This window comes from Dipteris shenzhenensis, chromosome 13, assembly GCF_047967505.1.
Source record: "Dipteris shenzhenensis isolate YYH24624 ecotype China chromosome 13, Dip_SZ_1.0, whole genome shotgun sequence".
Classification (NCBI taxonomy): Eukaryota; Viridiplantae; Streptophyta; class Polypodiopsida; order Gleicheniales; family Dipteridaceae; genus Dipteris; species Dipteris shenzhenensis.
The window spans coordinates 48,018,109-48,267,004 of record NC_141608.1 but is presented as its reverse complement, the minus strand read 5'-3'; the positions used below and the strand labels follow the sequence as shown (position 1 = coordinate 48,267,004).

The following is a 248,896-nucleotide window of genomic DNA, read 5'->3' as shown; positions in this document are numbered from 1 at the left end:
AACTTGTAGACACACCATTCCCTTTTTATGGTGTTTTATTTGCTCAACTGGCATTTTATTTGCTCAACTTTGACACCTCCAAACTCTATTATAAATTTGAATAAAGTAGTTTGAATAAAAATGATTTGCTCATCCGGCATTTTATTCATTGTCTTCTCTCTTAAGTATGGAGATTTTTGGCATTTTATTTGCTCAACTTTGACATCTCCAAACTCTGTTACAAATTTGAATAAAGTAGTTTGAATAAAAATGATTTGCTCAGCTGCTGGCATTTTATTCATTGGCTTTTGTCTTAAGTATGGAGACTTTAAAGTAGTTGACTTTCTTTTTTTCTCTCCCCCTTCTTTATCTCATTCAATGAAACCCCAAAATAGACAGGGACAGATGAAACCCCAAAACAGACAAGGACAAAGAGAGAGATAGACAGACAGGGACAGATGCAAATCATCTTATTCCATGAAACCCCAAAACAAGTAGCAAGATAGAATTGCTAGGTGGGGATGCTAGGGAAGCATTGCAGCTTCAGCCTAGCATCCACAAGTGCCCAAGTATTTATCATTTGGCCCAAGCATGTTGACTTTGATAGATTAATAATGCTAGACTGATTGCAGAGTTTACTCCATGCTATCCATTAATAGTTACATCCAAGGATAGAGGGGATAGAAGGCTATATAAAACTTGATAAAGAAATGTGTCCTGTTCATGCCTGCACTGTGTTCTGTCATGCCTTTCATGAGAGAGAGAGAGAGAGAGAAAGAGAGAGAGAGAGAGAGAGAGAGAGAGAGAGAGAGAGAGAGGATTTAGGACTTATGTCTTATGATCTCAGTTACAGTTTAGCATAAATTACAATGGCAAGGATGAAGGCTACTGCCCCAGGAAGACTGATAGGGGTCCTTTGATAGCAAAATTGGCAACATCTAGAGATTCACATCCAAGAAAAGGAAAGCCAATGCATCTTCTCCAACAAGCAAAAAAGAGAAGATTTACAGAGAAGGTCAATACTTTAATGGAGATAAGGGCCCAAAAAGCCATGGGACTATGTATTCCCAAGGCTCCTTTTCAAAGGCTTGTTAGGGAAGTTTGTGATGATATGAACTTTCTGGGCCTTAGATACCAGTGGCAAAGAACAGCTATTTGGGCATTGCAGGTGGCTGCCGAGGACTTTTTCATAGAGTTTTTTCAGAATACATTTCTTCTTGCAGCCCATAGCCATACGGTGACAATCATGGCAAAAGATATCACCACTTTAAAGATGGTTAGATGGAGATATGACAAACTCCTAAAGGCTACAGATATGACAGACATGAAGATGAGAGACATTTTGTTTATATCACCTGCTCGAACGCCAAAATAAGATGAGGTGGCTATAGAGGAAGTCACTCAAGTGACTCATGGAATAAAAACAAGAGTAAAAACAGCCTTCGAGGAGGTGCAAAGAATGAAATATAAGGACACCAAGCATCTTCATACCTCGTCCACTAATCTAGATATTGCAAAGCTAGAGCTACATGTTCTCGAGCATCTAAATACACTGGGACCTACTGTAAGGATAAGTTTTGCAGATGCAAAGTCAATGAAAGAGATTATCCTAATAGAAGATTGTCTCAAAGCAATCACAGATAGAGTAGGATAAGTTACTGATATAGTTATCCTTGCAGGACTCAAGTATATCGATTTAGACAACCACTTATTTTGAACACTATTCTGAATTCCTCTGTTGATTTGCAGCTTACTCAAAAAAAAGTTACATGAGGAGATTCAAGGTATGGTTCATATTGTGGACCTAGCTATCTCCTTCAAAATGGGGAATCCCATGGTGGACCAGCTTGCGAAGTGGTCTACATTTTGCAATTTGGAATCTGTGACCCTAATTGTCATCCCTTATCATTCAGAGTAAGAGATTAGTAAGTACATTGCATAAGGAGCTAGATTGTTATTTTCAATCCACAAATGCTAATCTTTACCGCATTTGGCAAATGAAGTCGACATTGGAGTTTAGCTATAATACATTTGCCATCAAAAGGATGTTGTTGCTTCAATTTAGTTACACATACTCATCGAGAGATCGATCTATAAGTGAATTTACAATGCATAAGATAAGTATTGCAATTTTTTAAAATAACAAATTTTTGTTTTTGTAGAAAGTTGTTCACACTCACATATGCAACTTGCACTAGTCTGAAGAGACTATCTTTTGCAATCAATTTTTGCAAAAAAAATTCATCTAAGTTGGGAGCAATTGAATTGCTGCACTTGGACGTAAGACATCAAATCCTTTGCCCTCTCAGTACTTTTTTAAAATTAATTAGAATAATTATGCTTACAAGCGACTGGATGGTTCACAGACACCACAGCAGTACAATGCCCACTCTTGTGGATGGAGGGTCCTTATAAACACCAAGTACATTTTGGAGGCTTATTTGTCAAGAGATACAGTGGGTCCCATAAGTACTATTATTGATGCATTTAAATTTTATACATAATATAAATCTTAACACAAAACTTGAAACTAAAGTTTTGTTTACATTTCCGCAGATGATAGAACAAAGCTATGATGATCAATTTGTGTTAAACTTCAGAGCTAGGATGATCGTAGATCTCCTTCAATATGCCTCCTTGTTACCACAAGAGAAAAGCACAGAGGAGGAAAGCTCTAAGAAATTAGATGAGGGACAGAGAACAAAATTGATGGAGGACCTCACTCCAGAGTAGGATGAGGACCCTTTGGCAGGACTAAAGGACCCTAACGCCCAACATCAGATCCCTCCACAATCCACTGAACTTGGACATGAGGCCCCTCATCCAGCCCCTCAAACTATTGAGCTTGGACCTAAGGATCGTGAGCCCCTTCCCCATCCATTTACTGATGTTGGACCTGAGAATCCTTTACAAACTTCAGAGCCTCCTAGTTGAGTTGAGGCAAATTGTACTCTTGGAAGTTTGTAATGCATAATGACGTTTAATGAAATTCATCTATGTATGAGACTCTAGTTTGTAATCCATAGAGCGAGAGAGAGAGAGAGAGAGAGAGAGAGAGAGAGAGAGAGAGAGAGAGAGAGAGAGACTAACTTGACTCATGAATATGGATGTATCTATTACAAACTTTTAATGACAAATGGTCACAATACCAAAGAAACTGATTCTCCATTGTTGCTTGTAAATAATACAAAATATAGTTACAATGTTGATTATGGCTGTAACTTTAGAGCCAAAACTATAGTAGAGCTTCTCTGATTCCAACAATATGAGCCTAGAAAGGTTCAACTACTAGAGCGAAGGCGAGATCAGAACATGGAAGAGAAGATGGTGTACAAGGAAAAGGCACAACAGAAACTCCTTGGTCAACCTTCTTCATAGGATCATCCACCATCGCCTAAACAACACTGATTGTCTAAGAATCATAGCATCCACCATCGTCTCAATGGCACTAATTGTCTGAGAATCATCAGTTTGTTTGACAATATAATGTATAATGTTTATCCATTGCCTCACAATTGTATACTATGAAAATAATCATTTCGTACCTATGATCAGTAAACAAGCTCAAGGGAATAAAGGAATAAAGGCTAAATACCATGGTTTTATGCTAGTCTATGTAATGTATTAAATGGCCAAGGTTCATTACATTTTTTTAAAGGGAGAGTGCTTAAAAGCCTTCCACTTTTGGCATGTAATTTTGGATGAGTACATGAGTAAAGGAGTGACAAAGAGAAAAGTATGGTAAAAGGATGCTCAAGAGAAAAGTATGGAAAAAGGGATGTTCAAGAGATGAGTGCGTGACTTTGTATCAATGGCTCATGCTCTTATTTTAATATTATAAATACTCTTAGTGTGGGATCACGAGCCACACATCTCAAGGGGGGAGATTGTATCCAGTGATTACCTCTTGTCTTTTCATGAGTTTTCATGCATATTCAATTTTTGGTGCTATTGTATGTGTTAGAATTGTTATTCACGTTTTAGTGGTATTAGAGCTCTTACTACGCTCCATGAGGACCTGGAATTGAAAAGTACATCTCCAAGAAGTGTTGGGAAGAGAGCTGAAGTAGCCGTCAACTCAGATTTGGAAAAGGAGTTCCAATAGTACTTGGGAGAGTGGTATTTGTGAGTCAAATTTTTGGAGGCCCTTATCTTTTTTGACTAACGTCATCTTTTGAGAAGAAAAGCAAGCTTTCTCTCTCTGTCTGTAATTGTTGCCGCGACGGGCCACCTCTCCCTCTCTTGCCTCCCCATTCTACTTCTATCTCCCTCTACTCTATTGCATAATCCTCCTAAGTCCCCTTCCCAAGCTTCTCTAATTGGAAGAAACGGTTGAAGGAAAAAAAAAAAGCTTGTACCTCTTCCTGCGACGGACGGCCGCCCGAGAAGAAGAAGATCAATTCAAGAAAAATTCGGTGACATAATTGCCTCTGGAATCAGCTCTGGGGTTTTTCAAGGCCTCTAAATCCAATGCCCTGGTCTGTTCAGGCTAATTTTGACCACAGAAGCAGGTCCGAACGCGCTTATCAAAGAAAAAATGTGAGAGAAGATGATAGGAGTAGTTTTCCAGTGATAAGAGGATGAGAGCTTGTCTGATAAGCTATCAAATCCCTCAACAACTTATCAAAGCCCTCTACTCCTCTTCTACCCCTCTTATTTCCGTACTATTTCCCTCATAACTCAAGCAAATGGATAGCTTTCTTCAAGCTGATTTTTGGAGGCTCTTCTACAACATCATATTTGGCAACATCTAGAAGCCATAAAGTTCTTGTCACTAAGTGTCAAGAAGGTTCTCTCATAGATTGATAGCATCGTAAAGTTGGTATTACGGACCTTGGCAAAGACGATTGGCAACGCTAGTGGATGCTCTCAACTTGGGTGGTGAGTGCGCAAGAGATAAGTACATGATTGAGTAAATTTTGTTTTATTGAGTGTAAGAGAGTTTATTTGCTTTCACAAAATGGCACAACATCTCTCACCATCTCCAATGATTCAAGAGCAAATTAATGCACTTCACCTTCAACTTTTGCACGAGAGAGATCAATGAGAGAAATTAGAGAAAGAGCTTGAGAGATCTAAGAACAAGAAAAGGAAGAGACATGCGAGAGATGAGAGTTCTTCAGGATCTGATTTTGAGGGAGTGATTCGTAGAGCTGTTAAATCTGCATTGAGAGAAAAGAAGGAAAATAAAATTAGTGGGAAATCTTTTACTTTTCAAAAATAAGATGGGAAGAAAGATGCAAAATTTGTTTTAGCATGGATTAGTCAACATGATGATTATTTCCAGAGTGAAAGGTTTCCTAAAAAAGACAAAATTAAATGTGTTGTTAACCATCTTGTTGACAATGCGGCACTATGGTGGAATGTGGTCAAAAATAGTAAAAGACAACCAACTACTTAGAAGGAATTGAAAAAAAGATTAAAGAAAGACTTTCTTCCGATGCAATGCAAGTCGAAAGTCTGTCAACAATGGGATAGTTTGCATCAATTAGAAAAAGAGACTGTTGCTTTGTATGTTGAGAGATTTTGGCCATCGCTCATTCAACTTCATAGGATTTCTGAGAAAGAACAAAAGAGGAAATTTGTATCTGGTCTTAGGGCTAAAGTAAAAGCCAAGATCAACATGTTTCATCCTTATTCCTTGAGTTCGGCTATATCACTTTTGCTATAAATTGTGAAAGAAAGAATGGGATACGCAAGGATGGAGAAAAGAATAAACCTTTTGTTCCTTTTCAAAAGAGGGACAAGAAGTTTAAATTCAAACCGTATTCTCACTTTACGCCATCGACTACATCTTCAAAGGATTGCGACAAATCAAAAGAAGAAAAGAAGACCGACTTAAAGAAGGGAACTTGTTTTAAGTGTCACAAAGAGGGGCATTATGCAAATAATTGTCAAGAAAAGAAGAAGGCATTAACCGCAAAGATTAATGTGATCGATGAAGTCAAGCAAGAGGGTAACACTTCTGACTCAGGTAAATCAGGTAAATTTTCTCCTTATGCATAGTTAAAAATGAAGGGAAAAATAAAAGGGAAAGAAATTGTTATTCTACATGATGATGGAAGTACATGCGATTTCAATTCTGAACGATTGGTAAAAGTAATGAATCGTAAAGTTTCACCAACATAGTATAATGTTAAGCTAATTTTACTGGAACTAGATATAATTGTTTGAATGAAGTGAAAGATTTAGAACTCACGATTGATCCATACAAAGAAAATAGAAATTTCTTAGTGGCTCCTCTAAGTGGAAAAGATATAATTTTGGGAATGCCGTGGTGACATCAATTTAATCGTGATGTTGACTATAACACTCACCAAATGTGGATCACACACAAGAATAGAAGAATTTGTTTAAAGGGACAAAGAATGAAATGAATCCTTTGTTGAATCACACACAAGCTAAAAGGGCTTTTAGGAAAGGTGAAAAATCATTTTGGTTTTGGTTAATTCAATCATGGCCGCACAAATTAAATGGAATGACGATTTCAAAGATTTTATCTCAAAATTTTTGAATTGTTTCTTGAATGAATTACCCCTAGGTTTACCCAAGTCTAGACCCAAAGATCATCGCATAGAGATTTTACCTGGAAATTCACCTCCTTGTAGAGCTCCATATCAAGTAAACATCTTAGAATAAAAAGAGATTCAAAGACAAATAGAAGAATTGCTGGAAAGGAAGTTGATTGACTAAGTAGCTCCCCGTATGGTGCTCCAATTCTTTTGGTAAAAAAGAAAAATGGCACATTGTGTGTGGATTATAGAACACTTAATAAAGTCACTGTCAAGAATCGGTATCCAATTCCGAGAGTAGATGATTTACTTGACAAGTTGAGAGGAGCTAAAGTTTTTAGCAAGACTGATCTTAAATCTGGTTATCATCAAGTTAGAATGACGGAAGAAGATGTTTACAAAACGGCTTTTAGAACACAAACAGGTCATTACAAGTTTTTGGTTATGCCATTTGGTTTGACCAATGCTCTAAACACTTTTAGTAAAATGATGAACCGAATCTTTCTAAAGCATCAACATTATGTAGTGGTATTCTTTGATGACATATTGATATTCAGCAAGAATACTGAAGATCACAAGGAACATTTGAAATTGACTTTTTCTCTTTTAAAAGAAAATCAATTGTACATCAATTTTGAGAAGAGTCTATTCTTTCAAGATCACATTGAATATTTGGGTCATATCATTTCGATTCAAGGTATTCAAGTAGACCCAAAGAAAGTGGAATGTATTGCAACATGGCCAAAGCCTAAAGATATACATGAGCTAAGATCATTTTTAGGATTATGTAGTTACTATAGGAAATTCATTAGGAACTTTGCTTTCTTAGCAAATCCACTGACCTATCTTCTGTGGGGGTTAAAGGTCACTGTGCCTTCACCCCGGTTATGTAGAATACTCAAACACATATATAAATGAATGAAAAAGAAGATTAGGGTGGTTCTGCACCCACCAAAACTTGTGTGGCTCTCTATTTCTCTCTCTCTCTCTTCCGTTCTTGCTTCCGTTGAGAGCACTCTCAACTGGTATTAGAGCCCGGGTGATCTAGCTGAGCGTGCATGAATGCTTGGAAGCTCAGCAGCTCTGTGGGAGGAAGGAGAAGCTCTGTGGGAAGCTTTGTGGGCGACTTTACTTGAATCCGAGTGTGCAGAGACCTTGGAGGAACCTTTGGAAAAGTTACTTTGGTTTTGCGTATTGGTTTTGAGAGCCTATTAAGTGTTTTCAAAGAAAAAGTCGTTTTTTGAGCTTTTTCCTGTTCCGTTTGATGACAGAGACTCCGTATTGACTTGTAGAGGCAACTATTGCTTGCTTTTGGTGTCCACTTCACTTCAGGAGCTTAGAAACACCTTCATTCTTGAATCTGGGATCATTTCATTGGATTTCTGACTCACTGTGTCAGTTTCTGCGTTTTTTGCTCGGGTGTTGGAACTCAAGTTTGGAGCAACCATTTGCAGATCTGTCAGTTCCGATGGACTCAGGAGGTCCTAAAACTTCTATGTTGCTCATCATTTGCACTCCGGTGGAGTTTACAAATAGCTCTGTTTCCAAAAACGTTTTTCAGTCCGTGTGTTGGACCCAGTGATTGAGACCATGGTTTCCAAAACCATCTGTCCCATTGCGTTTCGGACACCCAAAAACCACTACCTATCAATTCTTGCACAATTCAGTGGAGGAATTTTAGAGTTATAGATCTCTGTGTATTCGATTTCGTCTCTCTGTTATGCATTTTTCATTCTAAGGTTTTGAAACCTTAGATTTATGCCACATGGCAGTGGATAAGTGTTGACTCCCATTTCTCACTCATCGGTTGGGATTTTGGAGTTTTGGCAGAAGAGAGATATTTGCAGATTTTCTTGCAAATTCTGATTATGCAATGGTGCTCATGTTTTGAGGCATCTCAGGTTCTATTTTCAGTAGTAGTCATTACCGTAGGACTATGATTTCTTGAGCATACCTTATGCAGATCACTCTCATTGTAGTTTGAGCATTGTGCACTCATTCGTGGTATGCATTGGGTTGCAGTGGATGATTTATAGGCCATTTGGATGCATTACAGTCCTTATTGGATGCGCTGATAGGCCCAAATTGCCTTGTGGGATGCTATTTTTTATGGACGCTTTGCACATGGATGCTATTTTATGCTGAGGGACAGCTTTGACACATTGCAGGTGATGCACTGATAGTGCTATGCTCTCTTGGATGAGATATTATTGATCCATATGGCAGTGGATGGTGTTTATGCTTGAGTCATTTGGCACTTATTGGCATTTTCTTTTGGGCCAGATTTGCTCATATGGATGCATAGTATATGCACATGAGTCAGATGCATCTTTTGATGCTTTGAGCTTTGAGTTTTGGTGATATTTCACTCTATTGTGGCATACACATTTGGGTGCACCTGGTATTTGGTGTGATTCTCTCTTGCAGGTACTAGCATTTGGGATTTTGTTTCATTTGCATCATGGCATCCTCTTCCATGTCTGAAAAGGAGTTTTTCAGCATTAAAAAGTTTGATGGGACAAACTTTTCTTTGTGAAAAGAACAAATAAGGGATGTGCTTATTCAAAAGAAGCAGATTAAACCCTTGGCAGGGATTGAAGCTAAGCCTACAAATATCTCTGAGGATGATTGGAATGAGTTGGATGCATTAGCAAAGTCTACTATTAGACTTCATCTTGCAGAGTCAGTTTATTTCACAGTAGTAAATGAGCAGACTACGGAAGATTTGTGGAAGAAACTGTGTGCCACTTATGAGAAGGAAACTGCCTCTAATAAAGTTTACCTCATGAAGAGGTTGTTTGAGCTGCAGATGAAGGAAGGGGTCTCCATTGCTTCTCACTTGAATGAATTCAATATTATTTTCAGCCAGCTTCAGGCTCAGAAGATGAATTTTGATGTGGAGACTAAGGCAATATTTCTCTTATGTTCATTGCCATCCTCATGGGATACCTTCCGTACAGCCTTTGCACCTGGTGGGGTACTGAAATTTGATGATGTTGTGGGTAGCTTGTTGGCCGAGGAGATTAATTAGAAGTCTATGGATGGCAACAAGCAGGATGCAGCCTTAAATGTGCAAAGGGGCAGATCACAATTCAGGGGGAAGTCCCAAGAAAGAGGGAAGTCACGTAGCAAATCCAAGGCACAAAACATTGAGTGTTACCATTGTGGCAAGAAGGGCCATATGAAAAAGGATTGCTACAAGCTAAAAAGAGAGAAAAAGGATAAGAAAAAGAATGCAAATTGGGGTGCAAATCAAAAGGAAGAGAGTCCAAGGGAGGACAAAGGAAAAGTGAAGATCGAGGAGATCAATGCAGTCACACATGATAGTGACAATGACGTTCTCTTCATGTCTAGTTTATCTGCAGAGTTGCTTACCACTTCAGATGATACATATTCCTAGGATTGGATTTTGGATTCTGGTGCTTCATTCCATGTTACTCCCCATAGGGAATGGTTCTCCACTTATGACAGTGGAAAGACAGGTTGTGTGCATCTTGGAAATGACTATGCATGTGACATAGTGGGAGCAGGTGACATAAAGTTTTCTTTTGCAAATGGGTCTGCATTTATTTTGAAACATGTGAGACATGTGCCTAAGCTGACCAAGAGTCTTATTTCAGTGGGTCAGCTAGATGATGCTAGTTTTCACACCACTTTTGGCTTTCAGAGTTGGAAAATTCAGAAGGGCTCTATGCTTTTGGCCAGGGGTGCCAAGTGTGGGACTTTGTATCCCTTACATGTATCAGGGGTATTTGATCATGTTGTTGCAATAACCGAGTAGCCAAGCACTTCTTTGTGGCATTGCAGGTTGGGGCACATGAGCCAGAATGGAATGAAAATCTTATGCCGTTTGTGTTATGTACCGCATTTGAGTTTCTCTGATTTTGAATTTTGTGAGCACTGTCTCTATGGGAAGCAGACTAAATCAGCCCATAAAAGAAGGGGAAAGAAAGAGTTTGAAAAGCTTGACTTGGTGCATTTAGACGTATGTGGTCCCATGCCTACACGGTCATTAGGCGGGGCTGAATACTATGTGATATTCATTGATGATGCAACTAGGAAAGTGTGGGCTTATGCTATAGCTCGGAAGAGTGATGTGTTCCAGGTATTTCAAAAATGGCTGGCCTTGGTTGAGAATCAGTCAGGTGGAACGCTTAAATGCCTATGGACTGACAATGGTGGAGAGTATCTCTCTCATGACTTTCAGCATTTCTGTGATACACGTGGGATTAAGAGGGAGCTCACATCCCCTCGTACTCCAGAGCAAAATCCAGTTGCTAAAAAGATGAACTGTACCATTCAAGAAAGGTTGCAATGCATGCTTTCTAATGCAAGTCTTTCTGGTGGTTTTTGGGCTGAGGCAATGAAGACTGCAGTGCATGTGATCAATAGATCACCTAGTAAGAGTTTGGATGGTGGTATTCCTGAAGAGGCATGGAGTGGCAAGAAGCCCTCTTACTCTCATTTGTGTATATTTGGGTGTGAGGCATATGCACATGTGCCAAAAGAGCTTCGAAAGAAGCGAGATCCTAAGTCTAGGAAATGCATCTTTCTGGGTTATGGTGAAAGTGGAGAGATGGGCTATCGTCTCTGGGATCCAGAAGCAAAGAAGATCATACGCAGCCATGATGTAGTCTTCAATGAGAAGAAGATGCATAAGGCACCCATGAGGGATGTGGAAATGAGGAGAATCACTTTCCAGGATGTGAATCCACCTGCATATGTTGATAGACAGCAAGCTGTCCATGCACCAAATGTGCAAGAAATGGTACCACCAAGTACTCCCACAGGTATACAATCAAGGGTAGATGATGGATCATCTATTAAAGGAAATGATGAGCCAAATGTGGCTGATATGCAGGTGGGACAGCAAGCTGAAATGCCCTTGAAAAGATCATCTAGAGTGTCTAGACTGCCTGATAAGTTTGTTCCAGGGGTAGACTATGTGATGCTTACTGATTGCGGGGAGCCTTCTTGCTACAGAGAGGCTATGATGCGCGAGGATCAATGCAAGTGGGAGTATGCTATACAATCAGAGATGAGTTTACTTATGAAGAATAAGACTTGGGACTTGGTTTCTTTGCCACATGGAAAGAAAGCATTGCCATGTAAATGGGTCTACAAGATGAAGGTCACAGGTGATGATGTGCCTAGGTACAAGGCCCATTTGGTTGCTAAAGGGTTCAAGCAAGAGAAGGGTGTGGACTTTGATGAGATATTCTCTTCGGTTGTGAAGATGACCACACTTAGATGCATGCTTGGACTAGTGGCATCAGAGGATATGGAGCTTATGCAGATGGATGTCAAGACAGCTTTCTTGCATGGGGATTTGCATGAGGAAATTTACATGGTGTAGCCAGAAGGCTTTGAAGAAAAGGGCAAAGAGAATTTAGTTTGTAAGCTGAAGAAGAGTCTCTATGATCTTAAGCAAGCGCCTAGAGAATGGTATCAGAAGTTTGATGCTTTCATTCGGTCCCATGGTTTTAGAAGGAGTGAAATTGATCACTGCCTCTACACTAAAAGGGCTAAGGATAATAGCTTGATAATCTTGGCACTATATGTGGATGATATGCTATTGGCTAGCAAGAATACTTATGAGCTAGATGCATTAAAGGCCAAGTTGTATGAGGCCTTTGATATGAAGGATTTGAAACTTGCAGGTCATATTCTTGGTATGCGCATCACGCGTGATCGGAGTAGGAAACTCCTTTGGCTTTCACAAAGAGAGTATGTTACAAAAGTATTGCAGCATTTCAATATGGAGGGGGGAAGGCAATGAGTGCTCCATTGCCTCCATATGTGAAACTGAGTCACACAGATAGTCCCAAATCAGATGAGGAGAGGGCCATGATGGCCAAGGTTCCTTATGCATCAGCAGTTGGGAGTCTTATGTATGCTATGATAGCTACTAGACCAGACATTGCATCTGCAGTGGGAGTTGTTAGCCGGTATATGGCTAATCCAGGAAAGAGGCATTGGGAGGCAGTTAAGTGCATCATGAGGTACATGAAGGGTACCAAGGAGATGTGCATTTGCTTTGGTAAAGGAGACATGCGTGTACTTGGGTACATAGATTTAGACTATGCAGGGCATGTGGATAGTAGGAGATCCACTTCTGGTTATGTGTTCATCTTTGCAGGTGGTGCAGTGTCGTGGATGTCTCATGCACAGAAGTGCATTGCTTTGTCTACCACAGAGGCTAAGTATGTTGCAGCCACAGAGGGTTGCAAGGAGGCTATATGGCTTGATCAGCTAGTGGGAGATTTGGGGATTCATACAGGTGTACCGATTTGGAAGCATTATTTAATGGGCTCATAATTCTTGATCAAGACTGATCAACAAACCATTAAGCATATCTTGACGCAACCATTGATTTTAGACAGACATATCAAATGGGCTTCTTTTATTCAAAGTTTTCAGCCAATGATTCAATATCAACCTGGTAAAGAAAATACGGTTGCAGATGCATTAAGTCGAAGACCACAAATCAACAACATTTCAATGATTGAAATATAACCATTCGAGGCAATAAATTTTTTTTAACACGATGACTTTGACTTCTCTGATATATGGACCAAGCTTGAACAAAACAATTAGAGTTTTATATCTAGCTATTCAATTAATGATGGATATCTCTTTTATGAGAAAAGACTTTGCATCACCAAACCATTTAGATTACAAGTTATGGAGGAAATGCATCAACCTCCTTATGTGGGACATGGAGGGGTGACTGCAACTTATCAAAGTATTGTTAAAGAATTTCATTGGCCTTTGATGAAGAAAGATATTTCTAAGTATGTTGCTGAGTGTTTGATTTGTCAGAAGATTAAAAGTTTCAAAGGAAAAACACCAAGACTATTAATGCCTTTGCTTATTCCTTCACAGTCCTGGGAACAAATATCCATGGATTTTATTACTGGATTTCCCTTGACTTTTAATCAAAATAAGATGATCTGGATTATTGTGGATCACTTTAGCAAGCAAGCATATTTCTTGCCTTGCAAAAAGACATTGTTTGCACCACAAGCGGCACAAATGTATTTGAAGTATGTTTTCCCACATCATGCATTACCAAAGATTATAGAATTAAATCGAGATTCCAAGTTTTGTAGTGCCTTTTGGAGGACTTTATTTTGAAAATATTGGCACTAAAGTGGATTTTTTACTTTAGCTTTCCATCTAGAGTCAAATGGACAAATGGAGGTAACCAATAATACTATCTCGAATATGCAGTGGATATATGTTGATTCTCAAGGTAAGAATTGGGATAAGTATTTGCACTTATTGCAACTTGCTTATAACAACACAATCCATTCTGCTACAGGAAGAGCTCCATTCGAAATCATACATGGAAAGTTATTATCAATTCCTATTCCAAGAATTAGTCAAAAGATTGAAGCTACTGATGATTTTACAAGAATTATGATCAAATCATGAGAGAAGTGACTGAAGCCATCAAGAGAGCTCAAGAAAAGTATACTAAACAAGTAAACAAGAAAAGACAACATATGATGTATAAAGAAGGAGATTTTGTCCTTCTACGAATTGAAAAGAGGTGTTTAAAGAGTGTGGATAAATGCCCTGCAGTAAAATTAGCACCAAGGTTTTATGGACCTTTCAAGGTTATCTCTAAGATAAATGATTTGACTTATCGTTTAGGATTACCCGATCATTGGAAGATTCATAACGCCTTTCAGATTCATCTCTTGAAACCTTTTAAGGGAGAATTACCAACGCATCCTATTTATGACAAACCACCTTTAATTGTGGATGAAGTTGAAGTTCTTGAGCCTGATTGTATTCTAGATGATCAGCAAAGAACAACGCGCAAAGGAAAGACTTATAACTCCTATTTATTGACGTTTAAAAATCATCAAAAAGACAATGCACAGTGGTTCCCCGAGCAGTTTTTTTGAGACCATCCTGATATCCTTAACTCATATAAACAAAATCACAACTGAGGTCCGTTGCACTTTAAGCAAGAGGAAATGTTATGAGAAAGTATTTCTCAAAGCTCTTATTCAAAATGACGTAAAGTATTTATAGGATCACACCAGACATGGTGGGGGTTCTATTTAATACTTTGATTTAGTCAAAGACGCCTAACTAAACGTGTGCCATTAATAAGTATCATGGGTGATGCCATTTGAAAATACTCACATTAATGGGTAGTCGTTTGTAAAGACCATTAGTTAGCATGATTGGCTAATCATTTGATGTATATCATTGTGCTAAGTATTTGACTAATGGTGGATTCGTTTATTGAGTACAAGAAATGACATGGACAGATGGGAGTATACAAGCTCAAGGGAATAAAGGCTAAATACCATGGTCTTATGCTAGTGCTACGTAATGTATTAAATGGCCAAGGGTCATTACATTTTTTATAAGGGAGAGTGCTTTAAAGCCTTCCACTTTTGGCATGTAATTTGGATGAGTACGTGAGTAAAGGAGTGACAAAGAGAAAAGTATGGTAAAAGGATGCTCAAGAGAAAAGTATGGAAAAGGGATGTTCAAGAGATGAATATGTGACTTTGTATCAATGGCTCGTGCTCTTATTTTAATATTATAAATACTCTTAGTGTGGGATCACGAGCCACACACCTCGAGGGGGGAGATTGTACCCAATGATTGCCTCTTGTCTTTTCATGAGTTTTTGTGCATATTCAATTTTTGGTGCTATTGTATGTGTTAGAATTGTTATTCACATTTCAAAATTAATGTAACTTTTTCATGTGTTATCTAAATTTCAAGGTGTAAAGACATATTTGAAGCTCTTTTAGTGTAGAACACAACCATGTTACTTTGAATAATTTCTACTCATGTCATATTGTTAAATTCATCTCATACTCAAGATTTTAATAGGTTTTCTTACCAAAGGTAGTTCGCGCCCCAGGTCTCACGGATAAATTATAATGCATCATGCAAGAAATGGAACCATTGAATGGCAACATGATGCTTAATTTGATGGAGTTGAATCAAACCGGGGTCTCAGCTAGAAAATGAGAGGGGCGTCTGAATAATGCCTCGAAAGGGCTAATGTGAGTGGACTCTTGGAGCCTGGTATTATAAGCTGCTAAGACGTATGAAAGGCAAATGTCCCAGTTGGTACGTTATGAGTCCACATACATAGCGATGTGGTTGAGGCATTTTATAAGACCATTACAATCTGGATGTAAGGGACTCGTGAACCACTGCTTAATGTTAAGCCTATTGGCAACAATTTGGAAAACTTGTGACTTAAAATTAGAGCCCTGATCGAAAAGGATGAAACGAGGGCAACTATGTTGCAGAATGATGTGCTCTAGTAGGAATTTGGCAACATCAGAAGGTCGAGCATTGTCCAAGGGTTCAGTGATAGCCCATCGAGTGACATAATTGTACAAGACATTAATATAGGAGTTGCCAGTAGCCAAAAGAGGAAATGGGCCCGCATGACATAGGCAACAAGTTTGAAAGGTTCTGAGGGAGTGATAGATTGTAAATCACCAGCAGCTGGTTTATGAGGAGGGGATTTATAGAGTTGACAAACAATGCAAGAGCGAATATACTAGTGGACAAAGACGTTGCTTGGGCCAGAAGAACTTAGCATGTAGTTTTGCCAAATAGGTCATCATGAAAAGGACAGAGGTAAAGCTATTGGATAGAAGAGAGAATGTACAAACAGGGTTGAAAAGAAGGGTGAGGTAATACAAAAGGCCATCAAAAAGTTTGAAATGGAGGGGAGGTGAACCATAGCGGTAATGGTAGGATCCTCATCTTGCAACTGGAAATGTCTGAGATGAGGCCAAAGGAAGAAGATCTTCAAGTCCACGAGCATGTTGTTGTTGACACGCATCAGAAGATGGGTGAGCTTAACCTTGAATTGAGAGAGAGTCTCATTAGGGAGGTGCCAAAGATCTTGGAGCTGCATCAAGGCATCCTTCACCATGTTGGTATTGTCGAAAGCCAACCAGATAGCCAAGCATAAATGCGACCAGGAAGCTTTCACCCAAACATCAAGCTAGTGGTACCATGCTGTAGCAAGAGCTTGAAATGTTGGTCTCACTCCTTCAACCTTCTATTGATCTATCCAGTGATGATACTCGTTGAGATTGTCAAAGTGGTATAACCACATGTAGATGTCTTTGTCGGGTTACCTACTGAAGGACTTTGTACGTACTTTCGAGTCGTATCCTAGTCTACTAGTTGATGATGAAGGAGAGTGGGCTGCTAGAGCCACCAGCTTCATGTTGGAGTGCATGAGCTTAGACAATAAGGCTACCATCATTTCAGGTGTAACTTGGAATTCCATGACAATGCCATTCATCTAACTCTGGCTCCCATCATGGCAAGGAAGGGGGGTGACCGGCGTCTCCACCAACAATGTAGCATGCAGGAAATGAACCAACTATTGTGATAGGATTCTCCACAACAAAGACAAAAGAGATCACCAACACTCAACTAGCTAAAATAGGGTGATGCCCCAAAATTCTCCTCATTGCTTCTATCATTGGCCTACCACCTTTCACGTGGAAGCCTTATTGATGGCTGGGCAACTTGGAGAAGCGAAAGTCTTTTTTGGAGCTATTTTCTTTTGGATTTCCACGTATCGTTCTCTCTCTCTCTCTCTCTCTCTCTCTCTCTCTCTCTCTCTCTCTCTCTCTCTCTCTTCTTCTTCTTCTTCTTCTTCTTCTTCTTCTTTTTCTTCTTCTCTCTCTCAGCTTCCAGGCCCTGTTCTCTCTCTCAACTTCTAGGGTAGGCCTTTTGAATGTATTCAACTTGTTATTCTTTGTTTACATGGTGGTAGCTTCCAATCGATGGGGGATTTGATGCGACCAAGATTCTACCATCTTACCTCACTACTGCGCTTATAGGTTCCACGTGACAACCTTGTCATGATGTAATGTAAGCTCCCCATGAAATATCAAGGTAGCATGGGCATCTCAATTCATAGTTTATGTATGCTTTATGCATCAAGCTCTTTTGTGATGTTAGTACCTGATTCCTCATACAAATGGTTGGGGGATTCGTGTCATTGTATTTGGTGAGGACCCAACAGTGGCACTTTTTAGAAATTAGAAACCAACAAACACATGAATAAGGCATGGCCTCTACTATGAGCTCATATATTATCTCTTCTAACGTTGGTGTTGTTCTTTGAACTTGCATCCCTCATGGTCATTTCTTCCAATTCCCTGACATAGCATGAACGTTGGTATTGCCTTTTGAGCTTACATCCTTCATAGTAGTCATCTCTTTCAATTCCCTAACGTAGCATGAACATTGGTATTTTCCTTTGAGCTTGAATCATTCATGGTCATCTCTTTTCCCCCATTGGCTTCATTTTCTGTGGCCCCAAAATTCAAACAAGCTTGATGTGCAAGTCTTCCTAGATGTGTTTACTGAGTGTTTGCAAGGTTTGCAAGAGGGTTGCTAAGTGGTTACTACTAAGTCCTTTCATTTCAAGTTTCTACTGAGGGTGTCTTCCTGTGGTAGTGAAGGTGTGTCATCTTAGGTGGAGTTCTTTGAGTGCTTTGGATTTGCCTACAAAGAAGAAAGCTTGAAGGAGAAAGGAGCACTAAAGAGCTTGAATGGAAACAAAGCAACCTAAGTGGAAAACCAACAACTTGAATCTGTATTGAAGGAGCTTCACAAAACCACGGATCCTACACAAGAGGCCATCTCCAAAAGAAAGGAGCTTCAATGGCTTTCCATCATATTGGAGTAGAGCAAGAAGTTGCACATGAAAGAGTTAAGAAGGATGCATTGCATGGATGAGTAGCAATGAGTTGTAGTGTGGAGAGCTACAAAGCTACAAAGCAATCCACAAACAGTTGCAAATGGTGACCAAGCAACACTGCTACAGGTTTTAGAAAGCTTAGACAAACTAGCATCTTAGATAGCCATAACCAATTGTGCATGGTGTATTGAAGAAAGAGCATCCAAATAGAGAAGCTCCAAATGACACAGCTAAGAGAGCTTGCACCCTGCAAGCTACCAACATCACTAAGCCACAACCACCTACACAAAAGAGCCATGAAAAGTTGAGCCAGTAGAGAATCTCTAACAACAAGCTTGGGTGGCAGTACCCAAGCAGCTAGCATGGTGAAGTGGCCAACTCATAGCTTGTGCAACAAAAAGGACCTTGCTTGAGTTCTCTATGCTTGAAGGAAGCAAGATAGGAAGGAGTTACAATAGTAGAGCCTACTAGAGGAGTCAGCCACCACCAATAGGCCAAGCTACTAATGGAGTTGCAGTCATGCTTGAATGATGGCAATTGCAAAAGTTGTTCTGAACTAGCCATTAATATTCTAATTGTTCAACCCATTTTTCTTCTCCTTTGTTGCTAGCAAATCTAGATAGTGAAATCACCATTTTGCCAGTAGGGCGATAGCTCTATATGGAATGTCATTATGCTAAATGATGGCATCTCTTGAAGCCAAATACATTGCTATTTTTTAAAGGAATCATACTCATTTTCTTTGCCTTGATAGTCTCTCTAAGCCACCCCATGTTACATACTTTGTCTTCATTGAGTTGTTGCTGCTCTATAGCAATCCGGGCCCTAGGTATTATTGTTGTCACTTTTGAATCTGCTGCACTTGTTTCATACTTGGCCACCCCTACTATATTAAGAATTACATCCATTTCTTTTTGGATTGTTTGTGCTAATGATTATGATTATAGTTGCTACTACTATTTTAGAGCAGTCTCTTCTCCTTTAATAGAATTCCCACTTCCAAGTCCTTTCTAAATTTGAAGTTTTACAGCTCAGAATATGATGAGCTCGGTGATCATCTAGATACTATGTATTCAATCATCAATCAACTCACTAGTCTTAATGATGATAAGATGGCAATATTCATCAAGAGCATGAAAGATGCATCCTGTTTCTAGTCTTCTCTTAAAGTGCTTTGTGTCACATCGACACATTTGAAGATCTAGTGGCACTACTTTATGAGACAGACCAAAGGAATAATGAAGGTAGAGCCAAGAGCATTGATGGCACAAATAGAGCATTCACATCTTCTTCCAAGTGGGAAAGCTAGAAAGAAAATCCAATGCCAATATTGCAATAGGTTCAAAAACAAGGAAGCATTTTGCTTGAGAAAGAAAAACAAACACACCATGCCAATTTTGTTGGAGAGGAAGAACTTGAAGAAAGAGAAGAAGTTGAGGAAATCCTATTGTCATTGTCCAAGTCTATTTCAAGGAGATTGATGATGAGTGCAAGAGTCTTAGTTCTAGGTCTATTAAATATACCTTGTACCCAATTAGGAGCTAGGGGGTGACTGAGCAATAACATGAGGTTGTTGATTGAGGAAAAAGCATGGCATGGAAAATAGAGTGCCCACAAGCTTAAGACTCATGAAGTTGGACCATGATACTTCATGCAAGAAGGTGAAAATAAGTACAAAACATGAGGGTTTGTGATCACAAGGCCCAAGGCTCACAGCCTAACTATCAACAAGTACATCATTAGACAAGGTAACAATATAATATTTGTGGACTAAATAGACTGTTGAAGGGATGATTGAAAAACTATAATCATGAGTTACAATTAGGTTATCAAGTAAAACAAAGTACAACCTATTAAATGATTGCTTTATGAATTATGCAACAGGTACAAACTTTACTAAAAATTTCCATGGTGCTTCATGCATGAAAGCAAGGACAAGGTGTGGGCTTGACGTAAAGTAGATATTCTAATGAAGATGGAGAGTGACATGAATCTTGCCTAATTGATACAAATATAAAGGGTCTATTTGTTTTGTTTTGTGCATCTATTGATTTATCTTGTTCGTTTGTGTCTCGTTTGGTGGTGTTTTTGTGTGTCGACTGTTACAAGATTTAGTTGTTTATTTTGGTTTTTCGACCTTTTTCCTTGGCTTCTACTTAAGTCACATTGCAGATACTCATCTTGAGTTGTGAGCCATATTTTGGTTGAATTTTTCCTACATCTTGTATCCTTAGTAGCTTTTATGTAAAGTTCGAATGGATTGTCATGGTGATTTGCACTTTTGCTAGCTTGGCTAGCAATGATTTATCCTACATGTGTTGATAGTTTTGTTAATCTGCAAATTTAGATGCCTGTATTTTTTTCTTACTAAGTATTTTTACTAGAGCATAGTATTTCTAGCCCCCACAGTTACTTTTGGACCTTTACTCTTGCTAGAGATATTTGATCAGATTCCAAACATGGGAGTTTCCTTTTTCATGATGTGACATTTTGTCTCTCTTTCTCAATCATCCTCTATATGTTGTTGTTTTTTTGAGCTTCAAAGCTCATCAATTGGGCTACTTTCATGTTTCTTCCTATTTGTGCTTCATGTTTGTCTTCTATTGAGTTAGTTGGCTATGGTTGCTATATAGGATGCTAATTCAATAGTTCTTTGCCTTGGAAAGTACTATCATGTGCTATCATTAGGTGTGTTGTGAGATGATATTGGTTTATTCATTGTCTCTTCAAGACTTTGTATGCATTGCGATGGTCCAAAATTGCTCTAATCCAAGTTATCGTGTCCACGCCTTCATGAAGTTCAAAAACAAAGCACACAATCCTCCAAGAAAAAGAGGGATCTACAAAAAGTCAAAAGTAGGGATGCAATAATGGAGGACTTAGCATTGAGAAATTGAGGAGTACATACATATATTGCATTATTACTTATGACATTGGTCATGTAGTCATGAACAACATGACTTGTATACTAGCCAAATGAGATAGAGCAAAAAGTAAACTCAATAATCAATAAGTCACCCAATTGAAAAGAATTCAAAAAATAAGGGGGGAGTGAGAGAGAGAAGAAGAAGAAGAAGAAGAATATATTATCGTCCTCTGAAGACCGAAAATCGGCCTATGGGACCTGAAACAATACAAAACCTTACATACATAAAGACTCCTCCCTCAAAGGGGAGGGTAATAAGAGAAACTACCTTTATGTCTAGGTGAGTTTCTGTGCTTGAAAAGCTTAGATACAAATGTTCCTAAAGCTGAGGGTGGCACCTTATATAGCAAATCAGCCAGTCTGTTATGTCCCTCAAGAAGAGAGCTGAACTTTTTCCTAATGTGTGCATAGTAAGGGCATATCATTACCATGTGTTCTTTTGTTTTTGGCTTACCCCGGTCACATAATTGGCATATTCTGCTCTCTCTTGGCATGTCTTTCCATCCTCCTATTTCAATTTGCAGCTGGTGTGATTGGGTGCGAAGTGAAGCCAAAGCCCTCCGCTTATGCATTGCCATAGGTGTGCAAATGTACTTCTGCATGGCTGACTCCTCTGCCATATAAGTGGGCCAATATTGGGGGTTGATAAATGTGCAGTAGTACTCGAACTTATCTCTATTTTTAGCTGCTTGCCATTTCCTGTGTAGTGCATTCAACAGGTCACGATGAAAAGCATCTTCATCTACCTCCTCTGGTGAGTAGTTCAAGTACTCCTCTACCTCCCACTTCCTGAACCAATTTCTTAGATCTAGTGCCCATCCGGATGCCAAAATCTTGCTCTTGTTTGTCTTTTGGGGCTTTTGACTTTCTCCCCATGCCCTCTTTGGCAGCCTTTCAGCATCCATGCCTTTGACCTTTGTAATGTATCTGAGTACCTTTTTTAAAGCATGTAACTCTATAGGTAAGCATCCTGTCTCTAGAAGTAGGAGAGAGTAGGGTGTAGTAGCCTTGATGCCAAGGTGTCTCCTACTAAAAGATTTCTGCATTTTTTCCAAATCATTCCATTTCGAGGATGATATACTCCCACCCCACACCTCTACTCCATAGAGCACTGTCTGTATCACATATGCTCCAAAAATCATGTTTCGTACATGCCATCTTCTTGTATTGCTATTACTACAGTCATTTTCAAATTGGTAATACTTTCCCCATCCTGCATCAAGTCTCCATTGCACACAGCTGCTCCATTTATTATTGGCTGGAATTTCAATGCCTAGGTATCTGAATGAGTGCACTGTATCAACTGGTTAACCCATGTATGAGATTGAGGGGGGGTTGCTTGGCTATATAGTTTTGACTGTCATGAGTTTAGTTTTGGTAACATTAACAGCCAGCCCACTTTTCGAATAGAATATGCCAAGTATATCCATCATTTGTTGCATCTTGCTTTCACTATCAGTGAAAACAACCACATCATCTGGTTAAGACTGGACAATTCTCTTTTACATGCTTCTTTGTGCACCACTTCCTCGAGTCCATCAATGCACAAACCAAACAAGGTGGGTGAGAGCGAGCATCCTTGTTTGACCCCCATAAAGACAACGAACCTTATCTCCTCAGGCATTTCTATGCATTGCATTCTCTCCCATAGCATGTCTCTGGGCATTGTATCAAATGCCTTTTTAAAGTCAATAAAACAACAAAAGAGTGGCTTCCCCGTGAGGCGGCTTTCCTCCATCAAAACTCGGAGCGTGACTAGGTGATCCACCGTAGAGTGTTTGGGCCTGAAACTCACTTGTCCCACTGCCCTCTTCTTTTCCTTTTCTGCCCAAATACTCAACTTTGCCTCTACTATTATACTATATAGCTTGGCTAGAGTGGAACGTACCATAATGGTTCTATAGCTTGATAATTGATCACGGTCACCCCCCTTGTAAATTGGTTTGATCTAGTTCTCTTGCCATTCTATCGGGAAGCCATATACCAATGCTTGGTTCAATGCCATTAGTATGTGCCTTTGCATGTGTTCATTGGTCCACTTAATAAGTTCTGCCGTGAGATGTAGAGTGTCTACCGCCTTCCTGTTTGCCATTTTCTTTAGGCCATCTTATACATCCTCCAATGAGAAAAAGCCTTGAGTGTTGCCGAAGAGAGACATGCTCACCATGGGCTGAGCCTTAGGATGGGTGTAAAGCTGTTGAGCATACTCAAACATCTCTTTTTCTGTAAAATCTCCCATGATGTCATTTGGCTTTTGTTTAACTCCTCTCCATGCTCTTCTAGGTTGCTTGACAAAGTCAATTGCATCTGTCCATTCCTTTTTCTCAATATACAAATGCCTCTTTTTGCGTATGAGAGCATGTAACTATTTCTCAGCTGCTCTTTTCTCATCTCCCATTGGAATCCCCTTCAGTGCATTCCTAGCTGCCTTGCACTCAGCATCAAACCAGTCATTATAGGGTAGCCCTTTCTTATGCTCTTTACTGTTCTTTTTGTACACCAAAACTGACTTGGCTGTGGTGAGAATAGCATTCTTCAGTTCTGCCCACCCAAAATTCTATTTTCCCAGCAGGCGTGCCTCTAAACTTTCAGCATAATCCATCTTTTTTGCCTCATTTATTTTATATCCACACTCAGCTACTATATGCTGCTTAAAAATTGATGTGGCCAACAATATATTAAGCTCTACATAGAGTGTTTTGATCTGAGTCAGGAGACTTTGGGCCAAGTGAGAAATTATGGACAAATTTACAAGCTTCCACATGAATCAATGCATAGTCAATTACACTAGCCCCCCCGCTGGCAGGGAAACAAGTAGGGGAATTGGATTTTGGGAAAAGGGCTGTCCCATTTACCACCAACATGTGCATCCCATTCATCAAGTACTCAAATGTTGTGCCATGTGCGTTCACCACTTTATCCTCCGAGCATCTACACCAACCGGGGTCAATGTCTCTCTCCTGGTCCTTTATATATTCTTGTTGTGTGGGATATTGAAATTGTGAGTCTCCTATGCATGCATTTAAGTCACCAATAAGCATAACATTTCCTTGTTTGCTGAACATGGGAATATCTAAGCATAGGTCTCCAAATGGTTGGGATGGATCAACCTCATGTCTTTGGTAGAAGGGGGATTCTCTATGAGGGATGTAGCATCCTACAATATACAATGGCAGATGGCTTGCTTTTACCATGATCCATATGAAGCGTTTGTGGATGTCATCTTTGACTATGGAGATCCTATCATGTAAATGGTCTTTGTATATGCATGCTACCCCTCCTTGCCCTCGTATACCTACTTGCTTTTGCTAGATGGAGTGCACCAAATAACCATCGATTTTAGGAATCCTGCGTATATCCCTTTCCCAAGTCTCTACAAGAAAAATAATGTAATTCCAAAACATGATCTTCAGCTTCTTCTCGTGGGTCTCATAGGCCTCGTGTTCCTATAAAGCCTGTTCAGCTCCTTGCTCTGTCTCATACATATGTCTCCTTTCTTCTTGCTGCTTGGGGGTGCGGTCTTTTGTCACGTAGAAAGGTGTTCCCTTTAGATAAATCCTGTTGCTGTCCAAGATGATTTCCCTCTTGCGTGTGTCAAGCATTGTGCAAACAATTGACCGATGGCTTGAATTTTCATCCCTCTTTCTTCCTACTCGGTGCGCCCCAAAGACCACACCCCTTGCATGGCAAAATGCTCAGCAAAAAAGTCCCCAACATCCTTTGCAAGTGAGAGGGGTGTTTCCTTTTCTTTTTTAGGTAGGCCCCGTATGACGATATTCTGTGCTCTTTTTTCTCTCTCTTTGTACTCATAGGCATCCATCCCTTCTGATTTTTTTCCCTTGTCTAAATGTGCATCTGTCTGTATGTGCCCATTTATCACCTTACTTGCCCATGTCCCTAAGGTGCCTATTTCTTACTTGCATTCTAATTGAGGCTGCTGTGCCATATTTGCTCTCATATTTTCCAAGGTCTATTCTAGCTCAGCAACTTTCTCCTCTTGGATGACAGTCTTTTGCTCCAAACTGTCTATGGAGCTTTCATACATGGCTACCCTTTGCTCCAAATCTGCATTCTTGTATTCTAGATGTTGGCATTTTAGTGAGAGTTTATGTATCTCTTGTTGTTGACGATCCATTGTAGAGAGAGAGAGAGAGAGAGAGAGAAACAAAGAGAGAGAGAGAGAGACAGAGAGAGAGAGAGAGATAGAGAGAGAGAGAGAGGGGGAGAGAGAGAGAGAGAGAGGGAGAGGGAGGGGGGGGAATGAGTGACACAACAACACAATCCATTGATGTGATGGATGAGATGATTACCAGGTACAACAGTGCCTCTTTTTATAGGCAAAGGTTGCCTTATCTTCCAAACACATCTATGTCATAGATGATGTTATTGGAGAGTCTCTCCTTGACATCATTGATGATGTCACAATGGTAGTCCCATACATTTTTGACTTCACAAGGTGATAATTGTGTAAATGGGATTTGCAAATGTATGGTTCCTACCCATTAGAAGGATATTTGAAAATTTTCATGATGTTGATTGAGATATGGTATGGCCATACCATTGAATAATTTTTTGGCAATTATTATTGTGCATGGTTGAAAACGAGGAAATGTGCATGTCCCACTATGCAAAGTGATGTCCAACCTTATGAAACTTTATAAGGGACAATAATTTTCAATGTTTGTTGCAAATTTTATGACCATCAATCACATGAGATATGGTATAAGCACATGATGCACAACTCTTTTGGAAAATTATGCATGGTTAATAATGAGGAAATGTGAATACCCCACCGCCAAGGGATGTTTGATCCTTATGGGAAGCTGTGAGTATAAGGGAGAATTTAGTTTAATGCCTTTGCATTGTTTTATGATCATTAGGCACAAATAGATATGGATACCCATATCGATTTACAATCTTCTTGGTTATGTACCATCTATGGTAAAAAAGGAGAAAATGTGCATGTCCCATCATATAAGTGATGTCCAATCCTTGAAAGTATATGGGAGTTTACCCACTTAAGATTTTTTCAAACTTTCATAACCATCAGAAGCATATCGATGCATAATTCTTTAACAATTACATACCGTGCATGGTCAAAAATGAAGAAATCTACATGTCTCACCATACAAGTGATGTACAATCCTTATGAGCTTTGTGAGTACATAGGCCTATTTCATTTGAAGGTCTATAGTTCCTCCCCTCTCAACCCATCCACTCTTAACTTTCTCCTTGGTGACCAATAAAGTTTTCTTTGTGTTTGAGTTAGTGTTTTACCCTTGATTTATGAATAGAAACTCATTCAGCCAATCCTTGATTGCTTCCACCAACCATGATAGCCTGTAAATTTTCAAAAGATGAGTTGCTACAGCTCTAAAAGTATGCAGAGCTTGAAAGCTCCACCACCCTCTTTGCATGAACCCATGGGTCATACCCCTCCATATCACATGCTAGAGATTGTATGCTTGTGGCCTTACCTATAGCTCTCACTTCTTGCCTTTTTGATATTCAATTATTGGGTGGAGGCTTCTTCTAGGTGTCTTTTGATTCTCTCAAGGTTGCGAGCATAGTACCCAAGGCTCTAACCCAATGGTGCTTAGCTCTAAGAGGAATTTTCTTTCACCCTTCACATTAGGTTTCAATCCTATGGAGGAGGACATATGGGTCACTTCTCTTTTTATCAAATCCCCCTATCTTCCATACTTTTATAATCGACACTTCATACATGATTAGAGCTACTTCTGGTTTGGTCACAGAGATCCCATCATCCTAGTTTGCCTTCTTTTGTTACCAGAGCCAATCAAGTCTGATGGGGTTCCTAGTCAGGGTCATTATGTCTGACCCTAAAATTACAAATGACCATGTTAAGCTTCAACATCCAGATGGCTCTTTTTTTTGGCAAAGAGTTGATATTGCAAGTAGGCAAGACCATTGTAGGATTTGCAAGAACCTTATCCATGTGGTTCCTCCTTGTAGGACTCCTTTGGCACCTCCTACAAGTCTAGCACCAATTACAAATCCCACTCGTCTAGCACTAGCTATGCATCCAACACATGTTGGCCCCTATTGGGTTGTGGTTAGAGTTGCCATTCCTCCACCACCTTCACATTAAGAGGGCACTTCTCTTGCCATAGAACCATCTTTAGTTGGGGCTAGTGATATTCGGATTCTAGTTGTGTCTAATGATGCCCTTGACCCTATTCAGGTCGTGGCTAGTGATTGTCCAAACTTAGAAATTCGATGCAGCCCGTGTGGATATTCATTCAAATTCTCTTCTAGGTCCTAGCCTTATGTCCGAGTAGCACCCTTCCACCTCAATTCTCCAGTCTCCCATCATTGATGAAAGGAAGGATGTGGCTATTACATAGTCCCGGGCTATTTTGGCATAGAAGAAGTCTTTCTCTCCTCTGATTGATTTTGACTTTTGAGAGATAGAGTTTGTGCCCTTTACCTTTCGTGCCACAATTATTGGTTTTCCTATCAATAGGGTGTCCTATGCCACAAAAGTGGGTGTTCTTTTCCCAATGGATTTTCCTCCTCTCCATGACTCCCAAAGATATGCCGCATAGGAGGGACTTGTTTCAGCCACCGCCAGAGTAAGGTATTCCATCCTATCAACTAGAATATTCAAGGCTTAGGTGGTGTTCACATCATTAATGTAGGCAGCAAATTTGTAATCAGCTTCCTGCAGGTCTTGCCGAGGGACCTTTTGACTTTTTTTTATTCAAGAACTCAAATTGGATGCCAAAGATTTTTCAAAGTTAGGTAAATTATTTTTGGGTCATATACCTTTTGGTCGCTTGCTTTGGGCACTAGGAGAAGAACATGCATTTCAGTTTCAGCTACCTTTCTTTTCCTTGTGGTTGGATTTTTTATCATTGTACTCTCTAGAGAAAGTGTATCATTCTTTGAGTGGGCTATGTAAGGTTGATCTTATCAACCTCTACACCCCCAACAATAGAGGGGATCGTGCCCTTTTCTCAAAGGAACTACTCTCTTGGCCCCCCATTATAGACTTATGGAGTTGTCTTTAGATAAAAAGGTTAGGAAGAGAAGGTGGCATTTACTCATTGGAGAGAGTAGCATGGGATGCCTTCTTGTAGGCTTGGCACCCTTACCTTTGAGATTTTGAACAATGGCTATAAATTTGGCCTTAACTATAATAGAATCTTCAGTAAATCTAGTTCTAAAAGCCTAAGCCTCATCAAGCATCTCTTCCTTAGATTCCTCATCTTCCATATTAGCAATTAGTATGACAACAATCTTGTCCAAGCCATCTTGAAACTTTACACTCCATCTTTTAGGTATCTGACATTGTTTTGATTTTTCCTCTTTTATTGATGTGATCCTTTATCCCTCATCCCCCTAAAATTCAACATTTTGGCTCAAAATTTTGTAGTTTTGTGAAGGCATTCTTTAAAAGAATTCTTGAAACTCTTGTGCCCTATCGTATAGGTGCTTTTCTTGCATAGGTTTTGGCATGAGAGTCTTGGTCAATGAAAGCATCCTTATCATTGGCTTATCCATATTCTATTATCATTATTATGGAGAGTCTTGATCAATGAAAGCATCCTTATCATTGGCTTATCCATATTCTATTATCATTATTATGGATCCATATTATTGACTTTTCTTGCTAGTAATTGGAGGGTTATTGCTTTTAGGATTGGGCTTCTTATATTAGTAATCCTTGACAATATGCCAATTTCATCCACAACAGAAATAAAAGTTAGGCAAATTGTTGTTATCTAGTGGGGGCTATTCTTTGTGGACATATCCATTACTAAACACAATAGAAATACAGCCTCAACTAGATCAAATTTAGTACAGGCCTGAGCGTTTCCATTGGGTTAACAAATCTTTACTTTTCCAACCCTAAATCCTTTCAATGCCATGGCAAAGCTAAGCAACTTGGTTGCACATGGGATAAGGGCAAGTAATGCAGTTCTACCAAAACTGGTACCACGATGGACCCTAGGCTTAATGAAAATCCAAAACTGAATTCTCTAAGTAAAAGAAGTTGGTTCCTAATAACCTACAACCTAAGACTAAGAGCTTTGCTTGTGATTTATACTTTCTTAAACAAAAAGACACAATAGCCTTTTCTTAGGAATCTAACATTGGTGACTATTACTCCCATCTTATATTAAGAGTTTCTGTTTGTTTTATTAGTGGCAACGGTATCTTCTTATTTTGAGAAGGGTTCATCTCCCCACATCAAAGTCTAGTATTAGAGACTTAAAAATGTTGTAGAGTCTAAGGAGACCTACTACACAACAATAGAACTTGTTCCTCATGACTTCCCTATATTAGAGGAGATCTTGGAGGGTTCTTGTTAGATGCTCTTCATGGCTTTTTATTGTAATTGGAGGATATTGGGTTTGATATCGAGTTCCTCCTCCTCAAGATAGACTATACTTGGCATTGGCCTCTTCATCCTTGCTTTGATTGGGTCTTTTGCTCTATTGGCACATAGGATGTCTCTAAGTATGGGGAGGGGTACTTCTAGGGATAGTACCACATGTCCTCCTCAGAAAAGTGTATCACTCCTCTTGAGCTTTGAAGGATTCTGGAAATAAGACTTATGTTTAATGCATAGGTTATGCACTCCATATTCATTACTTTCTTCAAGTGTCATAGCCAGTTGCAAAGTCTATTTCAAAGATGATTATAACATAAACTTGTAAGTCTACATTAGTGAATTCTCATGAGATGAGCTTGCATAGAAATTCTTTGGCTACCAACAAGTAGTATATAGTTTAAGTGCATCATTCAATAAAAACTTCAACATCGAACATGATCATAACATGTTATTATGAGCGGCCTTGCTCTAAATCTAGTGCAAGAAATTGATAAAAATTCTATTAAATTCACATTTGGATGCATGAAGTTTCACTAAATGGTGCAAAAGGTCATGATAATCATCTAAATCATGCCTTGCCATTCGTTTTGATATGTAACATGACCCCATTTGGATTTGTAAATCAAAAGATACAGGACGTCGAAATCCTGTATCTTTTGATTTACAAATCCAAACGGGGTCATGTTACATATCAAAACGAATGGCAAGGCATGATTTAGATGATTATCATGACCTTTTGCACCATTTAGTGAAACTTCATGCATCCAAATGTGAATTTAATAAACAATTAGCTATTTTCTTGCATCGGATCTAGACGAAAGTTTACCTAATAGGGACCATGTCAATATGTTGTCTATTTTGGCTTCTACCATTGATTTCTATAAGCAAAGATTGATTTGTTTTGAAATTTAATTTATTTTAAAGAAATGGATGTACTCTCTTTAGATTTTGTTGGATTGGTGGATGTAAGAGTGATTCATTAGGGACGGTTTTTTTGCAAACAGAAAAACATGCGTTTTGTTCCAAGAGTGAATAGAGTTTCAAAAACCAAGCATTTGCACGCATGTAATGTGGACTATTCCATTCAAGAAGTCCTACGAAACTTTTGACTTGTGTGAAAGATTTCATTAGTGATCTCACTTATGTTGGTAGTGGAGAGAGAGAACTTGATTGTTGAGGATTACAAAAAATTGAATGAGTAAAAGTGAGTGAAGATAGGCTGCATCTTTACTAATGATGCCTTGGTAATGACATAGGTCCAACTCTCTCATGGACTTTTGAAGAACTTAGACAGTTGCTAAAATAAGGATTTGTCAATGTATTATTGTTTTTTTTTGCTCGCTCACTTTTTCTTGCTCGCTTTTTTTGGTTCGCTCACTTTTCCTTGCTCGATTTTTGGTAATCCTCGGAGGGAGAGAGAGAGAGAGAGAGAGAGAGAGAGAGAGAGAGAGAGAGAGAGAGAGAGAGAGAGAGAGAGAGAGAAGGGGGGGGAGGGGCGAGGGGAGGGAGTTGGGGCGAGAGAGAGGGAGAGGGTGTCAGCGCGGGAGGGAGGTTGAGCAAGATAATGAAAAGGGAGAAAGGAGGGAATGTGCACCAACATTTCGTGGATTTAGTAATTTGAGATACAGAGAACATTTTCTTGCATGTGCTAACCATGAATGATACCAATAGAACAAGACGTGATAGAAATATGAAATCTAATAGAGTGATTTCAGCCCCAAAAATATACAACTGAATAATGATTTGGCATAATACTTTGTGTGTAAAGCATGCAAACCTTTGAGCGTTAAAAGTGTGTCTTCCAAGACTACATGGAATCATCACATAATTTAATGAATATTTTATGCATTATCATCATAAAACTAGCTCCAAATTGTTATATACACTACTCAGTTGGGCTATTGTCACTTTATTACATTTCCAAAAACCAATCTATGACAACAACATGCAACGAGTGGAAATTTTATATTATGCAAAGAAAAAGTATGCATTCTAGATGCTCAAGGTGCTCCAAATATTTATCTACTTTAGAGATTGTCCCTTCATATTCTAGCATATATCTAATGCTTTCTATATATACATTCAAACATATGGTCAAACTTAGATTACTAGGCCTTTGAGAAGTTTGATTGATGAACTCCATTTTTTAAGACCTTTTGCCATTTTAGTTGACATGCCTTCTTCTATCCAATCTTAGAGTCGTACCTTTGCACTAGCATTGCCTACCAACATTTTTTACTACTCAAGGTAGCCGAATTATATATCTATTGCATGGATTCATGCTCAAGCAACACTCGAGGTTTGAAACCCATACAAGTCACTTCTCATTTTTTAAAAGCCATCCATCAAAATTCATAACATTTTTTTGTGAGTGTGATACTTTGATTGGAACTCCTAAAGCTTCTTGTAGAAAAAGAAATGTTGGTAGCTCCTTCACAAAAAAAACATCTACCACATTGTCTCTGAGGGTGATGATAGCATCAACATACTAATAAGAGATCATGGTGCTAGACTAAGCATGTACACAACTATAGGGATGTGGTGCATAACCTCAAAGGCAGAAGGAGTCACAATGGCACTCTACAAAACCCAAAATACTATCACCTCATGTGTCAAGGTGGTGCTAGCATTGACACATTAGCAATCTACATCAATAAAATGTTATTCACACCTAAATTAGAAAGATTTAATGTGGTTAGCATCGATGCTAGCATTGAGAAGCTTTTTAGCTTTACGAGCTTTATTTTTCACTCTATTGGTCAATGCTAGCATTGGTCAAGTGATTGAATAAGCTAAAGTTTGATTGGATCTTGTTTTCTATACAATTGATGCAAGCATCGATTGAGGAGTAAAATGCACATTCTAGTCCTACTTTGAGCTCAAATAATCCACACCAGTGATGCTAGCATCAACATGTTATTCCCATGGTGGTTTCCCTTTGTTGTGTCATAATACTTGATATTAGCATCAAATGTTTGTGTAAAAAACCAAAAACACATAAACTCTTCATACAACTAACAATGCATATAAAACACATAAACTCTTCGTATAACTAATAATGCATATAAACCACCATGTTCTTCCCGAGGTAATTTCCCTTTGTTGTGTAATAATACTTGATATGAGCATCAAATGTTTGTGTAAAAAACCTAACTAACTATGGTAATAAATTTAATACTCATACAACTAATAATGCATATAAAAGACATTAAACAATTTACCTTTGAAATTTCTATTTTTAGCACACTGTCCAAGCTCATTGTGCTCATTTGGGTTCCAATTTGAACCCAAATCAAACTATAGATATTGAAGATACAAATTATATTCAACAATTGGACTATGATCCAATGATCATTGGATATCATTTCCAACCTCATAGTTTACTTGTTTAGACTCCAATGTGAACCCAGTCTAAACTATAGCTACTAAAGGTACAAGTTATCCTCAATATTTTGAAGGTAATTAAGTAATAATTGGCCATCATGACATTGCCTAAACATTGCACCAGTATCAACCACTATTCTTGACTTATATCTTGATCACATTGATTCAAGATCATATTTTTGCATCAATTACATGACATACAAATTTACTGTCAAATCTTAATAAAGACATTTCTGATGATTAGCTTAGACGATATCATGACTGCAAAAGATCTTAACGCTAAGGAAATCATTATTTTATTGCATAATATTTGGTTATGCCATGGTTTAGCTTAACATTTTGTGTATAGTATACCCATAACATTCTTCCCTTATCTATTTGATTCTAATACCATGTAATACTAAGAGCTACGCAAGTAATCACAACATCACTATAAACATTAAAATATATTTTCCCGGTCTTATACGATCAAGATGCCTTAGAGGCTTTGCGTTAGTACTACTACATGTCCATGACATTGTAAAGCTCATCATCAAGAAAAAACAATAACTTTTTGTACAAGTAAAAAGAGAATCTCCTTATAATCAACAATAATATCTTAATTTTATGCTTGTCTTTCTAGTTACAAAGTAATTTATTGATATATTTGCTTACTTTTTGTACTTTTTAAGCCACATGCAACTTTTTTTATTGGGAAAGCCAACACTTTTTTGTGCACTAGCCACTTGTTTTCTTCGATGGCTAAATGCCCTTGTACTAATGAAGGCTTTGACATGCATGAAAGTAGCTTCCTAGATATCATGACTCATTTAAACAGGATTCAATTAGAAATCTCTAGCTTTCTTGAGAGACCCATGATTAATTTGAGATTAATCTAAAATACAATACAATTAATTTGCATTTTCTTTTCACATAATACATACTCATTTTTTTAATAGCTATTACACACCAGTAATCCAAATCTATACAAGTTAGATAACATCATTTTCTTTTATGTGATAAACAAATTAGAATAGATTTTTTAAAAATAAAATTAAAATAGATTTGATACCAATATGAAACACATACTTGTTAATGATACTACATGTAATGGTTAGTCAATAGCATTATTTAAAAGAAGGTTTAAAGGTGATCTTAAATTACTCCTCATAAGGAGCTAATTGTGGTAATGAATCGTCCATGTATGATTGACCAATTGTTAATTTTGCCATAGGAGGTTTAGGGAAGACTTGGGATTTATGATAAGAGATCTTGAACGAGTTTGAGAAGGATTGAAACCACATGAACATATTATTGTTGGAATTTACCCGTTTAAAAGTAAATGAAGCAATTAACAAACAGTCCTTGGAATTTGCTAATTAAAAAAATCAAACAATGAACAAACCTTGTTGAAATTCGTTGGTTGCAAAGTTGATGAAGCAAGTAGGCTATTGAAGGACAAGCAAAAATCATGAATATTATGAGGAAATGTTGCATTGGTATGCTACCTGAAAAAGACATTAAGCTAGTAAATGCATGAATGATATGCCTATTGTGGTTGTAAAGAAGGGTCGATCATAGTCCAAAGGAAAAGAATGGCCAACTTAAAGCTACTTACATCTTCCTAAAAAGTCCCTTAATCCAAGATCTAATCGAGTCATTGCAAAAGAGAACTTAGCATGAATGGCTTTCTAGCCTTGAAAATAGATGGACACCTTGTGGCATGTTTGATACTTGATTAACAAGTATGAAACATAGGTTGTCTAAAATTGACATGAAAAGCAAAAGTTCCAACCTTGCACCTAGGTTTTAATGGCTAATGCCTAGTCATCACCATGTTGCACTCACTACCAAAGACAACAAAATAATTCATAAAATAATGCATCATATCAATTTACAAGGAATATCCACCAACAAGGAAAAAGGGAAGTAATTATCAAGAAGTTGTTGATTGCTTCACTTAGCATAGTGAAAATGTTCATAACAACATCCAACCTTTTGAGAGTCTTATCCATATGCTATACTATCATCAACTAAAAATATGGTTTGTCACCAACCACTCTCAATGACAACATATGAGGAAGACATCATGTAATATGATTTACGACGAGGCTAAAAAATTCACACACCAGTAAAAAAAGAGAGGAAGAGAATCTCTTATATAGGACAATGCCGTTTCTTTGGTTTTGTGCCATGCGCCCTCTCTCATAGGGCCTACGGTTAAAGCAATGTGGGGTGTTGAGCCACGAGAAAAGGTCTCCTTTTATAGAAGTGGAGGATCCAAGAAAATATATTGCCTTTGAGGTAGTGGAAGGATTAGCTTTTGGTGCAATGTTGAATTTTTATGAAAATCGTAAGAAATTTGATGGTCAAGCATTATGAGAAATAACCAGGATTACTTGGCCACTTAAGTTTTAAGAAGTACTTTTCAAGGTTGAAGTAGAAGAACATGGTTAATTTTTAGTAAGCAAAGTGGCCCAAATAACATTGGAGCCCCAATATGATACAATTGTTAGAGCTCATTATACATAGGTAAACAATGGCTCGAGGTGAGATGGGTACCATGTGCACATATATGATTAAAGTACAATTATAAGTGGTACTTAAAGTTATAAAAGAACAAAACTAATAAGCCACAAACTTAACACTCTAAGATTTTATCAAAACTACCATGGATATCCCAAGAATACCTTAGTTGTTCTATAACATTGCCTCCCTTACTCACCCTTGATGTTGAGAAGGAGTGGTCCTATTTGCATGACATGAGACACTACAATTGCCCTTAGCCCACCATTATGGCGATAGTAATGGTAATGGCTACAAGCTCACTATGCTAATGCACCCAAGCTCACACAAAGAATTTGTGAAACAAGTAGGGATTGCAATCTTAAGGTATTTGACCTATGTCTTGCTAATTCTAAACCACAACGAGGTTAGGTCATGCCAAAGTAGTTTGTTCATTTCAGGCTTTTGGTTCATATTAGAGAAGGATGGGTACAATAGAATCATTCCTTGTCCATTTGTTTCCGTTCTCTCCACCAGAGAATATTGCACACTCCAACTATTACCAAAGGGTAGGTCTTGTCTTATAGGCAAGTGCACTCTTCGTTAAGGTAGATATAAATTCCTATAGGGGCATATAGGAACACAGAAAGCCCTAAGGACACTGTTAGTAGATTCGTGAAGAAATACCAACTTATATGGCAATACACATGGATGTATAGCTCGGAATATTGTTTTTGCTTGGGTGCTTATGGATGGGTGAGCATGCATGAAATACCAAATTCTTGTGTACATAGGGTTGATGCTTGCACCTGGGTGCAAATGGTGAGATTATATTATTAGGAGTGCTTCACTATTGTAGTGTGGGAGTTCTACATTTGAATCTTTGGTCCCATGCTAGATGCTTAGGTTGGTTCACAACCATGTGGGCGAAGATGAAGAGTCTCCCTGTCCAGGTGCTCCTGCCGACTTCTCATTTCATGATTGGACTTTGCACCACTGGCCAACCATCTAAAATAGCATTTGCGCAATGGGCAATCTATCCAATCAGGTGACTTTTACTTGAGTCAGTGTCTGAGCCCTTTGCTACTGCATTATGAGATCTTGCCACGTGAGCGGGACACCCCTACAGTGCTCGCTCATTAGGATTGGTGTGAAACTGCATGAGGTTGGGTTCATACTTATTGGACACCATCCTCCTTCTGGCGCATTGCATGAGGGGGATGGATGACTTACTTGTCCAATAGACGCCATCCTGGTTCGGCAATTCCCTTAAGGGCCCAAGCACTGCACAAATCAACGGTCAAAGCGCTCTCAGCAGACCGCCCCGTCTGAACAATGTCGGAGGAATGGTGGGAACCAGCCCTTATCGTTTGCATCAATGGTTTAATGGGCCTAACGACAGAAGTCAATGCACGGCCAGGAAACTTTGCATAATCTGGGAGTGGGAGGACGTGTTACGCCCACTACTCACTCACTCACTCACACACACACACACACTCTCTCTCTCTCTCTCTCTCTCTCTCTCTCAGCCCCGCCCTTGCGATTCTTTTGTTGCCCTTGTGCTTCTGCCCTTCTCCAATAATACCCCTTTCCTCTACTTCGCTGTCAATATGGAGTGCAATGCGGATCATTTCCCCGCGGGCTTGCGAGTCTTGGTCGTTGATGATGATCCCATTTGTCTCCTCATCCTAGAGCGTTTACTCCGTAGCTGCCTCTATCAAGGTCAGCCACTCCAACAGCCTTTCTTCAAGGCATGCAGAGGCCTGTCTCCTTTCTGTCCATAGCCGTTGCGCTTTGTTCCGTTATGCAAGTAACGTGTAGGCCAAAATACCTGCGCTTAAGAATCAGTGGTGTAAATCAGTTGATGAAGACCAGAGGAAGATTACAGATCCTCAATGTCTCTTGTTAGCTAGCTCCGGTTACGGAAAAGCGTGTTAATTCCACCGTTCCCTTTGCAAATCAGGATGTATCGCAGAACATTAAACAATAAAGAAGTAGGCCAGTGAACCGGATTCGATCTGTGTCCTCAAGTTCTTCGTAGATTGACCTCCTTGAAATGCTTTCAACATTTGTTCCTGTTTGGGTAAAGGCATGTCTTGCTTACGTTATCCGTGTTAATGCAGTAACTACATGCGGGGAGGCTGTGATAGCTCTTTCCATGCTGAGAGAAAACAGAAGCAGGTTCGATGTGGTCATCAGCGACGTGCATATGCCAAATATGGATGGTTTCAAACTTCTGGAGCTTGTCAGATTAGAAATGGACGTCCCTGTTATTAGTGAGTTTTCAGGGTACCGGAAATGCGTTCATTTACTGTTTCTGATATCGTTCATTCAGTAGTCCGTCTCAACTTCCCAGGAAATAGTTGAAAAGCAAGGTCATGTGCAGTTCCTTGGACTATCATCCTGTCGTGATTTCTGTGGTACTATGCCCCTTATTTCATTGGAGTGATGCTTTCCAGTATTGACGGGATTAAAGGCTTCAACTTAGGGACATACATGAAGATAAAAATGTGGTCTTGATATCTGTATTCAATATTTGAAAGAATGGAGGAAGCCAGCTCATCACGAATTACATAGTTGAATAGTGCCAAGGCTTGCATGAAGAGAAATGTTTTAATGTAAGCATGTAATTTTGACAGGACCCAATCCTGCTGAGGATTGTTCTTGCAGTTTGGGTCATGGCAAAGGAAGTTGGTATTAAATTCCAGCCCCATGATTTTGTTTCTAACCGTTCTCTGTATTAAAGGATGCTGAAAGAGACGGCATGTGCGATCTGATCTCGATGCAGTTGCATGTTATTCCATTTGGCTGTCTTCTATTATCCATTTGACGCTCAAATTTGGCGATACAGTGCACCATGCTTTGCGAAAGCCGAGCCCTTTTGCTGCAGAAAGGAATGACCATTTTTGCAAAGCTTTCCCTTTTTCCTCGCTCATGTTGCATTTTTGAATAGGAACATATGTAGCTATGATAGTTGCTGAGCAGGGGAGACAGCTGAACATCTAAGCAATGCCATATGTTGTGTTAAAGAACCATGGCGATTGTAGTGGATCTTGTTTTGGATTTTATCTTATCAAATGCAGACCTCGCATGAGTCATCTTGCTCACTCTAGTTACTCCCTTGTAGTGTTTGAGATGTTTTCAGATCGATAGAATGAAGGGGAGAGGCTCCCTTTATAGGCTGAGGGCTACTGACGTGTACTTTTCACATGGAAGTCTGCACCTGTCTGCTGCAACCTGTGCCTGACTGATGTGGCCTGTTGTACATTTGCCTGCCTGGCAGTCTGTACCCTGCGGCTGATGTGGATGCTTGTGTGTCCTCTCCATGTGTGCCGTACACTGTGGAGTGAAGGTTGCTGTTGTCAACTTGTCTTTTGTGTTGTACAGCAGCTTTGTGGCAGGCTGCAGTCTGCAACTCCGGTATTGCCATGAGCTGACTGGGTCCCACCAGGCAAATGCTTATGGGCAGTAGCATGCCCGTGGCATCCCCTTCTGTTGAAGCTGCAATAGGCTAAAGAAGATTGAAAGCCTCTTTATATGCTGCAAGGAGGTGATGCTTAATTGCTTTCAACCCAAGGTGCGTTGTGGGCCCTGAATGCTTGAACGTAACCGATACAATTACAAGCAGTGGAAGCTGCCAGTACCCTTGAACCTATGAAGCAAAATCTTCTCTGGCTCACCCACCTCTGCATTATCAACGATCCCAGGCTGCTCCACCTTTGTGGTGAGCCTCCTCAACAAAAAATTTGGACTTATCTGCTTTGATGACAGATGTATATCTTGGCTGTCCTTATTGAGCTGCAGGGATTGTCTGAAACGATGCTCATACTGAGCAGGATCTTTGAAGAAGATTGGGGTATCATCAAGAAACACAAAGACACACTTGTCGATAAGATGCTTGAAAGTTGGCAACATCATTAGGATCTTTAAAAAAGATAAGGATATCGTTACAAGACACAAAGATGCACATGCCACTGATGAGATGCTTGAAAATTGGCAATATCATCCTATTGAAAGTGGTTGGCACTCCAGTGACTTTGACGGGCATCACCGCAAATTCATATTGGGCCTTCTCCATTTCTAAAGCCGACTTATGAACTTTTACTTTGTGGATTTGGATTTGATGGTACCCTCTCTTCGGACGTATTTTGGAGAACAGCTGTGCTACATCGAGCTTTCCAAGATGTAGTTCATTTGGGACATGGAATTGACCCTTTATTATCAAACTGTTGTGTGATACTCTAGGCACACCTTGGAGGTGTCTTCCTTCTTGATGAAGAGGATCAATGTTGCTAATGGAGAATATTTGGATTTGATGAAACTTGCTTTGAGGAACTTCTCCAAAAAAAAATGTATTCCATGGCCTTGTTGAATTGATAAGGTGGTGGTGGCCGCAAAGCGCTAAGTTCTATCCTATGGTTCTCTAGCTAGGATGGCAGCAGACTCAAAATTAAGAAGAAACCCTTATATTCCTCCAACAGTGCCTTCTATAATTGATTGCTGCCTGATGATGCTATGACATTATTGATGAAGCCCATAAAACCTATCCCTCTCTACGTAACTCTTGCTTCAATCAGATGGCTTTTTACTTGTGTGAACTGACTGACTTAATGAGTGTTTGTTCTCTCATTGGATCCTTTGGACAGCTCGAAGGATTGTATTTCTGAATAGTTCAAATGTGATTTTAGCAAGAATTGAGTCCAGGTATCCTTGAGGAACTTTGCCTAGACGGTTTGTCGTGGTCTGAGCGCCACTTATGCGACCAAGTGATAGCTACATTTGACAAATATATGGAAGGATGCACTTCTCCTTGTCCTCCATGGGGACAACTGAAAACAGGTTGCAAACCGATCAAGTCATGTAATGACAACTAAAGGGTTGGATTTTCCATTGTACCTCTGAAACTCGGGCTTCTTGGAGAAACATCTCCAATGCCTTATTGCTTTGGGTTTAACGAGAGATGAAACCAATGTTTGATCCTACTCGTACTTGGCTTCTCAAGCCTCACGCTTCTATTCTTCCTCGGCCTCTTGAGCATTTCGACTCCATTCTTCCTTGGCCTTTTGGGAGCCTCGGTCTTGTTTCATTTTGGCTTCTTGGGTGACATGGTTCTACTCTTGTTTGGTTGCTTGGATAGGATGATCTTCTTCTTTTTTGGCCTTTTGATCCGATGTTCTTTAACAGCGCATGCATCCCAGAGCCATAGGACTTGCATGATTTCATAGTACATTTGGTGGATAAGATTGCTATATGCAGCACTGTACATGCATGATGGTTGTTCTTTCTCGAGCGCTTCATGAAGACCTTGAAGGGTTTCGTGAGGTAAAATGCAAGGCTCGAAGGTAGCATGGCCGAGGGTTGGTTGGTACAAGAGTCACTTGTATATATTTCTAAGTTTCTTGTTGATGTGGATAGCTCTCTCCCACGACTATGGAGAGATGATGAAGACCTAAGGATGACCTTTATTGTGCCTCAAGGGAAAGGACGGAATAAAGTAATAGACACGGATTTATTGCATGCTGAATAGTGATGTGATGAAAAGATGGGTGACAAGATACGAGGATGCAAAGGCAAGAAGACAAGGAGAAAGGGCCCTCTTTTGTACACACCACGGATCTCGTATGCCATACCCTCAGCATCTAAGAGCACTTCCAAAGGATATTCATGTGGATTGGCTACTTGACAAAATGGAGAGAGCAAAGAGAGACGAGGGGATGCATATCACAATGAAAGAATGGGAGTATGCTAGAGGATGCATGCAAAAGGTCGATATATAGAATGTTATGCATAAGTTAGAAGCGTTGGTCTCTGAATGTGGGCTTGTGCAATGTGGCTTGCATAAGGGCCAACATGGCATGATGGTGCTTTTGATGTGGTTCACGTGTGGAAACTACCTCTGCAACTGTGATGGAGTTAGAGGGCGGCTTGAAAGATTGTGTCATAACCATACACTGTAGAATCAACCACGAAGGTGTGGCAACATCTTTGAGTAGGCCTCATTTGGACTAGCCCTTAGTGCAGAGAGCAGATAAGAGGGTTAATTATTTCCACATAAGAGATAGAGGGTGAAATTAGAGGAGCTTGATGAGGGTGTGGTGGCATCTCTCAACAGGCCTCATTTGGGCCAAATTAAGTGGAGAGAGGAGATAAGAGTAATTGCCTCTTTTTGGACATCTAGAGGTATGCGATTAGGAGGTGTATGCTAGTCCCTAGGGCACCACACACATATCAGTTGGGCACTATGTGATAGTGGTAGGTTCATGGAGGCTTCTAGTTGGCTTACCAACAAGGCCACAACAGCCTAAGAAGCCGTTACGTGCATTGGCATAACAAACATGTGGAAGTAAATCATTAGCTTGGGAGTTGGGACAGCCAATAGAACCACTGACATGATGATGATGATGATTATTATTTTTTGGGTAGAAAAAAGAGTGATTTATATTAATTCAAAAACCTTTGTACATTTTCAAAGTTCATAAAAAAATGGAGTGCTGTTCACACATGAACTTCCTCTCTTACCACAAGAGTGATAAAAACAAAAACAAGTAAATTCCTCAATAAATATTGAGAGATGCTTCTCAAACATGGAAACAGAAGCTAGTGGATTCCTCATTGGAGTTAGTGGTATGCACCGTAACATCAGGGACATCAGGAGCAGCAGTATCCTCAGAAAAAATTCCCAGCAGGAGCAGCATGAAGACTCTGGATAGGATCGATAGACATTTCATCCATATCCTGTAGCTGAGCAGATAAAATAGCATCAGCAAGCCTTTGAGTCTGAAAGGAGGGGAAGAAGGTATCTGAGTGGAGAAAACAGCAGACAGAATCTGATTGTAGGGACCAGCAGTGGCAGAAGGAAAATGAGCTGAGGGGCCAGCAGAAGCTGAGATAAACTGAGTGAAGAGGCCATAAGAAGGAGACTGAGTAGAGAAGCCAGCAGCAGCAGAGGGAAACTGAGTTGAGGGGCCAATAGAGGGAATCTGAGTGTAGGGACCAGTAGTAGCAGAAGGAAACTCAGCCGAGGGGCCAGCAGAGGGAAACTGAGTGAAGAGGCCATCAGAAGGAGGCTGAGTAGAGGGGCCAGCAGTAGCAGAGGGAAACTGAGTTGAGGGCCAGCTGTGGTAGTTCTCCTCTGCATAAAGTTAGGCAACTTTGTATGTTCATCAGAGATAAAACAGTAGAGCATTTGTGTCTGTAGATATCAGCATTCAATCTTGAATGTTCAAGATTGTAGACACTTATTTGGAAATCAAGGTGTCTTTTTTCCTGTCCCACCATGAAGCAAACAAGACCTGAAAATTATTTCTAGAGATCCAAATGAACCGTAGAGCATGAGCTCTTATTTGGAACCAAGGCTCATGCATTATTTTGCAAGCATTTCCTAGTAGAATAGGAAAAGGTTTCCTTGCCTGTTTCCCAAATTGATAGGCTTCACAAACCTTGTGCATTTCTACAATTCACAGGTTCTCCACACTTAATCTGAAAAATTTCCAAACTCTTCTGGCATGAGGGCAAGCAACAAATATCTGAAAAATATCCTCCATGGAGTCCAGACATCTTTGACTTTTCCATCTCCCTTTCCTATTCTGAATCCTCTAGCATTATTCTAAACTACTTTATGGAGGATAAGCCAAGCAAGACAAGACATCTTCTCTGAAACTTTTTGAACCCAAATGTTGTTAAACTTGGCATACCAAACAGCTCTATCATCCTTCAATTTCCATCTGAATTAAGGGTTCTAAAGAGATCATCCATGTCAGCAGTAGGAGTTGGTATTGGAAGTATGGAAGAATATCCTACCCAACTGAATTCTTTATGCATACACAGGACTGAGCCTCCTTTTCAACTAATTTCTCCCTTCCATAATTCCAACATGATGATTAATTTTCGAAAGGTGATCATGAGAGAGAGTTAGGACCAACTAAAGTTGGATCCAAAAGACATCAAGGAGAGACCATCTGGACACCCAATAAATTTTGAGGCCTACATAGGCAGCCCAAGGAAACACCAAGGAGACATCTTCTTGGGTGGAGGTGGTCAGGATGCTTCCCTGTTTGTGAGACACTTTCTTGTCAACTTGAGGGGAAAGGTCTAGAAAATATTTTTCAAGAGTAGGGGCCTCAAACGCTTCTTAAAGTAATATTTATTTATGAGTAGAGATAGACACGATTTCAAGAGTGTGCTGCTCGAGAGCTCAGACAAACAGCTCAACAACCACGAGAAATGGAGGCACAAAGAGTGGATGAACCGCTACACACTTCAGCCCTAGGACTGCTCAACAAGGCAGGCTATGCTGCTCCACAAGGCACTGGACAGCAGTGGTTATACTGCTCCAAGAGATGATCTAACAAGGAGTGAAGGGGGGCCTATATATAGCCCCTCACCCTCCTCCAGTCAGCTGCAGCATGCATGTCGACTCACTGCCTTATGAGGGCCAACTCAGGTCCTAGGGGACCGACCCCCCTCTGCCTTCTATAAAGGGCTGAGTGCCAGCCCTAGAGGGCTGCCTGAAGGGCTGACCACTAGGCCAGCAGCAGCCCTAGGTGGCCGACCTGCTGCACTATACAGCCCTATAAGGGGCTGGCCTCCTCTGCTCGTAGCGGGCCTCCAAGAGAGCCGACTGGCCTGCCTACTCTCCACGCCCTATAAGGGCTGCCCACAGGGCCATAGGGGCTGACCTCCTGTCCTACCCAAGCCAACAGCAGCGCCTAGGTGGCCGACCAACAGGTCGGCCCACCTCTGCCTACACATAGGCTCATGGGGGTGCTGGACTGCTACACATATGCTGCCCCACAGATGGTCACACAGGCACACCACATAGGCGCCTCTATGAGAGCTCGGAGGAACCTCTCTATCCTAGTCTACCCTCACGTGGGGGTGGGCACACCCACAAGCAAGGCCCTTTCTCTACGGTGACATCGGGAGATGTTGACCTCCAACAGGAGCACCATGGTGAGCTGGTGCTACTTTCTGTCAACAAGGCTTTCGCCCTTATGTATTTTTCTCTTTTGTAGCAGGTTTGGCAGTCATAGAATGACTTTTAATTTCCCATTTATATGCTTCGTTGTTGAAGGGAAGTAGCCACCTAAACATACGCTATACTTGTACAAACTTTTGGGCACAGGCACCATGCAATGCTGTGGTTAATCCTCGTACAAGTGCAATGAAAGTGACCACATTATATATATATATATATATATATATGCACACACACACACTTTTTTTTTTGTGAAACCACTTTATAATAAGAACAACTTTTTACAATGAGAATAGCCTGGAAAACAGACTATTTTGAAAAATCAAAAGCAGTTGGAAAACACCTCTAAAGTAGATACATCTAAGTCATTCTCATGACAAGCATCATACAAAGATTGCCGTAATGAGGCTCTAAAAAATTCATATGGTTGAAGCAATGGATTGCCTAAGAAGACCTGATTCTTCTGCTTCCAAATAGTCCAAAACACCCAAAATCTGACCCAATGAAAAAAGAGAAAATATTGGGCTTGTGCCGAAGTCAATCTGCCAAATAACCAGAAAAACTTCCCAAATCGATGACCTGGGAATCTCAAGCGAAGACAATGGGAAATGCTGTCCAAGAGTGCCTTAGAGTGAGGACAAAACCAAAGAAGATGTGGAACTGTCTTTGCAGAAGTAGAACACCTCAAACAACGAGGATCTGCAATCCCACGTTTGCCCAAAGTGACTCCCATTGAAACAATCTTTGCTTTAAAGGTAGCTTACTTCTCCATACTACTTTGAGATTTGACTTCCACCATGAAAGAGATTTGTGCAGATGCCAAACACACACTCTTTTTTGTGTGGAATCTTTGAGTCATTATATTACAAAGAAGCTATCCCAGAAAGGGAGAGCTATAATACATCAAGAGAAAATCTCACTGTAGGACAAATATACATCATGATCAAAGACACGAGATTGCAAGCAATCAAAAAGCGATTGCTGCAAAGAGTGTCTGAAGAGAGAGAGAGAGAGAGAGTTTATTAAAGTCTTCGGAAGACCGAAGGGTCTATGAGACTGTTTGAAACCTGATGCAAGCAAGCTGAAAGGGTGGAGCTAATAACAAGTATCAACACCTAGATTTAGCTAAGTGCACCCAGTATTCTGACAAATATACTGTCTTGATAGTTTCAAGTAATAACTAGGGCACCTCTCAAAGTCAGATCGACGTGTAAGAATGTGCAAAGGGATCATAATCGACTCCAACACATTTTGGGCATGACATATTGGAAGTCCGAAAATACTCTTGTGGTGAGAATATGTGTGTGTTGTTTGAATACGCATGTCCATTTTTTGCAATTCCCACAAAGTGAAAGCTTGTTTCATTCAATTGATACATTTGTATATGAAAATGGTCTCTAATGTAAAAAAGTGGGCCATGGAAACGCTACTTTTCTACTTATGTTTGATTATATTGTACATGGATGGATGCTGTATTCATGTCAGCAAATGGAGAAACAAGCAATGCTGCTTTTTTGTTGAGAATACGTCTGTGTTGATTGAATATTCCTGTCCATTTTTTGCACTTCCCACGAGGTTAAAGCTGGTTTCTCATTCTATTGATATATTTGTATACAAAATTGGTCTCTAAAGCAAAAAAGTGGGCCTTGGAAATTCTTCTCATCGACTTATTTTTTATTATATTGTACTTGGACTGATGCTGTAGTGATGTCAGCCAATGGAGAAACAAGCAATGTGATGAAGGGAATATTGGAGGGAGCTTGTGACTACTTACTCAAGCCTGTACGTATAGAGGAGCTTCAAAATATCTGGCAGCATGTGGTGAGGAAAAAACAAAGGACACCTAAGGAATCTGAGCATGCAGATAATCTCAAAGACTGTCAACGGCCTAGGCAGATTCAGACAGATGGAGTGCCTACTGTACTACCACCTGATGAAGCAAATGCATTTTGCAGCTCTCTAAAGAGGAGGAAGGAAAGCAAGGATGATGATAGTGACATTGAGGAAGAGGATAGCCTAGGAACTGTAAAAAGGCAGCGCGTTGTGTGGTCAGTAGAGCTGCATCAGAAATTTGTAGGTGCAGTAAATCAGTTGGGCTTAGAACGTAAGGCCTCTTCCGTAGAAGTATCATCAATTAAGCTTCTTGGATCTATTCATGATTTGTTGTTTATTTTTATGGTTAATTTGTTTATTCTAGTGTGCATACCTTCTGTGGGATTGTCTGCATACAGAGGCAGTTCCAAAGAGAATACTTGATCTCATGAATGTGCCAGGTCTTACTAGAGAGAATGTTGCAAGCCATTTGCAGGTGCTGCTTTTCTGATGCTTATGCTTTTTCCTTCTGCAAGTTTTCTGAAGAATGTGTTCTATTGTTATGGTCTTTAAACCAGAACCCTGATGTTTGGAAGCAGCTTACTAAGCTCACTATCTAATTTGTTGTTTGCAACAGAAGTTCCGACTTTATTTGAAAAGAATGAGTGGTTCTGTCAATCAGCAAGCTAGCATGGCTTCATGCATTGGAACTACTGGGACGTATAGCAACTCCTTGGCATGGATGAATGGACTTTCAAGTAGTCAAGCAGTTGGTGAAGTATCACTGCAACTTTTAGAGAACCCACAATCCGGAACTGAAGCTAGGCTTGATACATTTGATGGGGGGGGCATGGGTTGCAATGATTCTACATCAGTTATTCAGCTGATGTCAGAGCCATACGTGGACTATAGGGAATTGCTTTTGCCCCAGTATCGTCAGAGCCATGGGAGTATACAACCAGTTATACCAGGTCCAGCAAATATGTCTAGATTGGAGTTTAGACCCTCTCAATCCAATACATTACCACAGAACAGTTCGGAGCTTGTAATGCTACAGCAGCATTTTAGAATACCTGGCTCAAGGGAACTCGTTTTCAATGGAGGGTTAAATTATAGTGAAGAGACTCCAGCTAGCACCAGTCTGTTGTCTATGCACCAATTTCAGCTTGCTCAGTTGCAGTCCAAACGAATTAACAATTTTCCATTATCGCATGGGCTGGCTGAACGGCAACAGGGCTTCGAATACATCACGACTGTGGATTGCATGAATAATGGTCTATCTTCAGGCTCCAGTCCAAACAATGATTGTTTTCCGCCAAAAGCAGTCTATAGGGACTGTAAGAACATTCCAAGTGCCTGGCTTCCAGCTCCAAGCAGGACTTCTGTACTTAATGTGCATTTGTTGGAAGGTACATCGGCATTCTCAGCTCCAAAGGCTGCAGACAAGGAGGAAACAACAAATAACATGATGCTTAGTTCTAATGGGATGGAGTACGTGAGTTCTATTCATCCTTCTCCAAGGAGAGATTGTGTGAGTACCCCCCAACAGTCAGACCTTAGATAAGTCTCTTGATGTATGTCAATATGCAATGAATGGAACACAAAACGTGGATGCTGGTTTACAGGGCCTCTTTGAGTAATAGTCATATCATCAACAGCCATCTTATAGGTTTGTGCTGGTCCTATGCCTTCTATGCCTTTGATGATGATATGACAGAGTCTGGCAGAGTGCCAATCAAGGTGTAAGAAGGATCAGGTCTGAAGTTCGACCATCTTCTGCTAGGAGGTTTGATGGACAAATTCTACATGATTGGAAAAGCTGTCTGCACGTGTGCTGAATGTAATTTTGCAAAGCATGTTTCATCTAAGTTCGTATTGTTGAGGCCTTCTGTAATTAAAAGAAATTCTAAGAGCAGCATGTGCAAAGTAAGGTCAGGATGTTTAAGACCTTTATTTTTTATTCGATCTGTTTAATATTACTGAAATGGAAACAGACGTGAGACTCATTAGCGTATCTACCCATCAAATAATACTTGCTTTAAATGAACAATTGAACTCCCAGAAATGGGAAGCACCCCTACTGAAAATGTCACAGAGACACTGTCCTAAAGTGGAGTCATCGTTGTAATTGAAAGAAAGCCTTCGAAGGTGCTGAAATGTGCCCTTGGAATCCCCCATTCGATTTGAGTTCGGAGTTTGCAGGGATCATTTATATGTGATGTAATGTGACTGGGTAATGCTGATAAAATGGCATAAATTAGCTGCAAGGAGGAAATTATTACAATGACCATCACTATTTGTGTGCCTACATGGGCAATTATTCTCTGAGCTATCACCTGATTTATAAACATTTGTACCTTTATCCTAACCTTGTTTTGGTGAGGGCCAAATGTTAGCTGCTTGTCTGAAGCTACTGTGGATTCAGAAGTTAAGCTCACCAAGGACTTGAGGAGTGAAAGGCAAAGGTTCATGAAAAGTGTTTGAGGGAGTATTAGACCATCCTGTTTTTAAGTAAGTAATTTCTATCATTGATTATTTATATGACAAGGTCCAACTTCTGATGTAGACATTCACTCCCTCAAGAAGATATAACAGCTACCCCATGACAAAATGATTTTAATGGTTGCTTAGCCCTTGGCAATAGTAGGGTGTAGATGGAATTGTAACAATTAGAAAAACATGCACAAATGCACTTTCTAGAGGTATCTCCTCAAATTAAGTTTGTTACACTTTGCGGGTATGTATCTAAACAATTGAAACCTCATGCACGAGGAGTTGTTTAGAAGGCATCTTCTCAACTAAGTCTGTTATACTTTTGGATATGTATTTGGCCTTACTCTGTTGCTCCATGCATGTTTCCTCCACGGTTCTTCTTTCTTCCCCATGGATATAATGTCATCTTGTTCCCCAATGCCTTCTTGCCTTTCTCCAGATAGCCGATCCTCTCACCATCTTATTTTTCAACCGAGTACTCTCTTTATAACCTTTTATTTGTTTTGTTTGCAACCTTGATCATGAGTTGCTTTGGTGGTCATTTTGATTGCTCAGTTTTTGACACTTGGCTTACATTTAAATTCTTTGATGATGCCATCCTTCTCTGGCTCCTAAGGTCTTTAGGGATGCTCTGTAAATGTGCATACCCATGCGGGAAGTCTTCATCACTTGCCTCAATCGTAACACAGAAAATAGTCAAGACTTCATCGGTAATAGACTAATAAAGTCACATGCATCTAATATTAGTCAACCATTCTAGCAATGAATGAGCGTTCAGCCTTTCAAACACCATCAGAGAACCTGAAAGACTGTTGCTAGAGACACATTATTTCCATGTGATAATCAGTTAGTTGAAGCACTTGCAAAGAATTTAGTATTTATTCTCAACAAATAATATTGATGTTAAAGAGCCTTTCAGAGTAGAGAAAGAGGGCTATGTGGCAACATCACATTGCAACATGAAAGATTATGTCGTAGACATGTTTACGAAACCACTTGAAACAGAGAAGCAACACAAGCTTTTGGTTTGACTCAAAGAACGGACACTCCCAGTAAGGGGGAGTGGGGAGTGATGGAAAATAATGCTTTATGTAACTTTGATGTTGATCTTGAGTGAAGCTGTTGAGGAGAAATTATGTAAATACCATGTGCACATATTGTGAATAGTATGCAAGGATAGAGTAGTATAGATTGAGGCCAACTTCATCTTGAGAGAAAGCCAACTTCATGATGTTAAACTCGCGGAAGGTGTAGGGGAGAAAATTTTCAACATGTAAATACCACATATTGTGAATAGTGTGCAAGGCTAGAGTGGTTTTGACTAAGGTCCAAATTAGTGCAACTTGGCGCAAATGGGGAGGGATCCTAAGGTACTAAAAGTTCGTTTTGTTTGAAAGTTAAATCACATTGAAGGGATGTCCCCCATAGTCATAGTCCTTAAGAAAAATATGAAGCTTTGGATATGTGTGAATCTCAAGAAATATGAATGCTACCACTCTTAGAGAGCATTACCCCCGGGGCTATTACTAGGAAAGATAGTGCTATAAAAGTTAAAAGGATTAGAGATCTACAATTTTACTAGATGGATTTAGTGGCTACACCTAGCATTGGAAGATGGTTCGACTAACCTTAACAGATTCTTCAAAAGCAAGTTCACTTAGTTTGCTGTCTTAGAGTATGCAATGATAGAGTGGTACATACTAAGGTTCACATTAGGGCAAATGTAGGGCAAATGGGAGCAATCTTAAGCTATTAGAACTTAGTTTTGTTTATAAGAGAGAGCACATTGAGTGGGTATTCCCAAAACTCCAAAAAAGAGAGAGAGCAGAAAAAGCTATATTTATATTATAAAGAAAGATTTATACTATGTCGTTTCAACTTGCCAAAAATTCTCTCACAAGAGAATATTGAGATCATTTGTAGACAACAAAAAAGGACCCCATTTAAGGAGTATTCATTAGCCTTCAAGATAGTAGCAACCTACTTAGGACTCTAGAGACAAATCAGAGAGGATGAGCAGAGGATGATCCGAATTCGGGGTACTTCTTTTTAACTTGGTTTTGAAGCTCCTTAATGATATTCTTGGAGCTAAAAGACAAGTTGTGTTGTTCTTTTACCTCCTTTTGGAGCTGAGCAAGCGTCTCATTGTTGTTAAAAATATCTTGATTGAGCTACATCTTTTCTATAGAAAACATTGAATCAGAGAATTGCTAGGATAAAAAGGGTTATGATAGAAACGTTTCTGTTGGGCTAATGAGCAAATAAATTCGAAGCATTGTAAGACATCATTAGATTGCAACTCATTTCTGGCTAGCCAAATATTCCAATAAAGCATGTGCTCTAATAATAACCCATTGGGAAAAAGAGGTCCTATGTGAGTCCCCTAACAAATGGTTTTCCAATCAATAGGTTCCCTATTTGAATTTGAAGAAGTTTCTAACCAGGGCATCTTTTGCACAATCTGCTCACTCCTTTAATTAGTCCACCCAACCTTGTGGAGGATTAGCCATTGAGTGTTGACATTCACTGCTAGGAGTAGGGATGGGGAGGAGAGCCTAGCCAATTGAACTCTCTCTAATAGTTTCTATTGATGATCATGATTCCACAGAGAAATTCTGCCCATAACAAGAGCCTAAAATTCCTAGCTCAATAGTTTAAACTCCCTCCTTATTGAGGCCATAGTTTCCATCTGAACTCATTTCTGTGCCCCCAACTTTGTAAGCTTTTTAAAATTAGAGGCTTGCCTTCAAGAAATCTATATGATGAGAGAGCTGCTCTTAAACAAGACAAATACCCAAATAGAATCCAAACACATGAAATTGCCTTTACTGGTGAAAGTGAAATGACTCTTGACTTCTTCAAAGGCATTCTAAGAGATTTCCAAAGCTAGCTTCGCTTCGTCTGACAAGGCTCAGGGCTGCATATGGCAGATAGCCTAGGGTCTTAAAGGCCTAACATGTTTAAAGTTTTTGAGGAGTTTAGCTCAATCCATGTTAGGACACAAAACTGCCTTCACAATCCATAAGGTTGCCATTGTATAAGCAGATTGTTGGATATCTATAACTCTTAGTCACCCCCTTCCTCTTTGGTTTTGTATTCTAACTTTGGCTATTCTCATTCTAGTGTCACATCGTCCCCAAAATAAAGACTTGCACATCTTTACGTTTCTCAAGATTTGTCTTTGAAGGGCACCAACAAGATATATAAAAAATGGGTATAGGATAAATGCAATGATTTGGTACCACCCTTCTCCCTACTAGGTTAGCTTGAAAGCCCCTCCATTTATCAAGTTTACCTTTGAATTTGCTTAAGAACCATTCCCATCTTTCTTTCATGCTAACCTTAAAGCCCATGGGAATGGCAAGTAACCTGAAAACTTTACCTTCAGGGATTTTTTTACACCCCAACTTTTTAAGGGTAATCTGGTCATTACCTTCCAGAGTTGCATATCTTGTCTTAGCATGATTAATAATTGAGACAGAGGGCAAGCAGAAGATATCAAGGCTTGAGGGGTGTTTTTGGAAGTGAAATTTGTGTCATTTGCAAATTTTTGCGTAAGCCATTGTTTACGAGAGGGGAGTTTAATTCCCTTAATCCCGCCTTTAGTCACCTAATCTTGAAGTAGCCATCTAAGGGCATGAGTAGCAATTGCAAAGTGTCAAGGAAATGAAGGACATCCTTGTGTGACAGAGAAGGAGTGAGGCATCTCACCATTAACACAAATTTTAGTTGAGGCATTTGTGAGTGACAAACTCACAAAAGAAATGAATTTTTGCCCTAGACCCATCGTCGTGCAAGGATTAATCTATCATACGCTTTATCAAAATCAATTTTGAGAAAGCATATATTGTGTCTTGACTCCTTAGCATCTTCACATCCTTCCCAAATGTTAATAATTGCCTCCAAGGGTTGTTAGCCCTTTATGAATCCTTTTTGCTCTTGTAAAATCCATTTGTCCATCTTTCTTTGAATTCTCAAAACTAGAGCCTTGGCAAAAAATTTATAGATGCAATTCAACATTGTGAGTGGTCTCCAAATTTTAAATTCCTCTTTATCCCCATCTTTAGGTACAAGCTTAATTATTCTCCCATTTATGTGCATAGGGAGCTGATTTGAGATCAAACTTTCTTGCCATAGTTTTAGCAAGTAGGGCCCAACTGTATTCCAAAAAGTTTTACAAAGCTCAATAGAGAGGCCATACTCTCTTGGAAGTTTTCCATCTCCCATTGAATACGATGCTTCTTAAATTCCTTCAAAGACAAGTCCTTATCAAGGTGCATCAATGTCAACTATAATGCTAAGTAGTTTCTACAAGTGCTGATAGATAAGGGAAAGGTTTTGATCAATAGATATAGCATGGGTGGAGTCCTCTTTCTTAAGCATTGGTTCCTCTTCTTGAGTTGTTTTCCTTATGTATGTTTGAAGTTTTGCTTTTTGGATCTTTTTATCTTGCCTGCCCATCAACCTGTAAAATAAATCTTGGCATCTTTTAACATGATAAGCTATTGAACTTTGATTTCTCCTTTTTTACTTTTAAGTTGAATTTGTGCCTTAATATCATTTGCCTTGCCCTAATCTCAATCTATTCCAAGTCCTCTCTGAGCTTATCCATCCTTCTTGCCTAGATTTTAGCCCTCTTGGCATATTTTAAAATCCTCTGAGTATTTAAAATGGATGTGGGAGTAGAATTAGAAGCAAAGAAGGCTAGCTCCCAAACAGATAAAGTCTATTGTTGAACCTCTTGCATTAGAAACTTTTCCTTGAACCAAGCGGGACTCTTTTTCACTGTCCCAAAATCAAACACTGAGAAAAGAGGTTTATGATATGAAAGTGTAAGAGAGGACATTACGTTTGTCCTATGGTATATTGTCTGTACCAACAAGCATTGAGATATGTAGATTCTATTTAGTCTTGCTTTTCTTATGAGTACCCTATTGTTGTTGTATCAAACAATTGTAGAGTCCTTTAAGTCATCCCACAGTTGTAGCTCAGCGCCTCTCAAAGTAGAACCTTTTCTTTGTGATCTATCATCTATGCTCTCAACCTTGTTAAAATCTCCAATAAAATGGTGTTTTTTCCAAAAGTATATAAGGTCTCCCACATTGTTTTCCTTGCTTGAATACATCTAGTTACCATTTTTAGTTTACCATTTTTATCCTTGGGATAGGGCTCTTTAGAGGCATATTTTGACCTTTTAATTGAGAAAGTCTTCTTTTATTTTGCAATGTAGCTTGTGCTTTTCCTTTAGGAGAAAAATCTTTCTCAGCATTTTTAGGAGGTGTGGAAAGATTTTCTCCAGCGGCTTCCTATTTACGCACTCATACCTCAAAAGCTTTAGACCAACTACGTTTGACATTAGAATCTTCCATAACATAATTCTAATTCCACTGCTTTGTTTCTTGATTAATGAGTACTTCAAAGTCTTTGATTCAAAAGATTTTGGTGCTTGTTCTTTGCCAATTTGAGTGCCTAAAATCTTCTTTGCATCATTCAATTTTGACTCTGTACCAACCTCAATATCATATTTATTAGTTTTTGATAGTCCACTTAATTTTGATAGTTTGAGGGGCTTAGAAAGGTTTTGTTGAAGGCTTTGATTTACTTTTCTTTAGAGGACAATTTTTGATTGTGTGTGAGGACAAACCACAAAGGAAACATGAATGGGTAAATTTCTCGAAACTAAAGGTTTTCCCTTAGAGATTCCACCATTCCTATTGACTATGATAGGGGATCAGGTAGCTCCTCTGCAACATCCAACTCGACACACACTTGGGGATTGCTTAGGTTTATAAACTGCTCTTTCTCTACCATAATAACCTCCCCAAGGCTACTACAAAGTTTTGCATCCTTATTGCAAACAGAGAAGGGAAGATTATGAAGTACAACCCATACTGGAATGGTCGTGGACCTAGGCATGTCTAGGATGAAATTATCGGACAAATACTCCAGGTAGAGAGCTTGATTTTTTGATTGTCCACAGAGCTTGATGTAAAGCCTTAAAGGCCATTCCTCCAATTCAAAGACAAGAAAATAATAACCCTTTCTAAGAAGACAAACACTAGTAACCGCAAGCCCTTTTTCACCCAGTTGGCTCGTAGCTAATTTTGTAAGAAGGGAGCAGGGGTACGGGGTCTAGCAAGAAATCCAATGAGAGTATGCGAGGATAACCAGTAAATAGAGTCTTTATGAAATTCTTCAAGAAAAACAAAAACCTTACCTTTCGAATAGGAATTAGATAATTCTATAGAAGCTCCTATGGTTTAGCTCTACCTATTTGGCTAAACATATTTGTGTGGCTGATTTCATATTGGCTAAAGTGCTCTCTAGAATTTTGCACTCTGGCTTCTTTTATCACCTCCTTGTTGTGGTCTTTCACTTGGAGCTGAGGAGTGGGAGAGGCTAAATTGTGGGAGTCGTGGGCATTTAAGGTTGCTTTGCTCTAGGGCTGCCCTCCTACGATGTCTCTTGGATTTCCTTGTCTTTCTCCTATGGCACCTCAGTATTGAGGATCTCCTCCTAAGGAAATGAATGTCTCTTGCCATTGTTCTTGTCCGGAGGGATTGGGAGGGAGATGACAACATCTTGTAGTAGGTGGGGAAAAAGTCCCCCCTTAAATTAATTAACAATCCTACATCTGTATGTATCAAGTCAAGAATACATTGTGCTCAAGAGGTGCTTCTGCCAAAGTTGGTTCGCTTCTGTTTGTCGAAGCAGCATGCTTTGCATACTTTTCCAAGAAACTATAGATTTGGAATCCCGATTGCCATATTTAGATTCCTAAGATCTAGCAAGCTCTTGAAATTAACATGATCATATCTCTTGTGCCACTGTGCAGATAGTGGCATTTGTTGCAGTTGAGCTAACATGGCATGAATATCTGGTACTGTAGCTAGCATTTTGTACAAGCGTCCTTCCTTGACACCTTTTCCTACTAGCTGAAATCTTCTAGATTTGTCTTTGATATTGCATTCATCTGTGTCGAAGATGACTCAATAGTTGTGTTCCATCATTTGACCTACTAGAATGTCCACCACGATGATTTCCTCTACCATGGAAATTCCCTTGATTACTATTGGATTGACTGCCTTGGTGGAGTTGCTTCTTGCGGCAATCTCTTTCATAGTGTCCAAACTTATGACAGTAGTTGCACTGAATGTTTAGCACATTGGTGGATGCATTCCCTCGTTCTTGGAATCTTCCTTGATTGGAATGATTTCCTCTTTGCTGATGCTGATGTTGCTGAGGATGATGTTGATGCTGATGATGACTTTGTTGATGACTCTGTTGTTGATGATGACCACTTCTCTGGAATGATCTACCTCTGCCTCTGCCTTTGCCTCTGCCTCTACTTCTGTGAAGCTGTGAATGCCTGATCATTAGAATGACCTTTGCGTGCATGAATGGCCTGAGTCCTAAGTTCTTCACCAAGTAGAACTGGCTAGAGTTCTTCCAGTGTCGGAATTTGCTGTGGAATGGCAATACTCTAGACTAGATTCTCGTATCCCTCTCCTAGTCCATTCAGGATGACTTGAACCATTCTGCTGGATTCATGGTCTCTCATGCTGTTGCGAGTTAATTGTTATAGTCTTTGATTCTGAGTACGTAAGCATGACCGGTTTCGCTACTGTTGTGGAAACTCTGGTTGATTTGGTTTCTCAGTGTGAGAATTTTGGAAGTGTTCTTGGACTCGTAGAGAGCTGCGAACATATCCCATGCTTCTTTTGATGGCTTGATGGTGTTGACCTGTCCTAGCATGACATCTTGCACATTCTGCTTGATCAGATGATATGCGTACTTATCTTTCTTATCCCATTCTGCCTGTGCTTGGGCAATGGCAGGATCTACTATAGCTCAAAAGTGAGTGATACTTGCGTCAAAATATGCTCATGATGTGACAAGCGCATAGAGCACAAAAAATCAATCATTTCACCTTTTTGTAGCACCCTCAAATTCCTCCTGGATCAAGAGATACGACTTGATCTAGGGGGAGGGGCAAAAGGAGTGCAAATGTGCTCAATGATGATGTGGCAACAATCAGGGGGTCACATGCAGTGACTGTGCCTAGCAGGAACTATGCTTGTGGAGCACTATGATGATGTGGTAGATGTGTTCACATGCAGTGGACTGTGTGTGCTTGTCAGGGGGTAAGAGTGCTTGTTTGGGGACTACCACGTGGCACTGCTAAGGTGGTAGGTTGACTGGTCAAAGGATGACATGGCACTTTGACTTTGACGTTGATCTAGGGGGAGGGGCAAAAGGAGTGCAAACGTGCTCAATGATGATGTGGCAATAATCAGGGGGTCACATGCAGTGACTGTGCCTAGCAGGAACTATGCTTGTGGAGCACTGTGATGATGTGGCAGATGTGTTCACATGCAGTGGACTGTGTGTGCTTGTCAGGGGGTAAGAGTGCTTGTTTGGGGACTACCACGTGGCACTGCTAAGGTGGTAGGTTGACTGGTCAAAGGATGACATGGCACTTTGACTTTGACTTGTTGACCTGGAAGTTAACTAGTCAAAGTTGACCTGTCCATTGAGGTGGCACATAAGATGACGTGGCAGTCGGTTGCCATGTGTCACAATGTTGACCAAGCTATCTGACCTATGATCAATCTAATCGGGATTAACTTACCCTGTTGGAGCTTATCTCCCACATGGGACTCTATTGACTAGAGACTCTACCCTAATCTAACCGGGATTAACTTCAATCTGCCACGTGTAAGCTTCCTGTGTGCCAGAATCTTAGAAGGTGCTGATGGAATCTTCAAAGATTTCGTCTGTCTCGTCAATGCTGGTGGCTAGAGCTTCGGTTAAGGTGTCACGCTTGCTGCTCGCCAGGAAGAGTCATGCTTGGTCACGTAGAGTCACCAGTGCATCATCTCATATGACAAATCATCAGGAATGGTTTAGAGAGATGAAACCATTAGAAGGTCAAAAGAATGTCATCTACGCAGCAGATAATACACCAAATCCAGTTCAAGGGACATGCATTATCCCTATGAACAATTTCATTGGTACAAAAGGATTGGTGAAAGATGTACTCTATGTTCCGAAGCTCAGCAAGAACCTCTTGTCGGTAGGTCAAATGATGAAACACAACTACCGAGTCATCTTTGACGGAGATGAATGCACTATTAGAGACAAACTTAAAAAATTTTAACTAGTAGGAAAAGGTGTCAAGGAAGAATACTTGTATAGAATGCTAGCTAAAATACTAGATATGCATGCCATGTCAGCTCAACCGCAACAGATGCCACTATCCGCAAAATGGCACAAGAGATATGGTCATGTCAATTTCAAGAGCTTGATAGACCTCAGAAATCAGAATATGGCAATTGGGATTCCTAAGCTATAGTTTCTTGGAAAAGTTTGCGAAGCATGCTGCTTCTGCAAACAAAAGTGAACCAACTTTGGTGGAAGCACCTCTCGAGCACGAGGTATTCTTGATTTGATACATACAGATGTATGGGGTTATGCCCAGAGCAGCATCAATGGTTCACTTTACTACTTGACTTTCATTGATGACTATAGCAGATATTGTTGGGTCTACTTTCTGAAATAGAAATCTAAAGTGTTTTCTAGATTTCAAGAATTCAAAGCCATGGTAGAAAACTAGACAGGCAGAAAGATCAAAGTCATGAGATCAGATAGAGGAGGTGAATACATGTCTTCAGCATTCATGATATTTTGCAGAAGTCACGACATTTGAAGACAATTCACTTGTGCAGATATTCCTCAGCAGAGTGCAAGAGCTAAAAGGAAGAATGGTACTTTAGCAGCAGACAATGCTTAGTGAGAAGCATCTTCCAAATTAGTATTGGGCAGAAGTAATAGCCATTGCAAACTATTTGCTTAATCAGCTTCCGACCGAACCGATTCATGGTATGACACCTTTGTAAGTGCTCCTCGCATCCTTTTTTGATACTCTATTGAGACAAGCCCTTTCCGAGTTTGGCTCCATGCTCTCTTCAATCTTTCTTGAACATTGGGGGAGGAAAAGCAACGAGAGTGTTCAACTCCTTAGTCCGCTATATGATAGGAAAGGGTAGCTTAGATTTGTGGCTGAAGTCATGCAAGCCAAGGGGGACGTGCACGAAAGGACTAGTAATCAGATCAACTTGCCTCAACTTAGACCTATCATCATGGCTAGATTTGGAGGCAGAAACCAAGTTGGGGGGAAGATGGAGAAGATGGGCTTTGCCATCCTTGTTGACCTCCATCTCCTAAGCTCCAAGTCAAGAATTTGGTTCTTCGACCTATTGTATCCCCATACTCATGGTGCCGAAGAAACACATGAAGATGTGGATATGTTTGAATCTAAATTATGTAATTGCTGCCATAGTCAAAGACCATCAAGCCTACTACTGACAAAGACAATGAGTGCTAGAAAAGGTGACAAGATTAGAGATCTACAATTTTCCTAGATGGGTTGAGTGGCTACAACTAAGTTCAAATAGCATTGGAATAAGTTTTAGAAAGACTTAGCTAGTTTGATTGATGCGCTGGCAAAAATTCAAAATCTTTTGCTTTATCTTTTGTGTACTATGTATGTACTATGCCATAGTCGGCTTGACACTTTCTTAAAAAGAAGTTTACTTAATTTGTTGTCTTAGATAGTCGACATTTGGTGATATATAACTCTTCATTCCCTATGATATGAGAGGAGTGAACTTGGGAATGATGTGCCACTCTATTATTGCTAACACTGTTTTGCAAATATATGCAAATACCTTTCCAAGTAATTACTCTATAAGCTCTGTTAAAATGTAGAAACTAGATTATACTACAGTGGGATAAGGTTTAAAAAAATAAAATTTCATGACTATAATTTCGTATTCAATATTTTGGAACCTTAAATTTGAACATTATTATTATTATTTGATAAATATTGCATATTTGATTGCGGTGATAGAGATAACAAAAGTAAATGACTACGAAGCTTATTTACCCTACTAATTAAGTTATGTTGTAACATGACTACGAAGTATATATTAAGTTATGTTCTAACATGACTATGAAGCCTATTTACCCTATTAATTAAGTTATGTTCTAACATAACTATGAAGTAAATGACTACTAATCCTATTTACCCTACTAATTAAGTTATGTTCTAACATGACTAAAAGTAAATGATTACGAAGCCTAATTACACTACTAATTAAGGGACTAAGAAGCCTATTTACCCTACTAATTAAGTTATGTTGTAACATGACTATACAAAGCCTATTTACCCTACTACTAAAATTAAGTTGTGTCCTAACATGATTATGAAGTAAATGACTATGAAGCCTATTCACCCTATTAATCAAGTATGCTCTAAGATGTCTACGAAGTAAATGACTTCGAATCCTATTTCCCTACTAATTAAGTTATGTTCCAACATGACAATAGTAAATGACTACGAAGCCTATTGACTCTACTAATTAAGTTATGTTCTAACATGACTTTTGATGGGATGGTGGCAAGAGAAGCAAATTATCTCTCCATTAGATTTGCAATGTGATGTTTTGAAGACACCAAGATGACATCTATGATGCTCCAGAACTTGAGAAATGCTTATACACTTTGGTTTAATTATGCTAAAATTTCATTACCATAACGCATAAGTATATTTGGTTTTATATATATACCCAAGCCAATGGGCTTGGCATAAATACTGTCAATTGTTTTGGCCAATCAAATCTTTACAGGACATGTTGTTGTATACCAACTTTGAGGAGACTCTTGTTGTTTCCAAAAGCACAACGATCAAATATATCTAATAATTTTGATACTACTTGTATGGAGTTCTAGTTTGGCATTTGTCATTTTGATGTTAGTTTACATGGTTCTCTTGTTATGCAATGTTCTTCACACTTGACTAGCTTAGGAATGCACAACTTGTATTTACTTTTTTTTGACAAATATTGAGAAAACTATACTTTTTGCATAACTTGCTTAGAATATTATAGTATTGTTCAGAGGGTGCTCATATGAATCCCATAGGTGTGAGACTATGGCAAAGTACTCAATGAAACCACACCGAATGCGGCAAGGGTTCTAGAGGATACTCGGTACAGGTTATTTAGGGATATCTAGCTGAGCCTATGTTTTTCCATGCTAGATGGTTGGTATTATGGGTGATTCCATGTGTCACTAGGGTTACTAATATCGTTCAATTACGATATGTTCAGAGAAAATTATATTGGGATTGATTGATTCAATGATTTGTTCAATTGATTGTTACTAATTTGCTTGTGTCTTGAGTATATCTAATGGGGCATATAACGAGGGTTGGGGATAGGCAGTGTTATGGACTAAGGTGTTGCGCCATGCACATTATGCAACCATTGGCTAGATTTTGTACTTATATTGTTATCTTATTCCATCGTTAATATTTTGTTGTAAAGGGGCATAACTTTTCTGATAAATTAAGCTCTATGAGCTATGTAGAAGTATCCCTTGTATTTGTGGACAAAGATTATTTTGGGACATGATATTTTTGGCTATATGTCTTTTAATAGGATGATCTTAAAAACTCTAGATGGGGAAGTGTGAGCTACCTATTTAGAGGTGAGAGATTATACCTAGTTATAATTACCATCTTCTTGCTAAATTTTCTTGATCTCTAGTTTAGTTTCGATGGTATTAGAGAAAAGGTATGCTCTAAGCATGTGGGGAGAGAACATAAGGTTACAAAGAAACCTTGACTTAGCAAAGGAGCCAAGAATATTCAAGACCAAGGGGAGAACGTTGTGATTGACTACAATGGGAAGTCATGCTTTTTTTTGTGATAGGATACTAAAAATCAAAGTTGACTAAGTAGGCATAAACATATTAGAGTATAATAATTAGTAGCCCACCGATTATGGATTACCAACTTCACATAACTAGACACTGTGTTGAACGAAGACTAGTATATAGGAGCTTTGACTACATAGGTGCTTATCACAAAGTTTGCAAACATTAAATTTCAAGTCTGCATGCTTAGATTAGTGCATTATAGAGAATCAAATTCTAAGTGGTCCACCAACCTTGCTTGTGTGCTCTAGTCTGCAGCATAGCCACTATCCCTAGTACACACCATTGCATGTGAATACTAGCTATTACAAAGCTTTAGATCTACATTTTTGCGAACCATTGCCATTTCTATTTCTCTAGCTTGAACATTACTTTGCGCACAGTTTTCCAGAATTATTTTGAATGTGACCAAAAAATATATTTTTTCATATAAGCTTTAGTGAAAGCCTTACATATATTTGGTAAAAGCCTTGATGAAAAACATAAGTGTTGCTTGTCCAAGCTAGGGTTTGGACCTCCAAGAGAGCGAATGAGAAAAGCGTGTTTAAAAAAAAAGCTAAGGTGTAAGGGAAAAATAACCTTTTGGGAGGGAAAAACAACTTCCACAAAAGATTGAAAAGCACAATGTCTACCTAGATTACAATCTAAACTTGAGGGAGATTTTGAAGTAGCAAAGCAGCCAAATGAAGGTTGTCAAAAATATCGGCATGGAGGTGAATAAATGTGAAAAAAATAAAGTTTCTCACTATAGCCCAGATTCCATCTTCTTGAATATAAGGTAAGAAGTTTCTTTCTATTTCCCTTCATACACTTAGTATCATTCATCATCCATATTCCCATTCCATTTGCAAATAAAATTCATACACCTAAATACTTTTTATTATTGTTTTCTCTTTTATCATAATGGGAGATCATGTGCAACCACCCACACTCTAGGAATACTTAGGTGCACTTTTACCACCATGGGAGACCATTATGGAAGATCATAGGTGCCCATGCTCTAGAAATGCTTAAGTGCACTTCTTGCATAATTGATTCGAGAGAGTGAGAATATAGAAATAAAAGTCTAAATTAAATACAAAAAGAGATATGCATCTAAGATGGCATAGCCAAGCAAGAGGGTAACAATACAGAGCCAAGCAAGAGGGTAACACAAGAATTAGTCTTGTTGTTGGAGAGGTAAGTACAATTGTCATGATTTCAAAAATGAAAGGTCTTAATGATAGAAAAGAAGTTGTTTTGCATGATGATGATAGTACACATTATTTCATTGCAAAAAGAGTATTCACATTACAAAGTAAATTCTAAGTACAACTATACCAAAAAAGTCTTAGTTCGATTTCCTAGTGGCGCCCTTACAAGAAGTTGATATTATTTTGGGTATGCCTTGGAGACACTTACACAACCTTAACATATTTAATGACTCTCATCAGACATGAATTACAAATTATGCTTTAGAAATCAAATAAAAAAAATATTAGTCCTTTATTTAATCACACTCAAGGCAAAAGAGAAGTTAGAAAGAGATAGAACACTTTTTTGATTATACGATTGGTGAATGGAAGAATTCCCGATCCGTCTATTCGATATCTCCATCCGTGGAAGACAGATTCCCACATTCCGATTGTGTTTCGGATATGAAGTTACCCCATAGTTTCCATCCAGAGGCTTCAATTTGAATCTTTCATTGACAAGCTATGAATTTGTCACTAAACCTACCCATTGAAAGTTCCTTACTAAGTTGTTTGAAAGTTTCCTTTCCTAGTCAATGCCAACTGAGCCTGTAATCTAGGACAGTGGCAGTTGTGCTGCAACTAACATAGAAACTATAGGCCTCGCATGTGCATGTACCCACATGGCAGTGGTGGCAAGAAAGACCCGCAGACACAGATATGAAGTAGAATCTCACTCGCAATGTGCGCCCACATTGGGGCAACAACAAACTACACCTACATAAGAGACGTGTGGATGAACATGTGTAATCTAGGAGAGTGGCAAATTTGCTCTTCCCCACAGTGGTGGACAAGTGACAAAATTTAAAACTCCCCCATGCTTGGATGGAGGGGGAGGGTTGGAATCTCACAAATGCGGTGAATGGGCAATTCAAGCCAAATGGTCGATATTATGATTCTACATACCATGTATACCATTCTGCCACTAGGATATATGTAGTGAAGCCCCCTCTTAATAGCAATCCCTTGGGTGAACATTTTGAGAGAGAGAGAGAGAAGAGCATGGGTGCTTTTGTCCTCTAAAGGGGCTAGGACTTAAGAAACGATATATTCGTCAAGGGCCTCAGTGGAAGAGAAATCTCCATTGTCTTATCAAAGGCCTTTCTCAATCGGCTTTAAGGTGAAACACTTGTCGAAATTGGCAGGGTCTGACATGCACGCCTGCCAAACTGCACCACCATGCCGTCGAAATTGCGCTGCCGCCAGTAAAACGACGAATTACCAAGGGTCATGGCTGCACAGATGTTTCTTGGCTGTATGGCGGTTTCAACTCCTGGCCACATGGGAGAACGAATTGGATCTTCAACCTTTGTTCACCGCCATGAATGGATGCAAAGATCTTGAATCGGTGCCAATGGAGATGCCAAAACTGGCCCTCCAAACCTCCATACACCCTCCAAAACGGCTCACAACCTGTTGTGTACTCCTCCATCATGCCATCTCAATGCCCACCTTCCCCTCTTTGCTACGTTCATCCCGCTGAGACACGCTCCTCTCATTGCCACGTGAACAAAACAAAGATCGGCGGCTGATTCTGACAATGGATGTCTACCGCCGATGGGATCCAATTCCAGAGCAGGGGAGGAGGGCATGTGGCCGCGCTCTAAAACCCCCTCGCGGAGGCTCTAGACGGCCAGAAAAGGGCCCTTTCCGGTCATGAAGCTGCCGGGAAAGGCCGCTCGGTGGTAAAGCGGAAGTCAACGAAGGTTGTTGCAAAGTGTCATTTTCTCACCCACGGATCTAAGAGAGCATTGAGATTGGCTATGGCAGCTGGTAAGAGATCAGTCTTGGTTACGGGCGCCTCAGGATTCCTTGGTGGTAGAATTTGCCATGCTTTAGAAAACGAAGGTCGTTTTCACGTCAAGGCTTTCGTGAGGCCATCTAGCACGTTGCTGGAGCTGCCCCCCACCGTTGAGCTCGTCTACGGAGACCTCAAAGATTACCAATCCTTGATACAAGCTTTCGAGGGCTGCAGTGCCATCGTGCATTGTGCTGCTTTAGTTGCACCCTGGGTGCCAGACCCTTCCAAGTTTATGTCGGTACGTGAAACTGGCATAGAGTTGTTCAAGCTCGAAGAATGTGTTAGCTCATGAGAAACGTTTCTACTGCACGCTTACCATAGAACTTGTTATGGTTTTCTCCTCGTAGCTCAAGCAACTTCAAGATTTATTGACGGCTCAAAATTGGAGACGTAGAGAATCCGAGCAATCTGACCTCTCTCTCTCTCATTGAGTAAATCGTGTCATGTCAAACCCCTGTAAAACACACAGAAGGCCATCTGGATTAAGAGTCTCTACGGCAGACTGGCTCCCAACGACAAGTACAATATAATGCATGAAATACCAGAGGAGAGCACTTCTCCCAGTCACTAAAGACAAAACAGAGTGCAAAGTACAACTGTGCTGATGTGTGGTGCAATAAAGCTCTTTTAGGCTGAGTTATGCCCTCATTAGCAAAATTCTGGAGATACAGGTTTTCAGTGGATCTGCAGCTAGATGCATCTCTCTAGTATGTCTAGGATAAGAGAGCATAGAGCCACCGGCTAAAACATGGAGGTCTGGCCTCTCTCTGTGCTGCTGGTCCATAGAATATGATCAATGATCAAGACGTGCTGTTCTGGTGATCGTCATCTTCTTGCTCCTCTCATCCTCATCCTTGTCTCGATAAAAAATGCGAGGAATGCTAGCATGATACTCGAATTATGTGATAAGTGGTCTCAGTGTCTTCGTATCTTCAGAATGAAAATGGCCAAGCGTTTCTGATTTGGGTATCTTGCAAACCAAGACAGGTTGCTAAGACCTCTCTAGAAGGGGCAATGAACGTACCTCTATCTCATAGTAAGGGCTGCAATTGAAGATCAAACTTTAAACGATCAGTGGTCTCAAGTTTCAACATCTTGTGAGACCATCCTACGTTACGTCTTGATTCCCAATCTGTCCTCAATGCATGTAACTAGCCCATCTGAAGATATTTGGATCCCTGAATGAAGCCTTCCTTTGTAATCCAAAGAAGTTGGTCCTCTTATAACTTATGCATCTTAGAAGAGTGCGGAAGGGGATGAATCCAAGACCAGGAGGTATGAAGCTGCAAAAGATCAGACCAAATGACCTGGCTCCTCTCGTCTCCAGATAAATGTATGGGTAGATCTTGTTAGACTCATGCATTACAACACCGCTTCTTCAGCGAGCTGGGAGGACAGAAACAATAAAACAGTATCAAAGTAGGAGCTTGTTAGCATCATGTTCATAACTCTCTGTTTGCATGTGATTGTTTGGAAGACGGTACCCAATTGCTTGAAACTCTGCTTGCCCAAACTGTTGCGGAATAGAGAGCGAATGATGCATGAGACCTGTAGTCGCTCCATCAGGTCACGATCTTAGGCCTCACTGGTGCCCAAAAAGCTGCCCCTTAATAGCTAGCTGTGGATTCCTGGATGAGTGTATTGAAAAAGGGAAATTTTCTTTGTGGCTCGCGTGGAGCGTGCTAGAATCATTTTTGTTGCAGACTCCCTGGAGAGGAGAGCCCTGAATCCGTGATCCTCAAGTTAGACATAGTATGAGACTATTGAAAAGGCTCTCATGAAATCTTTCTTTGCATGGCTTATCTTTAAGTGTTGAGGATCATAACCTTCGTTCATCTTCAGATTTCGCTGATTGCAGAAATCATGTTAAGTGTGCAAGGGGGTATAACGACAACATCCTCTGTGTAAAGCAAACTCGGTATCACTGGGTGGGCCAGGGGTGACCCTCTCCCCCAAGCATATTAATGAATTGGGCAGCTCATCCATTTAGAAGCCAAACAAGGTTGGTGACAAAGGCAACCTTGTTTGATCTTCACTTTTGTGCTTCTAGAAGTGTTAGGATGTAGCATGATCTCATATGAATCGGTTGATAGCATGGTACATAAATGTAAATAATGTGTGAGCCAAGGGGTGGTTTGGAGTTGTGTATTTGCAGTCCAATAATATGGTCAAAGACTTGGTTGTCAAGGTTCTTGGTGTGGGATACAAGGGGACGTGTTCACAAGATCTCTATTATACATACACATGCCAATTAGAGTATATGTGATCATTTTCTTAGGGGCACGTGGGCTATATTAAAAATTAAAGGCATTTGAATGAAGTGTGAAAGAATCCAGTGTGACATTCTTTATGCCTACAATAACATTTTTGATTATACAAGCACTCATTTCACTACATTGTAGACTTATTGGGAGCATCCTTTCAAGCTTTAAGCCAAGTTGTAGGAAAAAGCTTCGACAGTAAAGTATACTTAGGCAAATGAGTTTTTCATTATGAAAGAAACATTGGAAACTCTCCTGTTTTCATGCTTAATAAAAAATGATTCTTGTGCTAGTTTTACAAATCTATACAGCAGCGTATAACCCATTGCAGAATGGGGTGGCTGAAAAGATTAAATGTCAAAAGTGTTTTGATCTGAAGCTATAAATACAGCTGTTTATTTTCTGAATAGAGCAGCTATGATAACTGTAAAAAAAGAGACACTTAAGGGAGGGTTTTGCAGTTATACGGCCTACTATAAAGCACCTTTGACATGCAAAAGATAATGCTGATAATCAGGAAGGATATTTAGTTTGATGACACTCCCAGGCTAGAAAACAAGATAAATAGCACCCACTCTCTTCAGATTGAAGTGCATAGAGCAGCACAGGGACAGGTACAACAGCCCAAGCAGGTAGATACATGGACAAAGGATAGCAGGTAACTAAGAAGGACTCTCCCCTTCTAACACCCAAAAATAAGTTGGCATGTGGTGCTTGGAATATTCTGAGGTGAAAGACTTCCTGAGATGGCCAATGAAGGATCCAGCACGTCATGGAGGGTTAAGAATTTATTAAAAGTACTCAAATTAAGCTTTTATGGGAGAGATGCAGGAGCCTTGGACTTTTAAAGAAGCTGTCAAATGCAGAGAATGGTAGGAATTGATGCCATCAGAATACAATTCCATATTGAAGACTCAATGAACAACGGCAGAACTGTATAAGTTACCTTAGGGTAAGAATGTCATTGGCACAAAGACTAAAAAAGGACTCTGAACACAACATTCAGAAGTTCAAAGCAAGGCTGGTGGCAAAGGGATATAGCCAGGTTGAGAGTATAAACTACTGTGAAACCTTTGCTCCCATGGCAAAACTTAACTCCATTATTTAAACCTAGCCCATCTTCTAAATGAATGTTATATGAGTATTTTTGAATGGTTATAGAGTTCTATGTCGAGCAGCATGAAGGCTCTGTAGATAGAGGATAGGAATGACTTGTTTGCACATTAAAGAGGGCTCTGAATCATGCACCAAGGGCATGGTATGCTAGGTTTCCTTTAGGGCTGTAAGGAAGACTTTTGAAGATTTAAAGCTCTACTTTCTGAAGAAGGCTGCAGATTTGTGCTTGTAGTTTCATATTTTGATGATATACTCGTTACTGGTAACGATATTGCACTTGTGGCAGTAAGTAAAGGCTGATTTGTTTAAGTCATTTGAAATGTCAGATTTGGGGTTTACGCATTATTATTTGAGTGTAGAAGTGTGGCATCTTCAAGATAGGAACATCCTGTCACAGGTTAAATATTGAAATTATATTGTGAAGAGGTTGAACATGGATGGATGTAAGGCTCTAAAGGTCCCGTGGATGACAGTGACAAGCTGACTGCGCAGCTTTAGTAGCTGCCACACGATGTAGGCAGCATAGTGGGCATCCTAATATTTTGACATCTACAAGGCCTACACAATGCAGAAAGTGAGTCATTTTGTGCAGCAGTAGATGGACCTTCATTGGAGAGCAGTCAATAAAATATTTAGGTATCTGAAGTGTGCCAAACACTTGGGGGGCTGGTTTATACGAGAGCTGAAGACAGATTTTCATGGATTTATAACTTCAGACTGGGCAGGCTAGTGGATGAAAGCAGTCTATTGCATTGGTTATATGTTCTCACTTGGGTTAGGTTTAGTGACATGGAGTACTAAGCAGCAACTAGTAGTTGCATCATCTTGCACTGAAGCAGAGCAAAGCATCTAGCATGGCAATGTGTGAAGCCACATGGTTGAACATTCTATTGAGAGAAATCCTCCCTCATTCCCCTCCCCCTTTGGGATGTCCTTTCCTCTTTAATGCCCTTCATAAGTGGTCCCCCCCTCCAATCTCACACGTCCTCCTGCCCCGCCCCCCCCCCCCTCCCCTCCTTTTATTTTATTCAAGCTCTCCCCCTCCCCCATGTAAGACTAATTATTGCTCCCTTCTCCCCCCTTTATTTAATTCAAGCCCTCCCCCCTTTATGCCTGAATATTGGCCATCATATACCACTCCCCTTTCCCCCCCTCCCCAACTAATTAATTAATATGATTTTTTGAATGTTTTACAAAGCCCTTAGATGCCTTTACAACAGGGCCTCATTTAAGAGCCTGGTTAGGATCGAGACAAGTTTCTCATCCATGACTTATGCTCCTTGGCTTTGCTACTCTATTAATTTTGGATAGTGTGATCAAGACAAGAGGTTGTGTGGAGTTTGTACAGTGAGAAATATTATTGAGATTAGGTATGGGCTGATTGGCTTTTCTGGCTTTTGGTCCTAGATGAGCCATCAACTTGGGGTACATCACATATGATATCAAGTAAGGCTTTTCTGATGTTTGGTCCTAGGTGGGGCAGGTGATCCCTAGTCGAAGAGTTTCATCTAGAGTTTCTTGGAATCACTCTGGTCAAGAGCTCCTTTCTGTGTGGTATAAGAAATTGCCATTTCTCGCACCACACTAAGCATCATTACTCTTTTGGTCTGCTCTTTGTTTGGTGGTCCCTATTTAGTCTCAAAATGCTGATATTTTACAATTGTCCTTGTACCAACCATTATGGAGATCACATTGTTCAAGTGGCTTTTCTATGGACTTGATTGTGCAAGGAAAGGAGTGTTTCGCAATGACGTTGATAGCGTGCTTGAGGAGATGGGATTTTGGCATCTAGTGTCAGTTGGTTGCCAATGCTCTCTAGGAGTGTGTATAGATAGCTACCATATGTGACATCCATTGTGTGGTCAAGGTGATAGTGGTCCTATGTGAAGGCAATTGTGGGAACAGTTTGTGTTGGATATGGTAAGGCAAGGTGAATAAACGTGAATGATGGGCTCCTGGCTTAAAGAGGGGGGAGTTTGGGTTATCTTCAAGTTGGATATGTCGGATTCGTAAAGAGGGGGGAGTCTGGGTTACTTTCTAATTGGTTGCTGATGTTCTCCAGGGAGTGTGTATAGATAGCTACCATATATGACATCCATTGTGTGGTCAAGGTGATAGTGGTCCTATGTGAAGGCAATTGTGGGAACGGTTTGTGTCGGAAATGGTAAGGCAAGGTGAATAAATGTAAGTGATGGGCTCTTGGCTTAAGAGGGGGGAACTTTGGGTTACGTTCCAGTTGGAATGTAACAGGACTCTTGATGGAGCGGTGACACAAATTCTTTAGAGAGACTGTTAGCGATGTATATGATGTAAATAGTTGGTTGCTTTGTTGCAGCCAAATAGTTTAGTCAAGGATTTGTTTGTCAAGGTCTTTGATGACGGGTTTTGAGACGACTCGAAGGTTCTATGGAGTGCTATGCGTATGATTATGGGTTAATTTGTTAGTCATGTGCCTAGGGGCAAGAATGTGGCTAATAAATTAGGTGAGTACCCAAGAGGTACTAATGTTGTAATTGCACGTGAGTTAGTACAGAGCAAGTGGCTAGGTTGAGTAAGGAGCCTTCTAGGGGGTCGAGGGTGGAGACTACAAGATGCTAAAAGAGGAGTTAACTCACTCCATGCATCCGTTCACGGTTTAACACATGGTCTTTTGTTTGCTGTCACTTCTCTTCACAAAACACATGTTGAGGGGAAATGCCTCGCCTCAATAGAGTAATCAAAGAGAAGGGGGAGACTTGGAAAAAAATTGTATATCATATGGAAACTCACGAATGGGGTCATCAACTCTCATACCATGCTCTAAATGAAAAAAGGGTTATACAAGATATAGGTGGGGACTCAATGTTCTCTTACCCCTCCATGAATGGTAAGATACGACTCTATGTTCCTAACTCCACCAACTCTATACCTAACGGTTGTCGGATGCTTGGTGGGGACGGCTATGACTATGGAGTCGAACTCATCGGAGTAAGAAAGGTTGGTCCCATAACACTTTGGCACTCATAGTGGAGCGAGAAATCGTTGAAACCACACATGGATATTAAATACAAGTGCATAGAAAACTACTCTATCTTAGGACTAAACACCAGGGTTGGGAACCCATAAGATTCATACAAAAATGTAAAGGTAAGACCACTGGTGGACAAGAAAGTCCACCCTCCAAGTATATGTTGATGAAGATCCACCACTTTGACGAGTCGAAGAATGACTCCGTGTGGTAAAGAACCAGATGCATCAACAATGCCATTATTGCTAATTGTAGATGCTTTTGAGGGTGTCTTCTGCGTTACATCTGAGAAAACAGTGCATTGCGGCACATTGTTGGATTTACAAGCAGCCCCATACCGTCTCCAGGATTTGCTGGCAGCTCTAGACCAAATGAAGAGGCGTAGTCAAACATGTTGCATCATCGCTCATCTAAAAGAAGCATCCGCGGATTTACTTGCAGCTCCAAACCTTTCATGATTTATAGGCAGTTCCATACGCATTCACTTTGACCACGGATTTACAACCACCTCCATACCTTTCATGGACTTACAGGCAGTTGTAGACTCTTCATGTCGACCTTGGATTTACAAGCGGCTGCCTACCTTGCAAGGATTTCGAGGCAGCCCAATACAAATTCCTGTGCATCACTGCACTAAATCATGTGCATTGATCGCATCGTGCGAAGAGGAGAGGGAGGGACATGTGTGTGTTGCGGGAGGAAAGACGTGCATTGAAGCAAGGGTCCATTGGGAGGATAAAATTTGCTCAGTTTTTCATTTGCGAGGCATTTCCACGTCTTTGCAAGAACTTACTAATCATAGAGCAGCTTCCCTTGTTCGACACAACAGCCCAGGCATAACCTTCCGCCGCTCGTGGACCTGACCATGCCCCATGGCTGCAAACACTTCCAAAGTGGAGGAAGGGTTAACCGATGAGTAGAGCTTCAGAGGCAAGAGAGAGAATAGGTTGATGGAGGCGATGGAGTGATCTTAGAAGTACCATGGCATTGAGAGAGTGGAGGAGCTACATTATGGTTTTCCCAGATGTCGATCAGCTCATTGGATTTTGGAGGAGGAACCTTGCTTGGAGGCTTTAGGGCCTCCCTTAGGAAACCTTCGACCTCGTTGGCATTGCTAGCAAAGACAATAGCCTCCCCTCTCCCAGAATCGGCGTTGTATGAAGAAAGCACGACATCGAGGTAAGTTCCAAAGTTGGGTTTTGATCATCCTTTGGGATGCCTTTTTCCACCTTCTCGACCAGACCAGCTCCACATTAGTACCCTTTGTGTGAATTCCTTCCCGACACGTCTGAACAGAGAAGTCACAGCTCTTCCAAGCTTGTATCTCGTGATTGTTTCGAACCGACCCTTCCCTTGGGGTTTGATAATACAACTTGAGGAGGACCCTAGGAGGAAGGCTGCCGTGGTGCACGCTAGGGTGCATTCCTGGGAAGAATGTATTTGATAGGTTGAGTAGATAGGCGAGTGCGATCATCAAGATTCTTGAACGCTGAGGTGGTGTCATGGGTGAACATTGGATTAATCCAGTTGCGGACCACTGGAGAGCATCAATGAGATGATAGCGACATGGAAGAGTGGTTTATTGGAGGGGGAGGAGGAGTGGAGGCAAGCAAAAAGAAGAACAACGGGCATGTGTGAAGGATCCCTTGATGGAAGAGGTTCTTCATCAAGGTCTGCATGGAAGAGTTTGCTGCTTTGGTTAAGGCATGCAAGCAATTAGGCAATTAGGATAAAGCTTAGGTATTACCAAGAAATCGAAAAGATTGCTTGATTGCCGAGCTCGTCAATTCTAGCAGGCATAGCATGTAGAGTTGTTGCAACCGCAAAGTAATGGAATATCTTGTGCAACCAAAGCCAGAATTTTCCCAATGCAACCATATCAAGAATCAAAGAGCTTCTTCCATCATAGCTTGGAATTCTTGCAATGATGCCATGGGTGAAGAGTCGATCCGTGGATTTGCTTGCATGATGTTCCTAGTGAAAATATTTGCTTGCCTCCTTATCCACTCCATCTTGTAGCTGCGTTGTGTCTGCAAGCTTTGAGGTAGAGATGATAGTTTTGTAGGTGGCTTGCGACGTTCTCTCTCATCAAGCCGCATCTATGTTCATTTCTTTGTTGTACTCAAATGAACCTTGCATCCCCGAATCGCTTGTGAAGCCGTGGCATCTACATTTCTTCAATGTCCTCGCAGTCTGCTTCTTCATGGAAATCTTCATCATGGCACCATCTCCAAATCGTCATTCATCAAGTAGATTCGACGTAAGGAGCAACGACATGGTGTGAATTTACTAAAAAACAGATAAGTGTGGTCTGCTACTGGGGGTGGTGATGAGACGGAGAAGTCAGTGATGTGTGAAGTGAAGGTAGGAGATCCCATGAGTCAACTACGTTGGAGCCCCCCCCTATGTGGGAAGCAAGTGAAGCCACCTAAGAAGGGCCAGTGGTCCAGGCCATTATAGATGATAGGATCATGTAGCCTGTCCATGTCTAGTAATGCATGTCCATAGCATGTGATTGGGGCCCGTGTGTCTGTGGAGACTCGAGACATCCCAACCTCGTCTATATCAACATCTGATAATAAAATAGAATCCTCATGGAAGTCCAAAAGTGATACTTGGCGTGTACCTGTCCTTGTGTTGAGAGAGAGAGAGAGAGAGAGAGAGAGAGAGAGAGAGAGAGAGAGAGAGAGAGATCTGAAAAGTGAGAACTTAACATTTTCTTCAATACAGGAAAACGTGAACGGGTTAAAGAATGTGATAAATGCTGTACAAAAGACATCAACAATTGAGAGGCTTGTGTACGTTTCATCCTTTTTTGCTCTTGGTCCATCTAACGGACAAGTTGCTGATGAAACCCAGGTATTCTCATTTGCTATTGTTTGGTTGAAAGTAGACACATTTGAAGACATTTGTGGGGGCCTCTGTAGAACTAGTTTTCCTCAGGTACCTATTTACGATGTGACATTATTTCTCTAGCGAGTATGTGCTCTTGGTGTCTATAAATGGCAAAGTATTGGGTTATGGATTATGTTTATTATGCATGTGTTCTTGATTTCCCTTTTGTTTTTCTCACATGATTTGCAATGAATAAAAGGAGAGTAATTCATTTGTTTGTGTAGTATTGTATCTATGAATAGTTTGAGAAACCGAATTGTTACATGATATTAAGATCTTTCAATGGAAAATCAACTTCCATTTTGATCTAAGTGACCTTTGGTTTTATGAGTACCTATGACAACTCTTGCAGCTACATATTGAGGCTTAAACCAATCAATTAGTATAAGCCTCATTATTTTTCAAATTCTGATTAAAGGTCAACCCAAATTCTAAGTAGGTGTTCCTGCCGACCAATCTTTAGAGAAACAGTGGATAGATCGAGCTCTCCCTTTTCGGTTCGATGCTGAATGAAACAATAGGAAATACCAATGTGATTTGCTTTCCCATGATCTTTTGGATTCTGTGTAAAGCAAGTGTGCTGTCGTCACAAAAGTTTGTAGGAGCTTCCCCTTGGACTGAACCAAGTTCACCTAGAAGACTTCGCAAGCCATATTGCTTCACAAGCACACTTGGATAAAGCAGTTTACTCTACCTTTGTGCTCGACAAAGCAACTGTGTCTTGTTCTTCTTGGACTGATTGAGCAAGAATGTACGACCGATTGTTGACTTTGCCTCTTTACCTCCACTCCCATCTGTATCATAGAATCCCGTGAGGTACGGTTTTTAACTTGTATCCTTCAGATATGACAAGTGATGATCCTTGGTACCTTTGAGGTACACGAATATCCTCTTTACCAGTTTCTAATTATGCTCACAAGAGCTTGCATAAATTGATTGACCAAGTCTATTGCATACATGATGTCCTGCTTGGATGTTCTTATCAGATAAATCAGTTTGCCAAAGTCTTGCTGATATAATATAGCATTTGGAACTGCTCACTCACAATCTGAAGGCATTGTGACCTGTTTCAATTGGAGTGCTAACAAGTTTGCATTCTGCCATATCAAAGTGTTTGAGGTTCCTGCACATTTAGTTGTTGGGGGATACCTCAAAAGTCACATGGGGCATCTTGAAGAACCTGTACGAGACATACAAACTCTACAAGGATCCTCAAACTCTAGAATCAACTATTCACCATGAGGATGGAGGAGGGAGATGCCATGCATGCATACCTCACAAGGGATTTGCAAGATCAGGGTTAGAGGAGTACAGGGCAGTGAAGCTTGCTATGTCGGGTTACAAGTGTATTCTGTGGGTGCCTCCGAGAGGCACTTGGCTTGTTTTCAAAGCAAGCCAGAGGATGAGGGAACCATATGGGATGTATTCTCTTTGTTTAAAAGTAAAATTTAACCTTGTTCTTCATTTAGATAGTTTCTTCCTTGTTGCCCTTCGTTCGGTTGTTCACTTTGTTGAGCCCTCTCACTTGGTGATTCATTTTGTTGAGGCCCCTTAGCTAGGGGGTTCAACATTACCCCCAGTGGTTTCTATAGCTATGTCCTCATGGCGTAGATGCCCTTTGCTATGAAATGATCTCAAATGATTCACCCTTTTGCTATCCTCATTTCACATAGGGATGGTCACCAAATGCACTCCGAGAAATCTTAATTCATCCTTCAGCAATCTCCAAACACAAGTTCCAAATGAGCTCAAACCTAAGTAACCAACTAGTGCTTGCACACTTCCTATTCTGATGATGTTCCTACTTTACCATAAAGGCTTCAAGAGGTTCACCCTTTTCTACTCCCAGCATCATGCAATTGGGTCTTGAAGAAGCCTCCAAAACACCTGTCCATATCAACAATTCAAGCTCCTCAAAGCAATAATCAGTATTCTTGACAAAGGTCATACAACATGCATTGAGGGCCTTGACAACAAGACTTCCCCCTCTATCTGCCAGGAAAAATTTCACCCTCCATTCTCTCACCCGTGAAGACATGGCAAACATTATGCCCAAAACAAACTGCTATGGGAATCCATGTTGAGAGCCACAGGGATCTCATTATGCAGGTGTATCTCTTGGTTGCGGGTGGTGTTCAAAAGAAAGAGAGAAAGATTTATAGTCATAAAGGGACTGGAAGGTCTATGAGACTAAAGGAAACCAATTACAATGACTTGTTTGGTGAGGCTTGGCGAGGATTGAGTTTGGGAAGTCGATTTCAGTGAGCCTTGGCAAGGCCTTTTGATATTGACCCAAGTTCGATTGCAAATTCTATAAATTCTTTGTTCTATGTTTTTGGGTAACCAAAATCGACCAAAAGGTCGATTTGCTGTTGTGAGGAGCAAGTAGGTGTCGTCAAGGAAATTGACCCAAGTTCAATTTCAGCGTTGAGGGTTGGAGTGCCTGAGCTTTGAGGAAGGAGAGAATAACGGATTATTCTTGGAGTAGTCCTTTTCTTGCCATGTGTCGCTCAAATGTTAGCTTTATAATTCACAAAGACCAAAATTGCAGTGAAAAACAAGCTCCCAATGCAACAAGCAAATTTTCTCTTGGTGTGAAGGGGAAGTAACGTTTGTATACCAATGCATTCCAACTTTCAATGCTTCAAACTCTTTGTAGCCTTCTTGATCTCAATCAAACAATCTTTAAAAGCTGAAGTTCTGGTGTAGGCGTTGAAGAATGTGAGAAATACAAGATTTGGGCCTGGGGCTGTTGTAACCTTTGTTCAAATGCTTGTAGAAGATAGTAGGACACGTCCAACCCTTACAATGACTGTAACACTAGTTGAAATGAAGCATCCACTAGTGCTTTCACTTTCCAACTGCTTAGCTGAAAAAGATCTCTGTAGCTTAAAAAAGGAAAATTTTCTCTCGTACAAGTTATTGACCATGTAAAGTTGTGGTTGCAGCTGTGTTGAGCTTTAAGACTGCTCTAAAGCTCCCAATTGTACGTACACCTTTTCCCCAGCTTGATGTACAACAGTAGCTATAGTAGGAGCAACTTCGAAATCTCCAAGGTGCTCCAACACCTCCAACAGCCTTTGTGGCTTCTCTCAAGCTCCTCACAAATCTCCTCTCACAACCCTCTCTAAGCTTTCACTGTGACAAGCTTATGCAGCATGAAGAAGAAGAGAATGAGATATTAGAGGAAGGTTATAAGCTCTAGGCCATCTAGAAAATGGAGATGGAGATGAGAGGAGGAGAGAAACCCTGTAGGATAGAGAGCACCACAACACATGTGACCTGTTAGAAATGACCAACAGAGGGTACGCACAGCGGAAGACTGATAGTAATGCCCAGGAGCTCACACAGTGTGCGTGTGGGGTGTGGAATCACAAACTTCTGAACTTAATGTGCATAGAATAGATGTGCAGACTCATCAATAGACAATGAACCAGCCAGATAGAGAAACCACCAAAATAATGTATTTCCATCCAAAGCTATGGACACAATACAAAAGAGATAGATACAGAGTCCCACCAATGGTGTGGTCCTCTGATCTTACCACAAGGTACTCCTCCTATCTGCTTGCTATCTCTAGACTCGAGCCCGCGTGCTCCACCTCGAGCTTCTGTAGACTTTCCGTCCAGAACGATCCCCTCCACCTTGCTGTCTGGAAACCAGCCTAGGTGGGCTGCCACTCAAGCTCAGTCTGCAATTCTTTCAGGGTCACCTTCACCTCCTGTGGATAGGCCCAAGGCTTGCCTTCTTGCTGCTCCTGTTTGCTGTCAGAGGGCTGCTTCAGAGAATATGATGATCACAACACCTTGCTGCCCTAGAAGACAGCCAATGTCCAGCCTCTAGGGAACTCAGCCTGCAGCACACCTTCCACTCTCCTTCACCCCGAGTGTGAGGCCCAAGGGAGTGGCTTCTGGCTGCTCCTTTTCTTGCTGAATGTTGGATATGAAATGAGGCCCAGGGCCTCTCCTTTTATAGGGCTCAAGGCCCCCTTGAACCAACCGACCAGCCAGCCCTAATTGGGCTGACTGGCTGGTCTGTAGCAGCCCTAACCAACCGACCAGTTGGTTGGCTGGTTGGCTGCCTATTCAGCCCTATTTAGGGCCATTTGCTGGTCCGTTGTTCCATGCAGGGTCCAGCCCCTTAGGACTGCTTACCCCGCCACCTGCCAGCCCTGCTTGCAGGCCATAGACCTGCCCATATACCTTGCCAAGGACCCTGTCATGCAAGCGCCTCTTCTTCTGGATCATGACGCAATCATGCTCCTCATCAAATCCTTTCTGCCAAGGCAGATCCAAGACATCCTGTCCCCACCATCTCCCTTTCACAAAGGTGTCTTCTGACGCAGCCATGCTGATGTCTCCAGGTAATTCACTCTTTGTTGTCTGACTAGCACCCACATGGCAGCCAGGATGCTGCCCGTGTGGCACTCCCTCAAACCCTAGGTTCACCCCCCCCATGCTCTCCTCATATGGGGGCTTACAAATGGGGAGGTGACCTTTCCAACATGACCTACAATGTACAGCTACCATTCAAAAGAAAGCTTTGGTTGGAAAGGGAAATGACCCGACCAGCAGGCAGGAAAGCTACCAAGAGCACCTAGGAATGAAGGCGGCTGGCTATGGAGAGGAAAAAAACAAGGTGAAAACCAGGCTATGGAGGGCGGCTGTGCAGAAAAGAAGAGGCGAGGTGAACCAGCAGAAAGAAGAAGACAACAGTGATGAAAATAAGGCAGCTAAGTGGATTTAGGGTTTCGAATTAGGGTTAGGGCTAGGTCTAGGATGACGTGGCAGCTATGGCTAAGAAACATGGTGAAGAGAGAGAAGGTTAGGGTGTGAGGAAATGATGCTCAAATGAAGAAATGACAAAGGATTTCATTCATTCATTAAGTGTATCAAGATAAGTGAAGTACAAGCCTTATATAGGCTACTCACTCACACACTAGCACCTATTGCATATGGGATAAGTCCCATGATGACACATGGCACTCACACAAGACTCACACACATAGACTAGTACTAGATCACCTAGTAGTACACACCAACACTTCACACCAACACACTCTTTGGCTATGATATCTCCAACAATGACATCTATCTCATAGTAGAATGAGACAATATGTAGATGGAAAGAAGGCACTTACAGGTGATTGGAAAGAAGGCACTTACATGTGATTCGTTATAGAATTTAGAGAGTTTGCCTATGCTAGCAAGGTGATGCAAGAGCCAGCGCATAAACAGCCCATTTGTTTGAGTGAGCTCCGTATCAAATGCATGCCAAGCATATGAAAGTCCACACAATACAACATTTGTTGTCAAGTGGTTTCTGTGGGTTCTATTATTTCCATTTTTTGGATGATTACATAGAAAGGAGAAGGATTAAAGCAAGTAGGTCCTTTATTTGAGAGCTTAGGACCTAGATATCAATTCCACGTAAGGCCATAATCTTGTTGTGTCTATTGGCTCCTCCAAATTCAATGCTGACATTGAGTGCTTTAGGCCCAGTGTAAGAGTATGCCTTGTGGACAACATCTGCATGTCAGAAATAGGCATTGAGTGGGTCTCATATCAAGATTGACATCGAGAAGTCAAGTTTTGTACTTGACTGAATTTCCACCCGCACCTCTTCCTCAAAAGGCTCTTTGTACAGGAGTATGATATAGGTCTAGACCCCCATTATTATTTTAAAGTGGGGAGATATGTGAGAGTTTACCTTAGTCATTGCGTGAGTTCAGCAGTGCTGTATGACCAGAAAGAGCTTCTTTTTTGCAACATTTGCTGACTCTAACTTCAACTCTCTTTTGGATTTGTCACATTCCTTCCGCTTTTGGTGTCTTCTTCTTTCTAAAATCTTTCGCTATGTGGCCTGGATTGTTGGAGTAAAAGCACTTTCAGCTCCGATTCCACCTTCTCTTATCTCCACTGTCTTCTAACTTGTTTCCTCTAGATTTGTTATCATCCTTCGTCTTGCCTTCCCTCTTGCCTTTTCCTTTTGCAAGAAAGGCCTTGTCCTTTGTCAAACTGCTTCTCCCAGGATCTTTCTTGGAGTACAAGAGGTCCAAGCTCCTCAAATGTCATCGGAGTAGTTTGTTATCTTGCTGCCACTATTGTGACAAACCCTTTCAAGATTCTAGGAAGAGAGGCAAGTACAAGCATGGCCCACGGGCTTGTGTCCACCTTGTGACCAATTGCAGCCAAGTGGTCACTTAGAACCTTCACCTTAGTGAGATGGTCATGGATCTAGTCACACCATCGCCGGATCTGCTGGTGTAACTCATGTTGTTGGCTCCATCGTGTCCTTGGGCTCCATCTTTGTTCCTTTGCTGATCTCCCAGATCAGTCTTGCAACGAAGTGACTGCGTAGCTTTACCTTCCAGATGGGATAGCGGCTCCCATCCAATTTCCCACTCCCTCCAAAGTTGGGAATAGACATGCATGAAGCATTTTGCAAGCGCCTGTAAAAGACTTGACAATCGCTGAACTGAGTGTAACACTAAAACAAAAAATTGAGTTTACAGCACCTTACCAAAATGGTGTCTCCTTGCTCGAGGGATGCCTTCCTCCACTGTGTTTGAGCAGATCAAGAGGGTACCACCTTTGGCTCTGAATCCTGATACCATTTTAGATTTGAAGGGTCAGCTGAACATAACCCTATGCAGTGGAATGATTTCAAATTGTATCAATCTCTCACGTAAGATAGGTGCACATACATGCTGAAACCTCACTCCAAAAATACAGCAGAGAAGGTACTCAAAATTTATTCATCCACAAGCGTGGGAAAACCTGGTTGGGAAAAGAGCTGAACACACCTAGCAAAAGGGTGCTGGGTAAAAGTGCAACCAAGGAAGATTGCTACTGCTGAGAACTACATAAAAATATCTGTCTTATCACTCCTTCAGTTTGTGGGGCAGTGGAGGGCTTTAGTGTCTGGCTGGAGTGTGGAAAATAGATCCCTTTTATATAGAGGAGGGGCTAGAGCTCCCACAAAACTGACCGACTGAGTCTGCATATAGGCTGACCCTGTCTGCAAACTTGACCGACCTGATTCTGCCGACCTATTTGAGGCTGCTCTCTGCCTCCAGTCTATGATTATTGCTGCTCTAGGGCCAGGCCTATAAATAGGTCCTGGCAGTGCCTTTCGGCCCCTTTCTGCCACGCAGTTCTATTCTGCTGCCCTTGCAGCCCTTCTGCCATGCAGCCTTTCTGCCTTCACAAGAGATCCAGATGCTCTTTAGACAGCTCCAGACATCGTACAACAGCTCCCTATAGGTACTTCTACCTACTCAGGCCAACTTACCCTTTGTCCTCCTTAGTTAGGGGCTCATACTTGGGTTAGTGACCAATCCTGGTTGCTTGATATTTTATGGTATTCTGGTTTACCTTTGGCAAGGATTCTTGTAAAGAGACATATCTGATGGATTTTGTGTAATGTGACAAGTGGCGTACTAAATGATCACTAGATTTAGTAAGTTGTCACTATTGGTTTATTTAACTTTCTGTTATGAAAGTTCATGATCACAAATGAAGGAATATCCCTCTTCATTTGTCAACCTGCATTCTTTCTTGACCACATTGCATGCATTCATATACTCATCGCTCTCTCATCGTGCATATAGGCATCAATGTAGCAACACTCTTCCCCCATTGTTGGGCGAATTCGGCATTATTTTTTGTGATTCTGCAAATTTGGAATTCACTGCATTCAACTGTGCATACGTTTGCTTCCTTTGGCATTATGGGTTCATAACGCTATCCTAGAGGCCAAATGGATAGACTTGCAAGTTGGCAAGTAATTGTGGTGTGCCAATATTTCTCCCATTTAAGTTGCTTTTGTGTTAGGTAGACTTCTCAAAAATTTCCAGGTTAGTCACGCCTTTTCTATTGCATTTTTCATGAGACAAGTTGTGGTTTACATCAATGAATTACAAAAGTCAAACTGGTAACCCTAGTCTACATTATGCTATTGGTCTTTTCAGATTATTAGAGCTGATGGATGCTTCTTGTGGAAGCAAACTACAGGTGACATGAGCGAGGCGTGATGCAAATTAGCATATTTTTGGGAACATTTGGTAAATGTCTTGGAAAGAAATTTGTTTAACACATCAGTTATTGAATTTGCAGGTTCATCCTGGTGTCTCATTTTGCACAGAATATGAAAGGTCAAAAGTTATCGCAGATGGAATTGCATTACAAGAAGCAAAAAGAGGTTTGCCTATTGTGCTCACGTACCCTGGAGTCCTTTATGGTCCTGGCAAAGTCACTGCAGGGAACTCTCTAGTTGCACTAGTAAGCTTCTATCAAGCATCTTAAGGAGTTATTTTTCCTTGTTCCTTTTTTTGGGGGGGTGCCTTGCATAGAAAGAGCAATGGAACTGGCATTCATAGTTGAAAAAGAAGCAAATCTTTGCCTGAACAACACCATAAAAATAAGGAGATCAAGTGGAGGAATATTTACGCTTAAAGACTATCTTAAATTCTAGTAACAACAATAAATGAGACAGTTCTTCCATTTTTGACATAATCCAAGAAGTATGGCTGGAAGCAACACAATGTACTACTGAGAGGTTTAATACAGAAATAGATGGTTACTTTAGCTTCCATAAAATGCTGTGACCGATGAGGTGGCAAACACCAACTATAAGAATTGCCTTGGGGTCTCCAAGGTGTGTGCATGTAGCGAAAAGTGGGAGAGGATCTGTAACATGCAATCGTTATCTGATCGTGTAATTCACAGCAAGACCTTCTTTAAACCTTTAGCGAGGAATGAGCGTTGTTTACCAAATGAGAGAGGCAGCAAATCATGTGGAATGACTCTATATTGGATGAGCATGACAGATCACTAGAGTGTCACATTACATGCAGTGGTCTAGATAGGAGAGGTGACCTGCTTCCACAGTAGGTGCCTAGAAGGCTTTTAGGAAGCTTTCAGAGGATCAGAGACTCTTATCAGTTAGCCACCTCAGAGGGAGTGCAGTCAGGATGCATTATATAGAGGCAGCCATGCCAGCAGAGTGGATAGATAGAGATGACATGCCTATCACAGAGTTGACTTGGTTGGAAGCTTTCATGGGGACAGGTATTCCTTTACAGGTTATTGCCTTGCGGGATGCACATGAGGAGACCCTTATCTTTGATATTCAGTCAAGAGGCAGACTCGTCAGATCTTCAAATGATATTCTTTTGGAGGTTGCCTTCCAGCCTGCTAGGATTGCAAGTTACATGGAGTGGGGCATGGACTCACAGTGGTATCTTGATCTAGATCGTGTTCTCCTGGCACTTGGGTATTGGAGACTCTAGTTGTATGGTGGTTCCCCCATCGGGTTCTTGCAGTGGGACCTAGGGGAGTGGGAATGGATTGATGAAGGGCATCGAGAGAAGAGCATCCCCTTCTTTCGTTACACAGTCAGAAATGCTAGGAGATTTTACCTTAGTAGTAGAGGTTGGAGGCCCTCCAAAGCTCCTCATTGGAATATAGTTCAGATTTCTGCAGAGGTGTGGAAAAACTTTTGGAGGAGGCTCTGGAAATCCCTCAAGAATAGAAAGATCACTTTCTTCTTTTGGCTTTCTATTCATGGAGGGATTGCACTTGTCCTCGATGCCACGCAGCAGTTGAGTCAGTTCAGCACTGCCTCTGGGAGTGCAGACAGGCGAGGACGATCTGGAAGGGTGTTGCTAGGATATTTAGCATATTTCATAGAGCACCCTTCTTCATGACTCGGGGATCAGTGGCATGGTTCTCTCTTACTGGCCCTATGGTGTTTTTCAAGGGACATGACTCAGACTCGGCCTTCATCATATGACGACACTCTGTGGAGTCAAGTTCTCTCTAAGATGTTCCCTTCACTGCTTTCAGAGCTGCTCATGCCTCGGTAGACACATCATGGGAGATTTTGGCTAGCATTGCAGCTTGGCATATTTGGAGGGCCAGATATAAGGAGGCGATGGAGGGTTCCCAGGTTCACCCTTCCCAGTCCATGGCCAGTATATGGACTGATACTATACATACACTGATGGCCATCTTGGCGAGCATGCAAGGGTCCTCTAGAGCAACTACAGCTAGGGGAGAGATTTTTTTCAGAGTTTGGAGAGGATCTCCTTTCTTCTCTGAGTCTCCTTCAAGGTTGAGGTGGCATTTTCAGCCTCCATTTTTTGTCAGCTCTTTTTGAGCTGGTTCTTTTTCTCATGCATGACATGATGTACTATCGCAGTAGAGCTTGCTCTTGTGGTTTTCATTCATACTTAATGAAGCAATCTTTTTGGGATTTTTTTTTTTGGGCTGAGCAAATTTTCTCATTTACATTTTTTCCCTAAACCACCATTAGTGGTTGAATTACTTGTTTGTAATGATCTTAACCCTAGTTAGCATTACACCCTAGGGTTGTAGGATTTTATACCTTGTTCAACTAATTGTTTCTTCTCCACCATTGTAGTGAGACTCGCCAGCGGGTTGAGACCCAGATTAGACTAGGGGACCTTCCCTCCATGCTCACCAAATTGGAGGCACGACCGATTGGCGTGAGTGGCACTGTTTTGTCGCAGGGCCATAGCTAGGAGACCACAGTGGATGACACATACTGACAGCCGTTGGCATTCCATCATAGGTTTTATGCTGCCATAGCAGCCTCGCACATCGCCAACTCCCTCTTAGGCTTGACTTCTCCACTAGCCCTGCACAGATTGTCATCACAGTGCTGCAAGTCCTTACCATCTCCATGAGCTCAGAGAGTGCTCTCTCTTTACGTATTGGTTTCATTATGCTCATGGATTTTTTCTTGTGGTCATGATGCACCTGTTTAGAGGCTCCTCCCCTCAGCTCATTGCATCAGGTTCCTTTTAGTCTCATAGACCTGTTAGTCTTCCGAAGACTTTTTATAAACTTTCTTTCTTTCTTTCTCACAAATTGGTATTGGAACAGGTTGCCTCTCCTCCCTCATGCCTCTCCCACCTTTAGAAAGCACTTCTGAAAAGGAACTCTGAGCTTCGTCATGAGAAACCTACTCTAGAATTGTTTTTAGATCAGCCGCTCGTATAAGAACCTTGCTATGCGCCATCTTCCTTTCTGACTTCTTTAGCTTCAACCCATTTGTAAAGTAATCAGTGGCCACAATGTAGTGTGCTTGTGTGCCCTTTGCTGCTGGATGGATGGGACCCACATAATCAATCCCCCATTTTTCAAATGGTTTTTGTGGAATGACTGTTGTTAGGGTATTGAAGTCCTTGTGTTGTGGCTTAGTAGTATGTTTGCATACATCACAGATTTTGATATATTCATAGACATCTGCCCAAAGTGTTAGCCCCTAGTAGCCCGCGAGGAGGACTTTTCTAGTTGTTGCTTCCCCTTGGAAGTGTTCTCTTGCAATGCCTTCATGGACTTCACTGAGGATTGGCATGATCTCATGTGGCATTACATTGTTGTGCAGCTGTTTCACAATTTTTGGAGATATTTCCAGTCATCATGATTACTGTACTTCACATGTACGGACTTGTATTGTGCAACGGTCACCTGCTGCATATCATTTCAGGCTGTTGTGGACCAGTTCATCACATTTCTACAGGTTTTTTTGCTGTTTATGAGCTGATACAACTGTTCCTGGCAAGGGAGATTTGTTTTGGAGTGGCTGAAGACTCGTTTTTAGGGTTTCGAATCTGTTTGCAGACCCTTTTTTAGGGTTTTGGACTGTTTTTTAAGGTTCATATTTGGAATTTCTTGCAGCAAATCCTAAGCAACATCTGCTGCTGTCCTGAATAGTTTTGACCTGTTCTAGAGCTCTTTTGAAGAGAATACTGCTGTTTATACAGGCTGCAGCTTTCTTGCTCAGCTATGCATTTAGAGTGTCTTTTGCCCTCAGAAAATTTTTGGCTTTTTGTGTCATTTGCTTGCATTTATTGGCCCTCATGCCTATTAGAATTATTATCATATTCTAGGCAGTGGCCAATGCAATGTAATAAGTGGGTAGGGGCACTTTTCCCTCATAGAGGTTTTTCCCCCTAACCACAGTCTAATCCCCAACTACGGTTAGTGGATAAGATAGGGTTTTGTCACTTAGACAAAACCCCTCATCTCTCTTTTGTACACACTTCATTTCAGTCCACTATTGAGTAGACCTACGTTCAGCTCACTCTCTTGCTCACTCTTGCTCTCTTTGTTCTCACATGTGGTATCAAAGCAGGTTCATCCTGCCCGTCCTCCTGCCTCCATCCCACTCCGTCCTCCAGCTCTAGCTCATGACCTGCAGCCTCCATTCTGTACAGTCCGTACGACTGCAAGGATTCCGTACTAGCTGCCATGCACGCTTTTGCACCATGCGTCCGTACAACAGTACGGTCAATCATATTGTTTGCCGCCCGCATTTCGTACATCTTCTGGCAGAGTGCCCTATAGTCATCCGTACTTGCACGCCGTCTGTATTGCCAGTGTACTTGCATTCCATATAGGCCACCGTACAACAGTTGACAAGTTCTGTATAGATTTGCCGTACTGCATCGTACCAGCTCGTCCGTACTTCAATGCTGTACTTTTTGGTACAGGTGTACGGATTCCATCCGTACAGGTTGCACCGATCGTACAATTGTACTTAGCCGTACTGACAATTCCGTACTGTCAATCCGTACAGTTTGGAGGCGTTAGTACCTTGAGCAGTTTTCCTTTGCAGGTGCATCTTAGAAGGCGCTTTTGTCAGGCATTTGTGCATTTGAGCCATTGTTTGGTTGAGGTGGTTCCGTTGCAGGTGGAGGATGCATGAAGGAGACTTAATGTCAAATCATGTGACTAACATTCAGGATCTTAAGGAGCAACTCCCAAGTATTGATGAAGTTATTCCAAATGCTCAACTTGTCTCGACTACTTTGAGCTTCTTGCCGGAGTTATATTTTTCTTTTCACACGTCGCTCAATTTGGACTTGAGAGGTAATCCAAGTTCACACATGTTTTAGGAGTTGGTAGGACTTCTGTTGCAAGAGGAGGAACGCAGAAAAACATGTCAGTGAATATGCATGGTGGAGAGCAGGGCATTGGTTGCCGAGTACAATGGTTTTCAGCCAAAACATGATGCAAGACAATCATCTGGAATGGGCAAGAAGGGTAGATAAGCCCAAGAAAATGATGGGGAAATTCTGTTACTACAAAAAGCTAGGTAATGAGTATCCAAAAGAGGATTGCAAGGTAGGAAAACAAAGAGTCTAGCATGGCAATTGGAGATTCTTCGCATTCAGACGCCAGTAAGGATGATGCTACATCAAACTACAATGGGCATTTGTCACTTGCAGTTATGATATTTTTCATCTAGATATATATTTTTCACTTACAGTTATGATGCCTCTTGGGAGTCTTACTCATTCAGTGTTTATGAGATTGCTAACACAGTGTGTTTTGACAGTGGTGTAACTAGGCACATAATGCCTAGGAAGGGCTTGTTTGATAGATTGCCTCCTACTCTTGTTGGCAAGAAAGTTTGTTGTGCCAACCATTCTTCTTATCCTATTAGAGGATCTGGCGAGATCTTGCTCACAGCCGTTGATGGCTTTGACGTCTGTCCTTTTTTTTTCCAGAGAAAAGAACTTCTATTGATGCTTGTAAAAAACGATCATACAAGTTGGCAAATACCATAAAGGTGCCAACCATGAAAATCAACGAAAAATTAAATGCTGGATGTTAGAAAGACACTCCTGCTGCCAGAGATCCCAACTCACTACCTAGGGATTCTCTGTAACACGGGCTAACAACCAGGGTGGCGGACTATACAACCATATGATCCCTCTCAGGGTGATGTTGTAGAAAACACCTGCAGGCCAAGCCTTGCAGACACGTTCCCGTCGTGCGATGATAGCTCGAGAACCTGGAGAACCTCGCTCCCAAATGGCGCGAAGCGTGAAGATGCTGTCCTGCCAGATGGCTACCAAGGTGGCCGATGGTGGAATGTGGTGCTGGCCCATAACCCAGCTGCAGGGAGCAACCCAGATATTCCATGCCGTAATGCTGGCTACTGTCTCCCACACGCTGTCCTCCGACGAAGGAAGAGGTCGATGACTAGTGGGAGGGGTCGCCTCATGAAACTCAATGCTGTGAATGCACAGGCCCTGTATCCAGTATGCTGGAGAGACCACATCAATGAGAAAGGCATGGCCTCCCTCTGACAACCAAGCAGCCATGCCCCGCGTGAAGTCCCTCTGCGTGCCCTGAAGCCTCACCACGATCCGAAGCGCTCCTCGCCATATCCTCTGTGTTGTTGGGCAGCTCCAAAGGCAATGGGGGATCGTCTCCAAAGTCCCAATCGTGCATCTATGGCAGCTGCCATCCACTCGCATTTGCTCCAACCAAGGGCCAACATGAAGACCTCCATGCGCTATCATCCAAAAAAAGTAGGAGATCTTCCGCGGTCGGACAATGGACCAGAGGCGTGTCCGGAACCTGGATCTCACCTCTCGAGGTACCTGCTACGCTGCCCAATGCCGCTCTCTCGATGGAGTCCAGGCTATCGCCTCCAACGGCATGCGGCGTCCTATGCGTGTAGTAGAAGAAGGGCACCTCCTCCACTCTCTGCGTGGCCTACTCTGGACGGCCAGAACCACTCGCCTGGGTCCTATTGTACCTTAGTGAGGGGACGACCCTCCCATAACCATAAGTGCTAGCGAGCTGCATCCAGATCTGAGATGCAAGAGGGGTTGATTGACCACTCCTTGCCCAGACGGCCCACTACTCTGACCCTCTGCCACCCTAACTGATCCAAGGCTCCATCCATCTCATAATCTCCACCTATGAGAGACTGCAAGAGGCCACCTGGACCCACATTGTAGAACTGGGCTCAACTGAGAATGGGAGGGAGGGGGCATAGTTGAATCTGAAGAGGTACCCTTGTCCCTGAGAACTAGCCCAACCACTGTGCCGGTGTGAAACTTTGAAGGCCCGCCCACCAAGACTCTGGGATAGCTGCCTCAATCTCTGCCATCCTCGGGCCCACGCCCCGAAGATGTGAGAGGGTCTCTAATCATACCTCTGCGTCAACCGGGAGTCTCGCCCACATCCTGAAAGATCGAGCAAGGCCGTTGTCCCACTGTGCCCAAACAATGTGTAACCTCTGCCCCAACATGCGACAATCCTGATCCCGGACCTCCGGGTGCCAGATCAGAGGTTGTCGTGCAAACTCCTCTGAAAACTGAGGACTAGCCCGGATAAGACACCCCCTGCCAATCGTTGCCAAACTCTGAAGAGAATCCGCATCAAGGGAGATCCCTTCCCTATAAGGGGGGCCTTCGAGAAGAGCCATTTGTGTAACTGCTGCCACTAACCACCCGTGCGGGGGGTGTTCCGAAGGAGACCGCGCTGCAGAAGAAGTTTCCAAGGCTTTGTACCTGGAGTGAGGCCCCTCACTACCAACTTGCCAACAAGGCTCTGCTCTGCATCTCCGGATCAATGATGCCCAATCCTCCCTAGGCCTGGGGCAGGATCACTATCTGCCAGGCTACCTTGGCTTGGGTGTTACGTGTGCCGTCCGATCCTGCCCAAAGGAAATTGTGCACCAAGCACCTCAGCTGTCCCATGCATCCCCTGTGAAAACACTAGCACGAGGCTATGTACCAGGCGGTAGCAAGGAGGACCTGGTTAGCTACCGAGGCCCTTCCTGCAAGAGAGAGTTTGGCCGAGCTCCAGTACAAAAGCTTGCGCCGAACACTCTCTAGGACCAGGGAGGTTTGCTGCTCTATTGAAATATCAATGCCAACCTGGCAGCTAAGGTATCTCGCTGTCTGTCCCCTCGGAATCCATCGGAAGCCTAGTGCTGAGCCCCAATCCTGCCTCTGTCGCTACGAGAAAGCCGAGTGATTTGGTCCAGTTGATCCTCGAGCCTAAGGCTAGACAATACACTGCCAAGGCCTCCCTAACTGCATCCAAGCTCTGAGCTGAGCCCTCTACAAAAAGGGCTGTGTCATCTGCAAACTCTGAGTCCAAAAGCTCCTCCTCCTATCGAATTGGGAGCCTCATCCCCGTGAGTCCCGTCGACTAAGACCTCAGAAAATTCCGTAGGGCCTCGGCCACAAAGAGGAATAAGAAAGGGGCAAGGGGGCATCCCTGCCAAATCGAGCGGGAAAGCGAAAAGGCCTCCCCCCTGTAGCGACCAATAAGTATCTAGCTCGAACTACTTGCATAGAGGGCTGAGACACCCCTGATCCAGCGATCCAAATAGCGAAGCCTCTGCATGGTGCCCTCCAAGAAAGACCACTCCACTCTGTCATAGGCCTTCTTGAAATCCAAAAGCAAAATCGCGAGAGGCTGAGACTCCTCTCTGGGCCAATCCAATGCCTCCCAGAAAGTAAAGATGTTGTCTAGGATGCTACGCTCCTGGACAAAACTTGTCTACGTGTCATGGATGATGTCCCAAGGATGTATTCACACCGCACTACTCAGAATCTAATATTTTCTAACCCCCAGGGTTTCTCCCTCCCTCGTGTTGAGCCTATGGGGTGGCTCTTAGGCCTCTTTGAGGCTATTCATCCTCTTTTTGTGAGAATGGACTATAGAGGAAGGACCAGCTCTTCTAGCCTTCTATGTACACGATCTTTCTCGAATCTAAAGATGACCTTGCTTGCTCAATCATAACTTACTTTCTCCTTTCAATCTGCTTCCATGTCTGTAATTATGCAAAGAACACACTGAGCAATTAGCAAAGGGGAGGGGGTATTCCCCTTGATAGTTATCAAAAACTCATTAGATTTTTACCATGCAAGCATAGTCATAATTACAGATTACTGAGTATAAAAGCCGATACAGCTCTTCACAGAAGAAGTGTCTTTTTCACATCGTTTTGTTCTAGGAGAGGTAAAGATAGCCGAATCCTCAAATAAGATGCCCATTGTTGATGATGTGAACCTCTTCATGCATACGTTTGTACATATTCATGTGTATTTAATCCTGTTATTTAAGCTTAAGCATCTCATACCTTGCTTTCTGCTTATTGCTTGAACAGTTCCTTATGTTTCCTGCTTACTTGATTCATGTTCTCTATATTCTTTAAAACATGCATAGAGCAGACGCCCCCCCCCCCCCCGGCCTCAAGATGAGCCTTTGCTCTTGTTTTAGAGGAAAAATGTTTTGTGTACGTTTGCATCATAGAAATCCACCCTTCTCAACCTCAATCTTCTGTGTTTTCTAGCTAATGTAACTTCTTGTCTTGGCAGCTTGTGGAACGTTGTAGTGGACGATTGCCTGGTCATTTGGGAACCGGAAAAGACAAATTCTCTTTTTGCCATGTGGATGATGTTGCTGTAGGCTGCATAGCAGCCATGGAGAAGGGAAAGCAAGGAGAGAGGTATCTCCTCACTGGAGATAATGCTTCTTTTGATGAGCTCTTGGATCTTGTTGATAGTCTGAGAGGGAAGAAGCCTTCTTGGTTCCGGACCCCTATATGGATTTTGGGTATTGTTGGTTGGATTTCTGTCTTCTGGGCTAAGCTGACTGGCTATTCTCCAATTATCAGTTATCCGGTATGTATCTTGTTCTAATTTCAGAATACTAAGCTTAACGTTTGGCATGTCTTTCGTAGTGAATGTTAGAATTATAGATATAATTCAGCAGTGACCAATGTAATTTAATAAGATAGTTAGGGGCACTTTTCCCTCTTTAAGAGGTTTTTCCCCCTAACCGCAGTTAGTCCACTAACTATGGGTAGTGACTACTAAGGTTTTGTCACTAGGACAAAACCTTATCTCACTCCTTCAGTTGTATCACTCTTACACTCATCTATTTGCAACTAAGCTTTCAGTTCTCACCTTTGCTCTCTCTCCCGATCTCACATTTGGTATCAGAGCCTCGTTGAGCTCTTGCCTCCAGCCCAATCTCGAAGCAGCCCATACAGCTTGCCGTATCGTCCGTACAGATTTGTACGGACTGATTCCGTACAGTCCGTACTGTACCTGCGATGCCTTGCCATTCGTCATCGTCATCGTACAACTCCTGCATTGATTCCGAACAGCACCGCCTGCTTCATCGTACGGCCCTACAGCTCGTCGCCGTACAGCTTGCAACCCGTACAATACCTGTGCTGCCTTCCGTACAGCTCCATCGCTATCTTCGCCATACAGATCGTACGACTCCTGCACCAGATTCGGTACATCGTCGCCAACCTTCGTCAGTACTACCCGCACGTGTGGCGCCTCGTAGTTCGTGCAATCTGTCAGGTCGTACACCTGCAGCTAGTCCGTACGTTCGTCGTACATCCGTGCCAGCTTGCCGTACATATCCGTACAGCCGTACGGATTCTGACAGTACAGGCTGAGTTGCACAGCTCCGTACAAACTACCCTACTGTTTGCAGGTGGGCTTGGAAATTTACAGTTTTGCAGGACTTTTGAGTAGGGTTCTACTTGCAAGGTTCTTGGCAGGCGCATTCTTTGCATATAGCCATTGTTTGGCTCAGTTTTGTAGTAGCACAGTTGGATTTTTTGGGCAAACATTGCAGTAAATCTGCAAGTGTCGAAGAAATTTGGGGCTTTTGCAATTATAGTGTAATTTTGCAGTAAAAATTGAGGCTTTTGTTCAGAAATTGCAGATTTGGGGCTTTTAGTAATTTGCCCCTTTTTGGTTACAATTTCAAGCCACAAATTGGGGCTTTTGTGTTGGGAGAGCAATTTTGGAGATTTCAGTTCATACTGCCTTTCTGTGAGTGCTTTGAAGCACTTTTGGCAGGTTTTGGGAGATATTGGATGCTCCGGCAGATTTCTGACAGAGACATTACAGAGATTTGAGTTGCATTTTTAGCCAGTGTTTGGCTGTGTTTTTTGGGATTTGTGCACTCCATTCCCAGCAAGGGAATTCAGATTTGCATTTGCTGTATTTTCTTTCTCAGACATGGCCCAGCAAAATCAGAATGATTTCCAGTTCGGTGGTCTTTCACAGGAAGACAAGTTGGATGGTACCAACTACTCCCTCTGGAGTTTTATGGTACGCAATATTCTGATTTCTCGTAATTTGTGGGATTATGTGAATGGGGATGAGATCTGACCAGCAGGTATGGCACCTAATACCCCTCTCCAGCAAGGAGGTGGAAGAGGTCGTGCACAGGGTGCAGTTGCAGGACAGGTTGTTGGTGCAGCTGTAGCCACCACTCCAGAACAAAAGAGATGGGATTCACGGGATGCCTTAGCTTTGTCATGCATCTCTCTTTCAATGAAAAGATTTATCATTCCGCATATCCGGTCGTGTAAGACCTCGAAGGCAGCGTGGGATATCTTAGAAAGCATGTATGCAGCCCGGAATGATGCAAGGGTATCTTTCTTGAAAAGAGAGTTAAGTAATACACATATGGAAGAGGGTGACTCCATGTCAGTCCACCTCACAAAGCTACAGGATCTCAGAGAGCAATTATTGAACATTGATGAGATTATTCTTGATTCAGAGATGATTACCACCACTCTGAATTCTCTTCCTGAGACTTATCTCAGCTTTCATACCTCGCTGAACTTATCATTGAGGGGGGGTGCAAATCCTCTCACTTTTCATGAGTTGATAGGACTTCTGCTTCAGGAATAGCAGACCAGGAAAAACTTGGCTTCACGTGCAGGTGAACAAGCTATGCTCTCAAAGTTCAAGTCAAAAGGAAAGGGACAGGCAAAGACATCAGTAAATCAGCCTCCAGTGGGTTAGGACAGCCTTCACAAAAGGCTAAGAATGATGCAAGTAAGCCCAAGAAGAAGGGTTTTTGTCATTACTGCAAAAAGCCAGGTCATCACATTGCAGAATGCAGGAAAAGGCTTGCAAAAGAGAAGAAAAACAGCTCTGGTATGGCTGTTTCAGATTCAGCTCCTCATGCATCTGACAATGGGGATGCTGCAGCCAACTTTGTTGGACAGGATTATGCCTTTTTATCTTGCATTTCAGATTCTAGGCTGACTGCTCCAGATGCTCGGGATAGTACAGCCACTTGTAATGATGATACATATGCCTTTTTGACTTGCAGTTATGATCCTTCCACGGATGCATCAACATTCAGTGTCAATGAAACACTGAATCCTTGGTATTTTGACAGCGGTGCCTCCAAGCATATCACTTCTAGGAAGTGTCTCTTCACTTCCTTGCATCCACCTCCCGTTGGTAAGAAAGTCACTTGTGCCAACAACTCGTCATATTCAGTACGTGGTACAGGAGAAGTTGAGCTTACCGCCATTGATGGCTCAGTTTTCAGACTTTCAGATGTCTTGTATGTGCCTGGTATCACCAAGAATCTAAAATGCCACGACATCCCAAAAGGGGTCAAGTGAAAAAATACAGAGCAGTCCCATGTCCTCATGAAGGATATAAGTCTCCCACGAGCTGCCAAAGAGGTGCCTGTACACCGCTCCCACTGACTCCTAAGAGTGAAGATAATCTCTGCCCAAATGGAAGCGAGAGTGTCAGCCTCCGTGCATAAATGGTCCCCAAGGACAAAAGAACATCGCGAACACCATATCCGCCATAGGGTAATGCTGGAAATCACCTCCCAGGCTGACCCTACAGCTGAAGTAGGCATGGAATCCTGTGCTGGTACCGGTACCAAAAGTAAATCTTGCGGCTCCATGATGCTGGCCTCCATGGGACCCCGTCTCTGGCGATGCTGCATGAAGAAACCGAGGTCTCCTGGCTCTGACTCAAAGAGAGTAAAGGCTCCAGATCCTCTCTCCCAAAGAGCAGCGCCCCACGTCATCAGAAAGGACTCAAATGTGACATATGAGAACAACATGAAGATACCTGTCCATACCACTCTAGAGCTGGTGCAACTCCATAAACAATGCTTGCTAGATTCCTCTGCAAGTTGACAACCCATCTGCTGGAGCCAAGTACCCACAGGTATGCCCCTATGTATAGTGAGCCAAAGAAAGTAGGAGACTTTCCTGGCTCTACTGATGCCCCAAAAGTGAGTCCAATAGCTCAGCAAGAGCTCTGCAGTAAGTCCCTGTGCATGCCAATGCTGGGAGGCAGATGGAATGTGATGAGAGTCTCTCTGCTGGAGCCTGTAACCTGCCCTCGTCGAGTACTGGAAGAAAGAAAGAGGACGAACGCCTGCCACCGGAGCTGGCCATGCCCACTCACCTGGGTCCCAGTCAAGCTCCGCAAGAGGTCGACCTTGGAAAATCCAAAGTCTCCATCTAATATCCTCTGCAATGGTCAACCTGGAAGGATCTGTGGCCCATTCCTTACCCAGGCAACCAATGACCCTGACTCTCTGCCAACGAAGCTCCTGACGATCCAGGGGCTGAGTGGGATACAATCTATGAGAGGAATCCGTCTCAAAATAAACAAACGGTGCCGGTCCTAAGCGAACTCCAATACATAGCCCAGCCTCACTAAAACAACCTAACCAGGTGGAAATGGGATCAATATAGGCTGGATCTGTAAGTACATCCCTCCACTCCTGAGGAATAGCTCTCATGATCAGTAATCTGGTGGCAGCAATCTGTCCAAGTAACCCATGTCTATCTCTGATCACCTCCTCTGACATCTCCACACCTTCCCTGAACCAATCTCCAACTGTCACAACCCCCTGAGCATGCCATCTGGCCAAGGGAGTCCTAAGTTCTTCCCTGGTACCGAACTAGGGGGTTATGGTAAAGTGGCTGTCGGGCAATTTCCTCTCTGGAGGAGGGAACTGCTCTGATGAGGTGCTGTCGAAAATGATCCCAAATCTGAACAAGCCTTTTCACAAGTGGTGAGGAAGGCTGAGAATGCTGGTCCGTCAGGAAGATCCAACTGACTCTACCTGCCCCACTGACCTGCTGCTCTGGGGGTGCACTGGTGAATCCCATGCAGCAGGAACTGTTTCCACGGCTGATCTCCTGGAGTCAAACCTCTAACAAGAAGTTTGACTAAAAGGGCTCTGCTCTGCATCTCCGGATCAAGAACCCCAAGTCCTGCCTGCGAGAAAGGTAAAGTGATAGTATCCCATGAAACTCTGGCCCTAGTGTCCTCAGAACCATCACCACCACTCCACAAAAAGTTCCGAAGCAATCTCCTCACCTGACGAATCGAGTCAGCATGAAAGCACCAACATGACGCAACATACCACATAGTCGCTAGTAAAATCGGTCTCCCACTAAGGCTTTGAAAACAAAAACTCCCTATGAAGTCTGGAATGGGAGAAAGCCTTCAGTGGATCATTTCCGCGTCTTTGGATGCCTTGCATATGCTCATGTGCCAGTTGAATTTCGGCATAAGTTGTCAAAGAAGGCAATTAAGTGCATATTTGTTGGGTACAGTGCATAAAGCAAGGGGTACCGTCTCTACAATCTGCTACACGCAAGATCATTGTCAGTAGAGATGTGATATTTGCAGAAAATTCAGCTCACACTTAGGCTGAATTTCATATGCCTTCTTCTTCAGCGGATGTTTTTGAGGGGTTACTACCCATTGCCTTGGGTTCCCCTGCTGATATTTCTGATGCAAATCAGAATTTACAGCCACCTCCCAATGCTCGAGTTCAGCCACAGGATGTCTTGCCACCTCCACAGGCAGTAGAACAGGTGGTTCAGCAAGAAATTGCAGACATACATGCAGCAAAAACAGTCCCAAACTGGCTGTTACAGATTCTCAGGGAGAGTAAGATTGATGCTCCATTACCTGGCAGGACTCGCAGTGCAGTAAGGCACATGGAAAACCCCAATCTACTCTGTCATAGGCTTTCTCAAAGTCTAGAAGTAGAATTGCCAGCCTCTGCCCGCTCTGCATAGCCCACTCTGTGGCTTCCCAAAAGGAAAATATATTATCAAATATGCTCCTGCCATGCACAAAGCCTGTCTGAGTATCATGGATGAGGTCTGGAAGAAGGGGCTGCAACCGGATGCTGATCGCCTTGGCCAGGATTTTGTACAGAGTGCCCAAAAGAGTGATGGGTCTCTAATGGGATACAAAATTCCTGTTGCCACCTTTCGGGATAAGGTGTATGAGTCCCTCGGTCAGTGAGTCAGCCATCTCACCCGAGTCCCAAATGCCCTGCAGGGCTGAAGTAATATGATTACCTATCATATCCCAAAAGGCTATAAAAAAAGCAGTAAGACCATCGGAACCAGGGCATTTGCCCTTATGAAGGGCGGAGAGAGCACTCTTGAATTCTGTGTTGGTAAAGCATGCATCAAGTGAGCATATCATCTCTGGTGTGACCACCACAGGTAAACTCTGCCAAATCTCATCTCTAGCCACATCTCTGGCCTGTGTGTCAGGATCTGCGGAAAGAAGGGAGGCATAGAAAGTTGTCGCCAAGTGCATGACGGTATCTGGATGAGACTGCAAAACGCCGTCAGAGTCTCTCTCTACTATGTTTGGGACTAAGTGTAGAGAAAAAGTGTTGATTGACTCTCCCTCCCATCTATATTCAAAAGGACTCGTGTGCATGGAAGGCATAGTCTGCTCTCTGATCAAGCAATGTCTGCAAGTGAGCCCTTGCCGTAGCAAGGCGCTCCTGTACCCAAGCATCAGATGGTCGTTTCTGCTCCTCCCTCTGCAAGGCTGCCAACTGCTGGTGGATACCATTCTCCCGCCTAAGTACCTCACCTCGCCGAGCACTAGCAACGGAGTGATAAAAGTCATCGATACTAGCAAGTGTTGTGGCCACATGTGAAGGACCGGCCACCCCCCCCTGCATGTGAGAAACCCAGATCTCCAAGACTGCCTCTGTGAGGGTCTCATCCGTGTATAAGGCATCGGGGATCTTGATACTGTGAGATTGTCCTCTCAAATGGGGCTCTGAGATCGACAAAACTACCGGAAAATGGTCGGAAGTGGAAACACCAGGTGCAATGCAAACTGTCCCCCCTCTATCAAGAGCCCAGTCATCCACATAGAATCTGTCAATCCGGGCATGGATAGGCATCTGCACCCTATGGTTCGACCATGAAAACAAAAGTGACTGAGACTGAACATGAAATGCATCATCTGACCAAACATCTCTGCCACTGAACCTGAACAAGAAGGCATCCCAAGCTGCTCTCTCGAGGGAATGAATACCACCTTCTCTGCCTCCTTGCTTATCAGAAGGTGCCTCAACCATGTTGAAGTCACCTCCAATAATCCACGAATCTGCAATGTCAACCCACGAGAGCAACTCTTTCCAAAACAGAACGCGGTCCCCTCTGTTGTTCGGAGCATAGAGGTTGAGGAAACCAACCTTACGTCCGTCAATCAGAAGTAAAACCCACTGGGCCCTGGAGGGGGTTATGGTACCGTGTCCAATGATCAGAGGGAGAATAGAATCTGAAACTGATATGCATGTACCTCCTCTGGTTCCCAAGGCAGGAAGCCAAAAAGTCCGGCCTGAAAGCAGCTTACCTGACTTGGAGCAATCTCTGACATCCAGTTTGTGTTCTTGAAGAAAAAGTATGTCTAGGGAACCACCTGAAACACCTGGATGGAGCTGATTCCTAATCAGCTGTTTGCGATGGCGATGAGGGATGCCGCCCAATCCCTGTATATTCCAACTGGCTATCCTCATCGATGGGAGGAAGCGGGTTGGAATACCTTACCTGACCTGGTGGCGAAAAAAGAACCCTCCACCGGAGTTGACCTCTTGCCATACACACGAGGTCCAAGGGGAGGAAAGTCCATAGGTGAGAGAGAGAAAGATCTCTCAAGAGAGATGCTGATAACTTGCTCTCCGAAAGTGGAAGGTACAAAATCATCATCTGGGAGGTCAGAGAAGTCCTCTAGAGCGAAAAAGGAGTTCCGTTGAGCCAGGGAGGGGGCACGAAGGATTCCTACCGAAGCAGGGATAGAATGTAAGACCCCCTTCCCTCTATCCACAGGAGGCACCTGTATTGAGTCCTAATCAAGAAGTGCTGCGGATGAGGTGCCAACAACCTGGGCTGCTGAGGAAGGTACAGCCTGATCCTGGGGTGGAGTCGAACAAGGCTCCTGAACACTAGCCTCCTCCTGAGGCTCCAAGGGGATAGCCTCCGAAGCGGTGGATGTGTGATCTGAAGTAGAGGGCCTAACCGCGATCGGAACCCACCGTGGGCCAGAGGTGGTGCGGGGTGCAGGAGGGACTCGAGTAGCCCTAGGAGGGGAGGGAGCCCGTGTCTGAGGCGGTGCTTGTGGAGCGGTAGGTCTTGCTCGTGCTCTCTGTCGAAAGCTAGTACGAGCTGGTTGCTTTCTGGGCCTCTTTTTCTTCTTTGGGCAATCTCTGGCGAAGTGCCCCGAGGATCTGCAAATCTTGCACTGGTCATGCCGACCTGCAACCTCAAATCTCTGGCAGAAGAAAGACCCATTGGGTCGCTGTAGCATGATGTGGTCATCTGAAATATTAGGGTTCTGGACAATGACCCTAACCCTGGGTACCCCATCCATCCTGACCGCCTCAACAGCCGAAGAGGGCTCGCCAGGAAGAGGGGGGATCTCTGCTACCACACCAAACCTCTCTCCAATAACTGAAAGAAGCCGGTGATAAACTGAGGGGAGACCAGGGAACCTGATGAAAACAGAAACTCCTTGCTTGTCCTCTTCAACTGGGTCAAAGCCCAGTTGAAAGGGAAACAAAAAAATCCTCTTGTAGCCTAGAAATAGAAACCTGGCCTGTAGCAGGTCTCTCGTGACGTCCGGGCAATCTAGGCATACCTGAAAGAAACCTCGTCCCAACAAACGAACATCCTTAAAGTGGGGGGCGAGCTCCTGGGGAAGTGCCGCAAGCATCGAGGGGTGGGAGCCATGAATGCGTGCGAAGAGAGTCGTGGAATACTCATGCTCCAAATCCTTTGCAATTGCTGTAGCTCATCTTTTGAGAAAGTGATGGTTCTCGCGGCTGGTGTGGGCGGTAACGGATTGACTGAGTGGGAACCCATTCGTCAATCGAGGTGGAAAAGGCCGATTCAAACACAAGAAAGAACTCCGTCCGCTTTCCTGAAGCCCAGGAGACCCCTAACGGAGAATAGAGTACTCCAGATGAGGGGAGAGGGTGAAAGGAAGGAGGGAGAGAGAGGATGAGCAGAGGAGGAATCAGCAAAGGGATAGGGGGGGCAGCAAGGAGGAGGGAGAGGAGAGGAGGGGGGGATAGAGGAGAGGAGGAGAGGGGTGGGGGGAGGGGAGCAGCAGGTAGGAGGGAGGGGAGGGGGGAGGCAGCGCGTGGGGGAGGAGGCAGCATGCAAGGGGAGGCTGCAGCAGCGCGGTAGGGGCTGCAGCAGCGAGGGAGGGGAGCCGGGGGGAGGCAGTGGGTAGGGGGGAGGGGAGGGAGGAGAAGCAAGGAGGGGAGGGAGGAGGCGGGGGGAGCAGCAGGTAGGAGGGAGGGGAGGGAAGAGACTGCGCGCCAGGGGGGAGGAGGCAGCACGCAGGGGGGGGCTGCAGCAGCGAGAGAGGGGAGTCGGGGGGGGAGGCAGGGGGAGCAGAAGGTAGAGGGGAGGGGAGGGAGGAGAAGCAAGGAGGGGAGGGAGGGGGCAGCAAGGAGGGGAGCAGGAAGGAGGGCAGCAGGAGCAGCAGCAGCTTTCTCTCAAGAGTTAAGATTGGCAGGTTCTATGTATCAATTTTGAGATCTCTAGCTTTAGTTATAAGCGTAAGAAGTATGGTCAACTCTTTTGACTACCTAAATTAGTAAGGGGCCATGAGTTAAATTTACAGCAGCCCAGTTCATTCAAAACGAGTCTATTTTATTTAGTCCACTTTGATACCTTTAGATTGTTACATGCCACAGTGTGCACAGTTTGGCTTAGCCTTTAGGTTAGCCACCTTTTGGGATCTTCTCATCACCTTTTCTAGCTTTCTGTTCCACCCTGATTCCTCCCGGCATTGCACCTGACTCAACCATCTTTCCTGCTGTAGAGGTCTATTTTTTGCTCTGTCTGACCCTCACCCACCAGCCTCCTACAAATTAGTCGTCGATCATTTGCACCCCTTGGAGTAGAAATCACAGCCATGATTTTCATTGGCCATGTTTCTACTCATGCCTCGCATCAGTCTAACCATTTAGACTGAAATCAAGCAAGAACTCTCATTTCTTGGGAAATGCTCAGCTTTCTTCTAGACTAAAAATCCCTAATAAAAATTCAGTGACCTTTTGGATCTGCAGATGGAGATGTTGATGGATTTTCTAAACCCTCAATTAGCGCACATATATTTGGAAGCTGATTCCCACATGTGGGTTACATAGGAAGAGCTGATCTAGACTGGATTTTGAAGATCTTTGTCATCACTTTCCAGAAAATCAGAAAGTGGGTTGAGATTGTGGTAGTGGGCACTAGTTTGTGGGATTACTATGCCTTGATTTTGAAGCTTCCCTCCTACAGTGGGAATTCATTTTAGAGTTGCAGTTGTAACTGTTCTCTGTATGTTGCACCTTGGTCACTAGCTCTTGTTATGATTGTCCTGTTCAAGAATCTAAAATGCATCCTACCTCCTAATTCTTTAATAAAATATGGGAAAACAGTTTTGGTGGGCAAGTCGGCCTCAATTAGGTCCAATCCACTATCCTACTTCTAAACCCTATACACTCTTTGAATTTGTTGTGTGTCATTTCATTTAGTTCTCTTGGAAAGATCGTAACTTTCTCTCCTTTAAATTTTAAGTTAAATTATGGAATATTGTGGGACTCAAGCATTACTCTGCTCTCTCTGATTGGTATCAAAGCATGGCCATGCTCCCATTTATCCTCTGAATGAACTTTGAAATAAGCTTAGGGTCAGCCTAACATTATTCCCGTACAATTTGTATTCCTCAATAATCTCATGGAGCTTTTGGTAATATTTTGTATCAAGAAAGATGTTACATTCTATCCCATCCTTTGTGGTAAAGTTTCCATATGAAGCCAAAGGCTTCCTGCTGTTATAAGAAAAGTGAAACTACTGTATTTGTATCTCAAAAAGCAGCTTGCGCTGCCGATGGTAAAGAGCAGGCCTCCAGCCATGGAGCTTGTCCTGAGCTCCAGCATCTCTTTTTTTGGTCCACCAATCAGACCAGCTTGTTGGGATCAGCTGTTACATTTTTGAAAACAAGAATATCTCTGCATATCCTTGCCATATTAGCCTCTCCTTCTCCACCTCCTGGCTGCCTCTCCACCTCAGGCTTCCCACCCGCCTCGCCACCACCTCGCACTGGACGTGCCTCCCATTATGGGGGGGGAGCCGGTGCTCCCACTCCCGGTCGGACACTAAGACCTGCACCCACACCAAATTTTTTAAAAAAAAAAGCTCCAAGAGAAATGGGGGACAAAGCCAAAAAAGACGACAACAACAACAACAAAAAAAAGCAAACGACACAACTGAAATTGGAGGATGTGAACACACGTTACAACCGAAGTGGACTCGGGGTAGACAGCAAGGCAAAGGCAGGACCCGCCTCAGCTTCTTCAGCCTCTATCTCTATCTCTACCTCAACCTCAGCTCCCGCTACAGTTTCAGTTTCGGTTTCAGCTTCAGCCTCAGCTCCCTCTATCTCTATCTCTACTTCGACTTCAGCCCCCGCTTCAGGCTCAGTTCCAGTACCAGTCTCAGCTCCCTCTACATCTACGATCAGTGACATACTCATGCCCATGGCGCCGGTTGTTGTTCCCTTCCCCTCCTCTCCTGTTACAGCTCTCGCACCGCTTATGACCCCTACTTCGGAGGTGTCATACACTATTCCGCATTATGCTTCACTCTCCCCTCTCCCTCTCAGTCAGCCCACTCTTTCACACCCCGTTGGGACTGCCTCATCCATTCCACTGTCATCTCCATTCCTCACCCAGTTCACCCAGTCACCGTCCAGTTTCCAGACTCAGCCCCACACTTTCATGCCACAGTCACCACAGTTTCAGCATGGACATGAGTGGGCTGATACACCAGAGGCCCGTGAGACCTTGCTCATGGAGATACATAGTTTCCGTGAGCGTGAGATGGAGCTGACTCGCTTCGCACGGGAGCAGGTCCGCTTCAACCAGGAGCAGAGCCACATCATACAGGAGCAGGTTAGGGCCATTCGGGAGCAGGCGGGTCTTATTCAGGGACTCAGACAGGATATTATGCAGCTCTGACAGGAGGTCACAGCCATACACACTGTCCCAGGGAGTACCCCAGTGGTCGAGGCACAGATTGCGAGCATGCAATCCGTTATTGAGGAGACTTCCAGATGGGTTGACGTGGCCAAACGGGAATCCGTAAGGGTAACCATTTCAGCTACCCTCATGGAGCAACAGCAGAGAGCCAGTGAGGCTCTTAACATCAGAGTACGCGAGATCCCCCGCATTGAGGCTACACCGATGGTAGATGCGACTGCGTTCGTGTCCGCTACCTTTGGGTATGGTTGAGCACAGGATAGAGAGGGCATGGCGGGTGGGGAGAGATCCCAACCGAGAGCAACCCCTGATCATACGGTTCCATGACACTCAGGCACAACTTTCAGCTCTACGATGCAAGTCAATCCTTCGAGATCAGCCAGCGATCTATATGGATGAGGACCTCACACCTCTACAGATTGAGGAGAGGTTCTCTTTGCTGCAGTAGAGGGATCAGGCCCGGAAGGAGGGGAAGTGGGCAGTGGTACGAGAGGGACTACTTCTTATAGGCCCCCGTAGGGCACCTGTCCCCTCCCCTACATAGGGAAGCGGGGTCTATGAGACTCAGATATCCGAGACCCTATCCTGCACCATTTGAAACTGTAATGGTACCTTATGGTCAGAACCATGGAACTTCTCGGAATCCTATACAGGCCATGACATAGTCTTTTATACAAAGACACATCAGAGTCCAGAGCGCCCTCTTCCAATAGTCAGCGGATATACATGGGAGTCTGCCTACAGAGATGAGATGAGGGGTACAGGACAGTTCAAGGTTCTGGTCGAGTTGTAGTCCTTTTCAGATCCACACTTCGTGGGACTATTTCAGTAGAGCAAAGAGATACACATTCCAGATTTCTTTGGATCCAGATTCGACACATGGACAGCCGGGATTTGTTTGTCGCAGTTTGCTACTTCCCTCCTGAGACCTCTCACTTTGCCAGAGATATCTGAGGTGATGATGAGACATCCCCATTTGCTGCCCTTTATCAGTCCATCGTTGACTTCTCTAGCCGCGGAGAAGTCCTCCTAGTGGGGGACTTCAACGCAAGGACAAGGGCCCGTCAGGTACCACTTCTTGACTTTAGAGATGATTCTACTCTACTGTCAGATATTGACCCTAAGGAGGCAGGTATGCTACGGGTTTCGGCTGACAGGCGAGGTCCATTCTCATCTTGTGGGCAGGCCCTGTTAGACCTCGGCAGGATACATGATCTCATTATCTATAATGGTCTTGACAAATGGCTCGCTTTAGGTGGTTTCACATGCTTTCCACATGGGGGGGCTCTAGTGTTGTTGATTACATCATGGGATCCCCTATCTTCACATCTCGCATTACTAACTTCACTGTAGCACCCCCCAGGGGCTGATCATACATACCTTTTCTTTAGCATCTCCACCTCCCTTCGCACAGCACGTTCCACCCCACTCAGTGCTTACTCCACCTACCACGATATGCGATTTGATCGAGATCACTCACCTTCTTACTCTGGCCGTTTGTACATACTTCTCGCTTATATTGACTTCATACCCCTTTAAGAGGATCGTGCTGCCCTTGTCACCCGCTCACTACACGAGGCTGCCATTCACGCTTTCTCCCACACCACCCGCTCCACCTACCCAAAATCCCTTGGAACCGTATCTTGTAATAGTTGGTATGATGATGAGTGTAAGGCTTTACGCCGTCAACTCAGATTCCAAACCAAAAACAGTCTTCCGAGCGCACCAAATACGGTACGTGAATACCGTAGACTAGTACAAAGGAAGAAACTAGACTTTGTTCGTCGGAACGAGGAGCTATTGAACATTTTGTTTAGTAACACTCTAAGGATTTTTTGAAGGATGGTCCCCTCCGCTACTCACTGACACTCAGATTTGGTTTGATTATGCACGCACACTTTATGACATCCCAAATCAGCTAGTCCCTAACCTCTCACACATGCCTCGTCCCACATCTTGCACCCTCTTCACTAGAGGAGGGGTAAAGGATGCCGTAATGAAACTTCATAATGGCCGAGCGAAGGATCGTGAGGAGCTATGCATTGAGTTCATTGCATATGGGATTAACCTCCTAGTCCCGATCTTAGCAAAGCTTTTTAATGAAGCTGTTTGTTTGGGATTTCCACACACTTGGACCATTAACACTATCTCACCCATCCACAAGGCAGGGGATCCCATGAGCCCGGAGAACTACAGGACCATTATGATTGGACATGTCATGTCCAAGATTTATGCATCAGTACTTCACTCCAAGATTTATGCATCAGTACTTCACTCCGAGATTATGATTGGACATGTCATGTCCAAGATTTATGCATCAGTACTTCACTCCGAGATTAGCACACTTGCAGAGTGTCGAGGACTTAGAGCAGCAGGACAGGCCAGATTCCGGCGTAATCATGAAACCATGGATCACATTCTCACGCTCATATGTATCATCGAGGAGGTGAGGTCACGGAAGCAGAGGGTTTATTGTTGCTTTGTGGATTTCCGCAAGGCATTTGACACGGTTCCGAGAGCTCGCCTCATACGGCGCCTACAGGACTTGGGCTGTCATGGCACTTTACGAGAGAGTTTCAGGCAGAGTTCGAGCAAGATTCGGGTGGACAGACGAGATCATGAGCACCATCGGGGTCAAACAGTGTCCTTTGTCGCCTACCTTATTTGGCCTCTACATTGATGAGCTTGAGATAGTGATGCAGACATAGGGGGTGTCGGTTGCTCTCTTGCAGGCACGCTGATTCAGATTTTGTTCTACGCAGATGACGTTGCTCTCATGTCTTTCTCAGCAGAGGGGCTTCAGAGACACCTAGACACACTACAGTCCTTTTGTGAGTCTCATGATTTGAAGGTCAATCTGGATAAAACTAAGGTCATGGTCTTCAATACATCTCGAGCCATCATGCGCCAGGAGCAGTTCACATTTGCGGGGTCATCTGTTGAGATAGTTTCATCATACACTTATCTTGGGGTTATCTTCTCCGGACCCAGCTTCACTATGAGACCCGCGATGCAGGCACGCTTGAGTAGAGGGTATGCTTCATTGGCTAGACTAGAGAGGCAGTGCTTCTGCTCGCACTTTCAGGATCCACGCACCAAGGGGTTGCTTTTTGACTCCTTGGTTCGCCCAGCGGGGATGTACAACAGCCCTTGTTGGGGGCCAGACTTGTTGGATACAGAGTGGGTCCGTGTGGAGCGTGTGCTTCCGCTCGCACTTTCAGGATCCACGCACCAAGGGGTTGCTTTTTGACTCCTTGGTTCACCCAGTGGGGATGTACGGCAGCTCTTATTGGAGGCCAGACTTGTTGGATACAGAGTGGGCTCGTGTGGAGCGGCTACAGGTTCTCATGTTATCACGGATGATTCGTGGTAAGTCATCCGTTCCTCACTAGATCATTTAGGCTGAGTTTGGGTCACCCCCTTTACAGCTAGATGCTGCATTTCAGGTCATCACGTATCTGTACCTAGTTAGGGAATATGGGGATTATACCTCGGGTCGTAGCAGGCTACCATGGATAGCTCTATCCTTTTCTATGGCACTTACAGCAGGAGGAGACCAGAGGTGTTGGTATGCATGTACAGAGAGATGGTTTGAGCGATTGGGGCTCCACATGGATAGACTACCTTCCTTCCAGTACAGCATGGATGCTCTGTTTTCTCCCCTCTTATCGCACGAGGTCAACTAGGTTATCCGTGAGGATCTACTACAGCTACACACATTTCGGACCTTGTTGGGACCGAGTGAACTCCCAGTGAAGCTTAGCTTCTACAGAGATCACTTCTTACATATCACAGTGGAGGGTTTCATTGACCCACCAGGATACACGCAGATTCACCTACCCCACTCGCTGAGGATCTCTCTTGGGCAGTTCCGGGTCTCTTCACACAAACTTCGCATCGAGAGCGGCAGAGCAAAGTGACTACCCAGGGAGAGGCGCATATGCACACTATGTGACATGCAAGAGGTTGAGACAAAGGAGCATTTCATCTTCAGGTGTCCTGTGTACTATGAGATCCAAGGGCGTTTCCACTGCCTCTTCAGGGATAGTTATGGGATTTTGGCCTATTTCCTCTCCTACCCAGACCAGCGGTGTTTGGCAGGTTTCATTCATGGGGCACTTAGACACCGTGAGAGGTACTCCGAGCACGGAGACAAGAGTAGATTTCTTCCTCGGCTGATCCCTCTCAGAGCTCTATCACGGAGTTCTTTCAGCTAGATCACATGGACCCCCACGAGACGAGGCCTCGACATGACCGTGACCTAGAGCCTATGACCCAACAGCGCAGACAAAGGATCGACACACAGATCACACTTGGGGACATCCCCTCCTTGTTTAGAGTCGGAGCCCAACCGACGTGGGTCACAGTAGCCCTAGTCAGATGCAGAGCTACGACCAAGAGACGTGCCAGGACCGCACCTTTGAGTGGCCGACAACACTCTATTGCCGACTTCATGCCTCCACTGCCTCATCCATCCTGATATCTTGCTGCTGCCAATGATGATGATGATATTGATGACGGTGCTGATTTGATATATAGTCGACCATCGACATGACTATGTTGTACTTAGGACTTAGTACTGCCATTCTGCATTTTTGCATTTTGCATTGGTATGGACACTCGTTTAGTAGCTCCATTGTATCAGGATTTTTAGTCTCATAGACCCATCGGTCTTCCGAAGACTTTAATAAACTTTCTTTCTTTCTTTCTTTCTCACATAGGATGGATGAGGTGATTTGATCTTTCTGAGGAGGCGACCCCACTACTACATGGGGTTTCTATTTGAGGGGAAGCCACCTATTCCCATCATAGATCTAGGTGGGTGGCACAAATATGCAACGTCACTCTGTGACATTCTGGCTTAAGCACCACCTGATATGTCTCCCCTTCCCAGGCCCACCACAAGCATTTTGCTCACCCACCCCACAAAATGTGCAGGCTCCATTACGTTTGCTTCACAACCAGCGAGCCTAGGACCACAAGGGGCTGCGGATTGAACACTTTGCACATGGGCAGGCTTGGCCTTGGTTGTAGCGCAGTTGTTCAATCATGTAGTTTGTTAGGGCTTTCCCCCTACTTGGAATACGACCACCATTGTATGTTGGAAGAGTCACCTCCCCATCTGTAAGCCCCCATATGAGGAGAGCATGGGGGAGGTAGCCTTAGGATGAGGGCTTACCACATGGGCAGCTTATTGGCGTCATGTGGGTAGCAAACTCAGAGGGAAAAGAGAAGAGATGTGACCATGATTTGGTGGGATTGTGGACTCTTTTGTATATTGTCCTTTGGACAGAAATATATTACTGGTTCTATATCTCTCTTGGAGCATTGTCTATTTACTGGTTTGCACATGTTTGATGAGCACACAAAGTAAAGAATGTTGTGATTCCACCCCCAACCCCACTGTGTGAGCTCCTGGGCTATTCTCTCAGTCTGCCACTGTGCGTATACCCTTTGTTGTGATCTCTAACATGGTATCAGAGCCTGGACGGAGGTTCACAAGTGGGGGAGCTTGAAGGCAACGAACTTGCTGAAGGTTGACCTTTGATTTAAGGCTCTACAGAATCGACTTCTATGACCTGGAGGCTTATTCCCTTGTGAGGAGGAGGATGATTCAATTTCGGTTAGGTGTGTACAAAGTCTATTTGGTTGCTAAGAAGGGTTGATTGTTTGCTTGCTCAGGTGATTTCCAGGCAAAGAAAGGTTCTGGTGGAGTAGGTGGTTCCAAGAATTCTGGTGGAGGTGTTCCAGCACCTACGGTCACTGTTCATACGACCACCATGCCCTCTTTGACAATTCCAAAGTTTGGAGAGATCGGGAAGCTGGACGGGACAAATTATCCTATTTGGAAGGTATAGATATGAAGCCATTAGGTGGCCACGAAGCTGTGGAAGATCTTGACAGGAGCGGATCCAATGCCCGTAGACGTCAAGGATGTGGCGGGTAACGTTATCCTTGTTATAGATCCAGATGACACGAAGCGTGGGAGGGTGAGGATGCCCAAGCCCTAGAACTGATCATAGGGACGGCGGCAGATTTGGTGATTCCTCACATCCAGATGTCGGACATGTCGGTCGAGGTGTGGACCACTCTGAAGGATTTATATGAGACAGACAATATGTCCCAGATCTTAGCTCTGAATCATCGGTTGTTTAACATGAGCATGGATCAAGGAGATACAGTCCATGACCATTTCATTAAGGTGAAGATGGTCAGAAGGTGGATTCAAGCCAGTTGGTCTTGCTGGTTCTTGGGATGCTACTACGGAGTTTCAAGGGCTTCGTTACTACTGTGATAATAGGAGAGAGGAACATACCTTTTACTTTTGAGGAACTAGGTCCCTTATTTGCTACAAGAGGAGGCTCGGGAGAAGCTCTTTGACAAAAGTGATGAGTGGTGGCAAGCCCAAGAAGGACTACTGAAACCTTGACTCCGAGTAGAATTGAGATGTTTCATGTTGACATCATCATCAGCTTTATCACTTTAGTCCTCGTACCACACATCAGTGCAATGCGTATTTAGGTTTATCTTAAATGTGACTATCATCTTGCTGAGTTAAAGTTTACATTGTTTGGTGCCCTTTCCAAGGGCAAGCATGTGTGTTCCATCAGAAGCAAAGAAATTCTCCAAATCAATATTCCTCTCAGATTTATATTCTAGAAAATTTTGATGTCCTAAAACTATTTCACCTTTTGACACTACCCAATGATGTGAATGTAACCCTTAGGCTATCAACGTGTCAGAATGAGTTTAGACTTCATTTTTATTCCTTTGAGATTATCAGTTCCTATTCTCTTTGCATTATGCGTACAATCTTAATTTCCTTTTTTTCATTTTCCCTAATGATACCTCAATTGCATGCTTATGTAATCTTTGAATGCCACAGATGGTCCGTGTTCTCAGAAGACAGTGGGCCTACTCTCACGAGAAAGCAAAGCAGGAATTGGGATATCAGAGCAGACCTTTAAGGCAAGGTATCGCCGAGTTTTTGACCTGGTTGGAAAGCGCAGGTCTTCTCAATAAGCACTAAATCAATGTGCATGTATGCTGTGAAATGAATGCGTCTATAAAAGCTTCTAGTTCTCTTTCATGAATATAGAAATGACACTCCTTGAACAGAGTCATTTTCAGAGCAGACCGTTAAGGCAAGGTATTATGGGGTTTTCAGCTTTGTTGGAAAGCTCTGGTACCTCAGTAAGCACTAAATTCAGTGTTTTAGATGTGCACGTATACTTCAAAACTCTTGCATCTATGGTACGATCTAGTTCTGTTTCACAAATATAGAGAATGACACTGTCTAGACATTATCGTTTTTACTGTCAACAGCATAATTATGTACTGGTTGGCGATGTTGCAAGTATGTTTTCCACGCACGCTACGCATGTTTCTTTGAAGAATGTCCTCTTAGCATTTGGTATATGATGCAATTTTTCGTTAAGAGGATATGGTATGAGCATGAGGCTTTGAATGCAGGGAAAGAACATGCCTGCTATTAACATTTGTGTTGAGTAAATTGAGCGCTCACTCAAATCCTATAATTGGATACAAAATTATGGTAATTAGCATGCATATTGAAAAAAAAAAAAGAAATGCACAAGGAAAAAAGTTGCAGAATTGATAGCACAAGATGAAAAAGAAAAATTTGTTATCAGCACATCCCACATGAAGCAATTCTTTGAAATCCATCGGGTGTAAGAAACACCGCTTAGGCTTTAAAAAGTTGCAATATGGGACACTCCGCCTTGCCCTTTAGACACCCACAACCTAGAGAGCATGTCGTGTGCCACCGACTCCAAATATCTCACCATTCAACTTTTACAAGAGAATTATGAGCTTAGGTATATGTGACTTTAAACATGTTTCATACTCTTGTATATTCATAGATGGTAATTGTATGATAAATGTACAAAGTAACCCCAGCGTTTATGAACAAATATTCAAACCTATCACGAGACAAATCTTATTGGATATATCCAACAAATTTTTAAGTAGAAAACTTGAAACAACATGCTTTTTTAAAACAAAAGTGGGAGTTATATTTGGTCATAGGGACCAAACATCATTCCTTAATAAATAAAGATTTAATGTTAAAAAGCTATGAATCATTTTAAGAAATGAAGAGGTCTCGCATTGAAACATCAAAGTACACTCGGAAATAGACTTGCATCATGTTCATACAAGGTCATTATATCACAAATAAAACCAATACTTATGGGAAGCCTCTTTAAAAAAAATGAAACATAAAGCTTTTTAAAAAATGTATTTTAAGTAAGCACAACCTATAAATGTTTATAAAAAATACCTTATTGAAAAAGTATTTGATGGAAAAATGTGATTTAGGAATGACAAAACACATTTTGCACCTTGCAAGTGTGTACATGTAGAGTAGTTTGCTTTGAGATTGGATGGTGGTTATCATATATACACACGCATGCACTTTTTGTGTGGGTGGAATTCGTTGTTAATATATAACAAAAAATAGTCTCGAAAAAGGGACTATCAGGTACAAGCATCAGAAGATGTTATTATATCACAAGAAGGCAATATAATTAAGATTTCGAGCATGTAAGCAATCATAATACGATTGTCTTAGAGATGCTCGGAAGAAGTGATATTTGGCAAGAGAAGGTTCACCAAAGAGTACCGCAGCTTGACTATCTTGGTATAATACATAAATAAGATGCTGCATTTTTCCTCCAAATGTTAGAGCCTGCATTGTTTGCAAGATGAAACCCCATTATATTATATCAAAAGCTTTAGCAATATCTACTTGTAATAAAAAAACATCTTGGTCAGTATACTTTGCATATTCTATCCCCACATATGCATTGGCAATATTGTCAGCAATATATCTACGCGGAATAAAACCATACTAATTAAGATGTCGTCCATCATACAGAATTCCTTTGATCCGATTCACAATCCTCTTAGCAACCAGCTTATAGATCACCGGCATAAGAGTAATGGGTCTCCAATCTGTAAAAGATTCACATAAATGTTTTTTGGGGATTAATTTTAGTAAACCTTTTTTCCAACTGGCTGGCATTTGTTGGGTATCCCATGCATGATTAATCATATATAATAATGCAAGAGAGATGGCATCCCAATAGTGTAGGAAGAAATCCACCGTGAGACCATCCCATCCCAAACTTTTCCATTTTTCACATGCTCTGATTGCATCTTTCAATTCTCTCTCCATGAAAGGTGCTTCAAGCTGCAAGGCTTCTTGCAGAGATAGGATTCAAGTAACATGTTGAAGAAGTTCATGCTGATCTAAAATCACATTTTGTGAAGGAAAATCAACCTTCCCAAACTGTCGAGCAAAGTGAGAAACACACACCTTAGCAAGCTGTGCTCTAGAATTGATCCAAGTACCATCTAAATTTTTAACCCGAGAAATATTGGTAGATTGCCTTTTATAATGCAAGTTTTTTAAAAAATCCTTTGAGGAACAACCTTTATCAATGAAAGCCCTCTGCATGGCCCTAGTCTCCCATTTTTTAACCTTCCTATGGTCATTGCATCGAAGAAAGTTTGTATCTCGAACGTTGTTTTCTTTTTCTTTTGCATGAGTGGAGTTCTCCATCATTTGATGGTGCTTAAATGTGTGGCATATCCATGTTTGAACAATGAAGAGGGGGCACCACAATTTTTCTCATCTTGTAAATTTTGTTTAGAGCAGCTTGCAATGAATGTTTACTTTGGGGGAAATTGTACATGAACATAGATGCAATCTCTTTTGCTGTTGAGTTTTTATTTGCAAGTACAAGTTGCTGTAGTTGCACTTCATCGCCTTTGCTCCATGCATTGTACACTCATTTCCCAAGCAATTGGATTACAGGAGTGATAGTGCAAATATGGGTTGACTCGTCCAATAGTAGAATGTATGTAGTGCTTTGTTTATGTTTGCTTATTGCATTTGGAGATAACACCCATAAATGACTAATTTCTATCAATTCTTGACAAGTGCTTTTAGCTTCTATGTGAGGCTACAATCTATTGACATATGCCAAGATGAGCTTCCATTTGTGCAAGTCACACAACCCTTGTACATTATATGTCAAACACTGTATTTTTGGCAACATATTTATAGATTTACAAGTATGTACCATCCCACACACACACATGCACGTGCGCGCGTGCTCACATACACACGCGCACGCACGCACGCCCGTACACATGCACATGCGTGCGTGCTCACACACACACACACAAATTTCCACTTGAGGTCTCACACATTCACACACACTCACACTCACACTCACACACACACACACACACACCGATTACTTTTGTACATTCAGCCATTCACATACATTGCTCACATTCTCCTATGGAGTAATTTATTACTCGTTCACTAATGATTATACTTTACAATGTTGGGGTTATTGTGTATTTGATGCATGACAATATCAATTTGAGGGATGAATGACCTACGTGGAGAAGGAAGTGCTAGCAATATGATTGGTATGGGGCACTTATGTGCATTTTCTTTGTTTAGTGTGGATTATTCCTTTATATATCAACTATTCAACATCCTATGATGGTGTGATTAGCTTAATAACATTAGTTGTATGTGGTTTTTTATGCAAGCTTGGCTCTTGTAATAAATCTTTGTAGCACTGGGCAAGAACATCTCTTCAATAAAATCTTTTTCTTTTTTAAGGTTAAACTTAACTTCTTTTGTATAAAATTATCTATGGCAACAAAATGGCTTTGTATATTTATTCAATGCTTTCTTAATTTGTCATATATAAGTATATTGGGTCTTATATAGAGTGGTTCCTTTATGTTTATGACTAGATATATGAATATGCTCTACTAGAAAATTTTAGTTAGCTCGCTACTAGTGTGTATGGTTTTAGATAAGTCTTTCTTATGGTGTTGTCTCCACCTGCTTGTTGTCTCCTCCTCCTCCTCCTCCTCCGATTCCTGCAAAACTTGTTTCGCTTGGTGGTTGACCTTTCTTTCCTAACTCGTCAATCTTGCTCTAAACTTCTCTACTCGTACTTTTACGGCCACTGCTCAACGAGTCTGGCTCTTTGATTTGCACGTAATTGTATACCTGCTGGCTCTTTGATTTTCACGTAATTGTCTACGTTAGAGAGACACCTAATGTTATTTCTCGGTCTCTTAGCTTTGTCTGATGTGCACGAAGCGGGTCCCAACTAGCCTCTGGCTTGAGATTAGGAGCAATCTTTGATGCTTGATGGCTGAGTGCGCACTCAGCTTTGCTTGGTTTAGTACTAGTTCTCTCCCTTCCTACTACTTTATTCCCTCACGGCAACCCACGCATCTCTCTTAGGTGCTAATCCGCTATTTCGTAGCTACTTTGTAGCTGCTCGACACCTAACGTTCTACTGATGTAGTCTCTTGGCATTCAATCTGGCATGTCCTATGTTCTCTGACTGTTGGTAAATTTTTTGTGCGCATTCTTAGTTTCTAGCTATGATGGTACCTTGTTCATGGGTGTCCCACTTCCTTGAGTATCTGCTAGCAGCTCGGGAGAGCTTTGTGAAAGACTCTCACAAATCTCTCTCTTGATTCTTTCTATCACAATGACGGAAGTATATATAGCTCTCTCTCATTATGAACACTCACACCTCAAGAAGGATTCTAACAATAGATCTCTCAAAGAACAATGAATCGAATGGAAGGAGATTAACGAAAATCTCTCAATCTCTCATGGATGGAATTCTCTCAATGGAAGTGAAGATCACTCAAGAGAAACTCTCAATCACTATCTCTCACACACTCTCATACGGATTGCAATGCCTTAGCGGAAGAGGGAGCTCTGAAACCATGACAAAGTGAGGGATTGAGGAGGATCAAAACACCATGAGAGAGACATAAGGAAGGCAATACTCAATCTATTGCAATGTGTACTCAATAATACATGATAAGCTTCTTATATAGAGAGAGCCTTTAGAATAGTCAATACATGTGGGATCCTCTCATCCACATTTCTCCTTGTGGATATCCTTGATCCACATCTCCACATCATGTAGTCCACATCCTAGGGTGGCTACTTTAATTCTTTCCTATACCATACCTTAGCCTTTAATCTATGTGCTCATGGCACCATATCTCAACATAAAGGTTACCTTGTGCTATGTTGTAGTCCTAAGAAAATTTTGCACTTGCTACATACTAATAGGAGGAACCTGGTGGGCTCAAAAAATTGTGTTCTTCTTCATTGTTAGAAAGAATCAATGTGTTCTTCTTGATTGTTAAAAACAGCAAATATAGTTGTCCATGAGAGAAGACTGGATTCCGTAGATACAATCCCACTTTCTTTTTTGTTTGTCCCTAGGATTTATTTATTTTCATTTAAAAAGTAATTTTTATTGGAAATTTCCTTCTTTGCATTGTGAATGGCAAATCTAGATTGTTTGTGGAGAAAAAAAAAAAAAGAAGATAAATCATTTTGCTAGCATGTGATCCAATTAGGATTTTTGCCTTAATAACCCGAAACTGGAAAACATTACAAAGAAGTCTTGTCCTATTCCATAAACCAAAAGCTAGTTTGTGTTTGGTAAAAGCATTAGTGAAAAATTTTAATACAAGGTTATGATGTTGAAGGTCAACCAATGATGGAAGTGAATGTGGTTGGATTGGGATTAAAAGCGGTGTGCATGATGCATCTCGCAATTGATGTTGTGAACATTTGTTCTCTACTATCTAGATTGATTAGTAATGAATTAGGGACAATGCTTGGCTAATTGGTTGAATTTACTTGGACGATACGTGATTAGGAGGAAAACTTCCACCAAATTTCAAAGAATTGAGAATTTCCATTGAGTATAGAGTGTCATCAATGGTTGATTTTCTATCAAGAATGCAATCCAAACGAGGTAAACTTTTGTATCACAAATCATTTCAAACATAGCAGCTTCATTGTGATTATCAACATTTTTGGTTACAAGGATAGCTTTTTCTTTGAAATAATTTGAAGGATTTTCAACCTTTGAAACTGAATCATATGTCTAATCCACGATGTCACTAATGTTCATAGAGAGGAGAATCATTGAAGTTGGAAAGATTTTCCTCATTTTGACGTGATCCTTCCCCAAAATTTAATAGCCAAGAACAAAAGAATGATATGATCCACGATCATATCCATTTGAACACTTACATTGTTTATCAAATGTAAGGTCTTCACATGGTTCTAGATATATGATTCCACCAATGAAGCTTTTAAAATATCCTCCCTTGACCCTTTAGAAACCATTGGCAATATTTGATGAAAATTGCCTCCCAAAAGAACTACCTTATTTCAAAAAGCTTATTGTTTCTTGGAAATTTTTTAAATGTTCTATCTACTATCGCAAATGCACATTGTGTGTCATAAATGTTTCTAAATGCTTCACCCCATAAAATGAGAGATGTAGAAGAGATCATTTGTGAGTCATAGATGTGTCACCCCATATGATGAGAGATGTAGAAGATATTAATTGTCCTAGATTGCTATTATAGAGCTATCTTGCATGTAGATGTTTCATTCAATTGTAAAGGTAATTTAAGATGGGAATGTGATGTTTGACCACTTGGAAATAGCAAATAGGCAAATGCATGTTTGTGCATCAGAGGAATTCATCCCATAAAATGAGAGATGTAGAAGAGATCAATTGTGATAGATTGTTATTTGTTGATTATCATTTAATGTAATAAATCTTTAGAAAGAGCATCTCTTTTTGTTATCCATAAAGAAGTTGGATCATTTATTTCATAAAAAAGAAGTATTGTTGCAATGAGTTGTCTTAGTTGTCTCCTAGTTGAACTTGCAATGCATCATGCATGCATTGACACAATTCTTCAACAATCCTCTAGCAAAACAAGCTTCTTTGAATGTAGGATATGTAACTCCTTGATATGATCTAAGGGATTCAAAGGATGTTGCACTAGGCACAACATACAGTAGAAATCCCAAATAATAGCACTCCCCACTAGATGGGGGAACAAAAATATACTCAACCAATTGTATTACCCCTTTTCCATTTGACCAACCACGTGCTTTTTAGGACGTTAGCCAAGGAATTGAAATGTATGGATATAATGTACGCGCCTATTCATGAAATGAATTACATCGAAACTATGGTGTAAGTGTTGTTAGTTTAGTTTTTTCATTTTGAAGAACTTCATTAATCTCATCATTATCTTTGAAAGGTACCAACTATTCATTTGGAAGATGCACTTGGAGTCTTTGTATACCTTGTTTTTCATCATGTAAATAGAGATTATATTCTCCATGTTGCCTCCAAAGAAGATATGTATCTTGCATCAAGATAGAGTTGAATTTGATCTTTGATGACATTATTTTTTGTATCTCCTATGCTATTGTTTAGATGCATAGTAGCACAATCATGGCCTTTGTAAACATATTTATAAACATATTTTATGCCCAAAAAAGTTGAATATACCTCTACATTTATATGAGCATTATATTTCAAGGATAAACATGGATTGTATGGCACAACCCAATGGTTGCCGCTAATTACTCCTCTTACTTTAGCTATTCTTCCATTATTTGAGCATCTATTAGAGGATACTCATCACAATCTTGAGTTGGTTAAATGAAAGATCTAGGATATCTTTTAGAACATTTTCCTTTTTTCATACAAGTTGAATTTTTATTCAAATCTCCACATAGTCCATGAATTAATGTCTTTAAAATTGGTTGATACAAGAGAGGATATTTTGATGGACATGGAATTTTAGCACAAATAACCTTATTGAAGTCATGTACATGCTTCAACTTATGATGACTACAAAATATTAATAGCATATGAGAATGTGGTAATCCTCTTTTTTGAAATCAACTAAAATCCCTTGACATCTCCCAAAAAAGATCTTTTAGCCCAATCATCCATTAACTCATGTTTCAATGCAAAAACACATGCTAATAGTTTTGGGCGATCATTGGTGGTTTGTCATGGTATTAACTTGTGCAAAACCTCATGCCATTTTGGATTGTAGGTAGATGTCATAAACAATTTGGTTTTCCACTTGATTGAACAACGGCCATGGCATCTTTGTACAACTCATACATTTGCCTTGAACCAACTACTTGTAAATTAGCAAAGTAATCATTCTTTTTCCTGCATTACTTCTAAGAATAGGAGAATGAGTATTTGATCTTGCAATCCCTTGTACATCTCTATTCTAAGCTTTTTTCTCATTGGAGAGAATCTAATTCTTTCTAATCTTTGCTCAAAGATTGCATAAGCATTAACAATATATTATTGCAACAACTTGTCTGAACCTTCAAAGGAAGGTGAAGTGCTTTGTACACACCCTCATTAAGGCTCAAAAGCTAAGTGTGGTGTGTTGGCTATGATACATCATATACCTCTTATATCTATGATGCGGAAGAAGGAGCATGCATGACACATGTGGATACAAGGTTTTTCACTCAACACGCAGGCAATTTCCATTGTAGTGTGCTACTTCCCCTTGTGGATACATCATCCTATGCACGAGGTCACCATAGAGGGTCACAACCCCATATGAGAACGGTATAGGATGATATCATGGAGTCCAAATTTTAGTAGGCCCACTTGTCTACTCCTCATGCATGCATTGAAGTCAACTAGAAGGAGGATCTCCCCCTCCTTAGAAAGAGGGTTCAGACCCCCTCAGAGTACCAGAGATGGACTTACCAGAGTTTGTGATAGTGAGACACTTATAGGATGCACCACATATGACAAGGTATGGGCGATATTTACTAGACATGGGAGCAGTGGGGGAGCAGTCCACAACGGCGATCATATATAATGGTCTTCAAAGATGGTTGTTATCTAGAGAGCTCACTTGTTTCCCACATGGAGGGCGGGAAATTAAAGTGGACTACTTGATGGGTTCTTCGGCCTATGCGTTGTGGCTACATGATTTTACAATCAACTCCTTCCCCCCGCTCGGTCTTGACTATTCCTACCTTGCATTGAAGCATATCAATGCATGGGGGCTTCTCTTTGAGGGGAAGCCATGTATCCCCATTATGTCTAGGTGTTTGGCACAAATACCCAACTCACTCTATGACCTCTCGATCCATGCACCAGTTGATATGTCCTCCTTGCCTAGGCTCACCACATTCATCTTGTACACCTCATTGAATGTGTGGGGTTCATCATGTTAGCTCCACAATCGGAGATGTAGGACCACAAGCGGTTGTGCATTAATCTTTTTGCACATGGACAAGAGGTCTTGGCCCCGAAATGTCCAATCATAATGTATGTGATGACTTCCCCCCTACTTGGATTACTACCACTATTGTATCAATCCACAAAGCAGAGGACCCCACAAACACTGTGAACTGCTGCAATCTCCTAATTAGTCACACACTGACCAAGATTTATAAGTCAATACTAGAGAGAGAGATCGGCCCCTACATAGAGACACAGGGGTGGGCTTTCGGGATAGGCTGGGTCTGGATGTAACACTCTACTCTTGACCACCTCTTCACTCTACAAGCCATCATTGAGGAGGCAAGATCGAATTATGAGACTCGTGGATGATACCATTGCCTTTTCTAAGAGGGGCATAGATTTGGGCCTCTCTTGGCTGATCCACTTTTGTGACCAGGTCTGCGTTGGTCTCTATCCGATTAAGATGTGGCGACCCAGAGAGACCCTACTAAGACAAACCAAATAGCAGGAGGTGATGATGCCATGGAGACAGACATAGACCAGCTACAGTGACACGTCACAAACTTCTACACATTTAAGTCAGGCGCGAGACATAGCAGAGTGAAGGAGGAGGAGCTAGCTTATATGAATACATAGTGGATTAATGGAAAGAGACAACGAGGAGCTGTGGAGCTAGAAACACATAGACCACACAAAGTGTAGAGGTTGACCAAAGCATGCATGATGGAGGTCCACCAGCCTATCTCATCTTTACTCAGAGGGGACCGTCAAAAGAATGATGGAGGTCCACCCTATCTCAGTTTTACTCAAAGGCTCAAAGCGGACCGTCTCAGTTGAGGTGTCACTCTTGATATGGGCCATCAGATATAGAGGTCACGCCCCTTTTAAAGTAAAAGATGTTATGAGATACTAGAGAGCTGCCGTGGCACCATGATCATAGATCATTTTCAATCACATCTCTTGCCATCTGTGAAGGTCCATTCAATACTCGAGTATGGCAATCTCGAAGCTCAAATGGGACATAGACATTTACTTGATTGCAAGCATGTCATCCTATTTCATCAATACACTTCTCAACGATCTCAAGAACATGCTTCAAGCAGCCGATGACTACAATATCTTCATCGTCATTTCAAACTGAGCTTAGATCACTGCTTTCCCAGCTCATTTCGTCCTCTTGCGTGCTCGATCTCCTTTTTTCCACAGGGCTTGGCCTCCACCGTTTGTGAACATACAAAAAAGCACTGGAGTTTTCAACTTGACACAAAACAATGACCCCAATTCGTTTGACGTCGTTCGTAGGTATGTCCCTTTTTTTTTTGAATAGTATGCCAGTTTCTTTAAGAAAAATTAAATTTGCAGTTTTTGTTTCGTAGCCTCCTCGAGAGCCAAAAAGATTGAGTCAAAGATAACCTCGTGCATTTCTTCAACGTCACCTCCAAAAACGGCATATTTTCCAAGCTGAAGGAGTATTTCAAAAATCTTATGGAGGCGTCTCCTGTCATTTTCCTTGAGTCTACGGATTTTATTACTTAACAACAAAGACTTCTTAATTTCACTTGTCGAACGAGACGACTTGGCAATGAAAGAAATTAAAACGTGGGCGCATGTTGTCCTCTGAGGCAAAGCACAAAATCCCTATCTTCCTTATCGGATTGATGAGTGGACTTCAAATGATTTTGGATCACTAAAGGAGATATTGCTTGATATATTCCCACCTATTCATTTTACTGATATCTCCTCAAAGGACATCTATCACGAAATCTTTGTTAAATACCGGAAGGCTCTTCACTACTCCTTGGAACCTGGTTACGTGCTTGGACTGATTCCTCCCAATACTCTATAGAATCCTGGCTATTCTCACACAACAAAGAGCACAAGAGCCTTAGAGTTCCAGACCTGATTTGGGACGATGAGGTGGTGCAGTCACTATACGCAAGTCGAATGGCGAGATTCAATGAAGGTGGACTATGTCACAACTTTCATAGTTGCCAGTAGCCGCTCCTACAATCATAGACTTCAAAACTTCGAGCATGATCGGTGGCAGGCCATAAGGTAACATGGTAGGAATGGGCAACAGAATCAACGTCCATGGAGATGGTCGTGTCACCACCAATCACGCCTGAAGTTTTTAAGTCTATGATTCTAGGGAGTATCTGATTGACCAGATTCTTTCACAATTTTGTCTATTTATCGTGACAAACAAAAACTACGCAATTCATCTCAGAACATGCTTCATCAAATTATGGCCATCTCATACTAGGATGCACATTGTCTACCGACAGGCCATAAGATAGATAATATGGTGGGAATGGAGAGCAGAATCAACATACCTGGAAATGGTCGTGTCAGTAGATAATGTACATCCTAGTCTGAGACAGCATAATTTGATGAAGCATGTGTTGAGATGAAGTGCTTAGTTTTTGTTTGTAGCATTAAATAGACGAAACTACGAAAGAATCTAAGTAATCAGATACTCTCTAATTCGTGAAGGATGAGATAATTTAAGTAATCAGATACTCTCTAATTCGTGAAGGATGAGATATTGATATGGTAGGCTTATTGTGTTGTTTGTTATTCTATTTATCTGTAAGTTTCTAATGCTATTCTTCTATCACAAATTAGAAGAAAAGCTGGAGATCATTGTCTGTATCTCACAACGCTTGCTCCTACACTCTCACCACTTGTCAAACATTCGAAAAGGTAATCTAGTTCCCTTAACTATTACACTAGCTACAATTCAAAACCGATGGACTAATGGATCATTACACCAAGACATCACGAGGGAAGAGCCCGTTCGTGGTCTTTTAAACTCTCGGAGAGGAAGTGCCACCTCTCCAACCACACTATGTGTGGCTATAGATAAATAAACTCATTAATTTAGATATATTTAATATTGAGAAACTGCACTCAAATATCCAATTTTAGTTCTATCTTAAGTTGATTACTTTATTTTTTATACTTTAATGAGAGGATTGTAACAGCAAGAGCTATTTTTTTGCTAGAGCAAGCCATTGCAAGACCTTCACATGGATCGCATCTCTCTTCGAGATACGTCTCGGTATAAAAGAGGTACTCCGCTATGGCTATCTCTGAACATCAAACATCATTTCCTTTCATAATCCTCTAGTTACTCCCCAAGTAGGCGAGAAGAACATTAGAGTTTGTACTCACCTTGAACCTCGATTCCAATCCTATCACAAAGATGTACAAGACTATGTTAGAACACCCACTTCTGAGGTTAGGAAATAGTATCCTCTCATTTGAGGTTATGACCAAGATCCTTCAGAGATTCTCGGCCAATCGACCATTTGAGAATTCAAACCATGCCTTGAACCATACTAGTTTGAGTATCTTAATATAGCACTAAGCAAGGGCCCTAGCAAGTCCTTTTCCTTATCCCACAATGGCTTGTAGGAGGTACTTTTTTATTATACTAGGTCTCATAGGTGCGTGAGCCTTCCCATACATTAAGACACGTTTCTTTCTTTCTTTCTACTTCGAACAAGTAAACTCCTAAGACATAGCTCTCTCTCTCTCTCTCTCTCTCTCTCTCTCACACACACACACACACACACACATGCGCGCGCGCATGTGTGGATGCGCACACACACAAAACACCTCATGGACAGCGTTTCAACACCTCACAAGCAATGCTTCATTGACACAAATTTGCTTACCAAGGGGAACTAGTAAAGATCATGCAATCTTACACTTATCTAGGAGCAATCTTCATGGGACCAATTTCACGATGATTCATGCAACTAGTGCACGACTTACACGAGGTGAGGGAGACCTAGCCCAACTAGAGAGACAATGTTTCAAGCACACTTTTAGGACCCTCCAACGAAGGGATGGCTATTTTAATTCCATATCACATAGTACAAGCAAAGTTGACCATGACACCGCATTAGATTGATGCTATCTTCCACACGGTGATGTTTCTTCATAGGATCTGGACTTCGCCTAGCTTGAGATTATTGAGGTTTGCCCTAGAGTCATTAAAGAGACTAGCAAATAGTGGGGTTATCAAGGCATGGTATGCATTAGTACCTCATTACCATAATTTATTGCACTCATAGTAATCATGCATGCAAGCTAGGTGGTGGTAACTGGAAGCTAAGTAATTACGGGCCACTCCGGTGGCTAGTAATTAACTGACAGCCCTGTGGAGCTTAGCCGCCACCACAAACGTGGCTGGGAATCTTAGATGCCACCACATTTAATCATTCATTACCATGCAAGTCAGTACTACCGCCTTGAATTATTCAAAATTTGGGCCAACCACCACGGTGGCTCTCCAAAGAGGCAACACATAGCTCACAACATGCATAATATTCATTTGCAAATCAAAGGGTCCCAGTAGCTCAGTTCTAGAAAGTGCGTGGAAGTAGCAGCTTATTATAAGTATCAAAGAGCAGCCCCTGGGAGCTTGGGGATAGGTTCTTCAGGTATATCCTAGATGTTTTAAAAAAAGAAGAAGCTGTTATGCTATAACTGGATTAAAATTAATGTACGTCTCGCAAGTATGGATTGCTACACGTGGCTCTTAGGATGATGGTCTTTCAACAATCAAATTTCCTTCCAAGTTTTTATTTTCTTGCAAAGTAGCACTGAGGAAGTACATCAGTTATATGGGATAAACTATGCAAGTCAGCTCTCTTAAGAAAATGCAGTGGTCGATGTATAGATTGAATTTGTTAAGCATGATTAGAGTTTCCACCTGCGAGCTTCCCCTCCCCCGCCGTACCTCTACCTCCCCCTAGCCCCTCCTTGCCTCGCCCTCTCCCGCCCCTACCCCTCCGCCCTCACCTCCCCTCACCCGCTGCTGCCACCGCGCCCTCCCTCGCCACACCCGCCCCTCGCTTCACCCCTGCCCTCCGCTCTCACCCCCCCCCTCGCACCTCCGTCTCTCCCCCCCCCTCACCGCAGCCCCCCCGCCTCACCCCTCACTCCCCGCCTCACCCCTGCCTCGCTCCGCCCCCCCTCGCCACGCTCCACCCCCGCCCCCGCTACCGCTCCGCTCACCCCCGCCCCGCTACCCCTTCCGCTCCACTCCGCTACCCCTTCGCTCCACCCCGCCCTCCACCGTTCCGCTCACCCCCGCCTCCCATTCCGCCCCCTCACCCCTCGCCTCCTGCCCCTGCCCCCTCTCGCCTCTCCGCCCTCCCGTTCCACCCCTGCCTTCCCCTCCCGCCTTCACCCCCGCCCATTCGCTCCACCCCGCCCCCTCCGTCCCTCCATTCCCCCCGCCCCCCGTCCGCCCCCTCGCCCCCGCTCCGCCTCTCCCCCGCCCCCGCTTCCGTTCCCGCCTCCCTACCTCACTCGTTCCCTGCCTCCACGCCTCCACCTCGCGCCACCTTCGTTCCCGCCACACCCAGGCTCTACCCTCCCGCTTCTACCCCCCCTTTTTTTGGGTGGCAACCTCTTCCTCATCGGAAGCCTCGCAGTTTGTCTTGGCGGTATGGCGGCTCCCTGCCCGAAACCGGAGGCCCAGACGGTCCCTCCCTCTCCAGATGCCTACCGCGTCATCCTGACAGAGCAACAATCATCTCGGGTTCAGGAGGTTGCCAATGACTTTGCCCTTACCTCTGTCTATGGCAGAGTCATTGGACATTCCCCCTCCAGATCAGCCATCAGGGACTGGCTCCAGTCCACTCTCATGCTAGAGGACGGCCATATTGAGGAGGTGGCCCTTATGGGAAGGGGCATCTTCTGGCTTAAACTCTCCAGTGCGAAAGCTGCGAGCAACCTGATTGCTGGCTCCCCCACGTCAATGGATGGAAAGATTATCATGATAGTTCCGTGGTACCGTGGATTCAGCGCAGCAGATTTTGATGCTCGGTTCCGTATACCTCGCCATCCAGTGACGCTAGTTTTTCCTGGTCTTGCTGCTGAGCTGCGGCCGATTGTTAGGGACCTGGGCTCCCACTTCGGCTGGGTTATGCACGATACTTTTGCCGATGCGGTGACTACGGCAGGAGCCCCCCGAGTCCGTGTGGCTATGGCGGATCCTGCGACTCTCCCGGCAGTGATCGAGATCGTGACAGGTGCCGGCAGCATCACCCAGAGCATGGTAGTCACCGGACAGCCAGGACAGTGTCTGAGGTGTCACGGCTTTGGGCACCTGGCGGCTGTTTGCCCACGCTTCGACAGCTCTTCTCGGCCTCCCCCGCCCCCCCCTCTCCGCCCCCTCCCCCCCCCTCCGGGCAGCCACGCCAGGAGGAGCAGAGGCAGCCGGAGCCCGGACCAGAGATAGCTGGCGACTGGACTGAGGTTAGAAGGAAAAGAGGAAAGAACAAGAAGATTTCTGATAAAGGCAAGGAGGCAGAGGTTACCCAGCCTGCAGATGCACCTCAGAGACCCGACAGGCAGCCGCCCCAGGGACTTGGGAGAGCATCTTCTTCGACGGTAGCCCGCCCTCCACAGCCTCAGGTCCCCCTCTCTTCCTCTCCCCAGCCTCTTCCCATTCAGCCCCAACCCATCCCCCAACTGCACCCCATATCTCCCGACCCGCAGCTTCAGCCCCCTCGTCCTCCTCAGTCTTCTCCCCCTCCTTCTCAGCCCCAGCTCCAAATGCAGCCCCATCCCTCCCCCCCCCCCCACCTCTTTCAGCTCTCCCGCAGAGCTAGCTACACCGACGGTTCCTCAACCGAGGACAGCCCCCGCTCCCCCTCCTCCGCTAGCCGCCCCTGAGGAGTCTAAGCTGCCTATTCCCCAGCCTCCTCCCCCTCCCCCTCCGCTGGCAGGACACCCTGAGTCTACACCACCGGAGCAGGCTTCTCCGTCCGCTAGCCCCTCAGTGGCAGACTCTGACGGGCCTCAGCTTCAGGAGAGAGAGCTCCCCCGCGACTTTTACAGATCTGGCCCCTGGGACTACTTGGATGTGGCCGACCTCGGGACCTTCCCTGCTTGCCTCGACATCAGTATCTTCCTGCTCCGCAAAGGGGCGGATGGGAAGATAGCCGCCTTGGCCCCTAGGGATGGCCCTAGTTTGCTTTCACGTTCCTTAGCGACGGCATCGAGACCTGGACAGACGACTCGGTTTGGGAGGCTCTCAAGGAGCAGACGCATGCTCAGGTTTGCTCCTGGATAGGCCCGTCCGATGGGCAGCTTCTCGAGACCCAGTGGTCCGAGGGTGACGTGCGCCTGCGGTGGCGCTGCGCTGCCAAACGATTCAGACTGATTGTGATCCTCAGGCCCCCCCTGTCTTGGCCCCTCCCCCAAGATGTCAGAGCCTGGACTCCTCCGAAACTCCGTGCCTTCTACGGGATGTCCACCTCAAAGATCTCGAGCTGGCTCGAGAAAGCTTTCGTTCATGGTACCAAAGGCCTCTCGCCTTTGCTGAAGGTGTTGAAGGACGGGCAGGACGACGCCGCTTCCCCCTCCAAACCTTCCCATAAGCGCCAGCGCCTCCACTCTGAATTGTCAGCTTCTTCGACCTCGACCGCGAGCAGACAGTTGTTCGCAGCCTCCCAGTCCTCACCATGAGCCTACACCTCGTATCCTGGAATGTAAACGGGTTTCACTCTTCTGGCACCCGTGGTCCTAGGAAGCTCATTTTGAGACAGGAACTTCAGCCAGCAGTGATTGGTCGTTTGGATGTACTTCTGCTCCAGGAGCACAAGCTTTCGGCGGCTCACTCCCGTAGATGCGGGAAGATTCTCCTGGTCGCTCTCACACTTATTGGGAGCCCTCGATCGGCGCACTGGGGAGGAGTGGTGGTGTCTGTACTTCCGTGGGAGAGCAGCTAGCCCAGGGAGTTTTCGGTCATGGCACGTTGATTCCAAGTCGTGCCCTTTGGGTAGGCCTGGAATTGGAGGGCTCCAGAGTTGGAATCCTCAACATTTATGCTCCCACAGATCTCCGTTGTAGAGCCACCTTCTGGAGGACACTTACAGGGATTCTCCCAGACATGGATTCCTGGATTGTTGGAGGTGACTTCAACAATCTGGAGACCTTGGAGGACCAGCAGGGCAGAGGACTGGAGTTTACAGGTATGTCTCAGGCAGAGCAGTCCGCTTGGGACTCTTTTATCTTTGCGACAGGAGGAAGGGACTATTGGCGAGACCCGTCCTTCCGGCGTTGGCACGGGAGCTTGGACTTCTCGTGGGGCTTCCGCAGGGAAGGAGGCAGACTCCTGGAGAGGCTGGATAGATTTTATGTTAGTGATTGGGCCATCAGCAGAGGCGGTCAGGCCGGTATAGTTCCAGGGACGACACTCTCCGACCATGCGCCTGTGCTCTTATCATTAGATTCGGCAACTCAGGCCCTTCCCCCCCCGCTCATGCCGGATTCCCGACTCCATTTTCTCGAGGGAGGACGTGCGCAGCAGTATATGCAGTCTTTGGGATAGAGACTGGGGCGAGTGCGCGGATCTGGTTGATTCGGTGGCACAGGCTTTGTAGGAGTCCAGCCAGATCTGCCAGCTCGCAGTCCTACAGGTTCGACAGGAGTGGTGGGGTAGAGAGAGAGCTCTTCGGAGGGACCTCGCCTCCATTCAGCGGCTCCAGCAGGCATCCCCGGGCTCGGAGGAGCTTCGGATCCAGGCCCTTCGAGCCAGAGCCCTTCTTGAGGAGACACTCCAGCGTCGCTCAGAGTTTTCCTATCACGCCTCTCTCGTTCTGGGCTCGGAAGGGTGACCGGATGTGCAGGGAGTTCTTCAGGACACATGGCCAGAGAGCTGCAGATGATCAGCTTCGGAGTCTCAGGACAGTGGAGGGACACATCGTTACGGATCTGGGAGAGGTCTTGGGGTTGGCCACCGACTTCTACAGAACCCTTTTCCAGCAGGAGCCACTTGCTCCTCGTACTCGTCGTGCCCGTGAGGAGGTGTGGAGGCACACTCCTTCCTTGGTCCAGCCTAGCATGCAGGCGACGTTGTTGGCACCGTTTACCACGGATGAGATGCTGGAGGCCTTGATGGCCATTGATGGACAGAAGTGCCCAGGTGAGGATGGGCTATCCCGGGCATTCTTCACCTCCTTCTGGGACCAGATCCATCAGCCCCTCCTAGCAGCTCTTCAGAGGATTTTCAGCAACGGTTATATGCCAGAGAGCCTCTCCTCGGGACTGATTTGCCTCATCCCGAAGGGAGGAGATAGACAGGAGATCCGTCAGTGGCGCCCGATCACTCTCCTTACCACTGCCTACAAAATCCTCGCCAAGATGATCAGCGCCATAGTTCGGCCTCTACTTCCAGACCTCATTCATGACACTCAGACAGGCTTTGTCTAGGATCGCAGTATCCTGGATAATGTCTTCACCTTTTCAGAGGCGGCGGAGTGGGCTCAGCACAGCGGATCACACCTTGCCATCCTACTTCTCGACTTTGAGAAGGCCTACGATCGGGTGGACTGGTCCTTTCTGGAGGGGACTCTGGAGCGGCTAGGTTTCCCAGCAGGTTGGATTCAGGGTATTTCAGCTTTGTACAGGACAGCTTCTAGCAGAGTCATCATTGGAGGCAGGATGGGTGAGCGTTTTAGCTTGGAGAGATCAGTGCGTCAAGGCTGCCCCCTTGCTCCTTACCTGTTTCTCTTCTTCGCCGAGGCTATGACTTACTACCTTCGGGCGAGGTCTACAGGGATCAGGGGTGTTCGCCTTCCCCTCCGGGAGGACACGGAGCTCTTGGACTCGGAGTACGCGGATGACACAGCCCTGTATGTCCAGGACGACGAGTTGATGCTGGAGAGGGTGAGGATGGCCCTGGAGGTCTTCTGTTCGGCTGCTGGTGCGAAAATCAACTGGAACAAATCAGTTCGTTTTCTCACAGACCCCGGGGCGCGTTCTCAGTGGGGGAGGTTTTTGGGTTTCAGGTGGATCCCGCGGGGACAGACAGCTAGATACCTGGGTTTTCAGATCGGCCTGGACATCACGCCAGCTCAGCAGTTTCTCCCAGTGCTAGATTCCATCCGACGGAAGCTGGCTTTCTGGAGCACTGCTAAGCTTTCCCTTGCAGGTCGTGCCTTGGTAGTCAACCAAGTCCTCCTTGCCACGGCTTGGTATGTGGCTTCCTGTTGGTGTTTCTCGAGATCTAGCGTGGCACAGCTTAGGAGGCTGGTTCGGAACTTCCTTTGGTCCGGGGAGGATGGCCTCGGAGATACCAGAGCCAGGGTTGCTTGGCAGACAGTCATTCTTCCGCAGGCTGAGGGAGGCCTGGGAGTCATCGATCCAGAGCTGCAGAGTCAGGCCTTGTTAGGCAAGCTAGTCATCCGCGGTTTGACCCCGGGGGGGCAGACGTGGAAGATGCTACTTCAGCAGGGGGTCGGTTCTTGTGTCCCGCGCCGAGGTGGAGAGTGGCTCCCGTCCCTCAGGTGGATCTTCACTTCCGCCCCGCTCACTCAGCCCCGTCGTTCGTAGCCTCCTCATGGTTTGGAGGCGGCTCCGCCTCAGTCTCATTCAGTCCCCTCCCCGCTGTCAGGAGGAGATCGATCGCCAGCCGCTTATCTGGAATGATCAGGTCAGAGATGCCGAGGGTCTTCAGTTGGAGGAGAGATCACATATCAGGTGGGATGGCTGGATGAGGGGGCCAGCCCGGTCCCTTCGAGTTTGGAGGGACACGTACAGACATTTGGAGACGGCTGATCTCGCAGACGCAGCTAGAGGTGCACGTGGAGCCCAAGCGAGACGCACGGAGATCGATGGCGCGATCCCAGCTGATTGGTTGGTTCCACCTGAGCCTCAGATCCTCATGCCTGGTGACGACCGTTGGCTGGGACAGTTCACCCCCCGTGGCATCCCACTAGTGGTTGCACGACGTATGGACGACTCCTCTATTTCCTTCTTCGCGGTTATGGGGGATGGACGACTCAGGAGAGAGGATGCACTCATCGACCCCCTACTCCCATGGCAGAGGGTTCGGTTCGTAGGCCTTTTGGGGAAGGTCTGGCGTACCGATCCTAGCATTGAGCAGGATCAGATGCAGCTTTGGCGACTCTGGCTCTGGGAGGGGCGGGCCTTGTCAGAGCTTGATTGGGACCCAGGAGAGTGGAGTTGGCCAGAGATTGTGACAGGACAGGGGCCGACCTCCTTCTTTGCCTACAGCACGACTTTGGGCAGGCGTGTTCTTGGGAGGATGCAGAGCCGCCCCCCCACCCAGCGGCCCAGCTGGTATGCACAGGGTATTTCCAGAGATTGTGACAGGACAGGGGCCGACCTCCTTCTTTGCCTACAGCACGACTTTGGGCAGGCGTGTTCTTGGGAGGATGCAGAGCCGCCCCCCCACCCAGCGGCCCAGCTGGTATGCACAGGGTATTTCCAGATTCTTTTTGCAGGCCTTCTGGAAGGCCTTGTGGGAGAGCTGGCGGCCGCGGAAGATCTCCTACTTCCTGTGGCTTCTCGCCCACAAAGGTCTTCCGGTGGGGAGCTGGTTGAGACAGATAGGCCAGGACGGACGCTGTCAGATCTGCCAGGAGGCTGAGGAGTCACCAAAACACTGCCTGTGGAGCTGCACCCGCGCCCAGGAAGTGTGGAGGTGGACTTTCGGGATTCTCACTCGCGCAGCACCAGAGCTAGGTTTGATCACTTGGGGCGCGTTCTGTTGGTGCAGCACCGCACCTGGTCTACATCACTTATTCAAGGCATGCCAGCAGGACCCCACTTTCCTTATCACACAGGGAACATGGGGGCCGCTCGAGGGTATCCCGCAGCACCTAGCAAAGGCGGATACAGGAGTTCAGGAGAGGCAGCCAGTCTGGGAGATTATTAGTAGCATCGCAGGGTGGCACATTTGGACCTCGCGGTGCGCGCAGATCCTCGGTGGCACCTCCTTATCGACTGCCCAGATCATGACTGATATTTGGTGCGAGATTATTCATACCCTCAGAGGCCAGTGGGACCAGATTCAGGAGATTCCCGGTCCGGTCGGGAGAAGCGGAGACGCTTCCTCCGGGCTTGGAACACTCAGGGCCTCTTCTTCGAGCAGACTTCGCAGGGCCTTCGGTGGCGCTACTCACCACCCCGATGGCTGTTCATTCACACTCGCCTTATCCCGCCGTGAGAGAGTGATTTATTTTGTTACCTTTTAGGGCTGTGTCCGATTTGTGAACGCAGCCTGTCAGCTACAAGCTGACCTTTTGTATCTTGTTCTCGAAGTAATATAATTAGCACTGTTTTTTCGGCAAAAAAAAGATTGAATTTGTTAATGCTCAAAAGCATACATACTAACAAGGGCAGAGTTATCTGATGCTGGTACATAATTACACTCTTATGGAAGTCACTGAAATGTGGAAAAGCGGCATACCTTAGCAATGAGATCTCATGAGGATAAGAAATGCATGTATCTCAGACCACAGAAAGTTGGCCTTCAAAACGAGATCTCACAAGAATAAGAAACGCATGTATCTCAGACCACAGAAAGGTGGCCTTCCAATAGTGATGGGGAAAACAGAGAACCCACAAGCTCACATCTAGAGACATGCCACAAGTTTCCAAAAGCCCACATATTTCACTTTATAGGATGTGCTTTTGCCAGACAGCATATTCATTTCCCCATGTGGCTAGTTCCCAGGCATTCCCTTGTGGGTTCCAATCACCAGAACCGATCTTTACACATACCTTCTCTGCAATAACTGCAGCATACAAAGTGCTACTTGCTTCAAGAATTGTAATGGGTGAACGACTATGCAAATCCTGGGTCTTCCTGATGATCATCTGTATAAGTGACATTGTAATAAAGAAAAGCACAAGTTCAGCATGGTTGTCATACGGGGAGCTTTACAAAAGTTCCTTCAAAGGTTCTGGCATAAAGTCTCAAAATGAATCACACTTCAAGAAGAATAAAAAGATTCCAGCAACTATGCCTGGATAAGTAAGCTCGCAGTGGCATGGGGCATATAAGGACATGTAACCCAATTGAGGTAACAAGAAATTCTGACCCAACACAAAACTGAAAAGAATAATCTTTGACAGATTTCTCCTTCACTGAACAAGTATGATGATAAATTAACATCACTTACAAGTTTCTGTATTTGTTCTTGAACTGATGTTCCCCAGTCATAAAAATGATCATAGAAGACTGTTGGTATGCCAGGATGCGTCAAAATGTAAGCATAACCCTGAATAATACAAAACTCAGAAACAGCACCACAAAATAGTCTTTCAAGGCTGGATTTGGCTCAATACATGATATCCAAAACACCACATAATTTTTGAAATAGACTGGAAATTATCTGTGAAATCAAGCACATGCAGCAAGAAAGCAAAACCAGTCATTCTGCAAATTTCCAGAGTTTTGAATGGTCAATGTGGGGAAGATGAGAAATAGGAACAATCAATGCATGATATATGCTAACTCATATGTAGTGCCCCCCTGGATATTTACAGGTCTTCAAATGGTTAGCGTTGTAGTGATGGCTTTACACTGATCCTTTAGGTCGAATGATTCCGAGTTTGGGTTGCCAACAGGAGAGGGCATTTCTTCATCTCAGAAGTACACACCAGCCATGGAGAGCATTTAAATAAAGTTGCTGTCATGACTTACCACTCGTCTGTCTTCAGCTAAGAGAGTATAACACGATTGCAGGAAATAGGTCAAGCCAAGTCATACATTGTGTCCTAGAACACCCTGAACCAACCATTACAGGGTGGGCTTGGTTGATTGAGCAAAAGATGCTAAATTTGTGCATTGCCTTGTAACAAGCTACTTGTTTGGAGTCTCGCCATGAGGCCCAGATGCAGCTCACACTACACATGTACTCCTCTAGTCTAAATTAACTTTTTACAGGTGTGCTCTTACAACAACTAGGCCTTTACCTTCATTGCCAATTTCCTTAAAGCAAGGAGAAAGAAGCATTCAAGGCTCCCTCATATACTACCCACAACCCAAGATAAGATGGAACAATAGTCTACTCTTTTCACTTCACAAATATGTGATGCAAAACCAACGCTAATATACTTAGTAGAGACAATGCCCCATCTTGCCCATTGCTTGGAGCAGGGTGGGATAGCTTCGCAATATACTCTGGAGCTACAAGCTGAAAGAAAGAAAGAAAGAAAGTCTATTAACGTCCACTGGAGACCAAAAGGTCTATGGGACAGCAAGAAACCCTCTAGTACATCTGCTTTAGGGAGGGCACATGGCAGCTCCCAAGGAGTGCAAAAAGCCACCCACATTATTTAGAATACCTACATGATAGTCTGGAAGAGTAAATAGCCATACATCAGTTTAAGACTGAGAGTCTTTTGGTTTTGATTTGAACTCTCTAATTAATGCTACGCCTTCACGGTAAACTGCCCATTTTCCATCCTTTTTGGCAGCCCTGACTTTAGCTAATTCAGTTGCCTTAATCTTAAGTTGAGCTTGTGTAAGCTCCTCTGCTATCCATACTTTGGTGCCCTTCAACTTGTAAGATTGTCGAAGAAGAATAAACCGCATATCTTTTGACTTCAGTGTAAGGACAGCATGACCTTTATAGTGCAAAATAGAAGCTGGCCTGGAGTCGTCATCATCATCCACCCATTCAATGTTGGGCAAGCTTGCTTTGATCTTTGTCAATATTTCACTACATGTGTCCTCCTCTTTACCAATCTTCTGGGAGTCCCTCTATTCTAATCTTCAGCGCATTATCACATCTAGCTTCGTGTTCTTTAATCTCTGCTTGAATATCTGACTTAATGCTTTGGTGTCCACTTCCACAATCACTTCCTTCTTAGCAGTTTGTACTTCAGTGTGAACAAGATCTTTGACTGTAGAGACTAGCTGCAAGGTAGGGGGGAATCTTTACAAGATTTTACAGCCTCATCAATTACTGCCTGCTTACCAGGCCCTTCCAGAATGTGAAGTCGAGCCTTTACTTCTGCCAGTTCCAATCGTAGCTCTCTCACTGCCTGCTGCAGATAAAAGATCTGATCCTGTTGCCCAAGGATGGGTCATTTTGAGCCTTCTTGTTTGTAATTCCGTGCATATGGAGAGGATGTCATGGCTGCAACTGTAGAGTATCGAGTCTTGATGGATGTTGAAGGAGTTGAGGGAGTTGAGGGGGACTTGGAGGAGAGGGTAGGCCAGTAGTCCATAGTTGGCTGTCTGTTTGAACCCCCTAGCTTAACCTAACCCCCGGGTTGGGTTGGGGGTTTAGCCCAACTCAAGGTTACGGTTAGTTAGCTGCTTCTAACGGGTACGGAGGGAGAGGTACGAATGGAGATGTATGGCTTCTGCTGATGGGCGGTACGGTATTGGCTGCCTGTTGATGGGCTGTATGGACGGGAGGGAGGTACGGACGATAGGATTGTACAGTATTGGCTGTCTGCTAACGGATTGTACGGACGGGGGTACGGAGGTACAAACGGGGTACAGAGTACGGACGGGGAAAGAGAGAGAGCGAGGCTAACGGGAGAGGAGAGGCTGAACAGGTAGAGGCTGAGCGGGAGAGGCTGAGTTATTCGATAAATAGGTTGACAGAGGATAGAGATTGCATATGCCATCCCTTAGAAATGGCTACACGTTACATTGCAAAAGTTGACAGGTTGTACATGCCACATTCCATCCCAACTTCCTCTTTTGTCACATTGCCTTAAGCAGCTCATGCATATAATCAATATTCTAAAGGAACATGATGCCAACTTGTTTTAATTCCCATGTCATCATAGCTCCAAATATCTTGATGCTGCATTCGTGATGCAAATGGTGGTCCCCGGAAAAGCAAAAGGATGAAGCCATCTTTGGTGATGAAAGGCATACATTGCAAGTACATGGACTCAAATTTCCTTAGGAGATGTTAGCACTTGGCCCTAGTACGGCCTTGTAGGCTAGTTAGGACATCTGGTCCTAGTCCCGGTCAACTAGTTGACTTTGGGGCAATATAGTGGTCACTCTTGTACTTTGTTCATTATCCATTTGCAAGTACTTTTTTTCTTTTTTTTGCAAAGAAAGGAACCTTCTATTAATGCTTGAAAGACTTCATACAAAACAGCAGCCCCGAAGGTGCTGAGTATGGAAAATCTGAAAAAAGGCTGAAAGAAGGAAAAAACCGACCTGTTCCAAAGAAACCTGGTTCATTGCCTAGGGGATCTCTGGTACAGGGGCTAATAGCCACGTGGGGGGACTATACAACCAGTGAATCCCTCGTGGAGTGAATATATAAAAAACTCCTACAGGCCAAGCCTTGCAGAAACGAGCGCGCCTCGCAACAGTCGCCCTAGAGCCTAGGATCCGACACTCCCAAGTGGAACGGAGGGTGTAGATGATATCTTGCCAGATGGCGACCAAGGTAGCCGAGGGTGGAACCGGATACTCACCCATCACCAAACTACAGCGAGCAACCCAAATGTTCCACGCCGTGATACCGGCTACCACCTCCCATACGCTGTCCTCCGGAGGAGAATGAGGATCGGGGCTATCAGGAGGGACTGCCTCATGGAGCTCTATCCTCTGAATGCTCTAACCCTATATCCGGGAAGCTGGGAAAACCTCATCAAGCTGGAACGCGTGTCCTCCCTCAGTCAACCAGGCCACCATCCCCCATGTGTAGTCCCTCTGAAGGCTCTGCATACAGGTCATAATCTTGAGGGTTCCCATCCAAATTCTCACTACGCTACGACAACTCCAGAGGCAGTGAGGGATCGTCTCCATAAATCCAGCAGAGCAACAATGACACTACCCCTCCACCTGCATCTGCTCCAACCACGGGCCAATGGGCAAGCTAGAACGGACCTCCTGGGGCACTCTCCGGGCCACCCAATGCCTCTCCCTCAAAGGGGTCCAAATCGAAGAGTCCATCTAAAGCCTCTTGCCAATCCGTGTGATGTAGGAAAAGAAGGGCACCTCGTCCACCTGCTCGGCAAGGCCACTCCTGGAGGGCCAAAACCACTCTCCTGAATCCCACTGGACCTCCCTCAAGGGCCTACCCTCCCAAAGCCAGAGGCGCCATCTGGGGACATCCTGCCCTGGGATACTGGGAGGACCAATGTGCCACTCCTTCCCCAATCGTCCCACCACTCTGATCATCTACCAATGAATCCCATCCAAACTCCCATCCATCTTTGGGTCTCTTTCAGTGAGTGTCTGAAGTAAGCCTCCAGGTCCTACACGAAAAAAACTAGGCTGCATGCTGCCTCGCTACATCATCATCCTCAAGGGGACCCCAGTCTGAGAAAACTGACCCAACCATCTGCTGTTGTCCATCCACACATGAAGTCCCTCCCACCAGGACTCAGGGATGGCTAGGTCAATCTCCCTCATCCGCTGCCCTGTCCCTCACAAATGCGCTAAGGCGCCAAGCCTCGCCTCTGCCTCCATGGGTAATATGCTCCATCTGCCAAAGAAGATGGCCGGTCCACTTTCCCACTGTTCCCAACCAATGTGAGTCTGCTGCCCAAGCGTACGCCCATCCTGATCCCCAATCTCCGGGTGCCAAACGAGGGGCTGATGCTCGAACTACTCTCTGTAGCCGGGCTGAGCACGAATGAGCCCCCTTGCTAATCTCTGCCAAACCCTATGGAAGCTCCTCATCAAGGGGAAACCCTTCCCCGTAAGGGGGGCCTCTGAGAAGATCCATCTGTGTGAATGCTGCCACTGCCCCTCAGTGCGTAGGGTGTTCCTGAGAAGCCCTCGCTGTAAGAGGAGCTTCCGAAATTCTGCATCTGGGGTGAGGCTGTGCACAACCAACTTGCCCAAGAGGGCTCTGCTCTGCATCTCTAGATCAATGATACCCAAGCCTCCCAATGCCTACGGCATGATCACCATCTGCAAAGCGATCCAAGCTCTAGTATTCCTCGTGCCGTCCGATCATGCCCAAAGGAAGTTCCGAACCAACCGTCGGAGCTGCCCAATTTCCTCTGTGAAAACACCAAGCAGGAGGCGATATACCAGAACATGGCAAGAAGGACCTGATTTGCCACTAAGGCATGGCCCACTAGGGAGAGTTTGGCCGAGCTCCAGTAGAGAAGCTTGTGCCGAACACTCTAGAGGACCGGGGCGATCTACTGCTCTGCTATTATATCAATACCCACCTGACATCTGAGGTATCTCGTTGTCTGGTGCAGCGGTATCCAACGGAAGCCAAAGTCATTCCCCCACTCTCGAATCTCCTCTGTCTCCTCAGAGCCTGTGAAAAATCCTATGGATTTTGTCATATTGATCCGCACACCCGAGGCCTCACAATAGATAGCCAGGGCTCCCTTGACTCTCTCTAAGCTCGCTGTGGTGCCCTCTACGTACAAGGCCGTGTCATTTGCAAACTCAGAGTCTAGCAGCTCCTTCTCTCTGATTGGGAGCCTCAACCTTGTGAGGCCCGCCACCTGTGATCTCAAATAGTAGCCCAAAGCCTCCGCCACAAACAAGAAGAGAAAGGGAGTGAGGGGACAGCCCTGGCAAATCGAGCGAAAGAGAAGAAAGGCCTCGTCCGTGTGTCCACCGACAAGCATCTGACTAGAGCTCCCCACATAAAGCGCAGAAACTCCTCTGATCCATCTGTCTAAGAAAACCAATCTCTGCATAGTACCCTCCAAGAAAGACCACGGCCAACGACTGTGACTCCTCCCTGACCCAATCCATCGTGACGATGTTGTCTAGGATGTTGCGCTCCTGAACGAACCCAGTCTGTGTAACGTGGATGACGTCAATGAGATGGGGCCGTAACTGCAAACTCAAGGCCTTAGCGAGGATCTTGTATGCAGTATCAAGCAAAGTGATCGGTCTCCACTCGCGGATGTCTGACCTATCTCCCCCTTTCGAGATCAAACAAATCCACCCCCTGCTCAAGGACTGAGGAAGGGAGCCCCGTGTCAAAGATCTCTTGGCAAGCTAGGCGGAAAGAGGTGGAGATGATGGGACTAGCTGTTAGAATTATTATTATAATTCAGCAGTGACCAATGTAATGTAATAAGTAGGTTAGGGGCACTTCTAAATCCGCTCCTCCTCAACCACTGTCAGGCTAACTTCCGTAGCTTCCACCATCGCAGCATCAGGATCTCCTAGGGCTCGCTGCAAATACACGGGTGAATGCGAATGTTGGACCTCCATCATGGGATGATCACCTGGCTGAACCGTGGCCCCTGCTGCTGGAGGGGTGGGTCTCCACGTATGGGCTCCTGCTACCGCTCCTCCGCTCCTCCGCAGGTGCCTCTCTCTCTCTCTCTCTCTCTCTCTCTCTCTCTCTCTCTCTCTGCATCTAGCCCTCTGCCTGCAGCGCTTTCGAGCCAGTTTGCTTGGTTTCTTTTTCTTTTTAACCTGGGTCCACAGTTCCCTTCTAAAGGGGTCACCCAGGGGTTCTGAGACTCCTATTGTTCCTATCTGGGGAGGTGCTTGGCCCTGGCCTGCTGACTCTGTCTGCTCTGCGGGGATGGGGGGGGAGGAGCCCATCCTTGTCCACGAGGGCAATCTCTGGCTAGGTGACCCATCTGTCTGCAACGAAGACAATCGCCCAAAAACCCAAAAATCTCCATACGCTGGCGAAGTGTACCTCCCTCAAGGGTCTCTAGGAGGATTAACTCTGGGAGGGACTCTCAGCTCTCAACCACCAATCTGATCCTCGGAACCCGGTCGTATGCTACCATTGATGTGGGCAAATCTGGCAGAGACTCCAGCACAGTGCCAAATGCTCGACCAATGGAGGGAGGATGGCCCTATATTCCTTTGGGAGCCCCGAGAAGTGGAGCGTAACCGAAAAACGAGAAACATGGTGCATCATGTCCATGTCCTCCACTGTAAAGCCATGGTACCAAGGGAAGAGGTACACCAAATGAGGGCCAAAGAGGACGGGGCTCTGCTCCACCAGTGTCGAGGCAGTATCGGGGGAGCTCAGCTGGATGAGGAAGACGCCTCTTCCATAGATGGTGACCTCTCCTGAATGTGGTCACCCTCTAGTACCAAGCTCACTCTCGCACCTGTCTCCTTGTGGGTGTGAGGGCCACAATTTTGCCCACGACCGCCTTGTCTTGGAGGGATTGAACTACTTGCTGTACCTGTTGCTTGTCGACTGGAGAAAGAAGGACCTTCACCGCTGTGGGATTTGACGGTGCTGCCATAGAGCCCCTCTGGCCAGACCAACGGTCACCACCAAGGATTTCTTTCTCCGAACGAGCACAAAAGCTCCCACTGCAAAGAGAGAAAAGATAAAAACCAAGTAGGGAAGCGAAGAGGAGGGACGGGATGAGGCAAAGAGATGTCGATGGAGGAGGCGAGGGGGGAGCGGAAGAAGATAGGCTGAGGGAAGGAGGGAGAAGACGGAAAGGAGGCGAAAGAGGGACAAGGGGGCGGCAGGGGATGGCAGGGAAGAAGGGGCAAAGAGGCGGGGGGGGGGGGAGGTGGAGAAGGCAAGGAGGAGGAGGCGGGGAAGGCAGGGGGCAATGGAAGAAGGCATAGGGGAGATGGCGGGGGGGAGGCCGAGGAGAAGGCGGGGGGCGGAAGAGATGGCAGGGGGAAGGAGATGGCGGCGGGAGGCAGAGGAGATGGCAGGGGGGAGGCCGAGGAGGGGGGGGGGGGGCGCGGAAGAGATGGTGGGGAGGAGATGGCAGGAGGCAGAGGAGGCTGCAGGAGGGAAGAGATGGCAGGGGGGGGCAGAGGGATCAGCGAGGGGCAACAACTCACGCGGGAGGAGAAGCCTTGCTACAATGCATCCTATGTCTTTGGGATCCAGCTCACTTCCTATGGTGGCACAAACACTCACAATGTTCAATAGCCTTCCTTTTTGTTGCAAGTACTTCGAGTTCTCTGGAGTGTTGTTTTGCTCTCTTGTATTCCATTGCTCCCTGCACTCAACAGTGGTATTAGAGCAGGTTCTCTTGCTCCTACTTCATGCTCACCTTCAGCTCAGCTCAGCTCAAGAAATCAACCTGTACTATAGCTCGTTTTTGCTGATTACAGCTCGTTCTTGAAATCATCCTGCATTCCAGCCTGCTCCGGACCTACAGCCAGCATCTGCTGACTTTCCTTGTGCTGGAACAACTTTGGAGCAGCCTAGACTGCAGAAACCTGTTTCTGGCACTGAAAAACAGTCATGCAACTGTTTTTTTACTTTTTCAGGTGCCATTTCAACACGTTTCACCTATTTTGAGCTGTCCGTACATAGGCAACATCGTTCTGCAGCCGTCCACTGTCCCATATGGTTGTACTTGGTGTGCCACGAGTTGGTATCCAGGAATTTCTGGGGTATTGTATCTAGATCCCAGACTACACCAGTCTCTCAAGCACAGGCATCTACTACCCCCACAGCCACTACTATTCTTCTGGTTCATCTACCACTGCTACCGCAATGCCTGCTCCAGTGCCTCTCACACGCGTACAGATTCATTGGGATCAAAGAGATGCACATGTACATGCAATGATTGCCATGAATAGTAAGAGGGTTGTTATAGCTCACATTTGGCCTTGCAAAACAGCCAAGGCTGCATGGGACACATTGACCAATCTCTATCAGATGCGGAATGAGACCAGGGTTGCCTATTTGCATAGGCAGCAAGATGGTGTTAAGATGAACGAAGGGGACAGCATGGATGCCTACCTCACACAGGTCAAGGATTTTAGAGAGCAACTCATCAATGTTGATGAGATTGTCCTAGATTCACAATCGGTATCCATGACACTTGATGGGCTCCTTGACTAATACCAGGCTTTTGCTATACGACATTGAGGCTAGTGGCCATGGGTAACCCATACCACTATTCTTTCGATCAACTCGTTTCCCTATTCCTGCAGGAACTCCTACAAGAGGAGCAGAGTCGTTAAAACAAGGAGGCTTCTACTCATGCGGAACAAGTCTGGGCTACCAATCACAGGAGCAAAGGCAAAGGGGGGAAATCTACAGCAAGCCCAAACCCTCATTTGGCACCTCATCATCTTCTTCTCCTGCTGACGAAAAGAAGAAGTGCTGTAATTATAGCAGAAGCCCGGCCATGACATTTATGCATGTCGGAAGCACATTGCTTTGAAAAGTAAAAACATCAGCAAGGCCTTGCAGTTAAAAATGTTTATACTGCCCATGATCACACTCATAAGGCAACAAGCCTGGCTCAAGTTGAGTGGGCAGTTGTTTTGACCTGTCACTACACTCCAGAGATGCATACTTTAGCTTTATCAATTTCATATTCTAAGTCAGCTTGGTATTTTGACAGCAGTGCTTCTAAGCACATTACCTCCTGCAATCTCCGTTTCCGTCCTTGAGTGATGCTCCACACAGGGGCACTGTCACTTGTATAACAATGCAGACTATCCTGTGAAAGGGATTGATCAAGTGCAAGTCACATCAATGTCAGGTGATACAGTGACACTTGTGGAAGTTTTGTATGTTTCAGGTCTCAAGAAAAATATGACTTCTATTTCAGCCATCTCCACACATGGCTTCAGAGTTCTTTTTTATGGTCTTTGTCGTTCCATGCATGATAACCGGTACCATAATTGTATTGTATTCACTAGGACACTTGGCACCGGCTCTATCACCTTGATATCTTTGAAAAACAGGCTGGTATAGAAGCTAATGCCATTGCTGAATCTGTGATTTCCAATACTCACTTAAGGCATGAGAGATTGGGGCATCTAAACTTTAACAATTTGGTGAAGATGCATTCAAAGGACATGGTAGATCTCCCACCCATGCAGCAGATACAAAACATGTATGTGAGAACTGCTTATTGGAAAATATGCTAGCTTCCAATTTCCACACAATGGGAGGTGCATCCAGGAATTTGCACCTAGTACGTAGTGATGTATGGGGGCCTAAGCAGACAACATCACTTGGGGGAAAATTATACTTTGTTACTTTTGTGGATGACTCCACCAAGTTCACTGTGATTTATCCCATGAAATCCATGTCGGATTTCTTCTTTTGCTTCAAGCATTTTCTTGCCTTAGCAGAGAATGAGAGTGCGAAAAACACTTGCCGATTTCTACTCCGTTGGAACTTGGCTTCTGTTTCTCCTTCGAAGATGGGAGTGCCCTATTTGATGCCACTGTTATTAGCAGGTTGTGGGCTGCCTTATTTACTTATGTCATACCGGGCCATGCATGTTTGATATTTGTTAAGGACGTTATTTAAGTTAACCCCGTTTCCAAAGAAGTAGCCAGTTAACGCCAACTCCTTGAGTCCTTCTCAGATTGCTTTCTTTACGATCTACCCAATGAACTTCCCCCTGAGAGACCTTAGGATCTGAGGATAGATCTTGTGCCTGCCACTTCACGAGAGACCTTAGGATCTGAGGATAGATCTTGTGCCTGCCACTTCACCTCCAAATATTCCCAGCAAGAAGAGATCAAGTAGAAGACCTTTTGAGTCGTCGTCTCATTTGACCACAAATTGTTATCAATGCCAAAATTTCTGGCAAAAACCTGGTACTTGGGCCAAATTGTCACTAAGGACCAGATTCTCATGAACCCAACAAAAATTCAAGTGATCTAGGATTGGCCTGACCTCAAAGACATTCACCAAGTCCGATCCTTCCTTGGTCTTTGTTCATATTATCCAGGATTGGCCTGACCTCAAAGAAATTCACCCAGTCCGATCTTTCCTTGGTCTTTGTTCATATTATCAGAAGTTCATCAAGCATTTCACTAGAATTGCAACCCCTCTCCATAACTTGACCAAGAAGAAAATTCCTTTCCAATGGACCAGCAAAGGAAAGAAAACTTTTCAAGAACAAAAAACGGCCATGACCAATGGTCCTATTTTGAAGATGCCTGACCTTCAACAGCCTTTATGGTCAAAGCTGATGCATGTGGTCAAATTTAGGGGCAATCCTCACTCAACATGGTCACCCCATAGCCTATGAGAGTCGACGTCTCAAAGATTCTGAATTACATTATAACATTTATGAGAAAGAGCTGTTACCTGTAGTACACAGCCTCAAAATCTGGAAGCGCTACTTGATGGGCCATGAATTCATTGTCAAAACTGATCACCAAAGTCTGACATATTTTCTCACTCAGAAAAAGATGCAATGAGGTGGGATCATTTCTTTTCCATGTTCCACTTCCAAATCATGTACACTTTAGGAAAAGCGAATGCTGTAGCTGATCCTCTATCCCGCAGACCTCACATTGCAAAAATTTCAGTCATCTATCACGATGACTAAACAGCCATGAAGAATTCATGGGCTAATGATGCTGGTTTCTCCAGCATATGGACATCCCTCCAAGAAGGTAAAGTGCATTCTCATTATGTTATCTCAAAAGGGTGTCTACTAATGGATAATCTTTTGTGTGTTACCCACCCTCTTCGAGAAAAATGCATGAGCCGCCCTATGCGGGACATCGAGTAACGGCAGCCACCCTTGCAGCCATGGAAAGGTAGTAAAGTTCGATAGAGGAAAGACTCTGGGTCTTCTTCAACCCCTTCCAATTCCATCTTTCACCATGGACTTTAATTCTGGGAATCCACAAACACCAGAAGGAAATGACCAGATTTGGGTCATTGTTGAGATTCAGCAAACAGGCCCATTTCATTCCTTGCAAGAAAACTCTTAAAGGACCTACTGCAGCCGAATGTTCATCAAGCACATCTTTGTACATCATGGGCTTCCCTCTGAGATTATTTCTGATCATGATGCACGCTTCACAAGCACCTTTTGGCATGCACTATTCGAAAATCTTGGCACCACTCTCAAGTTCTCTTCTTCTTTCCATTCTCAAATTGATGGTCAAACTGTGGTCACTAATCTTACACTTCTGGATTTGTTGAGATCTTATGTCAGTAAGCAAAAAGGCACTTGGGAGCAGTATCTTCCTTTAATGGAATTCGCCTATAATAACAAAATTCATTCCTCTACAAGCAAAGCTCCAATTGAAATAGTGCAATGGCAAGTACTGCTTTTTCCTTTGGTGAAGACTAAATATAAAGTGTTCCTAGCTGACGAGTTTGCCACAGATTTCACCGCCATATGCAAGTAGGTTAAAGACATGATCCAAAAGTCCCAAACAAAGCAAAAGCAAAAAGCTGACAAACATTTGCGAGCCTTTGAGGTCAAAGAAGGTGGTTGGGTCCTCCTCTGTTTTCACAAAGCAAGGCTAAAACACAAGAAACAAAACAGGGCAATACTATACTTTAATGCTTCGGTACTACGGGCCTTTCGTGATAGTCAAGAAGATCAACGAGTTAAGAGTTCAGCTTGGTCTTCCTGACCATTGGAAGATGCACAATGCTTTCCATGTCAGCTTATTAAAGAAATGCAAGGGTCCAGTACCAACCAAACCTATTTAGGAAGACCCTCCAAAAATCGAGGGTATAGACAAAGTGTTAGAACCTGAACAGATCTTGATGCACCAAGATCAAGAAGCTTGCCATGGTTGAGCATACAGGCGCTACTTGCTTAAATTTCAACATTAAAGTCACTAAGACGATCAGAAGTCAGTAAGCGCCACCTGGTCTTCATCACTTGTTCGAGGCATGCCAGCAGGACCCCACTTTCCTTATCACACAGGGGACGTGGGGGCCGCTCGAGGGTATCCCACAGCACCTAGCAGAGGCTGATACAGGAGTTCGGGAGAGGCAGCCAGTCTGGGAGATTATCAGCAGCATTACAGGATGGCACATCTGGACCTCGCGCTGCGCGCAGATCCTCGGTGGCACCTCCTTATCGACTGCCCAGATCACTGCCCAGATCATGGCGGAGATTTGGAGTGAGATTATTCATACCCTCAGAGGCCAGTGGGACCAGATTCAGGGAGACTCCCGGGCTGGTCAGGAGAAGCGGAGACGCTTCCTCCAGGCTTGGGATACACAGAGCCTCTTCTTCGAGCAGACTACGCAGGGCCTTCGGTGGCACTACTCACCACCCCGATGGCTGTTCATTCACACTCAGCATATTCCTCCGTGAGAGTATGATTTATTATGCTACCTTTTGGGCTGCGTCCGGTTTGTGAACGCAGCCCGTCAGCTATAAGCTGACCTCTTGTATCTTGTTCTCGAAGTAATATAATTAGAACTGTTTTTTCGGCAAAAAAAGAAGTCAGTAAGCGCTGCTGGCTGCCCACAACCCCGCTGCTCCTCCGCCCCACCCCTTCTGCCCTATCGCCTCCCCTTCGCCGCCCTTCCACCCTGCAGCCCCTCCCGCGCTGCTCCTCCGCCCTTCCTCCTCCCCGCCATCTCGCCTCCCCCGTCACCTATCCCCTCCGCCATCTCGCCTCCCCCCGCCATCTTGCCTCCCCGTCATCTATCCCCTCCGCCTCCTCCGCCTCTTCCTTTCTGCTCCTTCACTCCATCCTCCTCTCCTTCTCTCCCCCTCTTTCTCTCCTTCCCTATCTTTCCTTTTACCTTCCCTTCCGCCCTCTCCAACTCTCTCATCTGCCTCTTCGCCCCACCTCGCCTCGCCTTCGCCCCCCCCTCGAACGTCCTTCTTCCTCACCCCCTCCCTTTTTTTCTCCTCTTCCTCCCTGTAGTGGGAGCATTTTTGCTTGTTAAGGCGAAAGAAAATCTTAGTGGTGATCCTTGGTCTGGCCAAAGGGGCTCTATGGCAGCACCCTCGAATCCCACAGCCGTTGTTAAGGTTCTTCTTTCCCCAGCTAACAAGCAACAGCTACAACAGGCAGTTCAGTCCCTTCAGGACAAGGCGCTCGTGGGTAAAATTGTGGGCCTCACGCCTACACGGAGACAGTTACGAGAGTGGATCCAGGCGAGCTTGACATTAGAGGGCGACCACATCCAGGAGGTCACCATCTATGGAAGAGGCGTATTCCTCATCCAGCTGAGCTTCCCCGACACTGCCTCGACACTTGTGGAGCAAAGCCCCATTCTCCTTGGCCTGCATCTAGTGTACCACTTTCCTTGGTACCATGGCTTTACAGTGGAGAACATGGACACGACACACCATGTTCCTCGTTTTCCGGTTACGCTCCGCTTCCTAGGGCTCCCAAAGGAGTATCGCGCCATCCTCCCCTCCATTGGTTGGGCATTTGGCACCGTGCTCGAGTCTCCCCTAGAGTCGGCCGCCTCAGTTGTAGCAGATGAAGGGGTCCCCAGGATCAAACTAGTGGTTGAGAGCCCAGAGTCCCTCCTAGAGTTGATATACCTAGATGAATCCAAGAACATTCCCAAACTCATCCTCTAAAAACACAACATAGTGCAGTTTCAATCTCACGATAGTCACTCATAAGATTGGAAACCATAAACTCCATCACGCATAGTAGGGACTAGCTACTCACTGACGTCATCAGCGCCCAACAGTGGGGGTAGACCATAGTATAAAAGTATGCTCTCACACATACAAATCCACACACCCACACATACTTGAGCATCCATTTATACAAAGTCTTCGTACTGAGTTTCTGTCGGCACTCCGGAGGTGAAGGGCAAACTCAGCCATGACGAAGGCTAGCACTAAAGGAGAAGGCTAATCAAAAAGTAGTCCAAATCTCTTCATTCAAGCTACAACGGCTTGTGACGATTTCATTTTACTCTCTGCTAAACGAGCATCTAAATCTAAATCTAGCTGGTAGGGCAATGCAACATTTGAGATAGAAAGAATTATCGCAATACCAGTAGGCCGCAACTTGGACGAAAACTTCACAAGGTGAAATTTGCATGTCCGCTAATATGGCCAAAGCATATACCTAGATGAATCCAGAAACATACCCAAACTCATCCTCTAAAAACACAACATAGTGCAGTTTCAATCTCACGATAGTCACTCATAAGATTGAAAACCATAAACTCCATCACGCATAGCAGGGACTAGCTACTATGACATCCCCACTGACGTCATCAGCGCCCAACAGTGGGTGTAGACCATAGTGTAAAAGTATGCTCTCACACATACAAATCCACACACACACACATACTTGAGCATCCATTTATACAAAGTCTTCGTACTGAGTTTTTGTCGGCACTCCGGAGGTGAAGGGCAAACTCAGCCATGATGAAGGCTAGCACTAAAGAAGAGGCTAATCAAAAAGTAGTCCAAATCTCTTCGTTCAAGCTACAACGGCTTGTGAAGTCTAAACGATTTCATTTTATTCTCTCCCAAACGAGCATCTAAATCTAAATCTATCCGGTAGGGCAACGCACCATTTAAGATAGAAAGAATTATCGCAATACCAGCAGACCGCAACTTGGATGAAAACTTCACAAGGTGAAATTTGCATGTCCGCTAATATGGCAGAAGCATATACCTAGATGAATCCAAGAACATTCCCAAACTCATCCTCTAAAAACACAACATAGTGCAGTTTCAATCTCACGATAGTCACTCATTAGATTGAAAACCATAAACTCCATCACGCTTAGTAGGGACTAGCTACTACATCCCCACTGATGTCATCAGCGCCCAACAGTGGGTGTAGACTATAGTATAAAAGTATGCTCTCATACATACAAATCCACACACCCACACATACTTGAGCATCCATTTATACAAAGTATTCGTACTGAGTTTCTGTCGGCACTCTGGAGGTGAAGGGCAAACACCATGATGAAGGCTAGCACTAAAGGAGAAGGCTAATCAAAAAGTAGTCCAAATCTCTTCATTCAAGCTACAACGGCTTGTGAAGTCTAAACGATTTCATTTTAGTCTCTCCCAAATGAGCATCTAAATCTAAATCTAGCTAGTAGGGCAACGCACCATTTAAGATAGAAAGAATTATCGCAATATCAATAGGCCACAACTTGGAAACTTCACAAGGTGAAATTTGCATGTCCCCTAATACGGCAGAAGCAACACTTCGCCACAACGAGTGGAGATTTCAAGGTTACCAGGCCAGTGTCTTCGATGCAGACAAATGGGTCACCTAGCCAGAGATTGCCCTCGTGACCATGGCCGAGCGCCTCCCCCCCCACCCCCGCAGAGCAGGCAGAGTCAGCAGACCAGAGTCCAGCACCCCCTCAGACAGACGCAGCAGGAGTCTCAAACCCCCTGAGTGACCCCCTCAGAAGGGGACTGGACACAGGTCAAAAAGAAAAAGAAACCAAGCAAACAGGCTCGCAAGCACCGCAGGCAAAGGGCCAGACGCAGAGAGGCACCCGAGGAGGAGCAACAGCAGCAGAAGCCCTTACGTGGAGATCCACCTCCCCTAGTAGGAGGGGCCACCGCTTAGTTACATGATCCTCCCGTGATGGAGGTTCAATGACCGCATCCACCCTTGCATCAGCAATGAGCCCCAGGAGTTCATGATGAAGTGATGCGGACGTTAGCCAGGGAGCGGCTGAGGAGGAGCGGATCCAGAGCCCCGGCGAGCCTGATCAGTAGGGGAGCTTGTGGTCCCTCCAAATCCCTCCCCCTCTTCCCCTCCACTCCCCCCCCCTGCGTTCCCCCTGCCCCCTCCTCCCCCTTGCGCCCCTCTTGCTATGATCACTCTCACCACCCACCCCCTTCCCTCTACCCCCTCACCTCTTCCCTCCCCCGCTCCCCCCTCCCCACCTCCGTAGCAGGTTCCTCAGCCTCCCTCCCCTCCCCTGATTCGACACCCCTGCCAACAAGCAAGGGTAAGACGACGCTCCCTTCTGCTCCCTCATCGCAGCATCAGGCCCATTCGGGGAGGGAGCCAGAGGGATGGGACTTGTTGTCCTCCCGGTCAGCAACTCCCAACCTCCATCCTGGGCGTCCCTTACCACGGGACTTCTGGAGGTTGGGACCCTGGAATTATCTAGAGATCCTGGACTCTTATTTTTTACTGCTGCTGGAGGTAACCCTTATGGTCCTGCAGCCACGGAAGGGGGGTTTGATCAGTGCAGTGGGCTCTCAGACACACCCCGTTTGGAGTTTCCAATTTGCCTCCACAGGGGTGAAGAAGTGGACCCCAAAGGTTTTTGATGCTATTATGGGAGATCAGATTTCACGCATGATGGACGAATGGATGGGAGCACGAGGATTGGACCTTTGGTACGCCCATGGTGCAGAGGTGAATTTTCAGCTGAGCTTCAAGCAAGAGAAGCCGACGTGTGGTTTGGTGGTAATTGTCGTTTGAGGCAAAGGTGGAGCAGGCATACTTCTGGCCCCTCCAGAAGTGTGCGGAGCTGTTCGGGGTGGAAGTCTCCTTCATGATGGGCACGGAAGATTGGCATTGAGCTGGTATCCACCCTAGTACGTCGTCGCACAGACACAGACTATTCGCCCTCCAAACCCCCGGCAAAGTCACATAAGGCAGTCTTTCTGGAACAGGCAACCACTCATAGGAGAGCCTTGTTCTCTGCACCCCCGTCCTCATGAGTTGGACCATAGTGAGTTGGAACGTGCACAAGCTCCACGACCATACTCGTAGTCAACCACAGTACCTGATACTCTGGCTGGAGTTGCAGAGGGTAGTGGTAGGGTGGACAATGGACATCCTTTTGATTCAGGAGCATATGTTCTCAGTAGCAGACATCAGATGGCGACACCACCTTCTCCCAAGGAGAGGCCCGGAGGAGTGGTCCCCTATAGTAGGACGGAGCGGAGGGGTCTGCATCTCGGTCTCACAGACTTTGGCTCCACAGGTTTACGATCAGGACGAGCTTATCCCACGACGAGCAGTTTGGATGAGAGTTAGACGAAAGAGTCCAGGATTGGGATCCTGAACGTGTATGCCCCAGCGTGCAGACAACACCGCCCGGCCTTTCGGAAGAGGTTGTCAGAGTGTCTTCCGGATGTAGACTCATGGATTGTTGGAGGGGACTTCAACAACCTAGAGTTTGGGGAAGACAAGCAGGGCGGCGCCTCCTTCTCTAAGATGCTAGCAACAGAGCGTAGCACCTGGGAGCAATTCATTTTCATGATCAGTGGCAGAGACCCGTGGCGAGAGCTAGATTTCAGCAGGATACCTGACAGCCTCCTCTTCTCTTTCAGACAGACGAGACACGATGGACTGCTTGAGAGACTAGACCGTTTCTACGTTGGGGACTGGGCACTGCACACAGGCGGCTCTACCGAGATTCTGGCAAGTACCACGATGTCAGACCACTCTCCGTTAGTACTTCACTTAGATCAGCCCCGCCGAGGTCTTCCCTAGAAAGGGGTCTGCATTCCAGAGGACCTCCTGCAAGATGAGGAGACCCGGCAAGTCATGGCAAAAATTTGGGAGCGCATATGTCTTCTGAATTCAGCACTTACACTATCATGCCACTCGAAAAGAATTTGGCGCCTAATGTCATTATTATTCGGGACGCATACTCTACCGCTTGTAGAGCAAGTAACCATCTTCAATAGCATACTTTTTCCATTTGAGTCCTTTATCACCAACCTGTGCTGTGTCACCATTTCCATGTGACTCCTCAATGAAAGCTTTTAGTTGGATCCCTCTTCTTGATTGCTTTCCATATTTCGGAAAATTGAGAATCAAACTCACATTTTTTGTTTAAGGACTCTAGGAAATCATGAATAAAACTCAATTCATTAACAATTGGCATTCGGCTTAGGGAATCTGCTACCACATTGAACTTTCCCTTTCAATATGTCAATTGGATATCAAATTGTTGCATTATTTCAGCCCATCTAGCTTTCTTCCTATAAGCTCTGCTGATTGCAAATCCACTTAATGCTTCCTTGATAAAAAATGATCTCAAATTCGGCACCATACAAATAGTGCCTCCATTGCTAGCCTTCGTCATGGCTGAGTTTGCCCTTCACCTTCGGAGTGCCGACCAAAACTCAGTATGAAGACTTTGTATAAATGGATGCTCAAGTATGTGTGGGTGTGTGGATTTGTATGTGTCAGAAAGAAAGAAAGAAAGAAAGAAAGTCTATTAACATCCACGGGAGACCAAGAGGTCTATGGGACAACATGAAAGCCATCTAATACATCAGCTTAGGGAGGGCGCAAGGCAGCTCCCAAGGAGAGCATAAGCATACTTTTATACTATGGTCTACACCTATTGTTGGGCGCTGATGATGTCAGTGGGGATGTCATAGTAGCTAGTCCCTACTATGCGTGATGGAGTTTATGGTTTTCAATCTTATGAGTGACTATCGTGAGATTGAAACTGCACTATGTTGTGTTTTTAGAGGATGAGTTTGGGAATGTCCCTCGATTCATCTAGGTATATAAAAGCATAGACTATAGCATATAGCTCCTTCTCATATGCCAAGTAATTCCATTGGACACGGTCTAAATTTTTGCTTTCAGAAGCCACTGGTTGGCCCATTTTGTAAAAGTACCGCTCCAACAGCAAAATCACTGGCATCACTGATCGCACGATTGAGCTGCTGCTCCTCCCCGTTCCCCTGCTGCTCCCCCTCCCTCAGCCTGTCCCTCGCCCCTCCCTGCTGCTCCCCCCCCTTCCCCCCCTGCTGCTCCGCCCCCTCCCCCTGCCTGTCCCTCGCTCCCTCCCTCTGCCCTTCCGCCCCCTCTCCCTGCCTCCGCCCCCTCCCCCCTGCTGCTCCCCCCCTCCCCCCTGCCTCCGCCCCTTCCCCCCTGCTGCTCCGCTCCCTCTCCCTGCTGCTCCCCCCCTCCCCCCTGCTGCTCCCCCCCTCCCCCCTGCCTCCGCCCCCTCCCCCCTGCTGCTCCGCTCCCTCTCCCTGCCTCCGCCCCCTCCCCCTTGCTGTCCTGCCCCCGCCCTGCTTGCCCCTCGCCTCCCCCCTGCTGTCCCGCCCCCTCCCTGCTTGCTCTCCAGCCCCCTCTCTTCCTCTCACTCCTCCCCTTCTTCTCCTCTCCTTTCCCCTCCCTCCCTCTCAGCTTGCCCCTCTCCCCTCTCAGCCCCAGCCCCTCTCCTCCTTCCCTCCCCTTCCTCCCTGCTTCCTCCTAGCCTCCTTTCCCCTCCCTTGCCCCCCGCAGTTTTTTCGGAACGGAAGGAGCTTTTATTCTGTTCGAGTCGGCCTTCTCACCTTGATTGGCGATGGATACCCCGTCAGCCAATCCTACTCCATCTCCACCGGCCGCGAAAACTATCACTTTCTCTAAAGACGAGTTGCAGCAGCTCAAGAAGGATGTAGAGATTGAGTGCTCTACCACATTGCTAGCACGCATCTTCGGGTCTCACCCTTCCAGATCCCAAGCCAGAGACTGGATGCTTGCGGCTCTCTCCCCAGACCTCGCTCCTCGATTGGTAGATGTTCGCCTTCTGGGACGAGGTTTTTTCCAGGTTGTTTTTGACACTCCAGAGGCTGCGAGCACTGTGCTCAAGGCCGAGTTTTTACACCTGGGACACAGGAAGATCTTCTTTGAAGCCTTTCACCTTGGTTTCGACCCAATAGAGGCAGATAAGAAAATCTTCTCGCTCTTCATCAGGTTCCCCGGCCTTCCCCAGGTTTACCATCGACTTCTTTCTGTTATTGGGGAGCATTTTGGCGCAGTTGCTGAGATCCCACCCCTCCCTGGGTTGCCATTGACTGCAGCAGAGGCAACCAAGGCTGATGGGGTTCCTAGAGTTAGGGTCCTTTGCAAGGATCCTAACCTCGAGATGGACCACGTCATGATCCAGCGCCCGGATGGTTCATTTTTTCGCCAGAGAGTGGAGATTTCAGGCAGGCAGGACCAGTGCAGGATTTGCAGGACCTCGGGACACTTTGCCAGGGATTGTCCCAGGAAGAAGAAAAGGCCTAAGAAGCCCTTTGGTACAGCTACCGCCTCAGGGCATCGACAGGGGGGACAGGGGGGGGATTAGACCCAGCACTTGCCCCTCGACCTCGACAAAGGGGTGGTACAGGTCCAGCTCCTGCTCCTCGTTCTTCACGTGGCAGTCCTGCTCAGTCAGGTGGTGGTACAGGTCCTTCACCTGCTCCTCGACCCCCACCTCCCTCAGGCACACGAGACGCTTTACAGTGGGTTCCAGTACGTGTGCAGGTCCCTCCTTCAGTTCACGAGGGTACCTTAGTAGACGCTGCTTCACCTCGAGCTGTCCTTCCTGTCTCACCTTGCACAGTCCGAGACGCTGAAGCTTCGACCTCCTCCCCAGTTGCAGCTTCTTCCTTAGATCCAGCACTGCCAGATGTTCCTCTTGAGGATGGAGAGATCTCCGCGGCTAGGCAGACACCGGGTAGAGAGCATTCCTCACTCCCTCCCTTGGATAGGGGGAAGGGGATAGCTTACACTGTTGATCCTCTTCCCTCACAAGGGATCCTTCGTACTCCGGTGTCTGGATTGCTCCACAGGAACTCGTTTTCAGCCTTGGCAGAGAGTTCAGATTTCCCAGAGGAGGAGTTTGTGCCCGCTACTTTTGGGGAGCCAGTGGTTGGATTTCCTATTGACAGGGCTTCTTCTTCAGGTGCCAGGATCCTTTCCCCTATTGATTTTCCTCCACTGGGTTCCTTTCCTCCTTCCTCGAGCAGGAGGTCTTCCCCTGTTGAGGGGTTTGTTTCCGCCACTAGGTCGGGTAAGGTGTTCCACTCTACATCCTCCCGTCGATGAGGATTATCAGTTGGAACATACAGGGCCTAGGTGGCGTCCCACATCGCCGCCGTAGATAGCTGATCCCGGATCAGCTTCATCCAGGTGTTACTGGGGGTCCCATTGATATATTATTTATTCAAGAGCACAAGCTGGATTATACAGATTGTGCCAAGACAGGCAAGTTGCTTTCAGGACATACTTTTTGGTCGCCTGCATTGGGCACTAGGGGAGGCACTTCTATTTCAGTTTCGCAGTCGGTTCTCCCCTTAGTTGTTGGGCACGGAGTCATTATCCCCTCTAGAGCTCAGTGGATTATTCTTTTGATTGGAGGGCGTAAGGTTGGCTTCCTCAACCTATATGCCCATAACATTAGAGGGGAACGTGTCCTTATGTGGAAGACTTTGCTTTCCTGGGCCCCCATTGTGGATTCTTGGGTGATTGGAGGTGACTTTAACATGGTCGAGTTACCTTCAGACAAAAAAGGGGGTAGAGAAGGCGGACTTCACTCTTTGGAGAGAGCAGCTTGGGATGCCTTCCTTTTCCATTTCTGTGGCAAAGATACTTGGTGTGATGATGCCTTTCTTATTCAGCCACAGTCCCTCCTGTTCTCTTGGTCGAACAGGAGGCAACAGATGCCTATTCATGCACGCATTGACAGATTTTATGTAGATGACTGGGCACTAGACAGAGGTGGATCGGTATGCATTGCTGCGGGGGTTTCCACCTCAGACCATTTCCCTGTTGTTCTGGCTATCTCAGAGCCTCACTTGAGAGGCCGCTCTGCCAGCATCAGGATTCCAGATGCCTTTTACACAGAGGAGGACCTTACAGAGGCAGCCCTACGGATATGGTTTGCTCATGTCCAGGGAGGGCAGCCACATCCTTCACATTTAACCGCTGCCCTCTCTGGTATTAGGGACTTTTACTGCTCAGTTGCTTCTACCAGGAGACGAGATATTCTCAGACGTGAGATTGGTGTTCGCCAGCAGTTAGCAGCTTTGCAGAGGGAAGAGCAGAAACGGCCTTCAGATGCTTGGATTCAGGAGCGCCTTGCTGTAGCGAGGGCTCATCTGCAGTTATTGCTTGATCAGAGAGCAGAGTATGCCTTTCATGCACGGGAGTCCTTCTGGATTCAGATGGGTGGTAGAGTCAATAAAGACTTTTTCTCTACTCTTGGCCCTAGACATAGTAGAGAGAGTGTATCTCAGCTTATTGACTCACATGGGGTTTTACAGACAGAGCCAGATGACGTCTTACGCATAGCTTCATATTTCTATGCCACCCTCCTTACTGCTGATCCTGAGACACACGATGTAGAGGATGCTAGACAGGCTATTTGGCAGAGTATCCCAGTGTTGGTGAATCCGGATATGCATGTTCTACTTGACGCACCTTTCACCAACACAGAGTTCAGGACTGCACTTTCAGCCCTTCACAAGGGCAAGTGCCCAGGTTTAGATGGCCTCACCCCGTCTTTTTTCATTGCATTTTGGGATATGATTGGAGACTATATTACTTCAGCCATGCAGGCCATTTGGGACTCTGGCAAGATGCCTGAATCGCTTACAGAGGGCCTCATCCACCTTATCCCAAAAGGAGGTAGCAGAAATTTATTGTCCCAGTGGAGGCCTATCACACTTCTGGGGACTTGTTACAAGATTCTGGCCAAGGCTATCAGCCTCCGATTGCAGCCACTTCTCCCTGATCTTATTCATGACACTCAGACGGGATTTGTGCATGGCAGAAGTATTTTTGATAACATTTTTTCTTTCTGGGAAGCTTCAGAGTGGGCCATGCAGAGTGGCCAGAATCTTGCCATTCTACTGTTGGATTTTGAAAAAGCTTATGACAGAGTAGATTGGAGTTTTTTGGAGGGCACCCTTCTACGCTTTGGATTCACTGATGTTTGGATCAGAGGTGTTTCCTCTTTATACAGATCAGCCCATAGCCAGGTACTTATTGGTGGGGTAAGGGGTGAGAGATTTCAGATTTCGAGATCAGTCCGTCAGGGATGCCCCCTTGCTCCTTTCCTATTTTTATTCGTGGCCGAAGCTATGAGCATCTATGTTAGATCTCAAGCTGACATCTTTGGGCTGAGACTTCCTATCAGAAGAGAAGAGGAGCTGCTTGACAGTGAGTTGGCTGATGACACAGCGATTTATTTGGATGCCTCTCCACAGACATTGACTTCTTTCAGGACAGCATTGGATTTATTTTGCTTGGCGGCAGGGGCGCAGATAAATTGGCATAAATCCAATGGCTTTTGGATCAGTGATGAGGACACTCCAGTTTGGGGCCTTGACATAGGGTTCACTTGGGTTCAGAGGGGTGTGCCTATCAGGTATTTGGGCTGCCAGGTCGGCTTGGGTATTTCTACCACGCAGCAGTTTGCTCCCGTGTTGGAGAGCATCAGAAGGAAGCTTCTCTTTTGGAGCTCAGCCAAGCTGGATCTTGCCTCTAGAGTTGTGGTGGTCAACCAGGTCCTCTTGGCCACGGCCTGGTTTATTTGTTCATGTTGGTGCCGTTCTAGGGACTGCATCATTCAGCTCAGAAGACCGATCAGGAACTTTCTCTGGAGTGGGCTTGATGGCACAGCAGATGCCTTAGCCAGAGTGGCTTGGGAGACCCTCATCCTCCCTACACAAGATGGGGGTCTCAATATTATTGATCCAGATTTACAGTGCAGAGCCTTACTTTGCAAGATAGTGGTGCGAGGACTTATGCCAGGACAGGAACCGTGGAAGGACTTTCTTATCAGCAGCATACAGAGGTGCACACCTTCCTCAGGAGGAGACTGGATGAGTAGTGTTAGATGGATCTTCACCTCAGCACACCTCAGATCACCTTCATCCCCTCTCATGGTTGCCATTCTGAAAGCTTGGGCTAGTTTCAGAAGCTCTCTTCGGAGGATTCCTCCTTCCTCCCGGGAAGAGATTGATAGGCAGCCCATCATGTGGAACGACAGTATTTTAGATGATCGTGGCAGACCACTGGGTGCCTCACTCTACATGCAGTGGGCCAGGTGGGAGAGGGGACCTGCTTCTTCTTTGGGATCTTGGAAAGCTTTCCGTAGGCTTCCAGAAGAAACCAAGTCAAGGTTGACAGGACATCTCAGAGGGAGTGCAGGGAGGATCTTGCAGATCGAGACAGCCCTTCCAGAGGCTTGGATAGACACAGATGTTATGCCTCTCACTTCCTCCACTTGGGCAGGTACTTTCTCGAGAGGCGGGGTTCCACTTCAGGTCTTAGCCTTCCGAGATGCACAGGCGGATGCTTTGGTTTTCAGTGTCCAGGATGGTGGCAGATTGCTCAGATCTACAGATGATATATTGCTTGAGTCTGCTTTTCAGCCTATCAGGGTCGTAGGCCTTTTGATGCAGGGATCAGATTCAGAGTGGTTCTTAGACCCTGACCCCCAGTTACTCTCCACCGGGTCTTGGAGACTTTGGCTCTATGGAGGAGTTCCCATCAGGTATTTACAGTGGGACCCTGGAGAGTGGGAGTGGATTGACGCGGGGCATCGAGAGAAGACCATCCCCTTCTTTCGTTACACGGTCAGTAATGCCAGGAGATTTCAGCTCAGTAGTAGAGGCTGGAGACCCTCCAGAGTTCCTCATTGGGAGACTTTTGGTATTACTGCGGATCAGCAGAGGTACTTCTGGAGGAGGCTCTGGAAATCCCACAGGAATAGAAAGGTCACTATCTTCTTTTGGCTTTCTATTCATGGAGGGATTGCAGTGAACCTTTGGAGGTCCAGATTCGGAGCCGACCCTACTTGCCCTCGTTGCCTTTCTGCTTTGGAGTCTATTCAGCATTGCTTATGGGATTGCAGACAGGCGAGATTGATTTGGATGGGGATAGCCAGGATCTTCAGTCACTTTGCCCATTCCCCACTCTTTATGACTTGGGGCTCGGTGGCTTGGCTTTCTCTTACAGGACCTCAGGTTTTCTATGAGGGACTTGACTCCTCTCGGGCCATTTCGGTTCGACGTCATCGGGTTGAGTTCTGCTCGTTAGATGTGGTTCCACACCGTCCTTTTATAGCTATACATGCCTCTGTGGATACTTCTTGGGAGATTATAGCGAGCATAGCAGCCTGGCATATCTAGAGAGCCAGATGCACAGAGGCTATGGAGGGTACTCAGGTACATCCCTCGCACACATTGGCTAGTATCTGGACAGACATCGTACACACTCTGATGGCCGTATGGACGGGTATGCAGGGGGACTCCCGTGCAGCCTCAGCTAGGAGGGCTTCTTTCTTCAGGGAATGGAAGGATTCTCCTTTCTTCTCTGAATCTACTACAGGGTTGAGATGGCACTTTCAGCCTCAGCCTTGGTTTCTTTCCACCTCACTCTGAGGGGTTTTTTATTATCCTCATGATTTCATGATGTATTCCGCTTTGAGCTTGCTCTCGCGGGTTTTTGTTCTTACTTAATAGAAGTCTTTTTCATGGAAAAAAAATCACTGGCATCTATTTCAACCACGAATGGTTCATTGCTATTGTGGGACCTGCTTATTAGCACTAGCCCTTTTAGATTTGGGCCTTTTTGCACTCTTCTAGGTCCTACACATTCAATAAACAATATCCAACACTTTACCCATTAGAGGTTAGACAAATCATGCACTCTGATTCTTGGACTATTCCTAGTCCCTTGTGGGCATCCCCACAGCTCTCTTAACCAAGGCAAAGCAAAGAAAATAAAACTCTTGCTAGTTAATCGAAGTCAACTTTCTTTGACTGAAGTCAAACTAATAAAGATTTCTCTTTATTCCTTGGGAAAGTACTTGCTATCCTTGCGGAGTCTCTAGCGTTGCCTGCTCTTTAAGAGCACAAGGCAGCCATGGGCCCTTCTTTTTGGCAAATCCATGCCCTTTTTCTCGTGGAGTTAACTGCTTTCTGGTGCAATAGATATTCTAACACAACCATGGTAGAAATCCATTCAATTTCAATTCTGCCTTAACGTCTTCTTTGTGGATAATCCTGAAACAATTTTGGAATAAGACTGGTTGTTTCTTCCAAGGGCTTTGTATTCCCTCAGTTTTCTTTAGCTGCAACTCCGTCTTCAAATCCGAATAAAGAAAAGCCATAAAATCGCAGAAACAATTGGCCAATGATCACTTGTACCAATACTTGAGCATATTAAGCTCCATGGACTTCTCATTTATGATTAGTGTCTTTCTTAATCAAATTCAAGGAAAACAATCCACTATTCTCCATGCATTGCCTTACAAGGGTTAGATCTTCAAATAAACATAAGGCAAACTTTATCAACATAAAAGAGATACTTGGCCTTAGACATTTGTAAAGACGATTTCTTAGAGCCTTTCTTTGTCTTCTATCCTTGAGAGACTCTTCAAGTCTTCTCAAATGGACTGATTTGCAGATAAACTCCATACTGATACTTTACAAGTAATATGAACCTCTTTTTGGAATTGCTTTGGAAAGCACTTTCTTTGAAAATTTCCATTCACTGATAAAGTCGCCAAACACTTAATATGCATGTTAGGTGTTGACTTCTCCGTCCAAAAGAGTATATTATTGTGACAGATAAACTGTAAAGCTGTGTCACTCTGGCCACATTAATCCAAAGAGCCCATAAAGATTGCAATTTATTCTATAAACCAGTCCCAATAAAAGAAAACTGTAGGATGATAAAATCTTGACTTGGACAACGATGACCATATCAAAATACTGTCATGTAAAGAGCTGGTTCTTGAGCATAACATGCTCCATAATAAGAAAAAAAATGAAACTTAATCTCATAGCAGAAATCCTCCGAAATGAGATAAATGGAAACATATAACTGTGTCATAATGGAATGAAAGCGTATTCATGACTTTCAATTGGGCTAGCTTAGAACAACAAAAATTCTAAATTTGTACGATTGGACATATTCTAGTCTTACAAAGGTATATATAACTTAGAACATGCTACCCTCAAGTGGGGTCTGTCCTTAGATCTCAAGGATACGTGTTTCCCTTTTTATAAGAACTCTTCAAGCTATGCTTGAATCATATAAATTGATTGGTTTGGAATTAGCTGTGAGCCAAAGCTTTGCACTTAATAGACCCAACAGATCATGTAAAGTCCAACTGTGTATTTCTCAATATCCACGACAGATATCCATTCTCTTTTGCAATGGCAAAATTGTAAGTCCATACCCTTGACTGAATAGAAGAAACTGGTTTTTAACAAAACAATATGACTGGAATCCTCCAGAGCTGAAAACAATCAGGAAGACAACACACTTCTCTTCCTTAGCACATCCATGCTTACTCTACAAATACCTCTTGCAATTCCTAACAAACATCCGATCTCGCTGATCATAGGAATTAATCCTATAGCTCTATATATTTTTGGCATAAGAACTTGAATATCTTTGCTATGTCCAATGCTTGGGATTTGTCCCATCAAGGAATTGTTCCAAAGTCCATATTGCCTAGCTAAACCATTCCATCCAAAGACACATGCACATGCACCCTTCCCTTCCCTTTCTGAGGTAGACCCCAGGGCTATAGGTAGGTAGGAGCCCAGGTTGAGTTGAGGGGGCCCCCTAGCTTGACATGCTCATGAATGCACAAGTGTTTACACACAAGACATGCACCCACACATAAAACACATGCTTGGATGCATGTACAAAATGACCACGGTGACTGAAGCACAGCCAAAAAGTAGGGTGATTACATTGCTATTAATTAAAGTTACCTAGTTCAACATGGACGTATTCCATCTCCCTTTTTAGTGTTGATTATAAGATTTGAAATCCCCATGGTGGCTTACATGGACTGCGACAATTTACTAATACTTTTACAAATTGAATATGTTCCTCATGAAACTAGCCATCCATTTCCATTACATATTTAATTATCAATAAAATCCCCCAAGCAAACGATCAAAAGTTCACACACATCTTCTACAATACAATTTCAAGATAAGATTTTATTGCTCTAATTTAGTGTATAGCCTTCCTTTCACATTCATACCATGGCAATAAATAGGGTGTACATACCTTCAATACATGATCAAAAGGGAATGGCCAATGTGCCTACACAAGTTGACCTTCAAGAATAAGTTGTCAAATAGTTATGTTTTTACATGCTAATTTACATCCTCGTTGATAAATAAGTAGGCACCTGAGTAGATCCAGTATCATGATTTTCAATGAAAGTAACTGCCCTTGATGGCCACATACCAACCACACCAGATGGCCTCCCCTGAGAGTCGCACAACCGCCACCATTCACCCCTTTTCATAGATTCCTGATATCAGCATTGCACATCAAGCTCAAGTTGATGGACTTATGTATTAGAGACACAGAATTGCATTAATGACAACCCATTATGAAAGGAAATTAAAATCAAGGTTGCATAAAAACTGAAGCGAGCAATGAAGACCTGCTAAGAGATACAGTAGAAGTGTGTTGGCTTAGGAGATATCCAGTCATAGGTCATTAATATCCTGGACCCACCAGCCTATGAGGCCATTTGAGTGTGAGTACAATTAATTCGTTTTTAAGTGATTAGCCCACCATCCCAGTAGGCATTAGCTGGTTTCTTCACTGCCCTTGCGAATAGCTGATCTTTGTATGCATTTTTTGCAAGCATAATATAAGTGGTTCCTTTTTCTTGAAAAAGCAAATAGGGGGGAGAAGAGCTCTAAGTAGATTAGAGAGAGCTTAAGGTCACATTAAACGTGAGATAAATGAGTGGGAGGTGGACTTAAGTAATCCATCCATATATCTCTTTTAGCCCTCTCTAGGCCCAAACAACCCCTAGCCAGACTTGAAAACCACATTATCTTAAAATCATGATCCAAAGAAGAAGTCTATGCCACAAGTAACTTCATATCTTTTTTAAAAGTCAGGCTAATCTCTGGCATGTGGAAACTTCATACCATCCCTTTTAAGTCATGCTAATCTGTGGCACGTGGAAACTCTAGCAGTGGAGCCTGGCTGTCTTTGCTCTCATCATTTGTCTATCTTCTAGCCTAAGATTATCCTACCTCTTCCTCTGCCCTTGCCTCTACCTTTGCCTCCAAAAGTACCTTCACCCATGTCTACCATCCAGCATTTAAAAGCTCTGACCTAACTTGCTCACTGTAAAAGCATGGGCCCTTCTTCTTCTTGTCTTCATCTATTTTTACATGGTAACCATTACCTTATCTCCTATGCCTTTTTCCAATTGGTACATTCATTATTTTTTTCCTCTTCACTTCTTGAAGCACATATTCAACTCAGTTCTTCAAGAAAACGGACTCTCTCCCATGCAGTTACAATAGTCTTGGAAAGTGTCATTGAACCTATTTAGGACTATCTTAACCAAATCCAATTCCTTGATTTTGATTACGAATCTCCTTAATTTTGGAGCTGAATTCAGCTCTCTCTTCAGTTTCTCCCTGCCTTGGTGAGGAAAGGCTGTCCGTCAAGGCTAGAACATATGGAGTATTTTCTACAGCATACAGGTTTTCCGAGACATTCAAAGCTGCATCTGGAGTATGAATCTCCTGAACCTATGCTATCACATGCTTTCGTACTGAGATATTCATAATTGCATCTGCCTTCTTCCATTTGTTCACACCTCTTTAGCACCTGTTTCAGATTCCTCTTGGTACCATCATAATTGCATGTGCCTTCTTCCATTTGTTCACACCTCTTTAGCACCTGTTTCAGATTCCTCTCGGTACCATAACAACATCCCACAAATCCAATACAAGTGCACAATTTTTTAATCTGTACTTCCGTATATGATAGTTAGACTATCCCTTTAGTTTGTAAGCATCAATACGCTTCAGCCATTCATTGAAAGCATATTTTTCCACTTCTTCATCAAAATGAACCAAAATTGCTGCACAAAAATCTCGTATAACACAAAAGAGGACATTCTCTTGCTGAGATTAGCTACAATCCCTTGCACAAGTTTGCAAAATTATGCTTTCCAAAGCGTAACATTCGGGCTTTCTTCTTATCAATGTGCCCCAAAACTATTACAGCAGTCACAAGGCTCTCAAAACAATAGGATTTGCTGCTATTTGGATTGATAGCAGCAAATGATATAAGGTGCATTTTCAACTAGGATTTTGCAAAAAACCATGCACAGCAGTGAATTTCCTGCAATTTATGCACCGTAGATGCACACAATTGCTGTTCTAGCCTGAAAGTTGACATATGAATTTTTAATGCAAATTTTCTGCTGAATTTTCCACCCACACATTGTGTGCACAATTCAGAAGCCTACCTTCCACCAGCTCCTGCTCCCCATTTGGACACACTGAGCGACAACTCAGCTCCCCAATTGAGCTCTATGCAGCAGCAGAGATCAGCCCAGAAAGCAGCCAGATGGATAGAGATTCACACAGTCCCAAGCAGTGTATGGGAAGTTGGAAAGCTTTCCACATATGCCAACAGACGAGCTCCTCCATCACGTGACATACTTAAGGTTTATACAGTCATGCTCCTTATCAAGAGGGGATAGTTGAACCCAATGCAGCATCTTGGTCTTCCTTGTTAGAATTATTGGTATATTCTAGGCAGTGGCCAATGCAATGTAATAAGTAGGTTAGGGGCACTTTTCCTTCATTGAGGTTGTTCCCCCTAACCACAGTTAGATCCCTAACTACGGTTAGTGGATAGGATAAGGTTTTGTCACTTAGACAAAACCTTTCACTCTCTTGTACTTTGACACTCATCTATTCAGACATTTTGCACCTTCTTGCTCTCACCCTTCCATTCTGCTCCCTCTACTCACATTTGATATCAGAGCAGGTTCTTCCTACCCATGCTTCTGCTACTCCCGCATTCTGTCTGTACAACTCCCGTTCTGCTGCTCCTGCATTCTGCCCGTATAGCTCCCGTCGGAGCTCAGCATCCGTACAAGCCGTACCATCCCCACATACTGCTGCAGTTCCGCCGTACAGCTCAGCCCCTTGTACGATTCCGCCATACTACTGCAGTTCCGCCGTACAGCTCAGCTCCCGTACCGTTCCGCCGTACTGCTCGCCCGTACTCCTGCAAGGTTCTGTCCGTACAACGTCGTACCAAAGTACTCTGCCTACGCCGTACACTGTACGGTGCCCGTACATCTCAGCCAAAGACATCCGTACAATACTGGTATTCTGTTGGTACGTTGCCGTGCACAGTCCGTACAACAAATCTGCTGCTCATCGTACATTTTCCGTACACATCCGTCGTACATGCCGTACACTTAGACCGTACATGAGATAGCATTTTGGTTGTTCGTACATCCGTACATGTCCATACATTTTGTACGATCTCTTTGTGCAGGTGCATTCGGGATTTCAGCTAACGAATCAAGCAACTTTGGGGCAGATATTTGCTTTGCAGGACAAGTCAAGCAAAAATTTGGGGCTTCTTGTGAATTAGCCCTAGTTTCAGCTCAATTTCTCCCCAAAATTTGGGGCTTTTGTTTCTACACTGTAATTTCTTGCATAATTGGGGCTTTCAGATACTTTGCCCTCTTTTGGATGCAATTTCCCTGAAGAAATTGGGGCTTTTGGCATTCACATACAATTTGGCAGCGTACTAGCAGTTTAGGAGCTTTGCAAACAATTTTGGACTCACTTTGAGTCATATTGCAGACATTTGCCACTTTTTGCAGATATACTTGCAGGTTTTTGGGCATTTGCAGAGCATTGTGGTGCATTTCAAGCCTTTGATAGGCTGTGACAGCAATTGTCATTGTGGGCAGAATTTTTGGCAAACTTTGGTTGTGCATTTTACATCCCAGGAAGGGATTTTACTTGTCTAGTTTGCTGCATTTTTTAGGTTTCTGACAGAAATGGCTCAGAACAACCCCAATGAGGTGTTTGGACTCCTCACACAGGAGGATAAGTTGGATGGCACCAACTACTCCTTGTGGAGTTTTATGGTTCGCAACATCTTGGTTGGCAGACATCTCTGCAATTATGTTAATGGAGATGAGATAAGGCCAGATTGTGGCCACACCTGTCACTCCTACAGCTGGAGGCAGGGGTAGAGATCAAAATGCAGGACAAGTGATTGGAGCAGCAACTGCTACTCCAGTGGCTCCCACAGCAAAACAGAAAAGGTGGGATTCTAGGGATGCACAAGCTCTTTCAATTCTTTCTCTTTCTGTCAAGAGGTTTATTAATCCTCACATTCGGTCATGCAAGACCTCGAAGGCAGCTCAGGAGATTTTAGAGAGCATGTTTGTAGCAAGAAATGATGCCAGAGCTTCCTTCCTGAAGAGAGAGCTATCTCATACACATATGGATGAGGGAGATTCCATGAATGCTCACCTCACAAAACTTCAGGATTTGAGGGAATAGTTGCTAAATATAGATGAGATTATTCCGGATTCAGAGATGATTACCACCACTCTGAATTCTCTTCCTAAGTCTTATCTCGGTTTCCATACCTCGCTGAATTTGTCATTGAGGGGGGGGGGCAGCAATTCTCTCTCTTTTCACGAGTTGGTAGGACTCTTGTTGCAAGAAGAGCAGACAAGAAAGAACATGACAACATGGGCTGGCGAGCATGCTATGCTTTTGAAGGTCAAGCCCAAAGGGAAAGGGCAGCAAAAGCAACATGGAAATCAGCCCACACATCAGCATAAAGCTGATTCAGGACAGCCCTCTTATAAGGCTAAAGGTGATGCAGATAAGCCTAAGAGGAAGGGCATTTGTCACTACTGCAAGAAGCCAGGTCATTACATTGGAGAATGCAAGAAGCGAATAGCTAAGGAGAAGAAAAGGGATTTGGATATGGCTATTTCAGATGCATCAGCTCCTAATGCACATGATAGAGGGGATGTTACAGCCAACTTTGTGGAAGAACACTATGCCTTTTTGTCTTGCATTTCAGATTTTCAAATGGCTAGTCCAGATACTACAACGACTCTTGAGGATGACCCGTAAGCTTTCTTGACTTGCAGCTATGACCCTTCCAAGGATGTATGCTCTTTTAGTGTCAATAAAAAACTCTGAACACTTGGTATTTTGATAGTGGTGCTTCTAAGCACATCACGTCTAGGAAGAGTATTTTTGCATCTCTACATGCACCACCTACTAAAAAGCAGATGACATGTGCAAACAATTCTTCTTATTCAGTGTGTGGAGTGGGTAACATCATACTCACATCCACGGATGGCACAGATTTCAAAATTACAAATGTTCTTTATGTGCCAGGTATAAAGAAGAATTTGCTTTCAGTGTCCTCTCTCAATCGAGGAGGATTTCAGGTCATATTTGATGATGCTAAGTGTGTAGTCCGAGACAAAGAGCATGACTATGCTTTGATGTTGTCTGGCACTTTGTATCAGGGTCTTTTTCAGCTTGACATTTATGAGAAAAGATCCAATCTTGCACTTTCATTGAGCGCTCCCATTGCTGAGATTCGGAATGCGGAGTTATGGCATGCCAGATATGGGCACATGACCTATGGCAGCTTGATGACACTTCAGAAGCACGCTATGGTTGATGCATTGCCTCCTTTGGAGTCACCTCCTCCTCATGCATGTGAGAGATGCATCCTTGGCAAGATGCATAGATTCCCTTTTAAAAAGGAAGGAGCAGTAAGAGCTACTCGCAAATTACAGATCATACACAGTGATGTCTGTGAGGACACCTGCTTTTGGTGGTTATCTCTATTATGATACATTCATAGATGACCACACCAATTATACTTGGGTCTTTGGTCTGAAGAAAAATCAGATGTGTTATATGCATTTCAAACACTTTGTGGCCATGGTTGAAAATGAGACAGTACTCAAGGTACAGACACTTCGCACTGATAGAGGGGAGGGGTATATGTCTCATGAATTTGAGGCATTTCTTAAGAAGAAAGGCATCACGCAGTGAGGCTTACACCTCAGCAAAATGGCAAAGCTGAGCGCAAAAATTGCACTCTCATGGAGATGGATAGATGCACGCTTACTAGTAAGAAGCTGCCTCACAGATTTTGGCTCGAAGGCCTCATGTGTGCCAATTATGTTTTGAATCGGGCTCCCACAAAGGCTTTGAAGACAATCACTCCCTATGAGGCTTGGCATGGGAGAAAGTCTTCAGTGGATCACTTCAGAGTTTTTGGTTGTATTGCATATGCCCACGTGCCTGTGGAATTTTGATATAAGTTGTCAAACAAGGCACTTAAGTGTATATTTGTTGGGAATAGTGCACAAAGCAAAGGCTATCGTCCCTACAATCCTGCCTCTCGCAAGATTTTTGTGAGTAGAGATGTTATTTTTTCAGAAAATTCAGCACATACACATGCTGAATTTACTATTCCAGCTTCTTCAGATGATGTTTTTGAGGGGATGCTTCCTATAGCTTCATGCTGAAAATCAGAATTTACAGCAACCTCCTCCTGATCCACATGCCCCGATTCAGCCACATGCTGATTTTGTTCCTCCACAGGGTGTGGATGAAGTTGTCACACAAGAGATTCAAGAGATACATGCAGCTAAAACAGTTCCGAATTGGTTGCTACAGACTCTCAGGGAGAGTAGGCTTGAGGCACCTTTGCCTGGCAGGATTCATAGTGCAGTAAGGCACGCAAGGGAGGCTCTTTCTGTTGAGACAGCTTATGTAGGTACTCGGCTTGATGAAGAAGAACCTGACTCTTTTGAAGAAGCCAAGGATAATGTGCATTGGATGCATGCCATACACAATGAATTGCAGTCCATTGAGAAAAATCAGACTTGGGATGTTATGGATTTGCCACCAGGGAAACATGCCATTGGTACCAAATGGCTTTTCAAAGTGAAAAGAAAGCCAAATGGGTCCATTGATAGGTACAAGGCAAGGCTGGTTGCCAAAGGCTATGCACAGAAAAAGGGCATAGATTATGAGGAGACTTTTGCTACTACATCCCGGATGACCACCATAAGGTCAGTTATTGCCATGGCTGCAAATTTTGTTTGGAATGTCCATCAATTGGACATAAAAACAGCTTTCCTTAATGGGGACTTGCAAGAAGAGGTTTATGTCAAACAACCTCCTGGATTTGAACTTTCTGGCAATGCACTTCAAGTTTGCAAGCTGAATAAAGCTTTATATGGGCTGAAACAAGGCCCATGTGCATGGTATGCCAAGATTGATGCCTTCCTGGCAAGTAAGAGGTTACACAATAGTCCCACGGAAAGCACCCTCTACATCAAGAAGGATGGGGGGGATATTTTGGTCATCATTCTTTATGTAGATGACATGCTGCTCACAGGGTCAAATGAGGAAATAATTGCAGATTTCAAAGCTGAGTTGAAAGCTGAATTTGACATGACAAATTTGGGCATGTTAAATTTCTATTTGGGGATCCAGTTCATATAAGACAAGGGTGGCATTGTTATGTCTCAATCCAAGTATGTGCAAAAGTTCTTGGATAGGTTCAACATGCAAGATTGTAAGCCTATAGCCACTCTCATGGAGCTGGGGCTGAAGCTTACTATGTATGATGCAAGTGAATCAGTGGATGTCACACTTTACAGCTGGATGCCTCATTTATTTATGCAATACAAGACCCGATATTCAGTATGCAGTATCTCAGGTGAGTAGGTATATGCACAGCCAAAGACAACACATTGGCAGGCTGTAAAACGCATCTTTCGTTATTTGCAAGACACAAAGTCTTATGGCTTGATGTTTCCCAAGGGGGGTGACTTGCAGATGCATGCTTACAGTGACTTAGATTGGGCTGGAGACTATGAAAGAGTCTTGTGTTTCATGCTCGCACGAAGCACATTGAGGTCATTATGTCAAAGAGCAGTTGCATGCAGGAAAGATCAATATGATCTATGTGTCAACACATGACAATGTTGCAGACATCTTCACCAAAGCACTTCCACGTGAGAAGTTTGAGGCATTTCGCAGTGCCCTGAACTTATCTCCTTTTGGTGATTAATCACTACCTTGTACATCACATTGGCATTGCAGGTGAACTGGAGTATTTATCAAAGGCGTAAAGCCTCTCAAGGATTGGAATAGATCAAAGGATAACCTAATAAATGACATGGCATTTACCATCTTAATTCGACTTAGAGAATCTGCTACACTATTTAAGGAACCTTTCCCATACCGTATTTCAAATTAAAACCGTGAATCAACTCTGCCCATCTAGCCTTTCTCCCCCTCAAATCCATGTCATCACACACATACTTGATTGACTGATGATCGGTCAATACGAAAAATTTACGACCATACAAATAGTGGTGCCAAACCTTGAGAGCATACACAACTACATAGAGTTCCTTTTCTAGTGTCAGCCAATAATGTCAGCCAATAATATTGAGTGTCTTCTAGCTTTTTACTCTCAAAAGCAAATGGCCTATCCCTTGGAGTAATGCTTCCCCAATTGCATAACCACTCGCATAAGCCTCCAAAACATAACGCCAATATGGTCCTCTAATGTCTTGTTGTAAACCAAGATGTCAGTCATGCAAGAACACAACCACAAACTTACCCAAATACCTCAAAACAAGTCATTCATCATCTGTTGGAAGGTAGCAAGAACATTGGCCAAAACAAAAGGTAATACGAGGAACTCGTGATGATCATACCTAGTCCCAAAAGGCTGTCCTTTCAATGTGCTTCACATAGATGCGTATCTGGTGATCACCAGACGCAAATCAACTCTTAGTGAAATACTTTGCTCCTGCCAATTTGTCTATTAAGTCACCCGATCTAGCGAGAGGATACTTATGCTTAATTGTCAGTTTATTTAATCGTTTATAATCTACACACATTCTCCATGTATTATCATTTTTCTTTCTTAGTAAAACAAGTACACCCCAAGGTGATTTACTTGGCTGTATATGCCCCTTCTTCAGATAGTCTTGAAGTTGTTTAGACAATTCCTCCTCCTCTAACTAGCTCATCCTGTAAGGTAGAATACTTATAGATTGAGCTCCAAGGACTAAATCGATGCGATGATCTATTGTCCTTGTTGGAGGTATACCTTCCGGTAGTTGGACTGGAAATACATCATTAAATTCACTCAACAACTTTAATTCTTGTTGTTTAAACGCACTCAATTCATTCTTGTTATTAATAGAAACAACGAATTAAGAAATTGGAATCAGGACATGCTGGAACATCATGAGAGGTTGTTTTCATTATGTTTCTCAATTGCATAATAGAAACAAAGGTCCTTGAGAGGGACAAACATTATCACACTGTATAGATACTAGAGTGCCTCTATTTTTAAAAAAAGAGTGTATGGACCTCCCAACCAATTTGAACATTGCTGGTTTCAAACCTCTCTCTCCAGAGTAATGAGTCTACATAATTCAAGTGCATAACATAGCACAACAAAAAATCTTCATAGGCTCGAATCTTGATTGGAAGGTCATCAACCTTGCAATCCCAAAACTGCTTCCCAGCAGGAAGTTCACCTCGTAGATGTGATCACTAATATTTGTGGACAGCCCCAACTTCTGCACAAGTTTGTAATTAACAAAATTGTGAGATCCGCCTGGATCAAAGAGAACATGTACTTGCTGATCCTTCACTTCTCCATAGGCTCGAAACAAGTCATGGGGGCCAAACAATTTATGATTAAAAGTGCAATTACAAGAAATAGGCAAGTGATAACCAGGGTTGCCTACATTCGAGGTACGGAATGTTCCGTACGGTCGGCTGTGTTTTAGGGTTTTGGGCCGATTAGGGTTTGCGGATATGACCGTTTTCTACCCGTTTTTGACCGTTTGGGGCCAGCCTCTCCTCCAAACCTGCATATATCAAGCTCTCTCTCTCCATCAAGCTCTCTCTCCACCTCCCTCGGGCCTCTCCATCAAGCTCCCCCTCCATCTCCATCTCCCTCGCCCTCTCCATCAAGCTCCTCTCCATCTCCCTTGGGCCTCTCCATCAAGCTCCCTCTCCATCTCCCTCTTCCTCCCTCTCCATCTCCATCTCTCTCCTTCTCCATCTCCATCTCTCTCCCTTTCTCCAAGCATCAAGATTCAAGCCTCTCCATCCTTCTCCCTCCTCATCTCTCTCTCTCTCCCTCTCTCTCTTGATATCTTCATGTCACTCTCATTTTGCATTTTTACTTTGCTATTCTATTTTGTACTAGTATAGCATCTTAGTACTCAGCAAGGGCCTTAGTGAGCCCTTTGCCCCAGCCCACACTAGTCTGTATGAGCTACTTGATTCCGTACTTTGTCCCATAGGCCCGCTAGGCCTCCCACGGACATTAATATATCTTTCTTTCTTTCTCTCTCTCTCTCTCTCTCTCTCTCTCTCTCTCTCTCTCTCCTACAATGCCATCGGCTATTCATGAAGCCTCACCACCCAACTATGACGTCCGCAAGTGAATGTCCCCTTCGAACTACAAGCTGAGCTGCTGACAAATCATCTAATCAGTTCCCAACCAGCCTAACATCCCATACTACCAGGTTGCACCCAATGGCCCTAGAACTGCTTGCTAGGTCTTGGGCTATGCTAGATGATAGGCGCACGCCCGCGCTGGATCCACTTGCGCCACTGACAACTGAACTCATGGGCTCTTTCTATAGGCTCGAGCCCAATATGCCTGAAATAGTGAGAAACCCTAATTCCACTGTGCCTTGCAACACAACCCTAGAATCGCCCACCTAGCCCCAAGCCTCCCAGGCTTCTTGAGCTAGTCTTGTGTGGCCACAGCACATGTCAGATACGGTCCATGCACATGACACTCTCTCTCCCATTTTCGTATGTATATGTGATTCTAACTTATGATCAAGTGAAGCAGTTGCAACAAGCTTCCTAAACTCTATTGATCCTCCTTGTAGGTCTCCATATACCCAAATGCTTACTCAGCTAATAAAAATTGCCACACAAGAACCAACTATTAGTAGTCATTGCAATCCAAGTGGAGCTTCTATTTCTAGAAAAGGTGTACACAACATTGGCTCTGAACCTCGGCTCATTCCTGAAGCCTAGGGAAGCAAGGTGACAAGGCTACAAGTGAGGCGCGTTGCATGCGCTAGATTAGGCCATCTTTATTCAGCAACTAAACAATCCCCAATTTCTGGGGCAATCTAACAGCTCACAGGTCAGCCAAAAGGCCAGCCACCTCAGCCAAACAAGTGGCCAGAAAGACCAGCTGGTCTGGCCGACCAGTTGGCCGACCAGCTGGCAGGCCCACCGACCAGCTGGCCGACCAGCTAGGTCTGGCCTATAAAAGGCATCTGCCCCCACACTCCTTTAGTCAGGACAGGACCTGCAGCTGCTCCTCATCTCCTCCATCTTTTGCTGCAGGCCCGCCTGCTCCATCTACCTCTCCTCTTTAGATCTGCCTTCACTGCTGCCTTCTCTCTGCCTCTCCTTCCTGCCTCCTGGCTGCTCCATCCTCTCCTCCAGATCTGTCCCAACTTCTGCTCCTCTGCTCCAGATCTGCTCCTCTACTTCAGCTCTGTCCCTTCTGCTCGAGATCTGTCCCATCCTACTCCAGATCTGTCCCCTTCTGCTCCTCTGCTCCAGATCTCCTCCTTTTGCCCCAGATCTGCTCCTTTTCTTCATCATGTTGCTATTCCAGATAGCCTGAAGGTTCCTTCCTCAGAGCATGCTGGTTTTCGGCCATTTCCTAGGGCAGCTCCAGCCCTTCATCATCTTCGTCATCATCAAACTACATGGAGGACTGCGTTTTGCTCCCTCTGCTGCTATCTTTTCTACAGTTTCTCTACATGGAATCATCTTTCTGATTCACCTCAGCCACGGTCCTTGAGACACGACAGCTTGAGGTTCTTGTATTCAGTTTTTCATATTACCGACAGGCACTATGTTTTCTGAGTTCTGTTCTTCAGTTGTGTCTGAGTATTATCTATTTTTGATCGCTCCACTGCAAACCCTATCGTTTCTCTATAATCTTTCCGAGGGAGAACTTGGAATGTAGGCTTTAAATGTTGCAACATTTGCTCAAGAAAGCAACCAAACCAGCAATATAAAACGTGCTTCCTTGTGTTCCTAACCCCATCTTTAGTAAGCAAGACATTGCCAATAATCCTGTATCTTTTCTCCATAAAAGCTTGCACTAGAAAACTTCAGTGTAAAAGTCACTTCTTCAAACTTAAGTGTTTACTGGCAAAATTTTGAGGGCTCACAATCACAAACACCTACAAATCTGCAGCAGCACCTCTCCTTTGGTACATTGAATTGGAAGAGATCATACAGCATACACTCGTTTCCACACACTTTTAGCTTATATATATACACGTCCCTATTTAGCTTATGTTAATAGACACATGGAGATCAGTTGGGTTCCCATGTTCTTAACTTGAGTTCAGCCTGAACAACCTTCCCCCATAACCCACTCCCTCAATAAAGACCCCCTTTGACGCAGCGATTTATAAATGACCTCATTTGCCAAAATATTATACATATTTTATCCAGAAAACCCCTGTAAAAGTGAGATGGTTTGTACCACCATGGATCGGTCTCTCTGGCTCCTATGACACTCCACATTGTCATACCTCAAGCATTGATGCTGTGACTCTACCCCCTCTCTTCTGAAAAAGTCTGAGAACAAGTGAGCTCATTTCACAGAGACTCCTCAAAAATCCAACAGGACAAAAATAACACAATTTTCTCACTTTACTGACATCTTTTTTTTTTCAAAGACACTTTACTGACATCTTATCCAGCAAGGGCAGTATCTAGTGATACTTTCTGTAAAGCTGCAGATCTAAACAAATAAATGCTGATTAAAAGCCTGATGGTAGCTAATTACAAAATCGCAAGCAAGGATCCCTGTCAAGTGTATTCTAGACGATTCACGTGATTGCATGAACAGAATTTGAGACCTCAACAGTGAAGCCTATTCCACGAACCACACCTGAAGTACAGCCTTTGAAGTAAAATCAAATGCTGCAGAAAGGCCACCAGTTTCATCTATCCAGTCAACAATTCGTTGTCTGTGGCTATCTGCGTGAAACATGTACAACTGTCAACTTATGTTCCATAAATTTAAGCGATTCGAATGGAGTAACTCCAGGCACGAATTAAAAATCAATCTGCAGATGTATATCTTTGCAAATAAGCTTTTACTAAGTGCTCCAACACTTCAGAGTCACAGTTACAAATATCACCTTGGTTATAATCTAGTTGGCTGCCATTGTCCACATAATTACATGTATCCCAATACTCTCCCACACAAAAATCTGGACCAGCTGCCTGGATGTACTCCTTAACAAATTTTGCCTTGTACCTGTAGACAAGTTTGATGATAATGAGCTGTTATTTCACATCACGTTCCAAATAAAAATATCCTCCTGGAAGAAAAAAACTCATCCCTGTTTTGTTTGGATTTCTGTAGCACAACAATATTCAACAAGAGGTTGATTCATAAAAATCCTCACCCCTTTGCAAAATCAAATCGCAAATCATTGAAGCCAATGTTTCTCCTAAGCCATATCAACCAGTCTTTCAGATCTTTCCTGACAAACTCCTGAGTATGGTCTACATTTGATACACCGGGAAATACCTCACCTGTGCTAGGATTACCCTGCCAGAAACGCACATTCACCAGTATACATAAGATTGTAGGTAGTTTGTATGCAGAAAATTGCCCATAGAACGTGTGGTTCTACCTCTGAAAATGTGAATCAGATTATCAAGACGCCTGACAGTGAATAGAAAAGCATTACCACATTATAGGAAGTAAAAGTTTACAAGCTGAATTAACATCTATGCATATCTATTCATGCCATCATTTTATTTTTATTTTTATTTTAAAAAAACTATTCTTTAAATGTACAAAATAATGACAAAGTTCAATTTAATTTGTCGTTTCCTATCTAAAATTGCTGTTTAACTGTCCATAGAACAGATCTCCATATCACCAATCATCGTATCAGTTTCTCACATGCCCACCAGTATCAGATGTAACTGCTTTCTCATCCCATGGGACTGACAAGCCATCATATCTATTGTAATATCCGTTGGAACCTTGGGTACTTCCCACACGATGATTGATAACAATGTCTGCCATGGCCCTCAAACCATTTCTGTGAATTATCTGAAGCAGGCTTCGCAATTCACTTTCACTGCCGTAAGCTGAGTTGAGGCAATACAAATCCCTGGGTAGATAGCCTGTTATACAACCAAGTAAAGACAACACGATTACTGATCCAAATTTGTCAGCTAATATGTATCTATCTCCACAAGCTACCCATCTGCAAACAAAACCAGAATACCTTCTGAGGCAAGAGAATCTGATGGAGGAGGAAGCCACAATGATGTGAATCCTGCTTCAGCGAGTTGTGGGACTTTATCTTCTAGATGTCTCCACCATTGTTTCTTGTGTGATTCCCAATTAAATGCCTATATATAAATATACACATTCAGAAAATTGTATAGCACTGCAACTCAAAGTAGCTGCTGCAAATGAGTATCCACAGAAGAGAGAATAAAGGAGAACATCAAAATTAGCTAAATGTCTCATCTCAATCCACGAAGACCCATGAAAGGAAAACAATAGCACATAAGACATCTGAATTAAGAAGTGGGATTTGACAAAAATACCATTTATAATTTCTGGCACAATAAAGAACCATAATACTTAGCAATCATGAGAATAATAGCAAAGTACAATCACAAAGGCATGCATTCGCAAATGAGCTGGGATAAAACTGCTCTTGGATGTCAGATCCAGGAAAACACAAACACTGAATACTATCAATTACCCAAGCAAGAACATGAAGGTATGAACTTCCCAGTTACACATACAAACAACGCTTCATTCTCTCATAGCGTATCTACAAGAAAAGCACTGAGCATCTCCTTATATGCAATGTCAAAAGAAACTCAATTCTAAAAACAACCAAAAAAATGACCAGAAAATTTTGTGGAGATCCAAACATGTAGCAACAAACACATCAAATTTGTCATGTGATACCATGGACAGAGAAGCACTGCATTCCAGTCACTTCAATGCACCCAGTAGTAGGACAAGGTTATGTCAATTTGTGAACTTTGTTGGAATATGAGGGCCCCACCTATGAAACCCCAAATGAGGAGGACACCTTATGTGTGTGGATGTAGAAGGTTCCATGTGGGCACATGTCATGGGTGCACAGTGCACATGTAGAGGGAAGGAATGAAGCTGCCATGTGGGAAGCCATCTGGCAGCCACATGGGCAGCAGTCTTATGTCCTTGAGTTTATTTTAGGGAAACCTTGTAGACTATCCAGGCCAGCAGCTATGACTGACAGTGGCTTTGGATTAGGGCAGATATGCCGGCTGGTACAGGCCCTGGAATGGGCAGCAAATGGCAACAGAAGCAGGCCCTTAACTTGGGCAGAGGAGCAGCCTCTGGTCAAGGCTGTCAACCTGGTCTGCAACAGACCTAGGTTGGCTCAGGAAAAAGGCCTGTCGGGCCCAGTCTGGTTGGCCTACAGATTGGCACATCGGCCAGTCCTGGGGGCAGTTCAGCCCTTGTAAAAGGGCCCCCTTGGAAGGGCATTTAGTAGTTCATCCTGCAGTTTTTGGGTCCTCCAAGGGCACATCTCAGGGGTAGATCTACACCAGTAGATCTACCCCTGAAGCTCATCCTTGTAGCTACTGAAGATTCCGAAGGGCATGTGGATAATTGTTGGTAAGTTTTGTACTTGAATTTCTACACGCACACACACTTTTTTCTTTTAAGTGAAAATTTCATTGCTTTATATTACAAGAGAGCTTCCCAAAAAGGGAAAGCTGGACAATACATCAACAGAAAATCTCAGTATAAGAAAGATATATATCAGAATCTATGTAGTGAGTTTGCAGACAATCAAAGAGAGATTGTCTGCAAAGATCTGCGGAAAAACAAGCAAATAGATAACTGAGGATCACCAAAGACCCTATGATTGCGATCTATCCATAGAGTCTAGAGCGCCCAGTATTTAACCCAAGTAAAAAACAAATCAAACTCCGGTCGCCATGGATGAATGCCAAAGAGCCAAAAGAATTTTCCAAAAGCAACATTTGGAAAACGAGCTCTCAGATACTATCCAATGATACCCAGCAAATCACGAGTATGCGGACAAAGCCAGAAGAGATGAAGCACAGATTCCTATGGAGCATGACATCACTGGCAAACAACAAGAGCGATATGTCTACGTGCCATAAGCTGCCCAGACGGAAAAACTCCCAACAAAACTCACCACAAGAAAATCTGTTGTCGAAGAGGAACTTTAGAATCCCAAATATGGTGTAGTCTCTACTGCCACCCCTTTGCAGGTCAATGCATATGCCAAATCTGATTTGCTTGGTCTGAAGCCCAAGGTGAAGTCAACAGAACTTTATACAATGCCGATACCGTAATATGAGATAGTTTCAGCGGACGGGATGTGGACATAGAAGGCTGAATAGTTCAAAACTGAAGCATGTCTTCAATCTCAAGTGGAAAAACCGGCAGAAAAGGCTGAAGCATAGAATCAATGGTATGCCACACAGGACGATAATGCATACCCAGACCATATTTTGCAGCTGCAAAAGGAAAAGAAAGGAGAGTACCATCATCATGCATGACATCTGCCACCGAATAAATATATTTGAAAGTGAGAAAATAGGAGCGTCTAGGCTCCTGCGCCGCAAGAGGCGGATCAAAAGCTCTAGACCAATGTATGCTTTCAGCTCTCAAAGAGTTGCCTTGCATAGAATCACGACCATGCCATTCCAAATGGGAGAGAATGTGCTTCCAATCCAATAACAGGTTAGAGACAAAAGGATAGCCTTCGACCTTGCCCTCAATAGAACCAAAGACCAAATGACCAAAAGCAAGGGTGGTGATTTGCAAAAGCAAGAAACGGATCATGGCAGCCCAGGGCTGAACACCATGCATGAACTGTAGCATCAATTTCCCTTTATGAGCAAGGATATGAACATGAATATTCAGAATGTTCAAGCCCCCATGCATCTTAGGTGAACATAAACGAGACATTGAAAGCAAGCGTAAACTTTTCTTGGCATGTTTGGAATGCCAGAAAGTTTCCATTATGATGGACATGAGAGAAGCAATATCTGTCTTGCCAAACATGATCAAAGGCAAGTAGAACTGACCGTATGCCACCAAAATAGATTGCACTATCTAGAGCCTAACATGCAACGGCCAAGTCGCCAATTTCCACACACACACACACACTCACATATGTATGTATGTATGTATATTCATATATACATATACACAGACGCATATACATACACATATGTATATACATGCATATATACATACAGATATGTATGTGTATATATACATATATACAGACATATACATTACACACACACACACACACACACACACATATATATATATTCATTTGCTTGTACATCGAAGTGCTCTCTCTCCTAGATCGAAAGTGTTTTCTATCTACTTGTGTGCATACATTGAATAAGATAGGGTGGTTGTCTATCCTGAAATATCTTCCAGGTGTGTGTGTGTTGTGATTGATGCAAGGAGGCCATTGGTATCTTGACACAGTGTCAAGACTGAGGCATTTGCTAAGGTGTGTTCCCCCGCTAGAGAGGTGAATTGTTGGCAAGCTAGGTAGCCTACTACAGAGATCTGCTCCCTCCTGCTTAAGGCAAGCCTCGTGCGAGAAGAGAGGAGAGTGACTAAAATTCAGCCACGTGTGCTTTGAAGGATCGCATTGAATTGCAAAGATATTTGTTTGATGAAAATTTTACGGAATCCACAAAGGCACAAAGGCATCCATGGAGTCTCATATGCATAACCCAAAGTTTGGAGAAAGGGGGATGCTCGATGGGACTAATTATCATATCTGAAAGATCAAATACGGAGTCACATGATGGCGAGAGCACTTTGGGAGATAAATGATGATGTCGAGACCAAGCCCAAGGACCAAAAGGATGCAAAGAGCAAGTAATTATGAAGGCAGGTCCAGATGAGGTCAAAGAATGGGTACTCAAGAATGCTGAGGCACTATCGATAATCATTGGGATACTGCAAACTCGATGCTTCCGCACTAAGTTATTCACACTCCCGCTAGGTGAGGGAGTATCTAGCCATGGCCATCGAGTCAAGGTAAAGGTTCTCAAGGATCACCTTGTGCTAGCTGGCCAAAAGGTTTACAGTTAGCCATGCTATTCATAAGCAAGCTTCCACGCAGGTTCAATGGGCTGCCCTAACAGCTGGAGAATTTCGAAGCCTCTCACCTTTTAGGAGGTTTGTCCTCTATTGCTCCAAGAGGAAGCGAGGTTGAAGTCGCAAGATAAAAGATGGCGACAAGAAGGATCTTACTGCTTCTAGCAAAGGAATGGGTAACGGAAAGGACAAGCCCGGTTAGGGTAAGCCAAAAGATTCTTCAAAAGATGGAAACTCTTCAGACAGGGAGGGCAAGAAAAAGAAACGTTGCTATTACTGTGATCAGCCAGGACATCTTATGAGAGATTGCAGGAAGAAGACGACGAATCCAAAAAGGAGAAGTCGGCCAAGCAACAAGAGCCTGGGCCAAAGAAGATGAATATAGTAGCCAACAAGTTGTTCTTGGTGGTTATACCCAGCAGCCCCAAGACAGGATTCATTGATCTAGGTATGGATATGAACACACCATTTTAGAGCAGTGGTTAGAAGATCCAGATCCTTGTGTGAAGATGAAGAACAACATAGGTTGCCCAAATCATGCTGAGAACAAGGCTCTTGTCACCAAGAGGGAGAGGATGAAGCGAGGCAGTTGAAGATACTGATGAATATGAGGACCCAGAGATACAACAGGTTGCTAGTCTGGTGGGTACAGCAAAATGATCCAAGAAAGCATCCCTTGCAATATCCAAATTATGTTGGAGTAGAAACTATAGTAAATAGCCTCATGAAAAGCCAGTGGACAATGTGTTTTCTTTCTACGAATTGATGTTGATTTCAGTTGCATGATTTGGTCATTGTGTTTGTCCAACTGGAGGAGTAGAAACTATAGTAAATAGCCTCATGAAAAGCAAGTGGACAATGTGTTTTCTCTCTACGAATTGATGTTGATTTCAGTTGCATGATTTGGTTATTGTGTTTGTCCAACTAGAGGGTGAAAGCCTTCTAGACATACAAATGGGCATTCTCAAGGCATGACCATTTGGAGCTCTCTGCATGTCTTCTGGAGCTATCAGTGGCATGCTAATGCTGACGGATGCAAGTGATGGGACGTTCAGTCGTTCAGCCTGCAGCAGTTTTTTTGGTCATCCAAGGGCACATCTAAGGGGCAGATCTACACCAGTAGAAGAACCATGGACGGCGCATGGGAGAAGAGCATGTGAAACTCATTCTTGTAGCTACTGAAGCTTATGGGAGCATGTGGCAGAGAGGAATCGTCTACAGCAGATAGGTGCAGCATACAATGCCATTATAGCCGGTGTATGCTGCAGGTGTTGGTACCATCGCTCATAGGTTCAACATCTCTCTCTTTGCCTGAGCCCACAGTGGCTTGTGTGAGTTGCCTTTTTTTGTTGTACTTTGTCTCATACGCCAGTGAGGCCTCCTGACGACGTTAATACATCTTTCTTTCTAGATTCTTTTGGCTGTACATCTGAGTGTTCTCTCTCCTAGATCTGAGGTGTTTTTCATCAAGGTCATTGGTATCCTGACATTGTGTCAAGGTTGAGACACATGCTTAGGTGTGTTTTCCAACTTATTTCACCAGATTTCATCTTTATCAACCTTAGAATGCAACCACAACTGGATGAAAATTCTTTTGTTTAGGTGTATATGTGCATTATTTTGTTTTGAAACAAGCAACAAAATGAAGCATGAAGAATACAAGCAAAGAGGACAACAATTTTTCAGTGAAATCTAAAAACACTATGCACTCTCGTTTCTAACAGTCTCCAAGTAAAGCATCACCACCAATGCCTGTAGTCAACCTGATGCCCATATGCATTTGCATGGAGAAAATATCAATTTTTGCATCTTAGTTTCTTAGGCATGACCATTGCAGGGATTGAATTATGTTATTCCCTCATCACAATGATTGTCAACTGCTAAGAAGAGGATTATTCAAACAGATTTCCAATCCTGTCTGATATGGCAGAAAACATGATGAGGCATGCCCTTCCCAAAGGTGGCGATTAAGTATTTCATTAAAATTTAATTTCACGTGGGGTTCCTTACAAAGCTTCAAATCATCAATCTCCAGGCTCGCATGATAAAACAAGGATACATGAATGAAGTGATGTCCACATTAACGAAGTTCAAAAAGTTCCATCCTTACACAAATACCTGAAAAAGGATTTCCCGGCCCCGACGTATAATGCTGTCACCTGACAAAATATTATGGAAAACTCATTATCAAGGGGCCTGAATATTAAATTAGACCCACAATCTGCATATCAATTTCTTTCAAACTTCTGTACTATACAGCAACCAATTGTTGCTCTAGATTGCACAAAAGAGAGTCTGTTTGTATATTTGGACAAAGTGATTGAAGAATCACCTACTGGCACTTTAGCTTTAAGAGTAACAAACGTAAAAGTTGTTCTTCTTGTATTTGCGAAAAAAAACCTAGAGCTCTCCAATGGAAAAGCTTAAATTGGGAATACAAAACACAAAGATGAAAACCAACAACTTAAGACTTTCATAAGAGAAATGTTTGAGCTAATCATGAAACCTTTTAACATGGGCTAAACACCTCATAAAAGTATCAGTTTTACTTCGCAGATGTTGCAGCACTTCCTTTAAATTAGAGATCACCTTTAATAGCACATCAACTATTGCATCAAGCCTATGGACTTTGGGACTCAAACAAGCTAGACTTTCATCCTTGATCCTTACCACTGATGTGATCTCCCTTCCAAACTAGCCTTGCTTGACCTCCATCCTAAGATGAACCCAAAAACTGACCAAAATATAGGCCATTCTATCTTCAAGATTCGATTCCTACAACAAATGCAATTTGATAGGCCTATTGTTACTATTTCGTATCAATTTATTCTTAATAAAATGGATTTCGTGTTGAAACATTATTAGGCTCTTTAACAAGTGTCATGAGGTGCATCTTTTAAGTCATAACATATAGCTTCATAAAGCTAGAATATATCCAATCTTTCAAAAGACGAAGTTTAGAAGGATAACCCACACATGAACACACACACACACATACACATTTTTTGCTTTTGTATAGCAGATATTTCATTTAGAAAAGTGAATAAGTGACCGAGACCCAAGAATGATCAATTTCTTATGGAGAGTACTTTTTTTTATAACATGGGTACGAAATTGGAGTTCTCATCTTCATTTCACCCTCAGACAAACGGTCAAGGAGAGCGCTACTTTCACAGTGCTAGACCTTTTAAAGTGTTATGTATCCGAACAAAAATCTGAGTGGAAAAAGTACCTCCCACTAGTGGAATTTGCATACAACAACAACACTTACAATTCTACAGGAAAAGTCCCTTTTAAAGTAATATATGGGAATGGTTTTACCACCTATTCTGAGGACCAAGGATGAGATATTTGCAGCTCATCAATATGTTCGAGACTGCGATACAGACTTCTCTCAAGTCCGGACATCAAATCCAAAGGTTACAGCAAAAGCAAAAGAAAGCTGCAGATAAGCATAGGTGAGAGAGGAACCTTCAAGAAGGAGATAGGGTACTCAAGTTCGAGAAAGCCGGACTTAGAAAGATGAAAGAAAAAGAAAAGGTACACCCAAAGTTGTCTCCTAGATACTATGGGCCATTCCGGGTTAGTGAGCCCATAAATGAAGTAGCATATCGACTAGAGCTACCGGAGACTTGGAAGAGTGACAGTGCTTTTCACACGAGTCTTTTAAAGAGGTACCAAGGGCAAGGAGACCCACAAAAACATTTCAAGAACCACCAAAAGTGAGAAATGGAGGAGACCCTCCAACCATAACAGATTGTATATCACATAGAGAAAAAGGGACCCAAAGGCAAGGTTATCTGCAAGTATCTTGTCAAGTTCAAGAACTATTCGTCGGCACTCAATGCCTAGTGAGTAAACAAGGAGTTCTTTTTTGAGTATCCTCAAGTTTTACAATTGTATCAAGAAGCTTTTCTGTTGAGGGAAACTGATTAGAGCTGAGGGGATGTCACCAATTGGTTGCTTCTCCCAAGAAATAAAGAGGAATCTTTATTAGATTGACTTCAGTCAAAGAAATTTGACTTTGGTTAACTAGAATAAGTTTTTCACTTTGCTTTGCATTGGTACAAGAGAACTGTGGAGATGCTCACAAGGGAGTAGGATTAGTCCAATAACTAGAATGCATGCATTTGACTAACCTTTGATAAGTTAAAGTGTTGATGTTTGTTTAATTGATGGCTAGGACTTGGAAGAGTGCAAAATGGCCCATAATTAATGGGGCAAGTGCCAAAAAGCAGGTCCCGCAAGGCAAAAAGCACCAAGAGCTCCTACAAAGTGATGCCCCATTTAATGAAGAGGCCACTAGGGTTAAAAGGACCATTAAAGCTTCCCTGAAGATGGGCAAGAGTAGAAAAGCTAGCTTTTTGTAAAAAGTAGCTTTTAGAAAGCAAGTCCATCTTTTTGTAGGCCAAGTCTATAAACGAAGAAGCAACAAGTAGACTATGCAAAACTATGCAAATCTCTGTCCAACAAAACTGTCCTACCACTAAATCAAGGACAAAATCTGCCCGAAACTACTCAAATGGACTTGAAAAGAGGAATCGTGAGACCTTTTCCAAGTCTTCAAACCACACTAGGCACTGATGGGCAACAAAGAAGGGAGCTGGAAATCAAATTGCATCAAGTAGAAGGGCTCTCAGGTGGGCTGGATACCAGATCGCAGCAAGGATTCTCCCTCTAGAACGCACGTGCAAAAAGAGTAGGGGCTGCCCATAAAATGCTTGGAAACCCGTGTAGGGGCTGGTGGCATAAAATCGCAGCAAAGAGGGTGAGCTGGGAGGGTAGAGAAAGAGAAGGTACATAGCACTAGGGGCCGGAAAGAAGCCCCCCCCCTGAAAGTCTATAGAATAACTTTGTACAATTGGCTCTAAGAAGAGCATGAAGCTGAGTACAATACTTCTTCATAGTTGGAGCTCTGTTTTTTTTTTTTTAATGGGGGAAAGAAGGGGGGGCAGGGGTGGAAGGGGGGGGGCAGCCCTTTTTTCTGGCCCCTAGTGCTATGTACCTTCTCTTTCTCTCCCCTCCCAGCTCACCCCCTTTGCTGTCCACCCACCCCTGCACAGGTTTCCAAGCGTTGTACGGCTAATCCCAATGCAAGCCTCTACTCTTCTTGCACGTGCAAACTGTTCCAAAGGTAGAACCCTTGCTGCAATCTCCAGCCCACCTGGGAGCCCTTCTACTTGCTGCGATTTGATTTCCAGCTCCCTTCTTTGCTATCAATCAGTGTCAGATGTGGGTTTGAAGACTTGCAAAAGGTTTCAGATTCTTCTTTTCAAGTCCATTGGAGCAGTTTTGGGCAGATTTTGTCCTTGATTTTAGTGTTTGCTGGACAGTGATTTGCATTTTTGCAATCAGTCTACTTGCAGCCAGATTTTGAGGGGCAAATTTGTGCATTTGGCTCAGTGTTGAGCAGCCAGCTGGGCATTCACATTTGCAAACCATTTGCTGTCACTTGACATTTGCACATTTGCAAATTTGCATATTTGCAATCAACTTTTGGGCAGCAAGCTCATTGCACTGCCTCCAGTTCCTCCCATGCAGGATCAGATTCAATGGGGTCAGAGGGATGCACAGGCACACACCTTGATTGCTGTCTTATAAGAGGTCCATTACACCTCATATACTGTCTTGCAGGACAACCAAGGCTGCATGGGATACTTTGGCTAATCTCTATCAGATTCGGAATGAGGCACAGGCAGTTAAACAATGTCAAGATGGAACAAGGGGACAGCATGGATGCATATGTCACAAAAGTCAAGGAGTTTAGAGAGCAGCTCCATCAATCTTGATGAGATAGAGCAGATACTATACACACTTTGATGGCCATTTGGGCGAACATACAGGGAACCTCCAGGACTGCTACTGCTAGGAGGGTTGCTTTTCTCATAGTCTAGAAAGATTGTCCTTTCTTCTCTGACTCTCCTTCAGGGATGAGGTGGCATTTTTAGCTGCCACTTGGGATTTTTGTTTGCTCATTCTGAGCTGTTTTTTCTCATGCTTGACATGATGTACTCCCACACTTGAGCTTGCTCTACGGTTTTTATTCATACTTAATGAAGTACTTTTCTTGAAAAAAAAAAAATCTTGATGAGATTGCACCAGATTCTCAGGTGGTTTCCACGATGGACTACTTGATTCTTACATGGAATAGACTACTTAATTCTTATCAAAGCTTTGCTGCGACATTGAGGTTAGTGGCCATGGGTAGCCCCAACCACTACACCTTGTTATCTTGCTCTTGCAAGAATGAGCACAGCCGCTCAAATAGGGCTGCCTCCATCACCAAGCCTTTACCATGGATCACAAAGGAAAAGGAAAGGGGGGCAACAATTTCAGCAAGCCCAAACCTTCTTCTGGTGCCTCATCTTCGTTTACATCGGCTGATGGGAAGAAAAAAAAGTGCTGCAACTATTGCAGGAAGCCCGGACATGACATTTGTGAGTGTTAAAAGCACATTCCTTCAGAGAAAAGAAAGCAGAGATGCGGTTTTTGCTGAGGATGCAGCTTTACCTTGGCTGAACTGTTAAAAACAGCCTTATGTAGATACCTCTGATGTGTTTGATTCCTTGCTGCCCCTTTGTCAATCAGACACAGATTCAGACCAGCACTTGCAGGGTTCAAATCCCTCAGCTTCTAGTGTCCACAACCTTCTTATGATGTGCATGTTCAGCCTGATTTGCAGACTGCAGTCACTTGACGATCATCCTATTGGCCAAGCAGCTGTAGAGGAGAGGGCTGTCATTAGACAGCCGAAAATAGTCCCCAGGTAACTTTTGGACTTAGGGGCAGCAAGCAGGCTGAACCCTTGGCTACCCGCACAAGAGGTGCACAAAGATACATGCATGGCAGTTTGCTTAATGTTGCATTGATTGCCACAGCTTGCAATGAAGAACATTTATGCCATAAAGATGCTTTTGACAGACGCGAATGGATGGATGCCATGAGAGCTGAATTTGATTCCATGCACTAAAATGGCACATGGGAGTTGTGGGACTTGCCTTCTAGGAAGCGTGCCATAGACTCTAAGTGGGTTTACAAGTTGAAGCAGAAAGCTGATAGCAGCATACATCGCTGCAAAGCTCACCTTGTTGCAAAAGGATATGCTCAGCAACATGGCATTGACTTGGAGGGAACCTTTCCTCTCACCTCACGCATCATAACAATTTGGTGTGTCATTGCCATTGCATCACACAGGCGTTGAGAGGTCCATTAATTTGACATTAAGAGTGCTTTTCCTCACGATGATTCGATTGAGGAAGTCTATGTCAACCAACCTCCGGTTTTGAGGTTGAAGGTTCTGAAAATAAGGTATGCTGGCTTTAAAAAAGCCCTTTATTGATTGAAGCATGCATCCCAGGCATGGTATGCCAAAATACATTCACATTTGTTATGCCTTGGTTTTCAGAACAGCCCCACAGAGGTCCGGAAGAATGGAGCAGATTTGCTGATTTCAATTCTTTATGTGGATAGCATGCCTATTACTAGGCCAGACACACAGCAAATTGCTGCCTTCAAAGCTGAAGTTTGCAGAAATCATTTGCCACAACAAATATGGGGTAGTTGCAGTACTATGGGGGCATACAGTTTGCTCAGTTTGATAGGGGCATGATGATAAGCCAATTCAAGTACATTACACAGCTTCCCGTTCGAGGATTGTAAGCTGGTTTCGATGCCATTGGAGCCAAGGTTCCACTTCTCCTCCAAGGATGGGAGTGACCCATTTAATGCTACGCTTTACAAGCAGGTTGTCGGCTCACCTATACATCTACGTCATACTAGGCATGACCTGCAGTATACAGTCTCCTAGTTAAGCAGGTTCACACAAGCCCAGTGTTGGAAGTCAATGTCCCAACCTGTGGGCCCCCATATGATGAGGATGACTGTGAGGGGGAGGGATATGGGACAAGTATGGAGCAGCAGTATGGGCTGCCTACCCAACAGCAGAAAGGAAAATGACCCACTAGCAGGGCCTATATATAGGCCTTCCCACAGGAGGGTCGGCCAGCAGCCACCTAGGCTGGTCGGCCAGCCAATCAAGCTGATCGGTCAGCCAACCAGGCTGGTCAGCCCAGTCTCTGGGAACCAACCAGCAGGTCGGCCAAATCAAGGGAGAGCCAGCCCCTATATAAACCCCCCTCCCCCTCCACATTTTGGCATCTCAGTCCACTAAAGCCTCTTCATACAAGGGAGACTTGCAGTTTTGGCAAGGAGTTCTCTATTGTTATATGCCAGCCCCTTTGCTAGATCTTTTGTTGTCAGTTTGAGCTATGTTTTGCCCGCTGTTTGGTGGAAGAATTTATTCAGGGTTCTCTTTCTCTTCCTCTATTATATTTGCTATTTGTAGTCAGGAGTGAGGTGTTCAATACGGAGAGATCATTGTGTGATTATCTGAGCTGAGTATTATCCGCAGAGTGGGTGAGGTTTGAGTGACTCTTACCTTCCATTTCCAACATGGTATCAGAGCCCTGGTGGACGGAAGTTCACAAAAAGTGGAGCCTAAAGGCAAGGACCTTGCTAAATGACAACCTTAATTCAGATCTCGAGGGAATCTACTTCGATGTCTTAAGGACAGTATCTTTACAAGGTAGCATCAGATTCAGACAGGTGTACGAGAATTGTTATTTGGTTGCAGACCTTGCCTGATGGAGGATGGGTTGAAACAGACCCTGAGAGCATAGTGCCTCTAGGCTGGTCATTCATTATGAGAGGGACAGCTAGGGATGTTGGTACCTAGAATGCTTGAGTTCAAAGGCAGGAACGTGACTGAAGGAGGTGGTGCCATCTGGTGCTACATTGGATGGACTTGTGTACCAAGATGGTTTGCTTGTACGCGACCGGACCTGGCGGAGCAGGAGCCACTGGAGGGAAAGCCAAGAATCGACATTGACACCGGATTGTACAAGAGGGCTTCGAGATGGGAGTCAATGTAGCATCTTCATTGACGAGTTGGGATCGGTCCAAGATGTGTCGGTGAGAGGGGGTGTTGGAAAAGTCACCTCCCCATATGAGGAGAGTGTGAGGGAGGTGTACTTAGGTCCAGGTAATCCCGATTTATGCTTGAGCTTGGATTTCTCGGGTATGTTGTTTTGTTACAAACCTTTCCAGATGAAGGATAGGTTGGAACAGGCCTTGAAAGCATGGTGCCTAGAAGACCCCAGGCTGTTCACCCATCATGAGGGGGACAGTTGGAGGATGTTGGTACCTGGATTGCTCAAGTTAGAAGGCGGAAATGTGACTGAAGGAGGTTGTGCCATCTGGTGCTACCAAAGAGAGACCTGTGTACCAGGGTGGTTTGCTTGTATGGGACCTGACCTGGTGGAGCCGGAGCCATTGGATGAAAAGCCAGGAATTGACATCAATACCAGAGTGTTCCAGAGGGCTACCACATGGGAGCTACTGCAGCATCTTCATCGACGAGTTGGGATCGGGCCAAAATGTGTCAGTGAGAGGAATTTGTATGGTGACCTCCCCATCTGTAAGCCCCCATATGAGGAGAGCATTTGTGGGGGGGGGGAGGGGGGGGCGGGGGGGGTTGAATCTAGAAATGATGTGGCTGCCATGTGGGCAGCAAGCTCACAGCAAAACATGAGTGCATGGGGCTGCCACATGGACATCACATGGGCTACCATGTGGGCAGCACAAGAAAGGAGTGTATCTGGCTGTTTGGACAGAAGAATTGGAGCAGCAGCACAGCATGGGATGTTGCCAAGGTCAGCTGCGATGATGTGGCAGATGACGCCAGCAAAGGTACGGATCTGTATGGCAGTCTGCAGGAGCCTGGACGGAACCTTAGCGTGGGATCCAGGGGCTGGAAAGGCTCTGAGCATTGGCAAGGCTGAAAGGCGCCTATTTTGGGCATGTCTGTGGCCTGCAACAGCCCCCGACTCGTCTGCTTGGTCCACTGGCTGCTTGCCACGTGGCCATGCGCTGACTTGGAGGACTGGTCGGGCTGGTCAAGGCCAGCCCATGAAGTCAGTTGGACAGACCAGGATCAGTCGGCCAGTAGGGGCTGGCTGGTTGGCTGATTTGAGGCCTGCTGGTCGGCCTATTTTGTGGCCCCTTGGGCCTATATAAAGGGATCCTTTAGGGCTCATATAGCATCCACTAGGGCAGCAACTCAGCAGCAGATTGGAGCAGCAGATCAGCAGCAATTGGGGCTACATCCAGGACGTCTGGAGGAGGCTGAAGAGCTGCGTGCAGGGATCAAGGCACGGTGACTAAAGTCTATAGAAGCTCGGAAGCGTCCCTGGATCTCATAGTAGGCTTCGCAAGCACAAAGAAAATGCTCCTCTGTCTCAACCATCCCCAATGTGCATAACATGCAGATTCGCTTACCTGCGGCTCTCCCCGCCTCAATCCTCAGCTGATGAGACAAAAGCAGCATCAGTCCAATGGCAATCCTCAGTGCATGTGAGACTCCTCTGTCCTCGAGATACTAGAGTCTGATGATGAATCCCTCCTCCGTTACTCTCAAGAAATGGTTGCGGTAGAACTAGATCTTGGTGGGGAGCTCCTGGTCCCCCCCTAAAGTCCGAGATGTATGGAGCTAGAGGAGATATAACCGTATGATACTGTTGATCTCATCTCGTGGGATCAACTCAGGAGACGCATCCATGTTGTATGTCTGCCCCACCCTTTGCTAGTCCTTTGGCTGACTCCAGGGCCAGCCTCAGAAGTCTCTAGTGAGGTAAATCCCAAACTCTGTGGATGAATGTCACTGTATGAAAGATGGCATCAACCTGGAGAGGTGTCATGGCGAACTTTGCCTGTACTATCTCGTGTGGGACTAAGGGCTTACTTCGAATCATCTTGGACCCCATAGTCACCTGTAGCCGCTCAAATCTCCTCCACTCTGTCCTCGGGAGATCGCATCCCCAAAAGGGTGCTGCATACATGGCAGTCGGCTGCATCAAAGTGTCGAAAAGCCAGCCCTTCATTGGTATATCCTCAAAGTGTGCCTCGAAACATGTCTCTCTAGTCGGGCCAAAGCACTCTGTCCCTGTATGAGTCGTGCCATGGCTGCCTAAGACATCATGAAGATGGGTGCTATAAAAATTGCTCCCAAGTATGTGTAGGACTGCACTATCTCTATTGGCTCACCACGGTAAGTGAAGCTATATCGAGGAAGCACTGTGCGTGAGGTGTTGATGATCATCACCTTAGTCTTCCCAAGGTTGATTGTGACGTCTCTCTCTCTGCAGAAAACCTCTAAGGCCTCTAGGTGCCTCTGCAAACTTTGGGACCTTCACAGAGCCACAAGGGCAGCAAACTTTGGGCACGTTGGGTTCCAAAAACAACACTCTACTCTAGATCACATCTTACTCTATGGGTCATCATTGAAGAGGTGAGATCGAGATCTCAGAAAGTCTACGCTTGCTTTATAGGCTTTCAGAAGGCTTTCAACACAGTTCCGTGATCTTGTATGATTAGGGGACTTTAGAAGATACAGATTCTGGAAGTCATGATTTGGGAGGTGATGAGTCTTTGTAAGTCAATCAGAGGGAGAGCACAAACCCAGTATGGCCTATCTAATTGGATTGAGAGCACGATTGGAGTGAAGCAAGGATGCCTTCTCTCGCCAACACTCTTTGGGTTCTACATTGATGACATCACGACCTACATTGACCGCCTTGGAGGTGAGGGCTCATTGGTTACCCACTTGATGATATAGACACTATTATATGTAGATATTGTCCTCATATCCTCCTTGGCAGCACGCTTATAGAGCTAGACCAGGCCACATCCAATAGACCTAGTCATCGCATAGCCAGCACCAACCCAGCACAACTTCGCAAAGCCACACAAGAAGTTCGCGCACATCAACGGGTAGCCTCAAGTGCCGTTCACGCACAACAGCGGGTCGCCTCAGCAATAGGTCATCTCGCGGACAGAAGCCAACAGTAGACCATGTAGCGGGGGGCACTTCTCAGTCGCACTGCCAACTCCCTTCGTCACAACTCTTTCAGTTAGCCCGCCAACTTCCTTCCTCAAAGTTTCTTCAGCCAACCCTTTCTAACCCCCACTCCACGTTGGGTCGAAACCACTAGCCCATCCTGGGGGTTAGTCTTAGCCTGGGGTTCTTCAGATATAACCAACATAGAATGGCCTAGCCTCTCCTCAAAATCCCCCTCGAAATCTCCTACTCCAACAAGACTCAATACGCTACAATTGCAGCTAGGACACTGTCTCCATATTCGCACATATCCTACCGGGGAGGCCTGAAGTCACCCGTCCTTGGTCAAATGAACCAAAAAATTTCCTATAGCAAGAGGTGTTCTTCGACATACATCATATCTCTTCACATTGTCGTAGGTATTCGCCCAAAATGTTGGCCGCCAATATCCTACACCAACAAACCGCTATACCTTCATGGGCTTCTCTAATGATTGGCATGATTTCATGGGGCATAACACATCTTCTTAGTATTTCATCTCTACCCATCTTGTACAGTTGACCTACTATTCATAGGGAGTAGCTTTCAAGTTCAACTTTCTAGCATCCACTAGTTTCAATTCAGGGGGTGGTCTTCATGTCATTAAATACCCAATTATATCTGCGCACCAATTAAGGACAGCATCAATTTGAAATAGTGTTGCATCTGGCAAGGCATCTTCTACCTCCATGTGTCTCTTCTATCAACAAGTGTGACATGTGATCTACGACGTAATGCTAGGCTCCTTTTCTCACCGCTATTATGAAGTTGAATTCTTGTAGGAGTAGAAGCCACCTAGTTATCTGACGAGTGATACATGGTTGATTAGCAAGATACAACAAGGATAAATGATCAGTGTAGAATACAAAGTCGATGGCCAACATAAGATGTCGAAATTTCTTCACACTTTAGACCATTGCTAGTACTTCTCTTTCATTGATGGTGTAATTCACCTCTACATCATTTAATTGCCTACTTGCAAAGTATATAGTCCTTATTGTATTTTCCAGGTAAACACAGAACACTCCCTACTGCACAGTTTAAACCATCAGTATGCACATGGAATTCCATGTCCCAATTTGGAGCCATTACTATGGGAGCAGTGATCAATCTTCACTTGAGAGTTTCAAATGCTTGCTCACATTCTTCTATCCATGTGAATTGTACCTATAGCTTGTATAGGCCAATAATGCTTGGACACCCAAAGCATTTTGTGGAGTGGGAAGTTCCATGATGATCTTGATTTTATCCATATCGGTAGCAATCCCATGTCTAGAGACTGTGTGTCCCAAGTCTATTCCATGTGTGACCAAGAATTGGCATTTTAGAGAGTTCAAGGAAATGCCATACTCTATACATTTTTTCGTACATCTTTAAGACATTTCAAGTGATGCTTTTTACCTAAATGCATGCACAAGTCATCTAAGAAGATTGTGGAAATTTGTTGAGAATTTCTTTGGAGGCGGTGTACATGACCCTTTGAAAAGTGGCTAGGGCATTGCATAATCCAAATGGCATGACTCTATATGCAAAAATACCCCATTCTGTGGCAAAGGCTATCTTTGACTCAATTTGTACTTGGTTGTACCCGCTGAACCAATCAAGAAGCTATATATTTCTGACCCATCTACCTTTTTCTAACAATGGTAGAGGGTAGTGATCTCTGATTGTTGCAGCATTGACACTTTTGAGATACACACATATTCTTAGCTTCTTGTTCTTCTTTAGAACAATCACAATCAGTGACACCCAATTTGTGTGCTCAGTCTCATAGATGAAAGTGCCATCAGTAGTTTTTCAAGTTCTTCATAGACATGGGTGCCATACTTTGGATTTGTTCTGTAGGGTCCATATACCTTCGGTTTGGAGCCTTCCCTACTAGCTATGGTATGTACTACAACTTCGGGGGAAATCCCCTTCATTTCCTTGTAGGACCAAGCCATACAATCCCTGTATTCCATCAGTAGTGCTTTTAATTCTTTTCCTTCTTCCTGTGTGAGTTGTTCACCAATGTATACCGGCTTTTCTTCTTCTCCGTCCAAAGCAAGATTCGCTTTTCTTGTTTTGGCTGAACCCTCATAAGCTGGGGTTTCCCCTAGGCTATCTGTTTCAAGCATACTTCTAGGATCCCTTGACAAAAAGATGGTTATTTGATACCTTGGTGCGGCCGACGGCCATGTATGTAGGGGAAGTGATCTCTTGACGACTGAGTGGAGGAGGTTTGAGAGGCTACAGGTGATCATGGCGTCCCGGATGATTCAAAGCAAGCCCTCAGTCCCTCACCAGATAGTACAAGCAAAGTTTGCCATGACACCACTCCAAATCGATGCCAATTTTAAAACAATGACATATCTCCGTCGAATTTGGACCAACTGCAGACTACCGACATTGGCACTTGAATCATCCAGACGACTAGCAAATAGAGGGTTACCATGGCCTTTATTAACTCCTTCTTCCGACGGACAAAGGGTTGCTTCTTGGGGTGTACTAGTTGATGGTACTCACGCATCGTCTTTGATTCACTCGAAAGGCTATGCTTGGTCTTCAATCTGAGTTGGCGGTGAAGAGCCTTGCATTCACCATCGACCAAGTAGTATGCATGTATATCCAAATGCTTTGCCAATCAGGACTAGAGCTAGATTGACTCCCACCTTTTCAATACAATTTGGATCCCCTGCCTTCTTGAATTCCATGGGATGAGATATAGCTAAATGCATCACGCACTTCGAAGGAGAACCAAGAGTTCCCCACCAAGCAGTTCTATCATGATCACTTCCTAAGAGGATCCAAGGACAGAGTGATTATCACACCCCAATATCTGGTGGACACATGAGTCTCATCCCACCAAGCTAGGGATTGAGATAGGGAGGGCTGCAGACACACCTAGAGAGCAACAGATCTGTAGGCTATGGACAGCGGAGAAGGTGGAGACAGATGAGCACTTTCTCCATACATGCCCAATTTGTACAATTTGTGGACTATATCATTGTCCTTTATAGAAGGAACATGGGTTTAGATGCCAATCCATTTTCATGATCAGCATGATCAGGTCTGCATGGACCTCTACTTGATCGAGAAGTGATGACATAGAGAGACTCTATTGAGACAGATCAGACACCATGAGGTGACGATGAAACGGGGATAGAGCTAGACGGGATGCAATGACACATCACAGACTTCTACACACATTCAAGTTGGCACTGGGTCACACTGGAGAGGAGCAAGAGGAGCTAGCGGAGATGAGGACAGAGTGGATCAGCAGGAAGAGGAGACGAGGAGCAGTGGAGCTAGAGCTAGAGCCATAGAGACCATGCGCAGTGCAGAGATAGACCAGAGCCATCGCATACAGAGATCACAGGACAAGGGATTCAAAACGTCTTTTGTATCTATTGGGTTTGAAATCGAATTTCCAAAAGGTAACGGAACGTCATAGCTAACGTTATAATGAGGTCAATCATATAGGCTGAAGAGCGTACTAAGTTGGGCCTTCACCAGGGCCTTCACCAACCAGTTTTAGCATCTTCCCTTCTAAGCGGTGCATTATGGGACTTCTACATAAGCAAGCCTATCAGCTCGCTTTCAAGATATCACATTTTTGCACTGCAGTTTTTTTCTCACTTCAAACAATACCCTAATAAATTGTTAGAGGTGAAGGCTTTTTGCAAAGATATACCATTCTGCACTGCGATTCTTTCCTTGCTTCAAAGATTGCCCTATTAGATTGTTAGAGGTGAAGGTTTTTTGCAAAGATTACTGACTCGAAACGAGGCCACAAAACCACCTCATCTTGAAGAGTATGTGTCTACTTGGCGTACCACTGTGAACGTGACTTTGATCATACTAGAGGCACGAAATAAACCTGCGTTAAAAAAGAGGCCGCCCAAAAGTCTATGCCAAGGCTATGAGAAGGATCTTGATGAAGCGCTTGCTAGAGAGCTCACATATTGCGGAAGGGTAATTGAGCAGAACAACCAAGGAGCTTTATGATATACATCAGTGAGAAGCAACAGGTAGACTGTAACACACAAAAACGTGAATCAGGTGGCCTCAAGATGCAGATCTGGGGTCTTGCCAGGAACCCATCTCCGAATATGAATGGCAATCTGTCATGCCAAAAGGAAAGTATATGGCTACAACAAGTTATGTCAGAGATCTGATGCAGCCAATTGATGGCAACCCGTGCAAAAGCTGCCGGACCTGGCAAACAATCGACGATCCACAGCAAGATAACATCAAGCCTTTGAACGAGTTTTGGGGTGTTAAATGTGGTTGCGTCAAATCGAGTTGTGCAGTTCTGCGTAGTTGATAGCCGATACTAGGAGTGAGAAATCGGGCAGAAACTTCTGAATGATCTAGTAGAAACTTCTGAGTATGTGAAAGCGTTACGTCGGCATTGAGGCTCTTCCAGGAGGAAATGTAGAAATTACAGACTGCAATCAGTATCTTCCAGTCTTTGATCTTTGCCGGCGCTCCACTCTGATTTTTGGCATAACCTCGAATGAAATGTAAATACGTTGGAAATTTAATTTCAAGCTAAATGATTCTGGTTACCTTCCATAACAGTCTGCTGCCAATGCACGTCCAATGGGCTCGAAAATGATAACGTCTTTAACAAACTCAGTGTGATAGACGATGTGATCGCTTCCTTCCTCACCTGATTACTTCGTTTCAACGCGGGCCATCAGCACATACTTTGCCATGTGGCATACTCAATTTTGCTGACTCGAAACTTAATTCAGACTGTGTGGTGGGTTAGAGGAAAAGATGCTTCCAATTGCCACCCTTGGACTCTTTGACAAGTGGTAGGTTGGAGTAAAAGAGCTTAGGAAATGCTTCCAAGTGCCACCCTTAGACTCTTCCACTATGACTACCTCTTGGATTACCACCCTTGACTTTTCCGAACCACAGGCTTTTGCACTACCACACACATACACATATGCATACATGTACGCAACGCACATACACACGGATCCATGATTGTCGCTCCATTCAACTTCTAGTAATCCACACGGATTCGCAATTTCCCGTTCTTCTTCGGAACGATGACTATCGGAGACAACTAGGTAACCTTATCTATCGGATAGATGAATCCCACCCTTTAACAGCTTATCAGTTTCCTTTTTGACCTGCTTCACGAAATTAAGATTCATCCGATACTGCTTTTGGATTACGAGCTTAGCGTCTTTCTTCATATTGATCCGATGAACACAGAGGGTCGGATCTACTCCTTTCATGTTTGTGTACTCCCATGCAAAGACATCTTTGTATTCCTGTAATAACTAGACCAATTCTTGTCGGAATTCTCATGTAGCAAACACCCTCACCTTTACTGATCGGATCATCTTCCATTCCCAAACTCAATTCCTCCAAATCATCTTCTTTCACTTGGAATGTCCTCCGCATCTGGTCTTCATATGCCGATTCAACCTCCAGGATTACTTTCTCTGCATATTTCTAGTATCTCCCCCTCATCTGGTTCTAGATCTGATATGGCGGGTTGGGCATCCTCCGATTCAAATTCCTCATCTGGCACCCGATCTTCTATTGTTACTATATAAATCTCCGTAATGGGTTGTTTCCCTTGGATCCTCTGCTGAAACACTTCTTCCACATCTATCTCAAATAGTGGAACCACCAACAGATTCGCATCTAGGAAGTTTTGCTCCTCATCTCATCATCAAGTTTTGTCCCCATGTTCACTCCTTGCACCATGATAGGTTGCTCTTTCTTCTATAGAGTTGTACTCGGGATCATTTGCATTTTAAGTTTCTTCTTACCATTCCGTATTGTGATCATAGAAGAACTCCAATCTGCTAAACTCGAGTAGCTTTAATCCAAGGCTTGCCCAACATGGGATAGCGCACATCTCCTTCCTCCATTTGCAAGACTACAAAATTTATATGGAACACCATGCCCTGCATGCGAATCAACTAATTATAGATTATTCCAATTAGTTGAATTCTCCTTTGCTCCACCATACGAACTTGAAAAGGAGCATGCTCCAAACCAAAAAGTCTCAATCTCCTGAATATATACTGCAGTAGGATGTTCACTCCTGAACCTCCATTGAGCAACACTCCTGTCAAGTTATGGCCATGGTATTGTACTTTTACCACCGGCACCATATAATCCACGTCCTCGAGTTTTGCTCGGCATATGATTGGTAGGTCTCTATGAAAATGAGTTGGTGGTATGAACTCCTAAGGTTGAAACTCTAGGTGATGCCACATCAGATCCGCTACCAACCTTTTCTTGACTTCGAGGACCATTCATAATAGGAGCACTATCACGATCTTCACTTTTACATTTTTCGAAGCCGTCAGTAGGCCTTCTAAAAAGCTTTCCAATATAGGAGTTTTATCATTAACATGAACCATAGGTCTTGGCTCCGTATCCTTCAGTGGCATAGTCTACTTCAAAGTTGCCATTTGGACCTCTTCTTGGTCTTTCCACTTTAACCGCTTAACCTTATTTGGTAACACGTCCACTTCAGCTTCCTAAACTGGGCCTTAAACTGCGTTACTACATACACATTAATCTTCTTTGGCTTGGTATACGGCAACTTTCCCTGCTTGATGCACGTCAAGAAATCACACTACTGCCACTCATACAAGTGAGCTGTGGACTTGGTCTAGCATACTAATGTGTCACCCCATTATTTGATCAACGCTACATTCATTTTGCTGGTGGCTGCTCCTATTGAGATTGTCCACGTCTTGGTGGCCAATATGTAATTTCCAATCGTCTCTCTGTTTTGTATTTGCACCACAGTGGGCAATATGGGCCCTGTCTGTGCCCCTTCTCCAAACAATACTTGCAGTCTTTATACATTCCAAAATTCTGTTAACCCCACAATGTTTGCAGATTCCAATTTTCTATCTGATTTCAATTGCCATGTTGATTCTAGTTGTTTCTCTACAGAGCTGCGTTATTTCTTGGGCATTGAGGTGATTAGATCACTAAGTGGGATACAGCTCTTGCAGAGGCAGTATGGATTGGACATGCTGTCCAAATATGGGATGACGTTGGATTGGTAAGTCAGTTTATGCAGGCTCCAAGGAAACCACATTTGGATGCGGCTAGACGCATACTCAGGTATGTGAAGTCACCGCAAATGGCTCAACATCAAGCTAGCCCGATGGGGTTTGAGCCGCAAATGGCAGACCCTGCGGTGGTTGCAGCAGTATGTACTCATGCATGGGCTTGATGTGTTGGATTGGCTTTTTTCAATTAGAATAGATATACATTTGTTGTACTAGTAATGGTTGTCTTCTTTAATTTGATGTCCATTTGTTGCACTAGTGTTGGTTGTCCTCTTTGACTTGATAAGCAACATATCTTCTATATGTGTGGATGTATATGTCATTTGGGAAAATTTATGTGCTATTCTACACGTAGCAACAACATGTGCCCCTACAAGGGGGTGATATATAGGGATGCATATGTTGTATATGATGCTATGATGTTGTGTATACATATGGATTTTCTCCATTAGGTTAGCTAATGACTTTTGTGTGGCTAAAATGAATTGGATTTTCTATCATTGATGCAAGTTTAAGCACAGCTCTATATTGACTAATATACCATGGGGTTTCACACGGTATTAGCATCGGTACATGTAATTATAAAATGGGGTTTCACATGGTATTAGCATCAGTACATGTAATTATACAAGAAGGTACATACACTTGTATAGGCTACTACAATAAATTGAATTATGATGCCATATGCAAGTTCATATAAATATGCTTCACCAGAGTATATAAATTTGGTATCATGCTTGTAAATAAGTTTAATTCTACTATCTCAAATTGAGGTTGATAACTAGAAGTTACTTGAAGTGAATATTGAGCTAATATAATGATTAGATATGACTCCTACTAAGGAGGATGTGTTGGCCAATGCATAGATAGATATGTATGCTTTTAATTTTGCTAGTTTGTGGGTGGTCATTATGCCCTTGTATGACCTAACATGTCCATTGTTGCGATATTATTCACCTTTTAAGTACCCATGCATTGACTTTTATTCTTGATACAAGTATTAGAATAATTTCATTTATCTAGTTCAATGATTTAATTTATATGGAAAATCAATAATTTTTTGTTGTATGATTTAAGAATGGTGGATGTCCACTATACAAGTAGATCATCGGGAGTAGTAAAAGACTCCTTTTTAGTTGTGTTGCAACTCTTGATGCATGGATGCCAACTATGAATCTCCTTTACAATCATTACAAAAGAAGAGCACCACACAAGTCTAGTTATATGTCAAAATCTTCCTTCGTGTGCTATCTCCTTGGCTTTGACTAGGTGTCCCTCTTTTTTTGCCAACGTCTTACTCCTTGTTGCAACTCTTCAATACTTCCCTAAAACTTTCCCTCCCCATCTCTTTGCAAGCAAGTACCCATGTTATATCTACTTCAATACAAATGTATCATTGCTGGAGTAGGAGAACAATGATTTTATTCAAATGGATTCATACTCGTCTCCCACTTTCATGATCGATACTACTGCCTCTAGTACTTCAAATAGGTAAATTGAAGTAGGTTATCTACGACTGATGCAAGTTCAAGTACACGATGCTATATTGACTAATACAACATGGTGTTTCACATGGGTTTGAGAAGTTTTGCAATGAGAAGAAGAAAGACAAAGCAAATATGGTTGAAGAAAGAACTCCATCAACAAATGAAGAAAAAAATTTTGGGTAGATAAAGATAAAGATCAGATCTTCTTAAGTCCAATATCTTTGAACTTTTGTCAACATTTGGTCATGTAGTCAATTTTGAGGTTCTCTACTTGGAGTAGTACTCCAAAAAGAATGTTATGGTTATGTGTTTTAGTCCTTATAGCCTTTGTAAATAACCTTTGGTCACCATATGATGTAGGCCATGTGATATGTGTTTGCCTCCATGGTACCTCTTGCAGACATGAGAAACTAGGTCTACACAAAGGCCTAAGATTTATTCTTGTACATGGTTGCCTTCCCTAGAACACATGAGAACTTCACGAGGCACCACCACCTAGTTATTTAAGGTTGAGGTTCCTCTACCAGAGCATTCCATATGGTTACCCATGGAAGATAGAGACCACTAAGCGAGTAGGTGCCAAAACAAAGGTGCACGACCACAATGGAGGATGTTAGTTTGCTAAGGTAGGCTCTCCTCACACATGGCAGTCAATTCATTGCATCAAAGATGTACATGGAAAATATCTAAGTGCCCTAAAATCAGCCCCTCTCCTAGCAATGTGTGTGTGTGCATGTGTGCACATGCATGCATGCGTGTGTGCGTGTGGTGTGTGTGTATGTTCAAGTCCTAGAAAATCAATCCTATTTCCATTAGCAATTTTACATTAGAAAGTGTGGACTCAAGGAAAAAAGTAATGATATCCATTGGATAGAAAAAAGTAAATTTTACTTGAAAATAATGTGCATAGGAAAACGTTGAATAAGATCAAAGTAAAAAATGGGAGATCACCATACAAACGCTTGGTTAGTCTAAATAGTTGGTTAATAAATATTTTTCTCACAAGGGTAATTTATATGCTTTATTTTAGCGAAGATGCATATTTTTAAACTTTGTTTATATTATAAGAATCTAGGTTTGATATGATGTACATAAGCTCAAGAAAGCAATAGTTGGCCACATTGGTCATGCTTCATACCCAACATGAATATACAAGTAATAGGTTACCTCTATGCAAAATTGTGGTACATATGACTAATTATAAGGGCAATACAATGAGAACGATATGCAATCAAATTGTAATTATCAAATACTAAAGCTGAGTTGGTATTTAAGAATATAAAATAAGTCAAAAGTGAAACAAAATCCTAGCGATAATTCAGTAATGACTATTTAGAATTCTATTGCTATAGAATAGAGTAGAAGCATGATGTAGTTTTAAATTCTGAAGCAAACATGGAAGGTACATGGCGAGATAGATCTTGATGAAAATATGAAAGTTATCAAGGAAATTTCACTAATACAAGATTCTTATGTTAGCTTACACTATCCAATGCATCAACCCAACCCTTAATAGACCAAAAGCCGACCTATAGGATGAACCATGTCCTAGTCCTTAGTAGAGATAGTAGCAATTAAATCTAATTCGAGTGCAGTAACATTTATCTAATTTTGCATATTGCAACAAAATTCTATTTATTATAGAAGTCTACACACATGTATGTTCCTACCTACACAATTACAAGTGGTTATGCTAAAACTTATGTGAAACACCATGGTGTATTATTCAATATAGCATCATGTACTTAAATTGCATCAATGATAGGAGGGAAAGGTGTTGGGAAAGATATTAAAGAGTTACAGTGATAGGAGGGAAAGGCGTTGGGGAAGATATTGAAGAGTTGTAGCGAGGACGAGGATGCTAGCAAATAGAGAGTAATAGCTAGTCAAAGCTAAGGAGATAGCACATGAAGAAATATTTCAACATATAGACAAATTGGTGCAAATTTGTTCTTTTGTAACGATTGGAAAAGGAGATTCATAGAAAACATCCATGCATCAAGAGTTGCAATGGAAACCAAAAAGGAGTCACTTATTACTCCCCATGATCTAGTTGTATGTTGGGCTCCATCATTATTAAATCATATGATAATAATTTTTTATTTGAGACTTGGCTATTTAATAGAAAAGTAACATATCATAGGTGTTTTGTAAAAAAATTCCTTGTTTTTGAAAAAACATAACACCATATTAAAAGAAATTCATTAAATGAACAAAACGATGCTCATTGGTCCAACTTTACTCCAAAGCATCCTAATACATGCAATCATTGAACACAAATAATAGTGGGCTAGTCTCATGATGGGAAGGTGAGATTCATGGGTCCTAGCTACTTGTTCTAGAGTTCAAGAGATTTCAAGAGCAACATTTGATTTATAATGAAATATTTGGGAAGTTTACATAAGATATTAATATATGTGACTTTTGATCCGGTTAGCAAAGGAGCATTAGTATTTCATAAGGGACAAATGCCAAGGTGCAACATGTGTGTTGGCCACTTCTACTAGATAACTATATGATCAATATAAGATTAGACAAGGGCAATAAAATTCTCAATGGCCTAAAGGGGACCATGGAAAGTGCAAAATGTCCATTGGGCCTTCCTTAATGATGATGAAAACTTTATATACACACCAAAATGTAATGATATCAATCCAATGGATAGAAAAAAATATTTTTACATGAAAATTAATGTTCTTGGGAAAAAATCTGAATGAAGATAAAAGGAAAAAAAAGAGATCACCATACAAATGCATTGTAAGTTTGATATAGTTGGTTGATAAATACTTTCCTTACAAGGCTAATTTATATCCTCAGCACTATATACTATAAGAATATAGGATCCATAATGAGTTTCCTAAACTTGAGAAAACTAATAGCTAGCTGAATCTATCATCCTTCATAACCAAACCGGAATATACATGTTATAGTCTATTTTAATAAACTCAATAAGTCGTAGTTAGTACTTATAATTAATAATAAGGAAAATACAATGAGAGCGACGTGTTATCAAATAATAACATAGAATACTAAAGCTGACTTGGTATTATAAAAGAAGTCAAACATAAAACGAAATCTTGGCAATAATATAATAACAACTATGTAGAATTCTATTGCTAAACAATCTATTTGAAGCATGATGTAGTATTAAATTCTCAACAAACATGAAAGGTATAAAGGGATATAAATCTTTATGAAAATGTGAAGGGTATCAAGGAGATTCTACTAATAGAACATTGTTATGTCAGGCTATACTATCCAATGTATCAACCCAACCCTTGATAGACAAAAAACCTATGCCAGTCCTTGGTAGAGATAGCAGCAGTTAAACCTAATTATAAGCATCATACCATAGTTATATACTCTCTAGTGCAATATTGTTTATCTAATCTTGCATATGACCTCATAATTCAATTTACTATAGCAATCTACACTAGTATATGTTCCTACTTATACAATTGTCATTATGCTAAAGTTTTTGCCACAATAAGTGCATGGATTGGTCCTATAGCAATCTTTTTCAAGATGATTGGTCTTTCCACAATGCTTGCATGCTTTGTACTTGCCTTTTGATGAGAAATTCATTGTAAGTGCTTGATTTTGATATTCTACCTTCCTTGAATTCTTCTTTCTCTCTTCTTCTTGTAGAGAACCAATGATGCTCTCTAGTATTGGTTGGGAAAGATTCTTCAAAGTAGTCACAACATCGTCAAAATCTTGAGTCATACTCTTCAGGAGCATAGCCATTGCATCATCTTCAATGACTGGAGAGTTGATTGAGGCCAATTGTGTCAGAAGACTCCTCATAGTGTTGACATGAGTTGCAACAGAGTCTCCATTCATCTTAAATTCAAAGAACTTAATCTTCAAAGTCAAATTAGAGTTGTGAGAGCTAGCACCAAATAGCACATCTAACTTATGCTAAGCCTCACAAGGAGATTCCAAATCAGAAATATGATGCACATAATCACATCCCAAACCTAATGCAATGATTGCATAGGCTTTCTCTAGCCTTTTAACATCTGCTGGTGTTGTTGAAGTAAAGTCACTTGCCTTCTCCTTTCCTTTGGTAGTGTTGGATTCACCCTCTTGTGATGATTAATTCCCTGGCTTGACTAAAACCCACAAATTCTCCTTCATAAGCACAAATTTAATTTTCATTTGCCAAGTATGGAAGCCTTGGCCATTGAATTTTTCTATTTTAAAGGTAGCCATGAGATGGTCTTACCTTTATGATTAGGCAGTGTCTACTCTCTTACAAATGGCTATAAATCTTCAACCATACAAGTGGATATTGCAAGCAATGAAATTAGAGAATCCTAGTCTTTTTGCATCAAAATAACAATATGGCTTTTTCTTTCACAAGCTTTGTCACTTTTCTATTAGCATATCTTGGTGCTTCTTTCTTCTTCTTTTCTTTTGCTTTCACATATGGAGCATTAGAAGAGCAACAAGAGCTAGGCATTTTGAATTGAAAGTTTATTGATAGTAAATCATCCTTAACACTCTTTTAAGCTTTCATCAAGCATCCAATCACCAAAACTATCCAAAATTGTAGTGTAAAAATAGAGAAAAGTAGAGGCCTCGATTCAAATACACTGAAGTAGATTTGAGAGGGCTTTCATTGTGCATTCAAATAGCGAAAAGTTGAGACCTCAATTCAGACACACTAAAGTAGATTTAAGAGGGCTTTCATTGTGCATTGAAAGATCTTATACCAACAAGTGCCCACCCAAGAGGATTGACAAAAAATTGCACGAAATTGCCCTTGAGAGTTGCACCTATCCCGACTGATCTTTTGCTGATTTCTCCTTGCTTAGTGGACCTTACCTGCTTAAATTTGAGCACAAGGTAGGTATTGATGTCGCCCAATAGTAGCTATGAGAGTTGCTAGAAATTTGGAGTCTATATAAAGGTCATCGGGCAAAGAACGTGTTGGCACAGGCTATGGCAAGATAATTTTCAAGAATGCTTGGAGATGTAGGGTCGCCTATAGCCAAGGAGTCTATTACTGAAGGGGAAAATGACACACTAAGGGAGGAGAATAATCCTAAACAAAAATCGGGCAGAGAGGAAGAAAATGAGAGAGAAGGTGGAGGGTGAAAAAGAAGGTGATGAGGTGGAAACTAGGAGGCTAGGGAGTTCTCTAGAACCTAGGGCTCTAATACTACATGTTGGGAATTGGTGGGAGAGAAGAGATGCATAGTGACTCAAGATATGAGAACACAAGATGAAGACAAAATGGTGCTCTTTTCATTGTGAGAGAGGTAACTCTCTTTTATAGAGTGTGTGGGAGGTTGGCCTAAATCAAAGGCACCTCTCCTACATCAAAGGAGATCACTCCTATATCATAGGCACCTCCTAAAGAGTTAGCCTTGTATTACATCATCAACTGTGTCACGGTCGAGACACCTCAGAGCACTAAATGAGTTTCACTACACACACACACACACATGTGACTGCCACTAGATGCACACATCCACCTTAGAGCAAGCACTTAATCACAAATATCCCAACATAAGTAAGGTACAACTTAGCATTACTTTCCCACTTATCGTTCTCCTTTTTTTATGAATCTTGAATGGAATATCTAAAAGCTATGTAATGCACCTTGATGGATCTAAGAATTTATAATGCTACACCATAAGTGATGTGCAAAATCTCTAAAATAAATTAGTTTCAAGTGTTGGCATAATTGTGAATAAAGTAGTTTCAAGTCATAATAATTGAAATTGTGAATAAAGCCAATTTCTTAGTGATTAGCATTGATCTCTTACATGGTTCCCTCCATAAAATGTCAATACATTTTGTATGTGAGACTAATTTATTTCACTATCTAAAACATGTTGAAATAGAGATTGATTATGGCACTCATTGGCACTCATTCGGCTTGAATATTTTTTATCTCTTTCCAATGATGAATTTCATTATTGATGTCTAAAAAATTACAGCTAGTTTTGTTGATTTCCAAGTCCAATGATGAAATTGCATCTTGGAGATATAAATTATTACACATTCCTTCCAAATTATTAAAATTGGTTTTATATTTTGCATAGAGCACATTTTCATGGATTAGTGTAAAAATAACATAAGCCGAGGGAAAGATCATGAGAGGAAGAAGACATGAGACCTCTTTGCAACAATGACACTCACAAGTGACCAACGACATGATGCGATATTCATTCCTAGGAGGTGTGCTCTATTGGATTATTTGTTTTAGGGAGTTATGCTTAGAGCAAGTCTCAATTGGAATATCCTTTCCAAAGAGTTGCACTCTATTTCCGATTTTCATCAATGGGTTGCAGGCTGCAGCAGCTAGGGGATTTCCAATTTTTGAGCAAAACCATCTGAGCATTTGAGCAAATTGGATCATAATGTAGTTTTTTTTGTCAAACTTTATGAAAACAATCCAAGTATACGGACCCCTTTTGTGAATAAAGGGGTCATATTGCTTAAGAAAAGAAATGGATATCCTCATTTCTGACTAAACAAGTTTTCTAACTGTTGAAGTTCATGAAATGAGGCCATGATTATGAAACCCTTTTGTCAATGAAGTGTCCATATTCCTCAATAAAAGAAGTGGTTATCCTTGTAAACTAATATACCACAACAACCAATAACCAAAAAACAAATCAAGTTGCTAGACCCCTTTTTTGATTAAAAGGGATGTATAGTCCACAAAAAAAAAAGATTACGTTCGACCTTAGCAAAATCCAGTATTCTGCATCTTTGTTACACTAGCTTAATTTTAAGTCAAAATATTTTCCACTCATAGTTTTCTAATTATTCTATATTGATAATTTTAATATGTTTCCAACCTACATCACTACAAATGAAGATATGATTTATCACGTAAAAGACACGTTCAAAGTTTTGTGATTGTAAAATCATCCTACAAGGTGTCCCATCACAATTATCAAGTATCAAGTATAGAAATAGCCTAAAGTTTCCATAAGGAGTAATGAAAAAGACTCCAAAACACTATTTTGGTGGTTCAAAATCTCCATGGTAAAAAGTATTATTATAATAGTCCTTTCAAATTTTGTTCAACATCATGAAGGTGTGCAATCTGCAAAAACCAAGCCTTGAGGCATGCAGTATAATGCTGTGAAGATCTCTTTTGTACTCAAGTTAGCTTGGTGACCAAAAATATTATATTTTCTATCCATAAAAGTAACATGTAAATAATATAGCCCAATTTTAAGTCAAATACACTCACAATATTTTCTATTTTGTTATTTGTTGTATATTCCAATACATGTTCATATTATTTCAAATAAGTTTTCAACCTATGTAAATGAAAATGAAGACATGATTTATCACATAGAAGACATGTTCAAACTTTTGTGATGTAAAATCATCCTTCAAAATGTCCTACCACAATTATCAAGTGGAGAATAATTAGCACACTATCCTTGTGGTTCAAATTACTTATGGCAAAAAGGATTTCTTATATCCAATCCAAGGTACAAAAGGAAATGTAACAAATATAGCCAAATTTGAAGTCAATATTTTACACTCATAGTTTGGTATTTTGCTACTAGTTGTGTTGAGTTCATGTTATTTCAAGTAAGTTTCCAACCTACATCACTGTGAATGAAGACATGATTTATCACATAAAAGACATATTGAAAGTTTTGTGATTACAGAATCATCCTACAAAGCATCCTGTCACAATTATCAACAAGTAGAGAAACAAACAAAAAATTTACACAAGGAGAAATGCAAAAGGCTCCAAAAACATTATTCTTGTGGTTCAAAATCTTCATGGAAAAAAGAATTATTATAAATATCTTTTCATTTTGTATTCAACATCATGAAGGTTCAGTCTTCAAAAAAATACTATTTTTGTGGTTCAAAATCCTCATGGAAAAAGGATTATTATAATAGCCCTTCCATTTTCTATTGACCATCATGAAAGTGCAGTCTCCAAAAACTAAACCTCAAGGCATGCCGGACAATGCCTAGAATATCTCTTTTTTACTCAAGGTGGCTTGGTGAACAAACATATTATTTTTGCTATCCAATCCAAGGTATGAAAGGAAGATGTAATAAATACGTTTGCATGGAATATAGGCATCCAATTTGCATGATCGTCCAATGAAGTCTTCACAATTGCAAGAAGGAAATGGAGAAATGTCAAACTTGTATTCAATACCTTTTTGCATTGATCCTTCTGTAGAAACAATGAACTCAACATGCTCCATGGCCTTCATGACTATTGCATCCTTAACAATGCATTTCATGACCAATGACCTTTGAATTCTATTTTCCATTTCTTTGGAGATTGTGTTTCGCCATCTGATTGCTTTGCCATCTTGACGCCGAGGTCGATCTTCATGCAATACTATTGTTTCATCATGGGCTTGAATTGGTGAAGCACAACTTGCACCCACCATTGGAGTTAATACTCCTAATATGACAAATCCTGAGCTTGTCAACTTGGCAATCTCTGCACTTGTCAAGGATGTTCCTAATTGAATCTTCCACCTTCCTAATGATGGTCCTGGAATACCTATAATGCTAGTTGATGGCTTCTACATGTGGGTTACATCATTTCCACAAAACCAAATCATTTGGAAGCGCACTCCAATTGGTGTTTGAATCCTCCCAAAGAATGATAGTGCAAAAACTCCACATCGATTTTCACGATCCTTTATATTGACAAGCTTGTTACATTTTCCTTCTTGTCCAAGCCAAGCCTTGGCAACGGACTTGGCTTGTTACAAGAACTCTTCGTAATGCCTAATTTGCATCATGCACTTCATATTCTTGTACACTCTTGGAATCATCATCCTCAAAACTCTTTGTTGCAAATTTAGTACTAGATTTGGGAGACATGGAGTGTCTTTTCTTATTTGCATAACTGTGCTCAGGGCGGTGACTATCATCTTCACATATATTTGAAGGCATTGACTTTGGACTTTTCCTTCGCACAGTCTTGTCATCTCCATCATTAAAACATACTTCAGATACAACACCCATTTCCTTTACAACATTACTTGTTAGATCAACAACTGTTTTGGCACTAATGTCAATCTGAGATTTTGAAGATCTTTTTTTTAAGGTCTCTAGACTCGGCCCACTTTCGATGAACTGGCCCTTCAAAAAAGATGTGTATCTAGAGATTTATAGAATTGCATTCGAGAGGTCACTAATAGAGGCATTGTAGAGACCAACATATTTGACATGGTTCAATCCAGCCCTCCAACTACCATGAATAGACTCTGCTAGATTTGTTCGAAGTATCAAGTACTTCTCATTATCTAAAATACTCTGCAAACCAAGCATTGCAGAGATATTGTAATGGCAAAATTACATTATTAACATGATTTAAAAAAATTCAAGAGAAATACAAAATCAACCTCTATTACTGCATGCCACCATGTAAACCAAGCCATGGCAAGTCTGAATCACTTGCATGGCCTACATTCCACCATGCCCTTAGGCTTCTCATTTCGACTTCTGTAGCTTGCTCTATGGAGGCATCCTTCCAGTATCTACATCGGATTTTAAATTCCTCTTGGCTGCCAACTTTTATACATGCCTTTGCATGGGAATGAAGACTTTGCTCCCAATGGAAAAGGCAAGACTGCTCTTTCCCTTCCATTATATTGTCAAGGCCACCATTAAAAGTGGCACGTACAGCTCTCCAGTTGGCTTAGGCCTCATCTGCCATGAACCCTTTGAATTCAGCATGGTTAAACCCTTCTGAAACCATTACTTTGTTGAGAGTATCCCAAAATAGAATTTGTGCGTCAGTATCTTCCACCTTGAAGTCACAAGTTGCAATTGTTTGCAACTCTTGGATAAAATGATTATACACATGGCAAGCCATGGTAGTCCAATCTTTCATTCGCTTCACAAAATCAAACAACACCCAACAATGACCCAGGTCTCATTTTATTTACCAAGTCAACCCCTCCAGAACCTTGGGTAGACATTTTAAATACATGACACCTCCTGAATGAACTATGTTGCAATTGTCCAGGAAACACTACACTTTGGAAATAATTATATCTACAATGTCTTTTCAAGTATAAAATTCCGTCTAGCCCATCTAACACAGGTCGAGAGTCACGTCGACCCTCCTCAATCCATCTTGATAATCTACACATAGACATAAAGTTGGTCAATATTCATTGTCAATAACATAATTTAATAAACCAATGCAATAACAAATATTATGGTAATTACCTTCTTTTGTTGAGCAAAGGTTCACATTGTTTTAGCAAATCGTGTAGCTCAACATCCAACATCTTAATCCCATCTTGCACTTTTTTAGACAATAAAGTTTCCATAATAATGTCTTGGACAATTATATTTTGTATCCCTTTAGGGCATACAACACCACTAGCCCTCACCATTTCAGAAACTTTGGTTTTAATGGCATCCTTTGTTCTCCTAGTCAAACCATCTCCAACAGGATGATTATGATGGCCATGGTGTATGACTGCACGAGTAAGATTTACACCATCTTTACATTTTGGCATGCAGAGTAACATTTCCAGTAACACCTCTCCAAGCAAACTGGTGGACGACCACAATGTATACATGATAAGGAGCCATAGGATTCAATTAACACATATGCTGGGGCCACTCTAATCAATCTCCCATCCCATTGTGTCTCATTCTCTATCCCAATTCTTTTTTTATAACCACAAGTTGCATTTATACAACGGAGGTGACCTCCACATTCCTTTCTACGAACCACACCAAGAAATAATATATTTGTTGTAATAGGATCACTCCAAACATGACCATCAAATTTTGACTCCATACCTTTTGTGCGATGTTTCACTAAAGTAGCTAGTAACTCAAAGAAAACATCACCATCAAAGTAAAAGGCACCTCATCCACAGTGACATGCATTTCAACCTTCTCATAGGCCTCATGCAATCTGTTCTTTATAGGTAGTTGCATAATAATGTCAATGACACTATGTTGTTTGTCATTCTCAATGTTGCTAGGTGAATCATGTTTCCTTGCCTCATCATTTTTGTTGCAAACAGAGTAGAAATCTTTTTTGTTTCGTGCACTAGAGTCTTCTGAAGTTCATTATCATCAAGCTTGAATCTTTCTCCCTTCACGGTGAAAATATCACCAAACTGCACATCAAGGTAAAACATTTTGTATCCATCGTCATGGACTTCGTATTGCAGCTCCATTGTCAAATCAAACCCATTATCACTAAAGTGCTGATGGACAGATATGGACCCAAGTGTGAATTGAAAATGGCTAGCAAGCACCATCTCTGACAACACTCCTCTACCTATGGAAGTGTGAACAAACATATGCAAAGATCTATCCTCATTCTGAATTGTGACAGATTCCATTAGAACGGAATGGTTGAGCTCTGCAACTCAATGAGATGAAGTCCAAACGGTGAGATTAAAAGCAGAGTGTTCATTTCAAGAACTCATTTGAAACAAGATTCTGCCTCAAGAAAAGTGGCTCACAAATGCTTTGCACACACTGCCCATTGTTTATACTCATAACTTTGTAAGATAGGTCTTGTGAAAGTCGACACAAGTGTGACAATGGTACTGAACCATGATGTAAATTTTAGCCATCATTTGTTAACAACAATACTATAATTCCATGGACTCTTAGACCTTTTAATCCCCAACCTTTCTTTGACACGTATGGGAGTTATTGCAAGCCACTCTCGTAAGCAATGACATTTCATAATTGCTACATATTCATTCCAACAATTTGATATAAGGATTCTTAAACTACGTAAATCGATTTGAGTATTTTTAAGTTGATAGATAGATATGAATTATAATTGTGGTGAACAAGAAATGGTTGGTTAGCACATCTCTAACCTTTTGAATATAAATTATGATGTTAAAAATATGCCAAAAGACTGTTTCATCGATGAAAGGGGTCTAATGGACTCTATCTTTCATCAATTATTAATGAAAAGTAGAGGCCAATGGATGAAAGGGGTCGATTGGCATCTATCTTTCATAAACCGTTAATTAAATATAGAGGCCAATAGACCCCTTTTGTCGACGAAAGGGGTCCATTGGCCTCTATATTTAATTAATGGTTCATGAAAGATAAGAGGCCAATCGACCCCTTTCGTCAACGAAAGGGGTCCATTGGCCTCTATATTTAATTAATGGTTAATTAAATATAGAGGCCAATGGACCCCTTTCATCGAAGAAAGGGGTCCATTGGCCTGTATATTTAATTAATGGTTCATGAAAGGGGTCTATTGGCCTCTATCTTCGATTAACAATTAATAAAAATTATTTTCTCCAAAAGGGGTCTATTGGCCTCTATCATTAATTAACTATTAATCAACAAGATATTTCATTGTACTGTCGATAAAAGGGGCCCTATTGGGCTCTATTTTTTATAAATTTTAAAAATAATTATGAAAAATTATAAACCTCACCCAGTTGAAGTAATGATGTTTAATTAAATTATCACTCATCATTGTTGCATTCTCATTAGCAATCGAATTCGTATGATAATCATTATAAGTCATGGTTCCTATTAACATCTTGGTTTAGTAGCATTTCCATAGCCAATATGTAGTCCCATCATGGTGAATAAAATAAATGCATTGATTGTAATGATTTGAAATAATAAAGACCACAAAATAAATGAATTTTTGTGTGTTAAGGAGTGCTAGCTACTAATAAAGGAGCAAGGTTAAGTACTTGGGTCGGTCGAGGACACGTGGTAGTCCCTTACTAGCAAAGGTGTTCTTTATCATGGAAGGGGGATGCCAATTTCTACAAATATCAATCCTACTATTTGAGCTTTGCAAATGTGAAAATTAAAGGCCAATAGACCCCTTTCGTTGATGAAAGGGGTCTATTGGCCTCTAATTTTCATGAGATCCCTTAAGAAAATTAAAGGCCAATAGACCCCTTTCGTCGACGAAAGGGGTCTATTGGCCTTTAATTTTCACATTTGCCCTAAGGCCTCCTCGTCCCCTTGCCTCCCCCTCCTTGCCTTCTTTCCCTTACATAGAGACCGTTCGGCCTCTATGTCTGCCAGAGCGTCTCCCTCATCGCCATCGCCTTCCCCTTGATCTCATTCATCATTTGTCTCTCTTCTTGGATTTGCTCCTTCCTCATTGTTCCCCTCCTCTCCAGCTCCAAATTGCTCTTCTACTACTCCGTTTCACTTCCCAGCAACCATCTTCGAGGAAGCACCTCTGCTTGACTCCGTCCTCGGCAAGTCTTTCAACGTCAAAAAATGGTAACTTTTATGCATCCTTGCTTTTCCTACACCAAATTTCAAAATTAACTCCGTTAAATTTACTTTTTGGATGGTCACACATCTGCTTGCTTCGCAGCATCGTGATCTGTCGCTATTATTTTCACCGATCTCGCACTTATCGTTCAAGTTTGAGCCTTGTTACCGACTTTGAATGTAGTTTCCCCTCTCTACCTCTAGTCTAAGTGATCTCTGGCATTACTGGCCTGATCGACTTTCCACCTGTAGACTTGCAAGCACTCTTGCTCCAAATGGAGTAGCATCTTGTCTCGTTCGGCATCACTCTCACCAACTTCATCCTAGATTAGCTGCGTTCCCCAACACAGAAGTGACTTTTTGGAAGGTGGAAAGAAGCATAGCATAGATCTCACAATGCAGTCACCCGACACAAGAGCGGAATGCTTGGATAGGAAAGGCACACACCTGTAACTCCCAGAGCAGAGACCCACAAGTAACCTCAGATTCTCCTTTTGACATCTCCGTCTGTGCAAAATGGCACAATGAGTGAGTAAATTGGCAAAGCTTTGTGTGTGATGAGGATAAATAGCAAAACCAGAGGCACGTCAAAGAGCAAGAAAAAATGGCATCCAAGCAGTTAGGCCGCAAGAACGGCAAAGCAGAGGAGCTAGAAAAAGTAAGGAAGAAGCTGTTAGATTATGAGTTGTTAGATTATGAGGGGGAGAAAAGCTGGTGGATGAGCCAGCCAATGCAAGGAGAATTGTTTTTGTTGACCTCTTTGTCAACATCATAGGCCTCTTTACTTGCATTGGGAGGAGTCTTGCACTCTAAAAATGCCCCATTTGGGCATAATATAGAGTTACTTGGCTGATGCTTGGCTCAAGGCAATAAATATTGTGGAGGATTTGGTGTCACGGTGTGATGCGGGCATCAGAGCAGTGATCAAATTTGCCTCGGGATATGGAAGAGCCCAGGATAAAAGAATACGGGAGTCCATGATTGAAAGTTAGCACTTAGAACCTATCTACTACTAAATGATTAAAAGTACCATCGTTGATGTCTTCTTGGTTCAATTACTTCGGTCCACAGAGGAAGTCGTCGCATAGGCTTGTTACAGGTTGAGAATTGCCCTTCTAAAATCTTCTTCCAGCTTAAATTTGAGCAAGACAAGTTGAGAGTGCGGATGGAGGCATGTTGGTTACATCACCCTCGAAACCATCGATGCCACTCCCAAATTTTGCTTCAATGTTTCTGGCCGCATCCAGTTTTTTGAGCGCTTCTTGTGCTCCCGCTCCCTCTTGCATTCGTCATCCCTTCTGCCTTCGCTTTCCTTCTAGACATGTGGCTCACTACAGTAACTAGCGACAGTCTTTGAAATTCTCTTTACAAAAGAATAAAACTGTCCCGTGGGATAACCACCTGTCAAGAATTGGTAACCTGCAAGCACTAGAGAGGTAGCACATTGTACCATATTCATTCGTATAGGTAGAAGGGTCCTAGTAGCTTAATTTTTTGGAAAACGGTGGAAAGTAGGAGCTTCTTATTAGTATTAAAAAGCACTCCTTGAGAGCTCGGGCTAGGTTCTTCAGGTAAGAACAAAGATGATCGTAGATGTTTTTTAGTTTTTCAAGCCTATATGCTATTGGATTAAAATTACACACATGGCTATAAAGAATGGTCCTTTAATAATCAAATTTCCTTTTAGTCGAGCATGAAATCTAGTGACTGAATGAGCAAGTGGTTGCAAGCTAAATCAGTTAATTCTACGTGTGACCTTGGAAGTTGATATATTACGAAGCAAATACATATACTTTGTACAAGAGTAAGAGGAGGGGATCGATTCATTGCTTCTAACTAGATATTGTATGCTTTTGTGGTTAATAACTTGTTCTTGTATGCTTAATAACTTTTCCTTGTATGCTTTTATTGTCCAACTAGTCTCCTCAAGCCCCATCATCACGTCAAGTGCAGCTTCAATTAGTAGCATCACGATCAAGCTTTAGGTATTTTCTATTTTGAAGACTCTTGGGCTTTCTTTGTATGCTATTGAAGTAATGCCGGGACTTAATTGACCTTGTAAGTCTATTCTATGCCATGCGAGGACTTCTTTTCCCTTTATTTCTTTTAATGCATTTTTATCACATTGGCAGCATGGTAAAACTAAAAACTTCTGAGAGGAGGGGGAGAGGTGGAAGAGGAGAATGAGGAGGCAAGAGAGATGGAAGGACAAGTAGCAAGAGAAGTTTGCAAGTGGAATCTACACCAAATTTAGAGATTCAAAAAGAGGTTGAAATTCGAGTTGAAGAGGATAACTATAATTATGGAGGAATCTTCTAAGAAAAGAAAGAAAGAGGATAAACAACTGGATGAGGAGTTTGAGCAAGAGTTTCCTGCTGCACTTGATATTGGCCAGGGGAAGGATGTTATTGAATCTCTTGCAATCAATCCTGGAAAGATTGCTCCCTTGATCCCATTATGTTGTTGTGTTGTAAACACGAGTGAGAGGCCTATGAACTAATATGGATAGCCTAGAGAAAGCTCTAGGGGTTGAAAAACATATTCAACAAAAGGAAATGTTTATTTTATCTACAACTCTTCCGGATGGTGTTTCACAAGAGGTGACTGATGAAATTGAACAATCATGGCATTCTTGTTGGAGGGATGTAAATGTAGAGTTTGAGGCATAGATTGTTGATGATGTTAATTGGTCATTTTTATCTCGAAAGATGTTTTTTGTGTGGGAGGGGAATCACTGTATTATTGCATGGATGTCTCTAATTGAAGAGAAATTCAAGACATCAAAGGCATGGCATATTCGAGTTTTAGCAAGTTTTATTACTCCAGAGAAATAAACATAAATGAAGCTAATACCTGCTCTTCAAAGGTTCAATCTCTGTAAGTGCGAGTTAGAAGAGGTTTCTTGCTTATATGTGTTACCTTTTTTTGAGCTTTTAAGGGTTTTGTGAACAATTCTTAATATGTTTGAAGCTATATATTTTTTATTTTTCAGCCTCAATGAAACAACAATTATTAAAACAAATCTCAAGGATTATTTGTACACCATGAAGACAATGTGTTCGTGTGATGAGAATGAGTACTTATCACTTTTTTTGATGAAGAAAAAAAGACACTTGAAAAGCATAGGGCAAATGAAAGCAGTAAAGGATCAAGTACTTGGTATCCTTTGACATCTCTGATGCTAGGGAGAATGGTATTTGCTGTAAGTTTTATACTATTTATCATGGATGTCTTTTGAATTAGAACTAACTAATTCATTGTACTCATTCATTTCTTTGGAATATATTTTAGCCACTATACAAGCAAGATTATGAGGCAAAGCTAAAGAAACTTTAGCCAAATTTGAGTGCTGCTGATATAGAGAAAGCACTTAAAAGTATTCGAAAGTATGTGAATCTCAAGTATGGTCGAAAAATGATCAAGGTATGGTTTATTTAACGATTCTTAACATAAAGTTGATTTTTTAAAGTGTTCAAGTGTTCTTGAGATTGAGAAAGAACTCATAATATTAAAAAAGGAGCACACATAACCAAGATCCAGCCAGAATCTAAAATAACTGTGGTCGCTACTAGCAAGGAGTAGCGTACGTGGTCCTCTATTAATAAATTCCAAGATGGAGATGTGGAATCCTCTACTCCAAGAGCTTCTAGCTGTGTAGGCAGATCAAGAATGACAAAATCTGCAGCCTAAGCAACACTCTTACCATTTCTTGTGTTTCTTTCACCTCCAAGACCCACAAAGTATTCCTTCATGTCTATATAGGTTTGTGTGAAGTTTGAGACAGACAATTGCTTCCCAAACTCGACATATTCGTAGCACCAAACCTTGCAATGTGAAGCATCACATGTGCCACTCCGATTCAAAGTTAGAGAGGTCAATGGAATGTACAAAAAGCGGATAAACCTATCTTTCCATTTACATCCTTTCAAAATGGGTGTAGACTGCAGTTCCTGCACATCTGTATCCACACCACATATGTAAAGACACAAAGTGATAATAACATATGTTACACAAACAAATAATAGCTTGAAAAAAGATCAAGAGAGATTACCATTATTAGTACCAAGATTTTTTGGTGGCCTACCATCCTTCTTTAGTTCCATACTTGAATCCTTGTCCTTTTTAGTCATCTTCTCAAGTGTTTTTTGAACCTCAATGACTGCATCATCCTCGTGGACTCAATTTGAGCTTAATGAACCTATCTCTCCCTTTTTATGCTGTGTGTACAGCTCTACCTCCTCCTCGATGCAATATCCTTTTTTCATATCGAGCCACCACGGGCAGTTCTTTCTCTCCCACTCAAAGAGCACTTACTTCCCTTCTTTTTCTATCATGTTTGGAGAGTACATACAGAATTTTAAGTCCTGAATTTTTGTCCATACTTGACATATGGGCAACAATTTTTCAATCTTACCAATAGCTTTTAAGGATTGCAAAAATCTGCATACAATAAGAGTCTTAGTACAAAAGTGAAATACTTAAGGATGGATTTTTAATTGAAAAGGAAAAAATATGTATTGCTTACCTAAATACCAATCATCGAGATGCCCTCATCATCTCCATTTGTCCTGTTGTAGCTGTAGCAACAGTCATTGAATCCTTTAGATCTTCATATAGTTCAAGTCTGTTCATGGCTTGTATTTCCCCAAAATACTCTCTTAACGTCGGATCTTGAGGAAGTACAAAGCTAGCTTGTTGACTAGCAACCAAGACCTGAGAGAGTAATCTCTCAGATTCACAAAGCAACTGATCTATCCATGCCTCTTTTGCCATCCACTTTATGAATTCTCTATCAGCTTTTGGCATTCCATAACTTCTTCTCAAATTTGAATCTGATCCTAAGATTCTGAGGGTTGCTAATTGTGTCTCCTTTGAGACTTTTGCAATGGAGATGTTATACAACTTCTCCAATGTGACAATGGATGATTTATCATCAAATGGGAGGCTCCACAAGATATCAAACCAATCTTCACCATTTGTTGGTTTGAAAATAGACAAAATCTACATATAAACAATACATGCAATCATCACACTCAACTGTATTTTCTAATCATATAATACATGCATATCCCATACCTTGATCATTTTCTAAACAAACATGTTCTTCATTTGGTTGAGCGTTATGCTAGGATAAGTAGATTGGAGTTTGCATGTCGAATGTACATGCAATGCTTGGATGCATATTACACAATCAAAGTTGGTGGTATTGATCATAAGGTGAGACAATTGTCTTACAATGCCCTGTTGAAAGAATTTATGCACTTGTATAATGAAATCTCTTGTACTAAGCATAAGTTTTATTATTTTCTTGTCTTTAGGTGATGTTGTGGTTTTATGCCTTCTTCATCGGGCTGGTATGTCTCGTGTTTGTAATCCTAGAAATGCTTTCGTGGTTGGTACCAAATTGGGCATTGCTTTTGGAACTAGTTTGTTTCATCATTATTTACCAACAAGTGAGCAGACTATAAAGCATGGAGAGAGTATTCCATGGAGAGGTGCATTAGAGAAGGCTCCATGGATGATGTTGTACTTCTTGGAGTTGTTGTGTCTAATTTTTGGACATGTGGTGGACTTAGGTGCTGGGACTGGTTCTATGCAAAAAGCATGCGTGCATTCTGGGAGAGCATGCTTATCTACTGAGAATGATCCTGACATTTGCAATTCTATATTACAACAATTTTTGGATGGACAGAGAGGAAAGGGAAATGTGTTAAGCAACTATGGGACTCTAAATGATTCCGAGGATGTGAAAATGGTTGTTAATCTTCCAGATGACTAGTAAGTATGCTACTCTCTTGTTTTATCTTTTTTAACCTATTTGTTGGAGAATATTATTATCAATGAGGCATTGATATTGATTGATCTTTTTTATCTTTTTGCCTTCTTATGCAGGTGCTATGGCTGAGATGATGTGTAATGACATTGCATTCAATGCCCCCATCAGACAAAGGAGGCATCATCGTAATATCCATGTGGATGACATCAGTAAAGAAGATTGAGTCTAGTGATTTGACATGAGTTTTTCCCTTCAAACAATTCATTTTGCTTGCGATGCCCTAGTATTAAACATGCATAACTTTTGTGGTGTCTTGCACCTATTTCATTTGCTAGAGATGTAGTAATCATATTGAAAAACTATTTAGTACATCATGTGAGTACCCATGAATATTAATCTCAATATCACATATTCAAGCATGTTGGTTTCATAAAACCTTTTCTATTTGCTAGAGATGTGACAATCATGTCATATCTTAGTTAAGGTTTGCATGTCAAAACTATGAGTTGTGTACAAATGATCATCATGGTGAATTGAATCTTAAAGTATCTCCTTGATGCAACTAATAAATGTTTCGGCATAGATGCATGCAAATTTGCACCCTAAATTCTTCACCATGTGACTTGCAATCATTTCATCGATAAATCACTATCTATCATGATAATATGAATGATGGATGATGTAGGTGGAGGGTGTTGAAATGAAGTAGACATGAAAAGTAGTTTTGTGAATAAAGGGATCTTATAAGCGCTAAATACTATTGGAAAGAAATGTAATTAAATGTATATAGCATCTTTGTGGGGTAGTTTTATGACTAAAGGATGTGTGATGTTAGCGGCATCTTTGTGGGGTAGAACTGTATATAGTATCTTCTTGGGGTAGTTTTATGACTAAATGGTGTGTGATGTTATGATAAAATTGTCTACAAAATCACAATATAGGCCATGCTCAAAAAAATGTGCTCAGACCAAGACGCTCAGAGAAAAGACGTACTCCAACAAGTTGAAAGCAGTGTCGATCCTCCATTTTGGCTCTATTTTATGGTTCATTAATCATCTGCAACAGTAGGTAAAGAGGAGCTGATGGGGAAAAATGAATAGCCATGATTATAGAATGGGTAGCTTTTTGCAACCTGTTATTTTGATTTTGGGTCCCTCCTCCTTTGGTGCATGGGGACCAGCTCTCACAGAGATGCATTTAAAAAGCCCGGCAATGAGCTTAGAGTTGGAGGAATTCATCCACAACCTACTCACCATCAGCTCTATATGGGGTGAAGGACGGTCTAACAGACACTTTGGTGAAGCCTGACCACAGGTTCCTCAATTCAACTATGTCCATGTACACCATATGGTTAATCTAGAATGCCATCCCCATATCATCACCACACTTGAGTCCATCGGTCAAGGCTAAGGTTCCAAGTTTGAGTCCCATGCGCCACGATGTAGAAAAGACAACAAAGACACCCCCACATCTTCTAATCAAATCTTCCATAATTTTTTGGCAGTCGACTACCTCAAGCCCTCAGTCTCAGCACTGATTTTTTTATATGCCACAAAATCTTGCCAAAGTAAATGAGACAATGTCCATTGCAAGGTAGTCTCAGTCTCATTTGCTGGTACACCAAAAAATCCTACCAGACTAAATGAGACAACATCCATATTTGAATGTTTGGGGAGTACATTGGAAAGATACACCAAGATATAGATCGAGATAAAGTGGGAATAATTATGATGAGCAGTCAAGGTGAGAAATTGGGGGATGTGGTGCTAAGTATGAGGAGGAGGTGGTGCTTGACGTGGACCTCTTTTTATTTAGATTTTAGCCTCTCCCACAAGACCTGTTTTTAATAAGCCTCCCTAATTTTCTTTAGCCCCCAGAGGGAATTGCTCCAAGTGTCTAGAGTGGTGGGTTGCTCAGTTGCTTGGGTTAGCTTTTAAAAGTGCCACCAACTATTTGCTTCTTGCGGCAAAGTGTGGCCCAGCAATGAATACTATGAGCATCCACATTAGTTGTGAAAGTCTTACAAATCACATTTCTAAGTAATGATCAGATAAGGAAGGAGGAACTAACTATTTTCACTTTGTTTCTAAGGATAGCTCTACGCTGAGCATCTTGGGCATTGGAGGAAGGATATTGACACTTGATTGGATAAGGAAGGAGCAACTTGGGATAGCATGTAGCCAATGCTATCTTGACCCTACGACCATCAACATTTGAAACATTTTACTTTGTTTCTATGGAGAGATCTTCCTTGGAACCACCGAATGTTGCTACACTAGAGGATGAAAGATGTTTGAGTACTTTAAGGAAGTTTGCTCAAAATGGGGATAGTGTTATCTGGGTTAAAGAGATTTCTTCTTGCTTTGGCTTTGATAGTGTGACTCTATAGCTCCATCAGCTTTTTCATGAATCCAATGAGGACATTTCATTTGAAGTTCCTTTTAGTTTGAGGGGGGGTGACAAGGAGTTCATCCTAGAATTTCAATTTGGGCATAAATTTAAGGTTATTGGTCTTGCAACAAGAAGCCCTTCTATTGAGACTACGTCAATATTTCCTAAATCTTGCACTGAGGAAAAGTCATTCTTGAGTATGATTGATTTGATCAAAGAATTACCTTCTAAAAGCACTTTATATACTGCTTCTCAAATGGTATCTACAATTCAAAATGTTACTGAACTTCCTAGCTAGTATGACAGCAATATCCATTTTGAGTTTCCACCTGCATATGCAGATGTGAGGACAAAAGGAATGGAGCTAGAATTTGATGGCCATGTTTGGAGTGAAGAGGTGACAACTAATATTTTAGGATTTAATGGTGTTGTTTGTGAGATTAAGGAGGTGTGGGGGTTATTTGACGTGCAAGAACAAGCTTTATTATTTTTTAATTCAATCTAGCATAGAAAATGATCATCAATGGAAGGGTCGGATTTATAAAGTGGTTGATAATGGACAGGGTACAAAAGAATTTGGAACTTTGCAATGTTTCCATTGTGGAAAAAGTCTACAATGCATAGCATCTTGCCCATGTAAAATGTATATTTGTTACCCAAATGACATAGATGGAAGAAAGGTAATAAGATGCATAATTCATATTGGATGTCATTTACACGCTGCCACAGAGGGTACATCTAGAAATGTGATAGAGGACTTAAAAGACAAGGTTACTACTTTTGTGAAAAGTGTTGGTCAAATGAGACCCAAATATATCCAGAAAAGAATGGCCAAAGATATTATACTTGAGGCAGTCATTCCTGAAAGTGATGTTCTTAGTATTGAAATAATGAGTGAGGTGAAACTTAACAACTTATTGACAAAGGTTTATCCCTTTTGGTGGACACAAAGAGGTAAAACACTTTCTCTCACTTATGATTGTCGTTTGACTCCAAAGTGGTATGTCTCTAAACTAGAGTGACTGTTTTTTGCAGGATATCTAAGTGGAAGAAGGATGCATTGCAAGATGGTGGAGCCATGGAAACTAGCTTTGACAAAATTTTACAATTAAAGATAAAGAGCAAGTATGATTACTTCCAGAGGCTTATGTTCCCAGGACAATTAACTTTTTCTTCTTTCAATAGGTGTCATGTGTATAATATGTCAACCCAAGCTCCAGGTTCAGGTGTTGATTTGGTGAACAAGATGCACCCTAGGGGGGGGATCTTGAGGGTTGTTGGGTTTGTTTTGATTTTGTGAAAAGGATTCATGATTGGCAAACAATGGCATGTCATGTTTACAATCCATTTACTAGAGAACTTGAAACCATCTAGAGAAGCATTCTAGGAAGTGTGTGCCATCTCATGATCAACAAGAATTCAAGATGAGATGCCAACGTTGGAAAAATGCTCCTTCAAAATTAGCTCTGATATGCTAAGGTGGAATTCAAGTCTTTATGTTCATGGCTGCATGAGGATCATGTGTTGAAGGAAAGGGTGAGGATGATAGAAACATGGTTGGATTGGTGGCATGCAAGGGTTTCTCATTGGAGTGAATATATGCTTAAGGTAAGTATTGCCTTACTCTTTACATTGGATACTTCAATATGAAGTACGTTTAACATCATTAAACCAAGATAGAAGATAGTACCTTCAATGGTGTGATACTAACTACAAAATATCTTCTACAAGGTATGGATAAAGATGAAAGATACCTTATTCCAAGAACTAATTTAGCAAAGTCTATCCATGATAGTTGGCTAGCTTCAAACAATGGTGTTAAGGATCTTTCACTATATGATGCATGTACATCATATTTGACAAGTGCGGTATTGCAAAGCACAAAGCATGCATCTTACTTGAGAGGCAAACATATTGGAAAGGGCCCCATGTGCTGAGAAGTTGATGCGAAGAGATACTATAAGAACCATGCATTGCAGTAGCAAACGAAAATTCATTGAGTTGACAAATGATGTGGCTGAGAAGATCGGGGTTGAAAACCATGTGGAAATGAAATGGGCAATGAAAAGACCTCCAGAAAAAAACGGCCAAAATCAATGTCATATATGATTCATGAGGATGACTCACATCACCCAGAGTTTCAAAGAGTAACTGCAGAACCTCAATGAAGATCCTCCTTGCCAAGTGGAATGGGATCTCATCTTTAAGTTACAAGTGATAATGATTGTGTGGTGGAGGAATTTGATCTTCATCAAACAAAAAGGGCAATCCGTCGCACAAACCTTAGTAGTAAAGTAAGGTGCCAGGGTTACATAGAGGACAGGCGATGCAAGTGTGACAAGTTGATAGACTTTAAAGGGAGTTCTGGATCATTTAGTGTCCCTGCCCTTGGCTTCTATGGAAGGATAAACACTCCAATTGGTGTTCGAAGTCAAATGATATGGTTTTGTGGAGATTGTGTGGACCATTGTTGGAACCCCACAAAGGCACTAAAGGGTTTGTAGGACCAACCCCCTACTAGATGGCCAGTGAGTAGAGGGACATCACTAAGTAAAAATGAGCTACAAGTGCTTCAAGTTGGTGGTTTTGTGATCGATGGTTTGATGTCTCAATGGCAAGCTCGACGGCAACCCCAAGTTCTTGTGGGGGTTAAAGGTCACTATGCCTTTACCCCGGTTATGTACAATACTCAAACACATATATAAATGAATGAAAAAGAAGATTAGGGTGGTTCTACACCCACCAAAACTTGTGTGGCTCTCTGTTTCTCTCTCTCCTTCTTCCGTTCTTGCTTTTGTTGAGAGCACTCTCAACTAGTATCAGAGCTCGGGTGATCTAGCTGAGCGTGCGTGAATGCTTAGAAGCTCAGTAGCTCTGTGGGAGGAAGAAGAAGCTCTGTGGGAAGCTTTGTGGGTGACTTTACTTGCATCCGAGTGTGCAGAGACCTTGGAGGAACCTTTGGAAAAGTCACTTTGGTTTTGCGAAGTGTTTTGAGAGCCTATTAAGGGTTTTCAAAGAAAAATTCATTTTTTGAGCTTTTCCCTGTTCCATTCGATGACAGAGACTCCGTATTGACTTGTAGAGGCAACTATTGCTTGCTTTTGGTGTCCACTTCATTTCAGGAGCTTGGAAACACCTTCATTCTTGAATCTGGGATCATTTCATTAGATTTCTGACTCACAGTGTCAGTTTCTGCGTTTTTTGCAAGGGTGTTGGAACTCAAGTTTAGAGCAACCATTTGCAGATCTGTTAGTTTCGGTGGACTCAGGAGGTCCTAAAACTTCTATGTTGCTCATCATTCGCACTCCGGTGGAGTTTACAAACATCTCTGTTTCCAAAAACGTTTTTCGGTCCGTGTGTTGGACCCAGTGATTGAGACCACGGTTTCCAAAACCGTCTGTCCCATTGCAATCCGGAGGCCAAAAACCCCTACTTGTCAGTTCTTGCACAATTCAGTGGAGGATTTTTAGAGTTATAGATCTCTGTGTATTTGATTTCGTCTCTCTCTTATGCATTTTTCATTCTAAGGTTTTGAAACCTTAGATTTATGCCACATGGTAGTGGATAAGTGTTGAATCCCATTTCTCACTCATCGGTTGAGATTTTGAAGTTTCGACAAAAGAGAGATATTTGCAGATTTTCTTGTTGAGTCCGATTATGCAATGGCACCCATGTTTTGAGGCATCTCAGGTTCTATTTTAAGTAGCGGTCATTACCATGGGACTATGATTTCTTGAGCATACCTTATGCAGATCACTCTGGTTGTAGTTTGAGCAATGTGCGCTCATTTGTGGTATGCATTGGGTTGCAGTGGATGATTTATAGGCCATTTGGATGCATTGCAGTCCTTATTGGATGCGCTGATAGGCCCAAATTGCCTTGTGGGATGCTATTTTTTATGGACGCTTTGCACATGGATGCTATTTTATGCTGAGGGACAGCTTTGACACATTGCAGGTGATGCATTGATAGTGCTATGCTCTCTTGGATGAGATATTATTGATGCATATGCCAGTGGATGGTGTTTATGCTTGAGTCATTTGGCACTTATTGACATTTTCTTTTGGGCCAGATTTGCTCATATGGATGCATAGTATATGCACATGAGTCAGATGCATCTTTTGATGCTTTGAGCTTTGAGTTTTGGTGATATTTCACTCTATTGTGGCATACACATTTGGGTGCACCTGGTATTTGGTGTGATTCTCTCTTGCAGGCACTAGCATTTGGGATTTTGTTTCATTTGCATCATGGCATCCTCTTCCATGTTTGAAAAGGAGTTTTTCAACATTAAAAGTTTGATGGGACAAACTTTTCTTTGTGGAAAGAACAAATAAGGGATGTGCTTATTCAAAAGAAGCAGATTAAACCCTTGGCAGGGATTGAAGCTAAGCCTGCAAATATGCCTGAGGATGATTGGAATGAGTTGGATGCATTAGCAAAGTCTACTATTAGACTTCATCTTGCAGAGTTAGTTTATTTCACAGTAGTAAATGAGCAGACTACGAAAGATTTGTGGAAGAAACTGTGTGCCACTTATGAGAAGGAAACTGCCTCTAATAAAGTTTACCTCATGAAGAGGTTGTTTGAGCTGCAGATGAAGGAAGGGGTCTCCATTGCTTCTCACTTGAATGAATTCAATATTATTTTCAGCCAGCTTCAGGCTCAGAAGATGAATTTTGATGCGGAGACTAAGGCAATATTTCTCTTATGTTCATTGCCATCCTCATGGGATACCTTTCGTACAACTGTCAATAACTCTGCACCTGGTGGAGTACTGAAGTTTGATGATGTTGTGGGTAGCTTGTTGGCTGAGGAGATTAGACGGAAGTCTATGGATGGCAACAAGCAGGATGCAGCCTTAAATGTGCAAAGGGGCAGATCACAGTTCAGGGGGAAGTCCCAAGAAAGAGGGAAGTCTCGTAGCAAATCTAGGGCACGGAACATTGAGTGTTACCACTGTGGCAAGAAGGGCCATATGAAAAAGGATTGCTACAAGCTAAAAAGAGAGCAAAAGGATAAGAAAAAGAATGCAAATTGGGGTGCAAATCAAAAGGAAGAGAGTCCAAGGGAGGACAAAGGAAAAGTGAAGATCGAGGAGATCAATGCAGTCACACATGATAGTGACAATGATGTTCTCTTCATGTCTAGTTTATCTGCAGAGTTGCTTACCACTTCAAATGATGCATATTCCCAGGATTGGATTTTGGATTCTGGTGCTTCATTCCATGTTACTCCCCATAGGGAATGGTTCTCCACTTATGACAGTGGAAAGATAGGTTGTGTGCATCTTGGAAATGACTATGCATGTGACATAGTGGGAGCAGGTGACATACAGTTTTCTTTTGCAAATGGGTCTGCATTTGTTTTGAAACATGTGAGACATGTGCCTAAGCTGACCAAGAGTATTATTTCAGTGGGTCAGCTAGATGATGCTGGTTTTCACACCACTTTTGGCTTTCAGAGTTGGAAAATTCAGAAGGGCTCTATGCTTTTGGCCAGGGGTGCCAAGTGTGGGACTTTGTATCCCTTACATGTATCAGGGGTATTTGATCATGTTGTTGCAATAACCGAGTAGCCAAGCACTTCTTTGTGGCATTGCAGGTTGGGGCACATGAGCCAGAATGGAATGAAACTCTTATGCCGTTTGGGTTATGTACTGCATTTGAGTTTCTCTGATTTTGAATTTTGTGAGCACTGTCTCTATGGAAAGCAGACTAAATCAGCCCATAAAAGAAGGGGAAAGAAAGAGTTTGAAAAGCTTGATTTGGTGCATTCAGACGTATGTGGTCCCATGCCTACACGGTCATTAGGCGGGGCTAAATACTATGTGACATTCATTGATGATGCAACTAGGAAAGTGTGGGCTTATGCTATAGCTCGGAAGAGTGATGTCTTCCAGGTATTTCAGAAATGGCTGGCCTTGGTTGAGAATCAATCAGGTAGAATGCTTAAATGCCTACGGACTGACAATGGTGGAGAGTATCTCTCTCATGACTTTCAGCATTTCTGTGATACACGTGGGATTAAGAGGGAGCTCACATCCCCTCGTACTCCAGAGCAAAATCCAGTTGCAGAAAAGATGAACCGTACCATTCAAGAAAGGTTGCAATGCATGCTTTCCAATGCAAGTCTTTCTGGTGGTTTTTGGGCTGAGGCAATGAAGACTGCAGTGCATGTGATCAATAGATCACCTAGTAAGAGTTTGGATGGTGGTATTCCTGAAGAGGCATGGAGTGGCAAGAAGCCCTCTTACTCTCACTTGTGTGTATATTTGGGTGTGAGGCATATGCACATGTGCCAAAAGAGCTTCGAAAGAAGCTAGATAGGGCACCCCTGTCTTATAGATATTTGAAGCTCAAAGAATTGGCTCATGATCCCATTAACACAAACCTTTGCTGTAGCATTAGTGAGGAGGAGTTTGATAAAAGAGATGAAAAGGGGGCCAAGACCCATATCAGCTAGAGTTTGGATGATGAAATCCCATTCAAGTCTATCATATGCCTTGTCAAAGTCAACCTTCAAGAAGCATATGTCCTGTTTTGTTTCTCTGGCATACACACAACCCTCCCAAATGTTGATGATAGCTTCAAGTAAATGTCTGCCCTTTATGAAGCCTTTCTGCTCTGGTAGGATCCACTTGGCCATTCTATTTTTAACCCTCAGAGCCAGAGCTTTAGCAAAGATTTTATAGCTACAGTTGAGCATAGTGAGAGGACTCCAGTTCCTTAGCTCAAACTTATCTCCTTCCTTAGGGATAAGTTTAATAACACCACCATTGATGTGAGTAGGCAGGCATCCACTTTCAACACTTTCCTGCCATAAGAGAAGGAGGTATGAGCCAACAATGGACTAGAATTTTTTGTAGAATTCAATTGGTAGTCCATCCTCTCTTGGTGTTTTACCATCAGCCATCACCTTGACAACTTCAAAAAGCTCATCTATAGTCAGAGGTTTCTCTAGGTACTTGTTGTCAAAGCTGAGAACAGTGTTTTTTCTAGCTTCCTTGCAAAGTTCCCTGGCTTTAGTCACTTCATTGTCTACTTGGATGGTGGAGGACAATAAATTCTAAAGGTGAAGCTGAATGAGGTCAATGTTCTCCTCCTTAGAAAGGGCCAAAGAGTTGTCAGCTTTTCTAAGAAGGGGGACCTCTTCTAGAAAGAGCCAAAGAGTTGTCAGCTTTTTTAAGAAGGGGGACCTCTTCATTGGACCTTTTCCTTCTAATACTTTTGAAGTACTCCTTGGTTGGTTTGTCAGCTTTGCCAGCCCACCAATCTCTGAAGTATATTTTAGAGTCATTTAGAAGAATCTGCTCTTGAATCCTAAACTCATTTCTTTTGAGCACCAAGTCAGCCTATGCCTGAGGGTCCCCCTGTTTATCTAGGGTCTCCAAGGTAGTAATCATGTTCTAAATGTTGTCCATCCTCTTGGCCCTAATTTTAGCTCTATCCTTTTTAGCTTTTCTGAGGAACCTTTGGGTCTGGTAAACTGCAGTACACCAGGATTCACTAGCAGAGGGAGAATTAGTGAAAGCCTTGAGCCAAATAGCTTTAACACCTTCTTGAACACTCCTGAAGTCAAAAAATTTGGGATTAGCCTTAAACCATGAAGTGGTTTTTTGGCCCAATCCAAAGTCACACTTGAGAAGGATTGGCTTGTGATCTGAAAGAAAGAAAGAGGAGAAGACCTAAGTCTGACAAGAGCGGTTTGGCTAACTAGATCTTGTGAGACATATATCCTGTCAAGTCTAGCCTCTCTTCTGATGTCCCCCACTTAACTATTTGACCAGGTGAAGGTGTCCTTCATCCCCATGTCCACTAGACTTAGCTCTTCTTTCAAGTCCTCCCAGAGGGTTAGTTCTCTGCCTCTGATGACTATTCCTTTACCCATCCATCTGTCATTGGAACTTTCCACCATGTTAAAGTCACCAGCAACAAAGCATTTATTTCCTGCCAGAAGGAGTGACTCCCAGCTAACCATTCTTTCCTGTGTACTATTGGAAGCATAAAGTGAAACCATTGTGAATGCTGCCCATGTGTCATGCATTTAACCATAATCCATCTGCTTTGTATATCCAGCTCCACATCCAGAATACCCTGAGCATAGTTAGAGAGTAATCCAATTGCTACACCACCCTTGCCCTCCTCATGGTCAGTGAAGAGCCATTTCCTTCTTTTGTCAATAATAATCAGTCTCTTCTCCAAAGAGGGTCCAAATTTGAACTTTAACTTCTTGTAGAGTAAGGAAAGTAGGGGAAAGAGAATTAGTTCTCAACCAATAAGCTAACTCTTCTCCTCTACCAGGGTCAACAAGTCCTCTGACATTGAGGGAGAGGATGGCTATTGGTTTACTTGACATTCTTCTTAGTTCCCTTTCTAGCACTGGGATTGGGGCTGTTTATTTGAGGGGAGGCATTTTTTCCTTGAGAGAGTTTTCTCTTGCTTTGTACCTAGGTAAAAGCCTTACCTTGGTCAGCAGTATCCTTTTCAACCCCCATATCTTGATCACCCTCTAGGTCTTCCTCACTGATTTTTGAAGAGGCCAACTCATCCTCTTTGTTTATATCCTCTTCAAAATCTTTTGACTAACCTGGTTCTATCTGAGAGTCAATGTCTAGGTTTTTTGATTTTTCTTTATCCACTTCTCAATTTCACTCTCTTTCAAGGTGTCAAAAGCATTGTTAAGAGCTATGGTGTCATCAATAATCCCTTTGCCTTTATCCTAGGGGGGCAAGGGTTTGACAATTTTTTTCTTTTGGAGAAGGGCTTTTTCAGTAGAAACTGGCTTAGGGATCCCTTTTTCAGCTTGTTTACTGCTAGTAGGTGCAAGATCCTTGGGCTTATAGCTTTGGTCCTCCTCTCTGGGAAGTTCTTAAGTGCATGACTAGAGAGTCCACATAGGAAACATGAGTTTGGAAGATTTTTAAAGAGAAGGGGTTGTTCCTTGTACACAATTCCATTCCTGTTGACCATAACCAATGTGTTGGGAAGGTCCTTAGCAATATCCTTCTTAATACAAACTTGAGGGTTAGTTTTAGGATTAGTCAAGTTTTCCTTCTCAACTCCAACTACCTCACCTAGACCACTGCACAAAGAAGCTAATTAGTTGCAGAGAGAGAGGGGCAAATCTGGGAGCTCAACCCACACAGGAGTAATAGTAGATCTAGGGAGATCAAGGTTAAAGTTCTACTCCCACTTCTCTAAGTAGAGAGGTTGGTGTTTGACTGTCCAGAGGGTGTTGAGAACCTTAGAGGCCATGCTTGGAGACTCAAAGAGGAAGACAAAGAACCCCTTCCTTAAAAATCTAACATTGGTGACACTAATGCCTTGTCTAACCCAGTTTGCTCTCACCCAATTTTCAATGAAGGCTAGAGGAGGTCTAGGCTCTAGGAGGAATCCAATCAATGCGTGGGTACTAAGCCATTCAATGGAATCAAAAAGCAAGTCTTCATTAATGAAGGTAGCAATCTCCTTACCTCTTGGAGATTCTTGGCCCTCACCACAAGTAGCCTCTTCTTCTTCAGTAGGTTTGGCACTGTCTTCTGGGGTCTGGGTCATCCTTTTCCTTCTCGCAGTGAAGGGCCTCCTTGTTTCCTTCTTCTTCTCCTCCTTGGGGTCCGTCGCTCCTGCTTCGGTGGGCTTTGGCTCTTGGAGTTCCTCTATCTCCTTCTTTACTTCCTTGAGGGCTTCCAAAGGTTCCTCTTTCACCTCCTTCACTACTCTCGAAGGGCTTTGAACTGCTCTAGGGGTCTCTGATTTCTTGTGGCTTGGGGGCAGAGCTAGAGGTAGAGCATCCTTCTTTGACCTCGTCTGTCCTTCCTGAGCTGGCAAAGCGAGTAGTAAGCTCCTTTCTCGCTGGGAGGGAAAAGAACCCTCCTCTAGCTTTTTGAGCAGCTGCCGCTGAGTAAGATACCGTGGCGCCACCCCTCCCAGCTCTGAAGTCTGATGATGCGTGTCCATTCTTTTCCTACGGTAGAGGCTTTTCACTCAAAGTGGGAGAAAGTCAGTCTTGTCTGAGGGTCCCTGAGCCCCTTTTCAGGCTCGACTGGCGAAGGTTAGCTGCAAGAGTTCTTTCTCTGGGGAGTTCGGGAAATGCATCTTCAAAGGTCACATCAGAAGACCATTTTGGATGGGATCGATGATCCTGTCGGGTCAGGCCATCAGTTCTATCTGCTGATACCATATCATCATCATAGTCATTTCCCAGATCATGTCCTCTGTGAGCACTTAATGGTGGGCGGGGGAATCTAGTGTGAAATCTTCCGTCTTCCTCACCCTCTCCCTCGTTAATTTCCATCATTTTTTTTCGCTAGGCAATTTTCTTCTTCTTTTGCTAACTTTATTGCAGTTTGCAATGTATTAAGTAGCCATGTGGGCTATGTGGTTTAGGGACCTTCATTATGACTATGTATTTTGGGTGGAGTTTTAGAAGATTTTTCCAAATTATAAAAAATAGTCGGAGTGATGTGGGATTACTTTGCAATTGGGTAGTGTTAATTACAGAAGATGCCATTCCTAGTTTCATGGTTGCCATTGTGTAGCTTTATGATTGATGTTGGGTATTGGATATTGGGCCAAATATATTTCACCCTTTCTGAAAGAAAGGGTGGTTTGGGTTGGTGCCTTGATGATCAAAGGTCCTGGGTGATGAGGGTCTGTGTTGTGAATATATGGTTCAAATGTTTGTTTATGTACACATCAGGCTCATAGCTCAGGACTTTAGGCTCAAAGCTTGAAAAATGGTAATCCCCCTTTAACCCTTTGTTGTGGTTGACATGACCTTTGCAACTATTAAAAATTATCATAAGTTGGCCTTCTAGAACGTTGTGCTATAAGCTATACTCTAACTTTACGCACCATTTGAGTCATGAGAGTTACCAATTGGGTCTTTGAAGCTCTCTTAGATTGCACTCTTTGAGACTCTCCACTACTTTGTTACACATGGCTCCTCATTTCTTGAACTTCTCTGGCAAGAAGGTTTCTAAGGCTTAAAAACCCTTTTCTAAGCGTCTTACTTATGAGCATAAGCCTTGCTCTTTTGGAGCACTAGAAGTTGCTAGAAGTTACACATGGCTCCTCATTTCTTGAACTTCTATGTCAAGAATATTTCTAATGCTTAAAAACCCTTTCCTAAGCCACTTACTTATGCTGCATAAGCCTTGCTCTTTTGGAGCACGAGAAGTTGCTAGTACTCAATGAGAGAGATTCGTACTTAAAGAAATTCATGAAGAAAAATCAAAAGCACTAGGTCCGATTCCGAAGATTGGTTATCAGAAATTTAAAGCCAATGCATTCTTGGTATAAACGCATCTCGAAGAATCGCGGCGTTTGGTTTCAGAGAACGCTCGTTCCCCGTCCTCACTTTCATTTGCTGCTGGAGAATGCCCAACTCGAAAAAGCGTCCCGCATTTTACACCGATGAGGAGAGCGTTGGCCCCTTTAACGTTCAGGTGCCAATGAGTGGATACTCGGACATGAATTCTTAAATTTCTGCAGATGTCCAAGACAAAAAATTTGATTGCACCTTCGTGGTATCTTGACGGCTGCAGGCGAAAAATCTTGTAAAAACTAGTCTTGGACTGACCCCTTCCGTGTTAGGAGTGAAGTAAGAATCAAAGTCTTTTACTTTGAGCATGACAAAATCAAATCGAAGATGCGGGTTTACCATCAACTAAAGATAATTGCTAATTTCTAAACAGGTATGGTTCGCAAAGGGACCAAGCGTCTGGCAATTTATGGGTCGAATATAGTTGCGGATATCGGTCGCCAGTCGAAAGAGATGGGTAAGGGTCGGCTTCTGGAAAGCGCATTCGCTATAAACACTCCTTCACTGTCGACGAATTTCAACCAACTTTGGGCTCCGGCAGGCCGCAGGATGCGCGGTTGCCATGAAAGTATTGTACTAAATTTTGTGTCCTTCGATAAATTACAGGTTTGAGCGATGCTCAGCTGCTACGCATTCTAGGAAAGACCTGCACGGATACCACAAAGTACGGCAAATCGGGCTCTCGCGAGTTCCCAGATTTTGGCCCGAATAAAGGATCGCAAAAGTCTGATACTCTTGTATTCCATGTTTGGATTAGATAGTGGAGGAAGATAGACACATGAGGGAGAAGATCCAGGAGTTAAACGAGCGCTACCGTCTAGGCCTCCTTGCTGCAGATAAGAAAAAGAAAAAGTGATACCACCTGGTTTCCACAGCCTCAAATCGTGCGCTCGTTACCTCTATAGGCCCCCAGCATGTCAAAGGTAGAACTAAAATGAATAATTCCCCCAAGTCAAAAGAATTCAAAAATGTATTAATTAATGGATCAAGAAGAAGAGAGGGGTATTAAAGGTACGCTTTGAGGGGTTTTGTAGAGGAGAGTGAACTATAAGGACGTCCCTTTACTGGCTGCTCTCCCCTCGAGGGTATGAAATAAAAACCCTTTATTAAAAAGTTTCACAACATCTCAAGTAGGCTAGCGGAAAGACCCTATGAGTGGGTAAAGGATGTCTTGAGTTCAAATCCCCCCTTCGCATGTAACATCTCTTTCACCTTAGCTTAATTAGACTATCTTCATAAAGCAAGTGCTTTTGAATGCAAAAGAGAAAGCAAAAGATTTTTGAAGGGAGTTGGGCTATTTAAAGGTAGTTTATGAACTCCATAAATGACACTTCACAAAGCAGTGTCAACTTTTCAACTATAGCACTCCCTCTACGGAGGAAAAGGCTTTTTCAATTAGGTTTCTTCCTAGGTCAAGTTATATGTACAGAATAATTTGTTGGGATTAAGGGCCTCCAATGTAGATTGGCAAACTAATGGAGGAATTAGTTGTTAGCCACCATTAGGGGGTAGGTCCTCTTAATTAAATGAAATTTACAAATGCATTAGTAGTTTGGTATTTGATATCTTGTGAATGATATTATTGGAGATAGTTCAACATACAAAGTGGGACATGTTGATGTCTTGCATTTGATTGTTTGATATCTTATGAAAAATACTGTTGGAGATACTTCAACAAACAAAGTGGGACACCTTGATATCTTATATTGGTTTGGTATTTGATATCTTCTGATAATATCAAAGTTCTTATCGATGAAGATAAAAGTGAACAATTGAAAGGAACATTGATAACTTATACAACAGTAAACATTGTCTATAAGTAATTTTTAGAAATTTATGTACATTCAAAAATATATCTTATAATATGCAGATGAATACTAAAGAAAGCTCTCATTTACATGTGAACACAACTTTGATTTCATCATATGCTTCAAACAAAAATCTATCTCCACAAGGGGGGAATGAGAGATAATTTTGATGAACAAAGTGAATAATTGCAAAAATATCAAATGAGGATTCCACATTTCCAAATGATTTCTTCAAGAGAAGTAGTAAAATTGGAAAAATTACAATAAGATCAATGAGAAAGAGAAAAATGATAAATCTCTAATGTCTATGGCTCTTTATTATTAAAAAATATCAAATAATACTTAATAATTTTCAATACTTAATCACTAAAAAAATAACAACTTTATAATTTAATATATCACATATTTAAATAGAGGAGCAAGTTGGAGCAAGTTCACACTTATGTGCTAAGAAAAAAAAAGAATATAATTCATAAAAAAAGATTGCAAGAAGAAACACTCTATCTGTTAGAAGTGAGGATTACAAAATGATCCTTGAACATCAAATAGCATTAAAAGAGTATCTAGCAAGTAAAGACCGCTCTCTGCATATGGCATGTTAAAAGAAGGATTCTTAGCAAACTTAAAGCAAAAGAAGACTTGAGTGTAGAACAAGAATTTCTAAAACAGTCATTGATGATTTCCTTTGCTATAGGACCATCTTTAAAAAACAAAGAAATCATATGTCAACAGATGGAGCTATATATGATGGCATTAGTCAATACAATGGGTAAAGTTCAAGTCTAAACTTTAAAAATAACAAGACCAAATCGATTCAATATAGCAACTTGATATTAATAAAAATTCAAGCTTATATAGATTATCAAGGCTACTAAATAGAGCTACAAATGTAATATCAAGCCTAAGTCTACCAAAATAAAATATAATAGTAAAGATTCATATGACATTTTGATAATAATGAATATAGCAAACTAGATATATTAAATAACTACTTTATGTTTCAATAACAAGACTGTGATAAGGATTAAATTGAGAAATATCAAATATTATTTTTGAAATTTTAGAAAATAATGTTTTATAAATAATAATATTATTTAAAAAATAAATTTAATTTTAATTTCTTATGTATCTTTTTCAATTATAGGTTTTTCATGATGTTGAAGACAGTCTATACATCACATTTTGATAACAAAGGGAGACCTTTGTCTAAATTGCAACAATAATTCATATTGATTACAAAAATATTAACAAATGATTCCTTTTAGCATCTGGACTTAGAAAAATCAAGACAGAGATTACATTCAATGATTCTGTAAATTTATTTAAGATTTAAACATAGAAGAGAAAATATGCTATCACAAAAATAATTATGGGGAATGATTTTGCATGTTATAGAATCTATATAATTACCAAAACATTGGTTATAAAAAAATTATTACACTATTGGTGTTACACATGTTACGATTTTGTATCCAAATTTGACATTTTAAAATGATTTATCAGTTTCAAATATGTCTCCTTGTATGAATTTATTGATGGATTATCCAAAAAATGATTGCAAATGGAAAAAAAAGAGATATTAAGAGAAAGAAGACAATGTCCACTGGTAAAATAAAAGAACAGGTTTGAAATCTACATATTGAAGCATTCATGTATTAGAAACATGTAACAATCTTCACAACAAGAAAATTAAATAAGAAAGAAAATGAAAACTTAAACTAGCAGATCATCAACTTCAAGATCTCACTTCATATTTGAATAGTCCAATCAACGATTGTGAAAATCAAATAAATGAAATTTTATGTAAAATAAAAAATAAAAAATCGCTAATGGACATAATCAAAAATTATATTAAGCTTAATATCCTTAGTTTTAAAATATTCTAAGAAATTATTATAACAGTGACTATGGATAATAAATAAATTTATTCAAAAATACATTGTCATAAAATTTCATATTGATTAATGTACATATTGCTTATATATAAAAAATATTAATTTAGTAGAGTAAGTAAATTTTTACACATATTTATAATAAATTTCAATAAAAGCAAAAAAATTGTCATATTATTTGGTTATTAACACTACACAAACATTTAGCTATTTTTTTCCATAAACATTAACATTTTATTTGATATTACTCTATTATATTTTTATTTATTTTAAAAGAGAGAGAGAGAGAGAGAGAGAGAGAGAGAGAGAGAGAGAGCACCTAATTAGATTCTTCGTGGGTAGAACACCCTTTGTTTTGAATAACAAAATATGATGAAAATATATTCGACAACAACAACTAGGTGTTCCACCTATTTAGCTACATCAGCTGGTCAAACTACAAATGAGGGAGGAAAATTGTTGAGCTATAGGATAAGGTTGACGAGCTTGAGAATGCAAGCAGGGGACAAGTAGGGTGGAGCCTCCTTTGTTGAGATGTTGGCTATAGAGAGGGGCACTTGGGAGCATTTTATTTTCACGGTCAATGGTAGAGACCCATGGAGGGAGCTGAAGTTTACAAGTCTTCCTAGCAACCTTCATTTTTCTTTTGGACAGAGGAGATATCACGGCTTGTTGGAGCACCTCAAAAGATGTTATAATGGGGATTAGATGTTGTTCAGGGGAGGCTCCATGGGCATCTTAGTGGGCAGCACTATGTCAAATCACTCTTTGATTATACTCCACCTAGAGCAGCCTCATTGGGGACTCCCCTAAAAGGGGGTTGGCATTCTAGACGATCTCTTATAGGAGGTAGAGGTTCAGTAGGCAATAGTTGAGATCTGGAGGTAGCTAGAGGGGGCTAAGAGAGGGTTGGGCATCATGGGTAGATGATATGATCTAGCAAAATAGCTAGCAGTTGCAGTCCCAAGCCCTTCAACAAAGGTATGCTCTCCAACTTTAGGAGAGCATTGCAATTAGATCTGGTGGCATCCATTGAGAGGCTTAGAGAGCAGGACCCAGGTTCCCAATGGCTTGACTTGTAGGCTGCTACATTGTACGAGAGCGCACGGCTTGACTTGCAAGCCATGAAGACTCATCAGGTTGAGTTCTCATACTGCTCCTCCAAGGCTAGACGGGTACAACAGGGGGATAGGATGATCGGATAGTTATTTGAAACCCTTGGGCCCCAATCACATGGGACTCAGCTTCTTAAACTCAATGAGATGAGCATGGATAGATGCACACATACCCTCGAGAGATCCCTGAGTTGACCATGGCTTTTTATTGGCAGTTGTTTTAGTCAGAGGAGGAGTCATTGGTGACTCTGATAGCCAAGAGGAAGTTTGGGTCTTGCATATTTGTGTGGTTATCCCATAGAGCTTGAGCAGACAACTATAGGCCCATTCATAGATGAGAAGGTCTAGGATGCCCTCCAAGATTTCCCTCCTTAGAATTGCTCAAGGGAGGATGGCTTCCCTCGAGCTTTTTTCATTGTTTTTTGGAGAGCATGTGCACTCCACTCCATCTGGCTTGCCATGAGATTTTTGACTGAGGCTCCCTCCCTTGATCCTTGAGTTGAGGCTGGATATGCCTGATTCCAAAGGGGGGAGATAGATCAATATCAGGTATTTGAGATTGATCACCTTACTAGACCACTTACAAGGTCTTGGCCGAAGTCTTGTGCTTACAGTTGAGACCCCACCTATCGGACATCACTCATGACATGCAAACAAGTTTTGTTCAGGAATGTAGTATCCTAAACAATATCTTCACTTTTTAGGAGGTAGTGGATTGGACCAGGGAGGAGTCACAGCCTCTTGCCATCCTTCTCTTGCATTTTGAGAAGGCATATGATAAAGTGGAGTGGTCCTTTTTGGAGGGCACCATGCGGAGATTGGGCTTCCCAGAGGGGTCTCAGCTCTATACATAGGGAGCTTTAGCCAAGTGATTATTGAGGGGCACATGGGTGAGGCCTTCTCTCTTCTCAATCCATTCAGCAGGGCTACCTCCTCACCTCCTTCCTCTTTCTTTTTGTAGTAGAGGCATTGGGCTATTTTCTATGCTCTCAAGCGATTGGTCTCACAGGGATGAGGTTGCTGAGATTGAGTTTATAGATGACATGGCTCTATATGTGAAGGGCTCAATAGCCATGAGCCTTGAGGTAGCTAGGGGGCCTTTGGGGCCCGCATTAAGTAGACCAAATCTATTAGCTTTTTCATAGGCATAGAGGAGGTTCAAGTTATTTTGGTTTCATTGGATCCCACGAGGATAGACAATGAGGTACCTTGGTTGCCAATGGGCATAAACATCTCAACAAAGCAGTAGATCACCTCAGTACTAGAGAGCATTTGGTGCAAACTCTTGTTTCGGAGGTCGGCCAAACTCTTGTTAGCAAATAGAGCACCAGTAGTCAATGAGGTTCTTCTTGCCATGGCCTAGTACATAGTCTCTTGCTGGTGTCTCCACTGGGGATGCATGGGGCAGTTGAGACAGTTGGTGCACGATTTTTTTTGGGCAGGTTCGGATGGCACACAGAACAGTCGAGCCTGAGTGGCGTCGCAAACTGTGATCATGCTGCAGACATGAGGAGGTTTGGGCATCATTGATCTGGAGATGCAAAGGAGAGCACTCTTGGGCAAGTTGGTGTTACATGGTCTCACCCCAGGTGTAGAGCCCTAGAGGCTCCTCCTTCACATGTGGGGGCTCATAGGGAACACTCCTTACACAAGTGGACAGTGGTAGTAGTCCCATAGGTGGATCTTTTGAGTGGCTTCCCTCACAAGGAAGGGATCCCCCCTCATAAGGAGCCTTTTTAGGGTCTGGTAGTGGTTGGCTGGGGTGATCATCCAGTCCAGCCCCTCCTACAGGGAGGAGTTTAAGAGGTAGCCAATCATTTGGCACCCAGAGGTCCGAGATGCAGAGGGGCATATGCTAGGCTAGTGGTGGATGCATATTGGGACAATAGCCTAGCCAAATCTTTCACAGTTTGGAGCCAACTCCCTAGGGATGTAGAAACTATAGGACATATCCTTTCACATTCGAGGGGTGCAGATGCATGGATAGTAGAGATTGATGCAACGACCCCTGCCTCCTAGTGGGCTCTCAAGGTTTGCATTTTTAGGAGCCCCTTGTTTCCTTTCACTACCTTGAGAGCCACCCCTAGTGGATAGGGGTGGCTCTCAAGGTTTGCATTTTTAGGAGCCCCTTGTTTCCTTTCACTACTGATTTTATAGGGTGGGGCCTCGAGGCCCATTGCAGGTTGAGACAGATATAGATGGTCTAGATGAGGTGGACCTGGATGGTTTAGAGTGATAATACAGATCAGGGAAATGGGCCACTTAGGTAAGGGATGGCACATTGATCTGAACACAATCTTGTCAACCTCGGAGGAAGATTTTTGGCTCTGGGAGGGCCAGCCCCTCCATGGTATTCAGTGGAACCCATGGGAGTGGTTTTGGCCAACTATATATAGTCTTGAGTAGGGTAGAGGAGGTGCCCTTTTTCTCATACACGACTCACATCGGCCATTGTCTTTAGCTAGAGGCAGCTACTTAGACAACCTCGAAGGAGCACTACTGGATCAAGCAAGAGGTTCCTCAGGAGGCTGTCTCTTGGTTTTGGCCTTGTCTCTAGACTAGAATGAGACTATAGAAGATCTCATATTTCTTCTAGTTGTTGGCCCATGGGGATTTCATATCCACCTATGGCTATAGAAGATACGTGTACATGGAAGATGCTTTTGCTACACAAAGGGGATGCCTATGGGCATGTCCTTCAGCTTAGAGTTTTGGCTGGCGGCTTTAGAATTGTGGCCCACACACAACAGATACATGGTCACATGGTGCATGGAGGGAGAGCATGCCTTCTCACGATTGACCCATTCTCACCAATGTACATCTTCCATGGCCGATAGGTCTTTTTGGATAGAGATTGATGATGCATTATAGCCTTCTTGTGTATGCTCGATGCCCTCACCAGTGTACAATGTTTGGGAGATGGTATCCAACATTGCCTATAACATGTGGGTCGCATGATGCAATCAAGTGGATGGGAGGTTAGCAAATCACTTCATCGTTAATTTTTGATATTATTGCCTCAATAGCTATTATCAAAGGATTAGAGGGGCAATTTTAATGCTAAAAGCAAGGATTGAATTATGGCTAGAGTATGCCAAAGAGCAAGGCATGCAAGCTAAATAATCTAGCAATCCAAAAGATGTTTGCTTCCAAAAGTGACAAGTGTGTTACTGTTAGGTGTGACATACAAGAATTATAATCCAACAACCTTAGTCAATCCCTTCAAATAGAGTATCAAAGTGGGAGTCAATTTAAATACTCACATTCATATTAGTAAAATGTCCAAAATGCCAAAAGAGTCAAGAATATTCTCCAACAATTAATTCACTCCTACTTTACAATAGTTGGAGATAATCTGCCAAAAGGTACTACTCAAAGTTGCCAACGTTGTATCTTGAGTCCATCAAATCACACCAAAGATTTAATTATGCAACTCTAATGGAGAGGTATGCCAACTCACATAGCACCATCACAATCGAATGAAGGCTACAACAATTCATTCAAGGTGTGGAAGCCAAGCTTCAATGCCAACACACAACTAAATGAAGGTTAGAACAATTCATTCAAGCTGTGGAGTCCATCAAATCACACCAAAGATTTAATTATGCAATTTTGATGGAGAGGTATGCCAACTCACCTAGCACCATCACAACCGAATGAAGGTTAGAACAACTCATTCAAGCTGTGGAAGCCAGGCTTCAATGCCGACACACAGTTGTTATCCTTGTCACTCTATCTAGATTAGCATCAATCAAATCTTGGCATTCTAATATTCTATAACAAAGCAGTAGTTGGAATTTAAAATTTTGAGAGATAATCAGGTTGCAAACTAGCTATACAGAAATTTATGCAATTTCAAGGCATTTTCTTGGCTATAACAAAAGCAACCTTTGGCTATTTTGAGAGCATCATAGCTTTTGTTATGAATGTAGGATGGATTTGCTTCGGAAACAAAAGTTGTAGCTCATTCATACATCTACAACTTCTCAATTTTTCTCATACTACAAATCCTCAAAAAATGAGAGAGAATTAGGTTGCAATCTAGCTATCCTAAATTTTTTGCAATTTCAAGGCCTTTTCTTGGTTGTAGCAAAAACAACTTTTGGTTATTTTGACAGCACCATAACTTTTGTTATAAATCTTGGATGGGTTTGCTTCCAAACAAAGTTGTGGCTTATTCATATATCTACAACTTAGTTGGACTCTTACTTCAAATCATCAAGGATTGAGAGATATCTAAGGTGCAAGGAATTTTTGCAATTTCAATTCTTTAGGGAATATCAAATAAGATAGAGACTTGGGAATTCTTAGGAATAATATAAAATCAAATTTTGGTTCAATTCTATGATAACCAACCATGGCCAAGTAGCTTGCATTTAGTTGATGCCAACCATGCTTGAGCAATGTACCTCTCCCATCCCCAACCAAGAATTAGTTTAAGAAAGTACAGAATCTACAAAATAAGCATGTACAGGGCATAAAAGTTTACATTACATGAGAAGATCCCTATGCTCACAACATAATTTCAAAGAAATCAAACAAGTGTGCGAAGTTGAAATCCTGTATACACTTTTGCTCGCAGGCAAATTTCTTTAGCAACCGCCTTTTAAAAGAAACAAATGAAAATTTCTCCAAAAGCATCATTGGATGGACACATACCAGTCTCGCACATACAGCTAGCAGACAAAACACCTAGCCACTTGCCTCAATGAAAGCACGTCCCAGGTATGCCTGTTGAGTGCTTTGTCAAAGCTCAAGGCCCCCAATAAAGAGAGAATTCCACTCTAGCCAGGTATGCTTGGCAATTAATATCTTTAGCAACCACCTTTCAAAAGCAACAAGTGGGAAAAATCCCAAAAGAGTCCATGGAGGGGCCAAATACAAGTATCTAGCACATAGCTAGCTGAGCATGTACATGGGTGGTCGCTCTATCGCAATATGGTTTTTTAGCTTCAAGGCTATAAGGAGCTTATACTAGGAGCATACAGTTGAGAGCCGACTGGATTGGACTACTCTGTACACTATTGCAATTCGTATCAATTAGTCTTGAAGGACTAGTATAACTTTTGAGGTACTTACGAAAACCGATTTGCATGTGGCGTTACACACGTACACGTTTCTATAGTGATGATAAATGGCTCTTCATATGATTGCATTTGGCTATACATGCATTTGTCTTAAGGATGAGCAAAGGATATAGGTAGATTTGGCATAGACCCATAATGAATTAGATAAAATCCAGTGGTTGACAAGTTCTAATACGCATCTAATAAGGAAATATCTTAATAGTACTAATATACTATTAGATGGCTTGCTTCAAATGCATAAATTACCGAGGCCTTTTCCACAACCTACTATTGAAGCATTCCAACAGTAGCAGGAAGTTTGATACATACATGTACTAATTAATTAAAGAAATGTTTGATCAACTATCTAGATTTCAAGGATAAATTGGTTGTTGTTCTTCACATACTCAATAGATACAATATGTGTGTGTGTAATGTATGAATGACTTACTGCCATATACATGGCATTCTTTAATTTTCATGATCTTAAATTTTTCTGCGATGCAACGTGAGTAAGTTCATGGTCCTATAAAGGTGACAAGTTGACTTCGCATCTACCAAAATAAGTTTGCTCTAGTGTTGAGGTATGAGAATGTTTAAAAAGTCTACATACATACAAGACATGGATTGACATAACTGCCTATGCACGGGTTAATAGTGGAAGTCCTTTTTAGAAAGGGTGAGCTACTAGCACCACACATATGGAGCATCTCTAAGGCTATGGATTTAGTGCGGAGGTGCAATACGATGCACCAACTAATATTATTGGAATTTGCTGATACTTGTAGCATATGATATTGTGACATCGATAAGAAGTGGAGCTACGCCTTGAAACCTACAGTTCCCACACTAGAAGGTGCTCATTCTAACTTGTCTTTTTTGTGGATGGATGCAAGCGAGTGGGGCTCCTTCAATATCATGTGGTATTTTTGCATTTTCTTGTTTATTACTTTATGGTACAATATTCATTGCGCGATTCATATGTCTTCCAATCATGTATTTTTATGCCTACTAAAATTTTGAATAGATGATATTGGTTTTGTATGTCAACACACACACACACACACATACACTTACTATTCTCCTTTTTCATTTGCAACCATTTAATTTCTTAATTTTCCCTTTTCCTATTTTTTCTAATTCCTTTTCCTTCTCTCACAAACACTCCCTAATTTTTCCCGATTCCTCCTAATTTTCTTTTAATTTTTTTCTTAAAGCTCTAAATTTCTCTCTCTCTCTCTCTCCCCCCCCCCCTCGCATCTTTAACCAATTTTCTCCTATTTTCACATGATTCCCCCCTAATTATTTTTATTAATTTTTTAAAACTAACTTTTAAAATCCCTTTTCCTTTTTTTCAAATTCTCTCTAGGCCCCTTTTTTTACACCTTTAAAGTCCACATCGAGCTGTTTAAGTCTGTGTTTAAGCTACTATTTTATTGTGACCCTAATAACAAGGGAGGGGTGTTTATGACACCTGTCTTCCCAATTAAATTAAGCTAGTTCTTACCATGTTTTCTTGTTGGATGGTGGGCAAAAATGGTTTTTGCATAATTATTATTGTCGTTTCTTATCAAAGCTCTCATATACTTTTTATTCAATTTCGTAAGTGCTTTACCTACATACTCAAACTCTTCCTTAATTTTATGATCTTCTCTTTCTATCCTTTACCCTGACTCTTTTGTCTTTTCACTATGCAAAAGGGGTTGTTGTCTTGTCTTACACACTCATGTCATTTCCCCTACAACTCTGGATAGTTGTACATAGTACACTTAAGTCATTAAGGCCTTTTTTGGCTTCTTGACTCCTTTCTCTAACTTGTGTCCTATTTTCCTTTCAAAAAATTTCATGGGATGTTTCGCTCCAATCAGAAGCTCTCAACAACCCTCTTTCACTCCTTCTCCCTCATCCCAAGCATCTTTGGATGGTTGCACTTATTACATTTAAGTTATCATGGCGTTGCCTTTTGACTCACTTCATTGCTCGCCCAACAATTTTTGTTTTCTTTTGGTTTTTTCTTCTTTTTAAGAAGTCTTCCATCCCAAACAATTCCTAGACTAGCCCACTCCATCCGTGTTATGGCTATCATATAAACTCTTTTTTCCCCTCCTTACTTGCAAAACCAATAGCTCCCATTGACCCAAAATTGCATGTCTTACTCAAGCACTTCTCTTACTCTTTTTCCACTACTTATTTGACACTTTTAAAACATTACTAGTCCTTTTCGGGTAGACAGTAGGTCATCACATTAGGTGATGTCCTATTGTCTCATCTAGTGTGTTGTATGCTACTAGGGCAAAGGTGGGTACACACACACACACTTACTATTCTCCTTTTTCTTTTATATCCATTTAATTTCTTAATTTTCCCTTTTTCTATTTTTTCTAATTCCTTTTCCTTCTATCTCACAAAGACTTCCTAATTTTTCATGATTCCTCTTGGATTTTTTTCAATTTCTTTATTAAAGCTCTAAATCTCTCTCTCTCTCTCCCCCCCCCCCCCCCCCGCATCTTTAACCAATTTTCTCCAATTTTATTCCCTATTTTTCCCTCTTTATTCCCCAATAATTTTCCTAATTTCACTTGATTTCCCACCAATTATTTTTATCAATTTTAAAACTAACTTTTGAAATCCTTTTTTTTTTCAAATTCTCTCTAGGCCCTTTTTTTACACCTTTAAAGTCCACATCGAGCTGTTTAAGTCTGTGTTTAAGTTACTATTTTATTGTGACCCTGATAACAAGGGAGCGGTGTTTATGACACCTATCTTCCTTATTAAAGTTAAGCTGGTTCTTACCATGTTTTCTTGTTGGATGGTGGCAGGTATGCAGACTCTCCTCTTCAATAAAAGATATTCTTATCAGGACTCTACCAAGCTCCTTTTTGTTTTTGCAAAAACATTATTGTCATTTCTTATCAAAGTTCTTATATACTTTTTATGCAATTTCGTAGGTGCTTTACTTACATACTCAAACTCTTCTTTAATTCTATAATGTTCTCTTTCTATCCTTTACCCTGACTCTTTTGTCTTTTCACTATGCAAAAGGGGTTGTTGTCTTGTCTTCCACACACACACACACACGCGTGCACACGCACGCCCGCACTAACGCACGCACACACATGTGTGCACACACACAGAGAGTCATGCATATATATGTATCTATGTATCCATTTATGTATATCGATATATATGTATCTTTGTATCCATTTATATATATACGTACATATGTATGTATGTATGTATGTATACAGGTGTATTCCCACTTCAAGGATAGCATAATTAGGGAGTTAAGGGACAATGGTGAGAATAGAAAGAGATTCTGAAGTTTTTGCTATACTTTGGACTCCTGTAAGGGTATAAATTGAGACAATATTGAGCTAAAAAACCTTTGTTTTACACTGTGAGGCTATCCACTAGGGGGAAATGCTTTTGCACTTTAGGACTTTAACATGGTCAAAGACAAAAAGGACAAATGGTTCAGGGTCTATAATAAGGGGGTTTAAATCACTGGCTTGGGAATAATTTAAAGATACTATTCACCATGTTGATGATGGTACTCTAGGACATACGCTTGGTACAATAGACAATGGGTGATCTTAGGAGTGAGGCTAGGCTTGACATACTATATTTACATGAACTATTATATAGAACAATCAACACTTCTTCTTAGGTATTCTCATCTCTTACTATTTCAAATCACAAAACTTGTCCTCACTATTGTGATTTTGGACTTGGAAAATATCTCTTTGGTTTAAAGCTTGTTCCAAGATCTTCTACGTGAAAAGCATTTAGGAGCAAGTATAGTTGTGTGAAGAGCAGCTTTTGCTAATAAACATAGACCAAGCTCTATTTCCTAGTTTGACAATAGAAAACACCTAAAATTTGCTGAGAAAAGCTATGAAAAATAGAGCAAAAATAAGGTTGAAAGAGCGGATGATCTCAAGCTTTCAATTGAAGAACTAGAGATAGCAATAAGATAGGGAGATCATAGTGCTCTAGAAAATCTCAACAAGGCCAAGAGAGAAGTTTGACTTCGAGAACGAATCAAGTTGAATGAGACTCAAACTCATTTTAGCAATTGGTGGGCAAGAAAGTGGACAAACCAACAAGAAAACCTTCAAGTTCATTGAGAGAAAAAGAAACACTGAGAAAATCTAATTTCTCAAAAGGTATGACTCCACACTTGCCTCCTCCTCAAAAGAGAACATGCGTTTAATACTTCAACATTTCTAGAACTTACTTTCTACTTTTGTGGAGGAAAATGATAAGGAAAATTGTTCATATTCTAGAGCAATGACTGTTTAAGATTTGATAATTTCTTCCTAAATACTCCCTTAACTCAAAAAGAGTTAAAAGAGGGTGTTGAGGTAATGGCTCATGGAAAGACACCTAGGGAGGATGGGCTTCCAATAGATTTTTGCAAGATATGTTTGGATTTTGTGGGGACCTTACTTTGGTTGGAGAGTGTCCGAGAGCAGCAATTACCTAGGCATGTGAATGGAAGCATTATTAAGCTCACTCTTAAGGAAAGCAACATAGAGGAGATAAAAATTTGGAAACCCTCACCATGCTAAATTGTAGTTACAAATTCTTTGCCAAAGCCCTGGCACTAAGGATACAAAGAAGAATGGACACTTGGATCATAAAAAAACAACAAGGTTTTATTAAGAGTAGACAATTCCTTGAAGCCATTGATTTGAGTATGCAAAGGGTACCAATCAAGTATTTGTTTCCTTAAAGTTGACTTTGACAAGGTATATGGTAGGCTAGAATATAATTTTTTAATACAAGCTCTTCAAAATATGGGCATGATGCCTACATATGTGTCATATGTCAAAATTCTACTCACTATTTCAAAAGCCAAGGCCCATGTAAATGGATAACTTTCTATTTAAAAGGTCTATCAGACAAGGGTATTTTATTACCTCCCCTTTTTTTGGCCATAGCAAATGACTCCTTAACAATTTGTTGATGACACATACACAACCCCTAAAACCTTTGTTCACGATGTTAGTAGAGTTCTAGACTGCTATCTTAACACTTTCCACAATACCAGGGTCAGTGATCAATTGCTCCAATGGTTAAGAAATATTCTTAAGTTTTCAGAGGTCCTATGCTCTATGTGAGACTACAACAAATTGTCGATATCTCATATCAATTATCTGATTGATGTATCCATACATGAATATTCTGAAATAGCAATTGTGTTAACACACATAGTCGCTGCCAAAAACCACTCCTCTTCATGATGAGACAATTCTTGAGCCCCAAGAGCCTCCTTAGCCAGGATACTAGAAACCCCTTTGCCTCTTCGGATTGCAAACCAATAAGAATCTTCTTCCCCACATTTCAAATCCTGTACAAGAATAAGATCCACATTTACCTTCCTAGGGATTGCGGGGCAACCTTTTTGCTTCAACAAATTGCAATAGTCGTCTAAGTTACATGGCAACACCTCAATAGACTTCACACCATCATTGCACAACTCCTCTTTAAACTATTGACTCGCTAGCGGTATACATCTCTAAAGAAGTTGAATTGATTTTCCTTCCCTTGATCCACACTCTAAGCAACGTTTTTAAGCCTTCCTTTGAGGGCAACGCACATGCATTGAGATTACTTGAGCCAAACACTTTCCTTTTTGGTGCCTTTCCTCTAGAAGCCTTTGCGATGATTTGCCTCTTACATCTCCTCTTCCAACCCTTTCGGGGCAGGGCCTCTGATTCCTTGTGCATGAACTTCTTTTTGGAGCCATCTTGATCGAGAAAACCATTTCGACTTGCCTAATCTACCTACAATCCTTGGGATTCAATGGAGCGGATTGGGACTTCTTAGGGAAGAGTGCTTCTTGTCCCCCCCCCCCCCCAAAAAATCACGATGGAAATCATAGTCAAATCTCAAGAGGGCCTGGATCCTTTAGGCCAAGAGCTAGGATACGAGCTGCCATACTATAAGGTTGTTACTCGCTAAGCAGTAAGCTTTCTGCCCACCAAGTTAGATTTGTCACATTCTCGATCTCCTACATTTGTCATTGTACCTATCACTATGCTAAGAATTATCCTAAAAGAGTTCTGGCATTGTGTTACAAGACTGATGGTGATTAGATTCCTCCCAATGAGAAGGCTCAGGAGTCCACTTGGCACATGGGAAAAGGCCTAAGTTAAAAACGTTTTTGCATAATGAATTTTAAAAATTTTTAACAATAAAGCCAGCAATAAAGGGAGAAATAAGTAGAGAAAAAAAAAAGTAACACAGAAACAATTAAAGTGCTTAAAAACGTTAAGAGAGTAAAAGAGTAGAGGAAAAGAGGGGGAACAAGGGGGGAGTTTTCTTGAAGACGTACAAGATTAATGATCTATAAACAATAGTATATATGTAAACAAACTTAAGCATATATATAAGTTCATACTATTGAATCACTTAAATAGGAAGACCAAACAAGGATTTAAAGTAACTACAGGGATAGGCATAAATTAGAAAATTAAAGATAGGTTAGAGAACAATAAAAGAACTAGAGGTAATCTGTGAGTGTAATAGCTAGTAATATTGTAGTTGAATTTTTTTAAAAAAAAATAGGAAATCAAATTGGAGATGAACAAAATTTTCCTTCAATACTGATATAGTACAGATGATGGCTCCGTCCACCCGTGTGTTCCCACAGTGGAGCTTAGATGGCGATCTAGACAGATACTAGGTAAAGAGCTACTAGCTGGAAGATCTCTGCTGGTACAATGAACTGGGGAGGTCGCCTCTTTATAGCTATGAGGGCGGTAGTTAGATCAACGTAGTCGGTGGAACCGACCAGTTGTCCATGGAATATTCAAGGAATATTCCTTATACCGTTGCCTCGAGGGCTCGATAGAAACTTGTCAATGCTAAACGACAAGCTCCACAACATAACCAACACGGTTGCACTAGAAAAAACAAAAGAGAACCTGACCAATTCATCTATGAGCTGCTCAAAAAGCAGGCTAGGCATGAAGAAACCTATTCCAAGGAATTTTGCCACATAGCCAACAGGTGAGATATCGCACACGTATGTAAGGAACTCTTCTAGCTGCACCATTGATGGCACTCTTTTGGTGAAAAATAAGTACAAGTCTCTTTTAACCAGCCTTGTCAGTTATGGCTTAATGTCAGCCAAATCAATCTTGCAGGAGACCACATGCTTTTTGCGAGACTCGTGCCTAGGTTTCCTTGCCACCTCCCTAGCTCTTCTTTCAAACTCTTTGTACAATAGCTTACCAGCCAACTCATCGTCAATCTCATGGAAACCACTAGTAAGAAGGGGGATGAGGTTCACGAAAGATTTCATCTTCTAGAGACCGCACCCAGACCTTGAGGACTCATCCCTGTCTTCCAAAACACCTCGCTTTCCTTTAGACATCTCGATACAATCATATGTCTAACGTATATTTTTGTCATTTGTTACGCTTAGTGAAACCAAGTATTCATACTTAATATACTTAAATAGCAAATGTTATATTATCCGGTATGATAAGCAGATATGAATTATTTCTCATTTCTCTTAAGTTTTCAAAGTCCTATGTTTGATGTGGGATTGCAACTACATTAAACACACACAAATACCTATTATCAAACTCATATCAATTCAATTTACCTGATTTCAAGTATTCATACTTAATATACTTAAATAAGAAATGTTATATTGTGTAGCTATGATAAGCTCATATAAATGTTTAAATATGATAATTTCCTTTTAGGGACACATATTGGTTAGCCAATGAATAATCTTGGAAACCTAAACCTTTCACTATCTTTACCTTAAACCATACGTAGAGGATATTGATTTTT

The 248,896-nt window shown here is 42.6% G+C and overlaps 3 protein-coding genes across 4 annotated transcripts; 2 read left to right on the top strand and 1 right to left on the bottom strand.

Annotated features, from left to right (window-relative positions):
• The first annotated feature begins 36,817 nt into the window (after positions 1-36,817).
• Positions 36,818-48,164, top strand: LOC147895513 (uncharacterized). The gene is made up of 5 exons (XM_087383703.1): positions 36,818-37,091; positions 37,493-37,645; positions 46,052-46,450; positions 46,578-46,654; positions 46,796-48,164. Exons 1-5 carry the CDS (start codon positions 36,980-36,982, stop codon positions 47,720-47,722), a joined length of 1,668 nt encoding a protein of 555 aa, XP_087239829.1. The 5' UTR covers positions 36,818-36,979; the 3' UTR covers positions 47,723-48,164.
• Positions 48,165-64,363: 16,199 nt separating this feature from the next.
• FLDH (NAD(P)-binding Rossmann-fold superfamily protein) lies at positions 64,364-110,051 on the top strand. The gene is made up of 6 exons (XM_087383627.1): positions 64,364-64,702; positions 73,579-73,707; positions 81,861-82,025; positions 90,908-91,213; positions 109,588-109,675; positions 109,821-110,051. Exons 1-6 carry the CDS (start codon positions 64,427-64,429, stop codon positions 109,904-109,906), a joined length of 1,050 nt encoding a protein of 349 aa, XP_087239753.1. The 5' UTR covers positions 64,364-64,426; the 3' UTR covers positions 109,907-110,051.
• Positions 110,052-130,979: 20,928 nt separating this feature from the next.
• On the bottom strand, positions 130,980-195,742 carry AMY2 (alpha-amylase-like 2). Of its 2 annotated transcripts, none has more exons than XM_087383902.1 (11): positions 195,291-195,742; positions 180,153-180,193; positions 174,145-174,271; positions 173,814-174,040; positions 173,308-173,453; positions 173,038-173,156; positions 172,785-172,873; positions 160,141-160,266; positions 160,017-160,052; positions 131,803-131,901; positions 130,980-131,497 (listed from the first exon to the last, which is right to left on the bottom strand). In XM_087383902.1, exons 1-11 carry the CDS (start codon positions 195,367-195,369, stop codon positions 131,297-131,299), a joined length of 1,290 nt encoding a protein of 429 aa, XP_087240028.1. In that variant the 5' UTR covers positions 195,370-195,742; the 3' UTR covers positions 130,980-131,296. The 2 variants fall into 2 exon arrangements, with proteins under 2 accessions (XP_087240028.1, XP_087240030.1); XM_087383904.1 differs by lacking the exon at positions 195,291-195,742 and adding an exon at positions 194,518-195,261.
• Positions 195,743-248,896: the final 53,154 nt, after the last annotated feature.

Excerpts from the sequence above, each read along its gene's own strand:
- LOC147895513 (XM_087383703.1), top strand. The coding sequence starts at position 36,980 with ATGGAGTGCAATGCGGATCATTTCCCCGCGGGCTTGCGAGTCTTGGTC. Across the intron at positions 37,092-37,492 it reads CCGTAGCTGCCTCTATCAAG|TAACTACATGCGGGGAGGCT; the intron begins GTCAGCCACTCC and ends GTGTTAATGCAG. Across the intron at positions 46,655-46,795 it reads ATGTTGCAAGCCATTTGCAG|AAGTTCCGACTTTATTTGAA; the intron begins GTGCTGCTTTTC and ends TGTTTGCAACAG.
- FLDH (XM_087383627.1), top strand. The coding sequence starts at position 64,427 with ATGGCAGCTGGTAAGAGATCAGTCTTGGTTACGGGCGCCTCAGGATTC. Across the intron at positions 73,708-81,860 it reads AAGTTGCTGATGAAACCCAG|GTTCATCCTGGTGTCTCATT; the intron begins GTATTCTCATTT and ends TTGAATTTGCAG. Across the intron at positions 109,676-109,820 it reads GAGCAGACCTTTAAGGCAAG|AGTCATTTTCAGAGCAGACC; the intron begins GTATCGCCGAGT and ends CTCCTTGAACAG.
- AMY2 (XM_087383902.1), bottom strand. The coding sequence starts at position 195,369 with ATGCGGAGGACATTCCAAGTGAAAGAAGATGATTTGGAGGAATTGAGT. Across the intron at positions 173,454-173,813 it reads CATCTGATACTGGTGGGCAT|GGTAATCCTAGCACAGGTGA; the intron begins GTGAGAAACTGA and ends CGTTTCTGGCAG. Across the intron at positions 160,267-172,784 it reads CTTCAAAGGCTGTACTTCAG|GAATCTATGAAAAGGGGTGA; the intron begins GTGTGGTTCGTG and ends TGCTGATATCAG.